The following is a 246,376-nucleotide window of genomic DNA, read 5'->3' on the forward strand; positions in this document are numbered from 1 at the left end:
GGAGTTAAATTTTTCGTGTTTCCTGTACTTAAACAGCACCTATACTTCACATAAGACCTTAGTGCCTAAACCAAGGGATAAGAAACTGTGGGAAATTCCAAGCACTTTGGCAGAATCTGGAAGGGAAATACTTGAGTTAGGAAGTCAAACGCGTTTTTAGAACCTCTTTAACCATGCCTTATAGGTAAGGGCTTCCTCATCCTCCAGGAGTTTTGTTCTTGGCACACGCTGCCGACCTTACTGACAGCTCTCATGCCACGGCTGGTAAGTGACAGTAAGAGTGGAATATTTGCCTGACTCTGAGGGATCTTTAGGGGAATAAAGTAGAAAGGGGAGCTGAAAAGAAGATACCTGAGAGCCCTGAAGCAGAGATAAATCTTTGGAGAAGACATTCTTGGGACTGCTACCGCCCCAGTTCCCCATTTGTTGAAAGGCAATAGAACAAAATCAGAAAATATTATGGCTAAACTTCTGAGATCTATCTCACGTACACAGAAAAGTACACAGAAATAACAGATGCCAACATGATCCAGCAGGTCTGGCATACTTTGCCATTAGAAAGTATTGCCCAGTGCTGGCCAGGCGCGGTGGCTCACTCCTGTAATCCCAGCACTTTGGGAGGTCGAGGCGGGCGGATCACGAGATCAGGAGATCGAGACCATCCTAGCTAACATGGTGAAACCCTGTCTCTACTTAAAAAAAAAAAAAAAATTTAGCCAGGCGTGGTGGCCGGCGCCTATAGTCCCAGCTACTAGGGACGCTGAGGCAGGAGAATGGCGTGAACCCGGGAGGCGGAGCTTTCAGTGAGCCGAGATCGCGCCACTGCACTCCAGCCTGGGCGACAGGGCAAGACTCTGTCAAAAAAAAAAAAAGGAAGTATTGCCCAGTGCTCTCTTCAGCAGTACATATATTAAAATTGAAAGTGTTGCCCTTAGGAAGGGCTGGGGCCCAGAGCCACCTTTGGCCAATTCTGGGCAGGAAAAAAAAAAAAAATGACAATGGGAGTACCCATTTCATTTTTTTTTTTTTCCATGAAACATTTTTTTTTTTTATTTATTTATTTATTTATTTATTTATTTATTTATTTATTTATTTTTTACATTTCAACTGCCACATCAGGAAACCACAAATGTCTCCTCTATCAGTCTAGAGAATCCACCAATTCTGCGCCTTTGCGGAACATTTGTAAGTCATACCTAGTTGGGCAACGACTCCCTTCCCTGTACAAGGCAAAAATTCGTACTCTGCCCATCACTGCAGCATAGATAAGTGCATGCATGGTGCACAGAAATACAGAAAGCTGAATACAGTATTATGCAGAGCTTTGATTGTAGCTGAAAATTTATATAAAAAAGATGGCTAGAGATAATAAACATCTTTGCACTCAAAACATTGCATCTGAACTTTAGGAACTAGCAAGAAGAAATACAGAGCATTCTATACAATTAGATGAAAACCCATGAAGAAAGTAATCTATCTGCACAGTGAGTCTGGGACATAAATAATGTGAGGTACAGCAGAGTAGACAAGTCAAGCCCTGCATAAAGAACCAAAATAGAAATATTTCCCTTGGTCACCTCTGGCAGAGGATTTTACCAGTTCCTTGGGATGGAGGAATCAAAATAGATACAAGAATATAGGATTTTAGGTTTGTTACATATTATTGTTATCTTACTCATGCTAACTATATAGTAAAGTTCATACAATTTTCATTTCATAATGTAGATTTGCTAACCATTCATTAATTCTTTTATATTCTTACTAAAAATCAAAGTTAAAAGAATTCCTCCAGGTATATAAAAAGATTTCTGGACTGAGATGAAACTTCACTAAATTTTGCAGTCAAGATTCTGGTATCTAGACAAAAAGGATAGATAAGCAGCAGATGTTCTTATCCTAGCTCTGTGTTTTACAAACAGCAAACGTAATAAATAAAAAGATATATTTTCTCTTCCAGTGATCCATAGATTTGCTGTAATCATTGTAGGCATTTAAAGATGTAATCTTGTAATCTCATGGTCAGGAAGTAGGGTTGCTTTTAGTACAAAGCTACCAGAGCTGGACATAGAATGACTTCCACCCCAGCCTTATAAACATGGCCCTGTATCACCTGAGCTCACGAGTCCCACAGTGCCTGGACCCCCAATGATCTGCTCATCCCCACAGTACCTGCCTTTGGTTCTGAAGCCTCATAACTTTTTTAAAAACACCTCTTGTCAATGTAAGTTTTTCAAATTCTACCCAATAAAGTTTGCTCTATTATTGTAAAATAACAATGGCAAGAAAAAAGAACAATTGTCACACTGATGGCCTCAGTGTGATTTCTTGTTCTACCAAACTCTATTGGAACTTTGTGAAATTACTGCTCTTCTCTGGTCCTCAGTTTGCTGACTTGTAAAACAAGGGTTTAGAGTCCAAAAGATGATCTTTAAGTTGTACATTTCCAAGGGAATATGAGTGAATGATACCCTTGTCTGTGAAAAATTCATCCATTTAACAACAGGGACATGTACCACTACCACCTGTTAGAATGGCTAAAATCTAAAAACTCTGTTGATACTAACTGCTATCAAGTATTCAGAGCAGCAGAAATTCTCATTCACTGCTGGTGGGAATGAAAAATGGTATAGCCACTTTTAAAGACAGTTCGGCAGTTTCTTATGCAACTAATACAGTCTTAAAAGCTATCATGCTCCTAAGTATTTGCCCAGCTGATTTGAAAACATATGTCCACACAAAAACCTGCACATGAATGTTTATAGCAATTTAATTAATATTAACGGTTGCCAAAAACTGGAAGTAATCAAGATGCCCTTCAATAAATGAATGGATAAACAAACCTTGCTATATCCATGCAAAGGAATACTATTCAGTGATAAAGGGAATGAGTTATCAAGCCGCAAAAACATGCATGACTCCTAAGTGCATATTGCTAAGTAAAAGTAGCAAGTCTAAAAATTCTATGCAATGTATAATCCCAGGTATATAACATTCTGGAAAAGGTAAAACTATGGAGATGGTAAATAGTTCAGTGGATGCCATATATCCCAGAAGATAGGTGAGTAGGGCTGAACAGGTGAAGTGTGTTGGATTTTTAGGGGGATGAAACTATCTTGTATGATACTGTAATGATGTGTACATGACACCATGCATTCCTCAAAGCTTATAGAATATTACAGCTTAAAGTATCACTGTAAGTTATGCAGATGTTTTAAAAATCATTTAGGAAGTCAGAGGATCCCAGAATTGAATACAGGTATAACAAAGGTCTCTAATATTTTAAATGCATGAAATAACCTCACTAAATGGGGTTGGGGATTAGGTGTCGACTCAAATAACTTTGGAAATGAGTATAGTCTGTAAGTCCAAAGACAAAAGGGACTCTGTGTACTCTAGTTGACAAAGTTTTTTCCCTCAAGAGTGTGGGTCAATAATTCTGACGCCAATATACATGGATATTGGAACTGAGCAATTAAGTAAATTGATGGTGTATGGTAGGTGCCAAGTTTCTTACTGTTGGAGTAAGAGGGTACAGATAAGCAATGGGAGGAGCCTAGAATGACCCACGTGTGATAGGTTAGAGTTTGAAATATTAGTATAAACTCATGTTTAGATTAATATAGATACAGATAGTTACATAATAGAAATGTTTATAAATATGTGCATATATGTCATTAAGTACAAACACATCTCTCTCCTTGCTTTGTCATCTGAGATGGCCTAGAAACCATTATACCCCAGTTGCAACAAGCACAGCTAGTTCCCAGATCTTGGTTTCTAATACCATTCTCCAATAAAAGGAACTAGGGCCCCTTGGCAAAATGGCTGGTTCTAGAACTTGAGCAGAAAATATGCAAGATGAGCCTGGAACAGCTTGCAATTACAGGAAGTAAAAAACGTGCTCAAAACAAAACAAAACCCCACACTGCTGGGGGTATGTCAAAACAAAACAAGAGGCAACTGAAATATCTCCCAAAGGCCAAAGCTGGAATAATATGAGCAACAAAATAAATAAAGTAGTATTAGAATCTAAGTTAAAGTATAAAATAAATATTTATGACTATGCACTCACATAAACGACTGAATAAATAAATGAAACAGAGGAAACAAATGTCCTATGCAGAAGAATTCCAAATAATTTATAGATTTTCCACCCTAAAGGAGGGGGAGCACATACACAACTACTTAAGTGTGGGCTGCACATAGTGACTTTCTTTCAAGAATACAATACAGAAAAGGACAAAACCAGATAACTTCCCAGTGGAGAAGCCTGACAAATACTACCAAGCCAGATCAAGGTTAACATCAACAGTGATAAATCATATTGATACTGTGTACCCTTGATATGTTGTAATGAGAATGGCATTTTACCTCTGTGGTCATCCTTTCCAAAACACATCACCCAGTCTAACCATGGGGAAAAAACCCAGACAAATCTCAATTGTGGGATATTCAGCAAAATATCTGACTTATTCGTTTTTGTTGCTGCAACAGAATGCCTGAGACTGGGTAATTTATAATGAACAGAAATTTATTGGCTCACAGTTCTGGAGGCTAGAAAGTCCAAGATCGAGGGGCTGGCATCTGGCCAGGGCCTTCTTGCTGCATCTGCATCTTCCCCTGGTGGAATAGTGAAGGTCAAGAGAGGGCAAGAGGGGGCCAAGCTCACCCTTTTATAATGGCACCAATCCTACCCATGATGGGGGAGCCCTCATGGCCTAATCACCTCTTAAAAGTCCCACCTCTTAATACTGCTACAATGGCAATTAAATTTCAACATGAGTTTTGGAAGGGACATTTAAATGGTAGCAATATCTAACTACTGCTCCTCAAAACTATGAGGGTCCTCCAGACAGGAAAAATCCAAGAAACTGTCATAGCTAAGAGAAGACATGACTACTAAATATAATGTGATAAGCTAGATTGTATCCTGGAACAACAACAAAAAAAGAACATAAGGTAAAAAAAACAAAAACTGGCCAGGTGCAGTGGCTCACGCCTGTAATCCCAGCACTTTGGGAGGCCGAGGTGGGCGGATCACGAGGTCAGGAGATCGAGACCCTCTTGGCTAACACGGTGAAACCCCATCTCTACTAAAAAAAATACAAAAAAAATTAGCCAGGTGTGGTGGCGCACGCCTGTAGTCCCAGCTACTCGGGAGGCTGAGGCAGGAGAATGGCGTGAACCTGGGAGGTGGAGCTTGCAGTCAGCCGAAATCATGCCACTGCACTGCAGCCTGGGCGACAGAGTGAGACTCTGTCTCAAAAGAAAAAAAAACAACAAACAAAAAACTAAGGACTGAATACAGTATACAGTCTAGTTAGTAATAATGTATCACCATTGGTTCATTAATTGTGAAAAATGTGACATACGAATGTAAGATAGTTATAATAGGGGAAACTGAGTATGGGGTATATGGAAAGATGGAACTATTTTCACAATAATTCTGTAGATCTAAAACTATTCTAAAATAAAAGTGTATTTTAAAAGTTATTCTTTCTGCATTGAACAAATGCTGTTACGCTTTTGCATTGTGCTGGGCTGCACTTCATATAAAGCAATGAGTAAAACAAACCTGGCCCATGCCTTCAGGGAGCTTATAGTCTAATTTGAAGCAGTGACATTCACCAACTAAATAAAATAGAAGGAATGAACCCATGTTGAGGAGTTCATAAAGATTAATGGATGTAAAAGCTGAAGTGGTGTCCTCAGACTGATCCCAAATCCTTTACTCTAGGCCTCAGAGCCACAGGCTGCCTTTGAACCCAGCGAGAAAACAAGTTTTGTTGATGACAAAAGAGACTCTGTGGAAGGTGGTGCTGGGTAGGACTGAATCAACGCATTAGAATCAGAAGACGCAAGATCAAATTCCATGTTCTGTCTCATATTTGTCATACCAGTTCTTTGAGCAACGATTTCTTCACCAGTAAAATTTAGCTAACAATACCCACCCTGCAGAATTGGTATGAAGATTAAATGTGATTGTATAAACTGCCAAGCACATGTAATGTCCACTTTCAGTGGCTTAGCTGGAACCTCACACAATCTGTTCATTTATTCCAGAACATGTTCTATTCCAACATGCTCTGTTCTCTTTTCTCAGAAAGATCACAAACTATAAGTTTTTTTAGTATAGTTTCCCCTCTCCCTCTAAATATGCCTCTCTCCTTAAGAGCTCTTGTCTCCCCACACCTCACTTCCTTATCAGTAAAAGCCTTGTGTACAATGATGCTATAACTCAACAGATCTTCCCAAGACAGAAAAAATTGTGTTTCTAGTTGCTTTGCTTTCACACAAGGAAACTCAATTTATCTTGTGGAGAGTGAAAGGAAGTTTCATCCAATTTATTTCTAGAAGCTGGGAATATGCTGTGGAGAAAGAAAAAAACTGGAGAGAACATTTAAATTTAAAATCTACAAGATGCTGCCTCAATTTGCACACCAGTAATTCAGAATTTTTGACAATTCAGAGAGAATTCCCTATGGTTCTATTGAATAAAAATAAAAGCTAGCAACTCCAATGCAATATATTTAGTGGTATATTCTAATTATATTAATTAACTTGATAGAAACAAGCCCATGTTAAATTATATTTAATATATAAAAGTATGCTTTTTAAGTTTTTTTTACGTATTGGCTAATTTAGACACAGTCTTTCTGGATACATGATGCTATATTGTATTAGTATTACCAGGCCTGCTGTAACTGAACCCAAGCAGACAAACAAATAACTATGTGTAAAATAATGCTGAAGACAATGTCGTTAGAATAGGAATGAAAGGAGAAAGCAATGCTTAGAACTCCAAGTAAGAGGATGTCCTTGGGTGAACAATAATCAGCAAGTCATAAAAATATATTTAAGTCCAAAATCCAAACACTGTTTAGTGTTTATTTAGTCAGGAAGCTAACATTGCCTGTCTAATCTTAATTTTAGTCTAATTCAGGTGATGATGTCTAGCACCTACTGAAGAAATGGATGTTTTAATAACTTCACCAGCCCTTGGCAAAGGAAGAATTAAACATTACCTCTGTCTCCCCTTTCTCCATCCTGAAACCTGGCTGAGTTAATGACTATTTATCTAGGTTTGACACTGATAAATTTGGATATTTATCCATAATGTGAGTCTAGAAATAAGCTTTATGTAATGGTAGTATATTCAGAAAAAAAATCATCTGTATCAAACACTAAAAAGACTACAGAGAAGACTCTGATGGAAATCCACATTTTATCACATTTATAAATTTATAAATATATATTTTATTCTACCATAAATTTTTATTCATTCAATTACATCATCATTTTTTCTGTATCAAGTTTAGCTTAAATGCTATTTGAAATTCTTTCTTAGAGTACTTCTAAAATTACTAAGAAAAGAATTTAAATCAAAAAATGTTGCAAACCTATCTCCTATAGAAAAACTGAGACAAAATTCACAACGTCCTTTTGTTTACTATTTTTACTATTCATACACTACATTTTATAGACTTCACATTTTTCAATGCCTTTTCATAACACTACATCATTGATCTGTTTTATAGGTGATAAAATAATTTCAGAGACAATAAGCGTCTGAATTGAAGTCATACAGCAAAAAGTGATGACCCCAGGACCAAACTGCAGGTCTGGCTATGAAGTCCGTGCTATCTGCAACATAACAGCACAGCTGCAAAGAGGGTGATTTATCTAAATAACTTTTCAAATTTACATATTTATAAAATATAAAACAAATCATGAGATTGAGAATTAAACTTTGAAATATCAGAGGGAAATAAAATTATCAATCTGTTCACTTAATCAAAGTGGACAACAAATCACATCAGAGAAATGAGTTGAGCTCTCAACATTAATTAATCTGAAAGAGCTTCATTGTGTAGAATAGAACTAGTAATGAAGTCTTTGGGGAGAATCTTGGGTATTCTGTCTGAAGAAATGAAATGATTCAGAACATTAAAAAGTCACTATATTCAGAGATAAATAGCCCACCCCTTCCTGCTGCACTTGTATCAGTTCAGATTTCTTTTCCTTGGAAGTAATAGACACTATCTTAAGCCTGCTTAAGCAAAACATGGAAATGTATTACAAGGATCGTATGTCTGGGGCTCATGATACTAAAGACTATTTTTAAGCATTCTTTGCAGGAATCTAAGAAAAAGGGAAGATGTTGCAGGAAAGAAGAGACAGCTCAAAGGAGGACTCAGTGGGTAGAAACAGCTAACAGATCTGTTTCTGAATGCACAGAGATGCTCTCTAAGGATTCCCACTTCAGTGAGGAATCTGGGCAAATATGGGGATTGGTAAATCACTGCAGCTTTATAAATGAAAGGAAAGGAGCCAGCCAATCTTGAGCATTATGCTAACGTGACTCCATTTCTACCAACAGACTGGTGAGGCCTGAGGACATGGGTTACACAGATACCAGGGGTGTGATACAAAAGAGAGGGGGAGTCTTCCACACACCAGTGGAAAGAACACAACATGAGATTTCTACAGAAAGCTGCCCAAATCACTGGCTTTGGCACGATGAAATCGCTTCAATCCTGGGGAAAGCAGGGGGCAGGAGGCAGGAGGGAGCAAAGGCAAGAGCCCTGGGCAGCAGCATCTGCTTCTTTGGCACTGGGATATTTGGCAGCAGACCCTACCCTAGGCAGAAAAGCTGGGGCTGGAAAGAAGTAAAATGATAGTGTTTGGGGGCGGGGATGTTCTGGTGAAATACGCTGAGAATAACTCAGAAGTAATCCGTAAAGATTTTAAAGGAGTCTGGTGTGAACGAGGCAAAGCCAAAGGAATACCATATTTGGACTGCCATTCTGATGCTGTTGGCTTGCGAGACATGCTGTATATATCACTAGATATATGTGAATATCTTTCTATCTCTCTATCTATGGAGTTCTCTGAGTATTGCCTCTTTACCATACTATGTCATGGTACTTAATGGTAGGGAAGTTGTTTTGTGCATTTGTCTGCCCTTTCCTGAACGCCTTCTGACACAATGTAGGAATTCAGATCAAATCTATCTACAAGAGTCCTGATGCCTCACAAACATGTGATCCCTTCCATGTCATTTCTACTTTCACTAAAGGATTCTACCCATGACACTAGTCAAGATGTCAGGAAGTTATACATATGGAAGATAGCAACAAAGATCTTCTGAAGCCCAGAACACATTGATTGGCATTCATTTTAAAAGACATGTCTCATGTTATGTAATGCTTACATTCCTAAAAAGTTGATATGTTGCAGTGAAATGTATATAAAGGCAGATGGTATTTAAACACTGATTTCAAAAAAAAAACTGTAGCAGATTAATTTGAAATGAAATAATCACTTCTCATTAACTTTCTTTGTAGATTTGTATTGCCTCCATAGTAGATCTGCAGAAAAGGGTAGAACATAGCAGAGTGAAAAGAACATGGGTTTCAAGCCAAATAGACTAAGAATAGATCTTTATCTACAATTAACTAGCTGTGTGAGCTTAAACACATTTCTTAGACTTTTGAGCTCAGTTTTCTCATCTGTAAAGTAGGGCTATTACTAACCTCACAATTTACTGTGGGAAACCGTGTAAAGAACTTGTACATAGTAGATAGACATAGCTAGATATGGATATAGATGGTATGTTTTATATTTTTTCTATATATATATGTTTCTCTCTCTATGTAGATATGGAGAGAAATACTGGTACAAAACTCTCAATGCTCTTTTGTTTACTATTTTTATTATTAATACTTTACATTTATAGACTATATTTTAATGCCTTTTCATAAAATTATGTCACTGTCTGCTTTATAGGTGATGAAATAATTTCAGAGATACTGAAGTCTGAATTAAAGTTATGCAACAAAAAGTGATAGACCCAAGATCAAACTGCAGGTGTCTTGGATATAAAGTCTCTGCTATCTGCAACATAGGAGACATATATGTATATATGTGTGCATGTGTATACACATGACCCTACATCTATATCTAGCCACATATATATAACCATTTTTTTTGTTTCTGAAGAGAATGACATTTCTAGAATTTTTAAAGTATATATACAGAAATAAAAGTTAAAAAAACTATGCAACCCAGTCAAGTCAACCATCAAAAATTCTAATATTCTGGATAATAACTATTAAATTTATACTTTTAACCATTTTTAAATTATACTGAAATTAGTATCTTAACCTACTATTTTATTACTGCTTAAGGTTGACAGCCTCACCACAGTTCTAAACAAATAAACGAATGAGATGCAAATTTTTTATATTCAGTCCTTTCATCTCTATGAAAACCCTATATGGTCTGGCTCTGTACCCTCACCCAAATCTCATCTTGAATAGTAATTCGAATTGTAATCCCCAGGTGTCGAGGAAGGGTCCTGGCGGGAGGTGATTGGATCATGTGGGCGGTTTCCCTCATGCTGTTCTTGAGATAGTGAGTAAATTCTCACTATCTGGTTGTTTGATAAGTATGAGGCTCTTCCCATTTCATGCTTTCTTTCCCTGATACCTGCTGCCCTATAAGACATGAATTGTTTCCCTTTCACCTCCCGCCATGCTTGTAAGTTTCCTGAGGCCCTCCCAGCCAGATGGAGCTGTGAGTCAATTAAACCTCTTTCCTTTATAAATTAGCCAGTCTTGGGGAAGTTCGTTATAGCAGTGTGAAAACGGACTAATACACCAATCAACTGACCAGTTAGTAACCACCAAGGGTACAGAACTGTACTGAGCATATCAGATAAGATTTTATTGAGAGGTTTTCCCCAATTGGAATTATATAACTAGCTTCCTTCAAAATCACATTTTTTATCCTCATATTAATGTTTTAAATTTTGGAAAAGAATTTGCTCAAAATAGCAATGAATTCCCAGAGTCAATTGCTGATGGCCTTTCCTCTTTTATAAAATATGTAGTTACATAGATGATATGACCATTAGTTTCTGCTTAAGTTTTAATTTTGATATATTTGCAGTTGAAAAATAGGCCCCAAATCTACTCAAAACCAATGCACGTCAATTGCTAAGTTTTTCCCAAGAGAAAATTAGAATAAATTTTGTATGGCAAAATCACTGATTTGCATTCTGTGACCTTAGCTAATTTCTACATTAATGTGGAAGAACTATAGGGAATCATGTCTGGAACACATCTGTCATTAAGTTTGCTAAAAGATTGCTATTTGAGGGCTTAAAGAGGCCAAAACATGAGTTGGAATGACATGTTCCTCAATGTTGGGAACTCTTTGTGTCAAACAAATCTGTCAGAGTGTTTATCGCCACATAGGACATCAGTTCTTATTTTTAGATTCTCATTAAACCCAGTAAAGCAGGTGTCTGCACAAGCTGAAATTTCATCGATATGCTTGTTCTGCATATAGATTGAAATTATATTGCTCCTTATTATTGGTTATGCTTTCCTTAAAAGCAGAATCTTAAAAATATTTTAACAACTTGATTTAAAAAGCTCTTTAGTTTCACTGCAACTTAGGTGGTCCAATCTGTTCTTCCAAATGTAGTTTCATAGAAAAAAAAATCAAACTTTACCAAAATTTTGACGTAGCAGCAGCCAACGTGCCACCACTGATCTCAAGTGCTTCAAACCAAATGACAGGATTTGAGATTTATAAATGATCATGTAGCCTATCATATTGCCCAACCTACTTATTTTAATGTGAGCAATTTAAAGCCAAAAGCTATCGCTCTCATAGATCTCACAGCATCAAATACCGACATGCCCAGTTTTGTGAGCTATCTCAACTCACAGGGAAATAAACAGTAAAAGCTTTGAGTTTTTTTCCAATAACAAGTACCCCTGTACTCTGTTGAACACATCCCCCCGCCAATAGCATTCTTCAGTCTTTACTGTTTTCCAGGCTTGGAAGCAGGATCTCTTAAGGTATCATTTGGCTACATAACTTTGTAGTCACTTTCAGTTGTTAAAATAGTCACATTTTGGATCTTTAAAACTGAGTGCTGTTCATTTAGCTCCAATCTCAAATTTGATCCAAAGCCTCTTTCTTTTCATCCTAGCACAGGCTAAACTCATGACTCTCAAAACTTGAGAGGAGAGCGAAGAGAGAAAACAAGGTTGTGTCTTCTCTCCTCTTTACCTCTCTCCATCCTGCTTTCTATCCTCCTCTAAACTTGAGGCAGAAAGGAAGGAAAGGCAGAAGAGCCTACATCTCCTCTCCTGTACCTGCCCATGCTGAGGTTTCCATCTCTTTCCTGTTGGTGTCCTCTCCTTTCCTGCTTAACATGGGCAGGCCTGCAATCCCTTCAGTGTGGCTAATATCCAAATATCTTTGGAACAATTCTTGTTTTCTATTTACTCTCAATTCCTTGTTGATCTCACCCAATCTGGTGGCCTTTAATAACATCTATATACTAAAAACTCCCAATACCCAACTGCCTAATCACCTCCCTTACTTGCATGCCCAGTAGGCTTCTCAAACTTACTATGTCCACAAAGCCTTCTCCACCTGCCATCTTCCCCTCTCAGCTAATGGCAATTCCATCTTTCTTGTTGATCAGACCAAAATTTAAAGTCACTTTTTTTTCCTCTCTTCCTCTCTTATCCCCAGGTTCAATCTTTCTACAAATTTCATCAATTCTATTCAGACTTGTATCCTCTTCTTGCCATCTCTACTGCTGCCACCCTCACATCAAACATCACTAGCTCTAGCCCAGATTATTCCAATGGTCTTCCAATGGATCTTCCCACAGTCTTTCTCAACACATCAACCGGAGTGATCTTATTAAAACACGTGTCAGACCAATTTATGCCTTATGATAGCCCATATGCCTTACATGATGTACTTCATTCCCTATTATATCTTTCGCTGCATCATATGCTACATCCCTCCTTGCTCACTCCACGTCAAGTACAATCAAGTACCCTGATTTCCTCAGCAAACACTATAGTCATATGTTTGCTTGTTTGTTTGTTTGTTTGTTTTTAATTCAGCTATAATTCACATAAAATGGGCAAATCGTAAGTGCTAAGTTCGTAGTTTTGACAGTTCTATAGGCCCATGTAACCACCATCCATTTCAAGATAGAGAACAATATTCTGTCACCTCAGGTTCTTTTCCAGTCAATTCCAATTCATCCTTATACATAACTACAATTTTAATTTCTGTTACCATAGATTCTCTTTGCCTGTTTTTAGACTTAATATAAATGTAATCAAATAGTATATATTATTTTACGTCTAGCTTTTTCTTACTTAACATAATCTTTTTGAGATTCGTTCATGTCATAGTATGTATTCATAGTTTTTCTTTTCTTTCAATTAATGACTAGTATTCCATGGTATGAATATATTACAGTTCATTTATCCATGGGGCTAATATGAACAAAGATGCTATGAACACAGTGTACAAGTCTTCGTGTAGACATACGTTTTTATTTCTCTTGGGTAAATACCAAGGATTGAGATTATTGGGCATGGGCTAAATGCATGTTTAACTTTATAAAGAAACTGTGCCTTCTGCTCTTTGCATTTGCTGTTCCCCTTACCTGGAATGTTCTTCCTCTAGGTATCTCATGGATAACTCCTTGGCTTTCTTGTCTTTGCCAAAAGTCACCTTCTTAATGAGCTCTACCCTATGTAATCCAACTCCATCTTCCACCTCAACCCTAGCACTCTCACTATTTCCAGATTTTACCATAGCACTCTTCACCCTTTGGCATGCTATATAATAATGAATTATTATTTATTGATTTTTTACTCCCACCAGAATGAAGGAAAAAGCTTTTTTTAAAAAATCTCTGCTGTGCATTAATAAGTCAACATTGCCTAGAACAGTGCCTGACACTTAAGTAGAAAGTCATAAATAATTGTTAAATGGAAGGAAAGAAGGAAAAAAGGAAGGAAGGAAGGAAGGAAGGAAGGAAGGGAGGGAGGGAGGGAGGGAGGGAAGGAGGGAGGGAGGGAGGGGCCAAGAGGCAATAAATGTCTGGGGTGTCTCTCAGAATGCCAGGTCATAGCTGCTCTGTGGAACTTCTCAGGTCTCCAAAGCTCCAGAGTTAATGTCCAGTTGTTCCTAGTGAATTTTAGCACTAACTCTTGTCCCAAGTGTGCTATCTGTGGGCTTTCCAACCTGTGCCTCTTCAGCACATGCAAGGTGTTCTCTTGTGTAAAAAGCCTCTGTATTTTGACATGGAGTTACTAAAATGTCTCTTCCATCAGAAGTTAATCTGCTTGGCCTCTGCTTTAGTGTGTCTAGGTATGCCTATCTGGTCTCCCTTTGCTCCTCCTCGAAACACACACCACCCAATTGTGAAGGGAGTTTCAACCTTCTTTCCATGTCCCATAAGCAGCACTCAAACCCAAACCCCACCCCTCCTCCATTTCCTCAGACCTTGAAGGCGTTCATATGCTCTATTTCCAGAATTCCTCCAGCTGAATAGATTCATGGCTTGTGGTTTTGTTTTGTTTTTTTTCAAAGCATTTACTACATAGAAGTAGCTATTATTTACTACATAATCTGGCAGAAAATTCTAGAAAGCTACATTTCTTTTGCCCTCTAATACAAGCCCTCACTAATAGAACGGCAAAACTGGGATTGCTATTTACTTATTAAGTCTTCTTCCTTTGAGAAAATCAAAAAGAAGTAATGGGCATGTGTGGGGACAGGAGCTATTTGAGAACTCACTATTCTTTCCACTCAGTTTTGCTGTGACCTTGAAACTACTCTTAAAAAAAGATAAGTTTATTAATTTAAAAAAAAAAAAAGGAGTCGCGATAGCTCTGCCTTAAAGATAACAGTGAATTCATGTTAAAATCACTGCCCATACATTTTCCTACTGGTCCACTAAAGTGAATGTGAACTCATTCAGAGTTGAAGCCAATTCTCTCATCAAGTAAGTCAATGTTTATTACAGTTTAACAGTGCTGCTTGTCTCAGCAGTCTTAAAGTGATTACATCAGTGCCTGTTTTGGTCAGGGTATAGCCAGGAAAATGCAATTCACTTTAAGTATTTACAACAGAGGATACATAATACAGGAAGTTGGTTCCACAGATGATAAAGGAGCCGAGAAGCCAAATGAAACGGTGAGAGGAAACCCTTAGCAACATCAGGGAACCACTCCTCTCCCTGGGCTGGCTAGATAAAGGGAGACGGCAAAGTCACTAGAGTCCAGGTGTCAGGGTTACTCAGCAGAAGCCAGTTTCAAGGCAGGCCTGTCAGACAGGAGCTAGTGCCATGGAAAATATACAACCTAACCAGAGATAACACCACAAATATATAATTAAAGAGAAATTCCCTGGTACCTTCATTTCTGTCACCGCTCAGTCTGCTGCAGGTCTTCCCACTGGCCACACACAGTCTGAAGCCCACTGACATATAAGCCTGGGAAACAGCCTATAGGGATCAGCCCTTCAAGCAGGGGAACAGCAAGGAATAGATCTGAGGCAGCAATCAGCAGTGTGGCAAACTAGAATAAACACACAGAGCAGAATTGAAAAACGTTCAAAAATTTCTATCAGAGTAGATGATTCTCTGTATGGTGCTATTTCAGAACATTTCAAAATACATGTATTAGCATAAGGAAGGGTTAATGGCTTATGCTCTATTAGGTTCAGAGAGAAAGAAAGAGAGAGAGAAAAGAAGGAAGGAAGGAAGGAAGGGAGGAGGGAGGGAGGGAAGGAAGGAAGAAAGGAAGGAAGGAAAAGAAAGAGAAAGAAAGAAAGAAAGAGAAAGAGGGAGGGAAGGAGGGAGGAAGGAAGGAAGGAGAAAGAAAAGAAAGAAAAAGAAAGAAAGAAAGAAAGAAAGAAGATCAATTTACTTAATGGTAAACATTATTAAAATAAATACTCAAGCAAAGCTTGAAAAAGGGAGTCTTGTTTAATTCCATCCCACCACAATCCTATTCTCTCAGCCTCCTATGGCACAGAGATTAGTGGTAGTGAAGTGGAGAAAGGAGGTTAGAAGTTTCCATGTTATTTCTGGCTATTTCAGTTGCAGCATAGAAAAAAAAAACACTAACAGTAATAGTTCAGATCTTATCTTGATACTAATCTTGATGATTTGTGTATTTTTAAAGACATGAAACCAGTAAATATAATTGGGAGGTAAAGTTTCTTTTTCTTCTATTTGACATCATAAAGTTATTTTAACAAAAAGAAAATTTAGTCTAAAAAAAGATTGTGCTCCTAAATTCAAGTGTTCGTATACTTCTTAAGTCTATAATTTACTAGGCACAATGTTATGACAAGACTAACAATTAGATCATTGTTGCATAAGCGCTATGATAACTTAATGGGCAGTAGAGAGTGCCCAGGGTTTTGGTTCTAAGACATGAATCTTAGTACCACTGGGAGTACTTTTCTGGCTGTGTATCTTTGGACAAACAACTTGATGACTCTGAGCCTCCAGTCATTTTAAATAAAACAGCTACAGTCATGGTACCACTCCACGAAGCCATTGTGATGATTTGACGAAGTAAAATTTGGTGACCACTATGGCACGAACGCCTGGCTTCTGTTGTTTTCCTTTTTATTTTGAGGACCCAAGAATAAGCCTTCCTTTTAGCCGATGAAGAAACACCAAACACAAACATTCTGTAGTCAGAAGCAACCCTAAAATAGCTACTATATAATTAACCCAGTCTTGAGAAGAGAAAACAATTACAGGATTAGAGAAGGAAAAACACAGACAATTTTCTATGCCATCTCAAATGCAGCAGCTGAAAGAAGACCCATCAAACTCACTTATGGCACCCAGCTGCGTTACTGCATCTTTACAACCCTAAGGATTCCAGATGTGTGGGGTTCACCTGGGTCTAGGGAGCCCTTAAACAAGCTAACCAATGATTTCCTACAAAACAGTGGACTAAATAATCAGAAGAAGAAATGAAAATCACCTGGACAGTTTTGCCTTAAAATAATTGACAGAAGGGGTGGGGAAAGATAAGTTTTATAAGTAGTTTCTTGCTGCAGTTTTCTTATTCAAATGCCTCCTGGCAGGCAGTTTTTCCACCCAGTACTGGTTTTAGTTGAGTTGCTATGTTTTCCTCTCTAATTCAGACCCTGAGAATGATCTATTGCAAATCCACCCACTCTTCTTCCCAGAGAATCCTTTTATTCATAAAACTACTTTTTCTTTTTTCCATGAAACTACCTCCATGTTAGCCCTTTGGAGGAATTAGTGAAGAATTTATCTTCCAACAAATATTTGTTGAAGGCCTACAGTATGCCATGCAGGCACCCTTCTAAGCACTCTGGGCACACCAAGGAACCGAGGAAGATCTCTGTCCTCATGGAGCTTATATTCCAGTGAGGGAGACAGACAATGAACAAGAAACATAAAGAAGAAGTAGATGGTACAGTGTGCTAGAAAGTGATAAGTACTATGGCTTAAAACAATGAACCATGGAGCAGTTCCAGGAGTGCTGAGTCGGCGGCATTGGTGAGAGAAGTAAAAAGTTCTCGGCAGCATTGGTGAGAGAAGTAAAAAGTTCCTCGTGTCCTCCCAGCTGTCAGCATTCCAAAGAGTTAGATTTCTGTGAAGGCACACAGCCCTTTTCCTGAAACAAGGTTTCATACTGGCAAGTAATGACTTTGTTTCTTTCCCATTCAAACAAGTAATGAAATTTTACATAGCAATTTTTACTCTTTTAATTTCCAGATCTGATCGTGTGGAACTACATATTAGGATACCCTGGTTTCTATATCCATTATATTTCATTAAGGCTAATTTAGCTTCTCTATCTCCAAGTCCTCAATCTTTCCATCTTCCCTTCACAAATAGAATAATTACCAGCTCATGTCCTTTGACGTCAGAACAGTGCAACCACTCTGTGTTTTAGCAATTCAGTTGTAAGACTTTCATTTGATTCCCTGGACCTCATTTGAACTTCCATGGGTACAATCCTATCTTAATAAAACGCATACTGACTCTGGGAAAAATTGTAAAGCAAGTACAAATGGGGTGGGAGCTGCTCCACAATTCGTTTCTGAGGCTCTTAACTCATTTATTACAGAAATTTCTTTCTCTTTCCTTCCCGTTGATAGTGCTTAAGTAGTCCCCTGACCTGCACTGCATAACCCCCCTACTCAAAGCTTATACCATGGGTGACATTACCTTGAGGAATTTCTGTATAACCAAAAAACCAGTGTTTCATCATAATTAATTCACACACAATTAATACAAGAGAATTTTTTTATTTTTAGCAGGGAAGTGAGTTTCTGGCTTCATCTTAGCTAGCTTTTTATCTCCAGGGCTTAATACATGTTAGTACACATATACATTTGATGGATGAATGAATGGAAGAGAAATATTAATATATGAAAATGTAATCCTGACAGAGGGAAGGAAACAATATCTATTTTGTATTTAATTGGTTGAAAATAGTATTGGGACCATATTTCTCCTAGGACCTTCTGCTTCATCCCCCTCTTCATGCATCCTTTTCTTTCATAGTGTTCTGTTTGTCTTTTTGTCTGCCTGTCTCTGCCACTGGACTCTGGGATCCTTGAGATGTTAGATATGTTTAGCGATTTTATCTCCTGTCACTAATATTTGGGTTGAGGAAACACTTATTTACCCACTACTTGTTTCCAGCCAGAGAGGAGCAGGAATTTCTATTCTCATCCCCAAAATAGAAAAGCATGAGAGGAGCTTGTGATGTCTCTCTAGGCGCTGCCTCACTCCTCTCCAAGTGACTTACTTCATTGGAAAATGTGGGAGAAGAAACCATCATACTCAGCTCATCACATCTGCCTCTCCTTTTCGACCTGGCCTGCCTGCAGGACACCCATATTCTCTGCAACTATCATGGGGTAAATGTATGGAGAGGGCTGAAGAGTGAAGGGTTTGTACTGCTCTTCTAGGGCCTAGAAGAGGTGGGTGGGTAGATGAGTCTGCCTAATCCAGTAGTAAAGTCTTAGGTGGCCCATTGAGGATGCCATTTTTGGAATGATGGCACTGAGGCCTGGAGTGCTTATATAGCTTTGCCAAAGTCACAATGAGCAAGTGACTTTGCTTAGATTTGAACCTAAGCACTTTGGTTATAAACCCAAACTCTTGAACACAATGCCCTATTTCTGTTTTGTTGTTTGTTTGTTTTGTTTTAATCATTTCCACATTCTCTAATCAACCTTACCAAAAAAGCCAGTTTTACATCTCTATCATATTCCTGCATCTACTCTTGAATGCAACAGCTAGCACAGGGCCGGCCTGGCTCATAAATGCATTCAAAAATGGGTGACTTTAATGAAGTGATATTATCAGAGTCCTTGTGATGCTTGAATGAAAAAGTGAAGAATGAGCTAGATCACGGCTAGGTCACTCCGACGCTTGAAAAAATGTAGAGTCAGCTCTCATCCCAAAACTCCAGGAATCATTAATTTCTTTGATACTTTAGAGAATAGAATCGGGAGGGTGAGTTGAAAATGTCTAACATTGACTCTTGTTTCCTGTCTCCACTATACCATTCATGTGTGTAACCTGAGCTGGGGCACATCCCAGCAATACTTGATATCTTTATCCTAGGAATTTCTTCTGAAAGTGTAACCTATGGGTCTCCACTTGAGCAAGATCATCTTAGGGAAAAATCAAAATAAAAAAAGAAGAAATAGGGCATTGTGTTCAGGAGTATGGGTTCTATAACCAAAGTGCTTAGGTTCAAATCTCAGCAAAGTCACTTGCTCATTGTGGCTTTGGCAAAGCTATATAAGCACTCCAGGCCTCAGTGCCATCATTCCAAAAGAGTAAAGACATGTCTTAGAACAGTTATGCAGATTATATAAAGCAATCTATATAAAGTATTTAATGTAATAAATAATATATAGGTGCTTGATAAAGGCTGGTGCCCTTATATAAGATTGATAATTTTACTACCTTCTTCTCTTAGAGAGTACCAACACATGTAAGGCTGCCCAGGATGCTGAAAAATCCCGCACTACAGAAATGCATTCAACCTTGTTCAATGCAGAACCTCTCAGATGTATTTCACCAAAAGCTCTTTTTTAAGGGGTTTTAAAATTATTCTTAACATCAAGACAAACACTTTGGGCTACACTGCCACAGGTCTGTGAATTTAGCTGAGGGCAACACACACCCCTAGTGGCCATCAAGCCCTAAAGGAAGATGCAATTCAGAAATATACCCCCATTTGGCTGGTGGGTCACTTCTGAAGTCTGAGTCCAGCTTCCCTTCACCATCTGTCTTTTAATGTCCAGTACTAAGCACAGGCCTTAGTTAATTGAACATGCGAAGTGGCACCCGCAGGCAATGATCTCAGTATATATTTTGACTCATCATCCAAAGAAATCAGAGATGAAAGCAACATCTAATGGCTGAGAATACATAAATAGCCATTTCCACTCACTTTCAATTACCCTGCAGAGGAATCTGGTCACAGATGAGCTCAGTAAATTCACAATATGTTATCCTCAATAGCTAAGCTGAGCAAAATCACCCAATTTGTTAGAACATTAATCCTCTAAAAGCCTGCCAACCCTAATCATTTTATGGCTTCACATTGCTTAATGGTAAAGATAAGAGGATCCCCAGGGATGCCCAGGTGTGACCTTCAGTGAGTCAAGTGCAGACAGCCTCCTGAGAATGTAGATGGATGTTGTATGGCCTAAATATCCAGCTTATAGCTAGTGTGGTCAGTGTTCTAACTCTCCTCTGCACTATGTGCCTTTCACAGTCATCCTGGAGGAATTTCCAGTCCTTTGAAACTGGGGATTACAATGTATTTGTTTCTGAATCCCCAATGATTGGCATAATATCAGATACATGGAAGTCACACATTTAACAAATATTTGTTAAATGAAAAATCAAATAAGTGATAGTAGGCAGTTACCTTCAGCAAATACATTCACCATACATATGTACATACATAAAGGATGGGGTTCTTTTTTATATTTCTCAATCTGAAGTGGGAGGTGAAGTCTCTCTTTGCTTGATTCTACCTGTGAGGGGAATAGTTCTGAAGTGCTGATACCTTAAGAGCACAACTGTCAGAATTGTGGAAAGCACCACAATCTACAGGTTTGAATCTTAGATCTGTCTCTTAGTAGCTGTGTGACTTTGGGCAAGCTGGTTATTCTTTCTGTGTCTCAATGACCAAACTGTCAGATAGGAGTGATAATCAAGGTTATCATGAGACAGAAATAAATTATATGCAGCTATGCATCACATAACAATGCTTCTGCCAACAACAGACTGCATATACAATTATGGTCCCATAAGATTATAATGGAGTTGCCCTATACAGATGTACCATCGTTTTATTTCTTGCACTGTATTTTTACTGTATTTTTTCTATGTTTAGATATGTCTAGATATACAAATACTTACCATTATGTTACAATTGCCTACAGCATTCAGTTTAGCAGCATACTGTACAGGTTTGTAGCCAAGCAGCAACAATAGGCTGGACCACCATATAGCCTAGATGTGCCGTAGGCTATTACTATCTAGGTTTGTGTAAGTACACTCTACGATATTCACATAATGATAAATGTGCCTAATAATCCATTTCTCAAAGGACATTTCCATCATTAAATGATGCATAACTATATATATATAAAATATATATGTGTGTGCACACACACAAATATCTGTATGCAGCATGTGTCTTTATATATGATACATACATCATATATATATATCTGAAAGAAATATGTAATACACAATGAACACAATATAAACCTGGGCTATTACTGTTGAAAGGTTGGGAGTAGAACACTAAGGAGTTTATGCACCCTTGCTCCCATGTAAATTGTTCTTTCTTTTTTTTCTTTTTTTTTTTTTTGAGACAGAGTTTCGTTCTTGTTGCCCATGCTGGAGTGCGATGGCATGATCTCGGCTCACTGCAACCTCTGCCTCCCAGGTTCAAGCGATTCTCCTGCCTCAGCCTCCCAAGTAGCTGGGACTACAGGCATGCACCACCACACCTGGCTAACTTTTGTGTTTTTAGTAGAGATGGGGTTTCACCATGTTGCTCAGGCTGGTTTCGAACTTGCGACCTCAGGTGACCTGCCTGCCTCGGCCTCCCAACGTACTGGGATTACAGGCATGAGCCACTGCACCCAGCCTAAATTGTTCTTTCTTAATGCTTTGTTCCCTTTCGGTATCTCTTAAAATTCACTTCTCACAATGTAAATGCAGCATGAAGAGCTAAAATCCTGACAAGGAATAGCATATATTTGTCTGGCCTTTCCCTCTACTCAGATTTCTCTGGGACCTATAGAAGTGTTGTCTGGTCAAGAATATTAGTTACCACATGACAGACTTTTGCACTTTTGCCTTCCCTTTTCTTCATCCTGGGGATATCTCATCACATCTCCCACTGCTCAGAGGTCATGATAAATTCTAGCCAGGCAAAGCCCCCATCGCTGTACCAAAGGAGCTATATTCTCCTCCTAACCTAAATAGTGAATCAGTGTAACATAAACTTATATGACTAGTAAAATGGTTGCTGCTAGCTGACCAGCGGTCCTGTCAGGGAGTCATGCATTGTTGTGGTCTTTCAAATCAACTTAAGGTATAAATTATACACAATAAAGTGCACCTATTTCTTACAGGTGAATGAGATTTGACAAATTTATAACCTGTATAACTACCACAGTCATCAATACATTTTCATCATCCCAAAAAGTTCCGTTGTCTCCTTGGTAGCAAATTATCCCCGCCCTAATCCCCAAGCAACCACTCATCTGTCACTTTAGTTGAGTTTTGCCTTTGCTAAAATTTCATACGTTTGCTTTTGTGTATTTTCTTTCATTCAGTATATTTTTGAGTCATTTATGCTGTTACATGTTTAAGTACTTTGCTCTTTTTTATTGCTAAGTAGTAATCCAGTGTGTGAATATACTATAATTTGTTTATTTATCAACCTATTCGTAGACATTTGAGTTGTTTGCTGTTTTGTTTTTTTTTTTTTTTTTTTTGCTGTTATGAATAAAGCTGCTATGAACATTCATGTAAAATTTTTTATGTGGACATATGCTTTCTTTCTCCTGTGTAGATTCCTAAACAGCATTGCTGGTCCTATGGTAATTGTATTTTAACTTTATAGGAATATGCCAGACTGTTTTCCAAAGTGTTCTATCATTTTATATTCTCATAACTAATTTATGAGTTACAGTAGCTCCACATTTTGTAAATACTTCGTATTGTCAATCTCTTTAATTTTAGTAATTCTAGTGAATCCGTGATTGTATCTCATCTCATTGTGGTTTTTTGTTTGTTTGTTTGTTTTTTTGAGACGGAGTCTTGCTCTGTCGCCCAGGCTGGAGTGCAGTGGCACCATCTCGGCTCACTGCAAGCTCCGCCTCCCGAGTTCACGCCTTTCTGCCACCTCAGCCTCCCGAGTAACTGGGACTACAGGTGCCCGCTACCATGCTCGGCTAATTTTTTTGTGTTTTTAGTAGAGACGGGGTTTCACCGTATTAGCCAGTATGTTCTCCGTCTCCTGACCTCGTGATCCTCCCGCCTCGGCCTCCCAAAGTGCTGGGATTACAGGCGTGAGCCACCGCGCTCGGCCCTCATTGTGTTTTAATTTGCACTCCCTGATGATTAGTGATGTTCAGCATCTTTTGATGTGCTTATTGGTCATTTGTATATCTTCTTTTATGGTGAATCTGTTGAAATCTTTTGCCCATTTTCTACTTGGGTTTTTTTTATCTTCTCATTGAATTCTAAGGTTCTTTTATGTTTATTTACAAATCCTTTGTCAGATATACTTTGAAAATATTTTCTCCCCGTTTGTATTTGCCTTTTCATTCTCTTAATGATCTTATGAGCAGAATATTTTAATTATGATAAAGTTCTATTTTTCCATTTTTTCTTCATATTCCATGCTTTCTATGTGCCTAAGACATCCATGCCAACGCAAAGTCACAAATATTTCCTGATATTTTTCTTCAAAAAATGTCATAGGTTTAGCATTATGTTTAGGCCTATAAGTCATGTCAAATTATTATGTAAAAAGAGTATGAAGTAAGGTGTGTGTGGTATTCATTTTTTTTAATGGATAACCCAGTTGTTCTAGCATCATTTGTGGAAAATACTGAGTGAAAGGCAATTCTACACAAAAGCACACACACACAATCTTCTGTTCATTGATTTGTCTATCCTTACATGAATATTACATTGTGTTTATTATTTTAGCTTTTATAAATTTTAAAAGAAGGTAGTATAAATCCTCCAATATTGTTCTTGTTTTTCAAAATTGTTTTTGTCATTCTAGGTTCTTTGCATTTCCATATAAATTTTTGAATCAATTGACAACTCTAAAAAAAAAAAAAAATTATGCTGCAACTGAGGTAAAACTCTACATCAAGTTAGAGGGAATTGACATCTTAACAATATGGAGTGATCCAATCAGTGAACATGGTATATCTTACCATTTATTTGGCATTCTTTCATTTCTCTAAGCGAGGTTTTGTAGTTTTAAGGTTTTACAGTGTACATTCTTAACACCTTTTGTTAAATTTATCTCTAATTATTTTATCTTTTATGCTAGGCTAAATGCACTTTTATTGCATTTTCAGTGATTCATTGCTAGTACATACAAATACATTTTTTTTGTCTATTGCTTTGTATCCTGTGACCATGATAAATCCATTTGTTAATTCTAGTAGCTGTCTTTTAATTTCCTTAGAGTTTTGTAGATACATGATCATGTCATATGTGAATACAGACAGCTTCACTTCTTCCTTTCTAATTTGTATACCTTTTTTTCTTTGCGTTGGTTTTTACATGAATTAGAACCATGGTCTAGGACCCTTGTAATGTTAAATAGAAGTGGTAAAAACAGACATACTTGTTATACTCTCAGCCTTAAAATTGAATCTTTTATCATTAAGTAGGATGTTAGCTGTGTTTTTTTGTTTGTTTGTTTTTTGTAGATGCCCTTTATCAGATTGAAAAGATTCCTTCTATCCCTAATGTGCTGAGATATTTTACCATGAATATGTGTTGTATTTTGTCTAATGCCTTTTCTGCATCTAATGATGTTCATATAGTTTCTTCTTTATTTTATTGATATGGTGAATGGTAATGATATTAATTAGATATTTAAGGTAAATCAACTTTGCATTCCTGGGATAAATCTTCTCCATTCTATGTCATTTCTTTAATGTACTGCTGGATTTCATTTGCTTATAATTCATAGAGTAATTTTGTGTCAATGTTCATGAGGGACATGGGTCTATAGTTCTTTTGTAATGTGTGCAAAGTCATTTGTGGAAAAGACTGGGTTCAAAGGAAACTCAACACCACACTCACACACAGAGGTCTGGTTTTGTTATCAGACAAGTCTGATGCTATGGTTTAACTTTTTGTTCCTTTCAAAATTCGTGTTGAAATTTAATACACAATGCAACATTAGTGGAAGGCATGGCCTTTGGGAGGTGATTGATTAGGTGCCCTTATAAAAGAGCTTGACAAACCTAGCCTTGTTTACCAAAAATTCATTCCTTTTTGCCCTTCTACCTTCTGCCATGTGAGAACACAGCATTCTTCCTATTCGGAGGATGAAATGTTCAAGTCATCATCTTTGAAGGAGAAACCAGACCCTCACCAGATGATGAACCTTCCAGCACCTTGATCTTGGATTTCCCAAACTCCAGAATTGCAAGAAATAAATTTCTGTTCTTTATAAATTACACACTCAAGTATTCTGTTACAGAAGCATAAAACAGACTAAGACAGCTGGCTTCATAAAGCAAGTTAAGAAGTGTTTCTTCTGCTGCTGTTTTCCAAATAAGTTTGTATAGGACTCATATTATTCATCAGCTATTTGATGAAATTCACCAGTGAAGCAACTTAAAAAATTGGTACTTTTGTGGGAAATCTTTTAATTTTTTAATACAATTTTTAAAATAAATATAGGACTATTCAAATATTCTATTTTTACCTGTGTTAATTTTGGTAATTTATACTGTTCAAGAAATGTTTATTTCATCTAAATTATCTTTTTTTGGCATAAAGTTGTTTATAGTATTTCTATTTTCCTTTTTATGCTTCAGGGTCTCTAGTGATGAGTTCTCTTTTATTCCTGATATTGGTCATTTCAATTGTATCTTTTTTTTCCTAATTACTCTGGCTGGAGGATTATCCATTGTATTAATCCTTTCAAATAATCATCCTGTGGTTTTATTAATTTTCTCTGTTTTCCACTTTCTATTTAATTACTTTTGGTTCTTTTCTGTATTATTGTTTTCCATCTGTTTGCTTCGAGTTTTATTTGCTCTATAGTGTACAATATGCATTGTCTTAAAACAGAAGCTTAAATCACAATGTATTTATTCTGATAATATTTTTTATTCTGAGTCTACTTAAATGTTAATGCAATCACTCTTTTAATTAGGCATTTTCAGGGGATTTTTTTCATTCTTTACTTTTAACCTAAGTTTCTTGCAGTATCAGAAAATTGAATATTGTTTTTAAAAAAAATCCAATCTGACAATCTTTGACTTTTATTTAGGGACTTTAGGCCATTTACATTTTATGAATTATTAATATAGTTGGGTTTAAATCTGTGATCATGCTGTTTACATTTGTCTGGATAACTATTTTCCCTCTCCATTTTTGAGGGATAATTTTGCTTAATATAAAATTCTGGGTTAACATGTATTTTTTAGTCTTCTTTCAGTACTTTAAATCTGTTGTCTTATTATGTATTGGCTTGTCCCATTTCTGACAAAAAAGTCTGGTATCATTCTTATCTTTGTTCCCTTTTACATAGTATAGAGTTCTCTTTTCCTCTGGCCATTTCTAGGATCTTTATCATTGGTTTTCAGACATTTGATTAATATATTCCTTGGTGGATTTTTTGTCTGATGTTTGTATGATTGTATATTAATTTTATGATTTTTATCCAATTCAGAAATTCTTTTTCTTTATATTAATCTTATGATTTTTATCCAATTCAGGAATTCCTTTTCTTTATTTAATCTAATACTTCTAAAATCCCCCTTTTTTCTTCATGGATTTTAATTACGTAAATGTGGAGCACTTGAAATTGTTCCAAAGACTTCTGAGGCTCTGTTTATTTATTTTGCTACTTTTTTTTTCCTTTCTCTGCTTCCATGTGGGTAGTTTCTATTGCTACATTTTCAATTTCACTGAGCTTTTATTTTACAGTATTTAATCTGTTATGTCCCTCCTGCAATATTTTCACTTTCTGTATTGATTTTTCATCTCTGGGAGTTCCATGTGCTTCAATTTTTAAATATTTATTTCTTTCCTCACTAACTTCATTTTAAAAAAATTCTTGAGCATATTTGTTGCAGCAATTTTAACAAATATTTAAATCCAGTGTGTGTTAATTCCACTTCCGTCATTTCTAAATTTGATTCTACTGACTTGTCTTTTTCCTGGTTATGGGCCACACGCTTCTTCATGTGTCTAGAAATTTTTATTGGATGCTGGAAATTGTGATTGTTACACTGCTGAGTGTCCAAATTTTGTTGTCTTCCATTAGAGTGTGTTTAAGTTTCTTTTGGAAGGCAATTAAATTACTTGTGGATCAACCTAGTCTTTTTGAAGCCTGTTTTTAAACTGTTAAAAATGTCTAGAGTAGCTTTTATCTTAGAGTTAGTCTAGCCTACTACTAAGGTATAAGTCTTCCAGGGTCTGTATTTAATGTTTAATGAGGCCTCATCACTTTGGCTGGTTGGAACTCAAGGAACTTTCAGTGAAGTACGTTCTCTGGAAATTGCTTATTTTGCAGCACCCTAGTGGTTCCTTGCTTGGCATAAAGTTTTCATCCTTAGTATGCATAGCTTAGTTTTCAGCAACAGACTTAAGTGGACCTATATGCAAATTTCTGGTGCCCTTTCTCTGCATGGCTCCCTACTCTCCAGTTTCCTACTCTACAAACTACAGCTACCTCAGCCTCTTCAATCTGTAGTTTCTATGTCTTCAACACAAGAAGACCACTGAGTTCTGTTTGGGTTCTCCTGCTATGTGCTGTCCATAAAGTACAGAAAGCTGAGATCATTTTAGGGCCCACATTACTGATTTACCTTCTCTCAAGGATCACAGCCCTGTACTACCTTTCATCCAAAGTCTGAAGACAGTTGTTTAATACATTTTTGTACAATTTTCTAGTGTTTCTGGTAGGAGGCCAAGTCCAATTTCAGTTACTTTATGGAAGTCAAACACTGGTTTGATTGCTATTATACTCTAGGCAAAATGGTTTCTGATTTAAGTAAAAGTCACATTAATCTACAAAAGACAAGCTTCTCCTTCAAAGACCATAATAATTCCTTTTTATCATTAAACAGACTTTGAGGAAGAGCAAAGAACAAATGGTCAAAGACGGTTGTTTTGGCAAGGTTTTCATAATAAAGTTTCTCTACCCTTCTCATTTAGCAGCAATCTCCTGCCTAACCACTTTTCCTCACCCGCATCCTTGGTTCTAGACTCCCACGTAGCACACTTTGCTCCTACTTTTTTCAAAATATCTCTCTACAGAATTTCTTGCCTAATTATCCATCTGTTCAGCCTCCAACTCCCCATTCAGGGACTATGTAGATGGGCTCCAGCAGTGGTGGGGAGACTAGCTCAGGGTTTCTTTCTTTTTATCAAGGTAACACCTGTTCTTTTCAGTAAATGCCTTCCGGAGACAATAGTTCTTCCTTTCATGTTTAACCCAAAAGAAAACAGCTAATCAATAATCACTCCTCTTGGCCAGTCATTGAGACTAAACATTTTAATCAGATGCGACTTTAAAATAAGTCTCCAGGAAGACAGTTAATAGAACTGGAGAACCTTTAATAACATTTAACCAAAATACGTCTCTCTCCTTCTGATATCTGGAAGAGCAACAGAAGGAAGCATTCAAAACAATTCCTACCTAATTGACCTCTGAGGTTGATGCAGTTGTACGTGGCAAAGATGTACAGGTTGTTCTGTTTTGTTTTGTTTTGTTTTACTATTTTAAGTATTTCATTAAATGGAATGTTTAGATTCATTTATTTATTAATGCAAGAAATGTTTATTTCACTCTTACTTTGTTTCACCTGCCTTGTGCTAGCCATTCCCTAATGATGAATTGATATGGTTTCTGTCACCAAGGAGCTCACAACCTCTTGAAGGAGCAAAACATATAACAGGATCATTATAGTGTGAGCTCATTTGATAGAGGCATGCTTAGAGAGCTATATGAGCACAGAAGAGAGATTAATTCTCCATGCTTCCCATTACCATTTCAGTAACAGATTATGGACAATATACCTGAGTTTCTCAGTATTGAGATAGTTTTAAACTAATAATGTTGTTAGAGATACGAGGAACAGTGAATGAAATTTTACAAAATGAAATGGCTATCTGTAGGGCCTGTGAGGAACTGTTTATTTAAGGCTGAGTTATGATAGCCAACAAAGGAGAAATAGAATTGACTAAGAAGCATGTTCTTTGTACAGCAGTAATGCCTAACCTGAGATCCATGAGTAGGCTTCAGATGTATTGGAGGAAAGGAACCTCCCCATCCCTGAAATTGTCTTCACATTTTTGGATGTGTGCACATTTGCATTTTTCTGGGAAGATGTTCCATAGCTTTGATCAGGTCATCAAAGTGTCACACTGCCCTAAATATTAAGAACTACTGCTGCATAGTAACTTATCATATAATGGCAATGAGTTATAAAGCCAAAAGCCTCAAATTTGAGACCTGCATCCTCCATGCTCTAGTTGTGTGACCTTGAACATGTCCTTTTATTCCTCTATGCTTACACTTATCATATGCCTACCTTGTGGAATTATTGTGAAGATTAAAGGGTTTCATGAAATAAAAAGTGCTACACAGTTGTTATCTACCAAGACAACAATTGACTTAAATAAATGCAAATACAATTTATTGGAAGTTCCTTATTACTCTTTTAAATATGGTAAATCCATTCTAGAGGTTAATATCTATCCGTTTGTGTGTGTGTGTGTGTGTGTGTGTGTGTAAACTTCCAAAAAATCTTCAGTGTGAAAGTTTTCAAGCTTACACAAAAGGAGATAAAATTGTATAAAGACCTCCCATGTACCTCTCATTGGTTTCCATAATATCAACATATATCCAATCTTGTTCACCTATAACCCAATCTCCTCCTCTTTCTCTCACTGGGTTATGTTGAAGCAAATCCAAGACATCATATTATTTTATCTACACATTGTTTAGGATATTTCTTAATAAATAAGGATATTCCTTAATAAATAAGGATATTCCTTAATAATTCCTTAATAAATAAAAATTCCTTGATAAATAATTTCATTTGTTTCAAAATGAAATTAAGGAATTTATTAATGAATATCCTATTTATTATTTATTAAGGATATTTATATTCCTCAAGGAATATTAAGGAATAACTATTAAGGAATATTTCATTTTGAAACAAAATGAAATTACCATTTTTAACATAACAACAATACCATCATTACACAGAAATATTAAGTAAATCCTCAACATCATCAGTGTTCAAATTTCCCTGATTATTTTCTTGAGGCAGGATCCAAACAAGATTCACACTGAGCTTTTAGTTGCTGGGGCTCCAGATGTTAACTCAATCCCGACTTTTCCAGATTCTCCCATCTAGGGCCCTAAATACTCTTCCTTTACATCTCCTAAGCCAGCATGTAACATGCCAGAGATTATAGCAGCAGCCTCAGCCATCAGCAGTTGAATCCAGGAATGATTTTTGTTGTCGAAACCCTTATCAACAGAGATCGGCCTGATTTTCCTTTCAGCTTCTGCCTTGATTTCTCTGAAGAGCTCCTGACTATTTGACTATTGTTTTCATAACTATATATGGTGATTTTAAAACCTTCCTACAAATTCTTTGATGTTCCTCCCATTAAGAAATGGTGGCTGTACCCTACTTGAATCTAGATTAGTTTTGACTGTTTTACCCAATAAAGTACACTAGAAATGATACAATGATTTACAAGGCTGGGCCATGAGTGATCAGGGAGCATCTATCTTTTTTGCTGGAACAGTCCACCAGAAGCCCAGACCACATGAAGAGGCCATACATAGGCATTCCAATTGACAGTCCCAATTAAGCTTAGTCTTCATAGCATATCACCAGTCAGCATAACTGTGGTTAAAAAAGTTTGCAGATGATTCCAGTCCCTGGCATATGACTTATTCCAGATGTTTGAGTCTTCCCAATAGAGACTCTAGTTGTTATAAAGCAGAGAAAAACCATCCTTAAGTTTTATTAGAGATGGCACTCTCTGAAATCCTGATCAATAAAAACCTTCAGCATAATAAAATGATTTATATTTTTATGCCACTAAATTTTGTGGTGGTTTGCTATACAACATTAGTAATGACACTAGGCCAGGCATGGTGGCTCACACCTGTAATCCCAGCGCTTTGGGAGACTGAGGCAGGCAGATTACTTGAGACCAGGAGTTCAAGACCAGCCTGGCCAACATGGTGAAACCCCATCTCCACTAAAAATATAAAAATTAGCCAGGCATGGTGGCATATGCCTGTAATGCAAGCTTCTTGGAAGGCTGAGGCACAAGAATTGCTTGAACCCAGGAGGCAGAGGTTGCCGTGAGCTGAGATCACGCCACTGAACTCCAGCCTGGGCAACACAGCAAGACTGTTGAAATAAATAAATACATACATACATACATACATACATACATACATACATACATACATACCCTAGTTCTTGCCATGCCCATTTCCTTGGAGGGCTAAATCCCCCAAACCCCTGCTTCAGTTCACCATGCTAAGTGTCCGTGATTTCAGCATCCAGCTAAAGAAATGGACTGAAAGACCTTACCATTCATTGTGAATAATTTAAAATAATACTCATTTCTAACAAAGTAACTCTCTCTGGGCCTAGGCTGTGTCTGTCATCACTAAGTCCAGAGGATCTTGATTCCATTTCCTTGGTGAATAAACCTCCAGATGTTTAGCTTTGTGGAGGAAAGCAGAGGAGTTCAAACAGTCTGTGTTTCAATCAGTCTTCCTTCATGCAGTCCGTCCTCACCCCTGCCTCCAGTTCCTGGGCCAATGATTGCCTTGTTGTTGGCACCCTCCTCTGCGAACACATATATCTCAGCTTTATTCGCTCTGCTAAGTTGGAACCACCCACCTATTAACTTTTTCTCTTCTAAAATATTCATGGGCATCTCATATCTGCTGCAACCTCTTACTCCCTTTTCTCTGTCCTTGTATATTTGTACCTGGTTTTATTTACTCTCAAGGCTTCTGGCATTCTGGAAGAAGGACAGGGCAAGTGGCTGGAGGCTGGTCCTGTTTTCTGTATGTGAACTTTCACTCAGTCCCTGCTTTCTGGCCTGCCTCTCCTTCTAGCCATACACAATGCCTGCTATTGCTGAGTTCAAGCTTTGTTTTGCTTATTGCCTATGTTCAAACAATCTTCTTGTTTTCAGCCCTATCCCTCATTCCCACCCTCCACAGTACCTCATACCTCCAAGTTCTGAGCCTTGCAAAGTTTCCATGGGGATAGACTAGCTTGCTGCTGGTCAGTTTCCTCTTTTGCAGACTCTTCATGTCATGATCTCTTCTATCCTGCTAAGTCATTTATCACTCTCCTGCATCCGCTGGTATTCTCATTTTCTTCCTGGGTCTACACCTTTTAATTTTCTTTGGTTTTAGTGAGGTCTTGAAATGGTTATAAACTTATGTGGTCAGTACACCAAGTTTAAGAAAAATTGCCAATATTTATTTATACAGTCACCAATGAGCAAAGAAGATTTTGCTTGGATAAAAATCAGGTTGACAGAAATCATACATAGCAGTTGCTGTATTACATCACCCTCAGTCTGTAGTTTACTTCTTCATTTTTATAGGGTTGCAGAGTATTAAGAAATTTCTAATTCATAGAGAAAATTTGTTGCAAACGATAATGTTTTTAACAGATTGCCTGGCAGTCTTGTAATACCCTACAATATAATTGATCCAAATCTTGAAAGAAGGATGTAAGAAATACCTTTTATTCAAATTTGGCTCACTAACAATTATCTAACATTGTTCACATTTTGTCATTGGTAAGTATTCAGTTTGGAGTGAGTCGATGGGACAATTTTTAAAGCAGTACATAATTGGAATCATTATGAGATCCCTAACAACGTATTTTTAAATCTCAGAATGACTTCTATTCAAGACAGTAAATGGAGCACACACTCGCTTCCCATCTTTCTGAAGATTCACTGAAATGATAATCAGCAAAAAACGGGAGAAATTCCTATAGGAGCTGAGAATGGATGGGGGACATCAGCATATGAAAGTCATTAGTAAATTTCTACAAGGTAGAGACTAGATGATGGGATACTAGTGGATGAGGAAGAATGAAGGCAGTGCCAGCTCTAAGCATGAACTGAAGAGACTGAGACAGAGGAATGATTAAACTTAATAGTGATACCCAACAAAGTCATGAGTTGATAATGAATCATAACTGAGTTTTATTGAGCACTTATTAAATGCTAAACAATGCTCTGAACACCTTACTAGATTTTTGTCCCATTTAATGCTCAAAGCAATCTTATAAAACTATCTTGAATTCATGGCTGAACAAACTGAGGCACAGATAAGTTGGGTAGTATATCTAAGGTTTCACAGCTAGTAAGGCAAGAAGCTACGTGTGGAACTAAAGCAATTTAAATCTAGAATCTCATAATTGCTTTGCCATACTGAGGCTGTTTTCAAATGGTTATATTTATTTTGTTTTGCATGTAGATTTTAAACTTTAAGGTTCACTTTTATCCTTGACATTCATCTGCGTTTATAAACTGGAAAATACTAAAGGATTGAATTGTAAAACTGAGCTTGTTCAGCTTATTAAAAGTCAGACAGCATCACAAATTCACAAATGCTAAAACTATCTGTAATATAATTGGATCACAACATGTTACCCATTCACATATTTCTTAACACTGGCTATTTCTCCACAAAAATGCCATGCACCCAGTGGAAGCATCTGAATGTTACCTAACATTTAATTGAACCCAGCATTTGTGAGTTGTTATAATGCACTTGCCAATACAACTTTATGAGAGAATACACGCACCAATCTGAATTCAAAAAAAAACACTGGGGTAGAGCTACAAACCTCCTATATAACACATTTGCTTTTTTTAAAAGTACAAATATGAAATCTGTAAGAAAAAAAAATTCCAAAATTTACTCAAAAGCAAGTTAAACAAGGTATCACAAGTTAGCCCATAACTTGTGCTCCTTACAGTAGACATCTCAGGGATTCCCCAGTGCTGGTTCCCACACATCTCTTCTCCCATGAGCATAGATAGGATCCTGGAAGCCATGTTTTACTGCATATCCGTGCCCGTGGCCAAGTTAATTGATTGTGCAGGTGATACTTGGCTCGTTAGTCAATTTGATTTCCTCTCTTGAGCATTTGGTATAGGGACTCAAAGCTGAGTCAGTCTCTGCAGATATATGGACTCTGCAGATATATGGACTCAGAGTGTGTGGTATGGTGACATTTTTGGCCACAAGGCCTGAGGAGCATAGAAAGCAAGTGTTCAGATGAAAGAATGAAGAAATACACAAAGGTGAGCAATAGATTCCTATTGTCCTTTGATACCTGGTTTCAATCTCTTCCTGAGATCTGGCTGCATTTTAGCCCTTGGTCTATGACAAAGTCCGGAGTCCTTCAGATAAAAATCTCCATTTTTGTTTTAGCTCTTTATGGTTGATTTCTGTTACTTGAAATCATAATCCTAATGTATAGAACCTACTATATATTAACGCTTGTTACATATAACATTTGTTATACGTCTGTTATATGTTTGTTATATATGTGTTGTGAGTTTGTTTCTTACTTCTTTTTAATTTTTTTAAATTTAATTTTTTTTTTTTGAGATGGAGTCTTGCTCTTTCACCCAGGCTGGAGTGCAGTGGCATGATCTCAGCTCACTGCAACCTCCACCTCCTAGGTTCAAGTGATTCTCCTGCCTCAGCCTCCTGAGTAGCTGGGATTACAGGTGAGAGCCACTACGCCTGGCTAATTTTTGTATTTTTAGTAGAGACAGGGTTTTCACCATACTGGCCAGGCTAGTCTCAAACTCCTGACCTCAAGTGATTTGCCTGCCTTGCCCTCCCAAAGTGCTATGATTACAGGTGTGAGCCATGGTGCCCAACGTGTTTCTTACTTCTCATTTGTTTTTGAAGTAGTCAAAAATGTTTAAATGAATTTTTATTATACTTGCAGACCCTTGCAGCTTCTGTGGAGCACAGTATGAAAACCTCTAGTCTGAAGCTTCTGAAGAATCTACAACAGGAATGAAGAGTTTGACCAGCTTGAATTTCAAACATCTCCCCATTGGCAAGACATGAAAAGCACCTTTCACTTGATCAGACGAGCAAGACATCTAGTCTTTCTGGAGATGTTTTCTTATATCTTGTTGCTTTGGGCTGAGTGGAATACATACAGGAGCCTTGAGACCCAAAGGCTCTCCCTGCTGCTCTGGAGGTTGTAACCTCTGAACTTACTGTTGCCACCGCTCAGGCCTCTCCCATGAGAGAGTGGTTATTTGTTTTCCTTGGTTTCTCCTTACCCATTGTCCTTGTTACTGGTACAGCTCTACTCCTTGGTCTTCTCCAGGCCTACCCACTCTTCAGAGCCCATTCCTACTTACTCAGAGCTCTAGAGAGGAGACAAAGCCCTTCCCTCTCCTCGACCTTGGTCCACCACATATGTGCAGGTGGTTAGCAGTGGGAATCTTCCTTTCCTTCTAGTAAATCCTTTCCCCTCTACAGGGTATCATAGGGTCTCATGGCCTCAACAAAATAATCACAAAACAATTTGAGCATAGTAGATCTCTCCAAATCTGGATTTTTCAATCATATTCATGATCATCTTGTCACCTTTATCAGGTTGGGTCTACTGGCTGGTTGGTTGGGGTATTAAAAGTACAAAAAACCACTTTCATTGGTCTCTCATGGCCAGGAAATTCAAGCTGCTTATTAGCATAGCAAAAATTCTTTTAAAGCACTTGTAAGGAAGCAAAAAGAACAAAACAAAACAAGAAGTACTAGGAAGAAAGAACAAGAAAAGGAAGAAAAATGAAAGAGCAAAAAGGAACAGTCAGAGAGTAGCAAATGCTGGAGACCCAAAAGCAGAGCGGGTGGTAGAGATCCGAGGTGGAGCTGGCTTTGACACAGATTCTGGGGTGGAAACAGCAGGAGGATAGAAGTGACCAGGCAAAGAAGAGAATCTGCTGTGTGAAGAGCACCAACAGGATTCTATGACATGAAGGAAGCCCGTTAGATATCTCTGTTCCTTACAGAGAACCTGTGATCTAGAGGGACGGTCACTGAAAGGTCATGCAACTTATTAACTTCCCCAGCTCCAACGAGCATGGCAGAATTCAAACCGGGGCCATGATTAAGGTACCCTGGGGGCTCCGGTCGGTTCAGCTGCCAAGGAAGTATTTGCTGCATGGTCTGTAATAATAACAATATTTGAGGGCAATTTGTCATAATGTTACTGGATCCTTACAATTCTGAGGGTTGATATTTACAGCAGAATTAGTATGACCCATTAAAAGAGGAAACAAAATGAAAAGGTATTTTCAAGGTCTTCTGACTCCACATCTCATATTTATTTTTCTCCAACACAACAGACTTTATTCAGTGATTAATTTAGTGGAAGCTCAGCTCTGAAATCATGCAACTGCATAGATATCCTTTCTCTTTATTTGAAAGAGGCAAATAATTTAAAAGTAAGTGGATATCAAGGAACTTTTGATATCTGGAGCAAGTTCCAGTGTCCTTTCCTATTTAGTCCTACATTTGTTTGTTTGTTTGTTTGTTTTCCCCCAGCATTCAGAGCTGTTTATTTCCATCTTCATACTACACCAAAGAATTTCAAACAGTGTTAGGTAGACTAGCTGGAAGTTGGAGCTTAGAACATCCTACATCCCTGAAAAGTTCAGTGATGCAGTCCCAGGTACACAGCTGCCCATCTGCCACCCAAGAATTGTTGTGAAGAAACCAGAGTCTCTGCAGATGATGGGACAGAAGCCTGTGGTGCTGCAGTGGTCACCTAGCAGGGCCTTGGCTGGGACACCTTTTATTATAAAGTATATCAGTTTAAACTTGACAGAATGAAACATAATATATTTTACAAGTAATGAATATAGGCCAATAGAAAACTCATAAATACAAATATAACTAATTCTACAACTTCCATAATGGCCCATCCTAATTCTTTAATTTGTCATCTACTATAATTCAAGTAGACTTTGTCGCATAATTTTAGAGTGGGTCTTAAGATAAAATCATGTTTGTTAAATACGCGAGGTTGATGATAAGCTCACCAAGGAGTTCTTTACTCAGTATGGGAATTCAGAGAGCACAAAGTTGCAGAGGGAGAAGCAGGATTATGAGGGACAGTAGTCACAGGGGTGATTCCCATTTTTACTGACTGACACACATATTCTTACTTTAGAAGAAACTGCTTCTAATTTTAGACTGCAGTTCATGGCAGATGCTGTGAACCAGCAGAAAGCTCATGTCCAGAATTGCTCACTGCAGAGGATTTTGTCTACTGGCTGGTACCATAGTTTCCCTTTCATAGGCTATTCCAAAACTTCTATAATGCTGGTAGATTTCAGTGAAGTGTTGCCCCAGCCCACCCACCCCTTGCACTTAGCCAGCAGTGGCACCCTCCTTGAGCATGGTGAGGTACGTTATGCCAGCAGGGTCCACTTTGCTGCTGTTCACCTCCGTGTGCTAAGCTACTGTACACCTTGCAGTGGGACTCCACTTCACTGCCCAGCACCAGTGTCTGATTGGGCAGCAGCCATGTCTGCAGAATTAGTCAGTGAGGAGAGCACTCTGTAGGGGCAGATGGGGACTGGAAGGCTGCCCCTCTGCCTGCCCCTCTCTGTAGCCCTCATCCAGCATGTCCAGTGTGTACATCTGCAGGATGCTGCCAAACTTATTCTCCACCATACTCTCCATGACCAGGCTCCATTGCTGGTGCTGCAACTGGATACACTGATATGAGGCTCTCCATGGAACTCCTTGTGGGTCCTCAGCCAGGAAATGGAGAGAGTAGAATTGCTGGTGGTGGGACATCGGAAGCAAACAGGTTGGGTGGCCAGCATGGCCAGCAGCTTCCTGTCCGTCCACTGAGCCCAAGTCCAATAGAGGTCCCCTGGCATGTGAAGGCCTTAATAGAGGTGAGGAACAGAAGCCTATCTGATCTGGCTCTCCTTCCAAGGCTCCCCCTGTCCACTTCCCACCTCAGTTTACCCTCCTGTGTAGGGAGAGTGTTGCCTTTCAAGTACATCTGCCTGGGGTGGAAAAGGCTCCTAGGAACCTCAACACCATGTTCCCGACACCCTTGGCATTCTCAAACATGGGCCATGTGTTCCCTTCCCTCTGAGCTTCCTCCAAGTGGCTTCTCCTGCTAAGAGGTCCAGGGTGCTCCACTGTGACCTGGGGGCCTTCAGGGCATACTAGCATCTCCCAGGGGAGCCCCCATACATTTGCTTTTATAGAAAATAATAATGACCCATTTACTGAACACTTGCCATGTGCTAAGCCATGAGATCAGCATTTTGCATGCCTTATTTAAACTTGACATCAGTCATGTGATATACCTCCATTTTAGCAATGAGGAAACTGAAGCTCAGAGGGCTTGAGTAACTTACCCAGTGTTATACAGCCAGACAGTGGCCAAGTCTGAGTTTGAACCAGGATCTAACTTGAAGTATCAGTTCTTAGCTATCACACTTTGTGGCCTCTGTATGCAACACTATCCTAAGTCTCATGTTAGTTATTTGTCCTTGAGTTAAGGAAAAGTTAAATTATTTTCAGCAACCACCACTTAAAAATGCCAGAAATTGTTTTCTGAGTTTGGTTTTTTGTTTGTTTGTTTGTTTTGACGGTTTTGGGGCGAGTTTTTTTTTTTTTTTGGTCAAAAACTGGTTTAATTTTTTTTTTTTTTTTTTTTTTTTTGTGACAGAGTCTTGCTCTGCCACCCAGGTTGGAGTGCAATTGCGCCATCTTGGCTCATTGGAGCCTCAACCACTTGGGCTCAAGCGATCCTCCCACCTCACCCTCCCAAGTTGCTGGGACCACAGGCATGCACCACCACAGCTGGCTAATTTTTTTTTTTTTTGGTATTTTTTGTAGAGACACAGTTTCACCATATTGCCCAGGCTGGTCTCAAACTCCTGGGCTCAAGCGATCCTCCTGCCTCAGCCTCCCAAAGTGCTGGGATTACAGGTGTAAGCCACCACACCCGGCAGGTCTAAATTTTTTTACTTTTAATTAAACTTTAGTGATCAGAAGAAATGATCTTCCTGAAATTACTCTTTTCTCTGCAATTCAGGATGCATCAGTTGTTATTATACTTTTACTTTGTATATCCATGCTAAAGTTTATTAGTATTGTATACTTATTTTTATTTACATAAGGTGAAGGTTTTTTTCTAAAACTAAAAAGCTCTTGAGCAGTACTTTTGAAAAATGCACACCCATCTAACTTTTACATGTGTATATGATTATATTCTTGCTAAATTCTTTTTTTTTTTTTTTTTTTTTTTTTTGGTGAGACAGAGTCTTGCTCTGCTGCCCAAGCTGGAGTGCAGTGGCTCCATCTCTGCTCACTGCAACCTCTGCCTCCTGGGTTCAAGCTATTCTCCTGCCTCAGCTTCCCAAGTAGCTGGGATTACAGGTGCCTGACACCACGCCCAGCTAATTTTTATATTTTTTTAGTAGAGACAGGGTTTCACTACGTTAGCCAGGCTGTCTCGAGCTCTTGACTTCAGGTGATCCACCCACCTCGGCCTTCCAAGGTGCTGGGATTACAGAAGTGAGCCACCGCACCCGGCCTCTTGCTAGATTCTTACAGCACCATCTTCAGTCTTTGTTTTTGTCTTCCGTTTCTCTCCAGACACTCTACATTACTCGCCGCTTCTCCCTTCCTGTCGTTATTTTTCAATCATGTTTCCTCTTCCTGATTTTTGCTGGCTTGATCAAACAGTTTCCAGTCTAGTTTTCCACTGATATTTTTAATGTTCTAGCCCCTTTTCATTCCATTAATGATTGCCTGTCCTTTCTTGCCCTCATGCTCACATTCATGTTTTCTTATTTCGTTTGAAGAAATCATACCATCTATTTCTCCCACCCCAGGGGTTCTAGTCTTCTATTTTCTCCTCATCCCAGTCAGTTTAAACCTTTAAAATATGGTTTTGTGGGGGGCTGCTTTGCCCCCACCACAAAACTTCATGGATGGAATAATCTAGTCCACTTTCTTATCTCTAACAGATTTGGCTGAGATCGTTAAAAACTTTTGATATGTCCCTCCTTTTTGAAGACTCCATATTTAACACTTCCTGATCTTAAACAATCCTAGGCTGATACTCACTGTTTCGATTTAAAGATAAATATATCTTACAAGCTTTGTTGTTCACCACTTTTCCTGTCCACTACATCTCTACAATGAAGTTTTCTTTTCTAGTTCCCTTGCTTGGTGTCCTTTCTAGATTACTTTCTTCATATAGACAACTTGGGTGATATATTCTCTGATTATACCCATATTAAAAATTCAAGTTCTTTTATCTTGTCAGGAGAATGATACTTGGCTGGTGTAGAATTCTGAGATGGCAGGTCTTTTTCTCTAAGTAGTTTCTGGGATGTTAGTTCACTGTCACTTCTGGTGTTACAGATGAGAAGTCTGATTCCTTTTCCTTTACAGGAAACTGATTTTTTCTGTCTGGAAGCTTATCAGATTTTTATCATAAGCCTTAGAGTTTAAAAAAAAAATCGATCCTATTAGAAACATTGAGTCCATCTAATATGCAGACAAGCCTTTTATCAGCTTTGGGATGTTTTCTACTATAATTAATGCCTCCACTCCTTCTATTCCTTTTTAATGTTTTCTTTTAGAACTACTTTTAAGATTATTATTACTTTGCATGTCTGGACTCCTGGATCTATCTGACAGATACATATGTATGTATATTTTCTCAGCACATCTACTTTGCATTTGGGTTATATTTCTTGTTATTATTTTTCCAGGCCACTATTCCAATTTCAGCAATGACTATTCTCTCCATTTACTGAAATGTTCGGTGGAGAAGTCCTCCTTTTTAGGTATAGAAAGTCTCTTTTTCCCCATATGTGTGTAGTTCTTTGAGTAGTTTTTATTTTTTCCCTTTCAAATGCTCATTTCTGTTCATCAGCATTTTTAGGTGATTGTGCTTGTGTTACTTGTTTGAGGCCAGCTTGAGCTACAAAGCAAGACCCCGTCTCTACAGAATTTTTTTTTTTAATTAGCCAGGCATGGTGGTGTGCACCTATAGTTCCAGCTCCTCAGGAGCTGAGGCAGAAGGATCATTTTAGCCTAGGAGTTTGTGGCTGCAGTGAGCCATGATTACGCCACTGCACTCCAGCCTGGGTGACAGACAGGCACCCCTGTCAAAAAAAAAAAAAAAGATTTTTATCCCCGAGGTGTGGGGTGTGGAAGGGGAAATGGAAGGAGAAATTAGAGATGAAAAGATATTTAAATGACATAATAAATGTCTGGTGGATCTTATATAGATCTTAATTTAACAAACTAAAACATGGTCTCTTAAGAAAGTTTGAACACTGGTAATTGATATTAAGAAATTATATGAGATAATGAAATTAAGATTATATTTTTAGAAATAATATTTTTGTTTAGAAACATATATTAAATACTTATGAATAAAATGATGTGATGATTAGGATTTCCTTGGAGATAATTGTGGGAAGTTGGGTGTGGATACAGATGAAATCAAATTGACCTTCAACTTGGGTAGGACAGCTGGTCTTCTTTCCCTCTCCATGTAGCCTCAGACTTTTCCACTCCATGTGATCTTTCCATGTGGTCTTTTTAGCAGCACAGCTGGGCTTTATATATGAAGGTCTCCCAAGAGCACAAAACTGGAAACTGGCAGACCCTTTCAAGGCTTAGGCACAGAACTGACACAGTGTCACTTCCTTTGCATTATACTGGTTAAAGGGAGACACAGGGCCATCCTAGATCAATGCAGCAGGGAACTACACATGGTGTGAATACTAGAAGGTGTGATTCGTGGGGCTAATTTGTGGGGACTGGTAATTCACACCATATCTGAGTTTTAAAGCTAAGATGTCTTCTCTTCCCTAACTGAGGACTGCTGTATGCCAGCCATTTGCAGTAGGTGGGGAGAGAGGCCCTGGTCATTCTCTTCCCCCGCTTGGCATTTGTCCTCTTCCTCCAGCTTGTATTTCTGGCCTAGCTAGTGCCAAAGCAGGGGGAAGCTGGAGCAGTAAAGAAGTGGGAATTTTTACTTAAATGGTGTTATTATAACATATCTTCACTCTCTGAATTTGGCAAATGTTTGGAGCTGATTCCTTCTCTTGTGATGGGATGGGTAGCAGGATTGGTGCTTTTATGTATTCTTTTGAGAGCTCCCTCCAAGTCACTGGGAACTTTTTATTGCACTTTCCATAGCATGGACATTTTCCTATGGCTCACCGCTCCCCTAAAAGCTCAGGTTTTATCTCAACTATTCAATTAAAGACTTTCTGCTGGAACTCCCTCACTTCTCACTTCCCAACCGCCCAAAGCCATCATCTTCAGCAAAATTTAGAATAACTCCAAGCCAGATACATCATATTCCCAATTGGACACAATATTCATATATCCTTGACTCAATAATATCTGAGGGTAGACGATGATCTCAATGCAGTGGCATTTTCTTTGTTGGTACCATCAGAAAAGCTGACCAGCTATGCCAGATTTTAGATTTTTCAGCGGCAGTTGGACACCAGACCATGTTGTCCCCCACCAGGGGCATGGATTTAACAAGTTCTTCAGGTGAATTCATTGAAAATCTTTACTTCTGATGGGGAAAACACCCCAAACCTACCTCCTTGGATAGACAGGAAGGGCTTACATCTCATCTCTCTCCAAATCTTTTCCTAGGTAACACTCTCAACCTCTTTCGCCCCTCAGTTCTGGTGAGGGAATAAGAATTGTGTCCTGAGTTTTCAGCTACCTCCATTTTGCAAGTTCCTGAGGGTGGCCCACCTCACTTTGGTATCTGTTGGTACCTTGGTGTCTCAATCATGAATTTTAATCTCATATCCTATGATAAGTGATCTGTATGCCCGAGCTGAATTCACAGCCCTATTTCCAAATAAAATGTTTGTTTTTCACTCCTTTTCAAATGCTCCTAAAGGTTTTCTTACTCTAGTACTTTGAGATAAGTGTATGGAGAGCCTAGCTATTGAGGTAACAGAAAACGTGCATTTTGTTTTAAAAATAAGTCATATTACAAAATCCTCCTACTTCTTTATCCAAAGGAAAAATTAAATACTGACAAATGCCCTTTTATCCCTCCACTCTATAAAACTACTCACATACTTATAGTCTAGGAAACAGGCCACTTCATTGACATAGATGATCAGAAATTGTGGGCCCATCTTGGTAACCATAGGAGCAGGCAGCTGATGACATCAGAGGCCTGCATTTCGGTTTCTGATTGCTCAGAGTTGCTATGCTGAAGGAAATCAGAAGGTGATGTAAGGAAAACACCATATTTAATACATTTCATTCCATTTGAGAGGCACTTGGAAATGATTTCTAAAATTCTCTGAATTCCTGCAGCCATTTTTAAACCTTCCATTTGAATAAAATGTATATTGCAAAAAGAACTTAAGACAATTTGAAAATAAGAACGCAGACTTCATTTAGCATATATATACACACAAACACATATTATATATATATTTACTGGTTATGAGTTTTGACTATTAGTTTGACTATAAAAGCACCTAGCTACAGAATGGTTATACCATGACCCCAGACTAAGTCACATTTGTATTAAAAGTCATTTTAATATAAACGAAAGTTGGATGCAGTAATTATGCTGGCTTGGTGTTTGTTTTTTTATTTTTATTTTTATTTTTTTGAGACGGAGTTTCACTCTTGTTGCCCAGGCTGGAATGCAATGGTGCGATCTCAGCTCACTGAAACCTCCGCCTCCAGGGTTCAAGCGATTCTCCTGCCTCAGCCTCCCGAGTAGCTGGGATTACCGGCATGTGCCACCACATCCAGCTAATTTTGTATTTTTAGTAGAGATGGAGTTTCTCCATGTTGGTCAGGCTGGTCTCAAACTCCTGACCTCAGGTGATCCACCCACCTCAGCCTCCCAAAGTGCTAGGATTACAGGCGTGAGGCACCACACCCGGCTGGTGTTTGTTTTTTGTATGAACTCTACTTTTCCCAATGCCCCACCTTCCTTTCAGCTACTTTCCAGGTTTCTCAGGTTACCTTCTCACTGCTGTTCCACCTCATCGTTTTCAGTTTCAGTCATCACTTTTCAGGTATTTTCTAAACTGTACAGTTTTTCTAGCTGCATTGATAAACTAAAAAGAGGGGGTCACAACAGAAGGTGAATTGGTCCAGCCCTTATGAACCCTTGATGTCCCAGTAGACATTGTTCCATGAATAATAGGGGAGGCCTAATAATCCTCTCGGAGAAAAATTCATGTCACATAGAATGTGCAAAAATGAGCAACATCTACAAAGAACGATCATTTAGGAGGCATTTAATACATGCAATGGCTTGATTCAAAGCCTAACATTTCTAGCCCAGGGGGTAATCCAAGCCTCAGGCTTGGACTCATGGCTGCACAGGTTGTGTACTGTAGAATTCCAGGCCTCCAGGGGTGCATTGATAATGAAAAGCTCAATAATGCAGTGTCCATGTCATGTCTCTCTAGGAGACAATGGCTTAGTTGGAGATAGTGGGCTTCTGATTTAGAATTGATGATTTCCTAACCTATTATGTTACCCCTGGGTATACTGGGTGCAGGAACTTTCTCACAGATAGATGAAGGAGGGACCAAATAAATGTTGCACCTAGTGCATCAGTAGGACTGGATTTAGAGGGAAAGAAATGTGCACAAAAAAAATCCAGTATGGAAATCTTTAAAGCAACTCCTTAAAATAGTATTTGCAAATTCAAAAACAATCCATTCAAAGACAAAATTATATTTTAAAACTCATTTTTATCGAATTGAAAAAAAATGTACCCTGGAATTGTGAAAAATAAATTGCATCTGAAAATGGGTTACCGTATATAATAGAACGTTCTGTTACAAAGAGTATGAGGATGCTTGCTCTGATTACAGTGACCCCTGTAACAACGTGGCAAATGAAAATACTGTATTATTTAGTAGTGAAGTCCTCCCCCTAGTGGAAATAGGTAGGAATTTTAAGAAAAAGGGTAAAAACTTTTAAATACATTTTATTTCCTCTTAATAGTTACAGAATTAAAGAAAAGAGGTGGAGAATAGCTGTAGTGTGGTATAAAGACTTTTCTTACATGGCTTTTAGGCCATTATAAGAGCTGAGATGTATAACAATTTTAGAGTTTTGAGTAGAGCAGCTGGTGTGGTCTGAATGTTTGCGTTCCCTCCCAAATTTATATGTATTTTAATCACCAAGGTGATAGTATTAGAAAGTGAGGCCTTTTGGAGATGATTATGTCATGAGAAATCTGATCCAATGAATGGGATTAGTGCCCTTAAAAAAGAGGCCCCAGAGAGCTGCCTTGCCCTTTCCACCATGTAAAGACACAGCAAGAAGGTTGTTTATGAGCAATGGGTCCTTATCACACACAGAATCTACCAATTCCTTGATCTTGGACTTCTCAGCCTCTGCAACCGTCAGATATAAATTTCTAATGTTTATAAGCTACCCAATCTAAGGTGTTATGTTATAGCAGTGCCAATGAACTAAGCAGGGGTTCTCAACCCTCGGCTGAGACTACTGACATTTTCAGTTAACCAATTCTTTATTGCATAGGGCTGTTTCGTGCATTGTAGAATATTTAGCAGCATCCCTGGCATCCACTCACTTGATGCTAGTAGCAACCTCTCCCCAACCCCACCAGTGTGATAATCAAAAATGTCTGCAGACATTGCCAAATGTCCCCAGGGGAGCAAAATCACCCTCAGTTGAGAACCACTGGAATAGAGGGATAACATGACATGACATCTTTTAATAGGATCACTCTTTGTTGAGAACAGACTGCAGACAACAGAGATACCAGTTAGGAGTGGAGATGACAAAAAAAAAAAAAAAAAAAAAAAAAAAGGTCAAATCTTGAAGTTAGAGCTGGCAGAACTTTTCAAAGAACAGCCATGAAGTGGGAGAAAAAGTCAACGATAACATCAAGGATTTTGGCCTGAAAAACTAAAATTGAGTTGCCATTATCAGAGATGGGAAGATAGCAGAGTGGCTGGCTTGGTAGTTGTTTGGACTGGGGAGTGCAGATAAGGAGTACATCATTTTGGACGTGTTAAACTTGAGAGCCTTTGTAAGACACCCAGATGGAGATACCAAGTTTCATTGAATATGAAGTCTGGAAATTAGGGGGAGAGGTCTAGGCCGTTACTGTTAAGTTTGGGAGTCATTAGGCTTATAGGTAATATTAATGAGTTTACCTAGAAAGCAAAAAAAGAGCCCTGAGCAACTCCAACCATTCCATGTAAGGGATAAGAGAAGGAACCAACAAAAGAAACTGAAAAGCATCAAGAAAGGTAAGGGGTTAAAAAATGAAACAAAACAAACAAAAAAAACCAGGCAAATGTGATGTTCTAGAAGTCATGAACCTTTGGACATTTTTTCTCTTTACACAAAATGGTTTCATCTTAGTAAGTCCCTCCCTAATGTAAACATTTGTGAATATATCTATACTTTACTATACTTTCTGCAATAATTTATTTACCTAGCTGTCTCTTCTAGATTATGAGCTCCTGGGAATAAGATTTATCTTTGCACCTTTGTAGCAATTAGCATAGTGACTGGTGCATAGCACATAACCCATGTTCAACTGGTAATTAAATTTAACAGGAAATTCACCTCCCTGAAATGAAAATGTCTATACAGTAAGATACCACTCATTGAGATTCTCAAAAATTAGCAAAAACTCAGATATAATTCAAAGAACTGTGACATTTAAATTATGTAGCATCAAGGATCAAGGACACAGTACCAGCATCTGCCATGTTTGATCCTACTATGAAAGGGATACCAATCCTTGCCTCGACTTCAACCAGTGTATCAGCTTTTGTTTTATATATTGGGACTCTTGGTAAGATTTTATTAAAAAAAAAGTTTCCATGGCTGAAAACTATGACGCCATTAATCAACCCTAATAGAATTTTCATCGACTGCATCAAGGGACATGCTCCGAAGTTGAAAAGGTAGTTAGCCTTTATATTACCTTATGTATTATTTTTAATTGATTAAAATAAACAATCATATTATAAATCTATTATCATATTATGTAAAGTGCTTTGTGTATCAATACTTTACCTTAATGTTCATTAATAACTCTGTAATTACACAGATGAGGAAACTGAAACTCAGAGATATTAAGTACACCTCCAAGACACCTAGCTAGCAAATGGCAAAGTGGGATTTGAAACCCGACATTACACTAAAAAGTCGTCTTAAATATTTAATAGTGGTCTTAAATGCCTCACATATACAGCTATGAAATGACAACAAATAATTGCTGTTGTTGTTTTAGTGTGGAAATTGCTTTTGTTAAGTAGGGGGAGAAAGGAAGAATGGAAACAGGAACCAGAATTACATTGTGGCATGATCATAGCCATTACTCACAATGCTACAAGAAAACATACAAAACAGAAACAAGTATGTCACCTGGGAGAACTAAGTGGTTTTTTCTTTTTTCTCCTGATTTTTGTACTGTGCATTTTTTTTTTCAATAAGCATGTATTGCTTAAATTGAGCGTAACTTGGCAGGCAGGGGTGATGGTGGTAGTGTTACTTATTATGAAAAAACTTACACAAAAGTTGAATATAGTATAATAAACCACCATATAACTATCACCCAGTTTCAAAAATTAACAACTCACACCCAATCCTATTTGATTTATATTCTCATATCTCTCTCCCTATACTATTTTGAAGCAAATACCAATCATCACACCATTTCATTATAAATATTTTAGTAGGTGTCTCTAGGACTCTAAAAGAAGATAGCTGCAACACCATCATCACATCTGAAAAGGTAACAGTAGTTAATTCCTTAAAATCATTACATAACCAGTGTTCAAATTTTCAGTTCTCATACATGTTAAAAATTTTTAATTTCTTGATTCCAGATCCGTATCAGGGTCACATATTGTGATTGGTTTATATTAACCTACAGCATAACCTTTTATGCTATAGGTTCTCCCTCCACTGATTCCCCCTGCTTGCAACTTATTGAACAACTGTGCCAACTGTATCCTTTTGGTGTCACTCAACATGATCTTCCATCCTTTCTATTTTTGGTTAATTGGTAGATGCTTTGTCAGATTTAGGTTTGTTTTTTGGCAAAACTTTATAGGTAGCAGTGTATTCCTCCATCAGAAAGCACTTAAGAATGTGTTTGTGTATTGTCAGTAGCTGTTGATGACCAATCCTTAACTCCATGAGAGGCTGCAAAATGATGTTGCAATTCCATCCTTCCTTTTTCATTAGAATGTTTTAAAAAGAAACTACCCCCCATCTACTACTTACCTACCCAGTGGTATAGTTTGTATGGGAAATGCAGGAAGTATTAAAATGACAGTTCTCAAAATGTGAGCTCTGGGCCAGAAGCAGCATTACCTGAGAACTGAGAAATGAAAATTCTTAGGCTCCATCCCAGATCCACTGAATCGGAAACTGGGGATAAGGCCCAGCAACATGTGTTTATCATGCCCTCCAGGTAAACTCTGATATATACTAACATTTGAGAAACAAGTGACTACACCTGAAGTCTTGGAATGCCCTTGCTAAAAGCTGTTAGCTTTTACTACACTTCATAATACCAGTTAGGTTCCAGATTTTTTTCCCAAGTACAGTATCTGCCCACCTAGTCTATAAATGAAAGAACCACACCTTCAACTTTTAACGTATCAAACAACCTAGCATGGTACTAGTCATGTTCCAAAGTTTTCAAAAACTATAGCTTGAAATACTTGCTCAATTAGATGCATATTTATTTCTTCCAGGAAAAATAACTATTGCACTAAAGTGGTCTGAATGGACAGACAGGAAAAGTTTCTAATGTTTGGCCTAAACTTCTCCCATGTATCTGTTGTTTCAGGGTTTCATACTGGAAAAAGGGGCAAAATGTAGATGAAGCTATGTAGGCTCAATAATGGTCCCCCAGTATGTCCATGCCCTAACCCTTGGAACCAGTAATACATTACCTTATATGACAGCAGGGACTTTGCAGATATGACTAGGTTAAGGACTTGAGATGGAAAAACTACGCTGTTTGTGCAGGTGGAGCCAATAATGTTCTCATAAGGTCCTTATAAGAGGGAACAGATGGAGACACTCTGAGAAGGTATGATGACAGCAGCAGAGAGAGATTTGAGATGCTACAATTTGGGCTTTGAAGATAAAGGTCAATGAGCTCACAGAAGGCAAGGAATGCAGCTCTAGAAGCTGGAAAAGGCAAGAAAACAGATTTTCCCCTACAGCCTCCAGAAAGAAGCAATTCTGCCAATACCTTGACTTTAGACCAGTTAACCTGATTTTGGACTTCTGGCCTCCAGAACCATAAAAGAACTAATTTTTGTTGTATTAAGACACTAAGTTTGTGGGAATTTGTTACAGCAGCCATTGAAAACTAATACAAAGCCTTTGACAAATTTTTTATTGTGAAATATTGGATCTAGAAAAAAGTACAAAATGTCAACAGTCAGATGTGTACAAGTACAGTATTTCAATAGTCTATACATGTGAACAGCTTAACAGGTTCACTGCAGAATGCATATTTAGACCAATATAATCTAAAAAGGACTGCAATATTCACAGGCTATTAATACATAAATAACTTGAGTCAAAATGACCCTTACTGGTAAATGCTAATTAATAGTGGAAAACAGGCTAAAAGCACAATACACCACACCATAGTATCTCCTTATAGGTCCACATTTAAAGAATATCAGTTTATTATGTCAAAACACTACAGAGATCCAGGACTGGGACTGAATTACTAGTTTATACAATTGCAAAAAAATTTAAGTTATAAAATAAGGTCACGGAATAAAGAAGGGTATTTAATTAGGACTAAATACTGTGAAGCCCATGAAAGGGTTTTAGCCTTGGAATTTACAAAGCTAAATTATTAGACTGTTAATGTTAGCAAACATTAAAACTGAATTATCTTCCATTTTAATGTTAGCTAATATTAATATTAAACTATTTTTAATTTTGATGTTAGCTAAGGGGAAAGACAAGGACAACTTTCTTTTGTAGTTTCTCCAACAAGGTGTAAGAACTATCAAAAAGTAAAACCATAATGACCACTGTGGACTGACAAATGGCTATGGAACAAGAATATAAAACATTACAAATTTCAAAGAAAGGTAATAACTACCTTATGAATTTAGCAAATCCTGCAAACGTTAAAATCCATGTTAAGGCATTATCTATCATGGTTGAGAGTACTAAATTAAAGAAAATTATTACACGAAGATTCCATAAAAATAAACTGGTTTAGTTTACAAGATTCTAACTGAATCTTTTTCTATCACTTGAAAATTACCCTATATTATGCTTTCAAAATGGACAAAGAATTATTTGGTATTCACTTTATAATGAACTATGAGAAGTCTATTGAAACACGTCATGTTAAAAAAAAATTTGTTTCAATCATGTGTTCTTAAGAAAGCCAATCTTTGATATGACATTCACAATCAATGCTTGTATAAAAACAAAACCTTTAAAACTTATAAATTTAGTAACAGTTTTACATGAAGCAAATTTATCTTTGCCCATAAATTATTAAGAGAAGCAACTCACTCTATACAGTGTATCTAGCAATACTTTAAAATCAAACTAAAACTCTGAACTGATAATAACTAGGAAATAAATTCCATTTCAGGCTGAAAACCGCTGGATCAGAATATAATTAGTCAATAACTTCATATAACCTATCCCACCCTACCTTAACCTTTTATAGACAATTTTAAAGACTTTAGGACAATTTACTTATAGTGCCTGAATCTTATAGTACGTTCCAATTTATTCAAAGATTATCACAGATTGGATTAAAAAGATTATTTAATTTTTTTGATTTGCTTTAAATTTACAAATTACGTTGTACATAAATATTAACTTAGATAACCACACGTAGGGAAAGCAGATACATGGATCATTGTAGAAACATTAAAATTTTAAAGAAATTTTATAAAAAATAAAGCAAAACATGTAACTCACAAAATACTAATATGAAGCCATATGACATAAAAAATAAAATTACTCTTTAAGAAGCAACTTAAAATTAAATCTTTGGGGAACTATTTTGACATAATTAAATGAATTCAAAGACCAACAGCTTCCCTTATCACACAAACAAATCACAAAATTTTCTACAATCTATATGCATCATCAGTTAGTTCTAAATGTAATCTCAAACATTTTACTAGCAACTTTGATTTCCTTTTGAAATAGGCTTCTGTACATATGCATTTATATACAAACATTTATTAAACATGATTTTAAAACAAACTGTATGTACAAAAGATCAGCATTCCTATAAATAAAAACATTAGGTGGCAAAAAGGCACTTGTAAGTAAAAATCTACAGTAGTTTTTACAAAACAGAAACACATCTTACCTTAGATACTGTACAATAAACATTAATTCCTATACCAATAATGAAAATGCTAGGTTACTAATGTTAATGATGTAACTTTAAAAAACAAATTTACATATATCTGAAGTTCATTTAATAAAAGCACCGTGATTTTCTCCTAAATTCATGTTGATGCAAAGTAAAAATACAATTCCCAAAAAACCAGTGTTCGCCATTTTTCGAGTTTAAAAGTTTTTGTATTTCTAAATTGAAAACTGTTTGTCCGAAATTAGCATAGTGTAAAACAAAAAACAGAACAAAAAAAACCCTGCTGCTCTGACTTCTGAAACCATACCTACTCTATTATTGCATGTTGCGTTTTATAAAGAGCACTACTCATGCACTCCTTTACAACTGTTTAATACTATTGCTGGCAAAAAAGTTTCTGGATATCAAATAATTAAAAAGTTACTTCAAACCAGTTGAAGTTTTATTTGAATGTTTTACAACTTAAAAAATGCTGTATATCAATTACAAAAGTGAATAGGAAACACACCAATTCATTTGGTGTGCAAAAATATTTTTCTACTACACAGAATTTAAGGGCTTCACAGAATTTTTTCCCCAAATTTACATTGTAAGAAGAAATGCTAAACAAATTACTTTCTCAAGGAGATGTTAGTATGCTTCCACTTTTGTCAAATTTTTTACCCTTTGATAACGCTGCGACCTGTTTGAGTAGTTCTCTGTTTTTGGCCTGTGGGAGACAAAAACATTCAAGATTAAAAATGTTTGAAATATTATTAAGTCATGCTGAAGAACACTACTTATTTAACACTGTTTTCATTTATATAAATGTTTCACTAAAGCACTAACATTAAATGAAAGAGTTGATACATTTACATTCATTTCTTTAAGGATGAACATGCAAAAGGAAAATTCTAGATTGGCTCATCAGCCCCCTTTGTATATGTCATTATTAATATAATTGTGTCCAAAGATGCACAATTGGTTACAAAAAAGGAAACAAAGTGAATCCACTTAAAAGAAGGTCCAAATTTTAATAGGGAAAAGGTGTTTGGCCCTTCATCTTAAAAACATGAAAACTATGAACATAAGTTGTAATTCACAATTAATAAAATCAAAGAATGAATCAAGATTTGGGAGGAATAATTCCTAGCAAGCTGTATAAGGTCTTTCTTCTATGTTTACTCTCTTGTAGAACAAGCATGAGGTCATTTTTGCAAAAAACACTCAATTTGTTACTTTGCCAAATGCACCCAACGATATTCAATTTTTTTTAAAGCACCCATCAGAACCACTCATTATCTTGTTGTTCCTTTAATTATCATACAGTCAACTGACACTGATTTTAGTGTGATTTGAGCAGTTCCACATCATCATTCCCTATCTCATGAAAGCTTGAATTTTTGCAAAGATTCAAAATTTCATTTCATCATCTGACTTGAATTTCATTATTAAATGTCCATCCATCACTAGTTTAGTGAAGAGGAATGTGTAAGTACAGTGATATTTTCACATTTTGACTGCCTTTGTCACCTTATTCAGTCTCTTAAATGTGGAAACTTAGATAGTAAGGATCCCCATATATACAAATACATTAATGATCAAGCATTTTTGTAGTTTGAGCCAAAATGGGGAAAGTGATGAAAATAGAGCACTGCCCTAAAATTAACACATTTTAAAAAGATATTCTCTGACGTATGTTTCAACACCATTTTCCTTCACAGGTTTCAGGAATTTTTATTATATAGACAGACTTTTTTAACCTCAGTACTTCATATTTTATTCTAATTTTAGCTTTTTATGGCCAGATAACACCCTGTCTTCTGTATGCCATCTTAAAGTGGTTTCATGAAATAACCTTTTTCAAACTTTATTCTTCCATTCCCCCACCCTTCTTCTCCAATCACTCTTACTAATTAACACCCATGACCTCTAAAATGCAAATATTCTCAGTACTATCTTATATGTGCAAATCAAGTAATTTTTTATGTTCAGATGCATGATTAATAGAACTTTCGTATTCAGTGGTTATTAATAACTAAGGTGGTAATGAAAAACTTCAATTTCAAATTCAGTATCAATTTCAAATTTTGAGTCTGCAAATTTGACTCAAAAAGATCTCCACTAGATCTGTAAGTCATATTTATGTAAAAATGTTTATACTGATACAAAATAGTTAAAATGTGAATCTCCAAGTTCTTATCTCAATCATCAAGAAATAAAGTGTTTATAATTTTCATATTTTAAGTACAAAATACAATAATTTGAACATTAGGTCTTCAAAGCAATTTTTCCATTTAATGCTTTAGTAGCTAATTTCCAATTTGCTTTTAATATATTTATATCACTAATAAAGATATTTCTTAATAAATTACATAAGAAAAAAGTCTTTATGGTAAATAATAACACAATTGTTAAGTACAAGTCCAAATTTATTCTAATTTGAATACTTTAAAAATGAATTTTATAATGCAATATTTCAATATATGTAAATTTAAATTGTTTTATCCTAAAATTACTTCATTTTGCAGCCAGCCAAAAAAAAAAAAAAAAAAAAAATCAATGAAATTCTTTACAGACTCTTAAGAAAGCTAAGTTTTAAAGTTCAGACATGTTGGTGCAAAGGAAAGAATATCAGGATTAAGAATTACACAGATCCTGCTTTAAATCCTGGCTTGCTTACCAGCTACATAAACTGGAGCATATTTTCTCATTTGTAACACAGTAACTCCACCATCCGAACTCAAAATGAGTTGAAGGAACTTATCAAATATATAAAACACTTAGCCTAACACAGTTCCTGGTACACAGAAGGCACTCAAATATTAGGTCCCTTTTCCTTTTAACCACTTACCTAATTAAGTGAATAAGAGTTTTTACTTCATATTCTTAGTATTTTCGATATTTGGGGTATTTTGGGGCGACATTTTGAACAATTTTTTTTCATGTGATGTTCAGGGTTTTGTCGTAGGTTTGGTAGTTAAAAATATTTTACTAGCTATTAGAGCAAGATCCATCTTGTGTCACAGGATTCAATTCCTTATTACATAAAGATTAAAAAAAAATTACCTGTTTCCTCACCTCAGTAAAGAATCCTACTAGTATCACTGGTTGCTAAAGGAAGTGAGGTAAAAAGATGGCACTCAGCTATGACAGATTGTCTCTAGCCATAACACAAAAAAGTCAGGGAAGTGGCCTGATAGGAAGGATGAAATAGAAAACCTGAGGAACCTGTAGTGGTGGGAACTAGTGTAGAACAGGGAAAAGTATAGATAAACTGGAGTGAGAAGACAGAGATTTCTATGTCACCGCTTACTGTGTGATCACAGTTTTCTCTGTAAAATGGGCATATCACATAACTCAGTTTTTGCAACAAGTAAGACAGCATATGTAAAATCATGTCAGTTACTTTCATACTACATGAAACTTCAATTACCAAGAGGAGGTAGGCTTAAGATATCAACCAGGCTAAGTCAAAGATGACCCCATGTATTTGCAACTATGATTTTAAAAAAGAAAAACCAAAACACAAACTGCTCTTTTGAACAGTGGGGAGCACTAAGTTAAAACATATCTAAGCACCTATTGCAGTTATTCTGTTATCTCATTCTGGATTTACTTCAGAGCTTTGGTTACATTACATTAAATCAAAGATCACCAGGTGGAAGATTTTGTTCCAGCTAATCACTCAGCATTAATAACTGAGTAAGAAAAACAGGAATAACATAAAATTAAAAATAATACTTGTTGGTGGATAAAAACATTAACTAATATATAAGAATCTGATATATGATACGGGCAATCTCTCAGAACAGATGGCAGATGGGCATTTCCATAAATCACCACTTAGTCAACAAATTATTTGAATGCCTACTATGTCCCAGGTTCTACATGAGGTTCCTTTTCAACAGTCTTTGTAACAGTATGATAGGGATTAAGACCAGACAATCTGTACCTCGAATTTGAGCAAGTTCCTAAATCCTACTAATATAAGCTACTTGCAAAGAAGTATGAATAATACAAAACCAAAAGAAAGGAACAGCAAATATCCCTTGGTGTTACAATGTGAAAAAAAAAAAAAAATGAAACAGGGCAGTATTAACTCCTTCCTTCTGAAGCTGTACTCTCCCAAGTCTGAAGTCTGTGTGCTGCCATCTTCCACTAACATTTAAAACTTAAAAATTTTGTTACTAAAGATTAATTCTACAAATGTGAGACTGTATAAATCAAAGAGAACATGTAATTAATTTAGTGTGGTCTGATTTCTAAATTTATGAAACCTAGATGAGAACAAGTTTAATATGGTAGCATTCTGTATCCACGTTGGATGTTCACCATCTCTGCATGCCAGACATCAGATTATTACTGTAGTGACTCCTGACTTCACTCAGTTGTTCTGTATACTTAAAATGCTATTTTGCAGTACTCTGAGGTTCAGGTGGATCACCACCTGTTATCATTTAGCAGAACCCTATTTGGCACTTTACAAACCACTGTATGCAGGTTAAGTAAACTCTCTTGCTTTGCATACATTTTTGCCACTCGAGGTCCTTAAGAATTGGTTTTATACACCCATCTCCTTTCCCAGTATCTGGAAGGAAATATTAATACGAGGAATGATTGCTACTGAAGACCTGCTTTTCACCTTAGTTTCATGAATCTGATTTTTAATTTTTTGCTGTAAGCCCAATAATCAATTGAACATACTCCAATGATACCCTCCTCCAAAAACTCCATTTGAAGTTTAGGCAAAAGTTTTCAGTATTAAAGTACTGAATTCCCTTTCAAGTAATTTCAAACAATAACTTCTAATGAGATCAAGATTAAAAATGATTATAAAGTCAAAATCAAAACTGAAATGCACCAACTATGCACAAAATAGGGCTACCAATAACAATCTAAGTCAATGAATGCTATTACTCAAGTTTAGCCTTTCTTGCCTATCATTTTACGTAAATGATGGTAGTTACCTGAAGTTGTTCCACAGTTTCTTTGTGAGCTTTTTCCATACTGTTCATTTTTGTTCTCAAATTTGACTCTTGGTACTGAAAGTCTGCCTTTAGTTCAGTTAACTGAGAGATTAAAGAAAAAAGATATATATGTATATATTTGCACACATACACACACACACCATTTTAAATAACTTTCACAATAAACTCACATTTCATTACAAAAGTGGAAGATGTTAACTGCAGTTTCCTGATTTGTACAAGCTATCTAAAATTTGTTTTGTGAAATGATGAAGTCTATCTGCTTTACAATAGTATAATTTTAATGTTAATACCTGACCATCAGTAAAACTTTTGAGTTTTCTTTTTTCCTAAACATGGCTCGACTGGAAATAGAGTGTGGCAACTGGTATGCCAACAAAAAAAGCTTAACGGCTAATAACTGGAAAATGCCTCATTTAAAAATGTACTTCAATAATAGTAAAAACAAAATAAACATTTAAACTAGCTTAAGGGTAAAATAATCTTTCAATGCTTAAAGAAAGAAATTTCACACTAGGTAATATAAAAAGGAATGGTCTTTTCAGCCAAAAGCTACACTGTTTTCATTTTTTAATTTATGTCCAGGATTATGTACACAATACCAACTAACACTTGAGGTAAAAGTAGAGAACAAAGCACAGAAATACAACTAACACAGAATGAGAAACGAAAGAAGGTTACTATAAAATTTGGGCTAAATTAGACAAATACAAGAAAAAAATCAGTGCTCTGAGGAAGAAGGCTACATGATAGTTTTTTCATAAATGACATACCTAACAGTATAATATCTCATGACTTCAAACTAAATAAGTTATTATGTAATTTCACTATTGGAACCATGGAGAAGCAACTCCAGGTTATTTTTTAATGTTTTCATTATGCCAGCTTTAAAGGTTTACACATTCTCCTTTGTAATTACCCAGTATCTAATAAACTGAAAGACATACAACAGCAAAAATGGAGAAAATCATGGAGTCTTATATTCTTATTAAAAAAAAAAAAACCCTTGCTTTTGTCAAATTCAAAGTATAACTAAGTTCTAACTTTCTCTAATCACAAAAGATTTTCTGTTCTGAAATGCCAACTTACACCAGATCAGCTAAGACAATTACTCTATTCACTACACTGTGAGCTGCCTCCTCACTGTGAACTTCTGGAAAATAAGAATTATGTCTTATTTATTCATCTTTGTAACCTCATGATCTAGTTCAGTGTCTGGCTCTAGAAATCATTAAATAACTTTGTGAAACCAATTCAGTAAAATAACTTCGTCGTCTTAGATTTACAAGAAAAAGTTGCAAATGTATAGTTATTTTAGGTTTACAATTAGGATTTTCCTTACAACAATGCTAATTTCAATCCCCATCAGTGTTTTGATTTTTTTTAAAGAGGAACACTAACAAAAGCAGAAAACTTCAATTAACTGCACAATACAAAGATAGTACCTCTTATGCTAGAGAGGAAAGAAAAATCTAACAGTCAATATTCTATAACTGATTACTACTTGGTTTTGAAATCATTGCTATTTTGCAGTAAAGTTGGCATTTTATTCAACTTTTCTGAAGGCTAATGCAGATATACCTGGCTTGTCTCTAAAACTTTGTACACAGGACAAATTTCCATAAAGGCTCATTAATTTAAAAAATGCTGTCAATCAAAAAGAACCATAAGACAAAGACACCCGCAACTATCCTATTTTTATTTTATGTCACTCCTAATTTTCATATACTAAATTTGCTTAAAGTAAGGTACAAATGTATTAAAATAAATTAAGCCCACTAACCATCAAGGTGTGGGAAAATGTATCAAAAATTATTGAATGCCAGAAGTAAAAGCCAACTCAGCACAGACTCAAGCACAGATTCAGAGATGGATATAAGTCATATATGTATTCATAATAAGGTCTTATTCTTTTAAAAGAAATGATTTTAGTGTTCTCCTACTGCATAATACATTTGATACAGGTCAAACTACATTGTCTGGGACCATAAAACAAGTACAAAAGATGATCGAACAGGAATAGCCCCTATGGGCACTTTTACATACCAGGAGCTATGATAAATACTTTGCATTTTCATTACTCATCACAACCATCACTTGAGATAGTATTAATGCTCTCATTTAAATGAGAAAACTGAGGTCCAAAGAAGTACACATTCTGCTTTAGGTCACACAGAAAATGTTAGAACTAGGATTTGAATCTAAGTATGGCTAAATTACTTCAAAACTGTTTCCTGTTCCATGCCTGCCCACTATTATGCCATCCTGATTTCATAGCACAAGACCTTAAATCCTTCTATAATTCTGTTAATATTCCTCTTTTCACTAAATGAACAATATATTTTAATATTCCTCATTTAACTGATGAAGTCCCAATAAGTACACTTACTTCCTACACAATGAGCTTTTAGACATCTATTACTAATTACTGACTACTACAGGAAACTCCCATACCATTACTTTTCAGCAGTATTTTGATCCGGATTGATATAAACATATGAATGTTATATCAAAGACTTCAAACTACATTCTTAAATCAAAAAAGTTTACAAAATATTCCATTTACATCTCATTTTTAATTAGGTATTAGACCTATTTTTAAATTACATGCTTACTGAAAATTAAAGTTTGGAAATTGCTATCCTAATTAAGCCTCAGTTAATTCTTGGAACTAAAATTCTGAAAGACCATTTTTACCCATCTTCGTTAGATGGCTTCAGGGGGGCTTTTGTAATTTGTCTTATAAAAATCATGCACAACAAACATTACCAAATTATTAAAGAAAATCTAATAAAATTTGCGATTATCAAGCAACAGTCAACACATAACTCTTACCAGGCTTCAATGAACCATGTTCTTACCTTTTTATCTTTTTCTAAAATGGTCTGGTCTCTCTGCTGTAAGAGACGCTTAAGTGACATCACTTCTTCTTTCAGTTGACTTATAAGGACAAAATTGTCTGTTCCCCCACTATCTGCTGACTGATTTATAGAGCTACTAAAAAGAAAGAAGTAAAACACAGTTAAATGAAGTAGAAGGAAAATTAGCAGGTGTTCAAATTGCATAAATTAGACAATTCCACAAACATCCTTAAGGCTAATGCAAAAAAATATGTACCTGACAGAAATGGATGCAACTGGCAAATTACCTTACTAATGGCACACATTACATACACCTGCAGAAATATAATTCAGTATTAGCTTTAAGGGGGTCAATACTTCTAGTGTAAAGCAATAGGCAGCCAATTTGTACAGTAACATCAGCAAACTTTTGGCTAATGAACTAAAACAAAGTAACGCTCATAATATTTTTAATCTAAAAACATTTTCTAAGCAGGTCAATTTAAAATATCACAATTAGATTTGTGTTTCACTGAATAAAGATAAAAATAATGTTCTCCATTCAAATTTGTTTCTTCAAAACCCAAATTTATTTCCCAAATAGAACAACATAGTTCAGTGCCACTTTCTTATTGCCAAAATTAAGCTAAAAATTTTAAACTAATTTATGTTTATTCTTCCAGGTGACTCAAGTCAATGTAGAAAATACATGTTTCTATTTTTTTATCTAGTAATAACTGGCATTCAACCATAACTATTCAACTAAGTTGAATTTTCATAACACTAAAAGAATTCATTTTTACCTATCTCCATTAGATGGCTTAGATTCCAATTTGGGCTTTTTCTTTGGAGTTTCATTCTGAATTGCTGCAGAGGATTTATGGCTGAAACCAAACATTAATAAGAATAGTTAGAGTAAAAAGGACAGAGAAACCAAATGATAAGTTATTCATCTTTCCCTAAAATATTGCTGAAAATATTGATTTTGGTAAGACTTAAGTAACAAAGTTGAAGGGATATCACATTTATAAATATACATTTCAAAATACTTCAGAAAATACAGCAATGTATTTACCTCTGTTTCCACAGTCCCTGCTCTTGTTCTGGACTTAGATTGCTGATTCTGAAAAATACACAAATGACATCTACTAATGACATTTATTTATTTAATACATCTAAATTTAACATTCTCAATGGATACAAATTTTATGTTTATAATATTTTGTTCAGAGAAAGGTATATTTAAGTTTTCAGACTAAGCTAATACATACTGAATAAATCACATTCTGATGAGATAAATTTTAATCAAATGACTATTAACCATCTCAAGTTCTTCAAGATTTCTTTTTAATCAGGATCTCTACAGTTCAATTTAATATCATACAAAGGATGGGTTACACAAGTAGTTTTCATGCTTGTGTCTAGGTATCACTGTACTTTGGCTGCCCTTACTATTTCAGACACTAAATTTGTCTCTTTAAAGTTAAGGCTTTCCTAATAATCCAAAGTAGAGATTCTTCTTTTGGAGTAAATCAAGTTGCTCAGAATAGTGTATCAATTTAAATGGGGAAATATATTGATTTCTTTGATTCTTTCCCAGTTTTCTTAAGAATCCTCTCCAAAGTCCGTAGATCTCTCTTTAGTTAGTATTCTGGAGAAGTTATGCTGAAACTATTGAGAAATTTCATAGTAACAAATTATTTTACTTTTACTTATAATTAATACTGTAATACTCCTTTTCTATTTTACCATAATACTAATAATCAGTTTATAATTCATCATGAATCCTTCATTTTTTTCCTCCTAAACTTGCGTATCAGTCAATGCTTCACTAACCCCTAGCTTATTCACTCAGCATGTAGAGAGCATCTCCTATGAACCAGATGCCATGTATTTACACAATTTAGAAGATGTTAGAAGACCTGAGCTGTGACCTTATGCAAATTACTTAAAATCCCCAGCCTTGGTTCCCTCATATGTAATACATACCTTATATTGATATGAGCATTAAATGAGTTATATATGTAAAGGCACTTAGTACAGTGCTAGCATATACAAAATAGACACATATATATATATATATATATATACACACATTTACTTGTGTCTAAAATTTACTATTGGTTCAGCTGTAGAAGTTTTTTAAGCAAAAGAAAACAACAGACCTTAAGACTCGGCTGTAAACAAGTACCACGTTGGGAAAAAAATATTAATAGCAATAATTCCATCAACTGAGTTATTCTTACTTGTGAATGAATGGAAATCCTATTGAGGAATGCAGTTGTCCTTTTTTTTTTTTTTCCACAAATTTCATTATAAACCTAACAAGCCATACATGAACTAACAGCACTAACCATATCTCAAAGTTAAGAATAATCACATTAATATGACTGACAGAAACACTTGGAATTCCCATCTTAAGCTTTCTGAGGGTTGTCCATTCCTAGATTCAGACCCAACTTAGTGCCACCTGGCAACCACATCCCCTACCCCTGCTGATCACTATCTATCACAATATGAATGCTCCTCATTTTCATTCTGATCTACTGAACTTAATATAGGACCCTACAAACTAACTGTTCATCAAATGGTCAACAGCCATCAAACAGAAAATAGTGTTTATATTTCATAAGTAACCAAAAGTAAAAAAATTGAAGACTTTCATTTTCAATACTGTTCTCTTTCCCTTTATTTTTGAAACCTGTCATTCTTTCAAAAAATTAAGTTGCTGTCACATACTTTAGTCTTCACAAACATAATCTGATTGTGTCCTTTTACATCATGCTAAGACAAATTCATCTGTAAAGAATAGGGAAAGGAGACATTTTGGGAGTCTTAGAAGTAGGTCTGACATATGCTATTATGGTATATAGACATTTTGTCATATTTTTTCTCAAAGCAAGAAGCAAAAACAAGGTAGACTTATATTATTTTGCTTCTTGAAATACTCTGATATAAAGATCACAAGATTTCTTCAAAACAGCCAGAAGAGAAGGCACTGCACTGTAGTCTACCACTGCCACATTTAGAAAGCACTACAACATGGCAGAATTAAACATCACTAACCTCAACGTAACCTCATAATCTAATAGGTGATTGGATACAGTTTAGAACAAATCTTACTAATTAGAACTACATTACATTCTAAAAATACTGCATGTGTTCCAAAATGAGGTGGGTATCAGTTTTTTGTAAATTCTGTTTTAAATAACTATCTGAAACTTTAAAGACTCACAGAAAAATTTAGGAACAAACAATAAATTCTTCTGAAAATGGGTGTGCCATATGTCCCTGTTTTTTCCATTTTAATTTGTGTTTATCAGTTTAATTTGTATTTTCATGTTCTTTATTTTTCCATGAAGACTAAAATTGCATTTTAAAAAACCTTTATACCACACACACCAAGGGTTAAGGTACTACTACTACATAACTCCCCCCACAGGTCACTTTAAAAATCAAGTACAGCTGACCCTTGAACAACCCAGGTTTGAAATGTATGGGACCACCTATACGAGAATTTTTTTTTTCCAACCAAATACGGATCAAAAATACAGTATTTGGAGGATGTGAAACCTGCATATATAGAAGGCCAACTTTTCCTATAGGCAGGTTCCACAGGGCCAACTGCAGAACTGGAGTATATGCAAATTTTGGTCTATGAGGGGGTTCCGGAACCAATCCCTCAAGCATACTGAGGGAAAACTACAGTTGTCTGTATTTAAGCAGAGTTCCTAAATATATGTTTGAAGAAAACACAAAGTATCACTAGTTAAAAATATTTCTCATACTTTGGGGACCACAAAGATTAGAAATGCTTCTATCATAGTAACAAATTATAGTATTAAAATATGTTCTCCAAACCCAGTCATTGGTTTGTTTCGGTTTGTTTTTACTAAAACAAATTGACAACTAAGATAAATATAATTTTTCAAATACAACCTTAACAATTAAACAAAAAAAGAATACGGAGGCTTTTGATAAGTTATTTAAGTGTTAATTAACTGACGTACTTGTATTCTGACTTTATATGGTTATAATTTTATAGATTAATTTCCTAAATATCTGTATTATGGTAAACAGCTAAACATATTCCATGTATATAACATTATACACTGAATAAAATGGAATCACAGCCTTAGACACTCAAGATGCTTACTGTGTACAATGGAAACTAGACTAGCACATAGTCAATATTTGCAAGAAGTAAACATCAATAAATGGCATTAAAATGCAAGGAAGAGTTTTAGAAAATATGATTTCAAAGTACTTACTTGTGATGGCTACTGCTGTGACGATGGTGATGGTGATGATGGTGGTGATGATGTTTTGGATGATGCTGGTCTTTCTCAGTAAGAGATGAAGAAGATGAATTTGAATGTGAAGATCCCAGGCTCTTCCTTTGTTCTTTCGTCTTCTGTAAAACTCTTTTGTACGATAAAGTACAGAGCCAGCATAATAACTTTCCATCAACCTTTTAAGAAAATATGTGTTAAATTAAATGTATCCATATAAACTGGCTGTAAATGAAACCAGGTAAGATAAACCACTCAACTTCCACCTATATTCCACACATAACATGCGCAAATGGACGTATGCACATATTCACGGATTTTTTGGAAAATAGAAACAAAATTGGACTTTTCTGAAACTTGGGAAAATACTTGTTTGGAGAATTATAAAACTGATGAGGATGACATCAGTTTTGAGGCATTTTTAATTTGAAGAAAAGAAAATGTTACCTTTTTTCTTATTCCAGGAGAGTAAGCATAAACTGACTGATATACTTCCAAGAAATATAGCCTAAATTATTAAATCACTGTGTAATTACTAATAATTTTTCACTACAGTAAGTATTGTAAATTTACAGAAAAACTGAAGCACCTAAATGACACACAGAGTTGCCCCTCATTATTCTTGCATTTCCTATTCATGTATTTGCCTACCTAGTAAAATGTATCTGTAACCCAAAAATCAAGACTTGTAGCACTTTTGTGGCCACTGCACACATACACAAGAGTGGTGAAAAATCTGTGCCACCCAATAGCACAAATTCCCAGCTGAAGTGGAACAAGGTGATGCTCTGCCTTATTTATTTCACCTTTCAGACAAGTATCCTTTTCACAGTCTATTTAATACCATGTTTTTCAAGTTTTTATAGTCCCAAAGAGTACTGCCAAAGTGCTGTATAGTGTTCCTAGGCTCAAGAAGGTTGTAATGTGAAATGGCAAAGACATGGAATCAACCTAAATGCCCATCGTTAGTAGACTGGATAAAGAAAACATGGTACGTATATATCATGGAATACTATGCAGCTATAGACAAGAACAAGATCATGTCCCTTCCAGGAATATGGATGGAGCTGGAGGCCATTAACCTTAGCAAACTGACAAAAAAAAAGGAAACCAAATCCTGCATGTTCTTAATTATAAGCAGGAACTAAATGATGAAAACACATGGACACACTGAGGGGAACAACAGACATTAGGGCCTATCAGATGGTGGAGGGTAGAAGAGGGAAAGGATCAGGAAAAATAACTAATGGGTATTAGGGTTAATACCTGGGTGATGAAATAATCTGTGCAACAAACCTCCATGACGCAAGTTCACCTATATAATAGACGTGCACATGTACCACTGAACTTAAAATAAGGAAAGCGACGAAGGCTGTGATGTGTCTTACAGAGAAAATATGTGTGTTACATAAGTTATGTTCAGGCACTCTTAGCACTGTTGGCCATGAGTGCAATTAAATTAATCGACACATATTTTTTTTTTTTGAGACGGAGTCTCTATCGCCCAGGCTGGAGTGCAGTGGCGCGAACTTGGCTCACTGCAAGCTCCGCCTCCCGGGTTCACGCCATTCTCCTGCCTCAGCCTCCTGAGTAGCTGGGACTATACGTGCCTGCCACCACACCCAGCTAATTTTTTGTATTTTTAGTAGAAACAGGGTTTCACCGTGTTAGCCAGGATGGTCTCGATCTCCTAACCTCATGATCCACCCACCTCGGCCTCCCAAAGTGCTGGGATTACAAGCATGAGCCACCATGCCTGGCCAATCGACAGTATATATTAAATGAGATATCTTCAAACAGGAATACAAACAAAATAAGGTTACATACTGATCAACTGACCAACATGTTATTACTGAAGATGTGAACTTAATCCTATATTTCTCTTCGGCAATGCTTCAATACAGTACTCCTCCATCTACAGTTTTAGTTACCCATGGTCAACCTTAGTATAAAAATATCATATATGATACACTATTCTAAGGGATAAAGACCACATTCATATAACTGTAACTAGGGTATGCTAATATAATTGTTCTATTTTGTTATTTTTATTAGTCTCTTGTTATACCTAATTAAAAAACTAGACTTTATCATAGGCACGTATGTACAGGAGAAAACACAGTAAGGTTCGCTACTATCCCCAGTTTCAGGCACCCACTGGTCTTAGAAGGTATCTCCCATGGATGAAGGTGAGTACTACCGTATTCACTGTTTTGTGGGAACTTTAGAGAACTACCACAAATAATGAGAATCAATCGTACCTGTGTCAAAGAAGAGACTTTCCAAAAGTACTGACTAAACCTCTAAAAATAAAACCAAGTTTTTATCTTCTGTTTGTTCACATGTATTCCATCCATAGTATTCCATGATGTGTAGGTACCAGACATGCTGGAGGGACATGTCTTATAACGGGGTACGTACATTGCTGTGGGGAGACCTGAAGAAGCCCCTCAAAGAGGTAGTCATTCTCCAAATCAACTAAAATTGATAGGCAACAGGAGGCCTGTGTGAATGCTGATCGGCAAAAGAATTATCACATGAACACATATACTTATTACATTAAGTCACTGCAGGTAGACAAAAACAAACAACAGTTTCAAATATGAGCCTGTATCAAAAGGCACAAGAGTAACTGAATTTTATGTGCCAATGTGCCATCAGGTATTTTTTTCACACCAGTGATGTCAAGTAACCAGCAAAAGGGTAAAGTAAAAGGAGTTATTTAACAGCAATTAGTTAAATCTCCTGAACCAAATGTGGGATAGCCAACTAGTACAGAATAGCCACCATAGAATATTTTTTAAAGTATAGTACATGAATCTCTGTATCATGCAAACAAGGAGAAAACTCACTATTCCTGCACTTTCATCTATAACTACTTGCTTTCATGAACCTAAAGAACAGATCCTGTCTCAGTAGTGTATTAATTAAAATTTCCAACTTGTTTGGCATTTTATTTAATTTCCAGAAGACGTCATAACATAAATAAAGCATACCTTTCTTCTTCCTTCCTCCTTCCGATCAAAAGCACATTGCTGTTTGCACTGTTCACAGGTCTGAGGTGGTCCATACTTTTTTTCTGAATTTGTGCAACGCTGACACTTGGTACCAATAAATGCTGCAATTATGTTACAGTACTGACAAGGCTTGGGCTGAAAAACATACACATTTTGAGACTTTTAAAAACATTAAATATTTGCTGCATAGCATATACCTAGTATTGTAGACATATTTCTGGAATTAAGAAAACTCAGGTAAAAAACTTGTTTTCTGTCAAGTTTGTTGCCCTGTCATATGCAATAACTTTTATACTATGTTTCTATGCATTCAACTAATATTTATTTCTAGTCATGAAACTATTACTCTAAGATCATGAGAAATAGATTTGTGATTTGCATAGTCTGTTAGATAATACAAAAACTACACATTAAAAATGTTTTAAATAATGAAAATAAAGGTACACATGTAGAGAAGTCTCATGAATCAAGAATTTGAGGAAATGTCCTACTAATTTAATATCCTAGTTAGCTTAATGACCATATCATTTATTTAAAAAATGTTAACTTTTCATCACATATAGATACAAATCATATAAGGAATATACACTATAAGTGAGTTTTCAATTTTAAAAAAATGGGGACAAGCATATTCAACATAAACTATAAAAACATACCTTGATTTTCTTTGATATTCAAAAGATGATTCAGGACAGTTTAGAGCGTTAAAGTTAGCATTTCTGACCAATAATAAATAATATTGGTATAATATAACTATAATGATTGTAGTACACACATAAGACAATTTGTACTAGGATTGGGTCATGACTTCTGTGAATAAATATCTTAATTGTGCTGTTTTATAAAAATAGTTCTGAGGAGGCTGTTCTGAAGTGGGCTAAAGTCTGATCATGCAAACTTTATGGATAAGTTCTCCATAACCAAGAATTTGCTATATTTGAATCTTTAAATAGCTTCACAGATTTCACACTGGATTCAATACATGTAAAACAGGTATATAACTTGACTGTTTTTAAATGTTACCACCTTTCCATCAAAATATCTATGGAAAATGTCTTTCATAAAATATGGTATGTTGAAATATCTAAGAGCATAGCAGTACATTTTTTTTTTTGAGACGCAGTATCGCTCTGTCCCCCAGGATGGAGTGCAGTGGCAGGATCTCGGCTCACTGCAAACTCCGCCTCCTGAGTTCACACCATTCTCCTGCCTCAGCCTCTGGAGTAGCTGGGACTACAGGCGCCCACCACCACGCCCGGCTCATTTATTTTTTTTGTATTTTTAGTAGAGACGGGGTTTCACCGTGTTAGCCAGGATGGTCTCCATCTCCTGACTTCGTGATCCGCCCGCCTCGGCCTCCCAAAGTGCTGGGATTACAGGCATGCCCAGCCAGCAGTACATATTTTTTTAAAAGGTCCAGCTTTGTGAAAAATATTAACTGGTAACAATGACATGAAAACATAAGACATACTTACCGTCCCAAATTGCTTCACATTTTGAGCACACTTCTTACAAATTGTGTTAGTTTTGCTGAAAAATAAATTGCATACAGATCATGTTTATGTAGCTTTCTAAAGTAATTAGCACAATGTCAAAATAAAATGAGTCAAAGATTTGTAGCACTTAAAACTTACTCTAATATGGACCACGGATTTTTTTCAAAAATACAAGGATATTTCCAGAGTTGTTTTACCCAAATTAACTTACGACAAATGTTTTTATACATTTTTGTGTATTTCTTTTTGTAAACAAAACATCTTAATGTTTCCTATATAGTGCCAAAATCTTCACACTTGACACTATTAATGCACAGCATTACAATACCCGCGTCTACCTAACCTTCTACTTGGCTACTGTCCAACATTATAATGCCCACACCTACTTAGGAAGAAATTATTTGTTCTTTTCTAAGGCTACTTTCTGTATATACTCTCAGAGTGGAACTGTTAAAAATGTTACATACTACTCCTCTTCCATGTAACAAATTATTAGATTTCACCCTTGGAAGGCAGTTGGTAACACTACAGACCTTTCCTCAGGTCCATTAAGGTTTTACCATTTTTTTTAGTTTAACATAACTGTTTACATTTGCATTTTCATTAGCAAGGCTGTACATTTTCCATGTAGTAATTTATTCTTTCTCTCATATAAAATCTAACTGTAAATTAACCACCACTGGTTTTTTTGGCAACATTCTCTCTCCCACCATGTATAAAAGGTTTACAACTTAAAATTTCTGGGGCTAAATCATTTTTTAAAAATATTTTCATAAAAATATGGGATTACAACCCCCAAGTATTCCATACAGACAACACTTGTCTTTAACAGTCAAAAACTGTTCAGTATACAAACCTCTCTTGTTGAAATTCTGATCTGCAGTAAGTACATTTTACAATAGGATGTGCAATCCGACATTCCTGTAATAAGACAATACATTAGTCAGTATCTATCCGAAAGTCCCAGATCTCACTTTTCTGGTAGAAAATTGTTTACCCAACCTAGTGAAATGTCTAAAACATTTATAAAACCTGGCCCCAACGTAAAGAACTGGATGCTTTATCATATAAGTGGCCAATCACAATATAATTCCTTAGGGAAGGCATAGGTGTCTTTGTCTTTAGTAGACGTGGGGGTATATTACAGACAAATTAAGAAAGCTGTCAGGGCCGATTTCAAGGATTGGTTAAATGTGAAACTACTTATTATTTTGCACCGTTGCTCACAGACAGCATCCAGGCTTTAATGGGATGGGAGGAGCTCCAAATCAGAGCATTCTGTTCCCAAACCAGTCGCTTCGCTTTCCTGGACAGGGAAGAAGGATGCCATCAGCTTTGCGGCTTCGGGTTCCTAGCAAGAAAGTGCAAAAACCGTCCCCTGCCTCCTGGTGGAAGAAGAGGACAGACCAGGCAGAAAACCGAGATGAAAACATCTCCACCCCTGGGTCTCTGCGGCATAGACAGGTGGCTGCCTCACTCAACCCCACCCCTGAGACCCCCAGACGCTGACGGGGCCCGGCACCCTCCTGGGCCGCCTGGAAGAGGGCACGATTCTGCCTCCCTTTCAGGGGCCGTTCCCAGCTAATGTTCAAGCCCCCAGAAAAAGGGGTCCCCGATTGGGAAGGCGAGGGCTCCAGACTCCCAAACCCCTGAGGCGCCGGCGAAGAGAGAGGGGCTGCAGTGCATCGGCTACCCGGCCCCCTCCGGCTACGGCCGAGGACACCCATCCCGCCCGCCTCCCGGAGCCCACGGACCTTGCAGAGCTGCTGGCCCTGGGAGAGCTCCTCGAAGGGATAGCGCTGGGTACACTTGGTGCAGGCGTACAGGGCCGAGGCCGCCATCCTGCTCCTCAGTCTCCTCCTCCGCCGCCGCCGCCCGCTCCGAGGCGGGGCCCTACGGAGAACCTGAGAGCCGCCGCCGCCCGGGCCGCGGGCTCCTCCTCCTCCCCCTCCCCCTGCCTCGCGCCCACCAGGGCCTCGCCGGGAGAGCCCAGGGCCCCGTGGCCGACGCCACCGTCTCCCTCCGCCTCCACTTCCGCCCCAGCCCACCCAGTGACGCCGTGCCAGCCGCTCCCGCTTAGGCCCCGATAGCGGCGGAGGAAGACGAGGCGGGTAGGAGGTTGCTGTTTAGCTGCGCGACCGCGGATCCGCTTCCTTCTCGGCCTCCCTTCCCCATCCCTGATTGGCTGCGGAGGCTACGGCGTCACTCGATGGCTCCTCCCACCTCCCAACTTCCGCGACGCATGAAGCGCCCACAAAGGGAGGATATCGCCGGCCAATGACATCCCGGAGCTCTCAGCGCGCGAAAGCCGCTTTGAACCTGCCCCGCCCAAAGGTCTACGGTCGCGGCTATTTCTAACAGCCAGTCCCAGGTTTGGATGAGAACGCCCCAATCCAATTGGGCAAATGTTCGCGAAAGGCTCGTTCTCTGCCGCAACTCTTTTTTCCCTTGCTTTCTATTGGACTAAATCGTTAAGTCCCTCCTAATCCTATTTGTTATTGGCCAAAAGGTAAGTACTTCACCTGGAGAGGCGTCCCCGAGGCAACTCACGCTCTCTCCAGCGTTTAATCCGAGGGAACTCGTGGAGTGCTTTAACTTCGCCTTTGCTTTTGTTTTATCTCCATTACTCCGTTCGGTTGCCCCTGGCGACAGTACTCGCCCACGCTTGTTACTGGAGGAGGCCCGCCCCGCCGTAGAATCCCCGCAGAGCCGGCCTGTAGCCCCGGCGTTGTCTGTCCCAGCGGGCCGCTACCTTGTGACGTCACCAGGGAAGAGGCGGATTCTCTCCTACTACAGAAAGACGTCTGCTGTTTTGATTGGCTAGGGAAGACGTCCGTTAGGACGTGTTGCCCTTTCTGTGTAAGCTGTGAGCGTAGGCGGCCCTGAGGAGGTGTGTGGCAGGGGTTTCCAAGCCCAGCACCAGCACCCTTGCCCTTTTCCATCAGGGGTTCAGCCTAGGGTCCCCCCCGGTGGGCGGCTCCCGAGTCTTGGAGAAGAGCACGAGAACCTAGACCGCCCCCGAGGTGCGGAGACCCCCTGGGCAGGTTGAAAGATGGCGGCGGCGTCTGTTTCTGCGGCTTCTGGTTCTCACTTGTCGGTAAGAAGCAGTTGGCGCGAGTGGGCCACACGTCGGTCCTAAGCGCCTCTTTGAGTTTCCTCACGTTTCAGGGCGCTGTTAGTCCAGCTTCTGACGCAATTCTGGAGGACGGCGGGAGTGCCTAGATTGCCCCGCCCTCCCCAAGCTGCCATTCACTGTTCCTCTGTCGAGGCTGCATCCTCTGGCTCCCAGTGAAACTGGGCTGGCCGTCTCTGTTCCCCAGCCCTCATTCGCCTTTTGGCGTAGCAACCAACCCCGGTTGCCTAACATTGCCAAGGGCCGGCTGGAATAACTGCTCACTCCCTGGCCTGCGAAAACGTAGCTCTTTTGGTCACGTGGGTTCAGCGGCCCCTCTAGGAAACTCGCCAGATCAGGTGAGGCGCGCCAGTGTGTTTAAGAGACAGCTGCAGAATAGTAGTCCGCCGTCTCTCGAGCGCTTACTAGTCGTTGCTTGTGCTGTTTCCTATCCCTGCAGTGCCTCCCACTCCCATCCACATTAACTTCGTTGTGTGATCCTCGGAGCCAGAACGCGCGCTTCCTGTCACCTAGAATTACTGGAACTTCAATGTGGAAATGCCCTTTTGGAGAGGCGACAGGGGGAATTGATTTTAAATATTGTTTTTGCCTCATCAAAGGTCACCATCCAATGTAGTCACTGGTATTTGTCAAATTGGAGTGTTGAATGCTTAGGTTTTTGAAAACCGCGGCATTGGAAAGCTTTGATAGGAAGTAAATGTTGGAGCTCTTATTTCTCCAGTTAGCAAATGTTCGATGCCTGGCATACTGTTAGGGTCCAAATGAATAGAATGGAAACCCTGCTTTGAAGGAGAAAAACACTGAAGAGAAATTACACGTAATTAGTGATTACTGCGCAGTACAGTTTAGAAAGTGCTACCGTAGTAGAATAATCTAGAGGGGAGTGATTAACAGTGCTTGGGTAGGCTAGAGAAGGTTTCCTACAAGGGAAGATGGAGCTAGTTGCGTGTCGAAGGAATTGTAATTGCTTGTCCCAAGAGTAGAGAAAGGAGAAAAAGGCAGTGCAGGAATTTTGGAGTATGTGCTAGAACAGTAGGTGCTTTTAGGAAACTTGAGATAGTTCGAAATGAGAAGTAATACGAAGATAGAGCTGGATGAGGTGAATTGAAAACGTAGGTAAAAACGTGAAAAAAGAAGGATGGTGAGGGAAGGAACTAGAAGAGTATCAGGGTAAAGTTATTTTCTAGAATCTAGGGGGAAAGAGTGGGGAACGCTAAGAAAGCCTGGTTACCTTGGAGAAGTCAGTTTCAGCTTTCGGAGACTTATTAGGATTGGTAATAATGGGACTAGAAGTATTACAGTATTTTAGCCGAATGGGAATTAGAAGTTTGCAGAGAGGTCTGGGGAAGTTAAGGAGAAGTAAGGAAAGCAGCAATTTAAGGTTATTCAGGATTAGGTCAGTAAAAGAAAAAAGTAAAAAACTATTGGAAGTGTCAGCAGATGGATGAGATTTTATAGGAGATGTGATTAAACTTGGGAGAAGAGGGCTTTTCACGGCTCTCAAAAGTTAAGTACTTGGAGACTGAACAAGGAATACTTTTACAAATGTTGAATTGAGTCTGGGTGCGTGGCTCATGCCTGTAATACCAGCTACTAGGGAGGCTGAGGCGGGAGGATCACTGAGGCTGAAGTGAGCTATGATAGTGCCACTGCTCTCCAGCCTGGGCGACAGAGCTACCTTGTCTCTATAAAATAATATATTAAATAAATGTTTGAGCTGCATTATGCCAAGGACACCTAGCTGAGCATTGGCACTGGGATATAGTCAGCTGTTAGTACTTATACGGTACCCTTGACAGAAATGCCAAAGACTGTTCATTAGGAAAGCATATATATTTTTTTGTGCTAAGCTCAGCTTTAATAGGATTCTAAATATCAAGGGTACACTAAGAATATCTAAGATCCTCCACAAATCAAAGTATAACAACCATAACTCAATCTGCTACATCAAAATGTCTAATTTGGAAGTTACTGTTTCTCAAAACAAAAATGACTAAATTTAGTTGGTTTCTGGGTGCTTAAGAAAAGGTCCTGCTTAGATGTCCCATCAGAAATAAGGCTGCCATTTCCAACAGCGTTGGAAAAGCACTTATCAAACAGCTGATCTTAACAGTAGGCAACATTAAAAAAAAAAAAAAAAAACTTGTTAAAACTATACCATGAACTGAAAAGACAACTCGTCTTCAGATTTCACGGTTGTGAAGATTAACAACTGTTATATTCAGCTGTTTTCGACATTGATAAACGCATACGGAGCTAGTTATAAGTACATTGAGATGCTTTACAGGCAAGGATTTTTAACAAGTAGATTCATAAATAACCGTCTTTAGGAAGCAGTGACCGTGTAAATCTCAAATGTGAACAGCATGGAAGTAGGGCGATAGGTTTCAGTTAGGTCTAGGTAACGTTTATTGAGTGATTGCTCTTGAGTTGATAAACTTCGACTGGTGGAAAAGGCAGGAAAGCAACTATGATTGGGCATAATGAAATTAATTCCTTATGGAAGTATGGGCAGCACTGTGTTGAAACACACAAGAATGTCTTTCATGTCAGCCTTGCAATGTTTTCACAATAACCTTGGTGATTAATGACCTAATCTCTTGATTTGTCTGACTTTTTAGATAGGTCCTTCGACAAGCTGCACAGTAGCTCCATATTAATTTCCCTTAAAAATGTTTTATGGCTATCATACGTTTTATAATATTAAATGTAAGATTTACTTTTTGAGAATAATAAAATGAATACCTTCATATTCCTCTTTGTGTCTTCTTTCTCCTTCCCACACCCACCCACTACCACGTATTTTAAGATTATAATGTATTTATATAGGACTATCTGGCAGGCATAATCTTTAAAGGCCCTTTTCATGCGTTAACTCATTTAATCCTCACAATAACCTGAGATTGGCATTAATATTTCCTTTTTCAAATGAGCAAAATGAGGCACAGAGAGGTTGAGTCAAAGTTATCTAGCTAGTAAATGACAGTATCTTAATGGGCTTTGGATTTAATGGGTTTTGCTGTTCATTTGTTTGCCAGATATTAGAAACAATCTTGTTGTATTCATTGTTATATGCTGTACATGGCAAATGTTTCTCTAGAGTGCAGTTCTCGAAGTATGGTCTCACAAACCTTGGAGATCTCCAAGACCCTCTCAGAGTCTACAAGATCCTTCTGTAATGACCACGTTTGTGGTAGACTAGATCTTCTTTAATATGTCAAACAAAATAACATATCAAACAGAGCGAATGCAGAACTAGATAAGAGAATCCAACATTCTTTTTTTAAAGCAAACATTAAAGAAATCTGCAGAAATGTAAAATAGTGCCATTCTTTTCACTAAATCTTTTAGAGTGTAAAGGGGTCCTGAGAGAAAAAGTCTGCAAGGGGCAACTCTAGAGCAGTGATTTTTTTTTTTTTTCCAGACCGGAGGCTGGGCTCTGGATTACAGCTCAGTAGTGGGTCATGGAATATGTACTGTGACTCAACCCATATCATTTTCAAGAAGAGAGAAAATCGTTCAGCAAATATAACTGAATGAATTATCTGATTCACAGAGTATGTGCGTCTTCAGCTTTACTCGGTCATACTAAATTGTTTTACCAAGTGATTATACCAACAGCCCTCTTTATTCTATGTCCTCTTAAATGGATGGTATTGTCCTACTTGTAAATTTTTGCTGTGTGTGTGAAATGGTATCCTATTTTCTGATTTGTGCACCTCTTACCATTGGTGAGTATGCACCCTGTGTTTCGTACCTTTACTAGTCGTGTGTGTGTGTTTTCTTCTGTGAAATACCTGTTCATGTCCTTTGCCTGTTTTTCAGTTGGGTTGCATATATATATATATATATGTGTATGTATAGATATATATATACATATATGTGTATATATATATATACACATATATATATATATATACACACATATATGTAGTGGATGTTAATTATCAGTCTGTTAAGACTGTTCCAAGGACATCTTGGCTGGCCTTTGATATCTTTCAATTAATAGTTGTTACTTTTAATGGAAAATTTGTTAGTCTTTTTATAATTAGTGATTTCTGTTTAAGAAATTCTTCCTTTCTCCAAGGCCTTGGTTGTATTCTTCTATATTTTTTTCCTACTTATTTTAAAGTTGGAGCCCTTTATGTCCTTAATTTACTTGAAATTAATTTGTATGCTGTGAGATGGGGATCCAATTTAATGGTTTTACTTAAAATACACAATTGTCCTCACACTACTTGTTGAAAATTCATCCTATCCCCAATGGTTTGCAATATGTTCATTTCCATATGTGTATGGGTGTGTTACCTGGCTCTTTGTCCCTTTGTTGTATTTCTCTCTCCTACTTAGATACCCACTTGGAGGTGGGGGGGTCATTTACCTCCTTGTTACTCAAGAGAAATGTTAGCTATTGTTGGTCCTTTGCTTTTCTTCAGTAGAAATTCTGGAACCTGCTATTGGAATTTTGATTTAGATTTTATTGGATTTCTAGTCTAATTTGGGTGTAACTGATATGTTTAGGATATTGACCCTTCTGTCTAACTGTTATGTTACTCCATTTATTTAGAACTTTAACATTTTTCAGTACTTGGATAATTTCATGTCTTGTATATTGTTCAATTTATTTCTAGTTTTTAATTGGTATATATTTTCATAAGTTGCATTTTCTAATATATAAAATTACTCTTACATATCTATTTTACCCAGCAATCTTCCAGACTTAATTCTCATAATTGAGGATTTTTTTGTTTTGTTCTATTTAGATAGTCATGATACGAAGTTGGGATTCTTCCTTTTCAATCTTAATAGCTGTTATTCTTTTTTTTTTCCTTAGTGTGCAGACTAGGAAATGAAGTACAATGTTGACTAGAATTGATGTAGATATTTTTGTCTTATTCCTGATTTTAAAAGGAATATTTGAAGTTTTCCACCATTAAGTATGTTTGCCATGTTTTCTTATAAAACTTCATATTATTATAAGGAAGTAAGTTTTTTAAAAAATAATGGCTGGATGTTGAATTTTATTGAATGCTTTTCTACATTTGTTGACGATCGTATTGATTTTTAGTTTGGAACTGTTGCATTGATTGCACTGCTCAGAGCTCTACATCATGTTTCTCCACCATTGGACCTTGACTTCTCCAATTTTATTTCCTCAACACGTGTACACAAACTCTTTTTTTCAGCTAAACTGATGTATTCATTAACCTGGAAATAATTGCCTTTCATACCCATTTCTAGCTTGCCTATCAGAATACATGTCAATCTACAAGACCCAGTATCGATTTCAGCACTAATAAAGACCTTCCTTTACCATACTGTTCTGAAGCAGTGGTCTGTTGAATGCATCTGAATTTAATTTGCACTTAGTCTCTATTACATCCAATTTAGCAGTTCCCACCTACTCTTTTGTATTTGAGTTTTATGTAGGTAATATCTTGCAGCTGTGTTACATGTTCCACTTATAAAGAAAGCAAGTAATATGCATTTTTAAATTATGCTTGATACTTCACACAGTGTCATAAAAAGATGTTCAATAAATATTTGAATTATGTGTTCCTAAATGAGATATTTGCCCTAACAACTAAAGACTGCAGGAAAAGCTAGTGATCAGGTTAAACATTTTGCCTTTAATCCTGAAAGTTTCTCCTACAATCATATTTTGGTTGGAATAATTTTTACTGAATGCTTAGGGTCATGGAAAGATTAGTGGATTGGGAGTTAAACTTGGGCTCCTTTCTACACAGCTTTCCTATGATATTTGTGCTATTTGTTAAATATAAAGAAAACCAAAAGCTTTTGGTGATCTCTTAAAGGGTTATAGTAATTTTGTTGAAAAGGATAATCTTTTATAAGTAATGTGCAGTTTCTTGTTTTGTGGAGGAAATGTATAGTTAATATTCAACAGATTTATTGAACATAATAAAACTCCTTTATTAGAACTTAATTTCCCAGCAAAAATTCTACACCAACTGGGTGTCCTACAATTATTTTAATTCTGACACTGCCCAGATGTTGCTCAGACCCCCATACATTAAGGGGCTCCATTTCACAAGACTGCCTGCCCCCAAGTCAGTCAGAGTTCGCAGAGTATCTGCATTTCTGCTCAGCTGACTACAAATTAAGGGGTTCCTGCAACTTTACAAGAACAGCTCATAGTACTCAGGAAAGACTGTACTGAAGCAATTTCAGTATTATAAAGGACACAACTCAGGAACAGCCAAATGGAGGAGACATAGGGCAAGGTGTGAAAGGGCTTCTGTATCCTCTGGTGCAGCACCTTCCCAGCATATCAGTATGTTCAACAATCTAGAAGCTCCCCAAACGTCATTATTCAAGAGTTTTCATTGAACTTTCATTACATAAATACATAATTGAGTAAATTATTGTCCACTGGTCACTGGGCTCAATCTCAGCCCCTTACCTACCCTAAGGTCAGGGCCTAAGGCTGAAATTTGTAACTCTTCCCCCCCACCCCACCCCCCTCCTAACACACACACACACACACACACACACACACACACACACACTCACTGTCTCTCTCTCTCTCTCTCTCTGTCTCTGTCTCTCTCTCTCTCTCTCTCTCTCTCTCTCTCTCTCTCTCTCTCTCTCTCTCTCTCTCTCTCTCTCTCTCTCTCTCTCTCTCTCGCCCAGGCTGTAGTAGCCCAATCTTGGCTCACCACAACCTCCACCTCCTGGGTTCAAGTGATTCTCCTGCCTTGGCTTCCTGAGTAGTTGGGATTGCAGGGCACACCCCCACACTTGACTAATTTTTTTATATTTTAGGTAGAGACAGAGTTTCACCATGTTGGCCAGGCTGGTCTTGAACTCCTGACCTCAAGTGATCCACCCAGCTCGGCCTCCCAAAGTGCTGGGATTACAGGCATGAGCCACTGTGCCTGGCTGAAATTTGTAGCTCTTTATAATCTAGTGGTTGGTTTTTCTGGCAACCAGCTTCCAGAAGATACCTTCAAACCTGAAGCTATCTAGGTGCCCTACCTTGAGTCCCCTCATCAGCCTAACAAGGATACCCTATCACTTAAGAAATTCTAGGAGTTTTTGAATCTGTATCTGAAACCAAGGACAAAAGACTATGTTTTTTATTATACCACAGGGCATACAGATAATAAAAATGCATATGTCATGAGGAGTGATATAAAATAGTGAGTAAAGGGTAAGACCACTAACATACAAAATGTAGAACAGAGGTAGTTCCATTTTGGGAACTAGTTTGTTAGTTAATCACATAGTTAATGGGATTCCCCTGACTGGGCAGAGGGTGGTCGGCAAGTCACTTAATATTTTTGAATGTTAAGTGTTAGGATTCTGGTGGGTTGTAAATAACCAATGAAAACTTGAGGTTCTCTGTGACATTTAAAATTAAGCTATGCAGTAATTGAGGATGCTTTGCAAGACCTTTGATCATATTATAAAGATTTGAAAACTCATCCTATTTTCCAGTTACCTCTAAAACCAGATGCCAATTTGCCATTAAGTTTGGAAAATGACAAATACTAGTCTTTGTTATATATGAACATACTATAGTAGACTTAGCACTTATTTATTTGAGTACCACTTTTAAGACTTGGCCCTACCCTCCTAAACTCTTTGTCCCCACTTTTGATTGTCATAGCCATAGTGTGTTTTATATTTATATAAATAAAAAATGTTTTATATTTGCTTTCTTAAATCACCTGGAAATTTGCATGATTTTTAACATGGAAGTAAAATCTTTAATTTTAAATAAGATTTAAATACAGTGCAGGTATTTCGATAGCCTTTGTTTCAGGAGATTGTTTACTGTTTTAAATATTCATTGTGCTCTTGTACTTTTATGAACACGGATTATTCTGGTAAATGTAAATCTTCAAAGGGAAGAATTGAAAAACAGTTTGCTGTGGCCGTTTGAGGAAGGATAGTGGATGTCTGAACATTTTGAATAGCTGGCAGTCATATCTTCCACCTTAGCCCTCAGCTTCTTAGTTACTTCCCCCAGTCTGGGACCATCTGTCAGTAGAAAGTCGCCTACAACAAATAAAACTCCACAGTTAGCATCTCCTGGGTTGAAATTATTATGTGGAATCCTAAATTTAACAGAATCTGATTCATGACAGAATGGTGTACTGTGGAAATAAAGTTTTGTATTTGAGTGTTTGATGGGCCTTAATGTTTTCTAATTATTTTCTTTTTTGTTAATTAAATGTAAATTATTTGAGGCAAGGACAGTGCCTTATTTTCTTTCTAGAGTTTTGAATACTATAAATATTCAAGTAGTAGTTTGTTGATGGGGAATAGAGTAACTCAGTCATTTGTAGCAGTTTCTGGTCCTGTAAAAATAATGTTTTTATTTTTCTGAACGTATATTTCACAGTATATATTTTTAACTACGGTATTTACATTCATTGTATTATTTAAGTATTTCTGCACAGCATTTGTGTTCAAGTTGTATGAACATTATTTTCTTCTTGTAGTGTCTGGCATATGGCTATATTTAGACTAATATGAAACACTTTAAAAGTTGTATTTCTTTAATGATTGTATTGTTTCTAGTCAGTGGATTTTTTCTGTTGTCTGTATGGACAGTCTAGTTCTCATTCATAAATATTTGTGGTTTAAATCTGCTATTTGTGGTTCACACTTTTGAAAGGTAATTTGTGTCTTTATTTTTTAGAACAGCTTAGCTGAGCCATCAAGGTCTAATGGAAGCATGGTTCGGCATTCTTCATCTCCATATGTAGTATATCCTTCGGATAAGCCTTTCCTTAATAGTGATCTACGACGCTCCCCAAGTAAGCCTACACTTGCCTATCCAGAAAGCAACAGCAGAGGTAATTGAGCCTAACGAAATAGATGTTATTTGTGTTTTCTTGCTGCTTTAAAATTCTTAACTTTGTCCTCCATTATTTTGCCATTAGAAGAAAATATATTTCCCCTTTGCTTCCAGTTTTTAGCCCCCACAAAATATTATGCTTTTCTTGTATTCCTTATATTGATTGTTGAACATCATCATCCACCAAATTACTGATGCTAAAACTTTGAGTCATCAGTGACTGCTCTGTAATCCCCACTATTAGTCTGGAATGAAGACCTTTTTTTGCTTCTGAAATATACCAGAAGCATACTGGTTTTTCTGCCTTTTTGTGTTCTCATTGCTTTGGTTCAGGCTTTCATCATCTGTAGCCCAGATGTTCATAATACATTCCTCATTAATCTCCCTGCCTGTTTTCTCCTCCTCATCCCCAGTTAACATTTCTGTCATTTGTCATTATCCATCATCTCTCCCACAAAATTAAAGTTTTAGCATCTCTTCATAGCTTACATAATAAATTCTTAATTTTTCATAACCTAGACCCTGTATGCCTCACCAGCTTCATCCCTAACTTGTCTTCTGTTTTTTCCTTTCCCATCCTTTGCTCTGGCTACTTTGAAATACATTTGTTCCTGGAACCTGCCATCTGTATTAGTTTTCTTGTTGCCTTAACAAATTGCCATGAACTTAGCTTTAAATATTTGTTATCTCAGTTTTCTGTAGGTCGGAAATCTGTGTAGGCCCATCTGGGTCCTCTGTTTAGAGCCTTACAAGGCTTTGCTTGGGGCTCTGTTCTTTACTAGAGGCTCTGGGGAAGATCTGCTTCCAAGCTCATTAAGATTCTTTTTTTTTTTTTTATTATTATACTTTAAGTTTTAGGGTACATGTGCACACTGTGCAGGTTAGTTACATATGTATACATGTGCCATGCTGGTGTGCTGCACCCATTAACTCGCCATTTAGCATTAGGTATATCTCCTAATGCTATCTCTCCCCCCACCCCCCACCCCACAACAGTCCCCAGAGTGTGATGTTCCCCTTCCTGTGTCCATGTGTTCTCGTTGTTCAATTCCCATCTATGAGTGAGAACATGCGGTGTTTGGTTTTTTGTCCTTGCGATAGTTTACTGAGAATGATGATTTCCGATTTCATCCATGTCCCTACAAAGGACATAAACTCATCATTTTTTATGGCTGCATAGTATTCCTTGGTGTATATGTGCCACATTTTCTTAATCCAGTCTATCATTGTTGGACATTTGGGTTGGTTCCCAGTCTTTGCTATTGTGAATAGTGCCGCAATAAACATACGTGTGCATGTGTCTTTATAGCAGCATGATTTATAGTCCTAAGACACATGAAAAAATGCTCATCATCACTGGCCATCAGAGAAATGCAAATCAAAACCACAATGAGATACCATCTCACACCAGTTAGAATGGCAATCATTAAAAAGTCAGGAAACAACAGGTGCTGGAGAGGATGTGGAGAAACAAGCTCATTAAGATTCTTAGCCAGATTCAGTTCCTTGTCATTGCAGTACTGAGATTCTGTTGCCTTGCAGACTTATACTTGAGGACAGTCTTTGCTCCTAGAATCTGTCCTCCTCATGTTTTCCTTATGGTCTCCTACGGTAGCAGTAGGTAGAGTCTGTCATGTTTCTCTTTTTTTTTTTATTTTTTATTGTTTTTTTGGAGACAGAGTCTCATTCTGTCACCAGGCTGGAGTGCAGTGGCGTGATCTCGGCTCACTGCAACCTCTGCTTCCTGGATTCAAGCTATTGCTATTCTCTTGCCTCAGCCTCCTGAGTAGCTGGGACTACAGACGTGCCTAGCTAGTTTTTGTATTTTTAGTAGGGACGAGGTTTCACCATGTTGGCCCAGATGGTCTCAATCTCTTGACCTCGTGATCCACCCGCCTCGGCCTCCCAAAGTGCTGGGATTACAGGCATGAGCTACCGCGCCTAGTCAAGTCTCTCATGTTTCAAATCTCTCTGAGTTCTGCTGTTAACATTTCTCTAACCACAGCTGAAAAAAATTTTCTGGTCATGTTATCAGATTGGGCCCACTCAGATAATGAAAAGATGGTTTTGATATTGAATTTGTTAATCGTCTTTTAGATGTTTCTTCATCTGTATCTTTTAAAATACACCTACCTCATACTTTGTGTGAAGTTTAAATGAAATCTCTTTGCTTTATTTGGGATGCTATGGCATTTCCTTTTTTTAAAAGTTGTGTTTAATCACTAATATTGCAACAATTATATGTGTTAATGATTGTCTAGGTAAAAGAAATATTTTTGACATCGTAGGCTAAACAGGCATTTGTAAATTAGTTGAGGAACTTTTTTTGTTTCAGTTGGGATATATATTGTAAGTATCCTAAAAATCTCAGAATGAACCTGCTTTGTAAACTGGACTGATTGTACAGTAAAATACCAAGTAGGTAATGATATCCAAATACCAGTTTAAATCCTAACCTATAATGGGTGCTGAAAAGTGTTTGCTGAAATAAATGTAACTAAATAGTGTGATGTCTTTTAAGAATTTTAGTACTCTATAATCGCTAACCTAGAAGCCTCTTTATTATAAGATACTGTGTCTTGATGATAACGAAAATTTTTAATTAATGGTTAAAGCAATTGATAAGGTTCTACACATCAGAGTACAGCAGGTTGGCAATTTAAGAAAATTAAGTTGCATGACATTCAAACAACATAGATTTAAAAAGCAAAAAAAAAAAAAAAAAGTGACTGAAGCCCACAGTAGAGCAAAAATCAGTTGCAGTAAGTTTCTTATTCAAAAATAAGCACAAAACAAAATATCCATTTATAAAGTTCTAACAGGAACACAAAATCTAAGAATTAGATATTAATCCTTCAACTATAATATTGTGTCTAGTTCTGATCTTTACACCCATGAAAAGAAACTTAAAAAGTTCAAAAAAATGACAAATTACTAGCAAAGAATAAGAAAAATCAAGAAGGCAGACTTATTCACAGAGAGTCAGAAAAATTTTAGCACAGCATGTTACTAATAGAGCTAAATTCTGCTTGAGTGCAACATCAGTGGTTTTAAGGAATAAAAGAGAAGTGAGAGAAGCAGGGAGGAGAGGAAGAGGAGAAATAAACAAGATAAAAAGTAACCTTCAAGACAGTAAATAAGCTTTTATGCCTTTAGAGCATGATGCTGTGAACTGTTTAAGCAATGTCCCAGGATAATCATTACAATCCATTATCCTTTTATAGTGTGTTTTAATCCAACGATACTTAAACTTTGCAAATGGGAAGGAAAGACACAGAAATCACTATCCCCTTCTCACCCAGAAAAAAAATAAAGGCTGTGAGATATGAACAAAGACCAAGAAAGTTCGGAAAAAACATTTGTGGGGGATAGGGATAAGTGTGTTGGGGAGGTTAGAGGAGAGGAAAACCTCTCAGAGGAAAAACGAAATAATAGATAATCTGAGTTTTAAAGAAAGAGCACAGTTCTATAAGAAGAAAAGTTCAATAAGAGTACAGCATGTGAAAGGTTTATAAACTCGACATTTTTTTTTTTTTTTTTTTTTTGAGACAGTCTCGCTTTGTCACCCAGGCTGGAGTGCAGTGGCATGATCTTGGCTCACTGCAACCTCTGCCTCCCAGGTTCAAGCAGTTCTCCTGCCTCAGCCTCCCGAGTAGTTGGGATTACAGACACATGCCACCACGCCTGGCTAATTTTTGTATTTTTAGTAGAGACAGGGTTTCACCATGTTGGCCAGGATGGTCTCGATCTCTTGACCTCGTGATCCACCCACCTCAGCCTCCCAAAGTGCTGGGATTACAGGTGTGAGCCACCATGCCCGGCAAACCTGACATGATTTTTATTGCTTCATCAAGGACATTGTGGCTTAGTTTTTTCTTACTGGGAATTTATGACAGTGAAGAATACAATGCCTAAAATAGTAGTTTAGTGTTACTACCTTGATTTGAGCTAAAATTAGGAATTTTACCCAACAATGCATGATCGTTGGCAAACTCCACTACAGTGAAAAAAGCGAAGTCTTACTATTAATAGTATTATGAAAATAGTGTTGACCTCACAGGCCCTGGGAAAGGCCTCATGAGCCCTGCCCTCAATGTGCCTGTGCCCCACATTTTGAGAACCACTGTAATCAAGGATATGAGTATGTCCAGAGTAGTATTTTGTTCATGTAAATACTTTTTTACCAGGTGTGAGAAGAATGTCGATAGTAGCATTTGTTCCAGAATCTAGATGATAGCTCCTTGAGGCCAAAGACAGTCTTCACGCCTTGCAGAGTGCTTCACACATTGTATGTGGTCTATATGCTTGATGGACTGAGGTTTACATCAGAAGTAAGTCTAAACTGAAGCAACAAGACAGAACAGGAGACTGATTAAGGAAAGATTTATGCATATTTTGTTGTGGGGAATGAGGAAGATGGAGAAATCTTTGAGTCTAAGATTTCTAGTGTAGATGATTAGTGGTATGATTAGGACAGATGACACAAAAAAAGCATACTTAGAGGAATTGATATAATTTTGGCTGTATCAAATTTGAGATGCCTGTGAATTAGATGGAGATGAATACTAAGCAAATGAAAATAAAAAAGTCAAATATAATAGAGAACACTACACTAATGAACTCAGGCATCATCAAGGGTACAGTAGTGGATGAAGCCTATGAGTATAGAGGGGTTTCTCCAGAAAAAGAAAGTAGAGGGAGAAAAGGGCTTTGGAAAATACCACCATTTAAACAGTAAACTAAAAAGTAGGAAAAGTCAGAAAGGTGGAGAACTACCAAGACAGCAATATTGGAGAAATCAAAGATGCATATTACAGATGTGGGTCCCCCCCCTGCCCCTTAATCTACAACAACATAAACCTGTGTTTATGTTAATGACAGAAATGTCCCAAGCAATAAATAGACCCAGGTGGACTTGAAGAACATTAGGGACTCAAACATGGCTAGCACTTTCCATCTTTTTTTTTTTCAACTTGTAACTAGCTTCATTTTTTCTAGCTACAAAAGAGCTTTTTTTTGCCTAGCAGGAAACATTACTAACAATTACTGAGTTTTAAGTTGAACCAGTTCTGGCTTTGACATTTCGGACAAAAGTCCCAAGAAGACAAGCATTATCTGGGTTTCAGTGTGTGTCCCTTGTGGATCAGTTAGCCAGATTTGTCAAAGGATAGTAAAGTTGTAGGTATAGCCATGTTGAGGTAAGGGGAAACTCCCAGAAAAAGAGGTATATAAGTCAGGCAAACAATTCCAAAGATGTGTGCTATACTTCATATAGCAAAATATAAGAAAAATTCCAGGAAACAAAATTAGGAAATATATAATGAAAAATATGAAATTTATCAGGTATGACAAATGTGATTACGTCAGCTCAAAAGCCAATAATATATGCTTTTTAAGTAAAACCTGAAATAAAATGAAACAAAAAATAAATAGCTGACAAAGGTGTTTATTACCATACAAATAAAAACGATGGATGGCAGTACTACTGTCAAACAGATAGTATAGACAAATAGCAGCTTCATGTAATACTAAATAAAAACAAATAATACCTAGTTTAAAAGTGAGAAGGAGAAATACCCAAGTACAGAAATAAAATGAGTTTCAAGCCAGGACAGTAAGGATGGAACTAAAGCCAAAAACCTTGAGGACAGTATTAGGAGTCTTGGCATTAGGTATACGCCTTAAGTGTTGGGGTACAGTAGCAGAGATGATGGAATTTTAAATGTGGGTAGGGACTGGAGAACAAAGCTCTAGGTGCCCGTGAGGCAGCTTCTGGAATACTTTGAAAAGCTGGGCGTGATGAGAGTTGTAAAAGCAGAACTGGAACACTGCAGCCCGTGGTCTCAGGAGGAGACTGGATAAAAAAAGTCACCTCTGATAAGTCAACTCAAGCCAATTTTATGTGCTCACTGAGGTGCATACGTGAAGACTTGAATACATAATGAGAGCTATACAATGTTAATGAAAATGCTTAATATTATAAATTGCATTTAAAGTGTGCTCATATATAAATAAATATGACATAGTAAAGGGCAATCTCACATATAAAAGCATTTTTAAAATCTATAGAATTTCAATAAAATGTTTGTAAGTACTACACCTAGATGGTAAGATTATGGGTGTGATTTTTTTCCTTTTCAATCATGTGTTTTCTAAATTATCCTCTGCATTTATTCAGTAATTTTTTGAAAAACAAAACAATAAAACATTACACATTTAAACAGGGATATGTAAGCCATTCAAGAATACATGAAAGGAAAGTGCACACCCCAGCATTATGCCTGTGATGCTACAGTTGCTGACATAAAGAACAAAAATGAAATGTTCAGCCAGTTTCAATAATAAATATAAGTGCAAAAATAAAATATTAGCAAAATTGTGTACTGTTGGGTATAATTTAATGAAGGAGTGCAAAAAATGTTTGATATTACAAAGTCTTTAGTAAATTTGCCTCTGGTTCAGAAGAGGTTAAGAAAACTCAGTGGATATTAAAGGACATTTAAAATTTTATTTTTGTATTGTATTTATCTGATTATTGCAGGTATATAAAAGAATTGTTCCTTTTATTATTAATCTTATATTTAGGCTTCTTCTGTTTTAGTTCTGAGTGTCTTTTCAATTGATTTTTCAGGTTTCTACCTGTGTATGTGTCTGTTTCATGTCTGTATTTTTTCTAGTTATATTGTAGTCTCATTGCATACCAGCAAGAATAAGCTGACTTCAATAAAATGTCTCCGATTTGAGACCTGTAATATCCTAGGCACTGAAAAATTTGGTGAAGGAATAAATTATGTTAATAAATGGACAAGAGTACTTTGGGTTGAGTAAGAGGACTCAATTCTTAAAAGACGGCAGCTCTCCCTACCTAGTGTATAGTTTAAATTAGTGTTTAGACAAAATGATTCTAAATAATTAGTTGGAAATGTTTTAAGATTTATATAATATAGGTGACTGGTAGAAACAATGTTTATGAAATTTTAGTAATTGAAATACTGGCACTAATTCCCTAATATTAAGGAATCCAGAGTAGAAGAAAGATCTGAAAGTGTCTTAGGGTGTGTATGTAACAAAGAGTTACAGTATCTAATATATATATGTGTGAATTTAGTGTATGATCAATTTGACATTTAAAGTTTTTCTTTCAATACAAAAACACTTTTTCTATGACTTAACAAACGTAAACATATGAAACTGTAAATATAATTTAAAAAATACAAAGTTTGTCTGATCTCGAGGTTGGGAAGAACTTTCCAAGTATATAAAGAAAGACAACATGATGGGAGGAAACACCACACCCAAGACTGTGTTGTTAAAGCACTGATGGCTTCTGACCCAATCATAAAAGTGACCGCAAAACCAGCTTACTTTTCAGAGTTCAAAAGAACCATCCTGTAATCTGTAAGATATTTGAGAAAAAATCCTAGTTTTAATGTTCATTTTCTTTAAGTTCTTTTTGGAAGTAAGCTGGGTATAATTAATAGAGAAATAAAGAACAACTTGGTCCGGTTCCAAGATGGCCGAATAGGAACAGCTCCAGTCTACAGCTCCCAGAGTGAGTGACGCAGAAGACGGGTGATTTCTGCATTTCCAACTGAGATACCGGGTTCATCTCACTGGGGCTTGTCAGACAGTGGGTGCAGTCCATGGAGTGTGAGCCGAAGCAGGGCGGGGCGTTCTCTCACCTGGGAAGCACAAGGGGTTGGGGCATTCCCTTTCCTAGCCAAGGGAAGCCTTGACACACAGTACCTGGAAAATCAGGACACTCCCACCCTAATATTGCACTTTTCCAACGGTCTTAGCAAACGGCACACCAGGAGATTATATCCTGTGCCTGGCTGTGAGGGTCCCACGCCCATGGAGCCTCACTCACTGCTAGCACAGCAGTCTGAGGTCCAACTGCAAGGCTGCAGTGAGGCTGGGGGAGGGGCATCCACAATTACTGAGGCTTGAGTAGGTAAACAGCGGCCTGGAAGCTCGAACTGGGTGGAGCACACGGCAGCTCAAAGAGGCCTGCCTGCCTCTGTAGACTCACCTCTTGGGGTAGGCCATAGTTGAACAAAAGGCAGCAGAAACTTCTGCAGACTTAAACATTCCTGTCTGACAGCTTTGAAGAGAGTAGCGGTTCCCCCAGCACGGAGTTTGAGATCTGAGAACAGACAGACTGCCTCCTCAAGTGGGTCCCTGACCCCTGAGTAGCCGAACTGGGAGATACCTCTTAGTAGGGGCCGACTGACACCCCATACAGCTGGGTCCCCTTCTGAGACTAAGCTTCCAGAGGAAGGATCAGGCAGCAACATTTGCCATTCTGCAATATTTGCTTTTCTGCAGCCTCCGTTGGTGATAACCAGGCAAACTCCAACAGACTTGCAGCTGAGGGTCCTGACTGTTAGAAGGAAAACTAACTAACAGGGCATCCATACCAAAACCCCATCTGCATGTCACCATCATCAGACCAAAGGTAGATAAAACCACAAAGATGTGGAGAAACCAAAGCAGAAAAGGTGAAAATTCTAAAAATCAGAGCACCTCTTCTCCTCCAAAGGAACACAGCTCCTTGCCAGCAACAGAACAAAGCTTGACGGGGAATGACTTTGACAAGTTGAGAGAAGAAGGCTTCAGACAATTGGTAATAACAAACTTCTGCAAGCTCAAGGAAGATGTTTGAACCCATTGCGAAGACGCTAAAAACCTTGAAAAAAGATTAGATGAATGGCTAACTAGAATAAACAGCGTAGAGAAGACCTTAAATGACCTGGTGGAGCTGAAAACCATGGCATGAGAAGTACATGACGCATGCACAAGCCTCAGTAGCCAATTCGATCAAGTGGAAGAAAGGGTCAGTGATTGAAGATCAAATGAATGAAATGAAGCGAGAAGAGAAGTTTAGAGAAAAAAGAGTAAAAAGAGATGAACAAAGCCTCCAAGAAATATGGGACTATGAGAAAAGAGCAAATCTACCTCTGATTGGTGTACCTGAAAGTGATGGGGAGAATGGAACCAAGTTGGAAAGAGCAAATCTACCTCTGATTGGTGTACCTGAAAGTGATGGGGAGAATGGAACCAAGTTGGAAAACACTCTTGAGGATATTATCCAGGAGAACTTCCCCAATCCAGGAAGGCAGGCCAACATTCAAATTCAGGAAATACAGAGAATGCCACAAAGATACTCCTGAAGAAGACCAACTGCAAGACACATAATTGTCAGATTCACCAAAGTTGAAATGAAGGAAAAAATATTAAGGGCAGCCAGAGAGAAAGATCAGGTTACCTGCAAAGGGAAGCCCATCAGACTAACAGCGGATCTCTCAGCAGAAACTCTACAAGCCAGAAGAGAGTGGGGGCCAATATTCAACATTTTTAAAAGAATTTTCAACCCAGAATTTCATATCCAGCCAAACTAAGCTTCATAAGTGAAGGAGAAATAAAATCCTTTACAGACAAGCAAATGCTGAGAGATTTTGTCACCACCAGGCCTACCTTACAAGATCTGAAGGAACCACTAAACATGGAACAACCGGTACCAGCCACTGCAAAAACATGCCAAATTGTAAAGACCATCGATACTAGGAAGAAACTGCATCAACTAACGAGCAAAATAACCAGCTAACATCATAATGACAGGATCAAATTCACACATAACAATATTAACTTTAAATGTAAATGGGCTAAATGCTCCATTTAAAAGACACAGACTGGCAAATTGGATACCAAGAGTCAAGACCCATCAGTATGCTATATTCAGGAGACCCAGCTCTTGTGCTGGGGCACACATAGGCTCAAAATAAAGGAATGGAGGAAGATCTGCCAAGCAAATGGAAAACAAAAAAAGTCAGGGGTTGCAGTCCTAGACTCTGATAACAAACAGACTAGATGAAAAGAGACAAGGCCATTACATAATGGTACAGAGATCAATTCAACAAGAAGAGCTAACTTTCCTAAATATATATGCGCCCAATACAGGAGCACCAGATTCATAAAGCAAGTCCTTAAGAGACCTACAAAGAGACTCAGACTCCCACACAATAATGATGGGAGACTTTAACACCCCACTGTCAACATTAGACAGATCAATGAGACAGAAAGTTAACAAGGATATCCAGGAATTGAACTCAGTTCTGCACTAAGCGAACCTAATAGACATCTACAGAACTCTCCACCCCAAATCAACAGAATATACATTCTTCTCAGCACCACATCACACTTATTCCAAAAGTGAACACATAGTTGGAAGTAAAGCACTCCTCAGCAAATGTAAAAGAACAGAAATTACAACAGACCACAGTGCAATCAAACTAGAACTCAGGATTAAGAAACTCACTCAAAACCACTCAACTACATGGAAATTGAACAACCTGCTCCTGAATGACTACTTGGGTACATAACGAAATGAAGGCACAAATAAAGATGTTCTTTGAAACCAATGAGAGCAAAGATACAACATACCAGAATCTCTGGGACACATTTAAAGCAATGTGTAAAGGGAAATTTATAGCACTAAATGCTCACAGGAGAAAGCAGGAAAGATCTAAAATGGACACCCTAACATCACAATTAAAAGAACTAGAGAAGCAAGAGCAAACACATTCAAAAGCTAGCAGAAGGCAAGAAATAACTAAGATCAGAGCAGAACTGAAGGAGATAGAGACACAAAAAACCCTTCAAAAAATCAGTGAATCCAGGAGCTGGTTTTTTGAAAAGATCAACAAAATTGATAGACCACTAGCAAGACTAATAAAGAAGAAAAGCGAGAATAATCAAATAGATGCAATAAAAAATGATAAAGGGGATATCACTACAGATCCCACAGAAATACGGACTACCATCAGCAAATACTATAAACATCTCTACGCAAATAAACTAGAAAATCTAGAAGAAATGGGTAAATTACTGGACACATACACCCTCCCAAGACAAAACCAGGAAGAAGGTGAATCCCTGAATAGACCAATAACAGGCTCTGAAATTGAGGCAATAATTAATAGCCTACCAACCAAAAAAAGTCCAGGACCAGACGGATTCACAGCTGAATTCTACCAGAGGCACAAAGAGGAGCTGGTACCATTCCTTCTGAAACAATTCCAATCAATGGAAAAAGAGGAAATCCTCCCTAACTCATTTTATGAAGCCAGCATCATCCTGATACCAAAGCCTGGCAGAGACACAACAGAAAAAGAGAATTTTACACCAATATCCCTGATGATCATTGATGCAAAAATCCTCAATAAAATACTGGCAAACCGAATCCAGCAGCACATCAAAAAGCTTATCCACCAAGATCAAGTTGGCTTCATCCCTGGGATGCAAGGCTGGTTCAACGTACACAAATCAGTAAACGTAATTCATCATATAAACAGAACCGAAGAGAGAAACCACATGATTATCTCAATAGATGCAGGAAAGGCCTTTGACAAAATTCAACAGCCCTTCATGCTAAAAACTCTCAATAAACTAGGTATTGATGGGACATATCTCAAAATAATAAAAGCTATTTATGACAGACCCACAGCCAATATCATCATAATGAGCAAGAACTGGAAGCATTCCCTTTGAAAACTGGCACAAGACAGGGATGGGCATCTCTCTCACCATTCGTATTCAACATAGTGTTGGAAGTTCTGGCCAGGGCAATCAGGCAGGAGAAAGAAATAAAGGGTATTCAATTAGGAAAAGAGGAAGTCAAATTGTCGCTGTTAGCAGATGACACAGTTGTATATTTAGAAAACCCTATCGTCTCAGCTCAAAATCTCAAGTTGATAAGCAACTTCAGCAAAGTCTCAGGATACAAAATCAATGTGCAAAAATCACAAGCATTCTTACACACCAATAACAGACACACAGAGAGCCAAATCATGAGTGAACTCCCATTCACAATTGCTTCAAAGAGAATAAAATCCCTAGGAATCCAATTTACAAGGGATGTGAAGGACCCCTACAAGGGGAACTACAAACCACTGCTCAATGAAATAAAAGAGGATACAAACAAATGGAAGAACATTCCATGCTCATGGATAGGAAGAATCAATACCGTGAAAATAGCCATACTGCCCAAGGTAATTTATAGATTCAATGCCATCCCCAGCAATCACCAATGACTTTCTTCACAGAATTGGAAAAAACTACTTTAAAGTTCATATGGAACTAAAAAAGAGCCCACATTACCAAGACGATCCTAAGCCATTAAAGCAATCATTAAAAAGTCAGGAAACAACAGATGCTTGAGAGGATGTGGAGAAATAGGAAGACTTTTACACTGTTGGTGGGATCGTAAACTAGTTCAACCATTGTGGAAGACAGTGTGGCGATTCCTCAAGTATCTAGAGCTAGAAATACCATTTGACCCAGCCATCCCATTACTGGGTATATACCCAAAGGACTATAAATCATGCTGCTGTAAAGACACATACACACGTATGTTTATTGCAGCACTATTCACAATAGCAAAGACTTGGAACCAACCCAAATGTCCATCAAGACGATTAAGAAAATGTGGCACATATACACCATGGAATACTATGCAGCTGTAAGAAAGGATGAATTCATGTCCTTTGTAGGGACATGGATGAAGCTGGAACCATCATTCTGAACAAACTATTGTAAGGACAGAAAACCAGACACCACATGTTCTCACTCATAGATGGGAATTGAACAATGAGAACACTTGGACACAGGGTGGGGAACATCACACACCGGGGCCTGTCGTGGGTTGGGGGGAGTGGGGAGGGATAGCATTAGGAGATATACCTAATGTAAATGATGAGTTAATGGGTGCAGCACAGCAACATGGCACATGTATACATATGTAACAAACCTGCACATTGTGCACATGTACCCTAGAACTTAAAGTATAATTTAAAAAAAAAAAACATGATGGGAAAGAATTAGGTACACCTCTGTGAAAAATCAAAACATCTGTACATCACAACTAGAATTAAAGGCAGATAGTAAAATGAAGAAAACTTTTTCCCATAGAAAAATGGGCAACGGAAATTCATGAAAGGGAGAAAATTGGCCAATAACATATATGAAAAGATTTATACTTTAATGGAAATGGAAAATAACTAGAAGTAGCATATTTTTCTCATTAGAATGGCTATGATTGTTCTTTGACCCAGTAACTTACCTTTTTAGTTCTTAATTATTGATCATTAGAAAATCTTTTATTGATCATTAGAAAATCTTTTAAGACTGATTGCCTGAGGGAATTCTCACTATTTAATAATGCTAAAGTGAAAAAACCTACATGTGTTTTGTCTGAATTTATTTTACACATATAGGAAAAAATTTAAATAACCAAATGACAGTCATTATCTTTGGGTAATAGGATTATTGGTTATTTTTCAGTGTGTTTTTTCTCAGTCTTCTACATTTACTGCAGTCAGCATAATTTTATAATCAAACTTGAAGCGGTCTTTAGAAAGTACTTAAAATGTGGATTTTAAAAGTATTATTTTTTTGTGCTTGACTGTAATTCTATAGTTGGTTTCTACATGTGCTCCTATTAATAAAATGTATTAATAAGTAATAGTTACTAATACATTTACTAATAATTTTAATTAATAAGTAATATATTAATAAGACAGTAATGTACTTTAGGACTGTTATGTGAACTTTGTATGATTAGCTAAATTTTTTGCCACTTTATAAAAGTCTTTGAAATTTTTTTACCGTAGTAATAGGGTTTTTACTTGAATGCATTTCAGACACTCAGTGTCTTTTTTTAAATTTGTTATTATTTTTTTTGAGACAGAATCTCACTCTGTCGCCCAGGCTGGAGTGCAATGGTGCGATCTCAGCTCACTGCAACCTCCACCCCCCCACACTCCCCACCCCACCCGGGTTCAAGTGATTCTCCTGCCTTGGCCTTCCGAGTAGCTTGGATTACAGGCGCCTGCCACTACGCCCGCCTAATTTTTTTATTTTTAGTAGAGACAGGGTTTCACCGTGTTAGGCTGGTCTCGAACTCCTGACCTCAGGTGATCCACCCACCTCATCCTCCCAAAGTTCTGGGATTACAGGTGTGAGCCACCGCACCCGGCCCACTCAATGTCTTTAAATTGATTTTTTAAAAAACAAATATGAGATAATTAACATTTTATTGTTCCCAAAGAGTGATCCTCCACTGGACTCATCCATCAATTTTATTTTTTATTTAGATGAATTTATTCTTTCTTAATATACTTTCTCCGCATATGCTGTTATAGCATCCATGTTTGTGTTTGTATTTGGCAGCCATATTTTCTGCTCTTAAGAATCTTCAAGATAAGATTCGACGCTTGGAACTTGAGAGAATTCAGGCAGAAGAAAGTGTGAAAACCTTGTCTAGAGAAACAATTGAATATAAGAAAGTACTGGATGAACAGATACAAGAAAGGGAGAATTCAAAGAATGAGGAATCAAAGCACAATCAAGGTTTGTTGATGAAGAAAATTAAAATTCTACCAAAATAAGTGTGCAGTATTAAGTATTCTAAAAGAAATACTACATTAGTGTTTTGTAGTGGTATCTTCAAGTATTACAAAACTGCATTGTATTCTGGTGCATTTTGAGGAGCATATGCTCTTGTCATACATGGTATTTACTGAATGCAAGGCCAGTTTGGCTAGCACGTAGAAAGAGAATGATTTAGGTAATCTGAAAAGGCATCCAGGTCTGTGGAAGGTGTTTTTATTGTATACACAATAAATTCAATTCCTGTTAACAGCTTGTTAAAACTATTTTATGGGTGAGTTAATTTCTGCTTTTCTTATGTATTCTTTTTAGAACTGACATCTCAGTTGTTAGCTGCAGAAAATAAATGCAATCTATTAGAAAAACAATTGGAATACATGCGAAATATGATAAAGCATGCCGAAATGGAGAGGACATCTGTCTTAGAGAAACAAGTAAGTAAAGCACTTCACAGATTGATACTCAAGAACAGTTAGTTATGGGGAAAACTAATTGAATAAAGACTTTTTTTCTTTCGGCGAGGACTAATGGTGCTGTTATAGCCCAGGACTGAAATTTCTTGGCATCAGTTATGAAATCTAAAGATGTGATTGGCTTTTTTTGTTATTGTTGTGTTTCGTAGAGTTTTACTTAAATGGTAAAAATACAGTTGTGAGATGTTTGAAAGTTATGTTAGCTTCTTTGAGTCTACATTATAAAAAGTGTAAATAACCATATACCTCTATATCTCTGAAATTTGTTTAATGACTCAAGTGAGATAGTAGATGACTTTGTAAAACTCTTCAGAATTGTTATTTAGCATAGCATTTTTGTGCTTTCTTACTCCAGAGGTCTTCGTATTTAGGTGACCTGCACATTTGTGAGAAGATATCTCAACATCAGTCTCAAATATATTGATTGATGAATTGATTGGAAATAGGGTCTCACTCTGTCACCCAGGCTGGAGTGTAGTGGCATGATCTCGGTTCACTGCAACCTCTACCTCCTAGGCTCAGGTGATTCTCATGCCTCATGCTCCCGAGTAGCTGGGATTACAGGCGCATGCCACGATGCCCAGCTAACTTTTTTTTGTGTGTGTATTTTTAGTATAGATGTGTCCAGGCTGGTCTCAAACTCCTGGCCTCAAGTGATCAGGCCGCCTCGGCCTCCCAAAGTTCTGGGATTACGGGCGTGAGCCACTGTCCCGGCATGATCCCAGCTCACCGCAACCTCCACCTCCCGGGTTCAAGTGATTCTCCTGCCTCAGCCTCCCAAGTAGCTGGGATTACAGGCATGTGCCACCACACTCGGCTAATTTTGTATTTTTAGTAGAGATGGAGTTTCACCATGTTGGTCAGGCTGGTCTTGAACTGCCAACCTCATGTGATCCTCCTGCCTTGGCCTCCCAGAGTGCTGGAATTACAGGCATGAGCCACCACGCCCTGCCAGCCTTGTGTATATTTTTTAAAACTTACTCCTTTTTCTTTTATGAATCTAGAGTTTGCATTCATTAGTTTTGTAGACATCTTAACTCTATTATGCAAAATTAGAATAGTTTATATGCTTAACATTATGCTAGATGCTCTGCAGTGGAAAAAAAAAATACTAGGCAGTTGTCCCTCAGTATCCATGAGTGAAATGGTTCTGAGACCCCTGTGGATAGTAAAATCCATGGATGCTCAAGTCTCCTATAAAATGGTGTGGTATTTGCGTATAACCCACACCCAATCTCATACTATAAATCATCTCTAGATTACTTATAACACCTAATGCAATGTAAATGTTACGCAAATAGTTGCTATACTATATTGTTTGGAGAATAATGTCAAGAGTAAGAATCTGTGTATGTTTAGTACAGATTCAACCATCCTTTTTTGTTTTTTCTCATATATTTTCAATCCATAGTTGATCACATCCATGGATGCAAAACACACAGATACAGAGGGCTTACCATGTATGCTTTCTACCCTCAGTCAGCTTTCAGTTCTCGTTGGAGAGAATTAGACTTAAATATTTGAGCAATCATACAACAATATTTGAGAAAATGTCTCAGTAATTCTTGTGTGTGATAGATCTCTTCACTATGTTATTGCATTTATTTCAGTGGTTATAATTTTTCATTTTCATTTGGGTCTTTTTCCATCCACTTAGTTTTGTTCTTTGAATGTACTGTTACTCTGTGGTTTTTAAACCTTCCTTTTATCTCTTTGAACACTATAAACAATTCTCCATTTTTTTAAATTATTTGATGTTTTCAAAGTGTTAATCCTCATTTGTTTGGGTTTATCTATTGATTCTCCCTTATGGTATCTTGTTTTTTTATGGGAACTTAATAAAGAAAAGTTATATGGTGGTCTCATTTTTTCATTTATTGTGGTAATTCCACAATAAATTCCTCAGTTGTGTGGGCAGCCTTGTGAGCCAGTTGTGAATTTGCCTTTGGTTAGGCTTGATGGTTTTCACTGGTTCTGGCTGGGCAGGGTGGCTTACACCTGTAATGCCAGCACTTAGGAGGCCAAGCCAGACAGATCACTTGAGTGCAGGAGTTCAAGACCAGCCAGGGCAACAGAGCGAGACCCAGTCTCTACAAACAATAAAATAAAATCACTGGTTCTGATCCAGATTTATGTTACTATATGGCTTGATATTGTTGATCATTGTGCATTATACATTGCCTAAAGTTTTATATTCCTGCACATTTTATGTACCCCGGCTCCAATATTGCCTTGTGTCATATTTGACTTCAGTATCCTTTCATTTGCTCTTGAGTTCCTTTCTCTTTTTTTTTGTATCTGAAGATTTTCCTTTCTTGCTTTCAAAATTGCTGTGTAATTGTATTAGTCCACTCACGCTGCCATAAAGAGCACCCAAGACTGGGTAATTTATGAAAGAAAGAGGTTTAATTGACTCACAGTTCTGTATGTCTGTTGGGGGTGCTTCTGGAAACTTACAATTATGGCGGAAGGGGAAGCATACATGTCCTTCTTCACATGGTGGCAAGAGAGGGAAGTGCAGAGCAAAGTGGGGAAAAGCCCCTATTAAAACCATCAGATGTCATGAGAATTCACTATCACGAGAACAGCATGGGGAACCACCACGATGATCTAATCACCTCCCATGAGATCCCTCCCCCAAAATGTGGGGATTACAGTTTGGATTACAATTCAAGATAAGATTTGGTTGGAGACACAGAGGTAGACCACATCAATAATCATATATTATTATTATGTCTGCTGTGTTTATCTAACATTTCTGTGATGGATGGGCTGGAGAAAGGGGTCAGTTTAATAAGACAACTTTAAGCTGTTTTGACTAATATATGTCTTGGAGACAACTATTAGGCATATGTAATAAATGTCAGGAGCTGTTAATGTCCACTAGGATGTGGCTAGAAGGGAATTAGTTCACACGAATTCCTAAATTATTGCTTTATATTAATTTGTCATATTCAGATTTCTATTAATATAGTACCTATTGCTGTAGTCTTATTTTGAAGACACAGTTTACAAGTTCAGGCACTTTTTACCAATAATAGACCTTGAGTTAGTATATTTGAAATTATCCTAGTATAATGGTTTACGGGTGGATTACTTGAGGTCGGGTTTGAGAGCAGCCTGGCCAACATGGTGAAACCCCGTCTCTACTAAAAATACAAAAATTAGCTGGGCATGGTGGCAGGCGCCTATAATCCCAGCTACTCAGAAGGCTGAGGCAGGAGAATTACTTGAACCCAGGAGGCAGAGGTTGCAGTGAGCTGAGATGATGCCACTGCACTCCAGCCTGGGTGACAGAGCAAGACCCCATCTCAAATAAAAAAAAAAAAAAAGTCTATATAGGAGGCAATCTTTATAAATCTTTGACTCTAAACTTCAAAAAAAAAGTTGAGGGCCAGGTACGGTGACTCATGCCTATAATCTCAGCATTTTGGGAGGCTGAGGCAGGCGGATCACGGGGTCAGGAGAGTGAGACCATCCTAGCTAACACGATGAAACCACGTCACTAGTAAAAATACAAAAAATTAGCCGGGCGTGGTGGCGGGCACCTATAGTCCCAGCTACTGGGGAGGCTGAGGCAGGAGAATGGCATGAACCTGGGAGGCAGAGCTTGCAGTGAGCCGAGATCAGCCACTGCACTCTAGCCTGGGCGACAGAGTGAGACTCCATCTCAAAAATAAAAATAAAGTATAAAAGGATATTATACATAGAATTCAAGGGAAATATAAAAAGATAGATACCAAAACCATAATTTTTACCCTAATTAAGAGATTAACTACTTGACAGGACCAAACTAAAAGTATTTGTCATGTGTGAAGCCTATATGTCCAATAAATCCCTGCTATCCCAGAGCATAAAGATAATGTCACTATATAAAACTACATATTAGGTAAATAGCTATAAGCCAAGGCAACTGAGTTAAGAACAGTATCCACTTATATCAGTCATTTATTGATGCCCCCTATGGTTTCATCTTAATGTTATTTTCCTAGAAGTAGTTATGTGAAGGGCCAAATAACAGCATAGAAAAGCACTGCTCAGTGTTTTTCTCTTTTTTGATTGTCAAATTATCAAGCTGTATTAAATATTGTTTTTCAGGTTTCCCTCGAAAGAGAACGACAACATGATCAAACACATGTTCAGAGCCAACTTGAAAAATTGGATCTTCTTGAACAGGAGTATAACAAACTTACCACAATGCAGGCCCTTGCAGAAGTCAGTGCATGTGTCTTTTTATTGTTAACATGTATCAGGGTGGTTTCTTTTTTAATGTTAATTATTTTGTATCACTGGATATTAATAGCATTAAAAGTGATCTTATAATGAAATATATTGGAGTTTTAAAAAGAAAATATAAATTTGGAGAGAATGTTCACATTTTACAATCTTGGTGGGAATTTTTTTTTATAAAAATGTTTGTTAAAAAATTAAATGTTTTTGGCTGGGCGTGGTGGCTCACGCCTGTAATCCCAGCACTTTGGGAGGCCAAGGCGGGTGGATCACCTGAGGTCAGGAGTTCAAGACCAGCCTGACAAACATGGTGAAACCCTGTCTCTACTAAAAATACAAAAATTAGCCGGGCATCGTGGCGCATGCCTGTAATCGCAGCTACTCGGAGGCTGAGACAGGAGAATCGCTTGAAACCGGGAGGTGGAGGTTGTGGTCAGCCGAGATCACGCCATTTCACTCCAGCCAGGGCAACAAGAGCGAAACTCCATCTCAAAAAAAAAAAAAAATTAAATGTTTTTGAGTATCCTTAAGGCTTGCATCACTTGGTTTAAGTTGCTCTCTGAGCTAATTTTAGTTTTAATTATTTCATTTGGGAGATATTTAATACCACTGAGAATAAAGTTCCAGATTTAGCCTCCCTATCCCTATTTACATTCATGCAGTGCTGTGTTCTTTGGCCACAGATTTTACCCGTAATTTTGTCCAGCTACCTCACAGATGATAAATAATTGAACGCAAAAGGAGAGCATCATGGATGCCGTCCAGCTCACAGCCTCCATTACTACAGTGATCTAACCACCTTATATTGAGTAGGATAAAATTTACATGTTCTAGTGCTGCTATATTAAAATTTTACAGACACTTAAGACTTTTTCACCTTTATCCCTTTTGACATTTTTATCACTAGAAAAAAATGCAAGAGTTGGAAGCAAAACTCCATGAAGAAGAACAGGAAAGGAAACGCATGCAAGCTAAGGCAGCTGAGGTAAGTTAAAATGTGAGAAAGTGGGCTCTTCATATTTCTTACTACTTTTTATGTACAAGTAAACTATTACATTTAGGTATCTTACATTATTTATATTTTAGAATAGTCCAATATACAAATTTTCAGATATAGGTTAATGTAGAAAATTATGAACAAGTATTTTTATAGACAGAGTAAAATTTGAACAATTTTTTAGCATGTTTGTAATTGCAGAGTTTCAATCAGCATTTTAAAAAATAACAGACTAAAAAACGTCAGAGACTACACACATAAGAAGGTATGTAATTATGTAAAACTTCTTACGGCCACTATCAGTAATATTTAAAAGCTATCTTTCAGGTACTTCTCTTCTTTGGTGGCCTCAAGATGCCAGGACAGAAGTTGAGGTAGTGGGATGCCCCAGTAGCTATTGACCCAGACCAGTTAACAGAAGCCACCACATGAGGAAAATGACCTCTACTCTCTCCTAGTTTTGGATTTTATCCCATGCAGTGCCACCAGATGGGTGAGGCAGTGTGAATTCACAAAAGCATTGAGTTTATATGTACCAACCAGAACTGCATTTCTAGGAGATATATAGCAAGACTACTGAAGTAAGTCTGACTTACAGACTCAGTAAAATAAAATTGTCATGTTTTTAACTGAAGACATGCTCGTTATGAGCTTATTTGCTCAAATTCCTCCCAGATACTTATTTTTATGACATTTGCATGTATCTTTTTTCGTATGAACACAAGAATCAGGTCTCAATTCCAAGGAGTAGAACCTCTGCAGTTCAATCTGTGACCAAAGCCCTACAATGTCTTGGGCTCACTTCATATATGTGGTTACCGGAATATAAAAGTTATCTTTGTTATGTTGTCTATTTCTTCTAGTGCATCTCTAAATTTATTGACTTATTTTCTTTTAAATCTGATATAGTTCCTTCTCAAATATTTACCTTCTGATCAATTTGTAGATTTGTTGTTGTTGTTTTCCCTCAGTGTGCTGAGTTATATAGCCACGTGGCTTAATTTTTGACCAACAAAATTTCTTTGCTCATTTTCTCTTTAGGGTTGGCCACTTCACTGTGTTTCCATTTCCATACTTGTAACAAACAAACTTGTGGGTTGTGCTTTATATGCACTGTGGTGTTGAGTACATTATATACGAAATACAAAATTTAGTAAGTTCCTTATTTACTGAATTTTTAAAATAATTTATGGTACTTCTATTTTCTCCTTCATTTAGCAGGCAACACATAGGGACCAAATTAGTTGTTGCTGGTAATATGTTACCAGTAAATATTTTGAGTTGGTGGTGAACATTATTGTACTGAAAGAACAATGAGGGATAGATGTGTGGTTCCAAGTCTAGTGTTGGGCAAGTTATGTAACTATTCAGAGTCTGGATTTTTACCATTGTTAAAGAGTGGTCTGCTGAGGTCAGGAGTTTGAGACCAGCCTGACCAACATGGTGAAACCCTGTCTACTAAAAATACAAAATTGGCCGGGTGTGGTGGTGCATGCCTGTAATCCTAGCTACTTGGGAGGGTGAGGCAGGAGAATCGCTTGAACCTGGGAGGTGGAGGTTGCCGTGAGTTGAGATCACACCACTGCACTCCATCCTGGGCAACAAGAGCAAAACTCTGTCTCAAAAAAGAAAAAAAAGTGTTCTGCATTTTGCACCTTGGTGTTGGTGTGATCAAATGAGAATAAAAAATAATGAAAGTGCTTTAAAATGTTTTAAAACTGTAGCACAGAAATATACAACTGCTGGGAAGAATAAATAAACTGGAAGTTAAAATACTCAAAAACAGTTCTTGTACACTGTTTACACTCATTGGCATCATAAGTCTTCTAGAGTAGTAATTTCCTGTTCATTGAATTATGTCTAGTTAATTTACTATATATAAAGCAATGTTAGGTGTATTGGGAGTGTATAGATGCTTCCGAGGGTAGAGATTCCTGTATTCCTTTGTCATGGAATAGATTTTTTACCCCAAAGCTGCACTCATGTGGGAAGTATTAGTAATAATCTCAGTATCTGTTTTTATGGAATCCAGTGGTTCTGAATATTTATTCTAGCTCCATTATAATTTCCTGGGGAACTTTTAAAATACTTCAAAATATGAATATCCCCAATCTGGAAGGGCCAAAATCATGAGATCTGGACAGGCGCCTGGCAGTCCAAATTGTCCTCATAAACTGCAGACAGTTTTGGTACATATAGGCAGATTTGAAACAACCACTATTCCAGACAGGTTTTTTTGTGTTTTTTTTTTTTTAAAAAGGAAAGTTGAAAGTTGGCTTAGTGAAAAGAGCAGTCCTTTTTTGAAATTCTTAGTGCTTGTGGAATTTCTACCATGAAGATAGGATATTTTTAAATTAGTATAGTTACTCAGCTTCTAGAGAAAAGGGCTTGGTAACATTTGCCTGATAGCTTCCAGTGTTTTTTGTTTTTTGGTATTTTTTTGGACATAAGTTTTCAATTCCTTTTTCTTATATAGTAAGTGCATGGCTTTTTAGAAAGGGAAGAAATGTATTCTGCTCTTCGGCTGTTTTGTGTCTGGTAATGCAGTAGATGCCGTTTTTGAAAAGAATATATTTAAGCAATGGTTTGGGGTTAGATACATTGCATTTAACTCGTTAGATAGAATTTATGGAGTAACTACAAATACTGGAGATAATGTGTTCCACGCTGAAGAAAGGACAAATTATAACAGAAGGTCAAGATAAAATGAGAGACTGGTATTTATTTAAAATATTTGACAAACGTTGATAGATTGGTTCAAGACATAGTTATACAGCTATAATATGTTTTTCAGTTGGATACTACCATTGGTTTTTACAGGCTTTTTACATGACATATCTGAAATCTGAGTCATAGCTTTTATTTCTACAGCATTAACTTTAGGCTCTCATTTTTCCTAGTTGCAGACTGGTCTAGAAACAAATAGACTTATCTTTGAAGATAAAGCAACTCCACGTGTTCCCAATGCAAGAAGAATTAAAAAAAAGAAATCAAAACCACCAGAAAAGGTGTGAAGACAGAACCAAATCAAGCAAAATGCTGATTACTTGGTATAGTTTATGTCAAAACACCCATAAACTGTGTGGTTACTACAACCTTGAGAGAGTAAATCTTTCATTCTCAGTTTCTTCATTCAGAAGGTGGAGATAAGTAATACCTACTCCTAAATTTTTATCCTGATAGTGAGAAAATATATAAGCATTTTGGAACTACAGAACACCATACAAAATTAGCATTATTAGTACTGCATTATCTTGTGCTCTTACAATGTTTTGTGTATATGTATACTGATTTTCTACTTAGAATGTAACTGTTGTTTTGTCAAGTGCTTTTTTCCCCCCAGCCTTTCCTAGGCTAGGATATATGCTAACAAGTACTATTAGGAGCTGGCTTGTGATCATAATGCCAGCTATAGATAAGGCAAGTAGTAGCCCAGTAGTTAACTGAAGTTTCAAGTTAGTCATGTATAGTCAGTTTTTATTATCATGTGAATAAAATAAAATTGTTTTCCTTTTCTTTTCATTCAGAAAAGTTCTAGGAACTATTTTGGTGCACAACCACATTATAGATTATGCTTGGGTGATATGCCATTTGTAGCTGGGAAGGTGAGTTGGTCAAACTCTGGATTCTTTTTATACAACATTGATCCCTGAATTAAGTCCCTGCATCTGCAAGTATGTCTACAAATGGAAGGAACATTTTTCTGTCCCTTTACCAGTGTGGATCACAGTGATGTGAAAATGAGATGGAGGGAGGTTTTTGGGGATTGGGGAAGCAAGGAAGAGATGGGGAGGATACCTTAAAGTAGATAAAGTATATGTGGAAAGGAAGTGATGAAAGCAGAGACCCTAAGTTGAAGAAGGTGTTGTTTCAGATAGGGGTCAAGGAAATAAGAAATAGTATGTTTGTAGCATTGGATTTTTAGTATCAATCCTGTTGAGTTATATTTAGATATAGGTAGATATTCGAATAAGCATGTAGCACATTCTACTTGTCCTCACATCCAGATCATTTCTAGGACTAATTCTCCAAGAAGCAGTCATACGTACACTTGAATCTTAAGTTTTTCTTCAGCACTTGAATGTAAAGCTGTATTGTCATATATCAAGTATTGAGTGAAGTGCCTAAAACTGTGCTAGTTGACACCACTTTATAAGCTGTTTGTGTTGCTGGTGGTTTTATATTTAGATTCCAACTAGATTGTTATTCTGGCATCTTGGGAAGTAAATGTTCTTCTGAATTTTATATTTGTTTATATTTATTTATTTTAAACCCCTAGTAAATTCGCAGTGAAATCATGGGGGATATAATACATTAGTGGTGACAAGCATTTGAAAAAGGTAGAGTTGACCCTTCAACAACATGAGTCTGAACTCTGTGTGAGTCTACTTACAGGCAGATTTTTTTTTTCAATAAGTATCTCGGAAAATTTTTTGGAGATTTTTGGCAATTTGAAAAAACTTGCAAACTATAGCTTAGAAATATCAGAAGTTAAGAAAAAGTTGGTACGTCACGGATGCATAAAATTGACTATGTCAGTACTAGTGCATTTTATCATTTACTATCATAAAATAGGCACAAATCTGTTTTTTTAATTATAATTTATCAAAACGATTTGCACACAGACTATGGGACGCCATTCACAGTCCAGAGAAATGTAAACAGAGATAAAGATGCAGTATTAAATCATAACTGTATAAAATTAACTGTAGTACATACTGTACGACTGATAATTTTGTAGCCACCTTCTGTTGCCATTGTGATGAGCTCAAGGGTTGGGAGTAGTCACTTAAAATGCCACGTGACGCTAATCATCTTCAAATGAGCAGTTCATCTCTCCAGTAAATTGTGTATCACAGTAAAAAGTGTTCTCTAGCAGTTCCATATTTTCCATCATGTTTTGCACAATACAGTAAATAATTTGAATAATATCATAGGACCCATATCAAGTGCTACTAATGATGGTGGAAGTGCTCCTAAGAAGCAGACAAAAGTCATGACATGACAAGAAAAAGTTGCATTGCTTGATATGTACCATAGATTGAGGTCCGCAGCTGCGGTTGTCCACCATTTCAAAATAAATGAATCCAGCTGAAGGCTTGTTGTAAAAAAAAAAAAAAAAATGAGCCCAGCATGTTGGGATGCACCTGTAGTCCCAGCTACTCAGGAGGCTGACAAAGGAGGATCACTTTAGCCCAGGAGTTTGAGACTGTAGTAAGCAATGATGGCACCACTATACTGCAGCATAGGCAACAGAGTAAGATCCTCTTAAAATTAAAAAAAAAAAGGAAATTTGTGAATCTACCACTGCAGCTACTCTAGCAGGTACCATAACCTTGTGCTTTTTGCAAAATAGCTTTTTATCTCATTGAAAATGCAGCTTTTATGTGGATGCAGGATTACTATAAGAAAGGCATACTTATAGACTCTAATACGATTTGAGAAAAAGGAAAGTCATTGTATGACAACTTAAAAGGAAGGTGAGGTATCTAAAGCTGGAGAATTTAATTCCAGCAAAGGATGGCTTGATAATTTTAGAGGTTTGGATTTTAAAATGTCAAGATAGGGGAAGCAGCTTCTGCTGACCAAGAGGCAGCAGATGAGTCCCAAGATACCATTAAGAAAATCATTGAGGAGAAAGGGTATCTTCCTGAACAGGCTTTTAATGCAGACAAAAGTAACCCTATTCTGGAAAAACATGATGCCACGAAGGATATTTATAAGTAAGGAGGAGAAGTCAGCACCAGGATTTAAGGAAAGAGGAGATAGGCTAAATCTACTATTTTGTGAAAACACAATCAGATTTACAATCAGGACTGCCCTTATCTATAAAGCTGCTAATCCCTGAGCCTTCAAGGGGAAATACACCCAACTGCCAGTCTTTGGGTTTACAACAAGAATGCCCCTTTGAGAACCCTTTTTCTAAACTGGATTTAGAAAAAGCATTGATCCATCAATGCTTTGTCCCTGAAGTCAGGAAGTAATTTGCCAGTAAGAGACTGCCTTTTAAAGTCTTTTTAATACTAGGCATTGCCCCTAGCTACCCAGGAGCATGGAAGTTCAACACCAAAGGCATGGAAGTAGTCTACTTGGCCCTAAACACAATGTGTCTAATTCAGCCTCTAGATGAGGGAGCATAAGGACCTCTAAGGCACATTACATACACTATAAAAAGGGTTCTTAATGCTGTGGAAGAGAACTTCAGAGAGAACATTATGAGAGTCTGGAAGGATTACAGTTGAAGATGATGCCATCATTTTTATAGAAAAAGTCATGAAAGCCATCAAGCCTGAAATAATAAATTCCTGTTGGAGAAAACTCTCCAGGTGATGTGCATGATTTCACAGGATTTATGACAAAGCCAATCATGAAAGAGATTGTAGATATGGCAAAAAAGGTTGGAGGTGAAGGATTTCAAGATATGAATCTTGGAGAAATTAAAGAGTCAGTAGACACCATGATAGAGGAATTAACAGAAGATGACTGGGATGGATACGAGTGCTTTCAAACCAGTGCCACAAGATGAAGAAGACAACACAGAAGTAATGTCAGAAAACAAGTTGACATTAGATAATCTGGCAGAAGGGTTCTAATTATTCAAGACTGCTTTTGACTTTTTTTTTTTTTTTTTGAGACAGAGTCTCGCTCTGTCACTCAGGCTGGAGTGCAATGGCACGATCTCGGCTCACTGCAACCTCTGCCTCCTGGGTTCAAGCAGTTCTCCCACCTCAGCCTCCCAAGTACCTGGGACAACAGGCACGCGCCACCATGCCTGGCTAATTTTTGTATTTTTTTAGTAGAGACAGGGTTTCTCCATGTTGGCCAGGCTGGTCTCGAAATCCTGACCTTAGGTGATCCACCCGCCTCAGCCTCCCAAAGTGCTGGGATTACAGGCATGAGCCACTGCGCCCAGCCTGCTTTTGACTTTTACGACATCGACCCTTCTGTGATACATCACTGAAACTAAAGCAAATGGTGGAAGAAGAATTGGTATCTCATAGAAACATTTTTAGAGAAATGAAAAAGCAGAAAAGTCAAGACAAATTATAGTGTATTTCTGTAAAGTTACACAGAATGTGCTAGCCTCTCCTGCCTCCCCCTCCATCTCTTCTGCCTCTGCCACTCCTGAGACAGCAAGACCAACCCTACCCTTCTGCCTGCTCAACAGTGAAGATAATGGGGATGAAGGCCTGTATGGTGATCCAGTTAATGAATAGTAAATATACTTTCTCTTCCTTAGGATTTTCTTAATATTTTCTTCTACTTTTAGAATATTGTTTATAATACATAAAACATAATATAAATGCTTCCAGTCAATAGCAGGCTGTTAGCTACATTTTAGGGCAAAATTTATTATAGTTCTCAGTTACATAAGTGGGAGCTGAATGATCAGAACACATGGACACGTAGTGGGGAACAACATACACTGGAGCCTGTTTGGTGGGGGAGTTGGTCAATGGGGAGGGAGAGCATCAGGAAGAGTACCTAATGGATGCTGGGGTTAATACCTAGGTGATGGGTTGATCTGTGCAGCAAACCACCATGGCACACATTTACCTATATAACAAACCTGCGCATGTACCCCAGAACTTAAAAGTTGTAGGAAAAATAGTTTCATTATGGCAGAGTTTTGACTGCATGGGTGGTCGGTGCCCCTAACCCCTCCATTGTTCAAGGGTCAAGTGCATATTAATATAATCAGAAAAATAACAGGAATGAGAATTTTTTAAGTTATTGCATATTGAAAGTGTAGTCATAGGCAATTAGTATACTAAATATATATTACAAGTTACGAGCAAAATAGTGGTTACGTCGATTGATTTTTGAATAGTGGACCAGCCTTGCATTGATGTAATAAACTCCCACTTGGATGTGATACATAATACTGCTGCATTCACTTTGCTAGCTAACAATAGAAACTAAGATTAGAAGGAAAGCATATGTTTAGCGTAGCATGGTGGTTCCAAATCTGGCTAATCAAAATCAACTGGAGGACTTGAAAACACAAATTTCCAAACCCTAACTCTGCAGTGCGTTTGGTGTGCTGCCTAGGAACCTGCATTTTAAATATGCTTTCTAATAATATTTATGGAGCCAAGTAAGCCCAGCCATCTATTTATAAAGTGGAATAGTACATTGAGATTGTTGGTTTAGTGTTTAAAACAAAAACAAAATATCTTTGAGAAGTCTATCAGGTTTTTCTTACACATGTGATAGAAATGTATTTAGTGCTTCCTATTATTCCAGGATACAGAAATGAACAATAGTCTCTACCACCTGGATGTACACTGTTTAATAGGTGAAATAGATATGTAAAAGCAATTAAAATATGATAAATGCTATGAGAGAGATGTAAAAAGTGTTATAGGCGATCTGAGAATGGACTGATTGATTACCTGGCAGTTTTAAGGAAGCCTTTAAAAATAATATATTTGAACTGGGTTTTAAAGAATGATATAAATGTTGCTAACACACCAAAAAAATGTCATCTGCAAATATGGTTTGTTCACAAAATGGAGAGAAGTGGAGGATGACAGGACATGAGGCTAAGAAATGTAGGTTGCAGCTCAATTACGTGTATGTAGGGTCTTATTTTCCATTCTGAAACATAGTGGATTTATATAAAAGGATTTCAAATAGAAGAACATCATGATCAGAATAATTTTAGGATTTATATACTCTACTTTGGGGGGTGGAGAGTTCTTTTTACGTAGGCTTGGGGAATAGAAAGTGGTGTAGAGAATATAACTTCAATTACTTCTTTCATCATTTTTCTTCCTTTAGTCCACAAGCCCTAGCCATGCCGTGGTAGCCAATGTTCAGCTTGTCTTGCATCTAATGAAGCAACACAGTAAAGCTTTGTGCAATGATCGAGTCATCAACAGTATTCCTTTGGCAAAGCAAGTATCTTCACGAGGTGGTAAAAGTAAGAAGTTGTCAGTAACACCTCCCTCCTCCAACGGTATTAATGAGGAGTTATCAGAAGTCTTACAGACTTTACAGGATGAATTTGGGCAAATGAGCTTGTAAGTTTTTTTTTTTTTTTTCCATTCAGTTTAGCTCTAAAACCTCATTTTTTTAAAACGTGTTGACTTTATTAATCTTACTTTCCTTTGTTCAGCAAGTATGGTTGAGCACAATTCTTATACCAACCAAGTTACTGGGACTTTAACAAATACAACTAATAAGGGTAAAATCTCTCTCTTTTTAAATACTGTTAAATGTTTTGAAGACCAAGGTTTATATTTAAGTTTTATTTCTTTGAGAACTTACGATATACAGTCATGCATCACTGAATGACAAAGATGTGCTCTGAGAAATACATCATTAGGCGATTTTCTTTTCCTTGTGCTAACATAAGAGTGTGCTAAGCTTATAGCTTATTGCTTATAGGCTACAAACCTATACAGCATGTTACTCTACTACTAAATACTATAAGCAATTGTAACACAATGGTAAGTATTTGTGTATATAAACATATCTAGGTACAGTAAAAATATGATACTAAAGTCTTATGGGACCACTGTTTTATATGTGGTCTGTTGTTTACTACATCATTATCTGGCACCTGACATTACATTCATTTTAGCTAAACTTAACTGATAAGTTAAGACATGAGTGTTTGAAGAGCAAGATTCATCTGTAGACTTTCCTTTACATACACAATACTCTTTTGGGGAAAATAAGAATATAAAGAACCTTGAAATTAAGAACTCTTGCATTTCCCTCCGGTGCCTTTCTTGAACTTTTAAATTCATATTTTGAATTAAAAATTTCTTGATCTAGGCTAGGCACGGTGGCTCACACCTGTAATCCCAGCACTTTGGGAGGCCGAAGTGGGCATATCACATCCTGGCTAACAGGGTGAAAACCCATCTGTACTAAAAATACAAAAAATTGGCCGGGCATGGTGGCAGGCACCTGTAGTCCCAGCTACTCGGGGGGCTGAGGCAGGAGAATGGCATCAACCTGGGAGGCGGAGCTTGCTGTGAGCCGAGATCGTGCTGCTGCACTCCAGCCTGGGCGACAGAGCAAGACACTGTCTCAAAAAAAAAAAAAAAAAAAATTCTTGCTCTCTTCAAAAAATGGAGTCATTTTTTAAACACCTGGAGCAGTAACCCATAATGAAGGTATAATAGATCTAACCATGAAACACAGAAAACTTAACCACGTTCTACTTCTGCTTTGCATATAGTGATCACCAGCAGCTTGCAAAACTTATCCAGGAGTCGCCAACCGTTGAACTGAAAGACAAGTTAGAGTGTGAATTGGAGGCATTAGTGGGAAGGATGGAAGCAAAAGCCAACCAAATAACTAAAGTTCGAAAATACCAAGCCCAGGTAACTCAGTTTTCCTTCACTCAAGTTTCTAATAATTAAGAAAAAAAAATACACTTTAATTCAAATATTAAATGATGACACTAAGTGTATCATAGATAAATATCTACAGGAGATACTTCTTTACTGAAGACGTTTGTTCATTGAGAATTGGTAAGTGGATTAAGAAAGAAGACACTTTTAGTCACTTAGCATATTCATCTAAGAAACATCTTTCAAATACTGAATATATTTAATATTCTTTATGAATAGGCTTTAACTTCTTTGATGAATTTAAATCTGAGTTTATCCAAGTAAGTTTTTTTTAAAAGCACCTGCAAAATTCTGTTTCCAAAGGAATAAGTCATACATTAAATATGTGAAATATATTTATGTTACTAATCATTTTGTATCAGCCAACAATGTAGTACTACCAGATGCAGTGGTGACGTCACACTCAAGGGTTTTCAACCAGAGAGAAACATGATTCATGTATTTAAGAGATTACTGTAGTGACTAGGGGTAGGGTGATGGGATCAAGGCAGAGAGGCTGAGAGATCAGCTATAGATGTATCAGAGGTGGTCAGCAAGACAGTAGTTGGGTTTGGGCAGAGGTAAACAGATTTGAGGTATGTTTTGGAAGTAAAAAAAATATTGGGGTTACTTGCTGCTGGGTATCATGTAGAAGGACAGGGAGTTAGGCAGGATGGTGATTCCACTGACTAAAATGGAGAAAGCCGCGAAGTTCAGAGAGCAGAACAGGTTTGTTGACTGTTGATTGGCAGCCATATGATAGACACACAGTGCCAAGTGCTCTGAGTATATCTTCTCATTTAATTTTCACAAAAGGCTTCTGAAGTGGGTATATTCTCATATTATAGATGAGGGAGATGCTAGGCCACATTTTCTGGGAAGTATGCATATATCCTCCGTGAAATTAAATAACTTGCCCAAGTACCAGCTCACTGGGAAATGGCAGAGCTGGGATGAAACTAGCCTTTTCAACTCTAAAACTTGGGCTGTTTTTTCAAAGTTCATGTATGAAAAAGAAATACAAGCAACTTATTCCTATAGGAGTAAGGAGTAATGGTCTAATTTGTTGCTTATACTAATTAGACTTATTCTATTGGAACACCAACATGCCAGCATCAGTTTGGCTAAAGTAAAAATAAAGCTCCCCTATTTAAAATTATTCTAAAAATAATGGAACAAAAATAAAATTCTTTTCATAGTATTAATACATTACCAATTACATCTGTTCATCCATCTGGAAATTGCTTCTTTGCCTCCTCAGACTAGTTTCTAGAGTGTCTTTCTCCTCTTCTCCCATTTGTGAAAATCCTTCTTGTTCTTCTTTTCTCTGATTTTTTGCCTCCTCCATGAGTCTTTGCTTCAACTCACCTTGTTTCTCACTCACCCTGTTCTGTACTTTGGCAATATTGCCTTAATTTAGGACAACCAGAATTTGTTTATTTGTTTGTATATTGTTTTATATATATATTTAAGCATATATTTATTTATATTAATATTTAAGTGTTAAATGACTAGTGCAGTAGATTTTGAAGTCTTTAAAAGAAAGCCTAGAATGTATTATTTGAGTTTCAGTTAGCATGAGAGTTAACCAAAAAAAGGTACTCTTTTGTACTTTTTGTTGTCAGAAAAAAAATATTTTCATTAAATTCTCCTTTTCCTTCCTGCCTTGGTTATTTGGTATAGCTGGAGAAACAGAAGTTAGAGAAGCAGAAGAAGGAATTAAAAGCTACCAAAAAGACTCTTGAAGAAGGAAACAGCAGCAGCCGTTCTGGAATCACAGGGACCACAAATAAGAAAGATTTTACCAAACTGAGACCTGGAGAAAAAAGGAGAAAAAATCTTCAGTTATTGAAGGACATGCAAAGCATACAGAATTCATTACAAAGCAGTAGTTTGTGTTGGGATTACTGACTCATAACCAGGTCAGAAATTTTATTCAGATAATCTGTACCTCATCAATCAGATGATGACAATTTACTTCCCAGGTCTCATACTCACTTATGTTGGAATTAATTATAGCAGGTGTTAAGGGACCCAGGCTTCATTACACAGGCTTTTCATGTATGCAGGATGACTCAATGTTAAAGCATTTAAATGGAAACCAGGGGAGTTTTAAAGCCCCAGAAACCACACATAATCTTGTTTTGTTGAGATGAGTTTGCTGTACTGATATATTGCACTTTGTAAACAGATTACCAGTTTTTTACCTGTGGGTGTGATTTTTTAAAATCGTTCTTTATATATAATTAAAATTAGGTTTAAATTTTCAAAATATGAGACTATGCTACAGGCAGTGCTTGCTTGAAAAGTCTCATTTTTAAATCTCCCTGGCATGAAGTGCCCACTTCCCCTTTCTAAAGCAACCATTAAACATACTTTGTTTCTACTATTGGTGGAGTTTTTCTATATTTAAAAATATATATATATTTCAGAGGATTTTTATTTTGCTTTTTGGCATTTCAGACTTTGATCAGTATTAAGTGCACTTGTATTGCTTTTTAATCTGTTAATTTTTTAAAGACCCAAGCAGTCATTTTGAGTTATAGCTATAAAAATTATAAAAGGATTTTTGAAAGTATAAACAAATTGTCAGTGAAATAAATGAGATTTTGGAATAAAGTGAGAATGGGAGAAGGGATATGTTGTGAGCATATACCTTCACAGTTCTTAATACCTGTTTTGTAATAATGATATTCAGTCAAGGCATTATGGTTTTTAATCTTGAAACTTAGAGAACCCTTTGAATATTTGCTTTTACTGGTGTACAGTATGAGTGGAATATGAACTGTACACATAATTATCATGTTGATATAAATCATAATTTAAACTAGATCAAGACATGTTTACCTTTTATAAATTTAAAGTCAATAAAGCACCTTTTTAAAGGAAACACTGCAACTTTCCTTAACAGCCTGTTAATAAAGGCTTTGTGATAAGCTCTCAAAAAATGCATTTCTAAATAGGACATCAATGTATTGATGAAGAGAAGAAACTAGTACTTAGTTGCCATACTCATGTTTACATAGAAAGAGAGCCCAAGAATATTAGATTTCCTCATGATACAAGATACTACAGTAACAGGCTTTAATTTAGGATCCTTAAATAGATTTTGGGGTATTATTTGTGACTCTCCTGAAATTGTAAACTTGTGCTTCTATGTCCAGTTTTCTAATGAGTAGGTTCGTAGCTTGATCGAATTAATAATTGTGAGCCCATAGACACAAGGGAAGTGAGAAACAGTGCTTTGGTGACATGATAAATATATGTGTCAACCACCATTTCAACTATTAAAAACTCCTGTTATCTCCTTGTTTGAATTTCAGGTCATTAAATTGTATAACCATCATTTGAATTGTAGTGGCTCTGAGTCCTAATTAGGAAAATGGTGATTGAATGATGCTAAATCCCACCCCATTTCTCAGCTAGGATTCAAACTGAACTACTCCAGCTTTTTGTACTGTCAGGTGAGAAGTGAAAAAATACTGCTTCTGTTTTATCTGCAAGTTTACAGTAGAGGAATGTGTCATCCATCCACTTACGTTGTAACAGAGCTTTATTGCAATTCATTTCAAGTAAGGTTATGTTTACAGACTTGTGGTAGACATGTGAATTGTTCATTCCAACATAATGTGAATTGCAGTGGTAGTAGCCGTATACACAGTGCTATGGGGGCACAGAGGAAGGTGGGGATATGTCAGAGAAGACAGTCGTGAATCAGATAACTTCCCAGAGGAAGAGATGATGCCTAAGCTCTAGAAAATAGGAATTAGTCACAAGGGAGAACAGTTGTTCCAGGTGCACAAGATTAGACTGAACAAAAGTGGGGAGGCAGGAATCTGCAGATTACATGAGGCTGTTGTGAACAGCAGAGTAGCATTGGTACGTAAAAGTTGAGGTATGCAGAGACTAGGTCGAAGGAGGCTGAGGAGCTTCAACTTAATCATACTGGTCTCTAAATTTTGTAACCCTAATCAAAAAGGGAAAAAATTACACCTGCACAACCAATAAACATACAAAGTTATGAAACATGTAACTGTCAATTCAAATATTTAAGTTTTGCTTGTGTAAATATATAAAAAGGGCTAGTATTCCTCCTCCCTCCCTTCCACACACACCAGTGGTATATATTAAATGCTCAAGTGCATGTACTCCATATTGCAGACTTCTGCAGAAGGTGAGGGGAACCACTGGAAGGTTCTCAGCAGAGAAGTGGTAGGGTTGCAATTAGATTTCCCTGGCTTTTGATTTGAATTTGAAGTGGATGCAAGTATGTTAAGACTAGAAGCTTTAAATTCTTGATCTTTTCAGCCATTCTACATTCTTCTATGTGGTATCAGGCCAAGATAACCAAGGTTTAAATGAGGAAAATGGCAGATGCATTTGTGAAATACTTGGAGTAGAAAACTTAATTTTTAATTACTGATTTGCTAGCCACTTAAATACTCTGTTAAAAAGCTTATATTTCACACAATTACCAAAGAAATCATTTTGGTACCAATTTTGCTAAATTGGATATACTAATAGAAACTATAGTTCCTCACTGCAAGACCAAGATGGAGGCTAAGGTTCAGACTCCCTGTATAGTGAATTAGTGAGTGGAAAAACGCTCTATATTTTAATTGTTTGATTTGGGTGTTGGTTAAGGAAAAATGGGTACAAATTGAACATTTTCATCTGGGGTGCATATTCCTCCAATAATTTCCAAATATTTCTGGGGAAAAAAAAGAAACAGCAACTTTGGACAAGAACAAAGTTTAAAAGTCAGTTGGAATTTCTTTTAATTAAAAGACCAAGGGGACAAGAAGCTCCTTTGTTACAGTACATTACATATGGCTCTTATGTAGAATAAAATAGACATCAGAGTCAAATGTTTCTACCAGCACCAAACTCTTACTTGTAGCAGGTGAACAGTGAAGCAAGATTTCTTTTACTGGTTTTGAGATTGTAATACATCTTTTACATGCAGTGTGTTCTTTGGTAGACTTAATCGTTGAGTGGAATTACAGAATTTGCAAAGGAAAAAAATGTAAAATTTGAGCACAGTACTTCTCACCATAAGCTATTTATACAGACTTCAGAAAAAAATGTCAATCCTAGTTAAGATTTTTAAATACTTCTTAAAAACTTGCCAATTAGCTTCTGTGTGTTCAGACACACAAGACAAGTAAAATACACTGTAGTAAATAATTAGTTTTTTAAATATCTTCCATGATGTTTCTGGTAATTGGGCTAATCTGAAGGGCATGGAATTCTTTGAACTCCTGTATGGCTACTTTCTCCCCTTCATTTTCCCCCAAGCACATCTGTAAGGCCTCCCATTTTGGATCAACCTGCTAATATGTCTTAAGTATGTAAATAATGACGGCAATAATTTTCAACTACTACCACACTGTAGCACTGTAGTATCTTCAACACTTTGCCTTTTACTATATGAAGAATATGGAAGTTGAAAAGTGATCAAGGTAAATCAATTACTGCAAAAAAGAAAAACCTAGAATGGAGAAAGGGATATCAAATGATTTTGATCTGTCATGACATCAAGGCCCAATATATGTGATGCCACAGAATTTCAGTGTTGGTTTGAAAACTGATGTTCCTCTGCACAGTGAGCACAGAGTGTATTTCTAAAATGGTTTTAATATTACCAGATGCCAAAAATTTGTAACAGCATTTGCCTTTTAATAGAAACTTGTTCCCACTGTGGATCCAGGATTGAAGTATTTTAATATTCTTTGGATACTTAAAAGATTAGTATCATAATCATGTAATTACATATGGAGTTATTTCACTTAAGCCACCTGCACTGCTACAGTTCTAAACTCATCCTAGAGAGATTTAAAATAAATAAAGTGACTGAACTTTCTCTCATAGATGGGTTCTAAATTCCGAAGACTTTCTACTCATAGAGCTGCCAGTGTAATCAAGAGTGTATAGCAATGATGCCCCTGATCTTACAATCCTTTATACAACAGTTTGGACAGGAGTGACACACTGTGCAGGAGAGCTGGCTCTCTCTGAGGATGAGGTTGAGCGGTTAGAAATCTCTCTCTGTAGTTCCTCTACTTTTTTCTGAAGCTCTGCTCGTTTAGCAAGAAGTTCTTTGTATCTGTTGTGAATAGGTTCCTGCAAGAGCAAAACAAAATATTCAACTAGGCAATCCTGACCAAAGCCAGGTCAAATCATTCCCTAAATGTTGCAGTGTATGTTTTTTCAGCTATTGGAACCAATGGTACCTTTCCAGCCCATCAGTGAAATTAAATACAGGGACTATGGACACCACTAATCTTTTCACTGGCTTTCCCAGTGCCCCTGAGTATTTCCAAAGAATACCTTGCTGTGTAGGTGCTCCTGAAACTGGTACTTTTCCAAATACAACAAATAATTAACAAGACAATTAAAAGACAGTAGTCAGAAGATACTCTATTATTTACAGGTTTTTAGTCTTAAACAGTTCTAAGTAGTTAATATTCCATAAACATATTCACAGTAGACCAGAATTTTGTTCAGCTTTTAACTTTCCTAAAGCTACTTCTTCAGCTTATTAAAACAAGACCCCCTAGAGGTTATCCAGAGAGAGGAGGGAAGATGGGAGAAAAGAGCAGTGATTTGTCCAATGTCATACAAGCAGTCCTAAGAACCAGGTATACTGATTACCCTGCCCCAGTGTAGTATTTTTCTACTATACAGTTGTAACCATCAATGGGTAAAGAGTAAAGTTTTAAATATGCACAGATAGTCTTTCCAGCTGCTTTTAAGGAGACAAAGTTGCACTTCATGAATGAAAACTCACATTGTATATTGTAAGGCACATACATACCTGTGGTTTCATCCGTGGATTCCACCTTATGTAATATCCCACCCAGAGCTCTAGGTGGCGCATGCTGGCTACTGGATAAAGGACATGATTAGAATAGCTCCCATAGAGAGGATTAGTGAAGTCTTCCAGCTGGCTATTTATGTAAGACCACAGTGACACAGTCCTTTTAGGAAGATTCTGTGGGCAGGAAAAATAGGTAAAGATTCTCCACCACATAAGCCATTTACACTTTAGATGAAATTTGTAAAGAAGTACTTTGTTGTCATTATAAATCTCTTTAGAGGAAGTGGACTTGGAGACTTCAGTGATAAACCAACTTATATTAAGATCAGAGGGCACTGGAAAACAGTCTGCAGTTCCTCAAAGAGATACCATATGACCCAACGATTCCACTCTTGTACATATCCAACAAACAGAAGACATATGTCTGTACAAAAACTTTTATGGATGTTCAAAGCAGCATTATTCATTAACAGCCAAGAAGTGGGAACAACCCAAAAGTCCATCAACTGACGAATGGATAAGTAAAATATATCCACACAATGGAATACTATTCAGCCATAAAAAGAAATGATATAAAATGTATGAACCTTTTAAAGCATATTAAAGGAAAGGAGCTAGACAGAAGGTTTACATATTAAATGATTCCATTTATATGAAATGTCCAGAAGAGGCAAATCTAGAGACAAAAACATTAGTGTTTGGCAGGGGTAAATGGGGAGTGACTATTAACAGGTTTTCTGAGGTGATGAAATGTTCTGAAATGAAAATGTGATGGCTGTACAACTCATATACTAAAAACCAGTCAACTATACACTATCAAAGTGAATTTCATGGTATGCATATTATTATCAATTTAAAAAGTTTTTTTTAAATAATCAATGATTCCTACCCAAGGCTCTCAAAAAATAAAACTATCTTTGAAACTTAGCTATGCTATTTCTAATGAACATTCCTTAAGTTGTTGAGTGCCTGCTATGCATAGAAATATTTACTGCATGCTAGACACTGAAGACATAAGGTGAATTTAAAAATTTAATACCTGCCTTTAAGGAAGTCTAGGAAATACTACATAGCAGTTCTTGTGGTATTTTGTATCGCTTATTTAATAATCTTCATAATTTTACAAAAGCAGACATTAACTTCCCCAAGCGAACTATTACAGTAAGTGATAGATCCAAGATTTGAACTCAGCAACTGGGCTTCAGTGCAAGTACTTATTCCTACTATGCTTTATAAAATAAAACATAAATACTTTATAACCACATTTTTTAGAATAAAAGTTGATGCAGAGGGAGATACCAATCAAGATGATTAAGATGTTGATACATAGGATAGACAAGTTTTGATAAAGAAGTAAAACTTGAAATGTAATCCTTACACCATTTCTTCTTAATACCAACCCCACTTAACAGTGATACCTTTGGGGAAAAGTGGGATAACGAAAAACTTTAACTTTCTTCATACTATCTTTTCAGTATTTGAATTTTTTTATGGTATGACTTTACAACTTAAAAAACTAAAAAACTTAACCTAAAATGTCTCAATAAGTAGGATATACTTGGGAATTTGAGCTGCCTATTCACTCGAATATACATTTTCTGCTAATTAAATTTTTCTGCACCTGCTCTAAAGGATTTCCATTCTACATAGAAAAATGGGTACACTGGTGCTCCTTAGATTTCACATACTTCAGTTCTCTTTAGCAGAAACCACTTCCTACTCACGAACTCAGCAGAGAGCTAGCTAGCACCTTCAGCCTTGTGACAAAGATACTTCAGAATATATCCGGTCCAGATATATAGAAGGAAGCAATCAATATTATAGCATGTAAGATAAAGTATGACCCAAAAGAATGACTTCAGTTGAAATCTATCACAGAGTACATTCTTTTAGGGAAAAGTATACAGTAGAGATAGTATGGGGAAGGTCATGTTTCATATCTTACCTCTTTTCCTCTCTGTTGTTCACTATTACAGAGGAATGTTCCGAATAAGCAGCTGTATAAGTGGTCCAAAATGGTGATGAGAAAATACTCATTGAATTCAAATGCGGTAGGAAACTGCAAATCAAACATCACAAACACATAAATTAAGACATTCTTCAAGTATATTCATCCCTGTCATGGGTAGATCCTTTTGAGGTAGTATTTAAAATTAAGTTAAACATTCAAATCTATATTATTCCAAACCATTATGGCATTATTTGTATGGTTTTCTTTTCAAAAATCGTGTTATCACTTTTCTGACCATGATGTGTCTGTATCTGCTACATCTGCTAACCCTAAATTTGCAGGGTGAATTTTGACTTAGGCAATTCTGGCAACTCTAGGCATTCTCTGCCAAAAATGACCACAAACAACATTAAGATTCTTCAAATTTTCAACAACATAGTTGTTTTTCTTTTTTAAGGATTACACACAAAATGCCAATAATGTCTACAGAAAATGTCAGCAATACACAAAAGTAAACATCTAAGGCAGATAATTTACAAGTCAACCAACCTATTAAATATTTAGGTGGTGCAAAAGTAATTGCGGCTTTTGCCACTGAAATGGCAATTACTTTTGCACTGACCTAAACTTTTCAGGGACCATCCATCCCATCAAACCAGAGTCCCTTGTAAGCCACTATTTTGGCAGCATCTAACAAAAAGAAAATTCACTCTCTAACCCAAGCCAGGGGCTTGACTGGATGTCTTAGTTTTACACAACACAATTTTAGGGGACTAATCAAATGAAAAATTACGAAATTACGAACCCCTGAAAGTTAGAAGGTTTCGTTTAATCCATCCTATCTAATATTTCAGAATTATTTGGAAGCTTCTATGTAAGATTCTACCAATTATAGGGCTGTACGTGATAAGAAATTATATAAATATTTAGATTGCAGACTGTGAAAATACACATTGCTTCCAAGCTTTTACATCTTAGATCCCTTCCTTTATAGTGGAGGAAAACAGTATAAACAGCATGTAAATGGAACAGGGATGAAAACAAGTCTGCCTTGAAGTTTCCTACATTTTAGCAAGTATAGACAGGGTAACATGACAGATTTCCTAAACAAGAAAGGGCACTTACTAGGCCTTGATTTTTGTGGCTGTGAAGCTGAATGAAGCAGATGATCAAGCAGAAGATGACCAAGCATTTCCACAACAAAAAGCCAATTGTAAAAAACTTTTGTCAAATCCCATTTATTCGTTTAAAAAATAAATCCCACCTCCTATATTTTTCACACTCTTAACAGCCTTATTATTAGCGAAATATGAATGCATCCTGAATCACTAAATAGCAATCCCAAGGATCTAAGCCTGCGATTAGTTTTTCATCTTGGCAAAACTATTAGCTCGGCTATGAGAAGACAGCTTAATCAGTAGGCATTTCCTCACAAAGAAACTAAAATAGCAGGGCATTAACTGCAGCTATTGCTTTTAAAACCCTAAGCAGAAGAGAACTATTTTGTTTTCTTTACATGTTTGAAATCTAAAAGGCCCTTCAACAATTGCTTCCTGATCTCAGGGCTGAGGTGACAGAGAGGAGGATGGAAATAAGAGGAGAGGTATAGAATCTGGCTGTCATAATACAGTTAGTTCTGTTTTGACAAATGTGCTATTCAAGTCTCTGTACTAGTATTCAAGTATTTATAAAACTGTTAATTGCTAACAAACATTATGACTAGTTAATATGCTTTATATTCAGGAAGAAAATATACAGAGAAACACTAGGTGTATAAAATAAAGATGGCTATAAAGTATTTTAGGTTCTATCAAAAATACAGATTTAAACTGATTTTCTTTTATTTAGTGCCAGGCTCAAAATTAGGATTAAACTACTTTCAGATATACAGCATATAAAAAGTTAACAAAATTAAAATTACTAAGGAAGAAATGTATTATGATGTATTCTTCCATCCAAGTGCTAACAAGGCCCGACCCTGCTTAGCTTCCAAAATCAGATGAGATGGGTGCATTCAGGGTGGTTGGCTGTAGATTATCATGTACTCTTCTTTGCAAGAAACTGGTAAATGTGCTTTTTTTCTAGCAAACATATCAGAACTGATACATTCAAACACATCGTTTCCTTCAAGGTATTCACCTTGGAAAGCAGTACACACAACCATCAACAATACCACAGTTTCAAAGAGCTTTCCTACTCCTTTGATGGCGAATTTGATTTCTGCCAAGAGTCAAAGGTTATTTAAAACTGAATATGGTAATAGTCAAAAGTGGGGTCCTAATGTTTTGGGTCAAACATCCAAAAAAGGATTGTAGGGACTTAGGTAGTTGATATACTGCCTCAAAGCCAATTCCAAAGGAAAAAGTCAAACCTAATCCAAGAAAGTATTAAACATTGCACCTCTCCTTCCTCCTACCTCCCAACACACCAAAGGTCTGATTTATAAACCAAAACTGAATTGTATACACCTTTTCAGTATATATGCTAAAATACTAGTCTCATCATATTGTAATCATAGCTACGAAAATGCTTCATTTAACCCAACAGTTTCTAAATAATTCACCCAAGTAGAAATGCTTATGGAGGCAAGGGACTATTAAATATATAATTGATGATTATTTCACCTGATTACCATTAATTTTCTTGTATTGAAATAAATAGTATTTTATTGAAGCTAAAAATATGCTCCTAAATAAATATGATCCAAAGCCAGGCAGAGCCAGCACTTGCCCTACTTTAAATTCATATGGCAATCTAAGTAAAAACAATTCAGACTTCCAGTTGTTTTGGGGTCTAATAAATGCTTGGGTAAATAATTATCTCCCAATGAGCTGCATTCAACAGGGTTTCGAGATGGTTTGAGTCAGAATTAAATCATATTTTTAAGACAGTGACCCGTTGCCTCATTAATAAAGTGATCTCACAATAAACCAGGTGTTTCCTCAGTCCCCTCTGCTCTTTCCAAAAGATTAAATTCATTTATATTAATATTTCAAATAAATTTGTTAGAAGTTCTAAAAGCCATAATAGCTCTCTCTATGCCAAAAAATAAAAAGAACTGGATGTAATATGTGCCTCCCTTGTTATGCTTTCTATATAAACATTTTTCCCTTAAAATAAAAATTTTCAGAAGAAGCAGACTGAAATTTAAAAAAAAATTAACAGTTAAAGTTATTTAAAAGATTTTATTTTGCTTGCGGTACCTAGCTTATTTTTTCTCCACTCTTAGCAATATATAAATGTGCTTCTAGGTGAGTCTATTTAACACTATTTGTTCAAAACACAGGATAAAACCTCTTGGGAGTTATTATCAATGCTACTCATTGAAATACTAATAGAATCAAATTTTCAAGTGTTAATCTTTAACCTGATTCATAATGTGACAATAAATAATAGCTCTCACATGGACATGGAGATGTTACAGGAATTTCCATTTAATGATCTATAATAGGATTATCAGTGACCAAATCTTCCCACTCTGACAGGAAAACTGAAAGGAGATGTGTAAGAATAGATAGGCCAGATAAATTACCTGTCTTGTCATCTGCCAGACACAGTCAATAAATTGAAGAAAAACAGGCGATCTGTCTGCATCTGCATGGTTCTTATCTCCATGGCCAACTCTCTGAAGCAAAAAGAGTGAAATATATGAACTTCAGGGGATTTTTCATGTTTTGATGGAAATAATTTTTTAAAAAAACAATAATTGGTCAATAGTCTAAAAATTTTCAAAGTCGGGTGCTGTGGTTTACATCTGTAATCCCAACACTTTGGCAGGCTGTGGTGGAAGGATCACTTGGAGCCAGGAATTCGAGATGGGTCTGGGCAACATAGCAAGACCCCATCTCTACAAAAAATTTGTAAAAGCCAGGCATGGTGGCGTGCACCTGTAGTCCTAGCTATTCAGGAGGCTAAGGTGGGAGGCTGGCTTGCGCCCAAAAGTACAAGACTACAGTGAACTACAGTCACACCACTGCACTCCAGCCTGCATGACAAAGCAAGGCCCTGTCTCAAATACATAAAAATTTTCAGAAAGTCTTTTAAAGAGCATTGCAAACTAAGTAAAAAATCACCCATTATCCTGCCAAACAGAAATCTACTAACATTTTGATGTGCAAACTGCTCAGATATTTTCTGACACAAGTGCTTACAATATGAATTACTACTCTGTTTAATAAACCCAGATCCTAAAAGGTTGTTAATAAAAGATGGAAGCAGTCAGAACTCAGAGGCCAGATTTTTGTCCTGGAGATTTTAATTTCTCTCTGAGAAATAAGTTACATGGACACTGGCCTCAGAAAGCACCATTCTCTGTTAATATCTTGACCACTGAGTGAAGGGTACCCCATCCTATCTTAGCACTAATGTGTCTTCATCACGAGGAACCATATTAGCACACATCTTAGAAAACCTGTCAAAAATGCTTGACATCCACCCTCCAAGCATGTAGTCATCTACCTAGTTTCTCAGTTATTTCCTCTGAGGACCTTTGACTCAGTTAACTGAAAACAGAATCCTGCTCCTTACCCCAAAGCAGGAATTCTAAAAGTGTGGTCCACAAACATCCAAGGGCTGTGAGGTCAAAACTATTTCCATAATATTAAGACATTATTTACCTTTTTCAGTGTGTTGGCATTTGCACTAATGATGCAGAAGTTATGAAGGATAAAAATTCTGGTGCCTTTGCAGGCATCAAGCAGGGCAATGCTTATAATTAAAACTGCATTTGTACCCACTGTACTCTACCCTACCAGACACAGTTAAAGAAAGAAAAAAAGTCCATTTCTCTTATGCCAGTGTACTTAACAAGGCAGTAAAAATTACTAATTTTATTAAATCTCATCCCTTAAGTACACTTTTTTTAATGGCCTGTGTGACAAACGGGAAATATGTGTAACTCTTTGCTGCTGCATGTATTATGGTAGGAGATAGCACTTTCTCATCATTTTTACTTGAAAGAAAAATTAATGTATGCACTGTGGTTAGAAAGACTTAAAGACTTTTTTTTGAAAATGTACAATGTGAATTATCACTGAAAGGAAAACAGCTGACAATATTTGTTGTCAATGAAAAAATTCAAGCTTTTGAGTGAAAACTCAATTTTTGGTGAACTTTTGCCCACCATAATGAGCTTAAAAATACTTGAAGGCTTTTCTGACAAAATCAATGGTGATGACTAATAAGTGTGATTTTATGGTATTATATGATGAAATGCATTTATATTTGGAAGATCTGTGTAACTCAATAAGCCAGTATTTTCCAAATAACCAATATGTGATTTTACATAACCACACATGGGTAAAAGATCTATTCAAAATGGAAGTGAGACCAATGGAATTTAATGATAAAAAAATTCATTAACTTGATTTTGGATTCCATATAACAACTAATCTCTAAGAAACTACCATTTATCAAGTTCTGGCATAGTATCAAAGAAGAGTATCTACAATTCCCTGAAAAAGCTATTAAAATACTTTCTGCTTTTCCACTTACATATCTGTATATGGTTAGATTTTCTTCATATACTAAAACCAACAAAACATAACAGATTGAAGGTAAAAATAGATATAAAATTCAGCTATCTTCTATGAAGCCAAACTCATTAAATTTGCAAAAGTAAAACAATGCCAGTCTTTTCATTAAACTTTTTGTTTTGGAAAATATTATTTTTTTGTTTAAATATTTCTGTTAATATATAATAAGCTTATTTCCTAAATTAAGAAATATTTTTAAATTTTTTCAAATTTAAATTTCAATATGGCAAATATTGATAGATATAATTCACATAAAGTTCTCTGGGTAACAAGTTTGGGGAGTTAGGAAAAAAAAGTTCTATCCATAATTGTTAACAATGTAAAGGGGGTCCTGAAACCAAAAAGTTTGAGAATTATTACTCTACATTAACCTTGTGAGCAAATCCTCTTGACTGGGTGCCCTTTAATTGTCAAAATTCTATTTTCAGAATATAACTAGGTTAAAAAAAAACGGGGGGAGTAGGTAACCAGAGTTAGCAATTTAGGAATCCATAGCAACTTCAAACACCCCAAAATGTTTGATTTTGAACACATTTATATGAACATGTGCAGCTTTGGCTGACTAAAACTTGATTCTTTGAAGTACGAGTTTGTTTTAAATGGCCGTTTCATGATAAGTACATTGTGTAGAGAACAGCAAAAGGTGAGCCATCTGAATAAACACTCCAGGTACCCAATTTTATTTAACAGTTCAAGTTCAAAAAAGCAGACTAACTTTAAATGTCTGTCCTTTCAAGTTACAGTTAACCCTTGAACAACACGGTCAGAACTGCACAGGTCCACTTATATGCAGATCTGTTTCAGCCAAATGCAGGATGCGGAACCCACATACACAGAGGGCCGACTTTACGGTCCTGGCAGGGCCAGCTTCAGAACTTGAATATGTGTGGATTTTGGCCTGTTCATGGGATCTGGGAACCAAGCCCCCACATATACCAAGGGACAACTGTATAAACACTGCTAGTATACTCTGGTAACTACTGGATACTAAAGGTAAACATTACACACAGCATCTGGGTAAAGACCCTTCTAAAAGTTTTTCAATTATTTAGGAAAACGCCTGCCCAGAAACACCCGTGGACATCACTGAATGATATTGGATGTTTCCCATTGGAGATCACAGAAAAGACAGACACTTGACAAATAGCTAGCTCTGGCTCCAGACTAGTCATGTTAGGGATATCTTAATGCTTCCCAAAACAAGCAAAAACGTTTACCCCACTAAATGATCAATTTCAGATGAATATCTTATTTTAAAAAACACATTTTTTTCACATGCCTTGGCATGAATGCATGTGATATATCAAAAGTCAAGGTTCCTTACTTACTAGTTGAAATCGATGTCCAAAACTTAGCCATTCTTTCTCCACAAGGACTTCAAATCCTCGGGTGGTTCGATAGTATCCATCCAACATGAGCATGGCAAGGGAGGTGAGCTGAGCTGTGCGATCCCAACCATCACTGCAATGCACTATCACAGACGTCTTCCCTGACTCCACCTTGTCAGCAATCCTAAGAGCCCCTGCAAGAATAAGCTGGAAAACAGATTTTTTAATAAATTGTTTTTAAACAAGGTAAATACTTCCTTCTTCAAAATTTACTAATACAGCTTATGAGGGATCATTATTTCAATAACATGAGGAAAAACATTTGTCCCTTCCTAAGAAGAATTTTTTTAAATGGTAGAAGATTATAAATTTTGCTTTTAAAACTAGAAAAACCTCATAATTGCTGACTCCTATTAATTTGCCCAATGAAATAGCCAAATCAAAAGTACCTTTGGGTGCTACATAAATCATGGTGTAAGATTCTTCTTAGTAAAGTTCTAAAGAGATCTGTTTCTAAGAATCAAATATTCCATCATCTATTTAAATAAAAATAATTGATATGGCAATTGAAGCCTTTTTATGATTTAAAACAATGCTTAAACCAAATTGGGATAAGTACCTGAAAGCAATAATACTGGATCTCTTTTAAAATACTCTATAGCATTTACTGTATTGTTTTGACTAAAGATTTTTATGTCACAGAGCATACAGCAAGCACAGTATAAACTTTAGAGTGAGCTACTTTTCTGTAACACTATTCATGAAAATTCACAGATTAATATGTCAATCTGTTATTTAACTTCAGCTCTTATTTTTTTAAATATGCAGAAATCCTTTGCAAAATAACTTACCTTTTCTGAAATCGATCTTGAGTTAAAACTAAACATAATTAGATATAACCAAAAAGAAACACAAAAGTATGGTATCTTAAAAAAAAAAAAGACAATACAGCCCTATTTTTCTCTGCAATGGCCATATTGTATTATACTTGAAAAACAGTATAGTTCTACATACACAGATGAGAATGAAAGAAAACAGATTATTAAGCTTGGAAATATGATAACCTCCCCTTGATCACAGCTATAAGCAAATTCTGGAAATGGGGTACTATGACAATCTTGACTATATATCAAGAGTCATTTGTAAGCCTGAAGTGCCTAGACCTCATTGTCCAATGATCCTAATTCATTATCTTAAATAAATTCCACCTATAATTCTAGTGCATATACAAAGTTCAGAATCACTAACCCGAAGGCTTAGTTAAGATTGATCAGGAAGAGTTATCCAAAGTAGTAACTGTTCATTCATTCATTAAATAAACATTTATGGAGTCCCTTACTAGAAGGCAGATACTGCTGTAGGCACGGGCCATACAGCAGGGAACAAAGTTCCTGCTTACTGAAGGTTACATTCTATTTGGGCGAGGCCCACCAGTCACAAATAAACAAGGGAATATACAGTATACCAGATGGCAATAAGTGAAAACGCTCCATAGAAGTTATAGGGAATGCTGGTAGAACTCTTATTTTGTAAAGAGGCTGGGAAAGGCCTCTCTCAGAAAGGTGATATTTGAGCAGAGACCAGAAGAGAGTGATTGAGTAAATAAACTTTCTTTGTGTGATAAGGATTGGGGGAGAATAAAGTAGTTTAGCCCATGTCTTAGACCTCTAGGGAAATTTGATTTTGTCATAGCCAGCCTTTTAGAGACCATGTTGAAACTGCAAATTAAATATCTGGAGTTTTCAGAATCAAACACAGCAATTTATGTTAGTTCCAAATCAAGCCTAAGGCTGTATATTTACACATCACATAATTTAATAAATGGGCCACATGAACATGCTCTCTGAGTAGTGTTTATACTTTATGATTTTCAAGCTTCTAAGCTTCTCAAAGGGAAACAATAGTAAAAATGGTCTATTTAAAATTCTTATTCAGTTTGGTTTTCTCTTCAATTCTGTCTGAACTTCAGAGATTTTAATGTGAGTAGAAGTATCCTCCTTCTTAACATGAAAGACTGCATTTCCCATTACCTCATAATATTTATATATGTGGTTACATAAGTCTATATTTTGGTGAGTTATGTTACTGACAGACCATATCTGAAAATATAACTATATTAAATTAGCATGTTAGGTAAATTAGCACTGACATGTGCTCTGCGAATGACTTAGCACTCAGTGTGGCTCATGGAACCACTCCACCTCATTTCCCTGATCAGAATGGTTTTAACTTCACAAATCATACAACTAATATTTATTGGGTACCTATTCACATGGATAGTGCTGCCCTAGCTCCTGAGAGGACAAAAAATATATATAGGATTTATCCGGTCTTGGTCTCCATAAATTAGCAATATACATTGGTTGACACACAAAAGCAAACAAAGTACAGACTAGTTCCTGATTAGATGGAAAGACAGGGTAAAGAGTTCAGAGAAAATGGAAAAGGATGCAATCTGGGAAGACTTAATGGAAGAAATGAAATATGAACTGGAATCTGAAGGATGGTTCGAATTCAGATAGGATGGGAGAGGGGGAACAAAAGAAGTATAACATAACCAAATGCACAATATAAAAAACCAATTCATTCAAACATTAAAATAAGGTAGTAGTTCCAAGTATCAAAGCATTTACCCATTTTTCATTGTTTAGAAAGGTACCTTCATGTTGATTTCAATTATAAGTAAAAAGCTAATATAAACAAAGGGGTAGAGAGAGTCTTTGTTTGGGATATAGTAACACACACCCACCTTAATATGTTCTAGCCAATGAGTAGATTCCAAGTTAGACAACCAGTGAGTTTCCTCAATGTTGGGGTACACAATCTCCTTAAGTTTTCGTAATGATTCTCTCATAACATGAATATTGTGGATATCCAGAAAAACTAGTTCAGCATTTTGATAGGCATCTTCACTTTCATAACCTCCACCCTTTGCCTGGAAAAAAGCACATATCATGGAAAATCATAAATGAATGCACATCTGTAAACAAGTGACATAAAATATCCAATAGCATAAAAGATGATACATATTACTGGAGACCAGGAAAACTCCACAGGAAAATGTGGATGGCTCAGGACAACTTATTTAGCACAACCACTCGCTTCCTCATGTTCTTCTTTACAAAATGAATATATACGTACTCTGACTTGCTCATGTGGCCATTATTAAAATTAAATATGAAACACATAGGAAGGTATTTAAACACTGTAAAGCACTAAATTTTCCCAGCCCATATGCCAAGTCCTACCCAAACATAATTTCTTACAGAAGACTTCCTTTCATATATACTGAAATTACCAGACTGTAAGTTTCATGTGCTGAGACCACATGTCTGGTTCACCTATGCTTCTTCACCTCCCTGCCTCTTCACCTCCCTGCCTCTTCACCTCATTTTAATCTTCCTATCTGAGAAATAAACTCTTTGCTATCAAAATGACCTGCTTCTTTTTTAACCATGGAATTCTCTTTAAATAAAAAGACAGAACAAGGATAAAAGCACAGAATGCTATCATCATCAATGTTCTCAAAGACTTAAATCTACATCTACGAATAGAATGAGAAAATATTTGGTGTTCAAAATAAGATATGGCTAGAAAGAAGAACCTTATTTTTCTGGACTTAATCTTTTTATATTTCATGAATAAAATATTCTATCTCCTACCTAACTCGTGTAAAATCATACTTCTTAGAGCCCTAATAGAAACAAATCAGGAAAATACTGGAGCAGTAAATTATATAAAATTAAGTGATCATATGACCCACACCTCTGAAAACAACAAAACCCACCAACTCATAACCAGCAACAAATTACTGAAAGAACAGAAGTTCAGCTTCCTTTCTGACACTGAGAGTCTGGGAAATCGTTTGGCACAATTATAGAATTAACAGTGTTTCAATGGATACCTGTTAAGGATTACTTCTGAAGAGTGGGAATAAGACAGGAACTTTCAATTCAAATTTGTTGCAACATTCTAGAAAGACAGCAGTGGTAACAACTATACAGAACCTGTCGCAGAAACACATAGAATGAAAATGCCCTGCAGTCAGGTAGTGGCATGGTTGTACAACTTTGTGAATATACTAAAAGCACTGAAATGTACACTTGAAAAGATGAGCGCTTTTCAGTAATGGTACCTGCTGCTGTAGTTATGTCTTCTCTCTCCTTCCCTCCTTCTATAGATTTGGTCAACTGAACCAAAATTTCTATTTCCACAATGCTAATATTTATTCTGCTGGAACAATCAGCTATAGCTAACGGCCAATTCTTCAGTCTGAATAACTTGTTCAGGTGGAGGATGGTCAGAAGAGGGCACCACTAGTCACTGAGAACACTAGTTCGCTATTCCTAGAGCAGTACTATACAGGGACTTCAGTGAGTCATAAGCTCAGTTAGTTGTCAACTTTGGAGAAGTGGGAAGCTAAGAATAACTGAACACCTAGTTATTATGTAAGTAAGCAAAAGTTTATGCATTATTTTTTATTAAATGATTTTTGCTCCCAAAACAATGCTGTTAACTATTATTATTCTCATTTTTACCAATAAACAAATTGAGTTCTAAAGAGGTTAAATAACTAACTCAAAATCACACCATCAAGTTGAAGAGCCAAGACTAGAACCTATATCTTTACTACTGTAGAGCCTGAGCTCTTTTTACTACACTGTGGCCCTGCCAAACTCAGCTGATCCATGAAACCATAATTATAATTACTAAGAGACCATCTGACCTTGTTGGCAACAGCATTAACACTTGGCCGGGCATCAAATATAAAGATTTTGTGAGATTGGGCATTGGAATCCATGATAGCTTGAAGGTATTTTTCATCTTCTTTGCTTCGCTTTCCACTCACTCCAACCATGGGCTGGCTACACCGAGTGATTGTGGCTTGACTTTCAGGATGAATCCATGATAAAACCTTAATGAGGAAAAAATGGTAACACACCTTTTACATACTTCTCTGTTTATAATTCTCAAAAACAGTACTCAATAAAGCTCTGCTTTCTAATTGGATCCAAAGCCTGGCCATGAAAGGACATCTGGGGCTGCTAGGAAAAATCATCACCTTTCTTTGAAGCCAATTCTGGCATGTGGAAAACTTGGTCTAATTCTTTAGTCAGATACTGATTTAGGAAAGTCTTTGATTATTGGGAAATGTTATCTCCTGAAAAAAATACTGTGAAACAGGGCTAAGTAAACCCCACTTAATATATTAGTAAAACTGCTCAGTTCTAAAAGCCTTTACAATCTATGAATTTTGTACCTAAAATTATTTAAGCTCATCTTTCTAAGAGCCAGTTATAAATTTGTAAGGTGTTCTTCTTTCTAGGACTTAAAAAAAAAAAAAAGAACATTTATCACCATGACTAAAGAATATACAATAAGATAAATAGTGACTAATACACAGAGCAAACTTTGTTTTTCAGTAAAGAATCATGCAATTCTGTGCAGTTATCTAATACCCATATCACACTCTCCGGAAGCCCCTTTAAGTCTTTCTTCCAGTTTTAACTTTACTAAATAAATCAATCTCCAATATCCCCACGAAAGACCTGCTGCTGTAGCTATTTATATCCTGAATCCATTCTCCCACTTACTAATCTCAGCATTATGTTGAGTAAAAAAGCACTTGCAAAGGCTCATCCAAACTTCCTACTTACTGGGATACGGCCTCTTGATCTGAAGGATGCCACTCTCTTTAATTCTTCATCAGGAATATTTGCTGGCACAACCAGGAGGGCAGGGTATGTATCACAAAGTTCATATCGTTCATTTATCTTTGTTATTCTCCAGCTTTCATTTGGAATTCCCTACATGTGAAATGAAACATAAGACAAATTACTATGTAACTAAAATATTAAACGACACCAGGACAGAAGCCATCCTGTTCAATCTCTCTGACCTCTACTATCCATTTCCTAAAGTGTTGGGATAGTTGTTGTCAGCCTGTGGTATCAGGCTTTTAGGATTAGATATTCTAATGTAGGGATACGTATTCATTTGTGGAACCCAATTTGATGTTAATATAACAGACATTAATTCACTAAATATTGAGTGTGGGACTGTGCTAAGCATATTCAGGAGGAGGAAGGAAACAGTAAGACTTCAAATGTTCCTATTTTTTTTTTTTTTTGAGACGGAGTCTCTCTCTGTCGCCCCGGCTGGAGTGCAATGGTGTGATCTCAGCGCACTGCAACCTCCGCTTCCCGGGTTCAAGTGAATCTCCTGCCTCAACCTCCTGAGTAGCTGGGACTACAGGCGTACACCACCATGCTGGGCTAATTTTTGTATTTTTTAGTAGAGACGGGGTTGGCCAGGATGGTCTCAATCTCCTGACCTCGTGATCCACCTACTTTGGCCTCCCAAAGTGCTGGGATTATAGGCGTGAGCCACCACACCTGGCCAAATGTTCCTATTCTTTTTTTTGGAGACAGAGTTTCGCTCTTGTTGCCCAGGCTGGAGTGCAATGGCGCGATCTTGGCTCACTGCAACCTCTGCCTCCCAGGTTCAAGCGATTCTCCTGCCTCAGCCTCCCGAGTAGCTGGGATTACAGGCATGCGCCACCATGCCCAGCTAATTTTGTATTTTTAGTAGAGACGGGGTTTCACCATGTTGGTCAGGCTGGTTGCGAACTCCTGACCTCAGGTGATCCGCCTGCCTCGGCCTCCCAAAGTGCAGGGTCTCATTCAGTTTGACTGGATGATTGACTTTGTTGCCATTCATCTATACAAAGAAATATCAGAAGTCAGGCACCAAGTGTCCACCAGAGTGCTACATACACAGCTATCACTTACATACATAAAGTACATTTTTCACTCAGGTATTATAGTACTAATGGATGTTGCTAATCTAAAATATATTAGAAAAGTAAGGGAGGAATGGAAGGCAAAATGACAACACGCAACAGGCAAGAAAAATGCTTCAAACAATTTTTTAAAAACATATCAACTACTGAGCTCTCGTGCTCCTTCAATATCTGCTATTTTATAAATAGTGTACTACTTCACATATAGGATTATCTAATAAGACAACTGAAATTTTCCATCCTTCACTGTATACAAAATTAAGCTATTAAATGGTTGCACTTAAGAAAATCTATCTTAAATTTTATGATCTCTGAAAATTCTTATATCAAACAGAAAAAGACAGAATTGAAAGTGAAAAATACATTTACTGAGCATCTACTATGTGTAGGCACTTTGCCAGCCTCTTTACACCCAAACACACAGATATATTTTACTGTACTCAGGTTTCATTAACTTCATTTCATAGACAAAGAAACTATGGCACAGTTTGTAATTTGGCCAAAGCTATACATTAGGAAGTAGTAGAGAATTCCATGAGCATTCCAAATCTATCCTTTTTATATAAAAGTACATTATTCCTCAAGAAAAATTTACTATCGTAGTTCACTGAGTTGTTGTAAAAATCTCAAAGAGCAGAATGTACTCTCCTTTAAAGAAGTATTTCTCAAGCTGTTGCCAAACACCCAGAAGGATGTTAAGAAAGAAAATTCCCTTCCAGCAAACTCTCAATAGCGCTTCTATTTATCCCTAACTGTTCTTTCATTAGTACCTTACATCTTGTTTACCCCATATAATTAGCCTGGTCCCATCTTGCTCCCTGTGGTCTACATCTTTCCCTCCCTCCTGATTTCCTTGACTTCAGATAGTCTGGACAACTTCAAGATGAAAGTTAAACCCTGCACCAGGCTGCTCATTAACTTTATACAGATTTTTACCCATGACTTATTTCCAGAAGTAAAAGTCTTAATTAGAGGTTTTTAACAAAATATTCACGTGCTGGCTGGGCAAGGTGGCTCACGCCTGTAATCCCAGCACTTTGGGAGGCAGAGGCGGGCAGATCACTAGAAGTCAGGAGTTCAAGACCAGCCTGGCCAACATGGATGAAACCCCCTTTCTATTCTACAAAACTTAGCTGGGAATGGTGACTCATGCCTGTAATCCCAGCTACTTGGGAAGCTGAGGCAGGAGAATTGCTTGAACCCAGGAGGTGAAGGTTGCAGTGAGCTAAGATCGTGCCACTGCACTCCAGCCTGGGTGACAGAGTGAGATTCTAAAAATTTATATATATAATATATATATATACACAATTCACTGTACTTTTTATTATAGCACGTGAAAAAATATATATATTTCATATTTTTATATATGAATATGTATACTTATATGTATTTTTTCACATGCTGTACTAAAAAGTACAGTCAATTGACAAGTTTAAAGAGATGGTATTCAACCAAGAAACCTGGTTATCACCTTTAACTCCTCCCCCTCCCTTATCCCTTACATCCAGTCAGTGACCAATTTCTATGACTTTTCCTCCAGAAATACCAGAAGTTTGCTCACTTTTTTCAATTCTTACCACCACTTCCCTAATTCAGGCCATTATCACTTCTCTCCTGTCCCTCTATAATCCATTCTCTACACTGCCTCCAGAGTAATCTTTTAAGATGCAAAAGGGATTATGTCATTCCTCTGCTTAAAATCAATGGCTATCTATTGCTTTTCATATAAAGTATGAAGTCCTTTACCAGACTTAGCAAAGCCCTCTACAATCCTGCTTTCTCCAGCTCTCTCCCTTGCCACTGTATGCTCTGGTCTAGTCTATATCAAACGTCTTTCAGCTCCCAGATGGCCTCATGTTCTCTCCCTACAGTACTTGCTCTATCAGACTATTCATTACATTATATTGTAATTGTTAATCTATTTGTTTGAATGCTCCATTGAACACAAACTCTTCGGGAACCTGGACTTTATCATTTTGTTTCATATTTTAGCCACTAGTATTGAGAAGGTATTATATGAATTTGATAAATGCATGAATGAATAAATCAGTGAACCATAGGACGTTTCCATATGAAGCAAAATTAGTTTCTGAAGTTTTCTTAGAAAACATGGAGTCAGAGCTAAAGGTCAGATCACTTGAGAAGTATACATCAGAGAGCCTAATGTACCATCCCCCAACCCAGAAAGGTACTCCCATCTCTCTCCCACCCCACTTCCCATATCCTTGTAAAAACACTACCAGTAGAACCACTGTTCTCATGAGGAATGTCACATTATTCAGGTAAGTAGCAGGGTGGGGTAGGAATGAGAACCACTGACTTAGATTACCTTCATGGCTATTGTCCTCCTCATTCTTAGATAAGCCGACACACCTATCTTCATTAAAAACTGCCTTTCAAGCAGAAAACTGGAATTGGCTAGCCCTCAGACACTCTCTTTGTAGACTACTAAAAATATACTGACAATTATTGATCTTTGGTATATATCTACTCTGCAAGCAAAATCACTGCCCTTCAGTATCCACTTGTCAGGGTCAAGTTATTATACAAAGAAACTGAAAGGTCTATGGCTTTCTTAGTTACTTACATTCCAGTTCTAAGGATAAATTCTGTTTCCCTTGACTGAAGTGACTGTTTTCCAAGTTTGTTAAGTAATGCATGTAACTTATGTTGGGTATTTCTGCAGGAGACCGTGCTCGTTATCTTTTTTGTTCGTTTCATGAGATAAGGTCTCTGCACTCTTCACCAGGCTGGACTGCAGTGGTGCAATCACAGCTCACTGCAGCCTCAACCTCCAGGGCTCAAGCAATCCTCCCACATCAGCCTCCAGAGTAGCTAGGACTTCAGGCATGCACCACCATGCCTGGCTAATTTTTGTATTTTTTGTAGAGATAGGGTTTCACTATGTTGCCCAGGCTGGTGTCGAACTCCTGAGCTCAAGCAATCCTCCCACCTTGGCTTCTCAAAGTGCTGGGGTCACAGGTGTGAACCACTGCACTGGACTGCTCATTATCTTTATACAGATTTTTACCCATGACTTGATATTTTTCCTTTTTTTTTTTTTTTTTTTTTTGAGACAGGGTCTCACTCTGTCACCCAGGCTGGAGTGCAGTGGCACGCTCAGGGCTCACTGCAGCCTCGAGCTCCAGGGCTCCATCAATCCTCCTGCCTCAACCCCCCTGGATAGCTGTGACTACAAGCATGTGTCACCACACCTGGCTAATTTTTGTATTTTTGGTAGAGACAGGGTTTCACCATGTTGCCCAGGCTTGTCTTGAACTCCTGGGCTCCAGCAATCCTCCCGCCTCGGCCTCCCAAAGTGCTGGGATTACAGGTGTGAGCCACTGTGCCCAGACTGATGACTTGATTTTTCTTGGCCTTATCCACAAACTCCATAGTCCTGTCTATAATCACTACATACTGTATATGTCCTTCAAGAGTAAATTAAAGAAACATTCTCCTATATGACAAACCTAAACGGTTATTAATAGCTTTGCCCATTTTTATTTTATTTATTTACTTATTTTTTGGGACATGGCATCTCACTATTGCCCAAGCTTGAGTGCAGTGGCACATTCACAGCTCACCGCAGCCTTGATCTCCTGGGCTCAGGTGGTCCTCCCACCTCAACCTCCCAAGTAACTGGGACTACAGGTGCACACCACACCTGGCTAATTTTTATTTTTTGTATAGATGGGGTTTCACTATGTTGCCCACGCTGGTCTCAAACTCCTGGGCTCAAGCGATCTGCCTGCCTCGGCCTCCCAAAGTGCTGGGATTACAGGCGTGAGCCACTGCGCCCAGCCTTTGCCCATTTTTGAAGAGATATAGTCTAATTTCTTTTAACACTATTAAGTGTAGATCTATTGAATGAATGTAGCTTTCATTTTTTTAGTGGCAGCACATGATAAAGCCAGTCATGATATCTGTTTTTCAGAGCCTCACAATGTAATAAATATAATCATCATCATTTGGATAGATTTTTACAGTTTACAAAGTGCCTTTCTATATGTTACTAATCCTTCAAACATCCCATAATGTGGTATCTATCACCAAGTAAAAAATGAAGGCACTGTGCCATAAATGATTCATTCAAGAGCCTACATCTGAGTGTGAGAGTAAGAACTAGAGCTAAAATTCAAAACTAAGTCTTCTAAATGTGCTAGAATTAGAGTGTGGTGGTAACTGCACAATTTCGTGAATATGTTAAAAAGCAGTGGACTGTATATACTTTAAAACAGTAAATTTTATGGTATGTGAGTTATATCTCAATTTAAAAAAAAGAAAGGTCTACATGTTTGAAGATGGTACCATCTCCAAAATATATTAATGAAGAAAGAAAAGCACAGAAGAGTGTGCATGGCATGCTACCATATGCTTAAAAAAACAATACCCACACATACGTACACAAGCTTTGTAGACATGAAACGTTTGAAAAAAATACTCAGGAAACCAATAATATCATTTCCTAAAGGGAGGGGAACTGAAATGGCTAGGGGCACACAGGGTTGTCCTGGAAGGAAAACCTACCTTTCGGTATACCCTGCTGGACCTTTTGAATTTTGTACAGAATGCAAGTATTACCACTTCCTTTTTTTTTTTTTTTTTTTTTTAATTTAAAGGGGAGGAGTGAATAATCTGATGCTTTATCATTAGTCCTTAATTTTAAGAGATCATCTTCATTTTCTTCTGTAATAAACTTAAAATATATCCAAGAAAAAAATCTTAAAACTACAGCTTCTAACTACAAATACAGTGTCCTCTCCATTAGACCTTTTAGTTGACTCAGACAGTTTCTCACTCTGCAAAAAAAAAAAAAAAACCAACAAATTCATCTAGTAAGTCAAAGACCATAAAGCATCCATACCATTTTATGTAGAAGCCAATGCTCTATTCTCACTGCCACAATTCCTAATCTCATAATTCTCTTTCTGTATGGGTATAGTTGTTCATTTACACTTCAACTTATTTTTTCTTTTCAGTAATAATTTACCTCTTTTCTTTAGACACAGTTACCTCATCTGCTTTCCAAAGTTCTACACTGAATGCTCCTGGGACAGCAATTTCTTCCCAGATTCCCAAGGAGTAGTCCTCATTTTTATAATTTCTAAAGACACTTGCTAGACTTTTTGGTTGCTTAGTCATCTTCTTCTGACACTGGATTTTTGAGTTAGCATGAATCTCCTAACATGTTTCTTGTATACTCTTGGCTTTTAGTTGATTCCCACTTATTTTGTATTCTATTTCATATTTTGCCAATTAACTTTATAACTGAATGAGGAAATTTCAACTTCACTTTCCACATGTAAGTGTGGTAACAAACCCCACTTCAAGTCATTTAGATATCTTTAGCTCTCTGGTGGTGGTTCTTTACCTCTACCTGGCTTTGTAAAACAAAACCACAATAAATTAGAAATGTTATAATTAAAATGCTGTGTTTGAAATTTAAATACAAAAGTAAAAGCTCAAGAATTTTCATATTTGAATTCTAGAATATTCTAGATAACACATCTAACGATTACCAAGAAATAATCAATATGTCTTAAATTCTCAAGAAAGCATAGTGGACAGGAGGAAAGTTAAAAATAAAGAAAAGACTATTTTAGGTGGTGCTTAAGTAATGCAGTATAGAGACTCTTTGGGAAGTGGTATACTGAAGGAAGAATAGGAAGAATGATATACTAAAACAGATTTCAAGATTGAATTCTGCTTTGATCTCTTAATGTGGCGAATTACTGTGGTATGAGATATGCTGGTTTTCGTACATGGTTCCACCCAGTTTTCTTTGTAATGAAAAGAATACAAAATACTAAAATTGAAAGAAAAGAAAGTACATACCTGCCTTCTATACTCTAAAAGAGGGTCATATAGCTTCCACCCATTTTCAGGGAATACTTCTTTGTATTCAAAAGCAAAAAGAGGCTACAAAAAAGTAAACAATGGTAAGAGCTAAAAAAGATATTCACAAAGGTAATGAATCAGAAATGTATCCATATATCCAAAGTTTTCATTTATCTGCAAGAACATTTTATGTATTAGCATCCTTTTTTGTATTATAGTTTTTGTTTTATCATTTTGAAAATCTATTTTTTTTACATATTTTTAAGCATACAAAAAAGCAAAGACACTTGCCAACAAAACTTATCAAATACTAACATATCATTATATTTCCTTCAGATTATCCTTGGTAGCCTTTGTAGGTTTACTTTCAAATAAAGACATTACATTTAAAAACAACTATGATGCCAAAAAAATTTGAACTGGAGTCATAAGACCAACGTTGATTCCAAATGGTACTCCTACTAACTGTGCCCTTGAGTTAACTGCTTGCCTGATGTTGCTTTCATCGCTAAACAGGGATAAATAATATCTACCACCATAGGCTACATAGAAGTGAAGTGATATAAACGTGGGAGTCTAACACTGTCTATAGCACATAGTGGGAACTCAGGGTTTGCCTACCCTTACCTCCCTCCCAAATTGCTAGTCTTAACTGGCTCCCAATTAAAAAGGAGATTTCAAATCCTAATGAAGACAACAGGTAACTTTTCATCATGGAAACACCCTGAATAGCAAGATCATATAATCATAAAATGTTAGTGCTGGAATGGACCTCAGAAATCAGCTAGTCCAGCTTCCTTTATTTCATACCTAAAGAAATTGATCCAAGAGACTAGGTTACATTACACTTACACTATACATCTGGTTAAATGTCAAAGCAGGGATGTAAATGTAGAGATTCTAGACAGCCTAGACAAGTTTCTTTATACTACGTCAATAATTATAGCACAAATTTTCCAAAGACAGGAAATATTTTACCAGGTTATTAGAGACAGGAAATGCATATTTCATTAGATTCTCAAATATGGATCTTCTTGTCCGCCCCTCAGGTTTATGAGCAAATCGTAAATTCCTAATATCCTAGAAAAGATTTAGGAACCAAGTTAATAATTGTTCACTACTTACTTAAATGAATAAATAAGGTTACTTGGAACTATCTTGTAAAATGTTAAGATCTGTGAATGTGGGATACAAAAATAAATCAGACATCAGCTCCTGGAGACAGGGAAATTATACTGGTTTATTGGGAAAAACTGAAAGAAACACAAGGTACTCTACCACAAAGCAGAATTCAGAGGGCAGGAAATTTACCTATGCTTATGGACTCAAAACAGGCCAGTGAAAGAGGTAGTATTTGATGTAACCACTGGAGATTAACGATATTACATCTGAAGATTAATATTATGACTGATACAAACTATCAGCATATGTGATTTCCCTGTGAAAGCCCATTTTCTGTCATAAATTTATTAATAAAACCTGATTAGTAGTTGCTACATTTCATATGTGCCTTCAGTTCATTATATCTGGTGATTATTTTCCTACTAACTATCCCTTCCCAGGGTTCATTTGCATTGGACCTTCTCTTCCTAAGTCCCCTGCTACTAGACTTGATAGAACTAAACCCTGCCTGAAAGTCTTCCTTCCTTCACTCCATAACCACATTCTTCCACCATCTACTGACACATAAACTCTGAATAGTTTAGTTTATATTATCCAGGCTCTACAGCAAGGTCTAAAGACCAAGGTTCCCTTCCATTTGTCCCTAAGCAGTTTTCTATGCTCAGGCTGAATGCAATTATTCATGTTCTGGTTTACTGGTATCTTAATAGCACTTAGAAAAAAACTGGGTATTAAGATAATTTCAAGGGCCAGGCACAGTGGCTTATGCCTGTAATTCCGACACTTTGGGTGGACAAAGCAAGAGGGACACTTGAGGTGTTCTACTTCTAAAACAGTGGTGGGGAAAAATTGGTATTGTAGACTTTTCCTGTGTTCTTATCTACTGGCATTCTTTAAATGCACTGATTGATACTTGAATGAAACATAAATTGTTACAAGTTCAAGGCCAGCCTGGGCAACATAGCGAGACCTTGTCTCTACAAAAAATTTAAAAAAATAAATAAATTTATAAGAAAAGAATAACTTTAAGACTGATCATTTTATTTAAATGTTTTTACCTAGGCAGAATTCAAAATAGCTTTATTATGCCTCATTTTGTAGAACCGCACACAAAGCCACTCCACTACAATGTACCCACAATACGTAAGTAAGTCAGTATATGATCCAAAACTAGAATGCTGGCTTTACTATCTTTTAAAATAAACAGGTGCAGGAACCTAAGCTGATATCTTGTTTTCCCTCAGTAAATATCTTTATAACTAGGAGAGATACTCAGAATCATTCTGTTAACCACAGAGTTCTCTGAAAGTACCATGTCAGGGGCCCTACAAATATTTGTGTTTATTGATAATGATCCTGTTCCATGGAAAAAAAATACATTTAAAATGATTAAGATTCAAAATTATCTTCTTTCACATCCTCTTATATTCTATGCACTACTTACTCTTAAACTACAGAAAAGTGATCAGGAAACAGTGTACTTGATACATGGTTGCCAGCGATTACACTCACAGAGCCCTTCTGACTATAATGGAAAACCACAGGCCAGGCACAGTGGCTCATGCCTGTAATCTCAACACTTTGGGAGGCCGAGGCGGGCAGATCACTTGAGGCCAGGAGTTCAATACCAACCTGGCCAATGTGGTGAAACCCGTCTCTACCAAAAATACAAAAAATAGCCAGGCATGGTGGCATATGCCTGTAATCCCAGCTACTCAGGAGGCTGAGGTAGGAGAATCACTTGAACCCGGGAGGCAGAGGCTCCAGTAAGCCGAGATCACGCCACTGCACTCCAGCCTGAGCGACAGAGCCAGACTCTTGTCTCAAAAAAAAAAGAAAACTACAAAAATAATTACTAAGTCATTAGCTTTAATACCAGAGTCACAAAACTTCTAAGATTAGCATAACAAAGTATCTTGAATTATACACATGCTTTTTCTTTTGGCACTGGCAGAATAAAAAGAAAGGAATAATAATGTGATGTAGAATCTCAGTGTGCATGGGTGTTAGTTAATTAGGCCTTAATAAAAGTGACCTGGAGAAGTGGTAGGTAGCACTAAATACCTATGACTTAATGGTAAAAATCTAATAATCTATGTTTCATTCAAGTATCAATGCATTTAAAGAATGCCAGTAAATAAGAACATAAGAAAAGTCTACAATATCAACTTTTCCCCACCATTGTTTTAGAAGTAGAAAAATTGGCCAGGCACGGTGGCTCACACCTGTAATCCCAGCACTTTGGGAGGCCGAGATGGGCGGATCACGAGGTCAGGAGATTGAGACCATCCTGGCTAACATGGTGAAACCCCATCTTTACTAAAAATACAAAAAAAAAATTAGCCAGGCGTGATGGTGGGCGCCTGTAGTCCCAGCTACTCGAGAGGCTGAGGCAGGAGAATCGCGTGAACCCAGGAGGCGGAGCTTGCAGTGAGCCGAGATTGTGCCAGCCTGGGAGACAGAGTGAGACTCTGTCTCAAAAAAAAAAAAAAAGAAAAATTATGAGAACCAGAAATAGAAAAGATAGGTGATGATGAATATAACATATTTAGTTATTTAGTTCTTCCACTACAAAGTAGTGGAACTGCTCAGAGCCTTATATTGCTAATTTGTAAATTAAAGGTAGTAATGTCTATTGTGCCTACACAATAGATTGTGCCTACACATTATATAAATCACAGGATTTTTATAAGGCTCAAAGTGAAATAATCAATATGGAACTATGTGGTATCCTATCAGTACTATGTGCATTAAAGATTATTATTATTATTATTATTATTATTATTATTTCAGACAGAGTCTTGCTCTGTTACCCAAGCTGTAGTGCAATGGTACTATTTTGGCTCACTGCAACCTCCGCCTCCCAGGTTCAAGCAATTCTCCTGCCTCAGCCTCCCCAATAGCTGATTTTAGGTGCCCGCCACCACGCCTGGTTAATTTTTGTATTTTTAGTAGAGATGGGTTTTCATCATGTTGGCCAGACTGATCTCGAACTCTTGACCTGAAGTGATCCGCCTGCCTCAGTCTCTGAAAGTGTTGGGATTATAGGCGTGAGCCACTGCATCCGGCCAAGATGATCATTATTAAAAAATAAGTTATGAATTTGTGAATATATCAAAATATGTAGACTGAACTGGGCCGAAAAGAATTAAGTCTAATTCATGAATCACCTTTTCTATTACTGCTAAATTTTGTTTTCTTCTATCGATGTCATACTAAAATAACATTTCTAATTGGAAATCCATTTTATATTTTGGAAACCAATTTCGAAACAGAGGTTCTATTTAATACAAAGCTTTTCAAACCAAAGAAAATCACATACATATTATAACATTTACCTTACATACAGTTTCTAGTCCATAAGAATTTTCACCTCGACTAGAAGCACCACCAATTTTTTCCACTCTATTTATTACACCAAGGGAAGCATCTAAAACAAATGGGGGATCCTAAAGAAGGAAAGAAAAAATAATTAAAACTGACCAATTAATACTGTCCAATTATATAGCTGATCAAAATCTTAATCAGAAATGCTTTAATTAGAAATGATCAGAAATGAACAAAACTAGCTACAAACAACACACTCATGTACATACAAAAATCTAATCTGACTCTTACCCGTTCCATGCTTTTGAAATATAACCTATAATTCGTGACAGTCAGAGTTCCTCGTACAGCACCAGTGAATGGACATATATAAGTTACATCTTTGGCTGAAAAGGCAAGAAATCCACAGTTTACTATACATTATGTGCTATTAAAACCTGCTGTCTCATCTTATAAAATTGTTTTGATTCCTAGACTAATTTATGCTGAAAAATAACAGAACCAGTAATTTCCAGAGACCTCAGAATCCTACAACCCAAGCTTCCATCCCTGCACTAATCTGGGGAAGAAACACAGAATCAAATGGGACAGGCTGAAAAGGTGGAGGGACTTCTCATCCCATGAGACAGAATGGAAGTAAACAAAGGGTCTACTATCCTGGCTAGATAAAACAGGTGTGGGTAGCTGCAGCAGAGACGGGTGAAAGAGTACTGGTAATGGTGGTATCAACAATAAGCATGTCAAGGCACAGTTGCCATCATCCCACTGCAGTTTCTATGTAACCTCACCAATTTGCTGATCTTCCTCTGCCCACAGTCCAGTTTGTCTACATTCTTCTAAAAATGCAATGTCCAAAACATATGTTATTCCACAAACTCCTGATCTGATTAATACTTCTGGGGAAAATTTTACAGCTGAAATGACACACATTTAAAATATGATTTCTTAGAAAAATAACAGTATAAAAAGAGGATATTGTACTGCTGACCAACCGATGCCAGACTTTGTAAAGAAATAATCACAAGTAATGTTTTATCAAATAAACGATGGATCTACATGGCATTATATTTTGTAAAATATGCATTAACTGATTATGCAGGATAACTTAGGAATCAGTATCTCAAAATATTATTTAAAATGCCACAGTTCATAATGTCCAATACATGGTTTTTATATCTTAAAATATTCATAAATTCCTAGTATGTCATTATTACACCAAATCAGCAGATAAAGGAGTATCTTCACCATTCCAAGGAAGCAAGGGACAATTCTGTGGAGCAACAACTTTCTAAGACCCTTTCAACGGGCTTCTGGGAAAACTTGGGGCCATGGAATATATTTAATAAGGTATTACAACCTCCTGACTTTGCTTCTTATTCAACACTTAGAAGGACTGGCTGCTTTGTATGGAATTTGAAATGAGACTGATCTTTTCGCAATCATTTCTAACCTTCAAAATAGTTCCCTTAGGAACATTTTAAGTATAAACTACTTTTTTTAAATCATTGTTTCCAATGCATATTTCATTTAGAGGGAAGCTTTTAAAATCAAATGAACCCATCATTATATAAAAATACACAAACTTGCTTTGCACAAATAATATTTTTCCCTTATGAATTTTTACCTCGACTAGAAAAGCTTTATTCAAGGTTACTAAAACATTTCTGGATTCCTTCCAGAGTCAGTTATCTTACTCATGTAAGAAAACTCAGCCTTATTATCCTATATCCCACCATAGGAATGTCATTCTCGGGCCAGTGCTTTTCTGTTACACCTTCCCCTTTATTCTAAAATCATGAGATAATATACATATAAAGGTGCTTCTAAAGTTCTAAGTACAATACAAAAATTCAAGGGTTTATACCTATGTTACTATTATCATCATTAGTCTTTGCTTTGTTCTGTACCCTCTATCATTCCTCAAGAGATCATGACAATGGAGAAAAGAAGATAAATACAAGAAATTCTTAGACACTGACTGGATGTTAAGAGTCCAGAAAAGAAAAAAAGAGCAGTCTAGTACGACAGCCAGATTTCTGACTTGAGTAAATGGACAGCTGGTATTGATGTCAACTGAGAGACAGAATGCAAGAAAAAGAGTAAGTTTGGAGTTAAACGTGAAGATTTCCATTTTGGAGATGTTGGGTATAAGGTTCCTATGGGATATTCAAGGATGTGTGTTTAAGATAGAGGCATTTGTTTACTTACATTAGCACAGGGGTTCACACTGGAGATACAAATTTTGGAGTCATCGGCCAATATATGGCAAGTGATGTTGCAAATTTAGATATGGTCAACCGAAAAGAGTATACAGGAGGAAAAAGGGAAATGCGTCAAGGATGAAGTCCTAGGGCGTGTTACTATTAAAGGAAGAAGAGCCAACAAATGAGACTGAGTGGTAACTTGAAGGTCTTTAATAAAGTCATATCTCATAATGGGAGCTGCAATTATGGCATTAAGTTCAGAATAAGAAAAAGAAATTGTCACAATGCTAGATATAACCTTATTAGCTAGGTTATCTTCCTATGCCTTAGTTTCCTTCCTCATCTATAATATGGGGTTGATGTTATTCTCAAGAATATACTCTCTGAGAATGACTGAGATAGTAAGCACTCAATAATAATAACTACTATCATTATATAATAGCCAATTCTGAAAAAATGTAAGTAGGTAGTTCAGATCGAGAGCTTGGTGTATACATAAGGCTGACTGGGGAAAAGAAAAAGACTGAGAGGTTATTCAATCAAAAGTCAAGAGCAAGAAAAGACAAATAGCATGCTAAGGACTGGGAAGCTAAATTTAGTAAATAACAATCCATTTAGAATACAGGTCCTCCCTTTGGCTTGTTTTTACACATAGAAATGACACCTAGCCAAGTAAAATTCAGCACTTTTAAAATCCTTTTTAAAAATTATGATTGGTAACAAAATGAATGATGGTAGTTATATTAACTAAGAAATCATTTACTTCATTATTCTAACATATTACTTTATTTCTCAGAGTTTATGAGTAGATATCTGTAATTATCACACAGATGAAACAAAACAAAAGCATGAGGAAAAAAAACACAGCTTATAAGCTCATTTTCAGTTTCCAGTCCATATTATAAGTATTAGGCTGGGCAGTGAAGGGCATCTACATACAAACAGATGCAATGGAGATGATGTATTTCATCCAAAAATTAACCTGAGTTTATTCAGAGAAGAAAGACATGAAGGAAGCAAACAGAAGAGAAGATATTTTAAGAAAAATCACTTGTATAAGGTGACAATTCAATGTTTTTATCTAGGCAACTCAATATCTGAATATAGTAATTCAAAATAATAAAATTTTCCTTCACAGGCTTCAGCAACAGTTTTAGCAAAAAGCCACCTACTTTTAAAGAAAGTAAAACAAACCAGAGAAGAGGCAAGGTATAATTCAATTTGCATGTTTCCCGGGAGTTCAAATACAAACACTAGCAGCGGGTCTAGGCCTACGTTTGTAGAACACACTAAGATGCTGGGAAGACTGCAGGTAAAGAGTTCTGCCAGACAGGAGGTGTCTCTGACAGCCAGTTTATTCTCTGTATGCAGAAAGTACTGAACATTCTGCACAGTCAGAATGGAGAAGGACATTAAGCAAAAAATACCGTTACGGACCCATGTCTTTAATATTTTCTCCTGGAAGCAAGGGTGGTTCTTCCATTTCTGCTAACTTGTTAGACTCCCTCAGGACCTGGGGTGGGAAAGACAAAAAAAGAAACATTTTTTTATTCAAAGGCTACTTTTTCACTCATATTTCAACTGAGTATACTTGCTCTTGAAGTTATAATATCATATCACATAAACTATTTTAAATCAAATTTGTTAAACTGTAGTGTTGGCATGTATAATATATGATGTTAATGTTTTTCTAGAAAGCATTTACTGAGTGCTTAAATCATATCAAAGCACTCTACATTTGTTACACAAAAAATTGTACATGTTTTTGCACTGCATCCTAAGACAGCCTAACAATAAAAGAGGTATTATATCCTCATTTCTCAGATAAGGAAAAAGCAGCCGAAAGTGGTAATTAGTTCAAGATCACATAGTTAAAGTGCCAGTGTGTAGATCTGAACTACAGTTGAATGGATTCCAAAGTCATGCTGAAGGGCCATAGTACATTTAAACTCAGACAAAATTAAGTTCTTGCATAGATTTAATGTTTAGAAAATTTAGAAATGATGTTGATAAATAATCTTGTTGAAAAAGAGTTTAAATAAAATCATGATCAACAAATATTCCAGGTAGTTAGTTACCTTGTGAAGGATGCTACACTATATTCCAAGAATGTGGATACAGAAACAGTTCTCTAAAGGAGTTACAACCCAGAGAACACACAGACACACCCAAATTGTCATATGCTAAATATATCCCCCATTAACTACCAAAAGCCTTCCTCACCTCCTCCCACCTCTCTCACCATCAAACAGTAAATTTCTGTCTCCAATCCCATTAATTCCTCCGTCTTCCGCAATCTGGCTCACCTGCGGCCAATAACTAAGAACTACAAAGAACAAATTAACTTATTTTCAATAAATTTGCATCTAAACAAATTCATTCTTTTGAAAGTTTAACAATTTGTTTCATAAAGTAACTTTAATGTAATACCTAAAGAAATAGTATATACACACATATATATTTTTATGTGCCACATCTAAACTTCAAAAAAGTCGTCTTTAAAGGTCATCTTTTAAAAATGCTATCTAGTTGCCAGTCCCTAAATAGTCTTATGTAGTCATAAAAGAAGAGAAGAAGGAAAGAAGAGAGGAAAGGAGGACCAGCCTATGAAGATGGGGTTAAAAAGGCAAAAACTTGCCATATACAAAAATACAGACCGGGGTTCACATCCTGACTGCACCACATACTAACCTGGTACTCTTAGGCAAGGTTTTCAACTTCTCTATGCCTCATTTTCCGCATCTATAAAATGGTAACTATTATAGTACCACACATAGGTTGTTATGAAAATTAAATGAGTTAATACATTTAAAGCACTTATATCAGTGTTAACACATAAGATGTATGTAATAAGTGTTGTCTATTGTTAATAAAAGTTCAAACTAACAACTGATTGCCAGAATCTGCTAATAATTCTACTAATTATGAAAGCAACAAAATTAGACCCAAAGATAACAAAACAAATATCAGAGTATACCAAAAAAAAATCAACCACATGAAAGATTATAGAAAGGAAGATGCTTTATTCTTCCCCCCGTCTACCACCTCACTCAGAAATACAACGTTTATGTCACCTATAATGCTGGGCAGTAGTTCCCATATTGCATATGTATACCTTCTTGTGGCTGCTACAGCACTGCTCCACATGACTTCCTCTTTCTCTACATTTCTACATTCAGAAAGGACCAGCAACCCCCGGAAAATATTTATGTTATGTATAGAAGAGAAGAGGGTAGTTCTGGCAAAGGCACACAGAAACTGGGAGATACAATCCTCCTAAAGCTTCATAAAGTGAGAAAAGAGACAGGAAAACTCATGCAAGTAGCACACTTTGAGAACCACACATAGGCTTTCTTATATTCTCTCTGACCAGAATGTCAAAGAGCGAGGCAATGAAAAGAAGCAATACAAGATCCTATCTTTGTCCAGCAGAGCTGCTCTAGATGACAGACTTTTAACATAGGCTTATGCTAAAGGTTGTATATAAACAACTAATTCTACACTGGAGATAGGAAAAGAACTCCAACTAGCACTCAAGTGAACAGAACAGGGATGGGGCAATCTAGACCCTGTGTTTGTTGACAAACACTGATTCTAGACAAATCTATCCTTAAACAAAAGAAAAGAGACTAGGAAAAAAAGGGCCTAGAAAAAAAAAAAGAAGACTTACAAAGAAAAGAGAATATCAACTCGAAACTTTAAAAAAGAAAGAAAAGCAGTCTTCTGAAAATAATTCTCTATAGGCATTTGTAAAAGCATGTATAAGGTACTTGGCACACTCAAAAGGAAATAAGCCATATTTTCTAATAAACACAAAGAGAAGGCCAGGCGCAGTGGCTTAGCCTATGCTCCCAGCACCCTAGGAGGCCGAGGCGAGTGAACTGCTTGAAACCAGGAATTCAAGACCAGCCTGGACAACACGGCAAAACCCTGTCTCTACTATAAATGCAAAACATTAGCTGGGCAGGCATGGCATCACGGGTCTACAGTCTCAGCTACTTGGGAGGCTGTGATGAGAGGATTACCTTGAGCCCCAGAAGTCAAGGCTTCAGTGAGCTGTGATGCACTCCACTGCACTCCAGCCTGGGCAATGGGAGTGAGACCCTGTGCTAAAAAAAAAAAAAAGAAAAAGAAAAAGAAAAAAAAGAAATAGAAAGCCATAAGGAGAGAGACACAATGAAACGAGAAATGAGTGAGAATGACTGCAAGGACATTTAAAAATGTAATAGCAGAAATAAAATCTGTATGGAATTAGCAACAAATTGCATTGGTTATTCAGAAAACAGATTTAATGTTGAGGACAAACTTGAAAAGTGCTGTAAGAATTTGAAGGAAAAGAACAAAGATAAAATCATCATGGAAAATCATCAAGAAAAGAATTGTATTTTCTAAAGGAAAAAAAAATAATCAAGAGGAGCAAAAAAGTCCAATATATAATTGATGTTGATCAGAAGAGTTTACCATGTTCCACCCAAAATCAATGAACAGAGACATACCTAGTTGCATCTTGGCAAATTTTTTTGAACTAAAAGAATTAAAATATAAACTATAAGAATATAGGCGGGAAAAAAATTACCTTTGAAGAAAGCAAAATCAAGTTAGCTTCAAGGTTATCTATAATACCATATTCTACAAGACAATAACAAAATGTGATCAAAGCTGTGACGGAAAATGCTCCCATAAAGTATTTAATGGCAGCAGGAAGTCATTCTCAGATAGCCAGGCCTCAGAAAATACAACTCAGAAATACTTTTTAGAAAAAAAAAAGAAAAGAAAAAAATACCTTAAACTGTGATTCAGCTAAAAAGGGAAAATAAAAATTAAAATATACAGGGGATTTGTGGTGTATTGCAAAACCTTATGTTTCATATCCTAAGAACCCCTAAAAAAACTCCACATTCACTACCACCATACTAACCTCTGAGTCTTAGTTTCACCATTCATATTATTAACATGATATTAATACCCACCTTAAAAGTTAGCAACTATGAAATCAAGATAACTGCACCATAAAGAGATTTGCAAAACACCATGAAAATGAAAAAAAAAAAAAATACAGACAGTCCCTGACTTACAATGGTTCAACTTACGGTATTTTCAACTTACAACAGGTTTATCTGAATGTAACCCCATCATAGGTCGAGGAGCATCTGTACTTATTATTCACGTAATAGAAGCATCAACAGAAGTTTTCACTGCCTTTACCAAAATGGCCTATTGACATGGTGCTTTTTTCTCTGCTCTAGAGATTCCCTATATGACACACTTTCTCTAATACTCATCAAAGGGATTAATATTTGAGAAAGCATGTCATATAGGGAACCATAAATCAATCTCTCCCTGACTCCTAACTACTATATTCTAGATTTAGCTACAGAATAGTAAGCATCTCACTGTTCTAAGGAAAGCAGCAAATCTTTTCCCTTTCTTTCATGTCTTATGAGGACTGAAGATAGCTGCAATATTCCAAAGAGTCTGACACAACTTAGGAAAATTAACGGAATAATGTCTACCTGAGAGAATAAAGGAGATGGCTTGAGAAATAAAAATGGAGTAAAAGTTTAGGGTATCCTAGTGAAGGGTTTCAAAGATGCCTTCGGCAAGAGAGTCCGTATCACATGGGTCCATTTATATGAAATTCTGCAACAGACTTAACTATAGTACGAAAAACTTCAAAACAGTTGTTGCTATGGGGATGAGAATGAGAGTGTGGACTGAAAAGGGGCATGATGAAAGTATCTGGGGTGACAAGTTCTATATCTTGACAAGGATTTGGGTTGTACAGGTGTATGCATTTTTCTAAACTCACAGAATATACACTTAAGATTTCTGTATTTCAATAGATATAAATTTTATATCAAAAGAAAAACTACATATATTTATTTGCATGCTGACATATTTAGTTGGAAAAGTACTAATGTCGGCAATTTACTTTGAAATGCATCAAAAAGTAAGATAGATAAATAGGTGGATAGAGGGATACAGAGATGATGGATGTCAGATAAAAACAAGAAACTAGGGTAAAATGTTAATGGCAAAATTCTGATGGTGGATACAGCAGGGTCCTTTGTAAACTTTATTTTGTGTTCAGAAATTTTTATAATAAAATACTGGGGAGAAGTTAAGGACTTTAAACTTGACCAGTCATGTAAAAAAAAAAAAATCACTGCAGGCCTTTGATAGGGGCAGATGGCATGGTCAAAGAGGGCAAAAAAATGACAAGGATGAAGATGAAATGATGATAATCTAGGAAAGAAACAGAATCCTGGATTAGTGTATGGTAATAGAAATAAAGAGGAATATGATACATTGGAAAAGTGATCAAATCTGATCCTAGGCTTATAAAACAAATAGAAGCAATTATATGAATAATACTTGATGATTTTTACTTGAGAGGAATTGCATCTCAGATATGTCAGCAATGGAAGAAGACAGCAGATTCAATGAATAAATGAAGTGAGGTCAAAACGAGAGAGGCAACTCAAAAACACCAGGAACCTATCTTCTTTTTTTTTTTTCTTAAGGTTCTTTTTTCTTTTTATTATACTTTCTTAGGGTACATGTGCACAATGTGCAGTTTTGTTACATATGTATACATGTGCCATGTTAGTGTGTTACACCCATTAACTCGTCATTTAACATTAGGTATATCTCCTAATGCTATCCCTCCCCCCTTCCCCCACCCCACAACAGGCCCCAGTGTGTGATGTTCCCCTTCCTGTGTCCATGTGTTCTCATTGTTCAATTCCCACCTATGAGTGAGAACATGCAGTGTTTGGTTTTTTGTCCTTGTGATAGTTTGCTGAGAATGATGGTTTCCAGCTTCATCCATGTCCCTGCAAAGGACATGAACTCATCATTTTTTATGGCTGCATAGTATTCCATGGTGTATATGTGCCACATTTTCTTAATCCAGCCTATCATTGTTAGACATTTGGCTTGGTTCCAAGTCTTTGCTATTGTGAATAGTGCCACAATAAACATACGTGTGCATGTGTCTTTATAGAAGCATGATTTATAATCCCTTGGGTATATACCCAGTAATGGGATGGCTGGGTCAAATGGTATTTCTAGTTCTAGATTCCTGAGGAATCACCACACTGACTTCCACAATGGTTGAACTAGTTTACAGTCCCACCAACAGTGTAAAATTGTTCCTATTCCTCCACATCCTCTCCATCACCTGTTGTTTCCTGACTTTTTAATGATTGCCATTCTAACTGGTGTGAGATGGTATCTCATTGTGGTTTTGATTTGCATTTCTCTGATGGCCAGTGATGATGAGCATTTTTTCATGTGTCTGTTGGCTGCATAATGTCTCCTTTTGAGAAGTAACTTTATATCTTTCACTCACTTTTTGATGGGTTTTTTTTTTTTTACTTGTAAATTTGTTTGAATTCATTGTAGATTCTGGATATTAGGCCTTTGTCAGATGAGTAGATTGCAAAAATTTTCTCCCATTCTGTAGGTTGCCTGTTCATTCTGATGGTAGTTTCTTTTGCTGTGCAGAAGCTCTTGAGTTTAATGAGATCCCATTTGTCAATTTTGGCTTTTGTTGCCATTGCTTTTGGTGTTTTAGACATGAAGTCCTTGCCCATGCCTATGTCCTGAATGGTATTGCCTAGGGTTTCTTCTAGGGTTTTTATGGTTTTAGGTCTAACATTTAAGTCTTTAATCCTCTTGAATTAATTTTTGTATAAGGTGTAAGGAAGGGATCCAGTTTCAGCTTTCTACATATGGCTAGCCAGTTTTCCCAGCACCGTTTATTAAATAGGGAATCCTTTCCCCATTTCTTGTTTTTGTCAGGTTTGTCAAAGATCAGATAGTTGTAGATATGCATGATGCCTCCAGCTTTGTTTCTTTTGGCTTAGGATTGACTTGGCAATACGGGCTCTTTTTTGGTTCCATATGAACTTTAGTTTTTTCCAATTCTGTGAAGAAAGTCATTGGTAGCTTGATGGGGATGGCATTGAATCTATAAATTACCTTGGGCAGTATGGCCATTTTCACGATATTGATTCTTCCTACCCATGAGCATGGAATGTTCTTCCATTTGTTTGTATCCTCTTTTATTTCATTGATCAGTGGTTTGTAGTTCTCCTTGAAGAAGTCCTTCACGTCCCTTGTAAGTTGGATTCCTAGGTATTTTATTCTCTTTGAAGCAATTGTGAATGGGAGCTTACTCATGATTTGGCTCTCTGTTTGTCTGTTATTGGTGTATAAGAATGCTTGTGATTTTTGCACATTGATTTTGTATCCTGAGACTTTGCTGAAGTTGCTTATCAGCTTAAGGAGATTTTGGGCTGAGACAATGGGGTTTTCTAGATATATAATCATGTCATCTGCAAACAGAGACAATTTGACTTTCTCTTTTCCTAATTGAATACACTTTATTTCCTTCTCCTGCCTGATTGCCCTGGCCAGAACTTCCAACACTATGTTGAATAAGAGTGGTGAGAGAGGGCATCCCTGTCTTGTGCCAGTTTTCAAAGGGAATGCTTCCAGTTTTTGCCCATTCAGTATGATATTGGCTGTGGGTTTGTCATAGATAGCTCTTATTATTTTGAGATACGTCCCATCAATACCTAATGTATTGAGAGTTTTTAGCATGAAGCGTTGTTGAATTTTGTCAAAGGCCTTTTCTGCATCTATTGAGATAATCATGTGGTTTTTGTCATTGATTCTGTTTATATGCTGGATTACGTTTACTGATTTGCGTATGTTGAACCAGCCTTACATCCCAGGGATGAAGCCCACTTGATCATGGTGGATAAGCTTTTTGATGAGCTGCTGGATTCGGTTTGCCAGTATTTTATTGAGGATTTTTGTATCGATGTTCATCAGGGATATTGGTCTAAAATTCTCTTTTTTTGTTGTGTCTCTGCCAGGCTTTGTATCAGTATGATGCTGGCCTCATAAAATGAGTTAGGGAGGATTCCCTCTTTTTCTTTTGATTGGAATAGTTTCAGAAGGAATGGTACCAGCTCCTCCTTGTACTTCGGGTAGAATTCGGCTGTGAATCCATCTGGTCCTGGACTTTTTTTGGTTGGTAAGCTATTAATTATTGCCTCAATTTCAGAGCCTGTTATTGGTGTATTCAGGGATTCAACTTCTTCCTGGTTTAGTCTTGGGAGGGTGTATGTGTCGAGGAATTTACCCATTTCTTCTAGATTTTCTAGTTTATTTGCATAGAGGTGTTTATAGTATTCTCTGATGGTAGTTTGTATTTCTGTGGGATCGGTGGTGATATCCCCTTTATCATTTTTTATTGCACCTATTTGATTCTTCTCTCTTTTCTTCTTTATTAGTCTTGCTAGCGGTCTACCAATTTTCATCTTTTCAAAAAACCAGCTCCTGGATTCATTGATTTTTCTGAAGGGTTTTTTGTGTCTCTATCTCCTTCAGTTCTGCTCTGATCTTAGTTATTTCTTGCCTTCTGCTAGCTTTTGAATGTGTTTGCTCTTGCTTCTCTAGTTCTTTTAATTGTGATGTTAGGGTGTCCATTTTAGACCTTTCTGCTTTCTCTTGTGGGCATTTAGTGCTATAAATTTCCCTCTACACACTGCTTTGAATGTGTCCCAGAGATTCTGGTATGTTGTGTCTTTGTTCTCGTTGGTTTCAAAGAACATCTTTATTTCTGCCTTCATTTCGTTATGTACCCAATAGTCATTCAGGAGCACGTTGTTCAGTTTCCATGTAGTTGAGTGGTTTTGAGTGAGTTTCTTAATCCTGAGTTCTAGTTTGATTGCACTGTGGTCTGACAGACAGTTTGTTATAATTTCTCTTGTTTTACATTTGCTGAGGAGTGCTTTACTTCCAACTATGTGGTCGGTTTTGGAACAGGTGTGGTGTGGTGCTGAAAAGAATGTATATTCTGTTGATTTGGGGTGGAGAGTTATGTAGATGTCTATTAGGTCTGCTTGGTGCAGAGCTGAGTTCAATTCCTGGATATCCTTGTTAACTTTCTGTCTCACTGATATGTCTAATGTTGACAGTGGGGTGTTAAAGTCTCCCATTATTATTGTGTGGGAGTCTGAGTCTCTTTGTAAGTCTCTGAGGACTTGCTTTATGAATCTGGATGCTCCTGTATTAGGTGCATATATATTCAGGACAGTTAGCTCTTCTTGTTGAATTGATCCCTTTACCATTATGTAATGGCCTTGTCTCTTTTGATCTTTGTTGGTTTAAAGTCTGTTTTATCAGAGACTAGGATTGCAACCCCTGCCTTTTTTTGTTTTCCATTGCTTGGTAGATCTTCCTCCATCCCTTTATTTTGAGCCTATGTGTGTCTCTGCACATGAGATGGGTTTCCTGAATACAGCACACTGATGGGTCTTGACTCTTTATCCAATTTGCCAGTCTGTGTCTTTTAATTGGAGCATTTAGCCCATTTACATTTAAGCTTAATATTGTTATGTGTGAATTTGATCCTGTCATTATGATGTTAGCTGGTTATTTTGCTCGTTAATTGATGCAGTTTCTTCCTAGCCTCAATGGTCTTTACAATTTGGCATGTTTTTGCAGTGGCTGGTACCAGTTGTTCCTTTCCATGTTTACTGCTTCCTTCAGGAGCTCTTTTAGGGCTGGCCTGGTAGTGACAAAATCTCTCAGCATTTGCTTGTCTGTAAAGGATTTTATTTCTCCTTCACTTATGGAGCTTAGTTTGGCTGGATATGAAATTCTGGGTTGAAAATTCTTTTCTTTAAGAATGTTGAATATTGGCCCCCACTCTCTTCTGGCTTGTAGAGTTTCTGCCGAGAGATCCGCTGTTAGTCTGTTGGGCTTCCCTTTGCAGGCAACCTGACCTTTCTCTCTGGCTGCCCTTAACATTTTTTCCTTCATTTCAACTTTGGTGAATCTGACAATTATGTGTCTTGGAGTTGCTCTTCTCAAGGAGTATCTTTGTGGCATTCTCTGTATTTCCTGAATTTGAATGTTGGCCTGCCTTGCTAGATTGGGGAAGTTCTCCTGGATAATATCCTGCAGAGTGTTTTCCAACTTGGTTCCATTCTCCCCGTCACTTTCAGGTACACCAATGAGACATAGATTTGGTCTTTTCACATAGTTCCATATTTCTTGGAGGCTTTGTTCGTTTCTTTTTATTTTTTTTTCTCTAAACTTCTCTTCTCGCTTCATTTCATTCATTTGATCTTCCATCACTGATATCCTTTATTCCAGTTGATCGAATCAGCTACTGAGGCTTGTGCATTCGTCATGTAGTTCTCGTGCCATGGTTTTCAGCTCCATCAGGTCCTTTAAAGACTTCACTGCATTGGTAATTCTAGTTAGCCATTCGTCTAATTTTTTTTTTCAAGGTTTTTAACTTCTTTGCCATGAGTTTGAACTTCCTCCTTTAGCTCGGAGTAGTTTGATCATCTGAAGCCTTCTTCCCTCAATTCGTAAAAGTCCTTCTCTGTCCAGTTTTGTTCCATTGCTGGTGAGGAGCTGCGTTCCTCTGGAGGAGGAGAGGTGCTCTGATTTTTAGAGTTTCCAGTTTTTCTGCTCTGTTTTTTCCCCATCTTTGTGGTTTTATCTACCTTTGGTCTTTGATGATGGTGACATACAGATGGGGTTTTGGTGTGGATGTCCTTTCTGTTTGTTAGTTTTCCTTCTATCAGTCAGGACCCTCAGCTGTTGGAGTTTGCTGGAGGTCCACTCTAGACCCTCTTTGCCTGGGTATCAGCAGCAGAGTCTGCAGAACAGTGGATATTGGTGAACAGCAAATGTTGCTGCCTGATCGTTCCTCTGAAATTTTTGTCTCAGAGAAGTACCCGGCCATGTGAGGTGTCAGTCTGCCCCTACTGGGGGGTGCCTCCCAGTTAGGCTACTCTGGGGTCAGGGACCAACTTGAGGAGGCAGTCTGTCCATTCTCAGATCTCCAGCTGCGTGCTGGGAGAACCACTACTCTCTTCAAAGCTGTCAGACAGGGACATTTAAGTCTGCAGAGGTTTCTGCTGCCTTTTGTTTGGCTATGCCCTGCCCCCAGAGGTGGAGTCTACAGAGGGCTGCTTGAGCTGCGGTGGGCTCCACCCAGTTTGAGCTTTCGAGCCTATCTTCTTAAAATGGTGGTTGGGAACCAAGAGAGCAAAGCCACTCTGGTCCATTAGGTTTTTCTGCCTTCACATGTAAATATCTTTAGTGGAGAATAAGTTACATAACCCTCAGATATGAGGGAAGAAAATTCACTCCTGGAGAAATCCTCTAGAATACACTAAGCACTTTCTCTTATTGGGTCAATATAATGTTACTAACTGGCTAGCCAACCTGTTTTCTATCAGATGCATCAGAACCCTGCCTGAATCTGGAGCTCTGGCCACATCAATAGGTAAGATTCCATAAAATGTGCTATTTGATAGCATTTAATACAATATTTAATCCTTTTATTATCAAGAAAAGTCTGATAATCTTATTTAAGCTCTTGAAAACAAAACACACAAGATTCAAATTTATAATTTTTTTTTATTCCTACTATATAATCAGTTTAGTATTCCTCCCTTCCCAGTCCTGATTTTCTTCCATGCCCACTTCATCAAATTATTTTCAAACTGCCCAGTAATTTTCCATGTGACTTTAACTTCTTTTTTCACTCCCTCCCTTTTTCTTCTCTCCCTCTCTCTCTTTCTCACACACACATGGTTAGATGGTAGAAAAATAGGAAAGAATTTGTCTGAAATCTGCAAAACACTAAATAATAATCACCTGAAAGGGAAAAATGAGTCTATACAGTTATAAACTATCCTCCACAGTCTTTTTATATACTGTACTAAAACCCAGAAGAGAATAAAAGGATTTTCTTAGTAACTTATTTTTTGTTGGATAATCCTTCTAAAGAAAACTGTTTATATCAATTATACTTTATTCTATTTTTTCTACAACTTGACTGACAAACCACGAAGTGGCCAAATGAACCATGCAAACAAAAATTCTAACAAGGTAGAGCCACAGACTGGCATCTGGGATAGATCTTACTGGTTACACATTTCAAAGTACATTCAAGATCAAGCACAGGGAAGCCTTTTTTTTTTTTTTTTTTTTTTTTTTTTTTTTTTTAATAACACAGTCAGGGACATTTTGGTTTTTCAGCTGAAACCACAACTAGCCAAAGCTGGAAAACGTTACATCACCATCCATGATTCAACAACAACAAAAAGGATGACTATCTAAAGAAGAATGGTCTAGAAAGCATCACTTCATGCTATGGGTTGAACTGTGCCCTCCAATAATGTTGTCGGAAGTCTAACCACCAGTGCCTTAGAATGTGACCTAATTTGGAAATAGGGTTGTTGCAGATATAGTTAGTTAAGATGAGGTCATACTGGTGTAGGGTGGGCCCCTAATTCAATATGGCTGGTATCCTCACAAGAAGACAGCAATGTGAAGAAACAGGGAGAATGCCCTGTGAAGAGGGAAGCAGAGATTGGACTGATGCATTTACAATCCAAGGAACATCAAAGATGGCTAACCCTCATGAGCAGCTAGGAGAAAGGTATGGAATAAATTCTCCCTCAAAGCTCTCTTGGTTGGCAGGTGCCAACCCTGCTAACACCTTGATTTCTGATGTCTAGGCTCCAGAACTATGAAAGAATAAATTTCTGCTGTTTTAAGCCACCCAGTGTGTGGTACTCTGTTATTATAGCAGCCCTAAGAAACGAATGCCTAATATCAATAAAAACTTCCAGATTTTAATCTTAAAATACAAGTTTTCATAACTGTGAAAACTTAGAAGCAATCTGAGCTTGAGTAGGAGAACGGATAAACAAATTGTGGTACATCATACAAAGGAATATCATTCAGTAATAAAAAGAAATTAGCTATCAAGCCATGGAAAGACTTGAGGAATCTTAAAAGGATATTACTAAGTGAAAGAAGCCACTCTGAAAAGACTGCACACTAGATGATTCCAACTACATGACATTCTGGAAAAGGCAAAAATGTGGACACAGAAAAATTAGTGATTGCCTGGTGTTCAAGGAGAGGGGAAAATGAAAGAGGTGACGCAAAGGGGATTTTTAGGGCACTGAAACTATTCTACATGATACAGTAACAATGAATATATGCCATCATACTTTTGTCAAAACCCACAGAATGTACACCACAAAGTATGAACCCTAATGCAAACTATGTATTTTAGTATTAATATAAAAATGTATCAGTATCGTTTCATCAGTTGTAACAAATGCACCACACAAGGTACATTCAATGGAATAAATGTCAATTCCTTCACTTTTCTGCAAAAACTTCTACAAAAAATCCTGTATCTCTAAAGGGTAACACATTATTCTATACATCAGCTAAGTCATAATTTAATGCTTCCTTGACTCTCATATTTAATCTATTTCTACATTTTGTCCTGTCTCTTCCTTTCATTCCCCACACCAATATAGCCCCACTTTTCCATCCATAAGGACTAGCCCCACACCTTCTGATGTGTCCTTCTGAGCTATTCTTCAGACAGTCCTTTCCAATAAATGATGGTTCATAATAGATTATATGCCAAAAACAAGAAAAACAAAAGATAGGTGGATAGATATAATATTATCTAAATTTCTTTCATTTCACCTCATACCAACGGAAATGAGCCCAGTTTATGTACTGTTTTTAGAAGATCATTATTCATTCAGTGCTCTTAACACCCTTGAAAGATAAGTAGTATTCATATGTCCATTTATAAATGGGGTCATTGACCCTTATAGAAGTTAAGGAACTTTTCCAAGGTGACATATATCTCCCAACAGTGGCTGGAATTGAACAGACGTCTGATTACACTAAGACCATGATCATGACATGATAACATCCCAAGCAAGCAAGGGATATGAAGGACCAGAGGCTGAGAAAGAGATCAGAACCAGAGGTAAAAATGTGGGAGTCATCCAAAAAGAGATGACAGCTGAAACCACGAAGAAGAAAGAAAATGTGGAAGAAAGAGAGTGGGGAAAGCAAGGGATGAAGAAAACTTTAGCATTACCCCACTTAGAAGGAACAGCGAAGTACACACAGGAGGGGAGGGCAGATGAGAAATGAACCACATATTGTCACCAGATTTGAAACCTGGAATCATCATCTTTGACTCCTCTCTTCCCATAATCTGCAATGTTCCTTCAGGTAGCTTTGTGTACATTACATTCACCTATAATTTTTTCAGATTTGTTTTTTACAAAGCATTATGTCATTATCCTAGTACATGTCCTTTAGCAACTTTTACTTGGAATTATTCCAGTAGCCTCCAAACATGTCTTCATTCTTTCCATTCTACCTGCTCTTGACTAGTATCACCTGTTTATGGACCCACAGCCTCTTCTATCACTCCACCTACTATCGCCAACAAATGGGAGCTTATTATTCACAATGTTCTTCTATCCTTGCATTTTTAATCTGTCTTGAAAAACAAATGGAGATCCACCATTCATTTCAGACTTCACATATTCAATAGTAAACATATAAATAATCTTAAAATCATCCTCCCCACTGAAAGGCATTTATATTGTCTCCAGACTTGTCATTACAAACTTCAGGATTATCTTGTCAAATTTTAACCATATTATTTATAGAATAAGCAAAAATTAAAATCTTAAAAATACTGAGCTTTTCTGTTCAAATCAAGGCATGTCTTTCTGTTTAAGTATTCATCTTTACCACTCAGCAGAGTTTTAAAGTTTCTTCACATACTTTCTGCATATTTAAGTTTATTCCTAGATATTTTATATTTTTAGTTATTATTATAGAATTTTTCTTTCTTTTATATTTTGTGAGTATTTTTATAATAGAAAGCTATAATTCTTATATATAAATTTTGCCTTTTAGTGTGCCTTGTAATTTTTTGTTGGAAGTCAGACATGTAAAAGGTACTACGTAAAAAGAACTGAGGTAAACAGGCCTTTGGTGATGTGGTGAAGCAAGAGGGAAACTGTAAGATACTCAATACATTACTCGTGTGTTTTAGGAGGAGCTTGTATTTTCTCAACTGCATATATGTCTATAATCAATATATAGTATGTTTTGTGTATTGAAATTTACTTAGCTAGATAGATACCATTCTGTCATAGAATATACCACAATTTATTAATGATCAAATGATGTACATTGATCATGTACACAAATAATGTATAATTAAGATCTTTATTCCAGTCTCCTGGAATAAATGTGGGACTTTCTACATTAGTAAAACTGGAACTGCTAAGAAGAATGAGCATTTGTAGATATTGCTACATTTCTCTCAACTGTGGCTGTTTCAGCACTGTATGAGAATTCCCACTGCCCCACTTTTCAAACAATCCTTGGTATTATCAGACTTGTTAATTGTTTTGATCTGACGAATGTGAAATAAGTTTTCTCAGTTGCTTTAAAAATGACATATCACTGATTCCCTGATGATAGTGAGGCTTAACATTTTAAAATATATTGGTTAAACATTATGTATATATTTTTCCTTGAATTTCTTGTTCATAGACTTTCTCAACTTTCTGTTGGGTTGCATTTTCTCTTATTAATTTGTAGATGTTCTTTGCATATTTGGGTACTAATCTTTTATCAGTTACACATATTCTTTGCAAGTCTACTATCCCAAAATGTGACCTGTCTTTTCACAGTCTTCACATACGGAATTTGTCACATAAAGTTAGTAAATCTCAGCACAATAAAAATAATAATCTTTTCTTTAAAAGTTAATACCTCAGAGTCTTATTTTAAATATTCTTCCTGATATCATAAGTCATAACGATATAGTCATATATTTTCTTCTAAAATTTTAAAGTTTTTATTTTCAGTTTTAGGTTTTCAATCTAATGAATCCAATTGGTGTGTGTGAGTTAGAAATTCAACCTCTTTTTTTTTTTAAACATGGCTAACCTAGCATTGATTACCAAATAGTTCATTCTTTCTCCCACTGATTTGTTATACTACATCTGTCATATACAGAGTTCCTACAAACATCGGTCTGTTTCTAAACTTGACTGATTTATTACTATTCTGATTTACTTTAGCTTTATGCCTGATTGGGTGAATCTCCCCACTTTATTTTTCCTCTGGGTTAATCTTGACCTTTTACCCTTGCATATAAATTTTAGAGTTAGCTAAAACTTTGCCAAGTTCTGCAAAACAAACTTTTGAATTTTTTTGGAATTATATTCAATTAACAGATATATTTGAAAATATTTTACATCTCCAGACTATTGAATTTACTCATCCATTTATTTAGATATTCTTTTAGCTTCTTTAATAAAGTTTTATAACTTTCTTCATAAAGTTCTTCCATGTCTCGTTTTAACTTATTCCTAAGTAAGGTACTTTTGTTGCTGTTGTAACTGGGATCTTCTTTAAATCACATTTTCTAAACATTTTTGCTAAGGTACAGAAGCATGATCTTTTTATGTTATCTTGTATCCGGCAACAGTGGGAAGCTATACAATTAGTTCTGGTAGTTTGTATATAGATTTTCTCAGATTTCCCATACAGACAATCCTCTATAAATAATGAAAGTTTTGTTTATTCCTTTCATTTCTTGTATCATTTATTATTTTTCTCATTTTACTGGCTAGGGTTTCCAGCATAATGCTGAATAAAAGTAGCGATAGTAATCATCATGTTTCTAAGCTTAATGAACATATTTCTAGTATTTCATCATTAAATATGAGGCTTATTGTAGAGTTCTGATGGATATCCTTCATCGGGCTAAGGTTGATTTTTTTCAATTCCTAGGTTCTTAGGAGTTGATATTGTTGGTAAGGGAGGTCGTGGTGCTAATCATAAATAAATGCTAACAATCATTTCTTCTCTATTAAAATAATCATTATGTGATAGACACTGTTTACTATCTAACATATGCTCTATGAGACTCCTTAACTCATTCTAAACAGATCTGCATATTTTCAGTACATGTCAATATCACATTCATGGACATAGTCTAATAATCCAATTGACCAGGCGTGGTGGCTCACGCCTGTAATCCCAACACTTTGCGGGGGCCGAGGTGGGCAGATCACGAGATCAGAAGATCAAGGTCATCCTGGCTAACACGGTGAAACCCCATCTCTACTAAAAATACAAAAAATTAGACAGGCGTGGTGGCACGCACCTGCAATCCCAGCTCCTTGGGAAGCTGAGGCAGGAGAATCGCTTGAACCTGGGAGGCAGAGGTTGCAAATCAGCCGAGATGGCACCAACGCACTCCAGCCTAGGGGACAGAGCGAGACTACCTCTAAAATAAAATAAAATAAAATAAAATAATTTCTGGCCTTTAGTTTGTAAAGGAAATATGCATAACACAAATTTTGAAGACATAGACACATTTGCCTGATTTAAGCCTATTACATACTTCAAGACAAGACAGATGGTTAAGAACAAAACATATCCTTTAGCATATACATGTACATAAGATATCTAAAACAAAAACATAAAAGACATAATTATTTTATGTTTTGTTTTTTTTTTGAGATGGAGTCTTGCTGTGTCACCCAGGCTGGAGTGCAGTGGCACGATCTCGGCTCACTGCCAGCTCCACCTCCCAAGTTCACGCCATTTTCCTGCCTCAGCCTCCCGAGTAGCTGGGACTACAGGTGCCCGCCACGACATCTGGCTAATTTTTTTTTTTTTTTTTTGTATTTTTAGTAGAGACGGGGTTTCACCATGTTAGCCACGATGGTCTCGATCTCAGCCACGATGGTCTCGATCTCCTGACCTCGTGATCCACCCGTCTCGGCCTCCCAAAGTGCTGGGATTACAGGCGTGAGCCACTGCACCCGGCCAAAAGACATAAGTCTATTTAATATTTAATTCTGAATTGTTGACAAACATTGGTATAAAACAACACACAAAGGAAAGGAACTACTACATAGCTTGACTTTCATCTTTCAATAACCACCATTTGAGGCACATACTTTAATTAAAACCCAGTGCTATACAAATTATAACTTATAAATAAGTAGAGCTGTGCATTTGAATTTTAAAATCCTATATTTTGTGGGATTTATTCTCCAGTGAGCAAATAAATAACCAGACATAAGTTCCCTGGGTTCTTAATTCTACTAAGTTGCCAACTTCAGAAATATGTTTTAGTAAAAACAAGCCTAATTTTAAAAATTGCAAATGAGTTATTTCTTTAAATTGCATTACTTAAAATTCTATATAAAAGAATACTACATTTTTACGTTTTAAAACTTAGATTAAATAAGTTTTACTTCCAGAGGGAGAACAAATGAAGCAAAGAGAAAACACTCTACAATTATGTCACCAGAAAAGCACAATTCCATTTACAAAGCCTGGATTCATGCCCAATTTTTCCGAAATACATCTACCAGATTACATCTGTATAAGACTTTTTCCATAACAAACAAGGATAGCAAGGCAAAAAAGGAATACAAATAGATTTCCACTTGAAAAATCAAAGTTCAAGATATATCTAGACTAGTTCCATCCCCAGCCCATTTTCCATTCTGCTTTACTGATGCAGAGGCAACAAATCTTGTTTGAATACAAAATTCTTAATAGAAAAAGCTTTCATAGTTAGCTGTTAATCTACTAAGGCACTATCCTTTCAGGAAAGTGCCATTTTACAGCACCTATAGCAAAAAACCTACACAATTTAATCTTTTTAATGAACTGGATTAGCTTTTCAATGTATTATGTTCTCTACACTTTCTATTTAAAAGCTGTTACTAAAGGAGCTTATAAAATGTGAAGGCTCAGGACACAAACAAGCAATGAGGCTATGTGAAGAACTGGAAGCCTAGAGGTTAACCAGCTTCAAATCATCTGTGAATGATAATTTTCAAAAACACTACACCAAACCCTTCATCACACACATAAGAGCCAAACCACAGTCAGTCAAAATGCAACACATCGCTGTCTGCAGTTAGTTTTGCCTGTAATTAAAACACTACCATTTTATGGTTGCTAAAGGTATACGCATGAAAAGCAATCATCATCAATTTAAAAAATTGAGAGAGGAAATCAAATTTTATTATAAAACTCTCCTTTTCTGGTTACTTAGCAAAGCATTTCTCAAATATTTATTAAGAAATATTGAACCCCACTATTTTCATCCCCCAAAATGTATAAAAGATATTCCTTATTAATTAAGAAAATCTCACTTAGCATTTAAAAAAGTTTAGCAGCAAAATTGTGGGAGGAGTCTCTCCTAGTAATGTATCCTACAAGAGTATGAATGACCTGAGACAAAATAAGGGCAACAGCCAACTGTGCCACTAAGCACATGATTTCATTCACCCTTTCTGACTGTCAGGTTTCTCATTTGTCAAATGGGAATAATAACAACTGGATCACAGGATTGTTGAGAAACCTAAAAGAGATGAGTCATGTACCAATATCTATCATAGTAGCAGGCTAGACTTTTTTTTAATTGTGAGAAGCACATCCCTTCTCCCACCACAACCTTCCCCGCAAAAGAAATCCACATATACATTTGAAATCAGGCCGGATTTTTTAAATGATACTAACACTTAATTTAATGTTACTCATTCATCTCCCTCCAGCAATTGAAGACTATAATTCAAGTAAAGATATATCTAACAACTAAAGATACCTTTAAAAATGAGAAAACTGGGTAACATGTAGCTTAACAACATACTACTTTTCTTTTTTTTCTCTGCCCTTTTAGGCACTCTCCTAGGGAAAGAACAGTTAACCTTTGTTGCCTAAAACCATCTTCTCCTTGATCTAACAGCTATCTGCTTATTCAGCAAATAAAAATTCTGTGAGGGTCTTCCTAAGTTGTTAAAGATCCTAAATTAGTAAGGCACTAACGGGGATACATTGAAACAATTCCTGCAAACAGAGCTGATGTATAAATTTGACAGACTCCCTTTGTAACCTAGTGCTAAGGTAGTCATGTAATTCAGGACACTTATGTCTAATGTTAAACCTGAAGGGACAACTATTCCAGACAAATTTGCATTTATAATCACCCTACCCATCGTATTATCTCCAAACTGTACATGTGCAAAATGATCTTTTGCTTCAGAAGGAAAAGGCTTTGTTACTTTTTCTTTTGTAAAAAAAAATAACAACTAAACACACCTAGTGGCTAGATATTGTTTTCCAAAAAAAGGAACCAGGGCTCCTGTGAAAACTGGATGATGATTCTAGAACTGAGGGAGGAAATATATATTATGAGTCCGGAGCATCTTGTCGTGCCAGAAAGTAAGCAAGTGCTCAAAAAACACAATGACGAGAGCATGGCAAAGGAACAAAAGATCTGACTGAAAGAACTCTCAATTTGAAGCTGGAATCAATAAAGTTGTTCTGGATTGTAATAAAAAGTACAAAATAAATATCCATGAGTCCATAATAAGATAAATAAAAGATTAAACAAATCAATAAATGGGAGAAACAAATCTCCCATGCAGAATTCAAAACATCTTGTTAGATGTTCCACCCTCAAGGAGGTAGAGTATAACCCCCTACTCCTTAAGTGTGGGCTGTGCATAGCAACTTCTTTCCAAAAAGTACAGTATGTGGGTGGGGGAGGGGCTCAGGGAATAATTACAGTGAAAAAACCTAACACCGCCTCAACCAAGTGATCAAGGTTATCATCAGCAGTGATAAGTCATGTTGATAGTATGTACCCTTAATAAAATGTGATGAAATGGTACTCACTTTACCTCTGTGACCTTCCTCCCCAAAACACATAACCCCAGTTGAATGAGTAAAATGTCACACGGTCTATAAAATACCATCGAGTCATCAAAAACAAGATACAGTCTGACACAGTCATCAAAAACAAAAAAGTCTGAGAAACTGTCCCAGCCAAGAGAAACCTAAGAAGACACAACTACTAAATGTAATGTGGCATCCTGCATGGGTAGGATCCTGGAACAAAAAGAACATTAGGTAAAAACTAAGGATATCTGAATAAAGTGTGGACTTTAATAATAACGTATCAATATTGGTTCATTATGTGGAACAAATGTAGCTTACTAATGTAAGATGTTATAATGGGTGGAACTAGATGTAAAGTAGATGGGAACTCTGTATTATCTTTGCAATTTTTCTAAGAATCTAAAACTGTTCTAAAATTAAAAGTTTAAGAAAAATTAGAAAACCTTAAAATATTTTATATACAGATTAACATTATGCACTATGGCCCTCATTCTGTCCAAATGTAAGCCAGTCATTCACTATTTATGATATCCATGGTGTCCTAAGGAAATGATGGAGGTCTACATGCAGAGAGAAGTTGACAGTGGAGAATCCTCCTTCATCTATCCATTTTCAGCATCCTGCAGTGTACTGCACTTCACATGTTTGAGTTAAGTAGTTTAAACTAATATTCACAAGTATACACAAATGATTTAAAATGTCTCAGACAGGAAACAGCAGGTAGGATATAGGCATAAGCAAGCAGCAAAAGTGACATTCCTTCATTCCTGAGTTCTTTATCAGTCACAATATGAGGTTAGTTGTTATTTCGTGATACTTTTAACTAAAGAAATCTGACCAGAAGTAAGCCAAGACATTTCAAAATTATTAAGAAGCCTATCAGCCCTTAGTGGATTTTTATTAATGTGATGAATAAGCAAACGTTAGATACATACATATATTTTAAAATAGTAACAACTTGAGAAGCAACAACAGATTTATAACCATTCTTGTTAACAATGAACCCTGCCCTTTGTGTGCTTCAAGATAATGGCTAATGATAGCATGAAGTTTTCATAATTAGCACAAGATATATGCAGATTACGAAGATAAGCCTTTCTAATTTTTAGTGATATTTAAAATCATGCTACTCCCAATCTAATATTTTATGAAATTTCACAAAAGGTAATGACAAATATGCAGAAGACTTTACAGATGTTGTCTTCTTGTTGAATTCTGTTTTGACAATGAAATGGATGAAAAAGATATAAGTATCCTCAACATATGCTCAACAGCAAATGACTTCCTTAAGGAAAACAATGTTTTAGCTAAAATTGTGTAAGTGTAACCAGTGAGAAAGCAGCCACATGTTTGGAATAAAAAGATTCTGACATGCTGTCCATCAAGTGAGGATACAAGAAGACATACCCTCATCAGATAACGGATTTGCCAGCACCTTGATCTTGGACTTCCCAGCTTCCAGAACCATGAGAAATAAATGTTTATTGTTTTGTGTTTTTTGGAGAAAAAAAAAACCATTATGAAGTAAAGTTAAAGGGTTAGCACTACACATATAATTCATTTTCTCAATCATTCATAGACAAGCAGTTATAGAAAAGTAGATAAATCCAGAAGTGTACAGAGTGCTACAGGATATCGCTAATGTGGTTAATTTCATAGAAACGAGACCTTTAATAAATAGAGGAATACTTACAAACTATAATGAGATGTGTAGGAACTATCACACAGTGTTTAAGTGACTTAGCTCCCGAACTGGACTGCATGGGCTGGAACACCGGCAATAGAATTTATTAGCTATGAGATCTTGGACACATTACTTAATCTCTACAAGTTATTATCATCTGTAGAATGGTGACAGAATTGGTGAGAGTTTTACAAGAGATAATTCATGTATAGCACTTAGAACAACGCTTGGCACACAGTACGTATTCGATAAATGTTAGCTATTATTGGTTATTATGAGAATAATCATAAAAATCTTTTATACCACAAAAAATTCATTAATCATCTTTTAGCAAAGAACTTAGAGGTGATCAACCTCAGAGATGAATTACACATTTTTCTTTTACAAATAAGTAAGCATTCCAAATTTGCTGGCCTATTCTGGGATATTTTGTAGACCGGGATCTATGAGAATACTCCATCAGTATCTCCTGCTGAATTAGTTATATTGATAGTGTTGGCCACAAATATTTAACAGAAAGTACTTCATCAGAACTTTAAAATAGTATACATACCCTCAAATCAGGAGAAAAGTTGTCGGCAGAAGTTGAAATGGAATCTGATGATACAACAGAGGCTGATTTTGTATGCACTGAATTCTCTGAATGAGAAGTGGAGGCACTATAAAATACAAAAGTACAGTATGTTGGAAAAATGGGGGCTTCAAAGACCAATTTCAGACATTGTATTTAATATAACTCCAATATTTATTAAAATTTCCATAGCCAACTAAGTTCTGCTTTGCCTATTCAATCTTATCTCTAAGTCTTAACAAATTACAAACTATTCCTGCTGGGTCAAGTATTCTTACAATCTAAGTTCCCTCTGGATAGACTCCCAATACTCATGAAGACAATCCAGGCTAATTCCTTCTTTTTATCCATTCACCCATCCATTCATTCATCCAAAGAACATTCATTGAATGGTCCAATGTACAAAACCACTACACCAGGCACTGTGATTTGAAAATAAATATGACATCATCCCCATGTTCATGAAGCTCACAAGCCTGTGACACAGACAAGTAAGTAAAGTGGTGCAGTGTGATGACTCTAAATAGAAACACATACACACACACATACACACACACACACAAACACCCCACATACATGCAAATATCTATGGGAGAAAAGAAAAGGAAGTAGCCAATTCTGGCCAGAAAGTTCAGGGAAGACGTCTCAAAGGAGATGATATTCAAACTGAGTCTGAAAAGATAGGAGATTATCAGACCAACAAACAAGGAAATTTCAAAAACAAACAAAACGCAATGCAAAGGTATAGAAGTATCAAAGTCTACAGAACATCTCAGACACTACAAATAGTTGAATAAGGGTGAATGGATAAAAGAGCAGATGAGGATGGAAATAGAAGCTCTTCTTTGTACCTTGTACCTTCCCACCACATCAAACAACCCTGCCTGAAGTATCTACTTCTTCCATTATAAGTAATCACTCTACAGTTACTTTTACTTTCTTAAATTCCCATAGAACTTTTTTTTTTTTTTTTTTTCCCTGAGACAGAGTTTCACTCTTGTCACCCAGGCTGGAGTGCAATGGTGCGATCTCGGGTCACTGCAACCTCCGCCTCCCAGGTTCAAGCAATTCTCCTGTCTCAGCCTCCTGAGTAGCTGGGATTACAGGCACCTGCCCCCATACCTGGCTAATTTTTGTATTTTTGTAGAGACGAGGTTTCACCATGTTGGCCAGACTGGTCTTGAACTCCTGACCTCAATTGATGCGCCCGCTTCGGCCTCCCAAAGTGCTGGGATTACAGGTGTGAGCCACCACACCTGGCCAAACTTTTGATATCTGATCACACTTTTACTGTTTATTTTGTCTCACCAACTAGTGCCCGAAGAACAAAAATTATGTCTTTTTTTTGGGGGGGTGGGGGGCGGGGGAGAAATGAGGTCTCACTATGTTATCCAGGCTGTTCTCCTCAAACTCCTGGCCTCAAACGATCCTCTCACTCAGCCTCCCAAAGTGTCGGGATTTCATGCATGGTACCATGCTCAAGCCTACTTCTTTTTTATTTTCCACAAAATCTACTTCAGGACCTGTGTACACTGTTAACATGTATTATGTTTGTTAAATTTAAAAATCTGTGACAATATGCCACAAATTGAATAACTGATATCATTTCTTCTTATCATTAAAACAAAGCTAAAATTATTTAAGGTAAGATCAATGGTAGAAAAACCTCGAATACTTTGAATTGAGTCTTAAAGTTCAGATTTTCAAAAACGTATTTTTCTAAAACATATTAAAAGTCTTCCTTATACCAGAATGCAAAATTTTTTTCACTAGATTTTGATGAAATACTTCACGTTTGAGTTGTGATAATATTAAGAACCATTTAGCTTTAAACTAAATCCCATTTATTCATTACAAACCTGTCTATAACAAGAATAACTAAATTACTTATACAATGTGAAAATCACCTCCCCAAAAAAGAAATTGTCACTCATTTAAATGAATGAAAAGTGGCATTCCAGTGCAAACACAACATAGTATTTCCAACAACCTATACTATTATACAAAAAAGCAGTCATAAGAAATTATATTACATAGTTTTATAATGTAAGGAAAGAAAAAGTGATAGGCCATGAATGTTTTCCTTTTTTTGTATCTAAATTCTAATTAAATGTCATTTACCTTAAAATAACAGGTAAAATAACCAAATTTTAAGCACAGTACTTTGACAGACATTGTTAGCTCCCTACTTCAAATAGATTCCCCTTTCTCGACTTTGATCAGGGTAGTTTGTGCCCTGTCAAAGGTAAGAGGCTTGCTATTCTCTTCCTTGTGGCTAGGAGAGCCACGTGAGTCAATTCCAGTCAGTGGGATTTAGTGGGAAATCTGCTAATGGTTATAGAAACTTTTATTTTCTCAATAAAGGGGAGCAGAAACAGCAGGGTAGTTTTTGTCCTTTCCCATTTCTCTTTCCTAAAATAAGAATATAAAGTTTGAAAATACAAGAGCCATCTTATAAACATTAGCAAGGTGCTGGCCTGCTGAGGACAAGGAGCCAAAGAATAGGATGAGCATAGGTTCTTGTAGCATCACTGAGCCAACAACTCTCTACCTCTGGAATTCTTGTTATGTAACATAAATGGGTGAGCACAGCTGTGTGTGCCTGTAGTCCAAGATGCTCGAGAGGCTGAAGCAGAAGGATCACTTGAGCCCAGGAGTTTGAGACCAGCCTGGGCAACATGCCAAGAACCCATCTCAAAAAATTAATTAAATAAAATTAAAAATTTTTAAATAAAACAAATGAAGTTAAATTTTTTAAATCACTGCAATAGAGTCTGTTCTAGACAGTCAAACACAATATAGCAATCAACATCTCATAAAGTCTATCTGGGGCAAGTTCAAATGTATAATGCTATTATATGCCTATGCCCTTCTGGGAGAAAAACTCTTAAAGGCAATTGAATATAACTTGAAATTATGGAGAGTGTATTATCTAGAAAAATAATATTGACAGACTATTGTAGCACGTAGCACCAAGAAACCAAACAGCTCTCTGGTTGGGTGTGGTGGCTCACGCCTATAATCCCAGCACTTTGGAAGGCCAAGGAGGGTGGATCACTTCAGCCCAGGAGTTCGAGACCAGCCTGGGCAACATGGTGAAACTCCCTACTAAAAATACAAAAATTAGCCAGGAGTGGTGGCACATGCCTGTAGTCCCAGCTACTTGGGAGGCTGAAGCATGAGAATCATTTGAACCTGGCAGGTAGAGGTTGCAGTGAGCTGAGATCGTACCACTGCACTCCAGCCTGGGCAACAGAGCAAGACTCTCACCAAAAAAAAAAAAAAAAAAAAAAAGAAAGAAAGAAACCAAATGGCTCTTTAGAGCCAAAGTATAAAGTAAATAAATCTAAGAGAGAGAAAATAACAAATCCAGGTACTGCAACTTATACTTTGCAGTCTCAGATTCAAAGAATCAGTCTTTCTAGCAAAAGTGTGGTAAATAGCCTTTAATTATTAACTTCTCTTCAGACACACATAAACATAGGTAGATATTATGATCCACAGTGTTACAGTTTAATAAGCACTAATGTGTATTTCTGTATACCCAGTCTACAAAGGGTTTTATTCTCCAGGCAAATATTGAACTGGAGGGGTACAGTGTGGGAATACATCATAGTACTGTTCTTGTGATTATGGCAGAAACACACACACACACACACACACACACACAGAGAGAGAGAGAGAGAGAGAAAGGGGGAGAGAGGGAGGAAGAGAGAGTGCACAGGATAGAGGGAGAGAGGGAGACAGAGAGAGCGTGAGAGAGCAAGTAAGCATGCAGGCGCAGCGAAACTGTTAAAACTTCTGGTATAAACGTAAAGTGCTGCCTTTAGCAGCTACTCAGACTGAAGGTGGCCGTGGGCACACTAGGATGCATAGTTCTCTTTTCTGTAGTTGTTTGTTTTCTTCTGTCATACTGGCTCTGCGCATGCTTGTAGTCACCATAGCTACTGGTATAACACACGCTAATTTCCACTGCTTTTTTTCCATTTCTCCCTTGCTCATCTTGAAGTCAAGCTCTCCATGTTTATTTTTTATGAACTGTTCCACAAACAAGCTCTGTATTTCCCAAAATTCATGCCTCTGCTTGAGGACTTTCCAAAATAGAATGTTCCTTTACCCTAATCTATTTAATAACATCCTACCTACCCTTTAAGACCTGGTTTAAAAAACTAACTTCTCCAAGAAGTCTTGGAGTCTTCCAAGAAGGTCTTTCAGTTAGAACTCAACTCTCAGTCTTCTACACTTTCATAGACTTTGTCTATAACTGCACTTAACACTTCCCACATTAGACTAGAGAACTTCAGTTACATGGCCGCCTCTTTTTAAAATTACAAACTCTAAATAATAAGAATCTTGTAATTAGCAAGGCATTTGAACTTGGAGTAGAAACTGCAGTCTCTAACATCATTAAGTAACCGATACCATTTTGGTCCTCAGATTTCCTACGCCTATATACTTCACCTCAGTCCATCCAAACATTCCTGTTTTCCTTGTCAACCTGGGCCTTTCTTCCAAATGCTAAAACTTCTAGTCAACACTCTGTCGCATATGTTCATTACCATATTACTTTGTGTTTCCTACACCCACTTTTCTCTGTCCAAGCCTTTCTTCAACTACTAATTCTCTTCCTAATCTTTACCTGAATGTTTTAGTCCACAGTGAATAAACTCCCCTACATCTTCAACAGGATTCTCCCCTTCACCTCTGCCTCAACTAACCTCTCCTCACAAGAATCCACTTCCCTGCACACTTTAATAAGAGACTCTTTTCTTTTCCCACATGTAACAACGCCCAAAGATGAAACAAGCATTTTCCCAGCTGAACTCTCAGGCTTCTACATTAGTATTAGTTTTGCATCATCACATATAAAAACCTTCTTCCTCTAAGGTTCATGGCTTTTCAATATACAACCTCCTTGTTACTATCATCCACCCACCCATCCTCCTCACTCACTAAGGGTTTTCTCATCTGGCTCACTTTCTTCTCTAGCATTTCTTTCTACTCCAAAGCTGCCATCATTATGGGAATTTTATTATCCATAAAGATAAACTATCAACAACCTAGCTCAAAATTCCTCAGTTCCTACATCCCTCATACACATTCCCACTTCAGCAATGCGCATCTTGTCATTACGCCTTGGACTTTTCATCATTTCTGGGAATCACCCTGCCACTATAATCTTAAACTTGAGGAAATTAATCTTTGACTAGATGCCAACCCTTTCTAAATATTTAACTTTCTTAACTTTCCCTTCATCTCATCTTCAACCTAGTAGAGATACCCAGACCCTCAACCCTTCCATTTTTTATTATCCTTCATGATTCATTGCTCTCCTTTGCCCACCTCACTTCTCTTCCTAACCATCAGTGTCCTTATATCTGTATCCATTAGCCACGACTGTCCTGCTAATCCCTAAATGTGGACCAACATAACCATCTTTCTTGGCTAATAGTGAAGGATATCTTCAAACTGGGGCCACTTAGGGCTTATGATTAGAAACATCAGCTAGGCCCAGCACAGTGCTCAATGATTCTCCCATTCCCCAAGTGACTTTTTTAAACCATAACCATCCTCTTCTCCCACACAGCTATCACATCCAATCTATCAAAGTCCTGTACAGTCTACTTCCCTATCATCCCTTGGGTATATCTTCTCTCTATCCTACTTTTTACCATCCTAACACCACTTCTCTGGACTACTGCAAATTACTTGTCTCTTTTCTCCTACTCATCCAATATATCATCCCAAACCAAAACCAAAGTGATCTTTCCAAAACCCAAATCTGATCATATCAATCCCTTGCTTAAATCTTCATTGATTCCTCACTGCCTACAGAATCAAGCCAAAACTCCTCAGCATAACACTCCGTTTTCCACGATCTGGCCCTTGTTCTACATATCCAGCTGTAGTTTTTACTCATCTGGAACCACTGGCAATGGCTTGCAGATTTCTTAAGTTCTGTAGCCATTTTATGCCTCTGTGCCTTTGATAACCCTATTGTATCTGCCTCTAATGTCCTTTATAATCTTCCATGCCCTCTGTCCCATCTATCTTGTAGACATACCTACCGCTTCTTTTACTGTACACTGTACATATTTCTATCATACCTGTAACATTATATTGCATTTACTCACCTAAAAGCTCCTCTCCCCACATAGTTATTATTTCCTATTTCAAGATTCTTTCTTTACTACAATCTTCTGTGAGCAAACAACCTTCTCAAAATAAAACATGTAAAACGTTGAAAGAAGAATACGTGGCATATGTAGCTATTATTATTTATGACAACTGAGTGTTACTGCACACATATTATCCCTCAAGTCAGATTAGTTACATAAATAAAATTATAATGGCAAAAGTTCGAAGGCAAGAACTATAATTAGTGGGCTAATGTTTACAAAATAAGAACTTACGTCTCTTGGATGGCATTATGTTTGAAGTATTAGAAAAATAAATATTATTCCCACTATGGAAGCATGTGTCTTGGCATTGCCAATGCGGTTTAAAAGTGAAACTATCATAGAAGATTAAAGTTATCAAAAGAGTTTCTTGAAATTTTGAAGAAAAAGAACTCCAATTGGAAATTGACTACTTAAAATTACTTTTCTTCTATATAAAGAAAACTCTTAAGTCCTAAAAAGGACTAAAAAGAAGAAGACAGTACCAATGGAAGAACATGATTACATCACCAATAATAACTTTTCTCTGAGAAAATATGAGTAAAAATCGAATGCTCCTTTTGCCTGTTACTGTTTTCTACATTACATTTCCCAAAACTGTTTACTCCCACTGACAGACACTCCAATTATACAAGATAATTACATGAAGAAACCATTTTCATGTTCTTTTCTTCCTGCAAAAAAATTTTATTACCACGCCCTTTCTATATACAAAACATTGGGTTATGAAACAGCCTCTGCACTTCAGATTTCTGACCAATAAGAGACATTATACCACACAAGCATATCAATGATACCATGAGAGGTACAAACAAGGGCCAGGACAAAAAAAAACCCCAAAGGAAATGGTAATAATTATGACTAGAGGAAGCCAAGAAATGTATCAAGTTGAACCATTTGAAATTGCTGTTTTTATAGGCCAGATGGCCAAATATCAACTATTTCAGATGGCTCCATGTGCTAATGAAGAAAACAGAAGACACTGAGGTTGGGCCTTTAATGAGTGAATGAATCAGATCAAGGCTTTGGAAATCACACACACACACACAAAGGGAAAAAAAGTAAAAATAAAGTGCTTGAGAAACTACAAGGCATATTTTGTAAATAAGTAGTTTATTCAACCTAAACAGATAAAAGGCTGTAATTTGCTAAAATCTAAATGCCAGGCTTAAAAGCCCGGCTAATAAAAGGCAAGGGGCATACAATGAGATATCACTTCACTCACACTATACTGTCTATAATAAAATTTTTTTAAAAACAGACAATAGCAGGTGTTGGCAAAGATGTGGAATAATCGGAACACTCAGGCGCTGCCTGTGGGAATGTAAAATGGTATAGCCACTTTGGAAAACAGTCTGGTAGTTCCTTAAAAGGTGAAACAGACAATTACCCTATGACCCAGCAATTCTACTCCTAAAAATAAACCCAAGAGAAATGAAAATATTTTTCCACACACACACAAAAACACATGATTATTTACCAGAGAAAAACAAAATATATTTAAAAACACATGAATATACATGAATATGTACATGAATGTTCATAGCAGCATTATTCACAATAGCCAAAAAGTGGAAACAACCCATGTCATTCCCCTTCTTAAAATCCTTCAATGGCTCCCTATTGCTCTCAAGATAAAGATCAATACCTTACCACAGCCTCAAGTTGCTACATAATCTAATCCTTGCTTCCTTCTCCAGTTCCTCTTGTGTATCTCCCTCTCCCCTTGCTCTCCCCAGTTCAACCACGCTAGCCTTCTTTGAGATTCTGAAATTAGCTAGCCCTCTGCAGGGAGCATGGTTCTGCCAAACTCTTCTCAACTGAAATATCACCTCCTCGGGAAAATCCAATCAGATGCCCCAGACAAAACCAGTGCTCCCATAGCCACTCTCGTAGCACTTTGTGCTTTTCATTCTTTTCACTTACAACCAGTCTCTTCTTACATATCTTTGCAAATGTTTGATTAATGTTTTTTTTGTTTTTGTTTCTGTTTTTTTTTTTTTTTTTTTTTTGAGGCAGGGTCTTCCTCTGTCACCCAGGCTGGAGTGCAATAGTACAATCATAGCTCAGTGCAGCCTCAAACTGTTGGACTCAAGTGATCCTCCCTCCTCAGGCTCCCAAGAAGCTAGAATTACAGATGCAAGACACCATGCCTGTCTTGATTAATGACTACGCTTCCTAAGACATCAAACTTCAAGGAGAAGGGATCCTGTTGGTTTTGCTCATTCTATTCCTAGGACCTAGCATAGCACTTGGTATAAAGTAGACACTCAAGAAATATTTGTTAAGGAGTGAAAGACTGAATGAGAATGATCAGAAGATTGAATTATTCTAATCAAATGCATCAGAGGCCATCACTAGAACATGCAAGATAAAACAAAAAAGAAATCTGTGAAAGGAGGGAGAGGGATAAAACATGGGTAGGGAAGGTGGAAGTCTAGTTTTCCTTCTGGAGTTGTTATTGTATGCATATTATTCTGTATACCATATATCATGTCCCATTCCCATCAAAAGACTTCCTGGGATACTGAGACAAACATTTCTTTTAAGAGGTTGTCTTAAAAGAATGACAATCTTTAAAAAAAAAAAAAAAAACTAGTGGGAACTGGTTTTTGACTATGTTATTTCCATGGGGATGGTTAAAGAAGTAGTTGGGAATTGAGAAACCAGGATTAGTCCTATCTAGCTAACAGCAGTATCCTTGGCCAAGTCACTTAATTCCCACTCCCCATTACACTGTCACTCTGTGAAAAGTACCAATTAGACTGTTGGTGGTTAACTTTTTTGGTGGTCATAGACCACTTTGAAAATCCCATGAGAGCTATTTCCTCAAGTGCTTACAATGTTAGGGACTTAAAGGTTAAGAATCTTGGCCCCAATGATCCCTTTTAGCTCTAAAGTGGTCCAGGGCTTCTGAAATGAGTATTCTGCCTTTTGTAACATCCACATAATATACAGATAAATACTAACAAATTAAATAAACTTTTTATACACAAACGATGCACACATGCATGTGTGCTAAAATAGCTTCATATCTGAAATTTTTTAGTATTTTAATTATGTAATCACAGTCTTAAATATAAAGACACAAAGACGAAATAGAATTAATCTGATATTGTGTTTCTTACAATAAAGTCTTTAAGAGAATATTTATGTATAATGGAGTCAAAGGGAAATTAAATCCTACAACTACATATATTTCAGGAGCTCTGGACTATCACTGTGCAAATTCAACACCCTTACTTACAAATAGAAATGACATCTATCAACAAATATTAGCCACAATTCCTTTAAATATTTTCGTTTATATCATGTGATTTTATCAGAAACTACACCTATTTAGCTATGTAGTGATTCTATTTCAAATGTCCTACATTTCAAAATATATCCACAATAATTTCAGGGAGAGAGACCCCCTAACAAATACATACACAGTTGGTTCAGTAACTCTTCTCTCTAAATAATTTAATCAGACTAAACTGAACCAGACTAACGTAAACTCAATTGACTCCAGGACATCACCCTTGCCAGTGTTCAACAAGGTTATGTTTCCAAGTCTTCTTATTCTGTGATTCACAAACTTACTCTAACTTTGTGACCTCGGCACGCTAGAGCTGGTTATTCGCTTCAGTGGCCTGCCTGACTCACTTGGAGTACTTTTCTGCCAACTTGAAAAAGTGAAAACACTTTGGAGTAATCTTGGTACTTGCATTTCTGACAGCAAACTCCTTTTTCTTTCAAATACTACATATGGTTTTTGTTCACAAGTCTCTTCCCAAATCTGCAGACCATATTCCATTCTTAGGTGTCTATCATCATTGCCTCCATTTCTCAATGCCCACTTACTGCTTAATCTCTTGGAATCTAGCTTCTGCCACTATCAAGTGATGCCCTGAAATTGTTCTTTCTATAATTACTAATGGCCTGGTTGGTTTTTTTTTTTTTTTTAAAAATGTTTTTTTCTTAGTTTTGATTCTATAAATGATCATCTCCCTTCAGCAGCATATTATTTTGGTTATCCCATTTCTCAGTTTAACCAATGCCTTTTTTAGTGCCTACAATATGTAAGATACTACTCATCTAGGAACCCCTAGAAATACAGAGATAAATATGACCCTTGCTGCTTTTGGTGAACTTTCACTAGTGTACTTAACACAAGCACAGCAACACAGTGAGATGCTGTCTCTACAAACACACACACACAGACACACACACAAACACAAACAGAACATGATAAATGGGTGTGAGAAAGAGAAACAAATCCCTGGGGGTTTGGAGAAACACAGCCCTTGGGTGTTGTTTATATTATGTGATTTTACCAGAAACTATACCTATTTAGCTAAGTAGTGATTCTGTTTCAAATGTCTCACATTTCAAAATATATCCACAATAATATTGGGGAGAGAGACCACCTAACAATGCTGTATATGAAAAGTTCATATAAAGTTTTAATTTAGAGGCTCAAGAAAGGCTTTTATGAAAGAGGTGGCATTTGATGTTGGCCAGAAGATAAAAGAGGTTCAATACTCTCAACAATTTCACTAAGCAAAGAACACCATGAAAAAGGACAAAGTAGGAAATTCAAGACATGTTAAAGCAACTGCAGAAGGCAGATCACTTTTATTGGCATACAGGGTACTTATAATGCACAGTTAGAGGTAAGCCTGAAAAGGTAGGTTTGGATTACAGAGTAGAAAGTGCTGAATAATAAGTTGATATTTCTGTAAGCAATGAGAGACCTCTGAAAGTTTCTGTACTTTAGGAAGACTTTTAACAATAAGTCAAAGAATGGATTACAAGAGAAGGAAAATCTGTTACAAGACTATTAGGAGATCTTCTCAAGTCAGAGGTACTGAGAGCCTAAACTAGCAATAGAAATAAAATAGGAGTGGACATATGGGACACTTTGGAAACAGAATAGAATTTAGCAGCTGACTTCACCTGAAAAACAAGGGAGAAGGAAGACTCAAAATATGATCCCCAGTCTTGCTGACTGAAAAATCAGTGTGCCAAATTAGACAGTAAAGAAGAAAACAGGTCGTTTGAGGAGCTGCTGATTTCCGTCTTGAAATTTTTTAAGAGTGCACATGCAAGGCCAAAGGATTTTAGATTTTACTTGATCATATATTTGTTCATTCATTCATTCATTAAGGCAATGTTGATTTACTGCTTATCAGTGTTATATGAGTGTTCTATGAAGATATATATGTAATACAACAATGTTATATGTGCTCCCAAATTATAGCCTCATGGGAGAGATAGACTCCTTTTTAACTGTCGATGAATCTGATTGTGATGAATGCTATAAGAATGGTTAAAAAAAACACTACAGGAGTGCAGAGGAGGAAAGGACTAAATATGACTGGGAAAAGCTGAGGCAAGCTTGAAAGATGTCATATGTGCTGGCCAGTGACTTGTTAGTAGGATTTGATGGTAAAGCAAAAGAGTAAAAACATTCCGAACAGAGAACAGCTTAAATAAATAGATCATTTGGGGAAACCTATGTAACTGGGCTTTGTGGAGGCAAGAAAGGTTCAAGCTATGTTCCGTGAATAAACCTCGATACCATGCTAAAAATCCAGATTATGTTCTGACGACAATGGGAAGCCATCAAACATTTCTGAGTAGAAGTGTCAAGTAGTTCTATGTGCAGAGACATTCTGCTCAGGTTATGGAGCATCCACTGGGAAAAAAATTCTAGAGGAACTTAGGTCAGTTAATAAGTTATCGTATTAGAGCAGTAAGATCACTTAATAGACAACGGAACGAGGCCACATAATGACAAAGATAGAAAACATAGAAGAGCGAGCAGGTTTGGCTAGGATGCGGTATGTGGAAATAATTCAAAAGATTTTTATATCATTGAACATTGAACTTGAGGCTCTTGCAAAACATCAAAGTGGATATATTCATTAAGCAAGCAGAAATACAGCTTTAACATTCTATGGAGAGGTTACAGCTAGATGACAGCCAAATCAAATCCATAAAATTGAATTATGTAGCCCAGAGACAAGATATAAAACAAGATTTAATACTTAGCAAATGGAACTATTCAAAATAAGTAGTTAACACTACCTAATACTACAGAGCAGTCAAGGGAAATAAGAGAAAAGTCCATTGGACTGATTAATAAAATGTTAAATTAATTACAATGTCAACACAGTCTCTATAATGTTTTAGAAATACTTGACATGAATGAAAAAGTTAAGGTATGGAGGCACGGACTGCCTCAACTTCTTGCCCTTCCTTCAATAAACTTATCTATATCCAAACGCACCCTTCCTTCCTATTGTAGATAACATTTCTCTTTTCAGGTTCAAAGCCAGTCCTTCCTCTCATGCGCATCATTCTGCCCCATCCAGTCTACTTGGGGAGAGGTGTGTGTGTGCGTGCACGCGTGCACATGCATAAACTTACATGCATAAACTTACACAATACCAGGCATTTAGTAGGAACTCAATACTGATTACCTGAATCTATGTGAGAATCATTAATAACACTCAAATTGAACTCCACCCTCAACTACTCTATTGACGCTGTTTTCTAGATGTCATTAATGACCTCAGGAACAAAACCAGGGGCCTTGTTTCTCTGAGTTCTCACCTTCCTTAATCTCTGTGCATTATTTGATGCTATCATCACTACCTCCCTCCTGGAATTCTTTGCTCTCTAAGCTTCCCTTGTCATTAAAATTTACTAGCTTTGCTTTGACTCTCTCCTTTTCTAAGTTATTTCTTCCGGTTGTCCCTAAATATAGATTCTCTTGAAAGCTCTGACCTTGCCTCTGTTCTCTCTTCTTAATTTCTCTCTGAAATATCATGAATTCCCACATCTTCAGTTACCATCCCTGTGCAAATGATTTTCAAACTTCTATCTTTAATCTTCTCAGTCCCACATTCACAAATACCCACTACTAGTCAAAGCATTCGACTATCTGGCCCCACACTCTCTCTCCAGCCTTATTTCTCACTCTGATCCTGCTTGGCTACTGCCAACACCTTTCAAGGACACTAAGCTATCCAGTACCTAGAATTATACCAAATATTTTTTAAAACTGTCCCTTTCACATGCAAGTATTGCATTAGTAGCCAACTATTCTCATAGCCAATCAGGAAGTTATAGAATATTAAAAATGTAAGGGATTTCTGAGATCATTCTAGTGAAACCCCATCCCTCCCCTTATTTATAGATAAAGTATAGCCCAGAGAAGTGAAGTAAATGGTTTGGAATATAGTATGAAATTAGTGGCACAGCCAGAGAGAGAGAGAGAGAGAAGCAGATACAGAATTGGATCTCCTTTTGACTAACTCATATTGCTTCTGATAAGGAGTACAGAACTAAAAGGAGAAATGCCCTCAAAGTGTTTATTATCTAACTGGGGAGCTATAACACAAACATATACCCCAATATCTATTTTTATTATATAAACTCAATGCATGAGGATGAAGTTCAGTTGAGACCAATAAGGGAATGCTCCTCGGAGCAGATAAAGCTTAACTGGATTTGGAAACAGGTTAAGAATGAACTACAGAGATAGTAACTATCTTTAAGCCTATTTCTCATAAATATTTTTAAAGTTTTTGGACAACAAAAAACAAGGAATGCATTCCACATGAGAAAGCTGGATTGATAATTTAATCCCCCACTTAGAATTCAGTATGAATCCATGTGATATTATAAGATCTGATAGTAAATGAAGATAAGGGTTCATGGCAATATGATATTATCTCATAGAATCTTACTGTTCCTTGACTCCTCATCCACGAAGATTGCTTCATTTTCTTTTACCCTACTACTTAGTAGCCATGTGACCATGGGCAGGGTGTTCTACCTCTCTGAATCTCAGCTTCTTTCTATGTAAAATGGTGAAGGTATATAATATAATTGGTTATTTATTCAGCTCCTTGTGCTCCAGACAGGCCAACCCATTTCTTTATCCCCCAGCCTCCATCAGCAAGAGTTTAAAAAGGGCATTGGAAATCCATGTGCTCTAAGGAAGTAAGACTGTCTGTCCTTCCATCTCTCTGTCAGCCTCTCCAATACCATTAGCAAAAGTGAAGTGGAGGCCCCAGATTGTGAGTGTCCCTTGCACAACCTTACCCTTTCCTCCCTTCAACATCATTTGCATTTTAACATGGACAGTCTTACAATTATCCACATTAAAAACTGTAAGGGCTAACATCATTATACCTTTTACCTCTATTTTCAACAGTTCTCACAAGTAGTCGGAACTACCAGATTCTAATCCCCCTTCTGATTCTACCTCCCATTCACTCCCTATTCCCGTGTTTCTGAATTTTAAGGTTAACCATCACCAAAATAACCTTTATCTCTAGCTCTTCTTAAAGGGTCTTTTTACCTTTTATGCTTACTAAAGCCTAGTTTTTACCTGAGGACACTGTTCCCCAACAGCCTTCTCTGATAGAACAATAGGCCCTTTTATTTTCTCTCCAATATTCCTCTCCCACCTCTAGGCCTGAAAACTGGGCCTTGTCCCTCACTGCCACTTTCAGATTCTTCTACTAACAACCCCAAGTATTCGACCTCATGCCATCAGACTACAGCATGTACCACCCTCTTTGTTGACATCACTTGCCTGTCTCTAAGTCACTCTCTCTCACTCCTTAAGACTTTAGCTTCAGGCTTACCACAATTCTTTCCAGTACTGCCAACTGCTGTAATTCTTACTGATTCTAATTTACATAAATAAGCATTTAAACACCTTGGCCATTCAGCTAATCGAATTCCTCTTCCGCAATGATCTTGTCTTCCATTCTACCTCAGCCATTCACCTCAATGATCATATCCTCCGGACTAGCATTACCAATTAACTGCAATCACTCCCTAATTTAAATTTCAAACACTCTACTGTCTGACCACCAGCTCTTTTTCTCTAGTACCCCCAACCAACACCTCGAATTGTTCAATTTCACCAAAACCTCCACTGTTCCTACTACACTCCAGAGTATCTATTCCATGTTCTCACTTCTCGCTTTTCCCAGCTTTTAAAACTCCATGCCTGCTATTACAATCATTCCCTTGCCCTTGCTTACTTCATAGCACTTACTTGTCAACATGGAAAGCTGCTTAAAGCCAATTTTCTGACTATTCCAGACCGTACCCACACAGTTGAATGAGTCTACAGGAAAAAAACACCACCTCAGAGCGTGGACTCATTTTGAATTCATGGCCGCTTACCTCAACTAGACCCTTAATACTGCCTAGATATTACACAACATTTCTCTAGTTCATACACTCTCTCATTCTGCTAGATTACTATTTCATATTTTCTTTGCTTTCTTCACCCTGTATCATCCTCTCCACCCTGAATTTCCTAGATGCTCTAACTTCCTGTTTCACTCAAAAATACAGAAGCAAACACAGATTTTCCACAAGCTCTCCAATTATAACCTGTGTGCACTGTGCACATATATTCTGCCTTGCTTTCTCTTACTATGGAGAAATCATCCATATTGCCATTAAAGACCCCTCACTAGGCCAGGTATGGTGGCTCAAGCCTGTAATCCTAGCACATTAAAAGGCCGAGGCAGGCGGATCACGAGGTCAGGAGACTGACACTATCCTGGCTAAGATGGTGAAACCTCGTCTCTACTAAAAATACAAAAAAATTAGCCAGGCGTGGTGGCACACGAGTGTAGTCCCAGCTACTCAGGAGGCTGAGGCAGGAGAATCACTTGAACCCGGGAGATGGAGGTTGCAGTGGGCCAAGATCACTGCACTTGATCTTGCCAAGACCACTGCACTCCAGCCTAGGCAACAGAGCAAGAGTCCATCTCAAAAAAACAAAAAACAAACAAACAAAAACCCTCATTAAACTCTATCTCCTCTTGTTTACACAAGAAAGTCTCTCCAGCAATTCTTTCCTCCAGTTACTGCATCATAAAATTTTCCCTCTCTACTCAATCTCGCTAATCAGCATAGAAACAAAGTATTATTTCTCTCATCTTAATCCCTCCAAATAGTGCTTCATTTCTCTGAACTTCTTTATAGCAAAATTCACTGAAAGAGATGTCTATATGTCAGAGGTGTTTGAACCGGAGCAACTCCATCTTGAATAGGGGCTGGGTAAAATAAGGCTGAAACCTGCTGGGCTGCATTCCCAGGAGGTTAAGGCATTCTAAGTCACAGGATGAGATAAGAGGTCGGCACAAGACAAGACCTTCTGATAAAACAGCATGCAGTAAAGAAGCCAGCCAAATCCCACCAAAACCAAGATAGTGAGGGAGGTGACCTTTGGTTGTCCTTACTGCTACACTCCCTCAAGTACCATGGCAATCATGAATAATCCACCCCTTGTTTACTATATAATCAAGAAATAACCATAAAAATGGGCAAGCGGCAGCCCTTGGGGCTGCTCTGCCTATGGAGTAGCTAGCTATTCTTTATTCCTTTACTTTCTTAATAAACTTGCTTTGACTTTACTCTATGGACTTGCCCCGAATTCCTTCTTGAGCAAGATCTAAGAACCCACTCTTGGGGTCTGTATCAGGACCCCTTTCCGGTAATATATATGCAGTGCTTCCAATTCCTCACTTCTCATTCTTTCCTAAATCCACTTCAGTCAGGTCTTTGCCTCCACCACACCAACAAAAATGCTTTTGTCAAGGTCATCAATAATCTCCACTTTGCTAAATCTGTTAATACTTCCTCCTCGTCTATCAGCAGCATTTAACATAGTTCTATGATCACACCTTCCTCCCTGAAACACTTTCGATACTTGACTTCCAGAACTCTATACTCTTACGGTTTTTCTCCTATTCCCTAGCCAATCCTCTCAGGTCTCCTGTAATGGTTCCATCTCACCTCCTTAACCTCATAACGCTGGAATGCCCCTAAACTCACTCCATCCTTGAACTTATCTTCTCTATGTACTCCTCCTCTCCTTAATGATCTCATCCAGCCTCCAGTTCTCTGATGTGAAAATACCGTCTAAAGTGTGATATTCTTACACACACATGCACGCATCTGCGCGCGCACACACACACACACACAACACAAACCACTGCTTAAAAACAAAAATGCAGGCTGGGGAAAGGGGACCAGCATCCTGTAATTGACAACAGTGCAAAAATGCAGAAAATAAAATTACTATTAAAATGCATAGGACATAAATTTAGAGCAAAAAACAAATATGTATGGGGCTAAGAAACAAAAGTAATTTTCTCAGGAAGACTTTCTAGATTATTCCCACTCTTCCTGGATATACGCCTCCCTCAGCACATTCATCTTTAATTCATACCTATTTAAAACTGGTTCTTTGCTAATGTTTTCAAGCAAATTTATGGTTTCTTGTTTGGTGAAATACACAGACTCAATAAATACTTGTTTACCAAGAAATCTTTCTAAACTAAAATCAGAACTCTTTTAGAGATTAGCATTTACAACATATCCACTATATTAAAAACAACAGCAATAAAAATAGTAGGCCAGATATATTCGCACTAAAATAAGGAGATAATATATAGGCTCAAAGTAAAGGGATAGAGAAAACCTACCAAGCAAATGGAAAACAAAAAAAAACTATGGGTTGCTATCCTAATTTCAGACAAAACAAACTTGGCCAGGCATCGTGGTTCCGCCTGTAATACCAGCACTTTGGGAGGCTGAGGCAGGTGGATCACTTGAAGCCAGGAGTTTGAGACCAGCCAGGCCAACATGGCAAAATCCTGTCTCCACTAAAAATACAAAAGTTCCACTAAAAATACAAAAGTTAGCAGGTGTGGTGGCACACGCCTGTAATCTTAGTTATTCAGGAGGCTGAGGCACGAGAATCCCTTGAACCCAGGAGGCGGAGGTTGCAGTGAGCTGAGATAGTGCCATTACACTCCAGCCTAGGCAATATAGCAAGACTCTGTCTCAAAAACAAACAAACAAACAAAACAGACTTTAAACCAACAATGATCAAATGAGACAAAGAAGGGCATTATATTATTAGACCCATTATAAAATGGGTAAAGGATTCAATTCAACAAGAAGACTCAACTATCCTAAATATATATGCATCCAACACAGGAGCTCACCTAGGTTCATAAAACAAGTTCTTAGAGACCTACAAAGAGACTTAGATAACCACACAATAATTGTGAGGGACTTCAACACCCCACTGACAATATTAGATCATTGAGGCAAGAAACTAACGAAGACATTCAAGAGCTAAACTCAACACTTGATCAAATAGACCTAACATTCATCTACAGAACTCTCCATCCAAAAACAACATTCTTCTCATATGCACATGGCACATACTCTAAAATCGACAACACAATCAGCCATAAAACAATACTCAACAAATTCAAAGAAACCAAATTTATATCAACCATACTCTTGGATCACAGTGCAATAAAAATAGAAATCAATACTAAGAAGATCACTCAAAACCATACAATTACATGGTAATTTAACAACTTGCTCCTGAATAAACAATGAAATTAAGACAGAAATCAAGAAATTATTTAAAACTAATGAGAGCAAAGATACAACATACTAGAATCTCTGAGACATCGCTAAAGCAGTGTTAAGTTTAAACCCCCACATCGAAAAATGAGAAAGAACTCAAATTGACAACCTAACATCACACCCAGGGGAACTAGGGAACCAAGAGCAAACCAACCCCAAAGTTAGCAGAAGAAATAAACAAAATCAGAGCTGAACTGAATGAAATTGAGACACACAAAAAACATACAAAAGATCAAGGAAAGTGGAAGTCGGCTCTTTGAAATAATTAAGATAGACCACTAGCTAGACTAATAAAGAAAAACAGAGGAGCTTCAAATAAACACCATCAGAAATGACAAAAGGGGGGCATTACCACCAACCCCAAAGAAATACAAAAAAATCCTCAGTGACTACTATGAATACCTCTATAGACACAAACTAGAAAACCTACAAGAAATAGAAAATTCCTGGAAACATACAACCTTCCAAGACTGAACCAGGAAGAAAGTGAGAACCTGAAGAGACTAATTCCAAGTTCCAAAACTGAATCAATAATAAAAAGCCTATCAACTAGAAAAAGCCCAGGACCAGATGGATTCACAGACAAATTCTACTAGATGCATAAGGAAGAGCTGGTACCATTCCTTTGGAAACTATTCACCCCCAAAAAATGAGGAGGAAGGACTCCCTAACTCATTCTGAGGCCAGCATCACTCTGATACAAAAGCCTGGCAGACAGACAACGAAAAAAGAAAACTTCAGACAAATATTCCTGATGAACATAGCTGCAAAGATCCTTAACAAAAACTAGCAAATCGAATCAAGCAGTGCATCAAAAAGCTAATCCGCAATGATCAAGGAGGCTTTCTCCCCAGGATGCAAGGCTGGTTCAATGTGCATAAATCACTTAATTGTGATTCATTACATAAACAGACTGAAAATAAAAACCATATGATCATCTCGACAGATGCAGAAAAGGCTTTTGATAAAATTCAACAACCCTTCATGTTAAAAACCTTCCACAAACTAGGCACTGAAGGAACATACCTCAAAATAGTAAGAGCTACAGCCAACATCACACTGAATGGGTAAAAGCTGGAAGTATTCCCCTTAAGAAACAGAAAAAGACAAGAATGCCCACTCTCACCACTCATATTCAACATAACACTGTAAGTCCTAGCAAGAGCAATCAGGCAAGAGAAGGAAATAAAAGCATCCAAATAAAAAGAGAGGAAGTCAAACTATCTGTTTGCAGATGATATATTCTATACCTAGTAAACCCAACAGTCTCTGCCCAAAAGCTACTAACTAGATCTGATAAACAACTTCAGCAAAGTTTCAGGATACAAAATCAATGTATGAAAGTCAGTAGTATTTCTATACACAAACAAAATTCAAGCTGAGTGCCAAATCAAGAATGCAATCCCATTCACAATACCTATAAAAAAAAATACCTAGGAATACAGGTAACCAGGAAAGTGAAAGATCTCTACAATGAGAATTACAAAACACTACTGAAAGAAATCAAAGATGATGCAAGCAAATTGAAACACATTCCATGCTCATGGATAGGAAGAATCAATATTGTGAAAATGATTATACTACCCTAAGCAATTTACAGATTCAGTGCTATTCCTACCAAATTACCAATGATATCCCTCACAAAATTAGAAAAAACTATTCTAAAATTCATCTGGAACCAAAAAGAAGCCCAAATAGCCACAGCAATTCTAAACAAAAAGAAAAAATCTGGAGGCATCACACTGCCCAACTTCAAACTATACTACAAGGCTACAATAACAAAAACAGCATGATACTGGTACAAAAACAACAGACACACAGACCAATGGAACAGAATAGAGAGCCCAGAAATAATGCTGCCTTCCTACAATCATCTGATCTGACAAAGCTGACAAATGCAAGCATTAGGGAAAGGACTCTATTCAATTAATGGTGCTGTGAGGGGGTTATCTATATGTAGATTGAAACTGGAACCCTTAGAAATGAATGAAGTGGTGATAAAGAAAATACTTTCTCAAAAACAACAAAACTTATCAGAATATAACCAGCACTCTGGAATATATACATATACACATGCCTATGAAATAATAGGACTTAGGTTTATAGCAACAGAATAATATAGTACAGCACTAGTCTGCCTTGGTTTCCTAACAGCCCTGACACCATCTCAGCCAGAGTTTTCTTTCCACCACAAGATCAAAACAGTAATCCCATCATCTGATTCTTAGTCATTCCCACACATTTTTTTCTCTGCTGTTATTATAACAAAGGGTTTTTTTCCTTTGTTACACTATTCTTAAAAGCAATGCTCCACCCTTTTGGTCTCAAAAGTTTTACTATTTCAAAGTGTAGCATTTAGGTAAACAAAGTTATACAAACATTATTGGTGGGGGGGAAAAATTACTCTCTATATGCTTTTCAAAATAGAATCAATAAATAAGACAAAGCACTCTTCAATTGTTTATTTTTTTGCTGTTGTTTCATGTAGATTTTGTTTTTAGTTACAAATATTCTTAAGAAACTTTCAAATTAAAATTATGTCTAAACAAATGAAGTTTGGTACCTACTACAGAAGCATATTTTGACTCAAACTCTGGACTTATAAGAATCCCTTTTAATGCTGCAAAGGCAGAAAAATCTGTCTCCAGATACCAGGGGTTCACTTATCACATCCAAATATTCCACACCTCAAAATACCACCTTAGCTTCCTCGGAAGGATGGAGACTCAGGTCTACCACCTCTAACTAAAGGCCTCAGCCATCTTCCCTCCTATCCTCTCTAGAGCAGGAACTTCCTAAATCTCCTTTATTTTGTTTTTTTTAACCTCCCCTCCATTCCACAAACATTTACTGATATCATCAATGTACTAAACACTGGGGATAGAGTTTTCTATTTATAAAATGATAATGATACATTATAAAGTCTTGCAATAAGGATCAAAATATTTTAATAAGGATCAAAGAGCAGTATCTACAGAAAGTACTTAGTGTTAAGTACTGAACTGGTAGAAAGTGTTCAACAAACAGCATTGTGGAAATACAAGAACAGAATAGGAAGTCTACTTTTAAGAAGGCACCCACTAATTAAATTAAAATTAAGCAAAGCACTAGGCCCTAGAAGTACTTTTCATTCAGCTCTATAATGTAAAATGTCTTCATGTGCACCAGGAAAATTGAATATACATACTTTTAAACTTACAAGTTTTAGTTAACTGATGAATCACATAATACAAAGCACAAATATTGGGGAGAAATTTTTTTTAAATAGATATATAAACACACACACACACACACACCCTACATGATTTTTTATATAGTCAATCAGAAGACAGACCCAAAACTTCAATCACAAAACCAATTTCACCACCAGTATTTTTCAATGTAACTGTTAGAAAAGTATTGACCCTTTCTGGCTCCACTGGTTTGCCCGAGTGTTAATGGAATTATCATTACTTTATTGTCAATCACAGCAACACCTGAAAGTACTTCACAGCAATGAACAGAATCTAATATTTATAATTTAACAAAAATATTTTTTGTAAAATTGAAAAAGTATTTCTGAAAATTAAAGATGAAGATGAACAAACATATAAAGAGTATATACTCTAAAGTGAAAACAACCTGGAAACTTCAAGTCATCTATCTTTTCATATATCCTGGTAAACAAATGCCTCTAGAAGATTTAGGAGAGGCTGCATTTCTACTGACCATAGTTATTACAATAAGATCTAAACCACTTGCCTTAAACTGTTTCACTCTTGCTGCCAATTCAATTTTTCTTCAATACTCCGTAGAAAGAAAAGGTTCTTTTTAAAAAGTGATTTTCTTGTAAGTAATGTCCTGAGCACATACACAGCATGTTTGCCCAAGAACATTAAAGCATGCCTTCTATATTCTGATTGTGAACAAGCTTTTCTAGGAACGCAAATTTTGCTCTCAATACTTACACAATGCACTATAGTATCATAAGCACTGTTCATGCACTATTAGTCATTCTGTTGAAGATTTTATTTAAAAATAATAATAAAAGGCCTGCAGTGTGTATAAAACATTTGAGACACAAAAGACTTATTGTCAGAATATTTGCAGGATCCTCAAAACAGAAAAACAACCCCCCTAAAACAAATTAATTTATAATTTTTAATTATGCTTAAAAATGTTGTGCCAGAACCCTGCATTAAACTTAACCAATTCATAAGATAAAAAAGATTATATAAATGATCATCATGGCATCTGATTGACAGAAATAAAAGACAACATGTTGTATTCTTCAGAGAAACAAAGGGGATTTGAGCTCTGGGACAGCCTTCCAACTGGTGCATGTTGGCACTTAGTTTGGAAAATCCCAAGGTTCTAAGGTACATGTGACCCTGGACACAGTTATCAATTTATTTCCAGGTCTATTAATTACATTTCCCAAAATATAACACAGGCATATGATTTCATAATGCAGCAGAGTCTGAACAACCAGTTTGTATAGGAAATAATTTACTTATGTCTGTTTTTTCTCCAGAGTATTGTTTCTTCAAAGAACTTATCGGGAAATTTAAATAAATAAAGAGGTGAAAGCCAAAGTATTCTGCGGAAAATGAATGTGTCCCTGGGAGACAGGGGTGAGGAATGGAGGGCAGGAAGGACCTTGAGTTCCAGCACCAATCTCACAGCCTCAGCACCCAGTTTAAGGAGCTTCTCAGAATCTCTTCAAAAACCTCCGATTCAAATTCAGATAGCTCAAATGAAAACAGATTCATAAGTAGCCTAGAGGGAAAAAGTTATTTAAATATCACTTAACTGAGAGAAGAATGAAACTAAACTGAAAACTGGTCAGATTATTAGAGCTCTGAAATTAACCCTTCCATCCCAAACTAAAGTATACAGGCAAAAACACTAAAAGAGAGAAGGTGATCTATTCCCTAAACACTTGCTCAACAAACACTTTTACTTGGAAAAGTATAGAAAACATGGAAATTTATGTCTTGAAAAATGATCTGTCATGTAATTTTCTCACCCCACCTTGCAAACCTGAATTCATTATTAAAATTAGAAAGTCATATATCCATTATTTTTGCTATCTAGATAGATATATTTTGTTTTTCCAAGACAAGCAAAACTGATTATTATACAATTAATCTTTCACTACCTTTTCAATGTAATGAGATACAACTTTTCTGCACAAACTTCAAAGTCATACAAATGAAGTTAACACAGGTGGGTTTTTTTGGTTTTTTTTTTCAGTTACTAAGTTAAAACTCTCAGTAGGAAAGGTAGAGCATTCAACATCTTTCTCTTTGTAGTCCAGAAAGGTTAAGCTAAAAATCAAAATACTGACATTACTCAGTGATCCATGCCTGCCAAGGACCTCTCCCTAATTTTGAATACTCTTCCCTATTTACCAGATTAGTTGTTAGAAATCGTAAACTAGAAAACCACATAATAGATAAGGTTCCTTTCTAGAGCTCTTATAAGTACAATCTTGCTTCCATGGTTATGAAAAGAACAAAAAAGTTTTTAACGAAAAGAAAATTTATAATTGAAAAATATAATAACTTTTTAGAAATCAATAGGCTATTTTAAAATGACTTTTTTAAAAAATCATAGAATTAAAATGTCTTGAAATATTTTAAAAAGGCATTGCATCATTAAACTTTCTAGTAATTTGAGAATTACAGAGTATTTCCAAAATTAAGATAATGAGATTTACTAATATAAAGTTACAAATCAGTAACTATCAATATACCATACATAATACAATATAAAATATACACAATACTAAAATGAATTCAAACTCTTATAGTTCAAAAATACTTTATAAATTTCAGTCCCTCAGAGATCTTGTGAATATAAACTATAAAATATAGTATTATAAATACAATAAAATTATTTCAATTATTTAAAGCTTCTGGCTTGTTATATAAAGCATCAGATTCTGTATGAAGCAAATAAAATCACTCCTAACTAGGGTACTTCACAGAATACAAATGAAGAAAAGTTTTAACAGTAAACTGTTCATAGTATAGCTTATCAAGCACCTACTATCTGCAAAACCCTATAAAATCTGTACCTACTATTTCACTCAAAAAATGAAATCAGATCCTCATTTTCGTAAGCATAAAACTTAAATCCAGGTAGAAATAATATCATGGATACAAAAAAAATGTTTCTTCTTTCCTTCACCAAGTCTATCATCCAATGATTTCAAAACCAGAATGAGTCACACATCTGACTAAAAATGAAGAAACAGTACGTTTTTCATTTACATAACCCATATGTCCTCTTATTTTTTTCAGCAACAGTGATGGATTGGTTATAATCTTATACATGGTATAAGCAGAGGTATAAGCAGTGCATTGTGTAAGTATTGAGAGCAAAATTTGTGTTCCTAGAAAAGCTTGTTCACAATCAGAATATAGAAGGCATGCTTTAATATTCTTGGGCAAACACGCTGTATATGTGCTCAGGACATTACTTACAAGAAAATCACTTTTTAAAAAGAACCTTTTCTTTCTACGGAATATTGAAGAAAAATTGAATTGGCAGCAAGAGTGAAACAGTTTAAGGCAAGTGGTTTAGATCTTATTGTAATGACTATGGTCAGTAGAAATGCAGCCTCTCCTAAATCTTCTAGAGGCATTTGTTTACCAGGATATATGAAAAGATAGATGACTTGAAGTTTCCAGGTTGTTTTCACTTTAGAGTATATACTCTAAAGTGTTTGTTCATCTTCATCTTTAATTTTCAGAAATACTTTTTCAATTTTACAGGAAATACAGTGAAGCTATATGGCCCTGCAAAAAAATCCTGATGCTACATGGTAAAGTCTAGAACTGGGGAATTAGGAGATCATCTCTGACACTAAATAGCTCTATGACCTCAGAGGAAAACCACGATCTTTCCTGGTCCTCTAACATTTATTGTGCGTTGGGGTAAATTATTAGAGTTCTCTAGATCTATTTCCACATCTGAAAACTTTTGGAACTAGACTAGTATCCAGCAGCATCTTGATCGGTGGTTCTTCAACTGTTAAATGCCGATTCCTAACGTCACCTCAGTGATTCAAAATGTCCACGCTGAAACCTAGGAAGTTAAATGTTCACCAAGTTCACAGTTGACTGAAATACATAGGTGGTCCTCAGCCATAGTTGAAAAACACTAATTGGTTGATCTCTAATCCCTCTAAGAGTATGAAAAGATGATATAATTCATTTCAGCACCAAGCTTTTAGGAATTCAGAATCTAGCACAGTGTGTAAGGCACAGTAGATGTTAAACAATTATTTACAGAAAGAAAGGAAGGTAAAGAGGAGGGGAAAAAAAGAAAGAATAGAGAAAGGCGGGGAAGGAAGATGGCTAACTAACTGGTCATATTTTTGGCTAAGAAACATACAAAACAGTGGTAGAATTACACTTGAATAACATACACAACACACATCAATAGCTGGAAAGCAAAGACCTTAGTATCTATAACATTTTGCATATAACATGAATTCTTGTCATCCTCTTCTCAAGTCAAACTGCAAAGTGCTAAGGAGGAAAAGGAAGAAAACAGAACATGGATGCCAAAAGAATTCTAATGGAAAATAACTGGATGACTAAAACTTAAGTGACTGCTTTCCCCAAGTAGAAGAGAACACAGAATTTTAAGGACAGGGACTTGGAAATGGAACTGAAGTTTGAAACTACTTGTTACTCATACGTGCAAATTTCATTTGGGATAATATATAATCCAGAAATATTGTTGGCAATATTAACTTTTGTCCATTTTTATAGCTGCATTTTCCCATTCACTTACATTATAATTTTTGAGATGTTTTATCTTCACTTCTGATGATCTTCAAATGTCAATGGCTCTTAACACATTAACTGTAAATAAACACAAAGGAACTTAGGGGAATTCAGAAATTTAAGGAACCCTAAAATATTCTAAATCATTGTGCAAAGCCTGCAGGGCAGGGAGTGGTGGGGAGGAGGCTTTGGCAATTACTTGCTTCATACTTTATATGATCTTCAAAATGTAAAACTGTTCTTTTGAATGAAATGATACTACCGATACTACCCTCTTAATCATCAGGTAACGAATGAAATGATACTATCCTCTTAATCATCAAGCAAAGAAAAAAAAAATCATCCTATTTTCTGTCAGAAGGAAAAAAAAATTCAAAGGTAAAGAAAATTCTCTCCAAATACAAACTCTCACTTGGTGAATGTATACTGTATCTTTATCCTTCTCCAGCAAAATAGCAGGTCGAGGAAACTCATGTCCTCATCACTACCACCCAATCAACCTGCCCTGGGACTGCCCTCTAACTACAAAGCTTTGGTCTGCACCTGGGGCACTAGATCTTCAGGCATGTGTGTTCTTTAGAACACACAGACCCTGAAGTCAAATGGACTTGAATTCACATGTCAAGGTGCCCTCTCTAATTTTCCGTTTTCTTCTCTGTAAAATGGAAACATTAACACTCTCTACTTTATACACTTATGAGGATTATATGAGAAAATGCATAGAAGAAATGTAGCACCATGCCCAGCATAGTAAGCATGCAATAAATGTTGTGCTATTTATATTATTGTTGTGTTTAATATTAATATTATTATTACTATAACTGTCTACCACTAGGAAAGCAAGGCTTGTCTTCAGTGTTGCTATTTTGAGGCAATGCCTTTGGTTATGATAAAAGAATGTTATCTAATATTGGTAACAGAGAACATCTGTACTATACAAAATTTTATTTTTGAACTTTGCTGGGCTTCTTGGCTCAGCTCAAGAATATCAAGGCTTGTAATCACCAGCCCATCATCAGCCAGTTATTTTCCCTTTTGCTAATGCATAACCTCCAGACAAGGCCTCCTCCCTACCTCAGCAACTGCTCATTTGCTGCTATCAGTAAAAGCAATTCTGCCGAGAAGAGAAATGGATATATTTCTAACTTAATGTCTATTAAATTCTCAGAGCCTGATGAATAAATGTTTTATCAATCCAGAAGAGACTTATATACATATGCTCTTCTATTCACGTCCAAATTATAAACTCCTTATGTTTGAAATTATATGCATAAAATATTAATATTTAAGTTAGGTGACAAAAGAATATATAAGACACAGATGTCTCCGGATTTTTAATAAAATGTTTAGGTCAAAGATATAAAAACAAACTGAATATTGGCAAAAGCATTCATAAATTAAAATGGTCAGCTTTATTTATTTCCCTTATGGAAACCACGTCCTTACAACTGAAATGAGAGAAAATACCTAAGTAGAACCTGATGCAACATTCTAGAAGAAGATAAAATACATGGATACATGGCTTGGAAATGGATGTCGAATTGGAAGTAAGCAGAGTAGGCCATCAACTTCATTACCACTACTACTTTACCATGCAATTCCTTGAGCTCTTCAAGTGAAATATAATATAGCACGGCAATCCATTCTTCCTTTGATTTCTATTTCCCCATCACTTAATGATCTTGTCATTATTAAATGTATCACTTTCATTTTATGGTTCCAGACTAGGATTATAAAAATCTAACCCAAGACAAGACACGAAAAAACAGAAAGCTAAACTCAAGAGTTCAGAGTGCTCCAAGATACTATTCTCTTTTTTGGTCTGCAACAATATATTACCTCCTCTCTTTCAGTGTGTTTTCTATTTTGGTCATTGCATTTGCAACTCTAAGGGTGCCTCTGGCATAAGTGAAATATTGCAGACTTGAGGTGGAAAATGTCTTTCTTTTAAATGATTCATCTGTACACAAGGGGAAAAGCTGCTATGACTCCAATACCCATTCTCTCCTATTCCTCAGTGACAGAACCTCCAAATTTAGCTCAGCACAAAGGCCTCACAGATGAGACTGCCTATCATAGCCTCTTGTTTACCTAAGTATGGCCATGGGACCATCCAAGTTCTAGCCAACTGGATGTAAGTTAAAAAAACGACATGTGACTGCCAAAAAAGTATCCTTCAAAGAGAGAGTATGCTCCTCTTCTTCCCTTCCTCCTGAAGATATAATAGCTAGAGTTCCAACAATAGTTTTTGTTCATGAGGTAACCCTGGAAGGTAAGACAATCTGGGTCCTTGATACTTCAGATCCACCATATTAGATCTGTATTGACTATCTCCAGGCTTTCATGTGGAAAAAAAATTTAGCATCTCTTATATTAAGCCACTGTCAGTTTGTATTTTGTTATGCGCTGCTAAACCTAAAGCATAACTTAAAAAAAAAAGAATTTTCCAAATAACAGTGTTTAAATTTTTAATTAAAATATATTTTACAGGTAATTTTAATATATTTAATACACAACATTTGCTCTTATTTACTCTAGACTAAAAATATTTAAAGAGCCCAAGAGTTATCCATACAAAGTAAGAGTCTTTGAAAGAATAAATATTCACCAGTGATTATGGCCATGGGTCCTATGTACTTGGGGAAGGGAAGAATTATGAAGCTTGCTTATTAACAGTTTATATTAATGACAACATTGGTACCTATATAGAAACATATTAGGAGGGACAGGCACAATTAGTTTTGCATAATAAAGCTACAGGAAAGGGAACTGAAGTTATTATTTTCAAGAAGGCAACTTCCCTAGTCCTTTTTATTTTAATAATCTAGTACCAACCTTATCTTTTTATACAGTTCTGTTTTTAATTTGACTTCTTGTGGAAAGCAGGTTTTTAAAATCACTCCCTATCCTTGACTATCACCTCTAATAGTGTTTAATTATTATCTACCAATTTAACTAAATCAAACAGTAGACACAAAGATAGCAAGTACTTTACATATTCAAAACCATCTTCCTTACAAAGGAAAAATATTCCACACTAAAATCTGGAGAATTTCCATTACTCAAATCCTGAATCGCAGGCAATCTTTGGCTCTGGTGATTTTGAATACAATAGCATTAACTTGGCAGCTTTCCAAAATAAACTTACTGCTTTCTGGTCATCTGTATCCAGGTTATCTCCTTCCCCTGGGCATAATCTAAACTTTACAGGTTCAGGTGATGGCCTCCTGGAATTACTTGTTCATAATACAGTTGACCCTTTAACAACACAGGAGTTGGGGTGCTGACCTTCAATGCAGTTGAAAATCCGCATATAATTTTGACTCCCCAAACTACTCCCCAGACTTAACTATTAATAGACTACTGTTGACTGGAAGTTTTACGGATAACATAAACAGCCCATCAAAACACATTTCAGGCTGCACGCCAATATACTGAACTCTAACAATGAAAAAAAATGTTATTAAGACAATCACAAGGAAGAAAAAATACATTTACTACCCATTAAGTGGAAGTAGGTCATCATAAAGTTTGTTATCCTCATCATGTTGCACATGCTGAGGAGGAAGAGGAGGGGTTGGTCTTGCTGTGTCAGGGGTGGCAGAGGCAGAAGAAAATCCACATAAAAGTGGATCTGAACAGTTCACACCCATGTGGTTCGAGGGTCAACTGTACCTTTTTTATAAATGCTTGTTTCCACTAATCTTTCTCACTAAGAATCTATTTTTAAGAAAAAGCCTAAAACACACATTCTTGGTTTATGTTACTCATGGCTGAGAAAGAAAAATGCCTTAGGAAATTTCCTAGAAATCAAATCTAATAAATCGACAAGAGATGACTTTCACCTTTTACTACTTTAGTCAACATTTTTACAAAAATGCTCTCAAGTAATAGTTTTACAGTACTTCTAACATAGACCTTAACTTAGTTTTAACTAATGTTGATTGCATTACAAAAGGCACCAATTAGCAAAAGATCCAAGGCAGTGGTTCTCAAACTTCAGCATCCATCAGGATCACCTGGAAAGCTTGCTAAAACACCAACAGCTGGGCTCCACCCCTAAAATTTTAATTCAGTTAGGTCCAAGGTAGGGCCAAAGAATTTGCATTTTTAACAAATCCCAAAGAGATACTGATGCTACTGGCCTGGAGACCAAACTTTGAGAACTACTGGTCTACACTAATAGGAAATTATTGATAATAGCATAAAAAGGAAAAATACAGATATATACGGGACCCAGTCTCAGGTTCACTATCAACTTGCATTCTTTAAATATGTCCTTTCCGAAAAGCTACATAATTACTATTTCAGACCAATATTGGTTCTTATCTAAGAGAACTTAGATCTTTGAGGGTTTTTAAGTAATGAAATCCAAAATAAGTAATTTTTAGTCTAATATGTTCAATGTTTGATGCAAGGTACTACTAATAATGCCAAGGTTGTAGGTTCAATCTGGTAGCTTTACTCTGTTTTACAGCTATAATTTCTACCTCTAATCTTGCCAGCTGTCTCAGAAGACATGCCAAGAGTGACAAAGGGAATGGGTAAAAATGTGTGATTGTACACAAATCCATCACCACTACTAGAAAAACAACATAAAAGCATATTTCCTACCAACATATCACTTTTTTTTCTTGAGATGGGGTCTCACTGTCTTGCCCAGGCCAGAATACAGTGGCACCATCACAACTCACTGCAGCCTCAACGTTCCCAGGCTCAGGTGATCCTCTCACACCAGCCTCCCAAGTATCTGGGACTACAGGCATGCACTACCATTCCCAGCTAACTTTTTATTTTTTGCAGAGACAGTGTTCTGCCATGTGACCCTGGCTGGTCTGGAATTCCTGGACTCAAGGGATCCCAAACTGCTCAGCCTCCTAAACTGCTAGGATTACAGGCGTTAGCTACTGCACCTGGCCTCCAACACATCACTCTAAAGGGACCTTGAGGCTAAAACTAAAGATGAGACCTTGCAACAAAATGTGTTTTAGAAATCTAGGAAATTCCTCTACTTCTTCAGGCTATAAGTATAATCAAAACCCACGGCAACAGAAATCTAGGAATTCCTGTTTTCAAATGATGATAATTTTAAGGCAGGCATGCAATTTAGAAATGCAATTAGTTGAGAACTACTTTGAGTATGTGTACCTCCCTTTTGATTTTTTTAATGGAAGTTAAATGTAAATATAAGATGCTCATCAATGCTAATGAAATTATATACTAGAAATTGATAAAACCAAAATAATCTGGGATAAATAAGTATGGTACCCAGAATAACTAAAGCCTGAGGGTATATGAAGGATGACAAGAATACACATTAATTAAAATGATTAACAACACAAGTCAGAGCAAAAGGGGCAAAAGTAATCAAGAGTAGCAGATGGATAAATACGTAGTTGAAGAGGACATAATAACCTCATTGTGTATAGGACTGGGCACAGAACAGATAATATAGCCAGTAAAATCAGCTCAAGATGTCCAGTCTCCCATAAAAACAACTTCAGCTTAGACCTGAAATTGCAAGTGTTCAGGCCAAATTCAACAGAAGGAATCCTTTTTAATCCTTTGGGAACAACAAACAAGACCAGTGGTGAACATTCCGTCAACATTCTTTTATTTAGATGTTCACTGAGCACCTATTTGGCACTAGATATCTTACCATTTGATTATGCACAATACAAACTAATCAAAGAAACCCACTAAAGCAGTGCATTTTATACATTCAGTGTCTAAACTGAAAAATGGAAAACCAGACTAAGATGGCAGATATTACCAATATAATGTCAAATTCTGCTGTGTAACTCATTACAGTTCTGACACTCAAGCCTACTCTTATTATCACATCTGACCTACAGTATTATTTTACCTATATCCTATAAAGTCATACTTATATCAAGAATCAGAGCACACCCAACAAGAATAAAATTACAGAATATAACTAGATTATCAGGATGCTAAAGTGAAGTTTTCCACAACTCCCTCTCTCTTTCTGTGGGGATAGACATACATGAAGAATGGCCAACAGCAAGATATACAAGAGTTGCTGAACAGTTTACTGAAGTATGGCAATATTACACAGGACTCACCAAAGACAACTATTGTTTTTTGTTTTTGTTTTTGTTCGAGACGGAGTCTCACTCTATTGCCCACTCTGGAGTGCAGTGGCGCATTCTTGGCTCATTGCAACCTCGGCCTCCCAGGTTCAAGTAATTCTGGTACCTCAACCTCCCAACTAGCTGGGGTTACAGGTGCGTGCCACCACGCCCAGCTGACAATTACTTTTTTTTTTTTTTAAAGATGCAGGATGACATAACTATAGCTAGTTAGGAAACTACTATCTGGATATCATATGAAGAATGAAATTGCCCTTTTGTGGGCAAAAGCATCAGACCTATGATGACCTAAAAGGCATAATTGGAGACAAGAGAACTCTGAAATGACTACAGATACTTAGTAAGACTCATCACATGTTTATTGTGAACTACAGATTGCACAACGGCCTTTCATCCAACTTCAATGGAGTATGTCATTTTCATTTTTTAAAATATTTTTACTTATTTTAAAAAGTCTTTCTTTTTTAGAGACGGGGTCTCACTATGTTGCCCAGGCTGGTCTCAAACCCCTGGGCTCAAGTGATCCTCCCACCTTGGCCTCCCAAAGTGCTGAGATTACAGGCATGAGCCATGGCGCTTGGCCAGGTATGTCATTTTCAAAAAACAATGGGCAACCACATGGATTAGTGTATTATTCTTCCTACTTCCCAAAAGGGCTTCAGATATCTAATCAATACATTTAAACATAACACATAATATTTAACTTGAGTTCATGTAATAATAAAAGTACTTAAAGAAATTAGAGATGAGTATATTACCACCTTCAGATATAAATTTGACTAAAGTTTTACTAAGCTAAAGAGAAAAATGCAGTTATGTAGTTACCACTTACTAACAAACAAGGAGCATACATAATTTTTTCTATAAATAATTTTCCTTGGCTGGGCGCGGTGGCTCACGTCTGTAATCCCAGCACTTTGGGAGGCCGAGGTGGGCGGATCACGAGGTCAGGAGATCGAGACCACAGTGAAACCCTGTCTCTACTAAAAATACAAAAAATTAGCCAGGCGTGGTGGCGGGTGCCTGTAGTCCCAGCTACTTGGGAGGCTGAGGCAGGACAATGGCATGAACCCGGGAGGCGGAGTTTGCAGTGAGTGGAGATAGCGCCACTGCACTCCAGCCTGGGTGACAGAGCTAGACTCCATCTCAAAAAATAATAATAATAATAATAATAATAATAATAATTTTCCTTGTAGCTAAACTCAGCAGAAATTTATGTTACTCCATGTGTGAAAAACATTCTATGACACATTTAACAATATTAACTATTATTCTGCCAGAGATATCAAAACAAATTCCAAAGGCAGTTTCCCAATTAGGCCTCTGTATAAAAACAGAAAGCATAAAAAGAAACTACAATTTAAGGGCATCATTTCTGCAAAAACTGAGATAATATAGGCCAAACAGCAATAATTTTGCTTTGTCAAAGGATAATGAAACAAAAGAAATAACTTAAACAATCTAGACAGACACTTAACATAGCTACGAGACCAAAGCAGTCCACACTGGCAATGTATTAGAGTCACCTGCGATGAAGTGTTAGCCTAGATTGTTTAAAATTAAGCTTTCTAACTAGTGTCTATAATGTATCTATTACATACTGTTGATTAAGGAGAGTGCCACAAACAGGTACGATGATTAATGAAATAAAAGATACATAGAATTTAGCAGGGAAACTTCCATACAGTAGACATTAAGTAAATGTTACTTTTCTACCTTTCAGAGGAGAGTAATGAAAACTGGCATTCTCTTATGGAAAATAGGAATCATACTTATATTTTTGTCCAGAGAGGATGAGGCTAATCTACTATATCACAATTCTCTCGAGGAGTACTTAATTTTGTCAAATTTGTCAGTAACATAATTTTTTATAAAGAAGTTCATATACATATATAAACTTTAAACTTGCTGGGCTTTCTTTTTTAGGAAATAAATATGTTCAAGTGGCACCGTTAGGTATATTAGTTTGTAATAATAAAGGACACTTATTTCGTGTAATTGCAAAAATCCAAAACAAAGGTTATTTGCAAAGGAATTATCTTTAAAATTAATATCAATGCATTTATCTTAGTATTGTCATTAAAATTTAAAAAATGACAATGTTAGAGTTCCAAGGGACCTTACAGATTTTCTAGACCAAGCTTCTTATTTTAAAAGATGAGAAAACTGTAGACTAAAAAGTCTAAATGATAAAGACCAAAGAGCTAGCTCAGCCAGAGACTTCAGCATGGGAGCTTCCTAACTTCCAGTACTTCCTTCTTTCTAACATACTATGCTGCTTCATGTGGTTCTAACTTCTCTGCCTTGGATGAGAGTACTGGTTGCTTCTTATTCTATCCTGAGGCATAGTTGTCATTTGTGACTTTCCCATAAAATTAGAATTTTCCAACCTGTTTTCTGAATGAATTATACAACTGAACATGTTAATCCTCAGCTTTCCAAATTTCAAAGCAATAAATACAGAATTCAAAAAATACTTGATTCAAACGTGCAATATATAAATCAAACTGCAAAGAAAAATCCTCCTCTCCTCCTGGATAATTCAGGCTACAAATTCAAAAAAAAAAAAAAACTATTTAGTGAGCACCTATCACATGCTGAGACTACGTTAAGTGCTGGATATATGAAGATGATTAAGATTGCCCTCAAGTATAATAGCTTATAACCTGGTAGAAAAGGCACTTTACGCCAACAATTACAGTGTGCTTATTAAAGACTTTGAAAAACGACTGGGCAGGGAGCTATGAGTGCATATGGCAATGTAGAATGATGGGATCAGACAGTGGTTCCCCAATGAGGTACTGAACACCAACAGGAAAAAAGGCAGTAACTACCCATATTTAGCAGAATCCAAAATGAATTATAATAGAGCCACTTCAACTGATTGGAGGAGAAAATGAAAATTGTGTGTTTTCACACAGCAGTTATCGAATCACTCTCTAATAACAATTAGACTATTATTCAGTGGAAAAGAAACAGATTTCATCGTGGCTGCATAAAAAGCAAATACAGGTCTTATATTACTTTTTAATAAAATTTTAAATCATTATTTTAAAATCAAAGAAAAAGACTGCATCCAAAACGCGTCTAGTTAATATTCATAAAAGCTCTCTGCAAAGCTGCATAAAGTCCTCCTCAAAATTCCAGGATAAAATTCCCATCTGTTACAAGAGAAATGACAACCTGGAGAACCAGTAGCCCAAGAAGGAACAAAACTACCATTCATTTTGTTTTCTTAAACCTATCACTGGGGATAAAAATCACTCAGATTCCTTGATACTGACTTTCAGCTGAAGATTTAGAAAAGAGAAGCACAGGAGACATTTTTATTTACATATTTAAGCAAAAAGGGAGGCGAGAAGAAAATCAGTGTAGAGAAAAGCATGAAAGAAATTAAGAAGGTGAAGCCATGAAAAGAGAGAAAAGGGCTGGGCAAGAACCCAAAAACCAAAGACATAAGAAGGGGTGGAGGAAGAAAGATTGACTTTAGGATGGTTTTGGAAAAAGTGACAGAGAAAGACAGGAAATGTGGGGAAAAGAATGGGGGCGGGGGGAACTGTCTTAAAAAAGGTTTGAGAGGGAATGAAAGACAGGAGAAAATAATTAACTGGGACCACCTCCATCGGGGAGAAAACGAGATCGGAATATGAAAGGTGGAGGAATCGATAAAGCAGCGAGTTTTAACCTCCTTTTCCTCAGCCTCCACGCCCCAGGGAGGGAGGCAGAAGTGGTTCCCAAGTCCCGGGGAAGGAATTCCGGCATAGCCGTCAGAAACCAGAATCCGCGAATTGGGGTAACAATCCAGCGGGCCCCCGGCCCCTCTCCATCCCCTTCGGACGCTGGGCGGGGCCCTGGGCGTCCTGGTTACCTGGACAAGGAGTCCACGCTGGGCGGCCGAGCCGCCGCCGGCTGGGAGCCAAGACTCTCGCAGCTCGAGCTCTTCTCCATCGCGCGGCAGGGGCAGCAGAGAGAAAGGCTGAAGCAGTCTTCGCGGCTACAGGGCGGGAGAAGCGGAGGGCGGAGTGCTTCGGGCAGGGGCCGCAGTCAGGCCAGCGCCGGCCCGGGAGGGAGACCGGAAGCGGCCATGTTCCCCCAGAGTGCACCGCGCCTGTGGGCTGCTGGGCAGCGGGAAGACCCCACTGCGCCGCTCAGACGCCGGCACCGACGCTCGGTGCTGGCTGTGTCCGGCCGCGCGACCTCTGGTCTTGGGGAAAGGGAGGTGGCGGCTCCCAGGGTGAGGGGGTCTGGTGAAGCGGGAGGGATGAAGGACCAGACCCTTATGGAAGGAGGAGAAATCCTAGGTGTAAGAGGAATGAGGGAACACTAAACATGAGGGTCTCAGGAAGGAGATAAGGAGCTGAGGCCAGGAGGATGATTGAGACAGGAATGTGGGGGTCAAGGAAAACAAGAGGACCGGATAATGAGAGAAAAGTGAGAAAGAGGTATGGGAGAGGGATTGGGGAGGATCTGATATACATGCAAATTGATATATATGCAAAAATAATTATATACTACTGGATGCGGTGGTATTGGATTACCCAAGTAGAAGACAAACTTTTACCGATTTTTCCCTGCCCTTCCAAATTCCCGTGCCTAGCAGGAAGGGAGTGTGGAGGAATAGAACTGTGATAAGAGAACAGGAACTGGGTAAAGGGGAAATGCTTCTGCTAGGATTTTTCTGTTAGAGAGGATACAGGAAGGCCATAAGAAGGACACCATAAAGAGATTTTTCTGATTGAGATTGAATCCCAATCATCTCATGTATGGGGTGTAAAATTATGCAAAGATTATTCCTGAAAAAAAAAAAATCAGACGATCCTTAAAAGAAAAAACTTCCTTGCTAGGATAAATAGAATTATATTGATTTAAACTAGATTTAATTTATAATGTGCAACTGATGTCTTTTAAAAAACCTTATAGTTGCAGTGCAGTATTAAATTGCAAGTACATTCCCAAGAAGAACAACCTAGCTTAGTTATGTTCAGTGTAAGGTAGAGTAGTTACTGATGAGTATGTGTTTAAGCACAAAAGGCTTAGCCTTTTTTGAGTTTGGCAAGGACAGACAGCGACCGATTGTTTTTATTTCCATAATTTTTAAGAGACCTTAACTGGACTCTGTAGGCAAAGGGAGTAGGTAGTCAAAAACATTTTTTAACAAGCTTAAATATCTATAATGACTCATAGAAGAATTTCCTTATTTCTTCACCATCTCTACCTGCCTTCCAAAATGCTGACTCACTGTCAGCTACTTTGACTTAAGTATAGTGAAGACTGATGAACACTTGAATGGGAGACCCATGTACTTTCTTCCACCCGGTTCATTCGTAGCACTTTTTTAATAGAACCCTCGAAACCTTCTGCCTGATGTAACAATATGTGTATGGTTCTATCTAGTGATTAATAAAGAACAGTGTAGTAAAAGTGTAGAGACTTTGGAACCAGACAGACCTGCATCGGAATCCCGGTTCTGTCTCTACACTTGCTCTGTGCTGTGGTTAAGTTGTTTCACATCTCTAAAATGGGAATAAAAATATCTACATAATAGGTTGTTTTTCTCTGTGCAGAGTCGGTTGCACAGTACGGTCTCACTAAGTAGATCTATTATTACTTGTTTTTCCACTGAACTTACTGCTTGACTTCTAACCTGACTGGTAAAATGGTAACTTCTCAGAGTGAAAACACAAGCAAAGAATATCAGCTGAAAATTAATTAGTGAACTCTAATTAACTAATGAACTCTAAGAACATGAAAAAACATGGTTAACTTGGGACCTCACCAAAAGTTATTAATTTTTCAATTTATAATCTGGGCTGTTTTCTCTCAAACTGTCTGCAAGAAGGAACAGTGTTTTGTTTTTAATTTTCAAACCATCACCAACCAATACTTTTTTAAAATATAAGAAAAATTAATCACAGTTGGTTCCATGTCCTCAGATTCAACCAACCACAGATTGAAAAATTTGTAAAAATTGTAAAAAACAAAATAAGACAAATAGAAGACAATACAGTGTAAACTACTTACATAACATTTACATTGTATTAGATATTATAAGTAATCTAGAGTTGATTTAAAGTATACAGGAGGATATGCATAGGTTATATGTAGATACTGATGCCATTTTATATAAGGGACTTGAGCATCTTTAGATTTTACTATCCTTGGGGGTCCTTGCAGATACTAAGGGATAACTGCACTAGGAAAATTAAAGAAAAAGGTATGCAAAATACAAGGCCAAATTGTTTATTAGATTTAACAGATATTACTCCTTGAAAGTTTCGTGAAAGTTCCTAAACACTTATTCTCAATATTGTGTTTATCTCATCATAGACTGACAATAGTTCATGTATGGGTACTACACCAAAAAACCGTTGAGATCTCATAAATTAATAAAGTTGCAGAATACAAAATCCACATCCAAAATTAGTTTGCATTTCTATGCATCTATAATGGCCAAAAAAGAAATCAAAAAGGCAATCCCATTTACAAAAACTGCAAAACAAAAAAAAACAAACAAAAAAAAACCAGGAGTAAGTTTAACCAAGGAAATGAAAGACCTCTACAAGAAAAACTATTAAAACTCTGATGAAGGAAATTGAAGAAGATGCAAACAAATGGAAAGACATTTCATGCTCATGGAACAAAACAATTAACATTGTTAAAATAACCATACTACCCAAAGCAATCTACAAATTCAATGTCTATCAAAATATCAGTGTCATTTTTCACAAAAAAAGAAAAATTCTAAAATTCACATGAAACTAAAAAGGAGCCTGAATAGCCAAAGCAATCCTGAGCAAAAAGAACAAAGCTGGAGGCATCAGACTATCTGACTTCAAAATATAAATAAATATAAGGCTATACCAACAGCAGCGTATTGGTATAAAAACAAACACACATACTAAAGGAACATAAGAGAGAATCCAGAAATAAACACATGCATTTAGAGCCAACTGATTTTGGACAGACATCAAGAAAACACACTGGGGAAAGGACAATCTCTTCAATAAATGGTGCTAGAAATATTGGATATCCATATTCAGAAGAATAAAACCGGACCCCTGTATCTTACCACATACACAAATCAACTTAAGATGGATTAAAGACTAAAATGTAACACCCAAAGCTGTAAAATAACTAAAATAAAATATAAGGGAACTACTTCAGGACTTTAGGCAATGATTTTACAGCTAAAACCTCAAAAGCACAAGTAACAATAACACAAATAGACAAATGGGACTATATTAAAGTAAAAAGCTTCTGCACAGTAAAGGAAACAATTTACAAGGTGAAGAGACAACTTGTTGAATGGCAGAGAATATTTGCAAACTATCTGACAAGGGAGTAATATTTAGAATATATAATGAACTAAAATATCTGAACAGTAAAAAAAAAAAAAAAAAAAAAAAAATCCCATTAAAAAATTGGCAGGCTAAGCGTGTGGCTCATGCCTGTAATCCCAGCACTTTGGGAGGCTGAGGTGGGCAGATCTCTTGAGGTCAGGAGTTCGAGACCAGCCTGGCCAAAATGGTGAAACCCCATCTCTACTAAAAAATACAAAAATTAGGTGGGCATGGTGGCTTGTGCCTGTAATCCCAGCTACTCGGGAGGCTGAGGCAGGAGAATTGCTTGCACCCAGGAGGCAGAGGTGGCAGTGAGCCAAGATTGTGCCACTGCACTCCAGCCTGGATGACAGAGTGAGACTCCATCTCACAAAAAAAGGCAAAGGGCCAGGCGTGGTGGCTCACACCTGTAATCCCAGCACTTTGGGAGGCTGTGGTGGGCGGATCACCTAAGGTCAGGAGTTCGAGACCAGACTGGCCAACATGGCAAAAACCCATCTCTACCAAAAATAAAAATAAAAATAAAATAGCTGGGCGTGGTTATGGGTGCCTGTAATCCCAGCTTTTGGAGGCTGAGGCAGGAGAATCGCTTGAATCCAGGAGGCCAAGGTTGCAGTGAGCCTAGATCACGCCACTGCACTTCAGCCTGGGAGACAGAGTGAGACTTCGTCTCAAAGAAAAGGCAAAGGACATAAACAGATGTTTCTCAAAGGAAGACACAAGAATAGCCAAAAGATATATGAAAAAATGCTCAACATCACTAATTATCAGGACAATGTAAGTCAAAACCACAATGAGATATCACCTTATCCCAGTCAGAATGACTGTTATCAAAGAGACAAAAAATAACAGATGCTGGTGAGGATGTGGAGAAAAGGGAACTCTTATATTCTGTTGGTGGGAATGTAAATTAGTACGGCCAGTATGGAAAACAGTCTGGAGATTTCTGAAAAAAACTAAAAATAGAACTACCGTATGATCCAGCATACCCATTACTGGGTATTTATTCAAAGGAAAAGAAATTACTTATCAAAAAGTTACCTGCACCCCATGTTTATTTTGCAGCACTATTCGCAGTAACAAAGATATGGAACCAACCTACATGCCCATCAACAGTCGAATGAATAAAGAAAATATATATACACAATGAAATATAAAAAAGAATGAAATCATGTCATTTGCAGCATAAATAGAATTACAGGTCATTATGTTAAGTGAAATAAGCTAGGCACAGAAAGACAAAAATCACGTGTTATCTCTCATATATGGGAGCTCAAAAAGTCAATCTCATGGAAGTAGAGAGTAGAATGAAGGACACCAGAGGCTAGGAAGGGTGTGTAGAGGAAGGATGAGGAGAGGTTGGTTATTGAGTACAAAGGTACAGTTAGATAGAAGAAATAAGTTATAGACTGGGCACAGTGGGTCATGTAATTTCATCACTTTGGGAGGACAAGGCGGGTGGATCACTTGAGGTCAGGAGTTCAAGACCGGCCTGGCGAAAACGGTGAAACCCCATCTCCACTAAAAATACGAAGATTAGTCAGATGTGGTGGCAGGCACCTGTAATCCCAGCTACTCAGGAGGCTGAAGCAGGAGAATTGCTTGAACCCGGGAGGCAGCTGCAGTGAGCCAAGATTGCACCACTGCACTCAGCCTGGATGATAGAATGAGATTTCATCTCAAAAAAAAAAAAAGTTCTAACATTCAATAACAGAATATGATGTCTATAGTTAACAAGAATGTACAGTATATTTCAAAATAGCTAGAGCAGAGGACTTGAAATCTTCTCAACACATAGAAATAGTAAATACTCAAGGTAATGGATTCCCTAAATACTCTGACTTGGTCATTACATATTCTGTGTATGCAACAAAATATCACATGTGCCCCATAGATATATACAAATATTATATATCAAAATGAAAAGAAGAGAGAAAATGAAAATAATAAACGTTGAATGACCAAGAAGATATAATTAAAACAGATTGAACATCACAGAATAGTTTTATGGACATCTTTACACCAAATGCTTATAATCTTAAATAAATAAATATTTTGAAACAGAGACATGCCAAAATTTGCTAAATAGGAAATAGAAAAAAAAATAGAAGTTGAAAAAAATAGAAGTTAAAAAAAAATCAAAAACCTCTCCCTCAAATATTTTTATGGATCAAGTCTTAACAGATTTTGAAGAAATTAAGGAACAGAAAAAGAAAGTTGCTGAATCAATTTTATGAGGTCTGTTTCCCATAGGCCTTTCCTTTGTGAACATTGATAAACACAAGTGAAATCCTAAATGATATATTACTAAAAATAGGGTGATGTCAACAAGAGGCCAGACTAGGAAGATGCAGGCTCTTCTGGCCACACAGATGATGACTTAAAAACAATGTACAAGCTGGGCACAATGGCTCACCCCTGTAATCCCAGAATTCGGGGGCCTAAAATGGGCAGATCACTTAAGCCCAAGTGTTTGAGTCCAGCCTGGGCAACATGGTGAAACCCCATCTCCTCAAAATATACAAAAAACTAGCTGGGTGTGGTGGCATGTGCCTGTAGTCCCAGCTACTTGGGAGACTGTGATGGCAGGATCGCTTGAGCCCAGGAGGTCAATGCTGCAGTGAGCCGTGATTAAGCCACTGCACTCCATCCTGGGTGACAGAATGAGACCCTAAGAAAGAAAAAAAAAAAAAAAGTACAAGACAATCTGTGTGAGAACTTAAAGCATGTTAAACCAAGAGAGTATTCTAGAGAAAGAAGTAGAAAAACTTATGGTATTTGGCATACCTGTTTATCGTCCTTTCTCTAGATGGCATATCATGAAGGAATGGGTGGGGGGAACACTCCACACTTCTTATTAGGGCTTCTTCCTATGGATGAAAGCAAAAAAGGGGACTTTTAATAAAATGTTTTGGCTTTTTTGGGGCTGCCCAAGGGACTGGTTTTGGTCTTGCCAGACTCTGAGCACTGATGGTATTGATACCAGAGCTTAGAGCCTATAATAGAGAAGAGCAGCATATTATAGCCCCATTTCTACAGGCAGACACCAAAAGAAGCAGGAAATCAGAAAAGATCTTGGAGGTCATAGAACTTCCAGCCCGATGATTAGTAAAAGTCTTCTCTTGCACAAAACTAGTACACAAAGACTGGGATTAGTGGTTTTTTTTTTTTCAAATCCTATCAAAAAAGTTACATGTCATACAAAGAAAGGGTAAAACATGGCCCAACCAAAGAAATAAATACAACTCCAGAAACAAGCCCTAAGGAAATTCAGATTTATGAGCTGCCTGAAAAAGAATTTAAAATAACTGTTATAAAGATGCTCAATGAGGCCAGGCACATTGGCTCATGCCGGTAATCTGAGCACTCTGGGAGGCCGAGATGGGCAGATCGCCTGAGGTCAGGAGTTCAAGACCAGCCTGACCAACATGGTAAAACTCCATCTCTACTAAATACAACAAATTAGCCAGGTGTAATGGCACATGCCTGTAATCCCAGCTACTTGGGAGGCTGAGGCAGGAGAACGGCTTGAAACTGGGAGGCAGAGGTTGCAGTGAGCCAAGATTGTGCCACTGCACTTCAGCCTGGGCAACAAGAATGAAACTCCATCTCAAAAAAATAAATAAAATGTTAAAAAATAAAGATGTTCAATGAGCTTAAAGAGAATACCAATAGATGAATCACAAAACAATACATTAACAAAATGTGAATATCAACAAAGTGATAGAAGCTATTTTAAAACGGACAAAATTTCTGGAACTGGAAAACACAAATGAACTGAAAAATTTATTAGAGGAATTCAACAGCAAGCTTGATCAGGCAGAAGAAATAATTAGTGAATTCAAAGACAGGTCATTTGAAACCATTGAGTCAGAAAAACTAAAAGAAAAAAAGGAAGAAAAGTAAAGAAAGCTGTATTAGGCTGTTATTGCATTGCTATAAAGAAATATCTGAGACTGGATAATTTATGAAGAAAAAAGGTTTAATTGACTCACAGTTCTGCAGGCTGTACAGGAATCATGTTGTCTGCATCTGCTTCACTTCTGGGGAGACCTCAGGGAGTTTTTACTTGTGGCAGGAAGTGAAGGGGGAACAGGTGTCTCATATGACAAAAATGGGAGCAAGAGGTAGAGTAGTGGGGAGGTGCCTACACTTTCAAACAATCAGATTTCATGAGAACTTATTCACTGTCACAAGGACAGCACCAAGCCATGAGGGATCTACCCCCATGACCAAAACACCTCCCACCAGGCCCACCTCTGACATTGTGAATAAAATTTCACCATGAGATTTAGAGGGGAGACATATCCAAACAACATCAAGAGCCTAAGGAAATTATGGGACACTGTCAAGTGGACCAATATATGCATTATAGAAATTACATAAGAAGAGAGAGAGAAAGAGGCAGGGAGATTATTTGAAGAAATATTGGCTGAAAACTTCCCAAATCAAAAGAAACAATGAACATTAAGATTCAATTAACTCAAAGAACTTCAACTAGGATAAATTCAATGAGAATCACCCCAAGACACGGTATACCCAAACTTTCTAAAATCAAAGACAAAGAGAGAATCTTGAAAACAGGCAGGAAAAGCAATTTGTCACATAAACGAGCTTCTATAAGATTATCGGATTTTCCAGCAGAAGCTTTACAAGCCATAAGAGTATAAGATGATATGTTCAAAGTGCTGAGGAAAAATAATGTCAAACAGGAATACTGTATTTGGCCACACTGTTCTTCAAAGATTAAGGAGAAATTTAGACTTTCTCAGATAAACAAACACTGAGAGAGTTCATTACCTCTAGACCTTCTCTACAAGAAATGCTAACAAGAGTCCTTCAAGTTGAAATGAAAAGATTGTAGACAGCAGCACAAAGCTATATGAAAACATAAGATTCTCCATAAAGGTACATATATGGACAAATAAAGTAACCTGTCCTATTGTACTTTTGATGCATAGAATTTAAATAACAAAGATATTTTAAGAACTATAAATCTATGTTGATGGGTTTACAATATATAAAGATGTAACATGATATCAGTAACATAAAGTGGGGGTGGAGTGGAGCTATAAAGAAGTAGCATTTTTGTATATGATTGAGGTTATTATCATTTAAAATAGAATGCTATCATTTAAATATGTTGTACATAATTGCAATGGTATTCACAATGAAAATATCTATAAAACATACACAAAAGGAAATGAAGACATCCAAGCATATAACTACAAAAAATCAATGAAACATAAAGGTAGGCAATAAAAAAGGAAAGGAGGAAAAAAAAAGGCTACAAAACACAGAAAACAACAAAATAACAATGGTGCAATGGTAAGTCCTTCCCTGTCAGTAATTATTTTAAATGTACATGAATTAAACTTGCCAATCAAAGACATAGATTGGGTGAATGGATTAAAAGAACAAGATACAAGTATGTATTGTCTAGAAGAGACTCACTTTAAGTCTACACTCATAGTCTGAAAGTGAAAGGATGCAAAAAAGATATTTCATGCAAGTGGTAACCAAAAGAGAACAGGGGTGCCTATACTAGTACTAGGTGAAATAGACTTTATATCAAAAACTGTTACAAGAGATAAAGAAGCATGTTGCATAATAATAAGAGGGTCGATTCAGCAAGAAAATATAACAATTATAAATATTTATGTACTAAACCTCAGAGATCCTAAATATTTGAAGAAGACTTGGACAGAATTGAAGGGAGAAATAGAGAGAAACACAATAATAGTAGGACACTTTAATAATTCACTTTCAATAATGGATAGAACAACAAGAGAGAAGGTCAATAAAGAAATAGAGGACTTGAACAACAGTATCAAGTGGACCTGACAGACAGACATAGAACCCTCCACTAAATAACAGCAGAATGTGTTCTTCTCAAGGGCACATGGAATGTTCTCTGGGATAGACCATATGTTAGATCACAGTACAAGTCTTAAAAAATTAAAGAATGTAGAAATCATACATAGTATCTTTTCCAATAACAATAAACTAAAACCAGAAACCAATAGCACAGGGATTAACTAAGAAAATAGAAGACTCAAAGACTAAAATCAGAGATGAAAGAAGAGACATTACAAGTGATACCAAAGAAATAAAAAGGATAGTAAGAGAATACTATGAACAATTGTAAGCCAACAAATTGGAAAACCTAGAAGAAATTAGCAAATTCCTAGAAACCCAACCTACCTGTAGGAGATCAGTCAGGGTATTGGGAAAAATTGTAGAAAGATGCAAACCTTCTTGGAAAGCTGGAAGATTTTACAAAAGCTTCAGAAAAGGATTTGGCTGAAGGCAGCCAGATTCTCTTACCCAGTGCCTGAAAGTTTAGGTTAGATAACAAGGGGATGTAAAGAAACTAGATCTAGATAGGTTAGTTTACTTAGGCCTCGGAACCTGGCCTTTAATCATCCGCACACAGGACTACTGTTGGGCAGGGGCAGAGGGCGACCATGTGAATTGCCCACAAGTGTATTGACCCAAGGCCTTTGTCATTAAATCTATACTGAATAAATGCTCACAGAGCCACCTTGTCAGGGCCACGGCTGCTGACTCTTTACAGCACCCTCCTCAGTGTCTGTGGGCAGCCTGGTCCCCAGCCCACTTTTTCACTGGATGCCTGTGTCTGAGTGCATTTGTTCATCCGTCGTTCAGCCAGGGTCTGTGGGTCAGACCTGGCAGGTGGTGCCCCGCATGAGGAACGTGCAACAGATCGTGACAGAACCCTTGAAAATGAAGGTGAAAAGACTGCACAGTCAGTAAGTCAGAAGTCACTGGTGCCCGCTCGGGATTTCCAAGTTCAAGGAAATTATTCAGGCTAGGGTTTCATCATGGGACAACAGTTATCAGCACAACAGAAGCAGTATATAAAAGTATTGAAACAGCTGCTTAAAGCTAGCAGAGCCTTGGTTTCACAGGCTCAATTAAAGGACCTAATGCAAATAGCTGTTTTCCATAACACATGGTTCCCGGAAGAAGATATGCTAGACGTAGAGCTCTGGGAACAAGTGGGAAGAAATCTTAAACAACATCATGTGCAAGGGCAATGGGCCCCAGTAACATCTCTAACATTATGGGCCTTAGATAGGGCAGCTCTGGCCCTGTTTTACACAGAAGAGCCTCAGAAGGGAAGGGAAGAGGAACCATCACCTACCTTACCTCCTCCTTATCCCTCAGCTCTGCTATCACTGGGTCGAAACAACAAAGAGGAAACAGAGGTTTTGCCTGAGCCCCCTCCTCCAATAAATTGGAAAAAATACAAGGGATATGCTACAGCTATGGGACCCTGTCTTAGGCAAGCAGCATTAGAATGGGAGCTCTTAGCCTGCCCGGTAATGCAAGATTGACAGGACAATGAAGTGCATGAACCCATTTCTTTTAATGCTTATAAAGAGCTAAGAAAAAGCACTGAAGAAAACGGAGCCGCTAGTCCATTTATGAATGGAATGATTGAAGCCTTGGCAAACAACTTCCGTATGACCCCATGTGACTGGTCAGTGCTAGCTAAAACAAGTTTGGAGCCCAGCCATTACCTCCTCTGGAGGGCAGAATATGATGAGTTGTGCGAACAACAAGCCAACCAGAATAAGGTGACCAGGCAAGACATAACAGCTGCTATGCTCCAGGGGAGTAGTCCCCATGCTGATGTACAACAACAACTAATTTTGATCTCCAGGCCTATCCACAGGTGTCTTTGTGTGCTCTCAGGGCTTGGGACTGAATTCCTGGAAGCAGAGTTCAACAGGGATCTTTTATAAATATTCAACAAGGGCGACAGGAGCTATTTGTTGAGTCTATCAGTCAGTTAACCCAGGCAATTAAGAGACAAATTAGTCACGCCCAGGCCACTGATATATTACTGTTGCAATTGGTTTATGAAAACGCTAATGTGGATTGCCAACAAGCATTGCAGGCAATCAGAGGAAAGGCAGCCACAGTCAGGGAACTTATATGAGCATGTCAACTGGTGGGGACTGAAACACACAAAGCCAAAATATTAGCTATAGCATTAAGGCCTCCTAAAATGAAAAGAGAGAGAGACCCAAATTGTTTTCTATGCAGAGAGCCAGGTCATATGAAGAGGGAATGCCCCAATAATAGAGACCAAGGTAACTCAGGAAAATAACTCCCTTCTATATGCCCCTGATGTAAAAAGGGAAAACATTGGGCAAATTAATTCAGGTCCAAATTTGATAAAAACAGCAACCCCACAAGTAACCAGGTGGGAAACTTCATGAGGGGCTGGCCCCAGGCCCCACTTCAAACTGGGGCAATGCTAGCAGCTTTCCTCAGTCAGATGGAAGGCCCACAGTCCTCTCTTTCAGAGCAACCACCACTGGGAGCACAGGACTGGACTTACTCTGCCCCAGCAAATTAGTGCTAAAAGGAGAAGACCCTAAAAAGGTTGCAACTGGGATCTGGGGCCCACTGCCTCCGGGAACAGTGTGGTTAGTCCCAGGGTGATCAAGCCTATCCAGTAAAGGAATTAATGTGCTCAGCAGGGTAATTGATAGTGATTATCAAGGTGAGATATTAGTTATGATGGAATGTAAAGGTCTGTATATTCTTCCTCCTGGATCAAAGATCGCTCAGTTACTGCTTTTACCATATTGGGTCCCCAATGCTTATGTAAAGGAAAGGGGAAAGGGAAGTTTTGGAAGCATAGGAGCCACAGGAGTATATTGGAAGCAATTAATCACTGATCAGAGATCCATGATCATCTTAAATAAGAAATAAGAATGTCACTGACTTATCGGACACAGGAGCAGATATTCCAATCATTAGTGATCAAAACTGGCCAGAAACTTGGCCTTGGGTCACTCAGAAACAAAAAATTGTCAGCATCGGGGAAGTGCACACAGTCAAGCAGAGCACACGCCCCCTAACCTGTTGGATTCAGAGGGAAGAAAGGCAGTTATACAACCTCTAATCATGCCTATCCCTGTTAATCTTTGGGGACAGGACCTATTAGCCCAATGGGGGGAGCCCACTCTGCAGACCCCTTTCTAATAATGACCACTGTTATTATCCCTACCCTACCCCTGACGTGGCTCTCTCAAGATCCACTTTGGGTAGAACAGTGACCTTTAAAGGGAGAGAAATTACAAAGACCTCATGAGTTAGTTGGGGAGCAATTAAAAGCCGGCCATATAGAACCATCAAACAGCCCTTGGGATTCACCCATTTTCATCACTCCCAAAAAGTCTGGTATGTGGAGACTTTTGCATGACTTACGTGCTATCAATGCTAATTTGCAACCTATGGGGCCCTTTCAGCAGGGGCTCCCCTGCCCCACAGCGATTCCTCAAGATTGGCCTATAATCGTTATTGACTGAAAAGACAGTTTTTATACTATTCCCCTTGCAAAACAGGACAGAGAAAAAATTGCGTTTACAATACCAGCTATCAATAATGAAAGGCCAGCTTGCCAATTTCATTGGAACGTGCTTCCTCAAGGAATGCTAAACAGTCCTACCGTGTGTCAGTATCATATAAATCAGGCTTTGCTCCCCAGTAGAAAATAATTTCCTAATTGCAAGATTATTCATTTTATGGTTGATATTTTACTAGCAACCACAATGGAGCCAGTACTTTTAAAGTTACTTGGCTTTCTTGTAAAGAATACACAGTTAAGAGATTTAATTATAACATGTGAAAAAGCACAAATATCCTCTCCTTGGAAATATCTTGGGTACATACTAACTTCCTAGTCAGTAAGAACTCAAAAGGTTAAATTAAATACTAGAAACTTACATACCTTAAATGATTATCAGAAATTACTAGACGATATTAACTGGCTTCGCCCCACCTTAGGCATAACTACTGATAAGTTACAGAACCTGTTTTCTATCTTAAAAGGCAGTGCTGCCCTAGACTCTCCTGGGTGTTTTAACTACTGCAGCACAAAGGGAAATTGAAGAGTTAGAGCAAGCTATTTCTCAAAGGCAACTAGATCGCATAGATCCACAGTATTCAGTTTGATTGTTTGTTTTTCTTACCAAACACTCCCCTACAGAGTTAATAGAACAGATGGCCCCAGAGCTACACTTTCTAGAATTAGTTTTTTGCTCACATACCAGGACTAAAACACTCTCTCCCTGTATCCAGCTAGTTAGTAAAGTCATCTATTCAGGCTGCAGATGATGCAATCTATTACTAGGTTATGACACTGATATCATCAGAATTCCTTTAAGTAAAAAGTAATTCAAAGCAGTATTGCCCTCATCTGCGGACCTGCAAATAGCACTCTCTGATTATACAGGCCATATAGAGCATACCCTTCCTGCTGATAAACTACTTCAATTCTTATCTCGTACTTCTGTGCTTTTGCCTACTAAAATAGTTCAATCCTCCATACCTAACACTTTAACATTGTTTACTGATGGCTCTGGTAAACATGGAAAAGTGGCTGTCTGGTGGAGACCACATAATTCCCTCACTCGTTCTGGATTTACTAGCACTCAAAGAGCTGAGGTTGGAGCCTTCCTATTGGCCTTGGAAACTTTTTCTGCTCAGCCCATCAATATTGTTAGTGACTCTGCTTACTGTGTTTATTTATTGCAGAACCTTGAGACAGCCCTCATTAAATCCACTCTGGAGCCCACGCTGTGTGCACTTTTTCTATGACTTTAGCAGTTGCTAGATCAATGTACACATTCTACTTTTATTACACACATTCAGGCCCACAGCTCACTGCTGGCCCATTGGCTTATGGCAATGATCAAGCAGACGTACAGGTTATGACATCACTGCTTGACCAAGCCACCCAATAGCATCAATTTTTCCACCAAAATTGGAGAAACTTATCTAAATAATTTCAACTTACCCAGAGACTAGCTAAACAAATTATCCTACAATGCCCAGATTGCCAGCTCACAGGCACATCCCCTCCTTCTACAGGTGTTAACCATAGAGGACCAGAACCTAATCAGTTATGGCAAACAGATGTTACACACATCTCTGAATTTGGGAAACTTAAATATGTACATGTATCTGTTGATACCAATTTTCATTTAATTAGTGCTCATGCTGTCCTGGAGAGTCTACCCGATATGTCATTAAACATCTTCTTTTAACTTTTGCATTTATGGGGCAGACCACAAAAATTAAAACTGGTAATGGTCTGGCTTATGCCAGCTCACAATTTCAACAGTTTTGTGACATGTGGAACATCCAACATTCCAGAGACATCCCATATAACTCCCGAGGATAGGCCATAGTAGAACATACCCATTCCACCCTTAAAAATATGCTCAGAAAACAAAAAAGGGGGAATATGAGTAAGGACCCTGCAACACCATTGGCACAAGCCTTATTTTTTATTTATTTATTTTTTGAGACAGAGTCTCACTGAGTCACCCAGGCTGGAGTGCAGTGGCACTATCTCAGCTCACTGCAAGCTCCGCCTCCTGGGTTCATGCCATTCTCCTGCCTCAGCCTCCTGAGTACCTGGGACTACAGGTGCCCACCACCACGCCCGGCTAATTTTTTATATTTTTAGTAGAGATGGGGTTTCATCATGTTAGCCAGGACGATCTCGATCTACTGACCTCATGATCCACCCGCCTCGGCCTCCCAAAGTGCTGGGATTACAGGCATAAGCCACTGCGCCTGGCCAGCACAAGCCTTATTTACCCTTAATTTTTAAAATTTAGATAATAAATTTCAATCAGCTGTAGAAAATCACTTTGCTAAAACCTCTGAAGACATAAAACCCACAGTTTTATTGAAAGATGAAAACAGTAATGTATGGTGTGGTCCAAATGAATTGTTAACATAGGGGAGAGGATATGCTTGTGTTCACACCCCCTCAGGTCCTCTTTGGATTCCAGCATGATGCATCAAACCATACCATGGCATGGCTAGGACCCAACCCTGTACCAGAAATGAAGGAAATGACCCTGCAGGAACTGCAGCCCTGGATGATGCAGCTTCCTTGGACAACACAAGCCCCAGACATTACCCAGGGGATGCTGAAGAAGATGACTCAGAAGGCTGAGTGAATCCTGCTCCAGAAACAGACACTATTCACTCCAGACAATTTGTTCCTTGCTACGCTCTCTGTTGTACATTGCAACTCATGTAGGCTATTGATCCTTTTTATGCTCTTGCTTTGTCTTCAACCTGTACCTGCTACACTCTATTGGGCTCATATATTAGATTTGCCTTTCTTTCACCCTGTCACCTGGGCAGACACCCCCTTCCCAGCCTCTAATAACATAACTGCTTGGCTAGGAGGGATAGATTTAACCCCAGTGGGGTCCCTCATTAACGGCACACATTGGACTAAGGTGCCAGGTAACACTACATATCACTCCACTATCCTCCCACTGTGTGCAAGTTATAAAAGTTCTAACCCTTACTGTGTACCTGCCCAAACACAATTATGGCTACATCATGGCAAAGGAAATGCCTTAAGAGTCTTAGTTGCAGGTATCCAAAAACTGGGCACTGCAACCAATGTCACTTTCCCAAACATTCCTCTGGCTAAAGAACAAAGCCAGGAAAGTAATGGATTCCACTTTAGCTGGTAGGTCTGTCACAGGGAACAGGCCCATAGCCTCCAGTTAGGCAATTATAGCATCTTAGACTGGAGCCTCCACAGCCATTTGCAGGGCAATCGTACTGATGTTGTGTGTCTATTATGGCATCAATGACAGTTTCATAGCCATGTCCCATTCCCCTATAATTTGGGCCGATAGGGGGTTGGAATATCCCAGACCCCAAGTAGAGTCCATGCCACCCCAAGACACTTTATGGCACCTAGGATATCTTAGCACTCCCCCTTAACACCTGGCATGGGACATATCATAATTCCAGTTACAATTATACTATGACCTTTTTTCATAATTGCTTTAATCAGTGCCTGATTTGCACTAGCCATCCATATGTTTTCCTTATGAAAATTTTATTTTATTTTATTTTTTAATACAAAAAGTAAAAAATAGAACCTGCCATATGATCCAGCAATCTTACTTCCAGGAATATATCCAAAAGAATTAAAAACATGGCCAGGACAGGTGTGGTGGCTCACACCTGGAATCCCAGCACTTTGGGAGGCCGAGGTGGGTGGATCACGAGGTCGGGAGGTTGAGACCATCCTGGCTAACATGGTGAAACCCCATCCTTATTAAAAATACAAAAAATTAGCCAGGCATGGTGGCGGGTGCTGTAGTCCCAGCTACTCAGGAGGCTGAGGCAGGAGAATGGTGTGAATCCAGGAGGAAGCTTGCAGTGAGCTGAGATCTCACCACTGCACTCCAGCCTGGGTGACAGAGCAAGACTCCGTCTCGAAAAAAAAAAAAAAAAAAAAGAATTGAAAGCAAGGCCACCACTTCCCTTTACAATAATGATCCAGACATTGCACACCTATATTCAGTTCCTCTCTGATTGACCAAAACTTTGTCATAGGCCACACCTAACTGCAAGAGAAGCTTGGAAATACAATGTTTAGGTAAGTTTCTGTATTTGTTCTCTATTGTTGTATAACAAATTATCACAACCTTAGCAGCCTAACATGACACACATTTATTATCTCATAATTGCTGTGGATCAGGAGTCTTGGCAAGATTTTGCTGGATCCTCTGCTCAGGATCTCACCAGGCTGAAATCAAGGTGTTGGACAGGCTGTGTTCTCATCTGGAGGCTTGATTGGAAGAATTTATTTACAAACTTATTCAGGTTGTCACCAAATCTCTGCACCTTTGCCATGTAACATAATCTAATCACAGGAGTAAAATCTCATCACATTCGCAAGTCCTGCCACACTCATGGGGAGAGAATATACAGGATATATACAGCAGTGTTGAGTCTTGTGGGTAATCTTAGAATTCAACCTATCTCAGTGCCCATTTGCCTAACTAAAAATTTTGCTACTGTGTAAGAAGCAGGAAATAGATTTTGGGAGAGGGCTAATAGTTGTCCTTCTTTTGGTAACCAAAAACCTGTGTGCCCTCTCTTAATAATACACAGAACATGTTTCTTCCTTCTCAAGGGCAAAACTATAAATCTCCTTAGTAATTCTTTACAGCTCAAGACCCAGTATTTCTGGGAGAAATGCAGTTCTCGGCATCATTTCCAGATATGGCTTCTTGTGCTCTGGTATTCTATACAACTATAAACAAATTAGATTCACCTCCCCACTCACACTTACCTTTATTATATGATGGTGGGTCAGGAACAGGATAAGTACAATAAGAAATCATATTCAAAAAAGGAAAGACTGGGAAACAGTTGGTGATTTCTGGAAATTATAAGCTCCTGCTGGATAGGAATAATAAAAACTCCCTGTTTTAACAATAAATGTTTTGTTTAGCTCATTTGGCATTCCATATTTCTTTTCTCTGGGAGGAACACCTTTGTTCATTATTCTCCCTGGCCTGTTTGGAGCACGTTTTTCCTTGCCTATTTTGCTCCATGATACATTTGAGATAGGCATTGGAGAGAATTTATTTTGTGTGGAGGCAGGGAGTTCATCACATCTTTTGCAGCTATCTTCTCGATGCAAGTTTATAGGCCTTCAGGTTGCTTTAGCACTCAAATAATCGTAGATTTTTGTATAATAGAACAGACTTGGGGCTTCTTTGCCAATATAATTTCCTCAAAACTTAGGCATCTAGGCATCTGGTCTATATTTATTGTCAGTTGTGTGTGTGTGTGTGTATATATATATGCAACAGCCAAAGGTTTCTATTAGAGTAGTTTAATGCATGAAAAGTCTGGTGTTCTCTTTTCTGCCCTCTGTACTCTGCTAGCTATTTTAAACAGAAAAGCATTTCAGATGGAATTAGATGCCTATAAAATCATGAAAGGGATGAAGTAGTGGATTCCAGGTAGCACCTTCAGAAATGATTCTCATAATGACATAGCTAAACAGGCTTTCCAAAGGAACAGGCTTTAGCAGGCTGTGCTACAATGAGGAAAGTGGGGATTTGAGAATGTTGCCATTAGAACTGATGCAATTACTATAAACAAGCTATAATTCAATGATCAAGAGACACAGAACTTCAAGGCTAGCAATCAGCCAAAACAGTAGATTGTCTCTGTCTCACTACCATTTTCCAAGTATTTTGTGAATGCATCTAATTAATAGAACTGATGTTATATTCATAATTTTATATCTAAGAAAGTCTGAAAAATGTATATTGTAGCTTTCCCACCTCTGCAGTTTTAGGAAGCCCACTAGAAAGACCGTGTAAAATGCTGAGTGCCATCCACTATACTCACTACAATTCATCCCTTTGGCTATTTCACTTTCTTTTCTTTTCTTTCTTTCTTTCTTTTCTTCTTTTTTTTTTTTTTTTTTTTGAGATGGAGCCTTGCTCTGTTGCCAGGCTGGAGTGCAGTGGTGCAATCTTTGCTCACTGCAACCTCTGCCTGCCAGGTTCAAGCGATCCTCCTGCGTCAGCCTCCTGAGTACCTGGGACTACAGGCGTGCACCACCACGCCCAGCTAATTATTTGTATTTTTAGTAGAGACAGCATTTCACCATATTGGCCAGGATGGTCTTGATTTCTTGACCTCATGAACCACCCACCTCAGCCTCCCAAAGTGCTGGGATTACAGGCATGAGCCACTGTGCCCAGCCTGGCTGTTTCACTTTCATAAACACCATTCTACTACTACTTAAACTTCTAAATAATAATTGCAACAACATATGCTTCCAGTCACAATGAAACTATTCATTATAGAGATAAAAACACGCTTCTATAAAAGGAGAAACCCAAAATCTCATCAGTGTCTGTAACTATCTCTGAATGATGTTTACTCCTTTTCTAGTTAAATCACAACCCTGACATAATATCCTGTAACCAACCCAATGATATTATGGCACTGAAAAATAATATTAATATGATTGAATAATAAAATCAATCAGTCATACTATATAAAACAATAGAGAGAAGAGAGATGAATGAATGAGAAAAACATAGACATAATAGTACAAAGAAGAAAATATGGGCAGCTTTTATAGGCCTTATTTCTGCAGTTTATCACCAAGACATTGATTACTACTTATAATTCTTTCTTCCCAAACTCCTATCCTGTCCCCTTTATCCTCCTTTATTATCTCAGCTAGTTGCTATTCTTTGCCTTTTTGGATAATCTAAATGCTGGTTGCTGAAAGATATGAACATATAGAATTCCTGCCTGTATTGTGTGTCTGTAACATTTCATTGTCTTTTATCATTGGATAGCAGTTTGATGTGTTCTGGCTGTGGCCCCACTCAAATCTCATCTTGAATTGTAATCCCCATAATCCCCACATGTCAGGGGAGAGACCCAGTGGGAAGTGATTGGATCATGGTGACAGTTTCCCCCATGATGTTCTCATGATAGTGAGTGCGTCCTCATGAGATCTGATGGTTTTATAAGTGTCTGACATTTCCCCTGCTTGCACTCACTTCTTCCTGCTGCCCTGTGAAGAAAGTCCCTGCTTCTGCTTCACTTTCTGCCATGGTTGTAAGTTTTCTGAGGCCTCCCCACCCATGCAGAACTGTGAGTTAATTAAACCTCTTTTCTTTATAAATTACCCAGTCTCAGGTATTTCTTTATAGCAGTGAGTTAATGGACTAATACAGTAAACTGATACCACAGAAAGTGGTGTGCTGCTATAACGATACCCAAAAATGTGGAAGCAACTTTGGAATGGGGTGACAGGCAGAGGTTGGAACAGTTTGGAGCGCTCAGAAAACAGGAAGATGTGGGAAAGCTCAAAACTTCCTAGAGAATTGTTGAATGGCTTTGTTCAACAAATTGTTCAACAAATCAATGGCTTTTTGAATGCTGATAGTGATATGCACAATAAAGTCCAGGCTGAGGTGGTCTCAGATGGAGATAAGGAACTTGCTGGGAATAGGAATAAAGGTGGCTTTTGCTATGCTTTAGCAAAGTGACTGGCAGAATTTTGCACCTGTCATAGAGCTCTGGGAAACTTTAACTTCAGAGAGATGATTTAGGATATCTCACAGAAGAAATTTCTAAGCAAGAAAGCATTCAAGAGGTGACTTGGGTGCTCTTAAAAGCATTCAGTTTTATGCATTCACAAAGAGATGGTTTGGAATTGGAACTTATGTTTTAAAGGGAAGCAGAGCATAAAAGTTTAAAAAATTTGCAGCCTGACAACCTGATAGAAAAGAAAAAGCCATTTTCTGAGGAGAAGTTCAAGCTGGCAACAGAAATTTGCATAATTAATGAGGATCCAAATGTTAATTGCCAAGACAATAGTGAAAATGTTTCCAGGTCATATCAGATGTCTTCAAGGAAGCCCCTTTTATCACAGGCCCAGAGGCCTAGGAGGAAAAAATGATTTCATAAGCTAGGCCCAGGGCCTTGCTTCTTTGTGCAGTCTCAGGACTTGGTGCCCATGGTCCTAGCTGTGACTAAAAGGGATCAATGTACAGCTCAGGCCATTGCTTCAGAGGGTGCAAGCTCCAAGCCTTGGTGGCTTCCATGTGGTGTTGGGCCTGTGGATGCACAGAAGTCAATAATTGAGGTTTAGGAACCTCTGCCTAGATTTCGGATGTATGGTAATGTCTGGATGTCCATGCAGAAGTTTGCTGCAGAGGTGGAGCCTTCATGGAGAACCTCTGCTAGGGCAGTGTGGAACGGAAATGTGGGCTCACAGCCCCCACACACAGTCCCCACTGGGGTATTGCCTACTGGGGCTATGAAAAGAGGGCCACTGTCCTCCAGACCCCAGAATGGTAGATCCACTGACAGCTTGCACCATTAACTTGGAAAAGTGACAGACAACACCAGTCTGTGAAAGCAGCTGGCAGGGGGTCTGCATCCTGCAAAGCCACAGGGGCAGAGGTGCTCAAGACCATGAGAGCCCACTCCTTGCATCAGCGTGACCTGGATGTGACATGTAGTTTCAAAGGAAATTATTTAGAAGCTTTAAGATTTAATGACTGCCATGTTGGATTTTGGACCTGCATGGGGCCTGTAGCCATTCTGTTTTGGCCAATTTCTCCCTTTTGGAATGGGTGCATTTACCCAATGCTTGTATCCCCATTGTATCTTGGAAGTAACCAACTTGCTTTTGATTTTACAGGCTCCTAGGCAAAACAGACTTGCATTATCTCAGATGAGACTTTGGACTTGGACTTTTGGGTTAATGCTGAAATGAGTTAAGGCTTTGGAGGACTGTTGGGAAGGCATGATTGTGTTCTGAAATGTGAAGACATGAGATTTGGGAGGGGTCATGGGTGGAATGATATGGGTTGGCTTTGTCCCTACACAAGTCTCATCTTGAATTGTAATCCCAACAATCCCCACATGTCATGAAAGGGACCCAGTGGTAAGTCACTGGATCATAGGGGCAGTTTCCCCCATGCTGTTCTCATGCTGGTGAGTAGGTTCTCACAAGATCTCATGGTTTTATAAGTGTCTGGCTTTTCCCTTGCTTGCATCCACTTCTCTTTCCTGCCACCCTGTGAAGAAGGTGTCTTTATAGCAGAATGAGATAGGACTAATACACAGTTCAAAGAAGCACTTCTGGGAGGTCCCCTAGATTTCAAATATGTTTTTTCTTGTCTTCATTGTGTAGCAGCACCCCATAACCCTTTGATAATCAGGATCAATCACTTACTGATTCAGTAACTTCTTTTTTACATATTAATTAAGCAATACAGGGATCTCAAAATGAACTGATGTGAGTCTTAACTTCTGCTTTTGTGAGATTATTGTTATTTCCCTTAATGAAATTTTCCATTCCTTGGGTATTAAGCCTGTAATCCAGCAGAGAAGGAAAACATTTTGCAAATAGGTCATTTGGTACAATAGTGAGTGAACCCACTCTCATTTCCACACCTTCCTTGAGTTATAGATCCACGTATGTCTATGGGAGAGAAAGAGTATCGTATATTGGAAGCTGTCTCAAGGGATGTGTTGTATTCTATAGGGAAGAATATTAATTTTATAAGATATAATCCCCTGTCCAGTGTCATAACTCAGTCTTGATTATACCATTAATGATTCTTGTAACATTTTGCATTGTCTCACTTTAACTGTAAAATGGGTTTCTTGTTCAAATTCAGTGTTAGGTGGGATGCCACGGCAGTGAATATCCATTTAGTAATTCTAAAGAAGTTGGGGCTGGGCAAAGCATGACAGGCAGAGAAGAGTAAGTGTCGAATAAGTGTCTGGATAAGTGTCTATCCAGTATAAGTGTCTATTCCTCTGAGGACAAATCATTGCCCACTTCATAATGGCAGAGACTAATATAATCAATCTACTACTAGATGACTGGATGCTCCCTCCCAGGTATGCCACCGTATTGAAAACTCAGCATCAGCTTTTGTCACTGGCAACTTAGGTGTTTAGTGATGGAGACAGTCAGATTCAGCTTTGCTGAAAGAAAGGACATATTTTTCTGTCTATCTTTGGCTCAATTCTTGCCCATCTGGCCACATTGTTTATAGGCTCATTGAGCAAGTACTGGGGTGGCCGAGAAAAGAGACCCACTAACATCCACAAAATAGGACATATTGTCACCAGATTATTGAAAGCCTCCTCTCTCATGGGTAACTAAGTGTGCATTCACATACAACACAAATTTCTCACACTCTGGGTCCATTCCGAGATGTCCATCTACAACCTCTTCCTCACATTTCCTTGTCACCAGTCTTCCAAAATGATTTCTTCTATTCACTTGAACATTTGACCAAACAGCCTGACACTAACCATAAATAGGTATAGAACTGAAATTCTGATCGTGTCTCCTTACAAGCAAAGTGAAAAACAAAATAGATCTCACTAGCACAGAGCAGATAGTAGAATATCATCTGAATGTTCATATTATTTTGAGTACAAAGTGAAAGATGATAGAATAGCTCAAATAACACCATAAATGGTTAAACAGAACTGCAGTAAAAATGTAGAATGTGAATCTGTATGTTTCAAGGACCAGTGAATCTGTAAATATATTTTACAAAATCAGCCAAAAAATAATTGCATGTTCTCTCTTTTAAGTGGGAGCTGAATAATGTGTACACATGGACATAGAGTGTAGAATAACAGACATTGGCAACTCAGAAGTGTGACAGGGTGGGAGGGGAGTGGAAAATGAGAGATTACTTAATGAGTACTGTATTGGTCCGTTTTCACACTGCTGATAAAGACATACCTGAGACTGGGCAATTTACAAAAGAAAGAGATTTAATTGGACTAAAGTTCCACATGGCTAGGGAGGTCTCACAATCATGGTGGAAGGCAAGAAGAAGTAAATCACATCTTATTTGGATGGCTGCAGGCAAAAAAAAAGAGCTTGTGCAGAGAAACTCCCATTTTAAAACCATCAGATCTCATGAGACCTATTCACTATCATGAGAACAGCATGGGAAAGACCCAACCCCATGATTCAATCGTCCCCCACCACGTTCCTCCCACAACATGTGGGAATTATGGGAGCTACAAGATGAGATTTGGGTGGGGACACAGAGCCAAATCATATCATTCCTCCCAAATGTCCTATAATCACATTTTAAAACCAGTCATGCCTTCCCAACAATCCCCCAAAGTCTCAACTCATTTCAGCATAACTCAAAAGTCCACAGTCCAAAGTCTCATCTGAGACAAGGCAAGTCTCTTCTGCCTATGAGCCTGTAAAATCAAAAGCAAGTTACTTACTTCCTAGATACAATGGGGGTGCAGGAATTGGGTAAATACAGCCATTCCAAATGGGAGAAATTGCCCAAAACAAAAGGGCTACAGGCCCCATGCAAGTCCAAAATCCAGTGGGGCAGCCAAATTTTAAAGCTCCAAAATGATCTCCTTTGATTCATGTCTCACACTGAGGTCATGCTGATGCAAGAGGTGGGTTCCCAAGGTCTTGGGCAGCTCCAACCCTGTAGCTTTGCAGGGTACAGCCTCCCTCCTGGCTGCCTTCACAGGCTGGCATGGAGTGTCTGTGGCTTTTCCAGATGCATGGTGCAAGCTGTCAGTGGATCTACCATTCTGGGTCTGGAGAAAGGTGGCCCCTCTTCTCACAGCTCCCCTAGGCAGTGCTCCCATAGGGACTGTGTGTGGGAGCTCTGAGTCCACATTTCCCTTCCACACTGCCCTAGCAGAGGTTCTCCATGAGGGCTCCACCTCTGCAGCAAACTTATGCCTGGGCATCCAGGCATTTCCATATATCTTCTGAAATCTAGGTGGAGGTTTCCAAACCCCATTTCTTGACTTATGTGCACTCACAGGCTCAATATCACATGAAAGCTGCCAAGGCTTGAGGCTTGCACCCTCAGAAATGACAGCCCAAGCTCCATGTTGGCCCCTTTCAGCCACAGCTGGAGCAGCTGGGACGCAGGTCACCAAGTTCCTAGGCTGCACACAGCACGGGGACCGTAGGCCCAGCCACACAATCACTTTTTTCTCCTAGGTCTCCAGGCCTGTGATGAAAGGGGCTGCTGTGAAGACCTCTGACATACCCTGTAGACATATTCACCATTGTCTTGGTGATTCATATTTGTCTCCTTTTTACTTTTGTTACTTATGCAAATTTCTGCAGCCAGCTTGAATTTCTTCTCAGAAAATGGGATTTTCTTTTCTATCACATTGTCTGGCTGCAAATTTTCCAAGCTTTTATGCTCTACTTTTCTAATAAAATGCAATAACTTTAACAGCACCCAGGTCACCTCTTGAATGCTTTGCTGCTTAGAAATTTCTTCCACCAGATACCTTAAGTCATCTCTCTCAAGTTTAAAGTTTCACAAATCTCTAGGGCAGAGGCAAAATGCCACCAATCTCCTTGCTAAAACATAACAAGAGTCACTTTTGCTCCAGTTCCCAACAATTTCCTCATCTCCATCTCAGACCACCTCACCCTAGACCTTATTTTTCATATCACTATCAGCATTTTTGTCAAAGCCATTCAACAAGTCTCTAGGAAGTTCCAAACTTTCCCACATTTTCCTATCTTCTTCTGAGCCCTCCTAACTCTTCCAATCTCTGCCTGTTACCCAGTTCCAAAGTCGCTTCCACATTTTTGGGTATCTTTTCAGCAATGCCCCACTCTACTGGTACCAATTTATTGTATTAGTCTGTTTTCATGCTGCTGATATAGACATACCTGAAGCTGGGCAATTTACGAAAGGAAGAGGTTTAATTGGACTTACAATTCCACATGGCTGAGGAGGCCTCATGATAATGGCAGAAGGCAAGGAGGGGCAACTCACATCTTATGTGGATGGCAGCAGGCCAAAAAAAAAAAAAAAAAGCTTGTGCAGAGAAGCTCCCATTTTTTAAAACCGTCAGATCTTGTGAGAACCATTCACAATCACGAGAACAGCATGGGAAAGACCCACCCTCATGATTCAATCATCGCTCACCGGTCCCTCTCACGACACATGGGAATTATGGGAGTTACATGATGAGACTTGGGTGGGGACACAGCAAACCCATATCAAGTACAATGTACATTATTATTCCAGTGATGGATACACTAAAAGCCCTGTCTTCAGCACTAAGTAACACATTCATGTAACAAAATTACACTGGTACCCTATACATTTATACAAATAAAATAAAATTTAAAAAATAATCACAAAAATTTGGATTACAGTGGTAAATATGGCAGATTATATTTTCAAAAAGTCACCACAGAAATATAATTCATCCCACTTCTTCTTACAACGTGATGTTGATAAATCTCCATCAAGAGATGGGATTGATATTCTCTCTCCTTGAGTCTAGGTTAGCCCATGACTACAAAGAAGTGACATTTTGTGTCTTCTGAGGCTAGGTTATAAAAGATATGGTTTTCATCAGTCCCTCTCTCTCTCTCTCACTCACTCTCTCTCTCTCTCTCTCTCTCCATCTAGACAGAGCAATAGTCACTCTTGGAACACTGTCACCATGTCATGAAGAATACCAGGTCACTTGGAGAAGTCATATGTAGACGTTCCAGCTAACAGCCAACATCAACCAGCTAAAGTCCTAGCCAATATCCAATTTCAACTACCAGACAAGTGAGCGAGCAAGCACTCACATGTTTCCAGTTCTCAGTCATCAAGTCACCCTTATCTTTAAATTATCCAACTGAAATATAGCTGAAAAAAATTATGCCAACTGTGTCTTGTTCAGAATATGTGATTGGCTGGGTGGGTATGGCAGCCCATGCCTGTAATCCCAGCACTTTGGAAGGCTGAGATGGGAGGATCTCTGGAGCTCAGAAGTGTAATACCAGCCTGGGCAACATAGGGAGATTTTGTCTCTACAAAAATAAAAAAAAAAAAAAATTAACCAAGTGTGCTGGTGTGTACACATGGTCCCCAGCTACTCAGGAGGCTGAGTTGGGAGGACTGTTTGAGCCTGAGAGATTGACGACTCAATGAGCCACAACTGCAGCACTGCACTCCAGTCTAGGTGACAGAGCAAGACTCTGTCTCAAAAGAAAAAAAAAAGAATATGTGAGCATAATAAATAGTTGTTTTACACAACTAAATTTTAGGGTGATTTTGTTAAATAGCCATAAATAACCAGAAAAGTAACGTCTAAAATTGGACTTTATTGTGAACAATTATCCCATAGTTCACAATGTGTTGTCTATTATGATGATTTGACAAAAAGAGGCATGAAGCTATCGAAGATTACATACACTTTTCAAACTCATAGATTAAGATTTTTTATTATTTAATGAACAATAATTATATGCTTGTGATATAGATGAATAAAATGCATTCAGAACAATGGGACAGGTGACTAGCTCCATATAGAATTATGAGGGAGTCTTGAAGTAGTATTCTACTAAATTATTAAATATAAAAAAACACTCAATGCTCACAAGATCACAATGAAATAAATACATTTATATAATACTGAGAACACTGTAAACTATAGCAATCTTCTTAGTAATAAGGCAAAACATAGCAAAATTCATAAAGAAATTCATACTAATTTATCCAGTTATTCTTTTACTAAATATTTACCCCAAAAAGTGAGAGAAGAAGAGAGGCAATGAGATGTTAATTGCAGCATTATCATTAGAAACAAACATTAGAAATGCCCAATAATAGGAGAGAAATAAGGTACATTTAAATAATGAATTATAGCCATTCAAATAATAATTAGAAAAACTGTATAGAATCATGGAGAAATTTTTACAGTGTTTTAAGTGAAAAATATAAATAGCACTTACTCCATTATTACAATTACAGAATACATATAGTCACATTGATAGAGCTAGATGAGGAAATATTAGAAGGCAAAATGAACAGAATAGAGAGCCATCCAAGAAAAGTTTTACGTATATATGGGGATCAATTATATGGTTTAAGTCACTTCAAATCAGTGGGGAAAGAATGAACTTATCAAAAAATGATGTTGGCTGTCTATTGCACTCAATGTTAAAAAGACAGATGATAGATTTTTAATTTTTTTTTTTTCTCGAGACAAGAGTCTTGCCCTGTCATCGTGGCTGGAGTGCACTGGCACGAAGTCTGCTCATTGCAACCTTCGCCTCCTGAGCTCAAGCAATCCTCCCACTTCAGCCTGTAGCTGGGACTACAGGCATGCACCACCAGGCCTGGCTAATTTTTGTATTTTTAGTAGAGACGGGGTTTCACCCCAGGCTGCTCTAAAACTCATGGGCTCAAGAAATTGGCCTGCCTCAGCCTCCCAAAGTGCTGGGATTACAGGCATAAGCCAACGTGCCCGGCCCAAATAGATATATATATATTTTAAATCAATCAAAACTATCTTTTTATAGATAGTTTGAGATACAAATCTAACTGTATTTACTACAATGAATAGAAAAGTAGAAGTATAAAATGCAAAAGACTATTTTTATAATTTTTGTATAAGAAATACCTTAAACAAATCAGAAAACTAGAAACCAAAAAGGAAAAGACTAACAGATTTGACTATATTAATATGTGAAACTTGCTTCTGGTAAGTGATAACATAAACAAAAATAAAAGAAAAGTGACAGACAGGAAGAAAATATTTATTACATATAAAACAACAAGGGAAAAATGACCATACTATACAAAGAGTATCTACAAATCATAGGAAGAGCAACATTTCAGCAGAGGACATAAGAAGATATTTCATGGAAAAAATGCGATTATCCAATAGTATGCAAATTAAAATACAGTACACCTTGCTGCTAATAATGAAGATAATTAAAATAGAAATGACATCATTTTTACTCATAGGACAGAGAAAAAGGACTTACTGACAGTAGTGTTTGCAAGCATTCAAAGAAAGACACTCATATACTGTTGGAGGATGTCTAATTTGGCACAGGCAGTATCTATACAAATTTCTAATATGCTTTTTGATCCCAACATTGCACTTACAGGATTCTAGCTTGGTAAAATATTCTAACTTGTGCATAAAGATGGGTGTTCGGCCAGGTGTGGTGGCTCAGGCCTATAATCCCAGCACTTTGGGAGGCCAAGGAAGGTGGAACACTTGAGGTCAGGAGTTCGAGAACAGCTTGGCCAACATGGCAAAACCCCGTCTCTACTAAAAATACAAAAATTAGCCGGGCATGGTGGCACACACCTGTAATCCCAGCTACTAGGGAGGCTGAGGCAGGGGAATCACTTGAACCCTGAGGGTGGAGGTTGCAGTGAGCCGAGATTGTGCCACTGCACTCCAGCCTGGAGAGCGAGACCCTGTCTCAAAAAAAAAAAAAAGGGTGTTTATTATAGACATACACACACAAACACAAAGGAAATAGCTTAACTGTCCATTTTAAAATAACGGACTGCACAGCTATTCAAGATCTCCAAGACATGTTGTTCACAAAAACAAAATAAAGTTGTCCAATAAAATATTTGATTAATATATATTTAGAAAAAATTGCATGCCTTAAATCCATCTATATAAATACATATTAAAAGATCGTCAAGAACAAGTATCAAACTAGTAATCATGTTTACCTCTTAGAAAGGAAAATTAGTTTAACTGAAAAAGGTGAGTATCAAATGGAATTTTAGCATTCTACTTTATATATTTTGGTACATATGAACTTTTACTATCAAGCACATATCTATGTATGTTGAAAAGCAATGAAACTAAAAATGAAAGTCAAGAAGCAAATGTATTATAAAGGTACCTATAAATTATCTTTAATAGCAATCATTAGGTAAAAGCATTATTATAAGCAATTTTCAAGCTCTTTTATAAACACTGTATTATCACACTTTATCTTCACAACAATTCTATGAGGTACAGAAGTAGGTATATATTATTATTCTTATTTTGTACTTGAAGATACATTCTTAGAGAAGTCAAGTAATTTGCCATGCTTTGTATTATTGCATTTACTGAAAATGCAGCCTCTTTCTTCCTCATGAGACAGAGGCAGATGTAATGAGTTTGTCTTATAAGTGTGGTATATGAATGTTCAAAAACACACACAGATAGGCATGTGGCTATAGCCTTTTTTGCAGAGTTTGCAGTTATAACAATCCATAGACTGAGAATTGTGAAGAAAATCAAGATAATTAGAACTATTTTAAGGTTATGATATAATCAAATAAAATATGAATGTACTTTACAAACAGTAAAATGCTATGCAAATAGAAGTTATTACAGTGGTCTCTGTTGAGCAGCAGATGGCTTAGCAGAACTAGAAACCCTGAGTAAAATTCTGGCTCTAATACTTCCCAAGCATGTTTCTGTAAAGTGCAGTTAATATTCTTTACTTCCCATCCCGTATTCCTACATTATGTGCATATAACTACGCATACGTACATATAGGAATATGAGAAATAAGTGAGATGATACATATAAAGGCATCTAGTATAGTGCCTGGCAAGTTATACATGCTCTGTGGATACTAGTTCTATATGAAATTCATTTTTAAAAAAGAGACATATAGCATAGGTCAGACCAAAGCAAAGCAGAGGATTGAGCATTGCTAAAATTTTGGTGGTAATTGAAGACCCCAGTGCCTCTAGTTTTTTCTGCTGACCTTGGAGATAAGTTAAAAAATATCAACAGACTGAGCTATCTGAAATAATTTTTAGAGAAAAGCTGTCTTTGTGTTTGAGTATATTAATCTAATCATTTCAGACAATGATCTCTATTATTGTGATTTAATCTAGCAACTGTCACTTTTGCATTGAGTAAATTAATTTGTCTCAGTTTGATCACGGCTACTAAACTATACAGCTGTGGGCATGTTGCCTTCCTTCTTTGATTCATTAAAATTACTTTCACATTCATGGTATTTTCATGACTGCTTGATACATTGCTTCAAGCATTGGTAAGTAGATAAAGGATTTCTGGCAGTTTGGGAAGGATGAATTTGTCCTGCAAGATATTACACCTTGATGTATTGTTGTTGAATCACCTGGAAAGTATTGAATGAACTGTTGAGCTTTGGTACCTATTTTCAGTGTCTAATGTTGGGTATCTAATGTACATCACACTTATGTGATATACATAAATATAAATAAATATAAACATAAATATAATATATAATATAGAAACATGTTGTATATAAGATAAATATATACATAAATATAAACATAAATTTGCTTATACTTTCAATGTTATCTACTGCATTTCTACTCCAACTTATAACAACAAAAGGGTATATAAGAGATAACCACCTCTCCTTGACCTTAATTGAATTTGTGTTTTGAGCTGAAAACTAATTTAAAACCCACATTTTCACTTAGGGTTACAATCTCTTTGAAATATTCAGACTTGAAGATAAAATTGAGTCATCTTCAAAATGACTTGAAAATTTTTTTGCTTCTTTCTCCCTTGCCATAGCCAGATGAATTTGACATATCTTTGCTAACAACTTTTCCATCCTAATATTAATGCTCTCACACCTCCTTTAAATCTTTGCTCAAATGTGTCTTTCTTCAGGCCTAACTTGAATATCCTATTTTAAAATTTATATACATCCCTGAACTCATTTCCTTTATCCTTCTCTAATTGTTTCTTTCTTACATCACTTATTAACTGTTTCTTGTCATATAATGCACATATCTGTTGTCTATTATCTGTGGCTCTTAGCTAGTATGTAAACTCCATAAAGGAATCTTGGTTGACTTAGCCCACCGACATGCATCTATAAGAGGGCTTGGCACAAAGTAGACATTTAATAAATATATATTTGAATGAATGAATGAATATGTTTCGTAAGTGCCTCCTTAGGAAAAAAAAAAAACCCTTTTTTTTTCAGACAGGGTCTCACTCTGTCACCCAGGCTGGAGTCCAATGGTGTGACCATGGCTCACTGCAGCCTCAACCTCCCAGCCCAGGTAATCCTCCCACCTCAGCCTCTCGAGTAGCTGGGACCACAGGCGTGCACCACCATGCCTGGCTAATTTCTTTTTATTTTTTGTAGAGACGGGGTCTTACTACTTCACCGGGACTGGTCTTGAACTCCTGGGCTCAAGCAAGCCTCCTGCCTCAGCCTCCCAAAGTGCTGGGATTACAGACATGAGCAACACTGGCCTCAAGAAAATTCTTGATCTGATTTGACAATGCTCATAAGAACACCATTTAATCACAAGGGAAAATGTTATTCATGGAGACTGTTTTGGGTGAGTGATTGACTTTCTGAAGAATATGTTCTCTTGGTAAAATATGTGACTAGGTTTAGTTCTAAAATGTATATTCATCTCTTTGGAATGCTTTCATATTATTTGTGATTTAGAATACCCTACTAGTTCAAAATATAACATCTGTGTGGTTATATGCAAAGATGAAAAACTAGAAACTTTTTTTTGTATTACCCGAATAGAGATCTTTGATCTCTGTGTTTAAATTTCAAAGCTTGAACTCTAGAATCACAGTGCTGTATTCTTAGATGCTATTCTTATACTCCAAAGGTCTTAAGGCAAATGAAATACTGGTTTTTTAAAATAAGAAGTGAAGTTAGAGGAAATCTCAGAAAACAGTGTCATGCTTAGTAGTAATTTGATGGCAGAGAAGAAACATCAACAAAATCCTTCTTTTTTATCTCTCACATTTTAGGGCTACAGTTTCAAAATATGTAGACTTCACATATGTTCCTAGGCCCGCAACATTTACATAAGGTAAACTTGAAAATTTTACCTTATGTAAATTTGGTAAATTTACATAATTTACCAAGGAAAATTGAGGGGAAAAAAGAGAGAAGGGGTTGATTGTGAAGTGTTGCTCTTCGGAGTTGTACATGGCCCAATTTTTTTAATTAAACCCTTGAAACATAGCTTAAGATGTAATCAGTCAATTCTTTACTGAATGCAGATTCATTAGGAATAGCCAAACAAGTCTAAACTAATGCAATTCCCTTAGAAAACAAAAAGTCCAAACTAAACAAGAGAAACTAATTAAAGATTTTTGACTCAATAACTCATGTTTGTTCTAGAATAAAAGAATTTACTGGATAGTTACCTTCTTCATCTACATTGTATATTTATTGAAACTCTCTTTTCCACAGAGGTTTTAAGGTGGCTCGTAACAAAAGCTACATGAAATTAAAAGAATAAAAGACCCAGAGAAAAGGTTAGACCAATATGCCAATGTTAACAGAATCTTAAGATTTGGCCCTGAGCTTTCTGGCAGCCATATATAAAATTAAACACACCATCAGTTATATCGTTCTCATTATCAGGAAGGAAGAATCACGAGTCTTTCAGAAGAAACAAAAGCTCTTTATAGCATTGAATTACACACAAAATTTCTCACTGAAATTTTATATAAAAGATAGAGTAATATGTAAAATTCCTCCGTAATTTACATGACTGTTTCTTGTGACAATTAAAAAAATAAAAACAGTGGACACCATCAGAAAAAAGTACATGATCCTTTGGGAGCGCTGCATAGGAATAATTAGCTCAACTTAGGGGTATAAGGTAGGCTTCCTGGAGGAGTTGATACATGAACTTAATATGCGTAAATTATCCAGGTGAAGAAAGAATGGCAGGGAAGGGCATTGCAAGCACAGTAAACAGTACACCAATTCTTTGCTCTTCTAGTACTCTGATGTTCAAATAGTTATGACATATTTAATTAGAATTTGGTTTCTTGTTTACATGAATAATTCAGTAAAAGATGCAGTCACTACCATTCTAAAAACCTTAATTAAGTAATTCCATCTTAACCTAAATTTGGCTTGGTTCTCATGAGAAAAGATGGAAATTGGTGAAAACGACTTGTAGGTTGTATAGTTTAACCTATATAATGTGCTCGCAGCTGTCCCTCACACCCTTGCAACATTCCTAACATATAAAAGCCTCTAAGATGGGATTAGGAAGGCATGAAGTCATCATCAAAAGAACACAAATTAGGTCCTTCATTAGGGGTTAGAGCTTCAGGTGCAAGGAATGTGAGGATTATAAATGGGACTAGATTGGAGCCTTCACAATCTTTTGATCTTCCATCCCACAACTCTAGAGGAATAACCAGTAAGGGAAATTTTTTAGGTCACTCATTCCTATCTTTGGTAGCCAACTATAACCAAGATGATTTCTAGAATAAATAAAGCATGCATGAATGGCTTAGAATGGCTCCATTTTGAGCCTGTGAAGAAAAGCAAAAGATGTAGATAAGGCTGACATATTTTCAAGCCTGATTCAATAGAGTAGATGATAATATGGGAATTTCATATAGCTGATGCTCCAGCTGTAGATACAGATATTCTATTTTCCTAAATTGTCATCTCTGGATGCCTTGATAAACTAGGATAATTGCTGTGGAAGGCAGGACAAAACTTAGAAATTGGGGGTAATGAACATATGAGGACTAATATTTGTATATGTGGATGATCCTCTTTTAATACTGTTTTGAACCAAGGTGAATCAAATAGATACTTGGAAACAGATTGTTAAGAGGATTTTAAAAGTCTAGTTTTGAACACATCATGCCTTCTTAATCTAAACGGAAGGCTTAAAACCATCAAGTTTACTTGCTGAAATTAATCCTGAGGTGTTAACTACCTATATAATCTTGAGAAATTCATTTAATTTCTTTTTGCTTCAATTTTTACTTCTGTACACAAGTGATAATAATATCTATCACATAGTTTTTAAAAAATATGAAATGAGTTAGGACATGCTAAATGCTTCTAATAGTGTTCATCATACAGAAAAAAACTTTAAGTGTTAATTCTTGTTGAAGTTGTGGTTGTGATTATGTAGAAAGACCCCTGAACATAGACCTTCTCACTTCACTTCTTCACAAGAATAAATATCTATTGAATGGATGAATGAATGTTTACTTATTTTCATCTTACCATAAAAAAATAGCACTTTTTTTTTCACTGCTGAAATGGATTTTCTATAGGTAAATATAATTATCCAGTTTGTAGATTCAAGGAATTTAACACTAAAAGGAATAGGGTGGAAATTGGAGTCTTTTAAGGAAAGATGGAAGGGCCACACAGAGCCAGCTAGAAACAAAATCCATCCAATAGCTTTCATTACTTAGGATGTGGACAGGTATCCTCACAGTTTCCTCTGTTATTATTAGTTGCTTGACATTTAATACATTTCTAGAGCAGAAAGAAGAAATAAATATGATGCACTCATCGATAAAGAGATGATACAAACTATAATAATTATAAAAAGCATTTATCAAACAATGTAAAGGAAAAGTGTGAGAGGCTAAGGAACATAAAACTAGAAGATAAAATGAGATATAGAAATACAATGGAATTAACAAAGAAAGATTAAAAATCAATGATATACAGAAGTATCCTCCTTATCTGTGGTTTTGCTTTCCAGTTTCAGTCACCCACGGTGAACCTCAGTCCAAAAATATTAACTGGAAAATTCCAAGGATAAACAACTCATAACTTCTAAATTGTGTGCTCTTCTGAGTAGTGCCCAGGATGTGAATAATCCGTTTGTTCAGAGTATCCATGTTGTCTCTGCTACTTGCCTGTTAGTAACTTAGTAGTCGTCTTGGTTTATCAGATCACCTGTCACAGTATCTCAGTGCTTGGGTTCACTAATCCTTATTTTGCTTAATAGTGGCTACAAAGTACAAGAGTAGTGATGCTGGTGATTTGGATATGTCAAAGAGAAGCTATAAAGTGCTTCCTTTAAGTGAAAAGGTGAACGTTTTTTACTTAATAAGGAAAGAAAAAAGTTGTATGCAGAGGTGGCTAAGATTTATGGTAAGAATAAATCTTCTCTCTGTGAAATCGTCAAGAAAGAAGAAGGAATCTGTGCATAGTATATATAGAGTTTGGTTTTATCTACAGTTTCAGGCAACCACTGGGGGTCTTGGAATGTATCTCCTGTGGATAATGGGGGACTACTTTATAAAAAAATAATTACAACCAGAGGACTAAAAGTTGAAATAGTGAAAATAATAAAATAAGATAAAAATGATATGAATGTATAACCAATGCCTGATATTAGGAATAGCTAGTAAAGAAATGAAAAAAATCAGCGGGGTGAAGTGACGAACCTGTATTCCCAGTTACTCGGGAGGTTGAGGTGGGAGTATCGCTTGAGCCCAGGGGTTAGAGACCAGCCTGAGCTACATAGCGAGATTCTGTCTAAAAAAAAATTTAAAAAGTAAAAATCCATATAGGTTAAAAGGGAGAAATAGGTTAAAAGGGGGAAATAGTTTAAAAGGGTAATCAGAGGTTTCAAATAAAAGTAGAATATAATGTCCAGAAAATGTCACCTACTTTCGTCCTCTGAAAGACTCCTTAGCTACATTCACTTAGAACACAGACCAGTATTCCTTTACCCTGTTTTATGCCTTAAGCCTTGAATGCAGTCTTTAAACTACAGCTATCAATTCATGCAGATCCAAATTCTTTCCTCGAACACAGCAAAAAGTCAGGTGTTTCCCACTCTGGCCTCTTGTTTTAAAACTTTAGTTTCTTGATATCATTATTACTGGAAAAGTATCCCATGTCATGTGAGGAAGTGCTCCTCAAACTTTAGTCTCTGTATCCCCTTAGTCAGGCAAAGCAAACAAAAGTAATCTCTGGAAAGAGTGGTGTCGAGCTTGAAGATAAATCAGTAAAATGTTGGTTTTTAAATTATTAGGTACAAAGTATTTTTTTCATCGCAAATACAAATATATCAGTGTTTACATTTTATAGAAATTCATATTCTTTAAAGGTCAGCCAGAATACACTCTTAGGATAAATTACACGGAACAGCATTTGGTTAACTATACCATAGGATATCAATTAGGGTTATGTGAAAAATGCAAAATAAACTTAGAAAATTCCAGTTTCTAAATAAGTTAAACGGTTTTGTTTGTTAGAGAAAACTTCCAAAACACCAATATCTTTTATACTTCTCTAAGAATGGGCTCTAGTACCTTCTATACTAACTTGAAAATGGAATCCCTTTGAGTGTATGTTGCAAAGCCCAGAACTATTTCATGAAATATACTTTGAGAAACAGTTTCTAGAGAAAGAACTATACAGAGAGGTAGAAAATCTAACTCTCTAATCAAGTCTCTACAATGTCTGAATCCAATTGTGTTACTGAAGGAATAATAGGAAGAATTCAAAAAGCCTGACATTATATTGAAATGGGAAGGGAAGCATCATATCTGGAAAAGTGATAGAACTTTCTTTTTAAAATCTGGACTCTCTGAATAGAGCACTACATGTTTTTAACTTCAAAAACTTAAAGTAGTTTGAACATGCTTCTTTGAGGTGAAATATGCCTTAATATGTTTTGAATCTAAAATAAAAGAAAATAAATATACATATGCAATGTCTTATTTATTGAATAACTTACTTCCAAGGTCAGTTAAATTTGGAGATCCAACTCTTTATCCATTTCTTTTTGAGATTTTCAGTTTTTCTCTATGTCACATGAAGTGCTCGTGGCATTGCACAAGTGCAAATAACTTCTTGAGGAAAGAGAAACTGCTATGAAACATGCCAATATTTTATGCCCCAACTGAGACATCTGTGCACACAATTGACATTCAGAACACCCTGGTATACATTATTTCATAAGCCTTTGCATATTTTGCTTTTGAGCCCTATTATTATTGATTTAAAAGAAATGAAACTTTTTTTTTTTTTACAAATATTATCCACTACCTTTGAAATGCTAAAGTGAGAATCTTTGAAATGAGTTTGGAAAAAATCTTGAATAATCCACATCATCATAGACATGTAACACTCAAATGAATTCACTCAGTCACTGCCCTTTAACAGCTGTGTTTTTTCTATAACATTTAATTTTAATATTTGCAACTATATTTTAGTGTAGTTATAGTGCCCTCTCTATGAATATACTTTCTGGATTAGAGAAAGGGTGCAGAATATTTTTCCATAACAAAGTCATTTGGGTTGAATTGTCAAAATCTAATCCTCATAACACCACTCTCTTTTGATTTTGTAAAGTGAAAAAAGACATCTACTTTAACACACTCAGAGCAGGATTAAGACATCTTTCAAACCTTCTGATCACTCCAAAGATTAACAAAAATGCCTTGCTAACTTTAACCAAAAGACCAGATGTAGAATAATCTTCTATTTTTCCAGCAAGTATTGAAAGGCAGGATTATACAAATGGAGACACACAAATATAAATGGGGGGTGCTCTCTTTCTGTATCTCTCTCACTATTCATATATACTTTTTCTTTAGTGCTTTGAAAACTGACATGTTGCTTTTAGGTTAGTATATGACTCAGTAATGAGTAAAAACTACTTTGAAGATTACTTAATGTTATACTCATTCATATTGGAGATAATTTTCCTTAATATTTAAGTTTCATATTTTTCAAGAATAAATGTTAAAAATCAAGTTTAATTTTTAAACATACATAACCTCTGTGCCATTCTGTCTTCACTTCCCATTAGTTCCCAAACAAAGCCCTACACAATCTTTAGTTGATTTCCTTACTGTTTGGTAGAGTAGACGTCCTCTTATATGATGTGAATAGAAGTGGTAGTTGGTTAGTTAATTTAAGAAAGAAAAATAAAATTGGGTTAAACAGAATTATGTATGTATGTTAAACAGAATTATGTATGTATACATTATATAGATACATATATAAATTATATTTTTTAACTTAAAACATAATTTTAAAATTTATTTTTAATGTAAAGTTTATAATGTGCCAGCATTCACAAATCTTTTGATGTTAGGGCCAAGGCCTTTCTTTTTGATATGGTTTTATTCTCTGAAGTCTTCCTTGCATGAATCACATACATAATGCATTTTCTGATTTCAATTTCTGGTTTCATTAAAATGGAACGGAAACTTAAAGACACAGGGCAATTTGAGTGCAAAATCCTCATACTTAATGATCAATTAGTCGATTGACTGCAATGCTCCTTCCGTTTTTCACATTCTTAATTTGACAGCATTTAAAAATTGTTTATTGTAAAAGATATTAAATACACAACATATAAATAAAGTCTCTTCTGTGATGCTGCCTATGAAGGTGGCAGCCATCTCCTATTCACCATCATAGCCACACTCAGACCCCTCGTGGAGCCCAAGATTGTCATAAAAAGGATCAAGAAGTTCATCATCAGGACAGATCAATAGGTCAAAATTAAGTGTAACTGGTGGAAACCCAGAGATATTAACAACAGGGTATGCAGAGGATTCAAAGGCCAGAACTTGATGTCCAACACTGGTTATAGGAGCAACAAGAAGACAAAGCACATGCTGCCCATGGCTTCCAGAAGTTCCTAGTATCCAATGTCAAGGAGCTGGACGTGCTGCTGATGTGCAACAAATCTTATTGGGCTGAGAATGCTCACAATGTTTTCTCAAAGAAGAACCACACAGCCATCATGGAAAGAGCAGCCTAGCTCATCATTAGAGTCACCAATCCTAATGCCAGGCTGCACAGCAAAGAAAATGAATAGACAGGTTGTGTGCACGTTTTACTTGTGTTTAAAGAAAACCATAAAAACTGCCAAGAAATGTATGAATAAATTAAGGAATAAGATAACAAATATTGGCATACACAACAACCAGGTTAAGAAACAGAACACTACCAGTACCTTAAAAGCTCTCTTTGTTCCCCAGAGGCAACCATTAGGCTGGCTTTTATGAGAATCAGTCTCTTGCTTTTCTTTGCGGTTTTGCCAATCTGTATTATAAACCAAGAAGTACCTGAGACAGGTCTCAATCAATTTAGAGTTTTATTTTGCCAAGGTTAAGGACTGTGACCTGTGACACAGCCTCAAGAGGTCTTTCCTGACAATATGTGCCCAAGGTGGTTGGGTTGCAGCTTGGTTTTATACATTTTAGGGATACAGAAGTTACAGGCAAAGACATAAATCAATGCATGGAAGGTATACATTGGCTCAGCCTGGAAAAGTGGGATATCTTGAAGCAGTGGGGGAGTTGGGTGGCGGGGGGACTTCCAAGTCATTGGTGCATTCAAAGATTTCCTAATTAGCAATTGGTCGAAAGAGTTTAGCTCTGCCTAAAGAGTTGAAGCCAGCATAAAGAAATATTGAGTTAAGATAAAAGGAGAGGTTGTGGAAGCCAAGGTTCTTATCATGTAGATAAAGCCTTGAGGTAGCAGGCTTCAGAGAAAATGTCTCTTATCAGACCTTAAATGGTGTCAGACTCTGCATAAAAGACATAGTAAGGGAAGGAGATTCTCTATAGAATGTATATTTCTCCTGAAAAAGAGAGGCAGCTTTGCAGGGCTATTTCAATATATGTCAAACAAATATATTTGGCAGTAAAGTGACTTCCCTCAAGGCCTGCTATTTGTCATGTGATGCTATACCAGAGTCAGGTTGGAATCTGGTATTTATTGCTATCAAGAGCCTGCTTCGTCAGTCTCGAGATCTCTGTTTTAATGTTAATGCTAGTCAGATGTGTCTAAACTCCAAAGGGAGGAGTGTACAGTGAGACATGTCTAACTCCTTCCTATCATGGCCTGAACTTGTTTGTCAGGTTTCTTTGGGATCCTGTTGGCCAAAAAGGGGTCCATTCAGTAGATTGGAGAGCTTAGAATTTTGTTTTTGGTTTGCAGTATGTATTCTTAAATAACATTTTGTTTAGTTTGGCCTTTTAAAATATTTTTAAAAAATAGAATCAAGGTGTAGGGTTTTTTGTGTGTGACTTGCTTCTT

At 37.1% G+C, this 246,376-nt stretch overlaps 3 protein-coding genes and 1 long non-coding RNA gene across 21 annotated transcripts; 1 reads left to right on the forward strand and 3 right to left on the reverse strand.

The window, feature by feature from the left end:
• Positions 1 to 49,618: 49,618 nt before the first annotated feature.
• Positions 49,619 to 70,405, reverse strand: FAM76B (family with sequence similarity 76 member B). Of its 6 annotated transcripts, none has more exons than XM_054441374.2 (11): positions 69,979 to 70,255; positions 69,452 to 69,530; positions 69,081 to 69,145; positions 68,204 to 68,258; positions 66,708 to 66,863; positions 63,691 to 63,890; positions 60,495 to 60,542; positions 60,223 to 60,303; positions 59,441 to 59,576; positions 56,559 to 56,660; positions 49,619 to 52,318 (listed from the first exon to the last, which is right to left on the reverse strand). In XM_054441374.2, the coding sequence occupies exons 2-11, from the start codon at positions 69,458 to 69,460 to the stop codon at positions 52,229 to 52,231; spliced, it is 942 nt and encodes a 313-aa protein (XP_054297349.1). In that variant the 5' UTR covers positions 69,461 to 69,530; positions 69,979 to 70,255; the 3' UTR covers positions 49,619 to 52,228. The 6 variants fall into 6 exon arrangements, with proteins under 6 accessions (XP_054297349.1, XP_054297347.1, XP_054297348.1 ...); XM_054441372.2 differs by having other exon boundaries at positions 69,452 to 69,609; XM_054441373.2 differs by having other exon boundaries at positions 69,452 to 69,575; positions 69,979 to 70,061.
• A 52-nt stretch (positions 70,406 to 70,457) lies between these two features.
• Positions 70,458 to 114,036, forward strand: CEP57 (centrosomal protein 57). 5 transcript variants are annotated; one of them, XM_063671370.1, is made up of 11 exons: positions 70,458 to 70,595; positions 80,029 to 80,185; positions 94,417 to 94,596; positions 94,948 to 95,069; positions 99,207 to 99,323; positions 100,246 to 100,323; positions 103,236 to 103,343; positions 103,863 to 103,940; positions 109,120 to 109,361; positions 110,531 to 110,675; positions 112,368 to 114,036. In XM_063671370.1, exons 2-11 carry the CDS (start codon positions 80,065 to 80,067, stop codon positions 112,593 to 112,595), a joined length of 1,419 nt encoding a protein of 472 aa, XP_063527440.1. In that variant the 5' UTR covers positions 70,458 to 70,595; positions 80,029 to 80,064; the 3' UTR covers positions 112,596 to 114,036. The 5 variants fall into 5 exon arrangements, with proteins under 5 accessions (XP_063527440.1, XP_054297337.1, XP_054297339.1 ...); XM_054441362.2 differs by lacking the exon at positions 70,458 to 70,595 and adding an exon at positions 70,745 to 71,321; XM_054441366.2 differs by lacking the exon at positions 70,458 to 70,595 and adding an exon at positions 71,517 to 71,695.
• On the reverse strand, positions 104,875 to 112,370 carry LOC134740275 (uncharacterized). Its single transcript, XR_010127624.1, has 2 exons — positions 111,898 to 112,370; positions 104,875 to 110,579 (listed from the first exon to the last, which is right to left on the reverse strand). It is a non-coding gene; the product is annotated as an uncharacterized LOC134740275 (long non-coding RNA).
• Positions 114,037 to 115,437: 1,401 nt separating the features above from the next.
• Positions 115,438 to 208,517, reverse strand: MTMR2 (myotubularin related protein 2). 9 transcript variants are annotated; one of them, XM_063671365.1, is made up of 18 exons: positions 205,899 to 206,113; positions 195,925 to 195,995; positions 169,463 to 169,568; positions 147,856 to 147,939; positions 147,051 to 147,126; positions 144,198 to 144,323; positions 143,701 to 143,795; positions 143,421 to 143,531; positions 139,939 to 140,040; positions 138,958 to 139,041; positions 131,975 to 132,124; positions 131,044 to 131,232; positions 129,067 to 129,252; positions 126,318 to 126,524; positions 122,988 to 123,080; positions 119,450 to 119,563; positions 117,502 to 117,678; positions 115,438 to 116,807 (listed from the first exon to the last, which is right to left on the reverse strand). In XM_063671365.1, exons 4-18 carry the CDS (start codon positions 147,886 to 147,888, stop codon positions 116,646 to 116,648), a joined length of 1,905 nt encoding a protein of 634 aa, XP_063527435.1. In that variant the 5' UTR covers positions 147,889 to 147,939; positions 169,463 to 169,568; positions 195,925 to 195,995; positions 205,899 to 206,113; the 3' UTR covers positions 115,438 to 116,645. The 9 variants fall into 9 exon arrangements, with proteins under 9 accessions (XP_063527435.1, XP_063527436.1, XP_054297336.1 ...); XM_063671366.1 differs by lacking the exon at positions 147,856 to 147,939 and adding an exon at positions 168,919 to 168,991; XM_054441361.2 differs by lacking the exons at positions 144,198 to 144,323; positions 147,856 to 147,939 and adding an exon at positions 168,919 to 168,991 and having other exon boundaries at positions 205,899 to 206,110.
• Between the last annotated feature and the right edge of the window lie 37,859 nt (positions 208,518 to 246,376).

This window comes from Pongo pygmaeus, chromosome 9 (assembly GCF_028885625.2).
Source record: "Pongo pygmaeus isolate AG05252 chromosome 9, NHGRI_mPonPyg2-v2.0_pri, whole genome shotgun sequence".
NCBI classification, from domain to species: Eukaryota; Metazoa; Chordata; class Mammalia; order Primates; family Hominidae; genus Pongo; species Pongo pygmaeus.

Excerpts from the sequence above, each read along its gene's own strand:
- FAM76B (XM_054441370.2), bottom strand. The coding sequence starts at position 70,065 with ATGGCGGCCTCGGCCCTGTACGCCTGCACCAAGTGTACCCAGCGCTAT. Across the intron at positions 59,577-60,222 it reads AAGCCATCTAATGGAGATAG|TAGCTCTATAAATCAGTCAG; the intron begins GTAAAAATGAAT and ends CTTTCTTTTTAG. Across the intron at positions 56,661-59,440 it reads TTTTAGAAAAAGATAAAAAG|TTAACTGAACTAAAGGCAGA; the intron begins GTAAGAACATGG and ends TTAATCTCTCAG.
- CEP57 (XM_054441362.2), top strand. The coding sequence starts at position 71,277 with ATGGCGGCGGCGTCTGTTTCTGCGGCTTCTGGTTCTCACTTGTCG. Across the intron at positions 100,324-103,235 it reads TGCAAGCTAAGGCAGCTGAG|TTGCAGACTGGTCTAGAAAC; the intron begins GTAAGTTAAAAT and ends CATTTTTCCTAG. Across the intron at positions 110,676-112,367 it reads TTCGAAAATACCAAGCCCAG|CTGGAGAAACAGAAGTTAGA; the intron begins GTAACTCAGTTT and ends TATTTGGTATAG.
- MTMR2 (XM_054441356.2), bottom strand. The coding sequence starts at position 205,978 with ATGGAGAAGAGCTCGAGCTGCGAGAGTCTTGGCTCCCAGCCGGCGGCG. Across the intron at positions 169,569-205,898 it reads AGCGTGGACTCCTTGTCCAG|TGCCTCCACTTCTCATTCAG; the intron begins GTAACCAGGACG and ends TGTATTTTATAG. Across the intron at positions 119,564-122,987 it reads TCTGGCAGATGACAAGACAG|TTTCCTACCGCATTTGAATT; the intron begins GTAATTTATCTG and ends TTTGATTTGCAG.